This window comes from Oncorhynchus gorbuscha, linkage group LG14, assembly GCF_021184085.1.
Source record: "Oncorhynchus gorbuscha isolate QuinsamMale2020 ecotype Even-year linkage group LG14, OgorEven_v1.0, whole genome shotgun sequence".
In the NCBI taxonomy this organism is placed as follows: domain Eukaryota; kingdom Metazoa; phylum Chordata; class Actinopteri; order Salmoniformes; family Salmonidae; genus Oncorhynchus; species Oncorhynchus gorbuscha.
This window is the reverse complement of record NC_060186.1, coordinates 58414946-58695411: the sequence shown is the minus strand read 5'-3', so window position 1 is coordinate 58695411 and position 280466 is coordinate 58414946. Positions and strand designations below refer to the sequence as shown.

The following is a 280466-nucleotide window of genomic DNA, read 5'->3' as shown; positions in this document are numbered from 1 at the left end:
AGCAGAGTAAGGTGTCTTCATGACTAATGCCAGGCAGGTTAGTGTTTTTCCTTATGAACCTTGTTCTGGAGGCAGCTCTGCAGAGTGGTCACCGCCTGGCACAGACACATCATCAAATCTGACACTAACCTTAACCCCACTGTGAATCTGAATGCCTAACCCTAACCTTAACCCCACTGTGAATCTGAATGCCTAACCCTAACCTTAACCCCACTGTGAATCTGAATGCCTAACCCTAACCTTAACCCCACTGTGAATCTGAATGCCTAACCCTAACCTTAACCCCACTGTGAATCTGAATGCCTAACCCTAACCTTAACCCCACTGTGAATCTGAATGCCTAACCCTAACCTTAACCCCACTGTGAATCTGAATGCCTAACCCTAACCTTAACCCCACTGTGAATCTGAATGCCTAACCCTAACCTTAACCCCACTGTGAATCTGAATGCCTAACCCTAACCTTAACCCCACTGTGAATCTGAATGCCTAACCCAAACCTTAACCCCACTGTGAATCTGAATGCCTAACCCTAACCTTAACCCCACTGTGAATCTGAATGCCTAACCCTAACCTTAACCCCAGTGTGAATCTGAATGCCTAACCCTAACCTTAACCTCACTGTGAATCTGAATGCCTAACCCAAACCTTAAATTAAGACCAAAAATCTAAACAAATGTTCATGAATTTTGACTTTGCAGCCGGCTCATCTAGCAGAAATCACTCAGCTCAAGGACAAGACTCATCCCAAAAAACATCAACTTGCTAATGGCAACTGTCATAATCAGTTTATTTTCTAATTATTAGAGTGGATGTAAATCTACTGAACGATAGTCCAATCAGAAAGAGCCATAGTCTATAAGTATGATCTGAACCAGGTCAGATGAGAAACAGTAAATAAACACATGAAGAGGACTGAAGGGTTTAGAGAAACAACCCTACTGAACAACAAACTAAACAAGATGCTGAGCATTCAAGGGTTTTATTAAGTACCATCCTGGATAATGGGTAGAAACTCACACACTGCAACATTAACTGAATGGGAGCTAGCAGCATTTTTATTTTATTTATCTATCAGAATCTATACCAGAGAGAATAAACTAGAATCATCCTGGAGGCTGCAGCAAGCTCTGGAGAGTTCACATCAGTCCAGGAGAAGAGGAAGAAGGGGGTAAGATAGAGAGGTAGAGAACCAGTCTAACCCTCTACTGGTCTGATTCCCTGTTGGACCCCCTGGCAGACCCCAGAACACCACAGACATTCCTAGGGTTGTGAAGGTTCTGTCTGGGTCGGGGACGAGGGCTCAGTGCTCACACAGGTGTGTCCACAGGGGTGGAAGTGGGCCTTGGGAGAGGGGGAAGATGCTTTTCCAGCCATGAAAGGAAAAACAAACAGACTTCTGGAGGGAGAAATAGAAGCTGCTTTGGCTCGCCTCTTAATCTATTCACCCAGAGGATATTTGGGTTGGTTCACTGAATTGCCAGGATCTCTCATTCACTCAATAAGAAGAAAGTGGCACAGCGCCACCCAATGGTACTGTGGAGTAAGACCACGATACAAAATGTACTCATTCAAATACACCCTGACAGTGATATCACTACTGTACACTATTTGAGTCATTGAGTGATACATCAGAAACAAAAACAGAAAATATAGATTTGCCACAAGAATCGAGTAGGAAGAAGAGGGGAAGACAGGAGAGAAGAGGAGAAGAGAGGGGAGGAGAAAAAGTAGAGGACAGGAGAGGAGAAGAGAGGAGAGGAGTAAGAGTAGAGGACAGGAGAGGAGAAGAGAGGAGAGGAGTAAGAGTAGAGGACAGGAGAGGAGAAGAGAGGAGAGGAGAAGAGAGGAGAGGAGTAAGAGTAGAGGACAGGAGAGGAGAAGACAGGAGAGGAGAAAAAGTAGAGGACAGGAGAGGAGAGGAGTAAGAGTAGAGGACAGGAGAAGAGAAGAGAGGAGAGGAGTAAGAGTAGAGGACAGGAGAGGAGAAGAGAGGAGAGGAGAAGAGAGGAGAGGAGAAAAAGTAGAGGACAGGAGAGGAGAGGAGTAAGAGTAGAGGACAGGAGAAGAGAAGAGAGGAGAGGAGTAAGAGTAGAGGAGAGGAGAGGAGAAGAGAGGAGAGGAGTAAGAGTATAGGACAGGAGAGGAGAAGAGAGGAGAGGAGTAAGAGTAGAGGACAGGAGAGGAGAAGAGAGAAGAGGAGTAAGAGTAGAGGACAGGAGAGGAGAAGAGAGGAGAGGAGTAAGAGTAGAGGACAGGAGAGGAGAAGAGAGGAGAGGAGTAAGAGTAGAGGACAGGAGAGGAGAAGAGAGGAGAGGAGTAAGAGTAGAGGACAGGAGAGGAGAAGAGAGGGGAGGAGTAAGAGTAGAGGACAGGAGAGGAGAAGAGAGGAGAGGAGTAAGAGTAGAGGACAGGAGAAGAGAGGAGAGGAGTAAGAGTAGAGTAGAGTAGAGAGAGTAGAGTAGAGTAGAGTAGAGGAGAGGAGAGGAGAGGAGAGGAGAGGAGAGGAGTGTAAGAGTAGAGGACAGGAGAGGAGAGGAGTAAGAGTAGAGGACAGGAGAGGAGAAGAGAGGAGATGAGTAAGAGTAGAGGACAGGAGAGGAGAAGAGAGGAGAGGAGTAAGAGTAGAGGACAGGAGAGGAGAAGAGAGGAGAGGAGTAAGAGTAGAGGACAGGAGAGGAGAAGAGAGGAGAGGAGTAAGAGTAGAGGACATGAGAGGAGAAGAGAGGAGAGGAGTAAGAGTAGAGGACAGGAGAGAAGAGGAGAAGAGAGGGGAGGAGAAAAAGTAGAGGACAGGAGAGGTGAAGAGAGGAGAGGAGTAAGAGTAGAGGACAGGAGAGGAAAAGAGAAGAGAAGAGAAGAGAGGAGAGGAGAGGAGAGGAGAGGAGAGGAGAGGAGAGGAGAGGAGAGGAGAGGAGAGGAGAGGAGAGGAGAGGAGAGGAGAGGAGAGAGAGAGAGGAGAGGAGTAAGAGTAGAGGACAGGAGAGAAGAGGAGAAGAGAGGGGAGGAGAAAAAGTAGAGGACAGGAGAGGAGAAGAGAGGAGAGGAGTAAGAGTAGAGGACAGGAGAGGAGAAGAGAGGAGTAAGAGTAGAGGACAGGAGAGGAGAAGAGAGGAGAGGAGTAAGAGTAGAGGACAGGAGAGGAGAAGAGAGGAGAGGAGTAAGAGTAGAGGACAGGAGAGGAGAAGAGAGGAGTAAGAGTAGAGGACAGGAGAGGAGAGGAGAAAAAGTAGAGGACAGGAGAGGAGAAGAGAGGGGAGGAGTAAGAGTAGAGGACAGGAGAGGAGAGGAGAGGAGGGGAGGGGAGAGGAGTAAGAGTAGAGGACAGGAGAGGAGAAGAGAGGAGAGGAGGGGAGAGGAGTAAGAATAGAGGACAGGAGAGGAGAGGAGGGGAGAGGAGTAAGAGTAGAGGACAGGAGAGGAGAAGAGAGGAGAGGAGAGGAGAGGAGAGGAGAGGAGAGGAGAGGAGAGGAGAGGAGAGGAGAGGAGAGGAGAGAAGAGAAGAAGAGAGGAGAGAAGAGAAGAGGAGAGGAGAAGAGAGGACAGGAGAGGAGAAGAGAGGAGAGGAGAGGAGAGTAGTAAGAGTAGAGGACAGGAGAAGAGAGGGGAGGAGTAAGAGTAGAGGACAGGAGAGGAGAAGAGAGGAGAGGAGTAAGAGTAGAGGACAGGAGAGGAGAAGAGAGGAGTAAGAGTAGAGGACAGGAGAGGAGAAGAGAGGAGAGGAGAAAAAGTAGAGGACAGGAGAGGAGAAGAGAGGAGAGGAGTAAGAGAGGAGAGGAGAAGAGAGGAGAGGAGTAAGAGTAGAGGACAGGAGAGGAGAGGAGAAAAAGTAGAGGACAGGAGAGGAGAAGAGTAGAGGACAGGAGAGGAGAAGAGAGGAGAGGAGTAAGAGTAGAGGACAGGAGAGGAGAAGAGAGGAGAGGAGTAAGAGTAGAGGACAGGAGAGGAGAAGAGAGGAGTAAGAGTAGAGGACAGGAGAGGAGAAGAGAGGAGAGGAGAAAAAGTAGAGGACAGGAGAGGAGAAGAGAGGAGAGGAGTAAGAGAGGAGAGGAGAAGAGAGGAGAGGAGTAAGAGTAGAGGACAGGAGAGGAGAGGAGAAAAAGTAGAGAACAGGAGAGGAGAAGAGAGGGGAGGAGTAAGAGTAGAGGACAGGAGAGGAGAGGAGAGGAGGGGAGAGGAGTAAGAGTAGAGGACAGGAGAGGAGAAGAGAGGAGAGGAGGGGAGAGGAGTAAGAATAGAGGACAGGAGAGGAGATGAGGGGAGAGGAGTAAGAGTAGAGGACAGGAGAGGAGAAGAGAGGAGAGGAGTAAGAGAGGAGAGGAGAAGAGAGGAGAGGAGAGGAGTAAGAGAGGAGAGGAGAAGAGAAGAGAGGGGAGGAGTAAGAGTAGAGGACAGGAGAGGAGAAGAGAGGGGAGGAGTAAGAGAGGAGAGGAGAAGAGAGGAGAGGAGAGGAGAGGAGTAAGAGAGGAGAGGAGAAGAGAAGAGAGGAGTAAGAGAGGAGAGGAGAAGAGAAGAGAAGAGAGGGGAGGAGTAAGAGTAGAGGACAGGAGAGGAGAAGAGAGGGGAGGAGTAAGAGAGGAGAGGAGAAGAGAGGAGAGGAGTAAGAGAGGAGAGGAGAAGAGAAGAGAAGAGAGGGGAGGAGTAAGAGTAGAGGACAGGAGAGGAGAAGAGAGGGGAGGAGTAAGAGAGGAGAGGAGAGGAGAGGAGAGGGGAGGAGTAAGAGTCTGTTTTCACCTTGTGATTTCTCAGAGGATCCTACTCTCCATTTGAGTATCCCTGATCCCCCTGCTCATCCCCTAACGATCCTCTGCATAAATTAGCCTTAATTATACGTCAACAGGGATAGGCAGGTGCTCAGCAGGAAGAGCAGGAAGCAAACTCACCAGTCAAAGCCAGACCTCTCAATCCTATGTCTGATATATTTCATTATTTCATGTCTTGTTATACCCATTGCTATAGCTAGTGTTTACAGCTCTGATAATGTATCCTGTCTGTTAGAACTTTGTGTCCCATGGTTGATGGAGGCTAGTGTGGTAGTCAAAGAGGTACTTTGTAATCTCAACCCACACACACACGCGCACACACACACACACACACACACACACACACACACACACACACACACACACACACACACACACACACACACACACACACACACACACACACACACACACACACACACACACACACACACACACACACACACACACACACCCTTACTCTACTTCCCCTTACTCTTGACCCCCCCTTCAGCCCTTTAATAGCCCACTTTCCCTGCTTCCGCCCCAGCACTTTAACCCTGACACCCCTTACCACCCCCACATCCCTCACACATTACTATTTAACATGACCCCTCCTCTTCATCCACTTGTCCCACACAGGACATTTTCCAACACATTTCACCAATCGTAATATTGGTTACAAAGAGCTTCAAAAGCCAGTCCATTAGCATTGCTAATTACATTTCAGTAATAATGACAGAGCATTAAAAGACAAGAGGGGAAGGAGGAACAAGTGGAAATGATTAGTAAAACACCCACTTCCCCCTTACATGCACTCTTACGCCTTTCAGCACCAGATGTGCCTTGAGAGCACCATGGTAGTGACAAAGATGTCCAAATATCATCTTTGTGTTCACCAAAGCTAGACTGCTGATAGCAGGTCATTTACCAGACATCCCACACCTGTGTTTGGGTAATTTCCACATTCAAAGGTTCACAAGAAAAGGGAAATTGAGAATTTCCCAACCGATTTTGCTTCACATTTAATACCCATACATAGCCCAAAGGCTGCAATTTACATTAAACCACAGTCATTCCCATGGCTATGGTTTGCTTTAACAAACCAATTTAGCTTTGGAAAAGACCCCAGGTAGGGTGTATGATATTCATTCAATCATTGAGGGATTTACAGTAATCCTTAATCCTTGAATAAACAATGCAGATTAAAACCGTTATGTCCAAAAATAGAGAGGTAATAAAACTGCCATGACAAAAGTCAAACAGCCACAGCAGTCAGTGATGACATCTGGGCAAGATTTAAAATCAAATGTATGTGCTTGTCTGTTCACGTGTGTGTGTGTGTGTGTGTGTGTGTGTGTGTGTGTGTGTGTGTGTGTGTGTGTGTGTGTGTGTGTGTGTGTGTGTGTGTGTGTGTGTGTGTGTGTGTGTGTGTGTGTGTGTGTGTGTGTGTGTGTGTGTGCGTGTGTGTGTGTGTGCGTGTGCGTGCGTGCGTGTGTGTGCGTCCGTGTGTGTGTGTGCGCGTCCGTGTGTGTGAGTGTATGCGTGTGGTAGTGCAGGAGTGGGTCAGACAGTCTAAGCTCTTTATCCAGTTTCAGCTGGCAGGCACACTCTGGCTTTACAGGGAAGAGAAAAGGAAAAGGATTGGCTCATCAAATCATAGCGCTGAATCCAGTAACTCTGAGTCCAGTAACTCTGAATCCAGTAACTCTGAATCCAGTAACTCTGAATCCAGTAACTCTGAATCCAGTAACTCTGAGTCCAGTAACTCTGAATCCAGTAACTCTGAATCCAGTAACTCTGAGTCCAGTAACTCTGAGTCCAGTAACTCTGAGTCCAGTAACTCTGAATCCAGTAACTCTGAATCCAGTAACTCTGAATCCAGTAACTCTGAATCCAGTAACTCTGAGTCCAGCTACATATCCATCAAATACACCAACTACACTTTATATTGACTGAACATGACCCAAAATATATGTCCCCAAAATATACTACTATTGTGGACAACTTGTGGACATCTCAACTGTAGAGTACCATCTACATTACTGGGTGAGGATAAACCAAAAATGCCTCAATTACACAATTGTAGCCAACCATGTCAACCATCTGTAGGTCAACAACGCAGACCCTGTCTGTTTCTAGAATTTTCTCAGAATGTTTCCAGATCCCCAGCTCTCATCAGAAGGCTAGCTGTAGCATTCTTGTCCTTAGTAATTTTGCAGGATTTGTTGTGTCAGGTGGCTGGCAGAGAGAACCTGGGGGGCTTAGAATTTTTTTAGAACCTTATGGTGTTTTTCGGCTGTCTCCATAAGAGAACCCCTTTTTGGTTCCAGCTAGAACCCTTTAGGGGTCCATGTAGAACCCTTTCCACTGAGGGTTTACATGGATCCCAAAAGGGTTCTCATATGGGGACAGCCGTAGAACACTTTTGGAACCTTTTTTACTAGGAGTATAGACATTCAACCCCATTCAACACTACACAACACTACACAACACAACACAGGAGACACAACACAACACGGGAGACACAACACTACACAACACAACACAGGAGACACACCAGAATAGTACACAACACTACACTAAAATACACAACACTACACAGGAGACACAACACTACACAACACAACACTACACAACACAACACAGGAGACACAACACTACACAGGAGACACAACACTACACAACACAACACAGGAGACAAAACACAACACGGGAGACACAACACTACAAAACACAACACGGGAGACACAACACTACACAACACAACACAGGAGACAAAACACTACACAACACAACACTACACAACACAACACAGGAGACACAACACTACACAGGAGACACAACACTACACAACACAACACAGGAGACAAAACACAACACGGGAGACACAACACTACACAACACAACACAGGAGACAAAACACTACACAACACAACACTACACAACACAACACAGGAGACACAACACTACACAGGAGACACAACACTACACAACACAACACAGGAGACAAAACACAACACGGGAGACACAACACTACACAACACTACACAGGAGACACACCAGAATAGTACACAACACTACACTAAAATACACAACACTACACCGGAGACACAACACTACACAACACAACACAGGAGACACACCAGAATAGTACACAACACTACACTAAAATACACAACACTACACCAGAGACACAACACTACACAACACAACACAGGAGACACACCAGAATAGTACACAACACTACACTAAAATACACAACACTACACCGGAGACACAACACCACACAACGCAACACAGGAGACACAACACAACACTGTTTATTGTACAACACGCTACTGACTCAAGCTGCTGATTTCCTATTTTTTAATGGCCTACTTGATATTTTCAAAGTGATTGCTTAGTCGCATGCCTAGAAATGAGATGGCTCAAATTAACATATTGTGATGATTCATAAGAGAAGTATCTCTAATCTAACACTGCATGTGATTTCAGGAGGGCACACACGGACATCATGTCTCAAAAAGACACTGCCATAGAGCTGCTTGGGGGTTAGCTAGGGAGCAGGACACTGCCATAGAGCTGCCTGGGGGTTAGCTAGGGAGCAGGACACTGCCATAGAGCTGCCTGGGGGTTAGCTATAGAGCAGGACACTGCCATAGAGCTGCCTGGGGGTTAGCTAGGGAGCAGGACACTGCCATAGAGCTGCCTGGGGGTTAGCTATAGAGCAGGACACTGCCATAGAGCTGCCTGGGGGTTAGCTAGGGAGCAGGACACTGCCATAGAGCTGCCTGGGGGTTAGCTAGGGAGCAGGACACTGCCATAGAGCTGCCTGGGGGTTAGCTATAGAGCAGGACACTGCCATAGAGCTGCCTGGGGGTTAGCTAGGGAGCAGGACACTGCCATAGAGCTGCCTGGGGGTTAGCTATAGAGCAGGACACTGCCATAGAGCTGCCTGGGGGTTAGCTAGGGAGCAGGACACTGCCATAGAGCTGCCTGGGTGTTAGCTAGGGAGCAGGACACTGCCATAGAGCTGCCTGGGGGTTAGCTAGGGAGCAGGACACTGCCATAGAGCTGCCTGGGTGTTAGCTAGGGAGCAGGACACTGCCATAGAGCTGCCTGGGGGTTAGCTAGGGAGCAGGACACTGCCATAGAGCTGCCTGGGGGTTAGCTAGGGAGCAGGACACTGCCATAGAGCTGCCTGGGGGTTAGCTAGGGAGCAGGACACTGCCATAGAGCAGGACACTGCCATAGAGCTGCCTGGGGGTTAGCTATAGAGCAGGACACTGCCATAGAGCTGCCTGGGGGTTAGCTAGAGAGCAGGACACTGCCATAGAGGTGCCTGGGAGTTAGCTAGGGAGCAGGACACTGCCATAGAGGTGCCTGGGGGTTAGCTAGGGAGCAGGACACTGCCATAGAGGTGCCTGTGGGTTAGCTAGAAAGCAGGACACTGCCATAGAGCTGCCTGGGGGTTAGCTAGGGAGCAGGACACTGCCATAGAGCTGCCTGGGGGTTAGCTAGGGAGCAGGATCAACACATCTACACCTTTATCCTCTACCTCTGCATGTCAGACTGGGTGCCACAGTCCAATTAAATCACATGACCCTCACCATTCAATCACATTGTGCTTGGTGACAGAGGCAGGAAAGACAGAGGGATCTGTGTGTGAGAGATAACAAGAAGAGAGAGAGATGGAGAAAAGGGTTTGGATCTAGTAATGTCACTTTGGGGTCATGGACACTGATGTCAAGATCTATCTGTGAAGACTGTTGTTATGTGTGTCCATCAGAAACAATATCATGTTCTTCAATCTGTCAGGAAGCATCTCTGGTTCAATTGAAATGCATTGAAACCATACTGACGTGTGATCAGTGATATTCCAGGACTGTCACTCACTGTCACAAATACCATAGCAACTTGCCTTATCGGAGAGTCAATACATTTTTATTTAAAAAAAAGAGTGGAATCTAATTTGAAAGAGTAAATCTAATCAAGGGAGGAATGGGGTGAAAAATCGCAGCGAGATACTGCAAATGACAAGAGGAAAATATATCATTCCTGCTCAGAAAAAAGATCCATGCATGCTTTTAGTGAATTCTATCTTTCCTGCTTATTCGATTTCATTACATGGTTTCTCTGCCACAGATTATTGTTGAAACATACTTGACCTTCTTTAAGGCATTGGCATTAGGGGTGGACTCAGTTTGATTGACAGCTGTTTAACAGCACCTCTACTAAGACCTGTAGGAGGCCACACCCCCTGTATTGTTTGGGGCAGAATCCCTGGTGACCTAATCCTGTGGTGTGCCACTCAAACTCTATCTGATTGGCAGCTGAATAGAGATTACCATCTGATTGGTAATGTGAGGTGACAGTGAGGGGCCGGTAAAGTCATATACACATACACACTCCTCTCGACATGTGAACGGTAAACAAACTAAATTGATAACCCCCCCCCCCCCCCTCTCTCTCTTTCTTACTCTCACACACACACACACACACACACACACACACACACACACACACACACACACACACACACACACACACACACACACACACACACACACACACACACACACACACACACACACACACACACACACACACACACACACACACACACACACACACACACACACACACACACCAACTTCATCAAACATATTAGTCTGGTGCAAAAACGGAACCAGCCACAGCCAGGCCTGCGGGGCAAAGAGGCCCATGCTGGCAGTCATGTGACTACTGGCATGGCAATGGGTCATAAAACAATCTGGGGTGCCGTGTGGCCGGTGTAGCTGCAGGACTGGGAAGAGAACGAGACACACCATCTCATTTATGTGGCTATAGACATATAGAGCTTAATGACTGTTTCCTAATGAGCAATAGGCCTCAAAGCCTCCCTCTCTGTTATACAGATTTAAGCTAAACAGGCTACGGCAACTGAAAAACTCCCAGCGGTGTGATGAAAAGAAATGCTGCTGCTATTTTTAGTTGCCTGTCTGAACAGCAGTGACCAGAGCCAGAGACGATGAATGGAGGTGTCAGATTCACAGAGGAGGGTGGACCGGCTCAAGGTGACCGTCTGCATTGGACTGGGATGTTACCATGGCACCATGCCAACCTGTGGAATTATACCCTGATGAAGACAGCTTGTCTGTTGAAATGTTGGACATTAGGTTATTACATTTTTGCATCTGAGCTCCTAGAGTGTGCGGCTCTCCTTTTCTTTTTCAAGTGTTCTACTCTGCTAGCCAGCACCTCGCCTAAATAGGTGTGCGTTTCTTTCACCTCTAGATGAATCCGTGGAATGATGCCATTCCCAGCCCAGGTGATTAAACATCACTTAGGAAGGATGTTATCTATCTCTTACTCGCTCTCTTTCTAATATTTTCTGACTCTCTCTCCCCCTCTTTCAAGATCTTATCCAGATGTGCTCACCTCAACTACCCTCTTCCTTTTCCTCCCTTTCCTCCCTCTTCTCCACCTCTTCATCATCCATGAGTGCAACTGCAGAAGGAGCTCGTAAAAAGGAAACCACATTCTAGCATGTTCTTAGATGCACGCTGGCTTAGCTCTGAACCCATTCCATATGACGACATGAGCCATGCGCATTGGGCAAAGCCTAACAAACCCAAACAACACTAGTTCAAGTGTATTTCAAGGATCCAAACAAATAAAGAAACTCATGCACTATGAAAAATCTGGGAAACCAGGCCTGGTATTTATAGCTGCCTTTGATAAAGTACGACTGGAATTGATATATAAATGCCTGGATTATCACTTACACAATGGGTTAAAGTTATGTATAGTAACCCCAGGTGTAACATAGTAAATATTAGCTACTTCTCAGAAAGTATTAAATTGTCAAGTGGAGTAAAACAAGGCTGTGTACTACCGGCATAACTATTTATTATGGCTAGTAATCCAGGGTACGCTGACAATTAATGTCTTCATTTAAATCCGCAATTTGGATCTCTGCACAGCCTCATAAAGGATGTAGATCATTTTTCTAACCTTTCTGGATTAAAACCGAATTTTGATAAAAGCACCATTTTATGTATTGATCTCTAAAAAATAAAACTTTTACATTACTGTGTAGTTTACCAATAAAATGGTCTGAAAGTGAAATGGACATACTTGGTATTCATATCCCGAAATAATAAAATGATCTAACTACAATACATTTTAACAGAAAGTTTGCCAAATTAGATAAGAATTGTGAATTGCTTCAGGAAAATAGACGTTTGTCACGTGTCACTACTTCATAGGAGCGCCATTTGAACGTAAACTTTAAAAAAAAATCCAAATGTAATTTTTGCCTGAAATCCTTCTGGAACATGTGAACTTTCATGTACCTTAATGCCAAACTTTTATGCCATCTGTAAATACTAATAAAATTGTTAAATTAAGAGTTGGTATAGCAAATGGAAAAAGCGTGCAACCTTCACTCTAGCCATGATTGGCTGAGATAATGAGTGGGCTGGACATGCCGAGAGATGAGTTTGGATTGGTGTGAGCTGGTCAGTATGTGTAGGTAATCCATTCTAACCAGGCTTTTTTGAAAGAAATCACGTAGGGTAAAACTAACCTGTCTCACGACGGTCTAAACCCAGCTCACATTCCCTATTAGTGGGTGAACAATCCAACGCTTGGTGAATTCTGCTTCACAATGATAGGAAGCATAAGTGGGGAATGCGAATCGAGGCGGCCATCTCTGTCGGCGCCGGAAGTAAGTGTTGCTCTCCACTTTCTGGAGGACTGAGTTTTGAAATCAGTGGAATTAGAGTATGATAGCTAAGGAGAGGGAGAAAATTCTGGCGTTTGATTGCAAATATGCAGATGGAGTCGAAAAGAGGACACACAGAAGGCTGTTGGATAATACACCTGTCTCCGGATTACATCTTCAAACTAAGGGCAACCATGGCATCCATGACAGAAAGGGAGAAGCGTCCATCCTTGTATACGGGTAATACAGTCTAGCTAGCTACATTTTCAGATATTACATGTTTCTAATTTGGTCAGAAAGTCATTTTCATTTCAAGTTAAAGTGAACTGTTAGCTAGCTAACGTTACGTGTATGATTTGTGTACTAATATTTCAATGCCATTTGCATTGCTAGTTATAGCCTAATGTTAGCAAGCTAACATTGAACCTGGTTGGTTATCTACCTCAGATTCATGCCATGTTACTAGTAACATTATGAGTTGGGATTATGGTTCATTGTTTAGCTAGCTAGCTACATGTCTAAACAAAAGACTCCACTATGCAAGTAACTATTTCAATAGAATGTTTATGATGTTACTATGACAACTGTCGATAGACGTAGCTGGCAAATTCACTCTGGCTATCTACTCCGATTTCAGAGCACTCTCGTCTGAGTGTGCAAGAGTGCAGAATAACTGCCGAATTTACGAACGCCCAACACCCGTTGAATATAGCCAGTGTCAGTAAACGTTGGCAAAAAAGCATCATTGACTTGTTGCCAGCAGCACAGTTGCAGTCACCAACGCTCTGGATAACTAGCTCTGCTAGGGTGAGTAAAATGGTCAGAGTGAGCTGTTCTCTCATTTTTGCCTGGAAGTAGCTAGCAAGCTAGCCACCGTTAGCCAGTTAGCTTGGGTGCTTGACTGGTGCAGTCAGGTCAGATCGCTCGGGTCAACCCTACTCCTCGGTCAGAGCATCCGGTGTGAGCTCTGAACACTCCAAGACCGAAACGCTCTGAGTTTACGAACGTCCAGAGCACTCTCTGGCACTCCAGATTAAATTTACAATAAACACCCGTAGTATAAACCTGCCTTTGGTCTTGAAGTCTTTGGTTATTTAGTACATAGCCTCACATGTGAATCCTTAAAGAGATGGGTGGGGCTAAAGCTTAAGAGGGTGTGTACGATGCTGAATGGATGTAGACAAGATGAGCTCTCCAGTAGGTACCAAAACATTCAAGGGAAATTTTCTCAAAAGTGAGGTTTATCAACATTGAAAGCAGAATTACTCTCCCATTGTTCCTCAACTGTAGTGTATAATATACAATTTTCTAGCTCTGAGTCTCTACTTTTATCCAATGTAAAAAACACCATTTAAAAATTTTCTGCATAAGCCCGAATCGAGCCTGTCGGTCACATTTTGCTACCATGAAAAGGACAACACCTGTCTATTTGTGAAAAAAAATCACCCTTGATTAATTATTTAGTCATATCCCAGTTTACCTATTTACTCATGATCCTGCCTACACCTAACGACTTGTTTTTTAAATGATATAAGCAAACAATATTTCCCTTTATTTGGAACGGCAAGCCAGACAAAATTAAACAGGTCTATTTATATAATGTGAATTTGGAGGGCAGAAATGATGAATTATTAAAGCATTGGACCTCACACGAAAGGCTTCAGTCATACAAAAACTATACTTAAATCCGAAGTGGTTCTCTAGCAGATTAGTAAAAATGGCCTTTTACCCTTCATTCAGATTACAACTTCTCCCTTTCGGTTATTTGAATAAATAATCTCCAAAATATCACTATTTTTAAACAAGCAATAGAAAGCTGGTTACAATTTCAGTTTAATCTACCAGAAAAGACAGAACAAATGTTAGAACCAATATTATGGTTAAACTCAAATATACTCATTGATTTAAAAAATATATATAATCTTGTAAATTATATCATAAATAGGACTGGTGGAGGTATGTCACACATGCAGTTAACAAAAATATACGGACATATCGGCTCTATCCAAAATGACCTCCAACTGATTGCTGCATTACCGCACAAATGGAGGAGGCAAGTGGAAAGGGGAGAAGGTAAGGAACTTGTCTGTCGGACCTGCATTAAAGACCAAAAATTGGCTAAAGAAAACTGTGACAGCTGCGCCATACAGAATGCAAAATAGTTGGGAGAAGATTTTCAATGTACCGATTCCACATGGTTTATGAACTGACAAACAACATGACGCCAGATTCAAAACTAACACGTTTTTCAATTTCAATTATACAAAATTCTTGCAACCAATAGAATGTCATATATACAGTATGGGGGATACAACCATCTCAGCTCTGCAGATTTTGCTGCAAAGAGACAGTATCATTAGATCACTTGTTTTGGTACTGCCCATATGTAGCTTGTTTTTGGTCGCAGGTTCAGGAATGGCTAAAAAATTGCAAAATTTACTTTGAGCTAACTCTGCAAATAGCAGTTTATCTTTAATTTACAGTCTGTAGAAACTATGAGAATAGAAAGGTTCAGAACTTTTGTGAAACATCACAGCACAGTGGAAAACATATGACAGCTAGAAATCAACTAGATGGTCTTCAGAGATAGATGGGAGGGGCTGAGAGTAGCTGAAGGCTGGGACTGGATGGTCTTCAGAGATAGATGGGAGGGGCTGAGAGTAGCTGAAGGCGGGGACTGGATGGTCTTCAGAGATAGATGGGAGGGGCTGAGAGTAGCTGAAGGCGGGGACTAAAAACAAACACAAGATACCTAATGTAGAATATACTGTCTAAAATGTATAGACTGTATAAACTGAAAATAGAAGCTTAAGTATTGTTTTCCATTAGTTTACTCCAAGTAGGATTAGGGTAAAATAATAAAGAATGAAAATATATAAAAAAATATATGGTATATATATTTTAAATAATATATGTATTTACAAAATATATATATATGGGGGATTGGAAATGATGCAGACAATTACATTGATAGAAGCCACAGTCTATCTGCAATATTAAAGCTGATCTAACCCCCCCAAAAATGTGAATAAATAAAATTCACACACAAAACTATATCTTCCATAAACTTATCTTACAATGTTTATTTCTCAATAACATCATATATTCATTTAATTGTACAGTAAAATGTCCTCGATCAGTACACAGAGTACTCTGTAATCCAATTTCTGTGAATACATTCACATGTATGCTGTACAGGAGTATATTCACAGCACTGAGATAGTGAAGCTCACGCCTATCCAAAGAAGCTTAGCAAACCTGTCTCTACTTAAACAGACGGTAAGCACCATGCCATAGGTGTGTAACTTGTGCCTCCACCGCCCACGACGAGGAAAACAGATGACAAATGAAAATAAAAACGGAGGATTTCCCTGTTAATGAGAGACAATAAATGCCTGAATTCCACGGCATATGGGAGAGTTCAGGCTGGGAGGCGTTCAAAGCAGCCTCGCCGTTCTCCGCCATATGGTGTCACTAATTGCTGTTTCTCACTGTCACACCGTTTGCAGGAAGAGGTACAAAAAAGAAAGGAGGAGCCAAAAAACAGCACCCTAAAACTGGGGCAGAACTTTGTGTTGGTATTGATGTTCTATCGCACTGTTTTATCAACTACTAAATTGAGCCTGAAGGGAAATGTGTGCATGATGTGGAATTGTAGAAAGAACATTGTTTTAATTCAAGAACAATGTCTTCTTGTGAAAGGGAGAGACAGAGAGTAATCAGATCTGGTGAGAGAGACAAAAACGGGAAAGGAAATTCTCTCTATGTAACTATAGGTAAATAGTATATTAGATCACGGTACATTTTCACCTAAAACACGTGAATGCACCTGATCTGAGAACTATTACAATCACATTGACAAGGCTTAACGTTGATTTAAACCCTTTGGCTCTGAAACGCATAAAACATTGATGTCAATCAAAGATGGGACATGTACTCAAATATCTAATCAGTCAATATGGCAGCATATTTTCTATAGACCACATACACAGGTGTTCTAGGCTGCTAACAAGCTATTTATCCTCCAGATCTACTGACAGACCCAAAGAAAAGTTTTTCTATGCTCTTTGATCCGTACAGAAAGTCTATGGTTCAAACGCACCTTCATCTCAACAAAAAAAGGGGATCAGAAACATGGCATCAGATGTCATGTCAAAGCTAGATACAGTACCACCTCTGTCAATTATAAATATCAAATGACAACATTTACTCATCAACTGTAGATGATCATCACAGAAGGAAGAACACTAAATGAAAGCATCTCAAATGGTACTGTACTAGAAATATACACTGAGTGTACAAAACATTAGGAACACCTTCCTAATTATAGAGTATTGAGTTGCACCCCCTTTTGCCATCAGAACAGTCTCAATTCAATGGGGCATGGGCTACAGGGTGTCGAAAGCGTTCCACAGGGATGCGGGCCCATGTTGACTCCAATGCTTCCCACAGTTGTGTCAAGTTGGCTGGGTGTCTTTTGGGTGACCAGTCTTGATACACACGGGAAACTGTTGAGAGTTTAATAAAACAGCAGAGATGCAGTTCCTGACACACCCAAACCGATGCGCCTGGCATCTACTATCATACCCTCTTCAAGGGCACTTAAATCTTTCATCTTGCCCATTCACAATGCCACACACACAATCCATGTCTCAACCTGTCTGAAGACTTAAAAATCCTTCTTTAACCTGTCTCCTCCCCTTCATCTACACTGATTGAAGTGGATTTAACAAGTGACATCAATAAGGGATCATTTAGAACACATGCTCTTTCCATGATGTAGACTGATCAGGTGAATCCAGCTTTCACCTGGATTCACCTGATCAGTTTCTTTTTCTTTTTCTTTTTCTTTATTTAACTAGGCAAGTCAGTCAAGAACAAATTCTTATTTTCAATGACAGCCTAGGAACAGTGGGTTAACTGGTCTAGGAACAGTGGGTTAACTGGTCTAGGAACAGTGGGTTAACTGGTCTAGGAACAGTGGGTTAACTGGTCTAGGAACAGTGGGTTAACTGGTCTAGGAACAGTGGGTTAACTGGTCTAGGAACAGTGGGTTAACTGCCTGTTCAGGGGCAGAATGACAGATTTGTACCTTGTCAGCTCGGGGATTTGAACTTGCAACCGGTTACTAGTCCAACGCTCTAACTACTAGGCTACCCTGTCGCCTAGTCGCCTGTCATGGAAAGATCTGTCCTTAATGTTTTGTACACTTTGTGTAATTAATCAATCTGTGCATATTATTAGGTGAACCATTCAATCATACACACCTGATAGTTGCAGCAAGCTACCTGTACCTGAATACTACCTAAACGTACACAAATTGTTTTATTGTTTCTTTGGGTCTGTGGTTAAAAAGCAAGGAAGCTGAGATGGTATCTCTACACAACAATGACAAAATATAGCAACACGGCCTCTCTTTTCTGAAATGACCTGCATGGCAACTAACATCATCAAGAAACCATTATGTGCAGCTTGGTGAGAGCAGATAACGTTTTCACTTACTGGTGTCACAGAGACACACCGCAAACCACTACAAATATCTAGGGCTATTTTCAAAACATGTCCATTTTTTTGAGTCAAATGACATTACAGTTCATGTGTTTCCCCTCATCTAAATATGTTGCAGCGTCTGTCTGACAACAATGGGCTTCTTTGTGACTTTAAAGCGCTATTGGAGGGAGGTACATTACCTTGTTGTTTTATTACGCTAGATTAACTGGTTCAAGGAACATAAAGTAGATCAACATTACTATTGACATTCCTACTACTGAGACAACATCAACAATTTCATAATAATTCATGTGAATGATAACTACATTTATAGGTTTTATTATAATTGTATTACTTGCAACTGTCTGAGTTTTTCAGAATGATACTGTGAAATACTTTGTTCTATTTTGTTGTTGATGAGCCGTGAAAGTGAATTTCCTCATATGAAACACAATCATTCTGAATCAGAGTCTGAAATCACAGTAAACTACCATGCACTCCAGCTCAACAGTGATGATGCTGACTAGCAGTGTGGTGAGGGAGGGATGCTCTCCTCTCAGCTGCTCTGCCACCTACGAAGCCATATAGGGCACAGCCATTTTGGATCTCATTCTCAGCTCCAGTGTCACATGACTCCCCCAGAGTCCTGATATGGCCATCAATCTGGTCCTGAACCTGGGAGTGTTAGACCGGCGCCACCGAACAATCTGCAGCAGTACAGGTTTCTAAGGCGAACCACAGCTCAGAGCCACGAACAGTGAGTAATGATAATGATGCTGATAACAGCCGTGGTTACACATCAATGGCAGGTATAGGAAGGTAGTGAGTGTGTTACGTCATTGTAGTGATACAGAGATGGTACAGAGCAAATATTGAAAATACTGAATACAATTATAATACCATGGGTTAGCTATAAATCTGTCAGCACGACCATAATCGGACAGAGTAAGCAGTCCTGCTGGTACAGAAGAGATGGGAGGGAAGAATAGTGTTCACCCTGTCAGCTCTTCAGAGGATCAGCTTTACCACGGTCTGCCCCTCCACACACAAGGTAAGCTATAGAACAGCTGTCCTGCAGTAAGACATGACGTATAATCTGGCACACAGACAACACTGCTACTGTACTTTACCTGCATACTGTGGTACATCACTGGACCACATGACCACATCACACAGACTAAAAGTCCAGCAAAGTTGACCTTCAATGCAAAAGCACTGAGAGGAAAATTGCGCTATACACAATATTATTGACCACAACAACCTCAAAATACTTGAGCAAGGCATGTATCAAACGACACTGGATTTTGCAGACAGTTATCTCAAATGTTTTACAGTACAAGGTAGTGCATTTCAAGAATTTAAAGCCAAACAAATAGAATTCTGCTCCAGCACTAGAAAATAATTTTAGTTCAGATTCACACAAGAATGTAATATTTAGAAGGACAGCATTGTAGTAACAAAGCATACCTTTAATTCAAAGGCATTTTTGCTGTGTCATGCCTCAACCTCCGCACTAGGTCACCTTTCAAACCACTGCAGACTGAGCAAGAGAATGAATGAGTAAGCAGAAAGCACTTACCTTGCAGTCTCTGCATTACATTGGCAATATCCCTGGCTGATCGTCCATAGTGCAGGGGTGATGATGCCATACCTCTGCCCTGGGGTCAGTCAAGTTGTGCTCCAACCCGTCTCTCAATCCCAACAGAAGTTGGACCTCTGTTCTGGATTCAGTTCTTAGTTTTTCAGTAGCTTGAGTCTACAGTCCAAACTCACAGGGGTCTATGGATACTGAGCTGCGTCCATAATTCTGTATCCTCCTGAACATGTCATCCCTGTTGCAGCAGTACTGAGGCTGCAATCTCTCACTCTCTCAAGCTCCTCCCCTGTCTGTCTGTGTATGTGTGTATGTGTCTCTCTCTCTCTCTCTCTGCCCCCTCCCTCCCTCTCTTCTCATACTGTTTTCTCTCTCTCTCTCTCGCTCTCTCTCTCTCTCTCTCTCTCTCTCTCTCTCTCTCTCTCTCCTTGCTGATCTGCGTGCACTGCCACCTGGTGTCCAATCAAAGTGAAGCTCTCACGGTGCTCCTCGAGGTGCTTGGGACAATGGTGAGCCATGTCTCTTGACCTGATGAAGAGAGAGAGAGAGAGAGAGAGAGAGAGAGAGAGAGAGAGAGAGAGAGAGAGAGAGAGAGAGAGAGAGAGAGAGAGAGAGAGAGAGAGAGAGAGAGAGAGAGAGACAGAGAGAGAGAGAGAGAGAGAGAGAGAGAGAGAGAGAGAGAGAGAGAGAGAGAGAGAGAGAGAGAGAGAGAGAGAGAGAGAGTGAGAGAGAGAGAGAGAGAGAGAGAGAGACCACATCTGTTCGTACAGCAAAACAGATATGCACCCAAATAATCAGCAAATCTTATTATTCTCCAAAATCATAAAGGTTGTAAATCAGTCATTAATCAACACACACACATGCCTTCGGTACATCTCTGCACATGACTGGTTGTGTTTTCTCTCCAGCAAGATATATTGATCAATCAATACTGTTCTAAATGCAGGAGGGAGAGAAGTGAGATGATGTGCCACTGCCTCCTCTTCTGCACTTATCAAAATGTTTAATCCCATTAGGCCAGTCCTTTCATCATCTCAGGAGCTTGAAAGGAGGATGACAACAACATCACAGTGGCAGTGGGGACAGCATCAGAGACAGAGGATGGTGGACTGGTCAGAATGTGGAGAAGATAGATGCAATGTCCATCATTATCAACCAGAGGAGCAGAAAACACTGGTGGGTAGATGAGAGTCATCCTCGCTTCACACCTGTTTTTTTCCCAGTCATATTGAATCATATGCTGAGTGCCCAATGTTCGTTCACACACACATATTGGGATGTCACAATTACTTATTTGTTCTTATTACAAAAGTGGACTTAAAAGCCCGTAGGTGAATATTGCCATCTAATAGCTGGAGATTGGTTTACAGCAGAGAATAGGCCACAAAGTAGAACCATTGAAGGCTAAATCTGCTTTGAAGGCTTTGTTCCCATATGTACAAGTGCAAACAGTGCAGTCAGATGGGGGTTAGAAACTCCTCTGAGTGTAACCTGGGAATAGTGGCCTATTTTGGTCCTATCCAGTGCTTTTTTCTTTCATTTTTATAAACCTCGAGAGAAAAATATGATCACACTAAAAATTCAGAAGGGACTTTTAGGATGAAGTCCAAATATGTGTAGGCCTACAGAATGTTATTTGAGTTGGCATGCGAAAACAGCAGGCTTATCCTGGGTCTTCTATATACTGCAGCCCCGTCGCACCGGGATGAAGTGCTGACTCCCACATTTACACGCTGCGCGGTTCTGGGTGACCTCTACCAAGCACAACCCCACAGGACTGAGCCGAGAGCGGAGGAAGAAGGAGAGAGTCTGCCGCAGGAGATGGGAAAGAAATGGGCATAAAGATATAACAGATATGGGTCGAAGGGAATCGTCTGTGTTGAGGGGAAGTGTAGCGCCATCACCCAATGTTCAGATCCATCTGTATACTTATTTTATCAGCGCACACCCAGATCGCTCACGCCCGTACAAAGCCTGCCTGAGTAATCTCCTTCACGCGCAGTCAGCACTACTGAAATCTTATTAGAAAGTTATCGTAGCCAACCTGCTCGTCAGAATCGACCCCGTCCATGTGAAAACCCACAAATTTGACGGTTGCAACCGGAACATAATGAGAAATTGCATTGAGAGACGTCATTGGGCCATTGGCTGTTTCAATCTCAATTCCAAATTACCCATAGTAAACGTTTTGCGAGTCGACATCGAGGCCCTACAAACTGGCCAGTTTCTAATTAAAATATCGATTGAATTACAAATTTAATTTAAAAGAGTGATGACAATCTTGAGTTGCCTGTAGAAATTCTCGAATACCCGGCAGAGCAAGTTCTTCTCACCCTCATTTTTGGCTTTGTTGAAGTTGCCCACCTGCTTCAAGATGTCCACGATAATCCCTGTGCCCAAGAAAGGGAAAGTAACTGAACTGAATGACTACCTACCAGTAGTGCTCACTTATGTCGTCATGAAGTGTTTTGAGAGTCTAGTCAAAGACCATATCACCTCCTACCTCCCTGACACACTCAACCCTCTCCAATTTGCCTACCTCCCTGAAAGATCCATGGACAATGCAATCGCCATTGCACTGCTCACTGCCCTTACCCACCTGGACAAAAGGAATGCATATTTGATAAAGCTGTTCATCGACTATACAGCACAGCCTTCAATACCATAGTGCCCAGTAAACTCATTACAAAGCTCATGTCCCTGGGTCTGAACTCCTTATACAACTGGGTCCTGGACTTCCTAATAGCCCGCCCCCAGGTGGTAAAGGTAGGCAACATTAACATTAACTCCCCTGTCGCGGACTGCAAGGCGCACCATTGGGTGGACACTGCCTGCCCTCCAGGACATCTACAACACCAGGTGTCGCAGGAAGGCCAAGAGGATAATCAGAGACCCCAGCCACCTGCGCCATGTCCTGTTCTCTCTGCTTCCATCACTCAGACGCGGATCATCATGGCGAAAACTGGAAGACTGGCCAATATTTTCTACCCCCAGACCATCAGACTGCTGAATAGACTCCACTAGTCAGCTACCTGCTCCCCCCTCACACCTGCTACTCCCCCTATGGACACCACCCCCTCAACTGACTTTTCCTCTGCCTCCACCCCAATGACATTCATCACTATTGCTGTTGTTAATATGTATATTGTTATTTTGATTATAATTTGTATTGTTTTATTTCACTTGGTCCCGATGCCCCCTCATTGGTCATTTAGTCTGCCTGCTGCTCCACCTATGGTAATCCCCCCACCCCCCCAACAGTCTTTCCTCTGCCTCCACCCCAGTGTACATGTATTTATTCCTCACTGATACAGTTATGATATATATAGTACAATTTCTATTTATATATCGTTCTTGTTTTTTATTACCATTTTCATTATTTAATTTCACTTAGTCCTGCATGTTGGAGCTCGGAGCCTAAGATTTTCACTCTACCCTCCAATCACACCTGCAACCCTGTACATGTGACTATTTAACACTGAATCTGAAGCCATGGATAAAAATTGCCATGGATAATAACACCACCTACTGTTAAATAAGGAGAATAAACTCAAGTGATTTAGGCCCTACTGTAGGCCTATGACTTTGAGTGTAGGACCTTTACAAAGCCCCTAAAAACCATAGAGATAGATAGAGGACTTATCATGGATATCACCCATTTTAGCATGGGCATTGCCATTGTTATTGTGCCATCATCCTCTGTTTCAAAGTAGTCAAGTAGTCAACCGGGTGGGGATTCAGCACGCTGCACATGCTGTCACAGCTGCTATAATGCCACAGATATAAAGATGAGTCCTCTATTCAATGGAATTCAATTCAAGGGGCTTTATTGGCATGGGAAACATATGTTAACATTGCCAAAGCAAGTGAAGTAGATAATATACAAAAGTGAAATAAACAATAAAAATGAACAGCAAACATTATATTCACAGAAGTTCCAAAATAATAAGACGTTACAAATGTCATATTATGTATATATACAGGGTTGTAACTGAGTCTCTATCTATTTCTATGCTAAAAACACGCCACTTCAATACACCTACGACCGGAAGTGACATTTAGGTGTGCGGTGACTCCCGGCCGCACACCTAAGCCCATATGGGAGAGTCTGGGTGGGCATAACTCCGAGGTGGCGGTTCTGGCTCGGGACGTGCACCCCGCTCCACTTCTGACTCGTTACACTTACCCTCACCGCCAACCACAGACTAAAGGACGCCACTGGACTGATGGTCTAGTCTGGAGGGAGTGGCGCCTCTGGATTGGAGGGAGACTCTGGCGGATCCGGACTGGAGGGAGACTCTGGCGGATCCGGACTGGAGGGAGACTCTGGCGGGTCCGGACTGGAGGGAGACTCTGGTGGATCCGGACTGGAGGGAGACTCTGGCGGATCCGGACTGGAGGGAGACTCTGGCGGGTCCGGACTGGAGGGAGACTCTGGCGGATCCGGACTGGAGGGAGACTCTGGCGGGTCCGGACTGGAGGGAGACTCTGGCGGGTCCGGACTGGAGGGAGACTCTGGCGGGTCCGGACTGGAGGGAGACTCTGGCGGGTCCGGACTGTGTACTGTTGCCGGACGCTCTGGACTGGGTACTGTTGCCGGACGCATTGGACTGGGTACTGTTGTCGGACGCTCTGGACTGGCGAGGCGCAGTGTATGCCTGGTGTGTGGTGCCAGCACTGGTGGTACCGGGCTGGGGACACGCACCTCAGGGCAAGTGCGAGAAGCAGGAACAGGGAGTACTGGACCCTGGAGACGCACTGGAGGCCTGGTGCGTGGTAGCGGCACTGGTGGTACCGGGCTGAGGACACGCACCTCAGGGCGAGTGCGGGGAGGAGGAACAGGGCGTACAGGGCTCTGGAGACGCACACAGGATGCCTGGTGCGTGGTGTTGGCACTGGTGGTACTGGGCTGGGGACCAGCACCTCAGGGCGAGTGCGGGGAGCAGGCACAGGACGTACTTGGCTGTGGCGGCTTACTGGAGGTCTGGAGTGTAGAGCTGACACAACCCGTCCTGGCTGGATGTTTATACTTGCCCTGCATGGCACAGGACGCACAGGGCTGTGCAGACTCACAAGTACGCAGAGCCGGCGCAGGATACCTTGGTCTGAGGAGGTACACTGGAGACCAGGAGTGCTGATCCGGCACTCTCCTACCTGGCTGGATGCCCATTCTATTCCAGGCAATGCGAGGAGCTGGAATAGAGCGAACCGGGCTAGAAATGTGCACTGGAGATACCGTGTGTTCCACCGCATAACACGGTGCCTGACCAGTAACACGCTCCCCACGGTAAGCACGAGGAGTTGGCTCAGGTCTCCTACCTGATTTATCTCCTTGTGTGCCCCCCCCCAAAAAAAAAATATTGGGCTGCCTCTCGGGCTTCCGTGCTAGCCGTGTACCCTTATATCGTTGCCGTTCCTCCATTCTCCTGTATCCCTCCTCGCACTGTTTCATAGAATCCCAGGCGGGCACTGGCACTCTCTCTGGATCGATCGACCACCTCTCTATCTACTCCCAGGTTGTTACCCACTCATCCTTCTCCCGGGTCCATTCTTCCACCAAGCGCTGTTCCTCCCATTCAAGCTGCTTGGTCCTTGTTTGGTGGGTTATTACACGTTCGTTGAATGGAGGAGACCAAGGCGCAGCGTAATTTTAATACATCTTCTTATTTAATGAAACTAAGAACACTTAAACAAACTTACAAAACAAAACGAACGTGAATCTATATATGATAAGTGCAGACACAGGCAACTAACACATAGCTAGACAGGAAACAAAAACACATAAATCACCCATGTCACACCCTGACCTAACCAAAATAATAAAGAAAACAAAGAATACTAAGGTCAGGGCGTGACAGTCTCCAATTAATGCTAATTGAATCATTCTCATATTTGTTTAATATACGTTTAACATACGTTTTTCAGTGGTAAATATAACTTATATATATATTTTTTTACATCTAATGAAACGAACACCCCCACCTCCCTGTCATGGTTTAAACCATTTCGTTTTAAGTGCCGGCACTGTCCACATATAACTAAAAAGATTCAACTGAGCTCCTTTACGCATAGATTTTCCTTTGTACCTACTAATTTTCGCAATTTGTTTGCCATACATCCTTGATAAATAAACAACGTTATTCCAATGCATCTGATTTATCCCTTGGTTTATTATTGTGTGATTTTGTCAGTCAGCTGTTTAGAGCGCTCATTGCTGTTTTGCTGTTGCGCACAGGTACTGGTGTTCTCTGTACCATCGGTAGCAGACCATTTATTTAGCTTGATTATTTTCTATCAATATTTGATTTCTTTGCTGGATCAGTTAATGATGGTCGACAATATCACTAAATCGTCTAGAGCTAGACATCAATGCGCATCCAATCCATCCATCAAGTAGCCTATAAATTAATGACAGTAGGCCTTTGGTTGACTCTTTCGATTAGAAGCATTCGGTTTTGCAATGGCATAGCCCTACATTATTTGGGATTTTTGTGCTTATGAGAACCGTTTTCACAGCGAAACAATTAAATGTTGCATAGGCATAGTTATACTTGCATTTCATTACCCGAGATTTCCAAGGTCCATGATTCGTACACGGTTTAATAAAATGTTCAATTCAATTGTTAAATGCTTAATAATGACAAATAGCACTGTCATATAAATGTCAATCATGTATGGAAAGAAAGGTAGTGTTTTATGTCACATGATCTGTGAAGACTAAGCATCAACTGATGAATTATGGACAACTAAACCAGGGTGTAAAATATGTTTTGATTCAACTCATGTATTGTATTGAAGGTAGGCTACCTGTTCTGCATGTGTTCATGTGTGAAATGGCCTCTTCTGAAAGGATAGGCTACCAGCAGTAGTGTAGGCCTAAATGCAAGTTTAGTTTAGTTTAGTTTATTAGGATCCCTATATGGGTATTATGCATAGATATGGTTATTATGACTCACACTGTGGTACTCTATTTTATGCAAGACTACAAATCATGCAAGACTACAATTCTATGCAAGCTTCATCCCTATATGACTCCTGTTACGAATCCCTTTTGGCCCGACAGTCTAGGGGGGATGGTAATGAGACCCGTAACATAACTCATGCAAATTATTATTGTGACAAAGTAAAAGTGTGCACGAAATAACCACGACAACAGAAATCTACCGTCAAACTCTAGGTTTATTTATAAACACACGGTAATGGGGGGAGCAGGAAAATGGGCTGAGCTGGACCCAAGGAAAGAAACAATAAATATACAAAAACACACCCCTAAGCTAGACTAGCCTACTTTAACAGCTAACTAACTAACCAAAAATACAGTGGGTGGTCCGCCCAGTTCTAACTAGTGTATTTAACAAAGTTCACCTACGGGAAGTGTATGCCCATGGGCGACTTGTCTTGGTTTCCCCCTTTTCCCACCAGCAACAAACAAACACCATAACCAAAAACAATACTCACAGGTGATGACAAAATGCTATGGAGGTGTTTAAACAAAAGAGAGGTTAAGACACAAAGCGAGAGTGAAACACAGAGACCTACAGACATGGCATTTACAGAGAGATTGAGCTAGAGATTGAGCTCGAGATTGAACTGAGCTGAGCTCATGAACAAACAAATGATGGGTTTTTAAACCATGGGGAAGGAACTGTGATAGGTCAGGAAATAGGAGGAGGTGTGTCTTCTGATTGATGATTGATTGTTGACTGATTGGGGAGTGATGATTTTCACCTGTGAGGGGAGAAGGAGAGAAAAGAAACACACACACAGGATAACTGTATCCGTAACACTCCCACCCTTAAAAGAGCAACCCTAGGGGTTGCGACTACAGTATTTCAATGAATACTTACAACAAAGCAACAACCTTGCAAAACATTCAGAAATCATTTTCACACACGAGACAATGCATCTTCCAACACATTATCAGAACCCTTTTTGTGGCTGATCTCCAAATTATAATTTTGTACAATCAGCGCCCAACGCATAAGGCGCTGGTTCTGGTTGTACATTCTGTGGAGAAAAACTAAGGGGTTATGGTCAGTATATACAATTACGGGAAGGGCACTGGAACCAATATATACTTCAAAGTATTGCAGAGCCAACAACAAAGCAAGAGCTTCTTGTTCTATTGTCGCATAGTTTGTTTGACATTTATTAAATTTACGTGAAAAATAACAAACGGGATGATCCACTCCACTCTTGTCCTGCTGCATTTGAACAGCACCAGCACCTCTGGCACTAGCATCTACCTCAAGTTTGAACGGTTGTTCAAAATCTGGAGCAGCAAGTACAGGTGTACTACATAAGAGTGCTTTCGCTGATTCAAAAGCTCTCTTACAATCAGGGGACCACACAAATGATCTAGCCGGACTAAGCAAATCGGTCAATGGAGCAACTACCGCAGAGAAATTTTTACAGAAGCTACGATAGTAGCCAACCATCCCTAAAAAGCGGCGTAGCTCTCGTCTGGTGGTAGGTGCAGGGAATGCAGTTATAGCCAAGACCTTGGCATCAACAGGGCGCACCTGTCCATGGCCAACCTCTTTGCCGAGATAGGTAACAGTAGCCTTCCCAAACTCGCACTTTGCCAAGTTCAGGGTTAGAGAAGCAGCTGCCAACCGTTCACATACGACCCTTAGCGAGTCAACATGATCTGACCACTCAGACGAATAAATCACTAGGTCATCAAGGTATGCACTACAATTAGGAACGCCAGCTAATACGGAGTTAACCAGTCGTTGGAAGGTGGCTGGTGCATTTCGCATCCCAAAAGCCATGACTGAGTACTGTAGGAAGTTGTCTGGGGTTACAAAGGCAGAAATCTCAGAAGCACGTGAAGTTAACGGAACCTGCCAGTAACCTTTTAAGAGGTCTAACTTAGTTATACTTAGCAGCACCAATAGTGTCGATACAGTCGTCCAGTCGGGGTAACGGGAACGAATCTGGCATTGTGACAGAATTTACCTTTCGATAATCCGTACATAACCTGGACGTACCATCAGGTTTAGGAACCAAAATGCAAGGAGAACTCCAAGGGCTTGAACTTGGCTTAGCCAGGTCATTCTCCAACAAATATCTCACCTCATCCCTCATTATCAGACACCAATGGGCTTACAGGAGCAGCAACATCCCCTACAGGGTTAGTAGACTCAGGCAGCGGTAACACAAGCACCTGCTCTTCCAACAATACATTTAATACTAGCCGTTTAACCTCCGCCTTAACTAAACTCTGCGGAATCGATACTGAATAATGGTCAGCCAAGGTCATTAAATCAACTCTACGACATTTGTCAAAAACCTCCCACGAAGGGTCATCCAAAAAGGATTTCAAATCAAAAGTAGTCATTTTACACTACTTCACAAGTGCCAAAGAAAATAGCAAACACTAATGCTACTTCAGCTATGACGCTCAACACTGAACTATACCAATACAACAATCTACATGAGCGGCATGGGTGTCAGTTATGACATATCCCGGACGAGGCTCCACTTATGTTACGAATCCCTTTTGGCCCGACAGTCTAGGGGGGATGGTAATGAGACCCGTAACATAACTCGTGCAAATTATTATTGCGACAAAGTAAAAGTGTGCACGAAATAACCACGACAACAGAAAATCTACCGTCAAACTCTAGGTTTATTTATAAACACACGGTAATGGGGGGGAGCAGGAAAAGGGGCTGAGCTGGACCCAAGGAAAGAAACAATAAATATACAAAAACACACCCCTAAGCTAGACTAGCCTACTTTAACAGCTAACTAACTAACCAAAAATACAGTGGGTGGTCCGCCCAGTTCTAACTAGTGTATTTAACAAAGTTCACCTACGGGAAGTGTATGCCCATGGGCGACTTGTCTTGGTTTCCCCCTTTTCCCACCAGCAACAAACAAACACCATAACCAAAAACAATACTCACAGGTGATGACAAAATGCTATGGAGGTGTTTAAACAAAAGAGAGGTTAAGACACAAAGCGAGAGTGAAACACAGAGACCTACAGACATGGCATTTACAGAGAGATTGAGCTAGAGATTGAGCTCGAGATTGAACTGAGCTGAGCTCATGAACAAACAAATGATGGGGTTTTTAAACCATGGGGAAGGAACTGTGATATAGGTCAGGAAATAGGAGGAGGTGTGTCTTCTGATTGATGATTGATTGTTGACTGATTGGGGAGTGATGATTTTCACCTGTGAGGGGAGAAGGAGAGAAAAGAAACACACACACAGGATACACACACACACACAGGATAACTGTATCTGTAACACTCCTTTGCTAACAGGTATTATGTCAATTTAAAACTTGCACAAGACAGTTGATTGTTACCTTTGCCTCTATTCGGCAGTCTTGTCCAGATCATCATGGCATTTGTAGTTCTGTAACGACTTCTCCAGAAGTTGATGCCTCTCCTTGTTCTGGCGTGTTCTCGGCGGTCGACGTCACTGGTCTTCGAGCCATCGTTGATCCATTTTTCATTTTCCATTGGGTTTGTCTTGTCTTCCTACACACCTGGTTCCAATCCCATTCATTACATGTTGTGTATTTAACCCTCTGTTTCCCCTCATGTCCTTATCAGAGATTGTTTGTTTGTATATTTGTGTATTATGTATTGGTGCGCGACGGGTTCTTGTATCCACTTTTATTTTATCTTGTATTTTTGATTATGGAGTTTTGTCAAGTCTATTAAACGACTCCATTTATACCAAGTTCGAATCTCATGCGCCTGACTTCCCTGCCACCTACACACACACAATTACACAATCTCTGACCCTATTATGGAGTCAACAGGAGAAGGTACCCCGGCCATTGAGGTGGAGGAGCGCGTCCAGGGGCATGCGGAAATGCTTTACCATCTTGTCCAGACAATGGACCGCTGGGAGAGACAGGGAGTTCTTCTAGCGCCTCCACCAGCACAACCGGGGTCTATCCTGAGCGCCCCTTTCCCGCCTGAACTCAGTAGGATCCGTCTCTCCATGCCACAGGAGTACGACAGGAGTGCTGCCAACTGCCAGGGTTTCCTCCTCCATCTAAACCTCTATCTGGCCACGGTCCACCCAGCTCCATCAGACTGTGAGAAGGTGGCCGCCCTCGTCTCGTGCCTCACCAGGAAAGCCCTGGAGTGGGCCAACGCCATGTGGAGAGAGGGAGATGCGGCGTTGGACCATTTTGAGGAGTTCTCTTCGACCACCCACCCGAGGGTAGAGCGGCGGGTGAGTGCCTCTACCATCTGAGGCACGAGACGAGGAGCGCCCAGGAGTTTGTCACAGAGTTTAGGACCCTGGCTGACGGCGCGGGATGGAACAACAGAGCCATGACGCAGGGGGGACACATGGACAAAACTCTGTCTTTTCCTTATTGACTTTCCTGCTTTACCGTGATGCTAGGCCTACCCTGGTTAGTTTGTCATAACCCCACTGTTGCTTGGCCACAGAGGGCTCTCACAGGTGGTCGTGAGAGTGCTCAGGTAGGTGTTTGGGGTTTCCGTTGGTGCTACTATGGTGGAGAGTCCAGACCAGGTCTCCACCGTGCGCATTCCCCCAGAATATGCCAATTTGGCTCTCGCCTTCTGTAAAAAGAAGGCGAATCAATTACCACCCCATCGACGGGGGGATTGTGCGATAAATCTCCTGGTAGACGCTGCACTTCCCAGGAGTCACGTGTATCCCCTGTTGCAAGCGGAGACGGTGGCTATGGAGACATATTTCTCCAAATCCCTGCACCAGGGGTACATTCGGTCAGTCCATCAGTCTTCCAATCCTTTGTAGACGAGATTTTCTGGGACTTGCACGAGATTTTCAGGGACTTGCACAGGCAGGGTGTAGTGGTGTATATCTATGACATTCTGATATACTCCGCTACACGCGCCGAGCATGTGTCCCTGGTGCGCAGAGTGCTTGGTCACCTGTTGGAGCATGACCTGTATGTCAAGGCTGAGAAATGCCTGTTCAGGGATGGAGATGGAGAGTGACCGCATTGCAGCAGTGCGTAATTGGCCGACTCCCATCACGGTGAAGGAGGTGCAGCGATTCTTAGGGTTTGCCAACTACTACCGGAGGTTTATCCAGGGTTTTGGTCAGGTAGCTGCTCCCATTACCTCACTGCTGAAGGGGGGCCTGGAACACTTGCAGTGGTCAGCTGTGGTGTACAGGGCTTTTAGGCACTTGAGGGCTCTGTTTACCTCGGCTCCTGTGTTGGCCCATCCGGATCCCTCTTTGGCGCTCATAGTGGAGGTGGACGCGTCCGAGGCTGGGATAGGAGCTGTGCTCTCTCAGTGCTCGGGTACGCCACCGAAGCTCCGTCCTTGTGCCTTCTTCTCTAAGACGCTCAGCCAAAACTATGATGTGGGGGACCGGGAGCTGTTGGCTGTCGTCAAAGCCTTGAAGACGTGGAGACATTGGCTTGAGGGGGCTAAACACCCCTTTCTCATCTGGACTGACTACCGCAACTTAGAGTACATCCGGGCGGCGAGGAGACTGAATCCGTGCCAGGCAAGATGGGCCATGTTTTTCACTCGTTTTGTGTTTACCCTCTCTTATAGACCAGGCTCCCAGAACGTTAAGGCAGATGCACTGTCCCGGCTGTATGACACAGAGGAGCGGCCCATGGATCACACTCCCATACTCTCCGCCTCTTGTTTGATGGCGGCGGTAATGTGGGAGCTGAACGCGGACATAGAGCAAGCATCACGTGCAGAACCCGCTCCCCCTCATGACCTCTGGTCATCCTGAGATCGGTCGGACGATGCGCTGTCTTAGTGGGAAGTATTGGTGGCCCACTTTAGGTAAGGACGTGAGGGTTTATGTTTCCTCCTGCTCGGTGTGCACCCAGTGCAAGGCTCTTAGACACCTGCCCAGGGGTAAGTTTAAACCTTTACCCATTCCACAGGTGGTCGCACCTGTCGGTGGATTTCCTAACCGATCTTCCACCTTCACAGGGAAACACCGCAATCCTGGTCATTGTGGATCGTTTTTCTAAGTCCTGTCTCCTCCCTTTGCCCGGTCTCCCTACGGCCCTACAAACTGCGGAGGCCCTGTTTACACACGTCTTCCGGCACTACGGGGTCCTGAGGATATAGTGTCTAATTGGGGTCCCCAGTTCACGTCAAGGGTCTGGAAGGCGTTTATGGAATGTCTGGGGGTCTCGGTCAGCCATATCTCAGGTTTTCATCCTGAGAGTAACGGGCAGGTGGAGAGAGTTAACCAGGATGTGGGTAGGTTTCTGAGGTCTTATTGCCAGGACCGGCCGGGGGAGTGGGCGGCGTTTGTGCCCTGGGCAGAGATGGCCCAGAACTCGCTCCACCACTCCTCCACTAACCTTTCTCCCTTTCAGTGTGTATTGGGGTATCAGCCGGTTCTGGCTCCTTGGCATCAGAGTCAGACTGAGGCTCCTGCGGTGGACGACTGGTTCCGGCGAGCGGAGGAAACATGGGACGCCACCCACATCCACCTTCAGCGCGCCGTACTGCGCCAGAAAGTTGGCGCACACCGTCACCGCAGTGAGGCCCCGGTGTGGGGGGACAGGGTCTGGCTCTTCACCCAAAAGCCTGCCCCACTGCCTGCTGTCCCGGAAGCTGGGTCCGCGGTTTGTGGGGCCATTTAAAGTCCTGAGGAGAGTGAATGAGGTATGTTATAGGTTACAGCTTCCCCCCGATTACCGCATTAACCCCTCGTTCCATGTGTCTCTCCTCAGGCCGGTGGTGGTTGGCCCGTTCCAGACAGCTGAGGTGCGGGAGTTTCCTCCGCCCCCTCTGGACATAGAGGGGGCCCTGGCGTACTCTGTTCGATCCATCCTGGATTTGAGACGTCGGGCGAGGGACCTTCAGTACCTCGTGGATTGGGAGGGGTACGGTCCGGAGGAGAGATGCTGCGTTCTGGTGGAGGACGTGTTAGATCCTTCCTTGCTGCGAGAGTTCCACCGTCCCCATCCGGATCGCCTTGCTCCTCGTCCTCTGGGTCATCCTCGATGGGGAGGGGGAGTACTGTTAGTCGATGCCTCTCCTTGTTCGGGCGGTGCTCCATTTTTAATTTTCCATTGGTTTTGTCTTGTCTTCCTACACACCTGGTTCCAATCTCATTCATTACAGGTTGTGTATTTAACCCTCTGTTTACCCTTGTTACTCTCATCAAAATGATCGGACCAAGGTGCAGAGTGGTAGGCGTACATTTTATCTTTATTAAAAATGAAGACCTAAAAACAGCAAAAGGAAAATGAACGTAACATTCGGTAGGCTACACAGAGCTGTACAAAAACAACATCCCACAAAACTAAGGTGGCACAACATGCTGCCTAAGTATGATTCCCAATCAGAGACAACGATAGACAGCTGTCCCTGATTGAGATCCATACCCGGCCTAAACATAGAAATAAAGAACATAGAGTTTCCCACCCAAGTCCCATCCTGACCAACCAAACATAGAGAATAAAAAGATCTCTATGGTCAGGGCGTGACACCCCTCATGTCCTTGTCAGAGATTGTTTGTTTGTATATTCGTGTATTATGTATTGGTGCGCGATGGGTTCTTGTACTTTTATTTTATCTTGTATTTTTGATTATGGAGTTGTCAAGTCTATTAAACGACTCCCTTTATATCAAGTTCGATTCTCCTGCTCCTGACTTCCCTGCCACCTACACACACATGACATTACAAGTTCTTTATGATAGCCACATTAGCAGCTAATGAGCTTTTTTTTAAGTGTTTCTAATATCCCCTATGGGAGAAATGAATGGTGGAAAAATGATTGGAAACATTTCATTGTTTTAACCGCTAGGTTTTACTGGTATTATGACTCACACTGTGGTACTCTATTTTAAGTTAATGGCAATACACATTGTAGCCTAGTCCAGTAAGTTGACTGTGTGTGTTAGGGTGACCATTCCATTTTTCCTGGGACAGTTTCAGCCCCATTTCAGGTGTCCCGACTTTTCAGGCTACAAAAAAAAGGTGGATGTGTCAGCAAGACGCATCAATTAATGTAGGCCTAATTAATGGCATTCGCTGAATGCCATTGGGCACACTTCTTGGTGTTTTGTAACAGATGTCTCTTTCTATTCATTAAATTACTCAGTCTACATGTAGTTTGGGATGCTGGAATTATTGTGGAGTGGATGAGCATGCACAGGTAGCCTACTTTCTGAAGTGATTTGTTTGAAAATCAGATGCAGGCACTGCATGCCTCACTACAGACCCAGGCTGTGTCATTGGCCCAGCGTCGTCGTTGTCCGGGTTAGGGAGGGTTTGGCCGGCTGGGACTTCCTTGTTGCCCCATCGCGCTCTAGCAACTTCTTGTGGCGGGCTGACTTGGTCGCCAGCTGGACGGTGTTTCCTCGGACACAGTGCAAAAAATAACAAATACAAAAATTACTGGTTGTGTTCATGCCACATTAAAAAGTAATTCATTTTTACCATTTAAATGATGCCTTCATTATTAAGCCCGTGTGCACTCAATCCACATTTCAAATCATCAGCCCCCACCGCTGTGAAGGTCACACAGAGCTCTAGCTTGGCTTCTTGAACTAGTTAGGAACTTGTTTTTCATCTCATATCTTATCTTGTCCATTTATGACAAATAAAAAGTGTTTTTGTTTAAAACCTACGATTTATTTTAGATTGGCTATAAATCGTAACCGCTGTCTTATGCTGCGCTACAATGTAGAGATTGTAGGCATGTGCTTTGTCAGATGCTGTGACATAGGGTTCAGCCAGGAGTTGATGGACAGTTGGAAGAGCTAATGAAATGGTAGAAGGGACATCTCAGCTTCAAGTGGTTTCAGATTTCACATCCTATGTCACACAGGCGCAAAACATTATACTACTGTGTAAGTAGGAATCAGGGCTATCACTCAACACAAGCATTTCGATATACGGTGTCCACAGATGTATAAGCAAAAATGTCAACCGAAACCGGTACCAGAACCCAGGAAATCACCTAAACTGGGGACTTTACATTTAAGATTAATATGCCCAGTGTCCCAGGCCTCTGGAGAGGTTGTGAATTTCTTTTGTCTTCTAGACATCAAGGGCTGATGGTTTCACAGACCGTTATAAACCTGTCATTGTATGTACAGAACAGTAGACTACTTTGATTCTAAAGAGAGGTTGCATTGCTCTATTTCCTGTGTAAAATTTCCTCATAAAATCCCTGATCAAGCCCACACCCTACAACTATCCATCACACGTCCAAACACTGCTAAACAATGCTAATCAGTACTGGTACTAAACTTTAGTAGAACATAAATAAACACATTATTTTAAAGAATACCTCCGAAACCTGTATGTGGACAGACAAGCCCTGTGGTTTTGCAACCCCTGTGTGATTGAACAAAAGACAATGACTCTGAATACCATCTGACGGGGTATAGTAGGCGTTTGCTGGTTCCTTTGGACGGGTTTGAGGCAGGGCAACAATGAGAGGAAGTCCCTGCGAGACCCAGCCCTCCCCTGCCAGTGGAGAGGGAGTGGAAAGGGGGGGGACCCACAGGACCAGGATGGACCAGGAGGTTCCCTGCTATACTAAGGGCTGCATTCCAATAAAAAAATGTGCTTCGTTTCCTCTGACCACCTTAGCGGATCTGAATGGATTGGATAGTCAAAGCAATATGCTGATAGCTCCCCCACCTAGCCTTCTAGGAGGGATAGGCAGGGTCATAGTATTTCTTTCACCTATCCAGTCCTCTTAGATTGGAGGGAGAAACTCACAAAGGGCAGAGTGAAAGGAACAAGGGAGGGACTGAGTGTTGTGTTGAGCTGTGGCCCTGGTTCTCTATCTTATCAGAGCCTAGTGTTTCCACTGGACCTCTACAACCGACACAGGCCTGGACGGCCCATGCAGACACCACTGACCTGGCAGACACTGTGGAAAGACTGAGGTTACAGTATTGACAAAGGGTCTGGAAAACCAGAGCATGTACGCTCACATATAAAAAATAGTTGTTTTGCAGCACATAGAAACACTATTTATGTTATAACCGTTTTGTCTATTCAGTTTTATTAACACCATTCGGGGGTTTCGGCTCCAGCTTCGAAATTCAGACCCAAGGTTGTAATTGGTAGTGTTGCACTTGAAGAAACTGTCGCCTGTGGTTGCAGAGGTGGACTGTAGAAAAGGAGAAAAACTGCAATGTTTATAATTTTGGAAAAAAATGTAATCCGAGATGGTAGCTGACTGTTCCATTACAAAAGCAGGGACATGGAGATTGAGGGGGGGCTGGTTTAGGACTTGAAGGGGTGAATTTGTTTCTTCTCATTAATCAAACTTAAGGAAATGATGGGCCAGGAAGTGATTACGGCAGCCCCGCTCCCGCCCCTCCAGGAGGAACTCTGTCCAGAACAGATAAGAGAGCCCCATTCCTAATTTTACGCAGAATAGCAGGAAATGTGACAGTGAAGTTTTCCGCTTCCACAAACAAGAGAGCAGCCAGCCCAGTTTTGGAGGGAATCCTGTGTGGCTGAGTTCCTATGGGCTGACCTCTCTCAGAGAGAGAGAGAGAGAGAGAGAGAGAGAGAGAGAGAGAGAGAGAGAGAGAGAGAGAGAGAGAGAGAGAGAGAGAGCGAGAGAGAGAGAGAGAGAGAGAGAGAGAGAGAGAGAGAGAGAGAGGGAAAGCGACGCAAAGTGAGAAAGTGAGGGAAGAAAGAAAAGAAGCAGGGAAAGGGAAGGAGGGAGAGAGAAGGAAGGGATAGAGAGGGACAGGCAGAGTGAGGGATAGAAGAGGAAGAGGAAGAGTGAAGGAGGGATAGGCAGGAGGAAGAAAGAGAGAGACGTGAGGAAGCCAAGGAGAGCTACTGGATGCATAACATTATCTCCTCTTCTTCTCTGACAGTGCAGAGAAAGTTATGGCCGAAAACAACACCAATCTCTTTCTGGAAATACTTCAGTCATTTGATGTTGGTGAGTTTTTTCAACTCTCTCTCTCAATTCAATTTCAATTTAAGGGGATGTATTGGCATGGGAAACATATGTTTACCTTGCCAAAAAGCAAGTGAAATAGATAATAAACAGAAGTGAAATAAACAATAAAAAATGAACAGTAAACATTACACTCACAAAAGTTCCAAAAGAATAAAGACATTTCAAATGTCATATTATGTCTCTCACTCTCTCAGCTGCTACTCTGCTCCTATGTTGTGGTTTCTCTGTTGGCACTTCTCTGTTTTCACTGGAATGTATAGGTTTAATGATGATGAGAGTACTTGAATATTTTGTCAGGAAAAGAAAACATGCATTCAAAACTGCATTTATCGGACCTGACAGACTAGTATTTAGACTCAAGGCAAGAACAGACCCATAAAATCAGCAATATTGCAAAGCTTCCTCTTGGTTAGTGTTTTTTCCTCCTTCCTCCCAAATGTCATTTCCAGATGAATTCTTGTCTGCTTTTCCCTTTTCCAACAGAGGACAATGAAAAACTATGTAGAGAGTACTTTTACACTTCATAAGACCTAACTGTATCCAAAGGCAATTGATTTGTTTTAGCTGGCAGTGGTCCACTGGGATTTGTCCTCTGTTCCTTTCTCTCTTTTCAGAAAGACACATATGGTGACCATAGCATCTCAGGGAGCAAGTCAAAGACAACAAAATGTTGATATTTATTCTGTGGGAAGGAGATGTAATCAGTTTTGTGTCTCTGGAGGACTTGGTCTCATAGTCACCATAGAGGATGGACTGTGATTATTTGGTTGTGGTGTGCCATTATAGCAGAGTTCTATTAGTTCATCATCATAACAGCGTTGTTGATTTTAGGATAGTGACTTGTTGTGGGCTTGGCAGTACAGATCTGGGCTGGTTCCAAATTGAAACCGTTCCCTCCACAGATAATAAACCACTTAACTTTTACTATTACTTTACTTTACAGTTTTACTTTTTTAGTCTGGCAAATATTTTTTTTGTTACATGCATGAAGGTATCTATTGAATGTCTAATGATGATGCTAGATGATAATGAGTTTTGAACAGGCCTTTTCATATACATCTCTTTGGTGTCCAAAAACTCTTACTCTGTGTCTCCCTCAAACCAAGATATAACGAATGGCCCCAATCCCTCTCTCTTCTTCCCAGTCTCCCTGATCATAGCTTTCTGTGTGTCCATTGCGGTGGGAATCCTATTGGGGGTGCTGGTCTATGTTGTCCTGACCTGGATGTCCCGTCGCAGGGCCGGCTCGGGCAGTATCACCCGCCGGCCACCATGCCCGTCCCGCACCTCCCCGCGCACCCGGCCTGGCTTCAATCGCAACAGCAGCTACGACCGGCGGAGCAACAACAGCCTGGTTAGCGCTGCCTTCAGTTTCCACCGCCAGGCCTCCTCCCCAGACCAGGCTGACCCTTTGGGTCGCAAACCCAGCTTCAGGGCGTCCACCTTTCACCCACTCCTCCAGTGCAGCCAGATCGCCCGGGAAGCTGAGGAGGGGAGCCAGACCACGTTGCCTCGCACTCCAACCCTGACCACTTCAGCTGGGTCAGCCCACCAAACCGCAGCCCAGGCTGCTGTCACCCCACCCAGGCCCGAGTTGTTCTGGAGCAGTAGTAGTCTGAGGGGGTTCCATGCCACACAGACCCCACCTCCTGCTTATGAGAGCATTATAAGGGCCTACCAGGAGACCTGCACCTGAGGAGGGGATGGATGTGTCCAGCCTGATAGTGGACTGACTGAGCCCAGGGTTGTCAATGGGATTTTAGAACAACTGGATGTTTGACTTGAGGGGAAAATAAATAGCCCTAATGCTAATATATGTTTCTATGTGTGTGTGTGTGTGTGTGTGTGTGTGTGTGTGTGTGTGTGTGTGTGTGTGTGTGTGTGTGTGTGTGTGTGTGTGTGTGTGTGTGTGTGTGTGTGTGTGTGTGTGTGTGTGTGTGTGTGTGTGTGTGTGTGTGTGGTGAGCAAGAAAGAGATGTTTATTTTCAGATGAGACAGAGTATTTGTTGTACATGTGTGAATGTGTGTGTGTGAATGTGTGTGTGTCTAATGAGATTTATAAGATTGAGAACTCATGTTGATTTCCATCATGTACCAACCCAATCCACCCATGTAACTGGACTACTTTCTATTTGTGAGCTTGGACATGCAAAACTATATCAAAAAACAATGTTTGCATGAAACAATGAGGGTTCCTCTCCAAGGTAATCTGCAAAATGTGTGTATGATTGTCATGGATCTGATTTATAAAATGGTCACTGTTTCGGTTGGAATTTACTGGACACAGATCATAATTTAACACAATAAAATGCTGAAAGAAATGGTAACGGGCTGTGTTCTGAGTATGAAACGTAATATCATCTGTACCAGAAACTAGTTATTTATGCCCTTATTTGGTGCCACTGCTATCCAGTGTCCAGTCTATAGGCTACACTTTTCTGGTGGGCAAACTGACAGATCTCTCACTGACTCCCTCTCACTGTTTCCTGAGGAAGGAATGATTTCACTGGGCTGAAATGTAAGAGGTCAGGGCTTTAGGTGCCCAGTTATACAAAGGCCAAAGAGACAGTTTACCACAGAAAAAGCATGATTACATTTCTTCAGCCCCATCCCTCATTCATTTACTAAAAAAGTGGTGAGTAGTGGCTTTATTGATATTTGAGTCCCAGATTGCCCATTTAAAGTGTAGGCCGTCATTGTAAATAACAATTTGTTCTTCACTGACTTGCTTAGTTAAGTAAACGTTCAATTGAAAGAAGAAAAAAGACTTAAATTAGTGGATATTGACCAGCCACAGGAGGTTGGTGGCACATTCAATGCTGAGAACGGGCTGGGCTCGTGGTAATGACTGGAGCAGATTCAGTGGAATGGTATCAAATACATCAAACATATCATGGTTTCCATGGTTTCCAGGTGTTTGATGCCATTCCGACCATTATTATGAGCCGTCCTCCCCTCAGCAGCATCCACTGTGACAGACCAGCAGAAGAATATTTAAGTTTAGGCATAGGGGTCAAAATAAATGGGTGACTTCCAGAGTGGCGATGGGATCAATAAACCCATCAACTTCGGGACACACACACACACACGGGACTTGAATGATGCAATTCATGTTACAATTTTAAATAACAAAACTAGCATTACATTAAAATGAACAAATTCCCCCTGTCATTTTACTAAATATAAACCTCAGAAACAGATTAACACTGCATTTGGGGGGGGGGGTATTTAATATTTGACATGCGTCAATTTGCACGTGTCATATAATTAGGCACTCTTCATTATTTTGTGTAATCGTGTTTAATGAGCATTACGGTAGTTGGAGATCTGGAAATAAATGTTTTATGCTTTGAGGTACTACGGTAAGTGACGTTTGTTACATGAGACTGGCGCAGTTTATTTTTTCACAACACAGCTGACAGGTTGGGGTTGTTGGAGAGGAAGCTCTCTATTAGCCCTTCAAAATACAGAAATTAAATCTTCGAAATAAGGTAAATTTGTATCATGTCTAGCAAACTTCACCCATCACTTCAAGCCTGGTTACAAGTCTTACAATCTCATGTTTGTCTGTCACGCTACGTTAGCTAACTTCAGCTGTATAATTCACGTTACATTTTCCCAAGTTTTTTTAGCTAGCTGGCTAGTTACTGTAGGTACACGTGACCCAAGTTGATCCGACTGGATGTTTTGTCTAATCAAAGAACTACCCATCGGCAAAATAAATGGTTGCTCTTTCTAATGGGAACATTGCATTGGCTGGCTAGCAAGCTAACGTTAGCTAGTTTCATGTTAAAGTTACCTACCAGAGCCAGGCACATTGATATCTATGATAGTATAGCTAGCTAACTAGACAACGGTAGCTTGCTGGCTAACCTGTCATGTATCTTGCGTCATGAGGCTATCACAACATCTAAACTGAAACTATGAATACATATAACAATGTAAATTTCACATACATTGATAAGGCTATTCAGGGTACTGTAGTTTAGTTTCTCTCAGCCATTTGCGGTAATAGTGCTGAAGCTATGTTTACTGGCTCTTTTGATGTCTCTGGGTGAATGTGTGTAGATAGAGGATGTCTGTGGCTGCACTCCGTCTGATACGCTGCAGGAGGCTGAGCAGCACCTCTGGCCCTGGTGTGAAGAAGGTGCTGCCGTGGAGGGACATCAGTATGTTATGAGACTGTGCTGTCCCCCTTCACAATCCACACTCAATAAGGAAATATGATCACTTATCAAATAGCTGATGCACCCACATAATGTGTAATCATCTGGAATTCTTTAATATCCTTAGTTATTAAAAAAATAACATATTTGTCTTATGTTTTGATTTCAGGGAAAATTGCAAAGATGACCGGAGCTGTCATATTGGGGTAGGTGAAGATAACCACTTCACATATAAACACTCAGCCATTCTAAGTTATTTTAGTTTGGGTTCATTGGGTATGGAGACCTATCTGCTCTAACTACTGTATATCTTGTCTATGGCTTCATTCCTCTCTCAGGGGTTGCATGTTTATCACATACGAGGTGGTTTCCTTGAACAAGGCGGTACGCATCGACACGCAGGCCATTCAGCAGGAAAAGCTCAAGTCCTACATCTACCTGTCAGCCACACCCTCTAAAGAGCAGGAGAACCTTGGCACAGGTACAGTATGTAATTTACCTCAACTTTGCTTTGTGACAAGGCATCGTCATCATGTGCTCTCTGATAAAAATAGTTATCAGTATATACATGATATTCCACATAGGGAATGCTGGGTATGCTTTTTGTCTCCTCTATCCGGTCTACAACCCAAAATGGAGGGTTTTTTGGAACACATTTGAATTAAAATCAAATTAATTTATATAGCCCTTCTTACATCAGCTGATATCTCAACGTGCTGTACAGAAATCCCCAAGACTTCCTCAAAAGTCTACCCAACAAAAGGCCCACATGTGGTGCATGTTGTCACAGAAAATATTTTGGCTGAGTTTTCATTTATGAGGAGTTGTTGAGGGGTTTCTGCCAGGTCCAGGTGTCCAGCAATCACAGTCTTCCTTCCTCCCTCCCTCTGCTCTCCCTCCTGGGTACTGCAGCTCAGCCTGTCTGGTCCCTGCTCTCACTTCCACTGGTCAAGGCTGCTGTGAATGAAAACAGAACGTCCAGCCAAGACTGATAGGAAACGTTTTAGAGAAGCAGTAAACAGAAGCAAGCAACGACTGTCATTTTATAACCAGATTTACAGGCTAAGAGCCTATTGTTTGGTCAATTTTACTAGAAAATGTGCAGGTAGATCAACCAGAGGTCCAGCCTGGAGCAGTATACATTTATAGCTTGGTACATAGTTAAAATGCTGTGTTATAACGTGTCAATTATTGATCGTAACCAAACCCATGTATCTGTTTCAGGGCTCACAAATAAGGCCAGGAGAGAACTTCATAAAGCAGCAAGGAGGTTTCTGGAAGTTTCCTCAAGGATTCTTCTGAGGCCTCTGGATGGTGAGAAAGATCCACTGAAAGTAGTTTCCTCCTACACAGCACTAAATTCACAACTGCAGTATTGTTTTTGTAATTTTTACTAAAGCTACAGCTGCATTTAGAAACCTACACACTTGATACTTTAGTTGTTGTATCAAATGAATTTCAACTTCCTATTCTGCTAGTACTGGAAAGCAGAAGTCAGTGTTGTGATAGAAACATTAGAGTTCATCCTCCAAGCCTTGGGTAAAACTCAGTTGGGGTATTTCAGACACACACGGACGGACGTCAGTAGGTTTGTTATTGAGACAACGTGTTAACTTCAGGAAACACCTGCCCTTCACTTCCTGGGTTTGAATGAAAGCTTTAGTTTGTGTCTTCATTCATGTACTTTTGTGTGTATTCTTATGCTTGAGTCATCATCAGTCACAGGTGTGGACTGAACCCCCCCCCCACCCCTCCTTAATGCTTTATAATGTGACAGACATTATGTAATTCAATTGTACAATGGGGATTGTACTACAGATTCTGCGTAGATTGTACATTCAAAATGGTTCTAACATTAACCTTTTCTGACCTTACTGTTTGACACTTGATAGCTGCCCCGGCTGCCTGGCCGATGATAACAGCAGGTCTGCAGTCTCATTGCTGTAGTACAGTTGTAGAATAATGATTGATGGTATTAGGTGGTAGATTGTCTTGACGTAGATGATATTGGACACTAGGTAGTTTAGGTGTAGTTCTTAAATGTATTTCAAATTAAATATATTATGTAAGAAATGCTTGTAAAAATATCCATATTTTCATCATAAAAGTCTAAATTGTAACTGTGTCAGAGCACCTGAGTCATATGGATGCGGACCCCCATGAGGTGGCGCTGTGGGTCCTGTTGAAGAGGGCTTGTTCAGCTAATAGGACCAGCAGACTGTCAGCTGTACAAGAGCTGGCCCAGAACCACCACTGGCATGGTGAGACATCACCACTTTCAACCTGTAAATGTGAAATGTGTGCTAGTGAACTTTGCTAGTGTTTGATAGGGATTGGTCCGTTACCCCTGTCCATCACAGACTACCAGTACCAGACAGCTGCGCAGGCTATAGACCAGAGGACGGCATTGGGTCTGGCCCGCACCTCTCAAGTGGACCAACGCTTCTTCCTGTCCCCGCCTGTCCTGCCTTGGGTGGAAGATGTAGGTATCTGTCACCGATGGGGATTAAAATGATTGTGTATCAAATCAAATTTTAGTAATGTTCTGTGTATGTTTTAATGTGTGTTTGTTTGTTTGGCCCTCTGCTTAGAGGTTGTCTGTAGAAGACGGTCTGAGGCAGCTGCTGGCATCTCTCCCCCAGTCTGAGGTGGACCAGTGTGTCCAGTACTTCACCTCACTGGCCCTGAGGGAGAGTACCCAGTCCCTGGCTGCACAGAGGGTAAGAGATGCTCACACACATATTTAGACATATACTCACTCATACACAATTTTAGGTAAAAAACTGGATCTCTCTGTTTTAGGGGGGTCTGTGGTGTTTTGGTGGGAATGGACTGCCCTATGCCCAAAGCCTCACTTCTGTCCCCTCTGAGAAGGTTGAGTCCTTCTGTCTACAGGCTCTAGTGCAGCACTCCAAGGTTATGTAACATTTTGCTTTAAAACACCTGCAACTCAAGCATACATTTTGTCAAGGTACTTTTGAAAAACATTGTTAGCCTTTGTCTAGATACATGAACATCTTTTTCATCATACCTTGTAACTCACCATAACAGACCCTCAAGGTTTTCATATCATAGTGTCAACGACTGTATCCTATCAGGGGATATTAAGAGCATATAAATGCATTCTAACACCTGTAGGTCTGTTCTCCAGGTCCAGAGTCACTGCGACCACATCGTGGCCAACGGGGGCCTGCAGCTCCTTCAGAGGGTCTACCAGCTCCGCAGAGACTCCCCGAAGATCCAGAGGAACATTGTACGCATCATCGGCAACCTGGCTCTCAACGACAGCGTGCACCAAGCCATAGTACAGTCAGGTGGGTGCTAGCTCTCACCTCAGTGTGTCAGGTGGGTGCTAGCTCACCCCTCAGTGTGTCAGGTGGGTGCTAGCTCTCCCCTCTGTGTGTCAGGTGAGTGCTAGTTATCCTCTGTGTGTCAGGTGAGTGCTTAGTTATCCTCTGTGTGTCAGGTGGGTGCTAGTTATCCTCTGTGTCAGGTGAGTGCTAGTTATCCTCTGTGTGTCAGGTGAGTGCTAGTTATCCTCTGTGTGTCAGGTGAGTGCTAGTTATCCTCTGTGTGTCAGGTGAGTGCTAGTTATCCTCTGTGTGTCAGGTGAGTGCTAGTTATCCTCTGTGTGTCAGGCGAGTGCTAGTTATCCTCTGTGTGTCAGGCGAGTGCTAGTTATCCTCTGTGTGTCAGGCGAGTGCTAGTTATCCTCTGTGTGTCAGGCGAGTGCTAGTTATCCTCTGTGTGTCAGGCGGGTGCTAGCTCTCCCCTCAGTGTGTCAGGCGGGTGCTAGCTCTCCCCTCAGTGTGTCAGGAGGGTGCTAGCTCTCCCCTCAGTGTGTCAGGCGGATGCTAGCTCTCCGCTCAGTGTGTCAGGCGGGTGCTAGCTCTCCGCTCAGGGTGTCAGGCGGGTGCTAGCTCTCCGCTCAGGGTGTCAGGCGGGTGCTAGCTCTCCGCTCAGGGTGTCAGGCGGGTGCTAGCTCTCCGCTCAGGGTGTCAGGCGGGTGCTAGCTCTCCGCTCAGGGTGTCAGGCGGGTGCTAGCTCTCCGCTCAGGGTGTCAGGCGGGTGCTAGCTCTCCGCTCAGGGTGTCAGGCGGGTGCTAGCTCTCCGCTCAGGGTGTCAGGCGGGTGCTAGCTCTCCGCTCAGGGTGTCAGGCGGGTGCTAGCTCTCCGCTCAGGGTGTCAGGCGGGTGCTAGCTCTCCGCTCAGGGTGTCAGGCGGGTGCTAGCTCTCCGCTCAGTGTGTCAGGCGGGTGCTAGCTCTCCGCTCAGTGTGTCAGGCGGGTGCTAGCTCTCCGCTCAGTGTGTCAGGCGGGTGCTAGCTCTCCGCTCAGGGTGTCAGGCGGGTGCTAGCTCTCCGCTCAGTGTCAGGCGGGTGCTAGCTCTCCGCTCAGTGTGTCAGGGTACTGGCTATCTTATTTTGTTCTGTTACTAGTTCCATTATATGTGATGTTCTGTTACCTTGCAGGTTGGGTGCCAGTGCTAGCAGAGATGATGCAGTCTCCACACATCATACAGGCGTCCCATGCTGCTCGGGCTCTGGCTAACCTGGACAGGGAGACGGTCAAGGAGAAGTACCAGGATGGAGTCTACGTGTTACATCCCCAGTGCCGAACCAGGTACACATCATTCATCATGACTAAGCATGTTTCCATCCACAGTTTTTACGTGAGTAAAGTCATACCGCATAAAACATTTTTTAAAGTCACGACAGCTATGATGGAAACAGGAAGTTTCGGTACAATTTTATGAATGCAGACAAATCATTTGTTTGCTCAACATGGTAGGATCTTTTTGTGTCTGTAAAATGTATTATGCAAGAAATGAAGGTGAAAATGCCTTTATGCTCAAATATTGATATAATAACCATCATATCGAAGTAAACTTGGCATCATGCATAATACACTATATATATAAACAAGTATGTGTGTGGATTCGGCTATTTCAGCCACACCCGTTGCTGACAGGTGTATAAAATCGAGCACACAGCCATGCAATCATTGTCAGTAGAATGGCCTTACTGAAGAGCTCAGTGACTTACAACGTGGCACCATCATAGGATGCCATCTTTCCAAAAGGTCAGTTCATCACATTTCTGCCCTGCAAGAGCTGCCCCGGTCAACTGAAAGTGCTGTTATTGTGAAGTGGAAACATCTAGGAGCAACAACGGCTCAGCCGTGAAGTGGTAGGCCACACAAGGTTCACAGAGCGGGACCGTTGAGTGCTGAAGTACACTTCACGTAAAAATCGTCTGTCCTCAGGTTGCAACACTCACTACCATGTTCCAAACTGCTTTTGAAAGCAACGTCAGCACAATACCTTTTCGTCTGTAGCTTAATTTCCATAGCCAAGCATCCGCACACAAGACTAAGATAACCATGCTCAATTCCAAGCGTAGTCTGGAGTGGTGTATTGTTCGCCCCCATTGGACTCTGGAGCAGTGGAAACGCGTTCTCTGGAGCGATGAATCATGTTTCACCATCTGGCAGTCTTACGGACAAATCTATATTTGGCGGATACCAGGAGAACGCTGCCTGCCCCAATGCATAGTGCCAACTGTACAGTTTGATGGAGGAGGAATAATGGTCTGGAGCTGTTTTTCATGGTTTGTGCTAGGCCCCTTAGTTCCAGTGAAGGGAAATCTTAATGCTACAGCATACAATGACATTCTAGATGATTATGTGCTTCCAACAATGTGCCAACAGTTTGGGGAAGGCACTTTCCTGTTTTTGCATGACAATGCCCCCGTGCACAAAGTGAGGTCCGTACAGAAATGTTTTGTCGAGATGGATGTGGAAGACCTTTTTTTTTTTGTATAAAAAAAAAAAAGTCAACCCCCTTTTCTCCCCAATTTCGTTGTATCCAATTGGTAGTTACAGTCGTCTCATCGCTGCAACTCCTGTATGGACTCGGGAGAGGCGAAGGTCGAGAGCCGTGCGTCCTCTGAAACACAACCCAACCAAGCCGCACTGCTTCTTGACACAATGCCCACTTAACCTGGAAGCCAGCCGCACCAATGTGTTGGAGGAAACATTGTACACCTGGCGACCATGTCAGCATGCACTGCGCCCGGCCTGGCACAGGGAATCGCTAGAGCACAATGGGACAAGGAAATTAAGGCCGGCCAAACCCTCTCCTAACCCGGACGACGCTGGGCCAATTGTGCACCGCCCCATGGGTCTCCCGGTCGTGGCCGGCTCTGACACAGCTTGTGATCGAACACGGGTCTGTAGTGACGCCTCAAGCACTGTGATGCTGGGCCTTAGACTGCTTTGCTAGTCGGGTGGTCACACGCACTGATTTTTATCTACAAAAAGAGACTCCCCACTGGTGGGAAAATTGGCAAATCAAATTTTATTTGTCACATGCACCAAATTCAACAGGTGTAGTAGCCCTTACAGTGAAATGCTTACTTACATTTTCTTTATGCAGATTCTAGATTATTCGCATTAAACTGTCACCAATTGGATGGAAATCTAGCTATTGTCAAATAATTCAAGGTACCATATTCACACAACCACTCCCTATTTGTTTTTTATGCATTCTGTCTCCAGCCAGCCAATCAAAGCGGATGTTCTCTTTGTTCACGGGCTCCTGGGGGCAGCCTTTAAGACGTGGCGGCAGAAGGACTGTGACCCTACAGAGGAGGAGAAGGCAGCGGGTGTCAGCGAGGACTACACAGAGTGCTGGCCCAAGGTAAACCTGGTAGAGGGTGGTTTATTACGTGTCACTGTAATACTCATGACTTTACCACCAGATGGGAGAATATGTTGGCTTTGCTGATCTAGTCACCTTAGCCAATGTAGAATGTATGTTTGAGTCATATGATTCCAAATCTGCTCACCAACGTCCTCTCTCCCTTTTTGACTGGTTCTTTCTCACCCCTCCCCATTGGTCAGTCGTGGTTGGCTGCAGACTGCCCCAACCTGAGGGTTCTATCTGTGGAGTATGACACTCACCTAAGTGACTGGAGAGCCAAGTGTCCTGTTGAAAACCAGAGGTGTGAGTCTCCTCTTTCCTCTGCTTCCTTAGTGTGACCATATTACTGTACCATTCAGACATTCTTGGTAACAACTCCACTGATACTGTTGTATGCCTGTGCCCTTAGGATGTCTCTGGCCTATAGGAGTCGAGAGCTGCTGAAGAAGCTAAAGTCTGCAGGAGTAGGAGACAGGCCTGTGGTCTGGGTTTCACATAGCATGGGAGGTAAGCTATCTTTCACTATTTAGCAAAAAATTGACAATGGACAAAAACCTGTTAGTTTTGAATTCTCTATCATTTCCGATCAGGTTTGCTGGTGAAGAAGATGCTGCTAGATGCGTCGAGGGACCCAGACATGAAAGAACTGATGAAGAACACAAAGGGTGTCATGTTCTACAGTGTGCCCCACCATGGCACCTTCATGGCAGAGTACTCTGTCAACGTCAGATACCTCCTCTTCCCCTCCGTAGAGGTCCGGGAGCTCTGCAGAGGTATGGACAGAAGTCATTTGTGATTATTCTGGAGGTCAGGTTAGAGAGAACGATTCTTAACAGCAGTTTTTAGATAGTAATAACCTCCCATTGCATCTGTGTTACAGATAACATACTACTGTTTATGGTGTTATTGCATCATTGTCCATACGTATTCCCAGACTCTCCAGCGCTGCGTGACCTGAATGTCAACTTCCTGAACTTGGCCAAGGACAGGGAGTTCAATGTGCTGAGCTTTGCAGAGACGATGCCCACCACCATCGGCCCCATGATCAAGATACTGGTGGTGCCAACGCAGTCAGCAGGTAGGCCACTGTTATTTAATGCATTCTGTAGAACGTAGCCACAGGAGACCCATATCTAAAATGTATCTATGAATTCAGGTTTTTTCTTTCAATTCAAATTCTTGAACTTTTGAACTTCTTCCATGTGTATCTCTTAACTCGGAGACTACTCCGGTTTCAGATCTGGGCATTGGGGACCTGGTACAGGTGGATGTGGATCACCTCAATATCTGCAAGCCTGAGAAGAAAGACTCGTTCCTCTACAAGCGCAGCCTACAGTTCATCCAGGATGCACTGAAGGGCTACACCAGCCACTGACATGTCAACAGCCGTTTTGATGCTTGAATTGGAAGAATAAGGAGTTCTGGCGCACAGAACTGTTTCTCTTTGTTGCACATTTAAAGAAATGTGTTTACAAAAAAATATACATTTTATGTATGTATGAAGGATTTATGAAAACATATTAATTGGGTTTATTATAGAAAATGGTGCTCCACTTGTTCTCCAGCTAAATATCACCTAGCACTTATGAAGCAGACAAGTTTTATTTAAAGGATTTAAAAAATGATCGACCATGTTTACAGGTAGTTTAAAGCTGTAAAAAAGACAGTATATTGACTTTTCTAGTTCATATTCCCCTTTGTCCTTGATCCTGGTCAAGTAGACATTTTAACATTTCATGTGTACTGCACTTACTGTACTTTAACCAAAAGACACTGTACTACCTTGCAACTCATTCATTGATTACACAGTATGAATTCAGGGCTTATATATATATATATAAACTTAAAGCATTGCCTTGTTACTGTATGTACCATACTGTATTATTTCCTCAAGCCTTACCTCAGATACACATGAAATATTTTTAAGACTGGTTGATGTGTATATTTTGTTTAACTGGAACCTGGCCACGTGATGCTCACTAACTCCATTATATTGCTAATTAAGACTTCCCTTGTATTTATCAATGTAACAAGTCATGCATATGGCTCATTTACATTTGAACTTTGACAGACATGTCCATGTCAAATCAACTATGTGCAAAATAAAAAGCAGTATTGGTAAGAGAATATATGTTATGCCATTGATGGCAGGTTTAACACTTGATTTGAATCATAAGCTTTGAACTTCAACTCCACCTAACCCAGTGGTTCCCAAACTTTTTATAGTCCCGTACCCCTTCAAACATTCAACCTCCAGCTGCGTACCCAGTCTAGCATCAGGGTCAGCGCACTCTCAAATGTTGTTTTTTGCCATCATTGTAAGCCTGCCATACACACTACCTTTATTAAACGTAATAATGAGTGTGAGTTTGTCACAACCTGGCTCGTGGGAAGCGACAAAGAGCCCTTAGGACCAGGGCACAAATAATAATATAATAATCAATTTTGCTCTTTAATTAGCCATCTTACATAACTTTATTTGTTAATCGGAAATTATGAATAACTCATCACAAGTTAATAACTCTGCAATGTTGGGTTGTATTAGAGAGAGTCACAGTCTTAAATAATTTTCCACACACAGTCTGTGCCTGTATTTAGTTTCCATGCTAGTGAAGGCCGAGAATACACTCACGGGTACGTGGTCGCAAAGGGCATCAGTGTCTAAACTGCGATTTGCCAAGCAGGATACTCTGAGCGCAACCCAATCCAGAAATCTGGCAGTGGCTTCTGATAAAATTGAATTTTCACTGAACTGCTTGTTGCAATTTCGATGAGGCTCTCTTGTTCAGATATCTGTAAGTGGACTGGAGGCAGGGCATGAAAGGGATAACGAACCCAGTTGTTTGTGTCATCCGTTTCGGGAAAGTACTTATCGCGCTATATCACGTTTGACATTGTCCGTAAGCTTGAGTTCATTTGCACACAAAAAAACATCATACAATCGTGGAAAGACCTGTGTGTTGTCCTTGTTAATGCAGACAGAGAAGAGCTCCAACTTCTTAACCACAGCCTCAATTTTGTCCCGCACCGTGAATATAGTTGGGCAGTCCCTGTAATCCTGGATTCAGATGATTCAGGCGAGAACAAACATCACCCAGATAGGCCAGTCGCATGATAAATCATCATGCAAGTGGTCAGACAAGTAAAAATGAAGGTCAGTAAAGAACTTGGGTAAGCTCGTCTCTCAATTTAAAAAAAAGTGTCAATACTTTCCCCCTTGATAACTAGCGCACTTCTTTCTGTATGTTGTAAAAGCGTTCATGGTCGCTGCCCATATCATTGCATAGTGCAGAAAATACACGAGATTTCAGGGGCCTTGCTTTAACAAAGTTAACTATTTTCACAGTAGTGTCCAAAACGTCTTTCATGCTGTCAGGCAGCAAAAAGCCTCTCGATAGATGCTGCAGTGAACCCAAGTGGCGTCGGGAGCAACTGCTTGCACGCGTGTTATCACTCCACCATGTCTCCTTGTCATGGCTTTTGCACTATCAGTACAGATACCAACACATCAACCACCAAAGTCCATTTGATGTCACAAAGCTGTCCAGTGCTTTAAAAATATAATCTCCTGTTGTCCTGGTTTGCAGAAGAGGATGTCTTCCTTAATTGACCTCCGATAAACGTAACGGATATATACCAGCTGTGCCAGGCCCAACACGTCTGTTGACTCATCCAGCTGTAACGAATAGAATTCACTGGCTTGTAGGTGAAGCAGTAATTGTTTCAAAACATCTGCATGTCACTGATGCGTCGTGAAACAGTGATGTTTGATGAAGCGATCGTCTGTATAGTTTTTTTTTGCCTTTCCCCCCAGCATTGTCCCAACCATAGCCCTTCTTATTAATGGTATCTGTTACTTTTATACATGTCTTACTACTCGAAAGTCGGTGCTTTCCCGGTTCAGGGGGCAGTAGCTCTTCGGCTGCATCAGATTCACAACTGGAGGTTGAATGTTTGAAGGTGTCCATGCTAGCTGGGCTAAAAACAAATGTAGAATTACTGATGCTAAGCATTGGATGTGCTCGTGGAAGCAGAACTACCTGTCGTCGACAGGTGCAGGTGTAGTACTGCTGGTAGTAGCAGTAGTAACGTTACCAGTAGAGCTGTATGTGTCTATGGACCCGTGCATTAGTTTTTTAAAACAACTTATCAATTTTCGAGCAAACTAAATGAGCAGCAGCTACGCTTGGATACATACCGGACCGTTAGTGGAATTCCCCCGAGAGAGAAACGGTTACTGTGATTGGATGTTAATTATTTGACTAGGTTACCTGTATTTGACATTGTGTTGTCATTTCGCTGAACACCAGATGGTTTAATGAAACGAGTGAAACGAGGTTGCTCAGGGGAGAAAAAAAAACTTTCAAATGGACTGTTTGAAAATGTGAAAAAATCTATACATTTTAAAATCATTTTGCATACCCCAGTTTGGGAATACCTGACCTAACCTTTATACCTCATCAGACACCATACATCCCACAATGCCTTTCGCGTTAAGGCATTTTGTACTTGTTAACAACGCAGCCAGCCATCAACATTGTTGAGCAAACAAGCTCCGTAAGTACAGAATAATCCACAGATTAGCTATTTATCGCCACAAAATGACAATCAGCAAAGAGCTGATCTATTCTAGCCTTAATTTTCGCAAATGAGCAGGCTTTGAGATTGTGACGGAAACATGTCAGACTGAGCATTTCGAAGTGTAGCAAACTAGGCTAACTAGCTATTCAGCAGTGATGCTAATAACGCCAGCTAACGTTATCTAGTCCTTACTTTGCTCCTCTTTGTCTCACTTTAATATTAGTAAATTACCTTTGCAGTGAGAAGCTACAGTTCAGTTAATTACTTTTAGAATGTGTCATACGTCAAGGTGCATGTCACATTGTGTTGGTGTTCATGCCTATATTTTGGTTGCTTTTTTTCCAGGTTTTGGAGACTGGTGTTTGGAATCTAACATTATCATGGTCAACGTACTAAAGGGCGTTCTTGTCGAGTGGTATGCATGCACAAAGCCTATCATATTTTATGATTATCAAACTGAAATCAATCAAGCTAATCACACGAATCATGCAGAAAATCCAGCCTGTCTGCTAAACTGTACCAGCTATGATAATCAGATGTTTCAGGAGAAAACCACAGGTTTCATATCTTCTTTCCCCACTACTTGAAACAGTGACCCTGCCATGAAGCAGTTCCTACTGTACCTAGATGAGACATCTGCCCTGGGAAAGAAGTTTATCATCCAGGACCTTGACGACACCCATGTTTTCATTCTGGCTGAGGTGGTCCACATACTCCAGGAGAGAGTTGGGGAGCTGATGGATCAGAACTCCTTCCCCATCACTCAGAAATAAAGATTGAAGTAGATGCTTCAGCAATATAACAAATGATATTCTTCACAAACATTGAACTGTCTGTTTGGGGATATTTGTTCAGTGAAATATTTGTATTTATAGGTATGAGCCTTTATTCTGCATGCCAGCTGTCCATGTTTTTCCCCCAGTTATGTGGAGTAATTCAAGGAATTTATTTTTAAATAAGAAACGTTTATTTGTTTTTCATCCAAACTGGTGCAAATATAAGTTTTGTTAAGTATGTTGTCTTGATCATGCTTTAAAATGAGACTGGTGGTGATTAGCCAACACTACAAAATTACGAATGACCAGTGTTTAAGCCCACTTTAATTCACCTGTTTCTATGGTGTATATTCATAAGTTTTTGGATGGCTTAAATTAGATGTAATAAACTTTTGTACCTGTCTCAATTAGCTTTAAGTTGTGTTTTATTATACATTTCCTGCACTCTTTTCTTGTCCATGATTAGGTTTCTTGGGTTTTTACGGTAAAGCCAGCCAATTGTTATATTGCAAAGTAAGCTTTGAAGATGTAACCAGTGAGGATGGAAATATACCCAGTCTCTTTGTTTTAATTGTGAACGGGGAAGAAAGAGACATGATTTTGTCCATGCAACAACCAGTACAGAAACGACCAACATAATCACTCTTGCGCATGCGCCTCACACCCACCCAAATTTGGCGACAGCTGAGCTAGCGTGCGGTAACGGTCGTTTGCTAATATCATGGATGAGTTTCAGACTGGAGAAGAGGTTAGCTAGATGTTCAAAATGGCTAATTAATATATCCACCTAATTAATCTAACATTTGTTTAAATGTAATGCTATTTGAAGACGCATGTTAGCAATGTTCGGTAGCTAGCTAACGTTACTGTTCCCCAGCTACTATAACTGTTCTGCATGCCTTTGTCTTTGTATCCTGCCAGACTGCCTTTGTCGTTGACGAAGTGAGCACTATCATCAAAGAGGTACTTTTAGCCAAGTGAGAAGTTAGCTAATGGTTGCATTGGTAGGAGACATTCATGTTCAGCAAAGTCGCCTAGCTATTTGCTACATTGCAACAACTCATCACCCCGCTGCCTGTTGCTAAGGACATCATGCCGGGATTACGTTGGTTGCTAGCCACATCAATATGAGTAATGCAACTAATGTGGGCTGTGACACGTCTGTGTATTCATTTGTATTTTCTCTGGATAGTTAGTAATTTCAGAAACTAAGCCTGTTCCTCTTATGTCTTTACTGTCTTTTCAGTCAGTAGAAGGAGCCATAGGGGGAAATGCCTATCAACATAGCAGAGTGAACCAATGGACCACCAATGTAGTGGAGCAGTCCCTGAGTCAACTTAGCAAACTGGGCAAGCCTTTCAAGTACATTGGTATGTAGCCCTGAATGCAAGGAAAGGAAAAGTGTTTGGCTGGGCTATATCAGGCCGTCATTGTAAATAAGAATTTGTTCTTAACTGACTTCAAGTTTTATAAAAGTTCAATAAAAATAAATGAAAAATAAAGCCACATCAGTGTTGGGGGGAGGCACATATAATTGAAATCAGTTACTTTATTTCCTGCACTAAAATATACCATCACCACTTTCGTTGACGGATCATCCTATACAATGATCATACTTACATTCCACATTGAGATGGATTTGTGTGTTATTGCTGAAAGGGGTCATTTAACTGTTGTTTCTCTTTCTCCACAGTGACCTGTGTTATCATGCAGAAAAACGGGGCAGGTCTACAGACAGCCAGCTCATGCTTCTGGGATAACACCACTGATGGTGAGAATCTCTCACAAACACACAATCTCTACAACCAGATTATATGAGATAGTCTAGAGATGGAGATTCTGGCATTGATCCCACCTAACCTTCTCTTCCAGGAAGCTGTACAGTGAGGTGGGAGAATAAATCCATGTACTGCATCGTCAGTGTCTTCGGCCTGGCCATCTGAATCTACCGCCTGCACTCAATTACACTACATGAATGAACGTTGGTTTTTCCATTCCGTCCAAACTGATTGTTAGCATAAAGCCCAATATTATACCCTGATGACAGCTCGTCTGTCAAAACGTTGGTTATTCAATTATTGCATCTAAGCTCCTAGAGTGTGCGGCTCTCTTTTTTTCATAAAGCCCACCATACCAAAGTATTTCTACTGCTTAAAGACTTTTGTGCATCTTGTTTGTTTAGATTTTACGAGGACCAATGTCATGTTAGGATTTGTTAGTGACGTTTCAATAAATGTTTTCAGTCATTGCTTGTTTGCCAGCTTCCAATAACCCCCAACTATAATTCATTCTACCACAACACCTATAGGCCAGTGAAATGCTGAGTAGAGGTCACCCCAGAGACACATTGTCTTATCGTCAGATAGCGTGATGACTTAATCTGCACTGATCAGTTGAGGACTGTCGTGTAGGAATGACGCCCCGTCAGAAGACAATGCCCAAAGACATGCATGTTTTATAATTTACAAGGTTTAATTCATATTTGCTGTATACACAAGTGCTTTATTTACACGTGATACAGTATGTACAGAGTGCCGTTCTAATTTAGTCAAGAGTCTATCAAAGAAAATCATTGTTCTTACTCAAACCTCAAAATAACCACCACAATCATCTCCCTATAAGCCACAAGTATATATATATATATATAAGATGCTCCATCACAAACAAAGATTTCAGACTGCAGTCAAAGTTTGGAGGAAACTCCTGACCCTGGTACAAAGTGGAAAGAAGGCACCATCTTTATTAGAATACATGTTTGGAGGATCAGTGGTAACTCTTTACTTCAACACACATTTCATTAATTTGGTTCAGACAGAAAATTACCAATGGTTAGTGATGAAAACTAACTTGCCTCCTTGAGCCTGTATCCATAAAATCCTGCATCAGGTTATTGATTACAGAAAAAAAGGTACAAAACAATAATCCAGAATATTATTTGGTTAATTTGTACAAATGAAATTTACATATAGCCAAAGTACCTTTGAACAAAAAATAAAAGCTATGAAAGGCAAGCTAAAATGAATGATGGAAAGGCCATATGACAAATATGCTACTTGAGTATTCCTTTAACACAGATGTCAAAACTCATTCTAGGGAGGGCCGAGTGGCTGGGGCTTTTCTTTCCTCCCTTGATTGATTAATTAAGCTCACTAATTAGTAAGGAACTCCCCACACGTGGTTGTCTAGGTCTTAATTGCAAGGAAAAACCAAAAGCCTGCAGACACTAGGCCCTACACGGAATGAGTTTGACACCACTGCCTTAATATTTCACAAGACATCACAATCAAATGATTAAGCATTAGAAGTGTTTGAATGAACTTCAGGAATCATCCATATCTTACGTCTAGACTATTGCTTCGGGAATGTGAAAACTGAAAACATTTTCCATAGCTATTAAACAAATGGGGCCATAATTTTGGGGGGGGCAAAAATGACATACGATTTGGACACCAGGAGTACAATCATACAGTGGCTTCACTTAGGAATGGATTGGCAAAAGAGCGGGTCAACTGCTACACCTACTCAAGTTAAGGTTCTTCCTGCTGGTTATTGTAACGCATGGTGGTAGTCCGGTAAATATTCAGAAAACTTCACTTGATGGATATGCATGCTTATACTCTGGCTATTAACAAAGTATATGACAAGCATACAACAGTGAATTGCTGTTCTAAACTGGTTTTACAACCATTTGAGATAAAGGTCTTGGATAAAAACAGTGGCAGCATGGTATGTTTTTTGCAGAATTACACCCCCCCCCCCCCCCTCAAACTCAGAATGTCAGAGAGCTTAGTAGGAATGGCTAAAAACAACACATTTCAAGCACAAAAGAGACAGTAGTGGTTTAACACTAGTTACATTGTGATTTTTGTATAAATAATAAATCCCATGATCAAATGTGTCACGCTTTCCTTCAAAGTTAATTTATATATCCAAGAATTATGATATGCGGCTCATGATAACCAAAAGACAGTGTACAGAACGTTTGTTTTTATGTGGCTACTTGATGACTAAAATGCCATAAAACATTTGACCATACCTGCACACCTTTCCTTTCTTTGAATTTACATTCAGAATACACCATTTTTCAGTTAAAAAATATATTTATGTACAGTTACTAGGGCCGGCACAATTACCGTATAACCGACGGTTGTGGATGAAGACCTCCAAGACGGGACGGCCGGGCATTCGTGCATTTGAGTCCGTTTCTGCGGTAACATGTACTCTTAACGTGATGAAACCTTTTCGCTCCTTGCTGAAATAAGAAACTAGCAAACTCCCCCCACAATGCATCAGAAAAATAAGTAATTACATTTCTATGGCAGCACATGCAGTCAGGAGCGAAGGAGGAGAAAAATGTGTGTAAAAACAAAAACGGTTATTACGGAGACCGGTCATTTGGCTGGCCAATTACCATCATTCAAAATTCAATGACCTTCACAACCCTAACAGTTACAGTATTTTACCATTTGCATTATTTCTGCAAACGTTCCTTATTTACAAATGGTGGTTCATTCGTTGAATATGCTGTCCAATGAGGGGATTCGATTAGGCTAGCCCAGACAGGCATAGTTTGCACCGGGTGAAAAGTGATTGCAATCGTTTTGTGACCGGGGTGCTTCCCGGGCATGAGCCGGGTGCCCTGTTCTGGCTGACAGCAAAGTCGGCTCAAAACAAAGAAAAGTGGCATAGGTTAAGCACGTGATGAGTAGGATTCTGTGTTCACAAGCAAAAGTGACTGATTAAAAATCTTTATCTGCCTTCCCAATGAAAACTAGTTTAAAATGTTAGTTATTCTTTTGAGAAGTTATTCGTTTTGAGAAGGGTTCGCCTCCCTCACAGTCTTCACCCGGTCACGTGATGGGCACTGCCAGGTGCAACCCGGGCCAGTTTAATAGAATCCCCTCAAGGATTCAATCAGGACAACAGGGGAGTGAATGACGCACCAATCAGGAATGGATCAGTCGCTGTCGCTCTCATTCTGGTACTTGGCTGTTGCTTTGATGGCACGGCCATTTTGCAAAGGCATCTCCTCGTAATCGCTCCTTCATAGAAAATAAATACATATCAGTTTGAGTAGAAACACATTTAGACATTCAAAGCAGGCATATGCAGACTCCGATATCTAGATCTCAAGACTGTGACGCCTACATCTTTAAGTAGAACGATGTATAACAAAGGCAATGAGAGACAGTGAATTAACATGACTACTTACCCGTATATGACTTCATCATCTGAGTCATTGAGCATGGAGAATGCAGGATTATCCTTCAACTGGGAGTCTAATACACAAGATAATGAGATAGACAAGGCAATAAGTAACCAGACTCATATTTCAAATCTCATTGCATATTTTTCTTCTCCTCAAGAATCACTTACCATAAATGGAGTCTTTTGAGGGGGAATACACAAATGCTAATGTGTACAAGTAAAAGTTGAGTAATCCATAGAAAGATAAAAATTCAGCTGGTATGTCGAGTTAAGGATCAGATCTAAGTAAACGTATCTAATGCACGCAAAGCTCATCAAGATGACCCTTTTTTGAAACCTATGCTACTGACTGCAGAATTCACAATAGAAGAGAAGACGTCAGTGACAGGTAGCCGAGCGGTTACGATTGTTAGGCCAGTAACCGAAAGGCTGCTGGTTCGAACCCGAAAGCTAACAATATTAAAAATCTGTCCATATGCCCTCGAGCAAGGCACTTAACACTGATTGCTTCTGTAAGTCACTCTGGATAAGCAAGTCTGCTAAATGACAAAAAAAAAATACATTGACAAGAAAGGATATAGTTCTGGTAATGGGTTGACAACTCAGCCACAAAGTTGTCTTGCAGAGCCTTGGCACCAAACCTAAGATAGAGTATCGCCATGCTAGAGGGAATGGAACAAATTAGATATTATTATTATTATTATTATTATTATGTTTGATCCGTCCAGTTTAGATATTATGACTCAATAGAAGTCAACAGGTGACAATGGCCGTACCTTATTACCAGGACCACAAATGTCAGCGCAGTCAGAAACTTCAGCCGGAGATCTGATGACCAAGATGAGACCACAGTACAATAAAAATAATATTAGGAAAGGTTAAATGAGAGTGGATGTATCAAATGCAACCCCTAACTCTATCGGGATTAGAATATGACAAATGCATCATTGTTACCGGTATAGGGCATGTTCTTGAGCTCAGAACAAGCTCTGACGATGAGGAAGATGAGATACAGGACGTACAGGGTCACCACCACCAGGAAGAAAATCTTCATGCCCTGGAAGTACAACAAAACCTTTAATCAACATGATGGTCATTGCACTACTACCTCCACCGTCAATGTCCAAACTTCCACCAGGTTGAAAAATATGTATAATTATACACTGGACATGTGCTTCTGAATTTTCCATAAAAATTCTCACAGAAGGTAAATGTGTTCCACTCACCTGGAAGTTAGCGATGTCCACTTTGTACTGGTAGGTGGGGTCCTGTAGCTCATTGACCCTGTGGATGTAAAGGAAATTAGAGCTCATAACATCCTTTTCCAAACAGAGTATGTTATACAGTGTTAGTTTGACAGAGTCCTTCAGACTTACGTTTGCCATATCCCCAAGGTAACTGCTGAGAGCCACAGGAGGCCGACAATGACCAGTTTAGGAAGATAGAACGTCAGACACTTCCTCTCTCCCTGAGACAGGAACCAGAATAATCCAGGATTAGAAAAAAAAAAAAAGACAGACTGATTTTGGGTTCCAATACTAAAATATAGAGTTTGGTTAAAGATGAATGTGAGACGCACCTGAACCCGGATGCCGTGGTAGACACAGAGCCAGAAGAGCAGCAGAGAACACAGGAAGAGGGCCTGGAAGAATGCATCCAGAGTCCTCGGAAACCAGCTGTTAACCAGGAATGACAGTGGGAAAAATGGATCTGAAACACAAGAACCCCAGCCATCAAAACAGGTAAAAACCTCAAAGACCTAAAGACTGTAGTATATATGGGTTTTAACAGCAAAGTTAGGCCGTCAGAAGGGTACGTTCAAACATATTACACCGTTTAAATATCAAGGCCTGGTGTGCAGTGGAAGGCACAAAGGAAAGAGTGGTAAACAACTCAATGACTCACCGTTATACAGCAGTAGTAGAGGCAGCAGGATGGACATCCACTTCTGCTCAATGCCCCAGTCTCTCATGGAGAACTTCCTCAGAGAGTGAGCAAACATGCACTGCAATACATAACAGCAAAGACTAACATACAAAGACAAACATACACAGCAGAAACCATAAAGATGGATTCAATTGCATAGATCTCTTACCGTCACCATGAAGGTCAGAACCACAAAGACAAACCGGAACCAGATCTCCACTTGAGAGAACGAGGGATTATACATCTTCCACTGAGAGAGAGGAGAAAGAAACGTGTCATTGAAATGCAGTTCAAAGCCACTGTGTCAGTAGGATGAGACGCATCTTCAGAAACAGCCAGCTCACAGTTTAAACAGGTTTTCCAGACAGTGTGTTGTGAGCTCACCATGAAGTTGACCTTGACTTCGTAGGTGATGTTCTCCAGGCCTTTGAAGCTGACATTGATCTGGTACTGTGTGTAATTCAGATAGCCCAGGTGCACCACAATGATCTCATCACACTTCTGCAGGAGGAAACAGCAGGATAGATGCCTTGTTCATTGACCAATTGATTGGTTGATAACTGATTGATGACTGACTAGTCAATTGGCTGACAAACTGGTTAACTGATTAATGAATGAATAGACTGATATATTGATTGCAACTCACAGCGCCACAGTGCAGCATTCGTGATTTCTGGTGCACGTTGCTGCGGATGTGCATGACGCTGGCATCCTGCATGACTCCCTTCAGCTCCACGTTGATCTCAAAGTGCTGCAGGAAGTCCACCACTGAATAGAGACAAAGGCAACAAAAAAAAGTCAATATCCACATGACATGAAAGTCTTAGAAGGAAAAATACCATAATTTATAAGGGAGTAGATCTCACCAGTGCTGTGTTCCACCTGCATTATACAGGTGAGCCATAGCTGTTGGTTATAGGTGGAGAGGGGCGGAGACTGCAGGATGAAGGGACCAGTCTGAAACCATATTAGATCCATACTCAGAACATCACAATGTCAAAGAGTGGACATCAAGCTGTGTCCAAGACTTGTGGGATCTAAGTGTTCATTTTGGACTGTGCACTTCTTCCTCCCTTTTACCCTCCCAGTCTCACAAATATGTGTAAGCATCAGGGTGGTGTGAGTTTGTCCACTAATAAAAAGCCATTTCTGACGTAAAGCAAACAGTTCAAGCACATTCCCTGCGATCCTGGAAAGACATGTATTTGTTTGTTTGCTTGTCTTACCTTTATGGATTGATTTTTGTCCAGCAGTTCATCTCCACTGTATTTCGTCTCCGCAAGGATTTTAGGACCTGCAGAAGAATGAACAAAGTAAGCAAAAAATTTCTCCAGGACCAGTTCATGCACAAACAGGCTTGTCACGCCTATAGGCAAAACTAAGTCCTTAAGTCTCCTCGACTATATCCCTTTCCTACAGCAAATCCACCATTGTGCAGACATAGCATTTTCAACATTCTTTTCACTTTAGGAAAATGGTGTAATATTACCAATAAGGACCTTTCTAGTAAGGCTTTAATTAAGAGAAAGAGCGAGAAGAAAGTGGACAGCTGTTTCCCAGCAGTAATATAGACTTGGGCCCACTGTGGGTGTACTGGGCCCACTGTGGGTGCACATTGATAGAATATATAGAAACGACATACCTGCTATACCAATGAAGACAGTGAGGCCAAAACAGATCAAGAACACCACAAAGACCAAAACAAAGTGTCTTTTGGAGAGTGTGTAGAGCCGCATGGGGGCTAGCCTGAAATTGAGAAAGGATATCATACTACAATCAGTTTCCTGAAAACAATCGGAGTCCTCTCTCTGTGATGAACATTTATTGATTTAAACACCTATGCTCAAGACATTAAGAGGTTGTCATATTAAAATCGAAGCATAATCCAACTCAGTAATTTAGGCTAGTTTAGGAAGTGTGAGAGGCTTATTATCTGGCCAGCTATAAATTACACACCATCAGCTTTTGGAAACGTTAGATAAGCAATTAGCCACATTAGAAATGTTAATATATTGCTTAGTAACACACACCGGTACCAGAATATAAGACAAACGAAAAAACACCTGCCACCAAAAACACGGTGGCGTGCAAACTAGTTAGTTAACGTGTAAAGTAACGTAGGTGTGTCTGTCAACTTTGCATAGGATCCCGAGGCAAGCAGACGACTGGCAGAAACTAACGTTTTGAGATGAAAAATGTACGATATGAAGTGGCAACAATATACAACTAAGTTGTAGATCGTCTTAAACATGTGAACTTACACATCCATTTCTGTAGATTCTCACTCTAGAATCGAGATCAAATCAAAACGGCCAGGTAAAATCCACATCCGTATACATCAGTCTGTATGCGACAACCAAATGAAACGTCACCACTGGATGTCGCGGGACTGAAGTCACGTGGGGACAAGAGAGTAGGAGGAGCTTCTTATTGTAGCTCAGTTAGAGGGAGTGGATTTGGTCGTTGCAAGCGCATAAATCAGATTTTCATCCTCATTTCAACTCTAATGAAAAACATGTGAATTCAATTTTGACTGTATACATCAAGCCCCATCATGCATCCAAACCATTAATGTATATGAATCCTGGATTGCTGATGCTGTGTATTGGCCATTGTTAGGCTTTGAAGCCACCTCTCGGCCATATTAGCATTCCCAGGAGGAGCAGTCCATAGGAATTAATGGACAAAATGACATGTATTTAAGTATATTTTATTGTAGTGGGGACAGTAGCATTAGTAATATGAAAATATTATACTTTAAGGAAAATGTTTTAATATATTTTGACATTTTTATGTTTAGCTCACATAATATAATTTAAAAGTATACATTAAGGTATCTGTAATATAATACATGTCAAAAACGAATGTAGACATTAATAAATACATTTCTATAATTTCCTAAATATGTTTTACAATGGTGGGGGAGTGCCAAGATGTAGGTCCCGCCCTGTTTGCTGAACCTGTCCAATATAAACACAAGTTTTCGTTCCATTTTGCAACTGTTTGGAGTAATGAATACACCCCAACACTTGTTGCCTTCACTCATTGGCCTGTGCCTATATCATATAGGCTTCTGCCATAATGACCTTAGAATTTTCTTGTATTATCAGCAGAAGTAACAGCATTTTCTAAACGAAGGTAGCCTATAGGGACACATTATATTTGATGTAAGATCCCATAAAACCGAAGGATAAATAATGAAAAGCGTATCTAAACCTGCAAAACAAGGAACTGTCCAAAGAAAACCAGTGATGCTTTATAGCGCACCTGAACCACAATGCGCCATGTTGAGGGTGGTGCATGGCTGCAGCTGGATATTCTGTAAAGGCTATATCCATATTGTAAATACACATTGACAAATGTTATTAATCGTATCATTATGTTAATACCTACATGAAAATCAAATGCAGTTAATAGGCCTATGTATGCTCACAAATGCTTGTTCATTGTAGAGTAATGATTGAATTAACACAAAAATACATATATTGGATTATTTAATATTGGTGTAGTGACCCTATAATTTACCTGTAAAAACGATCGTCGCGGTAAGGTGTCAGGTCTTCCTTTAATTCGTTATAGACCTCTTGTATCTTCTTACAGAAATATTTCAATTCACTGTATAGAGGGTTTTCGAAGGCGGAGTAGTCGGTGTCCATCGTGCCGGTGTCTGAGGTCTGAAAATGGCGATGGGAAATAATCTGCAGCCTTTACAAAACAACGCCGGTTTCTCTTTTGTGTTCTCTCGTTTAATTGAAACTGCAGGCAAAGCTTTTTTGTTCGTGCAGGTCTAAAGAAAAAGCACAAAAAAACGAGGGGGCGGAAGCGAACATACAAATACAGCGGTGAGAATCACGTGACAATTCAGCACCACGGAGAGAGGGAAGCGACTGTGATTGAAGATCAATGCTCTACAGTTTTTCATCTGCATTTCTGCACGGATACAAGGTTTACTACATTAAGAGAAAGCTATTTTCTATGGGACTTTTGTGCCCAACACACTTTGTTTTAGAGGGCTACTGCTACTAGGAATTCCAATTTTAGCTTTACAACATAGTAAAGTTGACCATTGTTAAATGGAATTCGTAAGCTATTAGAAGAAACCTGTACAAGGATAAATCCTTTTTTTCATTTTGAAACACCTACAGGGTTCCAAGGCACTCCGTAGTGCTTGAACGAGAAAATACCACATCCCAAACAGACTAGACACACAAAACAAAATCTGAAACAATGACATTTTATTCAAAAGATGCGTGACATATACAATTGTAAAATAATTAACATGGCATGCCTTACTACCGTTCACTATAAACATTCAGTCACCAAATCACTCAGATTTTTTCAAGTTTTTTTTCCTATATATGTCTACAAGTACATGTACAAAGCACATTTCTGATCAAACGAAAAGCCAAATCCTACAATGTCTACTACAGGTTACCACCTCAAATGAATTCTTTTAGAATCCTAAACCAGTGTCCAAGGGAGATCTATACATGTTTTCAGTGGCTTATCCAAACGGTCATGTCATGTGGACTGATGTGTGAGTTGTATTGAAATAATACACAATCAGAATTGACCAGTCAGTCAACACCATGGATGCGTAGATTTCCATTGCATGGTGAGAATAAACAAAAAGATAAAACTCTTAACAGAGTGAAAAAGGTTTAGCTTTCTCGAGGGGAAGAATTGGTGGAAATACACACACTGAAGAAGTTAACATAGATAACACTCATGGGATCGGTTGACCTCACAATTGAACACACTTGACACATACTTCCTTAAATGACTACTACCAACTACACTCAAGGACAGGGCACTTCTTCACATCTTCTCCCATCCACTGCAAACTTCACAGAACACATATTGAAAAGTTGTCTCTTCCCTACTTGCCCACCCCCTCCCATGATCTGACAAATAGGCTACACCAGTAACAAACCCCTTTCAACAGAAAGAAATGTTCAGCAAAGTCAACAAGTTATGTACAGCCTTTAGCTTAAGAAAAAAAATCTCATAAATAAATGTACAGACCAACAAAAAGAAATTGAATATCATAGTTTTCCCCACACTACTAGTGTGAAAGTGAAGGGTTGTCAAACAGTGTTGGTGAGGGGAGGACCTTTCTTTAGAAAATATTGCACAACAAAATTGTTAACACAAAATGAACGTTGACGGACATGTTTAAGAGATTTTATTTTCTTTGAATCAGGTCCATCTTAATCCCACCCCAACCAACAACTATCACATGCATCTCAAGAGGAAGAAAGAAAAATCTAATCTAATAATCTCATTGCTGTCAAGACCATGATGTGTGGATCTGGTCCGGAGTGATCTCTCTCTGTCACACACGTTTTGAAGTGATCCTAACCATCCATCAAATAGATATTTTAGTTTGATAAATATTTTTTTCCAACGATATGTTTGAAAATTAGTAGTGTGGATGATGTTAACAGGTATCTTACCACACTTAAGTCCGCAAATATTTGAAGTGTCTATCTGCTTTTGTGCCAGCATCCATCCCCAGCCCTGCAGACTGTTCACAACGCATAGAGACCCAAGCCTGGATGTCTAACAAAAACTAGTCAGCTTAAAAGATTGCAGTTTCAGCTTGCCAAGTTAACAGGTTAAGATAACCTCAATTAAGGAGAAAGCTATCTTCAAAGACTGAAAGAATAGAAAGATGTCAGGTTTCTCAGGGATTATAGTGTATTTCTATATTTATACTACTGTACTACAGCTATCCGCCATAATATTGAACATACACAGTGGGCTACAATGAAAACAGCTGTCCAACTCCACCAGATCATTTTACAATATTTATGAATGATGTGGCAGTTATTTACATGACTTAAAAATTATAATAATAATAATAATAATAATGAAATGGCATAGGTGAAATATACAAAAATATTTCCTGTACCTTGCTTACTCATTTAGTGTGGGCTTAAGAGTAGGACACGCCTACACGATGACGCTCACTTCACAGAAGTGACAGCAAGTGACAAATTACTTCATGTCAGGGAAACAAAGGTCGGATTGGTGAACTCTTACCTCTAGGATCTTTGTTTGTGTCCCCGTCAACATGTCACCATGATAAAAATGGGAGATACAGGATAACGGTCACAACTATTCTGTAAAACCATTTTAAAACACACAGATTTTGTAGTGTACAGAACAGCATTTCAATTAAGTCTCTGTCTCTCCCAAATAAAGCAGACATCTTGAAATCCATGTAAACAAGGTACTAAGATTGTATAATAAACAACATGAACAATTACAATGTTAAAATTCATATCTGAATACTGTATGACCTATTCGTAACAAGAGGAAAAACAAATGCAGAGATACATTAACCATATGAGCTACATCATCTTTTTTTCCCTTCAAATTCCAAGGACTGCCGTTCAGCTTACATCTTTTACCTCTCCAGAGTTTCTGACAACAGGGAAATCAGACAACTTGCGCATTTGTGTGTGCTAGTGCTCCAACAATACAATGCATATATTGAAACCTCAAATCCAGCCAAGATAGATTTGGATTGTAACAAAACACATGGCAGATAACTAAAAAATAACATTTCAAAAGCCTAGATTTCCCCCCCAGAAAGTTTTATCTTTAGGTGTAAAAACCTAAACGCCAAAGCAGTGTTATAAAGTGATGATAACGGTTTCATACAGCAACGGATTTCAGTGCCCAGTAGTACCTGTACGCTCTGGAAAGAAAAAAACGACATCTTCAATCTTCCAGATAGTTTTTTCAAGTATTACTGCTGCTCCTTTTTAAAGCCGCACAGAGAGAACGACTCATCTCTCGGGACCATACCGACAGGAAACCCAAACCGTTAGCAGGTTGTAAGTTAAGTCTTTCCACTAGCTAGCTTTCATTAGCTAAAGCAGCATTTATTTGCATGACGACTACAGAAAGCTGAGCTCTTGGGCCCTGTAAGCAGTACAGGGGACCGCTGACTGTGCCAAGGCAAACTATGGCCCTGCTCCAACGCCTGCAGCCCATGCTTATTCCACCCTCTGGTGGCCACATTGGGCAGTGCAGCACCACAGTGTCTCGTTTTCTCGCTTGCGATGCGATATGCAAACAGAGTTAATTTCAGTCTTTTCTCCAATATTAAAGTAACTTCAAATTAAATAATCTTGTCCTTCCAGCAGGTGTTCCGATCCTCGCTAGTATTCAGTGTAAGAGGGGGTGGGACCTCATTTGAGGCGTTGAGTAACATTAGCTAGAGCCACTGCGAAGGCTTGAACAGCAGAGAATGGGTACTGGAAGTCCAGGATGTAGGCGTTGCCGTCAATCCTGCCAAACTGCATCACCTGGTCACAAACACAAACAAACACACAGTCAGAGAACATAGACAGGAAGCTAACAAACAACATTTCAGATTGTCTCAGATTGTCTGAGCTATTTCCCTACTGAATGCTGAATTATATTTATTCCATGTCATATTCTTAGAAACTAATGGATTCACTCTTCTACATTCCTACACTATCTATACCCAACTTCCCATCTATGTGTAAAAACTACATCTCTAGCCACCTCACCTGTCTCCCCTCCAGTTCGATTTGGAAGTTCTTGGCCGACTCCTGTGTGACACGTCCCCCAAAGTCCAGCTGGTAGACCTGAGTGGCCTCATTCCACAGTGGCTGCTTGTTGGCCATCACATAAACAAAGCCCTGGCTTCCCAACCCGCGGTCCTCCTTCTCATTGGCCTTGCGGCACTTGATCTCCTCTAGCTCGCTGGCCGCCCGTAGGCTCCTCTTGCTCTTCCAGCCCTTCTTGCCGCTCTGGCACTGGTTGAGCAGCTCGTCCCCGCTGATGAAGAGCTCAGGTTCACTCTCTGAGCTGTCCTGGAACTCGCTGTTTGTGGGAGCCTTGCTCAGCTTCTTAGCTTTCAGCTGCTGCTCCTTCTGGCCTTTGGGCTTCTTCTTTTCCCTGCTGCCCAGCCGCGGGCTGGAGATCAGAGAGTTGAAGTCACCCAGGGCCCTGCCCTCCTTCTTGGATTTGCCTCCCTCGGCGATGGCCGGTGCATTGGCCTCCTCAGCCCTGCCATCTGCCCGCTTGCGGTTCTTCTTGCCAAACTTCTCAGCACTGCTGGGCACGGGGCTCTCGTTGAGGGAGAGCACCTCCTGGAAGCCCTCTCCGGCCTCCATTGCCATGGCCTCTGGTGAGCCACCATGACCCTGCAGCTGTAGCTCTGCTGGGGGCGGTGGAGGGGGAGGCGGTGGGGGAGGAGGGGGAGAGAGGACTGACTTGTCCACCATCATCTGAGAGAGCTTGGGGGCATGGGGGCAGTGTCCCCGAGGGGCTGGGCATGGGGGGCAGGGGTTGTAGGTGCCCCAGGGGGTGTGTAGGGCAATGGGGGGGATGGGGAGCCCGGCACAGGAGCTTCCCCCCGGGTACATTGGAGGGAGGGGGCAGCAGGCCAGGTTAGACAGGTTGGCTGGATAGCCAGGTGGGAGGACCAGGGTGGCATCCTGCTGGTTGAAAGGGACCGGGGCCACCACCTCCTTAGGGGAGCAGAGACGGGGAGAGCCTGGCATGGGCTGCTGCTGGGGCCCACTATAGGTTGTGCCAGGAGCATACTGAAGGGAGATCTGGTAACCTGCAGCTACAGCGGCAGCCTGGAAAGAGGCAGCACTGGGGCTGGTGGGGGACTTGGGGGAGAGGATGAAAGGCAGCCGGGAGATGTCGAGGTGCTGGGCTGGGCTGAGGATGAGCGGGGGTGGTTTGTGGGGTCCGGTGAGGCCAGCAGAGCTCAGACTACCAGTTCGTTCCTGGGGCACCCACACCTCCTCAGTGGTGGCTGGGTCCCACTGGTATGGCGGTGGCCTCTTGACTGTCAGTCCAGACACATCTGCACTCCCTAGTGCCAGATGCCTCAATGACTGACTCAGTGCTTCATCCTCTGTGAAGGCTGAGTTCACATAGTCAGCCCTGTCTCTGTTCCCACCTCCTCCTCCATTCCCAGAGCCATCCAGGTTGTATGAGGATTGAGAGACTAGGGGAGAAGCGCTGTTGGAGTGGACGATCACCGTGCTGTGAGGAGCTCCATTCCCTGGAGGAAAATCCTGTCTAATGATTGTACCTCCTGCGATTCCATTCGCAGTCCCACTGGGAGCACTGCTGGCTGCACTGCTAAGCCCACTGCTGTTACTACTGCACTGACTGCAGGTGTACAGGGCTTTGGGCACCCTTTGTTGGTAGGAAGCCGCCAGTGCAGCGTTTTGGGATTTGGCTTTAGTGGGCAGGGTCCTCTGAGGGTCCAGCATCTGGGAAACTTTGAGAGCGGCCTCTCGGCTATTCCGCCTGAGTGTGGCATGGATCAGACTGCTGTCCAGCCTCTGTCCGGTGCTCCTCCCCCCTGTGGTGTTCTGATTGGCTGTGTCGGGGTAGGGGGGCGGATCTCCACTGGGTATGGAATAGCGGGGAACGGTGAGCCTGTTGAGGGTTGCCGAGGCGTAGGGCAGCTGGATCTTCTTTGCGTCTGTTGAGGAAGAAGAGGAGGTAACCCGGAGGGTTGCTGAGCTTCCTGGGACCTGGAGCGTGTAAATGTTCTGGTTGCAGACAAGCCGCGTTCGAGGCCGGCACACCTCTTCCACGTTACCCCTGCTGTCGAACGTAGTTATCCGCTCGTAGCCTAGCGGCGTTGGATACTGTGCCGCCTGCTGGCCAGGAGGATACAGGGAGAACTCGCCCTTCTTCAGGCACAGGTCCACTGGCGGCGGGGTGCCGTTACTGCCCCCAGCCTGTCCAGAGGCGGCGTTGGCTGCTGCAGCAGAGGCAGAGGCTGCAGCTGCGGCCACCGTCCCAGGGTAGGGGGGCCGGGGGTTCATCTTGCTGAGCTCCAGAGGGGCGCTGAACACCACCGTGTCCCCCTCAGCCAGCTGGGGGGCAGAGCGGGTGGGTTTGATCTTCAGCAGGTGCTCATGTTCCACACTGACCCTTCTCTCAGCCACCAGCCCCCCTGCAGGGTGGGGGACAGGGATCTGGAGCGCACCCTGTTGGAGCTGGTGCACCGCTGCACCTGACACCTGAGAGGGGACAGAGATCTGGAGCTGTTGCTGCATCTGATGGTGCTGTTGTATCTGCTGCTGTTGCTGCATCTGATGGTGCTGCTGATGCTGTTGTTGTTGTTGCATATGCTGCTGTATCTGTTGCTGCTGTTGCTGCAGCTGCTGTGTGTGTTGCTGCTGCTGTAACTGCTGCTGGAGCTGTTGTTGGTGCTGGAGCTGTTGTTGGTGCTGTTGTTGGATGTGCTGCTGCTGTTGCTGCATGTGTTGGATCTGCTGTTGAATGTGTTGCTGCTGCTGCTGGATCTGCTGCTGCTGCATCTGTTGGTGTTGCAGCATCTGCTGCTGCTGGATCTGCTGTTGATGTTGCTGTGCCAGTTGCTGTTGGTGATGTTGCTGCGCTAGTCGTTGTTGCTGTTGTTGTAGCTGTTGATGGTGATGCTGAAGCTGCTGTTGTTGTTGATGCTGAATTTGTTGTTGCTGATGATGTTGCTGCAGTGGTTGTTGATGGCTCTGTGGATGGCTTTGTTGTTGTTGTTGTTGTTGTTGTTGGTGGTGATGAGAGGGAGGAGGCCCAACCAGAAGCCGGCTCATCTCCAGCCCTCCAAATATGACCTGTCCAGGACTGGAGTACCTGCTGGGAACCGTGTACTGGGCGGTCAGGATGGTGTCCTGGCCCTGGTCAGACGACCCCCCTGCCCCTGCAGAAGCCACAGAGGAGATGGCCGTGGGATTGGATAGGACGTCCAGCTGGACGTTCTGATTGGCTAGGAGGGACTGGACCAGGCCGATGCTCTGGGTGGGGGACATGGCCTGGGCGGGACTGTGGATGGGGGCAATGGGGATGTTGACAGTGCAGGGAGGGTTGTCGTCGGTCACGCCCGAGGCCCCGGTGACTGGCAGGTCATCCTCATCCTCACTGAAGACGTTGGGGCTGAACACAGGCAGGTTGATGTAGTCCATAGAGATCTTACGCACCTCCGGCAGGTAGATGGTCATCTGTCTGGGCTGCAAGTGGAGCAGACTTGTCTTGTAGATCACTGTGAGAGAGAGAGAGAGATAAGTGGAGGGATAGAGAGAAAGCAATAGAAGGGAGGGGCAAAAGAAAGAGGGGAGAAGGTTGTTACATTCATTGGAACCATAGTTAAATCATTTTAATTTCCCTCAGAAGTAACTGATTGGTAGTTACCTGCACCAAGATTGGTTGGCAAGAAGGTGGCAAGTCCCACAATCTTAAACTTTGTTCCCCAAATGTTGGATGTAACCTGAGCAAGGTAGTTATGCTGCAAAAGACAAAACCCACATTCAAATCAGTACTTCTTCAAATCCCTAAAACTCAAATGTATGATGATAGGACACAAAGGAAATCAGAATGCTGTCCATTACCTGTGTGATGTCATCTAAGGGGAACTCTCTGCGGGTGAGACTTGGGGACCCAATGGACGGCTTCCGGATGGGTAACCGTGGCGACCGCGAGATCTCCTGGGTAGCGCGGGACAGTTTGGGGGACTTTCTGGGGTCAATATTGATTCTGTTGGTAAAGGGACAGACTAAGTCTCTACAGAGAAGGTAGCACATAAAAGAGAAAGGTTTAGGGATGCAGTGAAACAAACGAAACAAAACAGTGCATAACATTCAAGCAGCATTAGTAGACAAAAATGCAGCGGCTTAGTCAGTACTTTATAGGTCCAAACAGAACATGTGGGTTTCCTTGTGAACTCCAAATAATAGAATCGTCCCAAAATGGTGAGAAAAACAAAGAATCTAAATCAAACACATGCTTGTAATTCATTAATGAATGCAGTATAAAGGCTGTTTATTACCTGGGAAGTTTGGGAGACTTGCTGCCTCTGGATATCTTTGGGGATTTCTTGCCAACCCAGTCGTCACTCAGCTCTATATCACTGGAGTCTGAACAGTTACAGCTGTCTATCATCGACGAGATCAGACTGTTCCCATACACCTCATCTGGAAGGAGAGAGGGAAACAGGGGATGGAGAGAAAGAAAGATGGGTGGAGGGTAATACAATGAAGTTGGTGTGATGGGGAAATGATGGGTGTCTGTCTACTGCTCTATGAATAATATCATCAGGGTGATCATTCGTTAAGTGTCACTGACTCAAGAGGCACTACAGTATATCTCTGCATATGGGGATATAAGTCAAACTGACATTGATAGGTATCCAACCTAACCACTGTGACTTTACCAACGTTTATTTAATGTATCACAACAAATACATATCCCCAGTGTTAACAGCAGGGGGCACACTTCCTTCACCTCTTCTTAGACATGCAAGAACAAAATGACATTAAAACATATCCAATTTCAGACACACACTCACTAACACAACATTTTCAACTTATTTAGTCCCCCAAACTATTGTTTCCAAGTAACTTCTCTCATTCATATGGGGCCCCCGAACCGCAACTGCTCCAGTTTAGGTCAAGATCATTTATTTGATCAGCATTTAAGAGTGAATGGGCTGCATACATTTCATGGCTGGATTCATTTATCACAGGAGAGGGCAGTGGAGAGGGAGATGATTTATGGTAGATACCAGAGGCCATTAAGTAGTTAACAGGGGCCCAGTCTGCTCTGTACTGTGGCTGGCTGGCTGGGGGACTATTAACACTGAGAACACACATGCCAACTAACACTGTCTGAAACTTCTTCACCACAAGTTAGTCCTACATGTTATATGAACAGAAAAGTACTTTGACAAATTATATTTGAGTAACTAACGGTTATTAACAAGAAGATACTGACTTCACACTTTTTAAGTAAAAAGCAGTCATACGAGAAGCTGAACCAGCTCCCAAAGCAACAGAATCGTCTAGAATCATCGTTAGAACAGCCATAATGGAGCAGGATTTCAAGGTGATATTTTCAAAACAAACACCACCAACACTTTCCTCACACAGTATCGCCAGAAAACCTCACCTGCTTTGCCGTCCGTCTTGGGGTCCATGATCACGAACTCGGGACGGAGCTTGCTGATGCGTCGGCCCTTGAGGATGGGCACCAAGCCCCCCAGGTACTCCAGGTAGAGGGTGTAGCAGGGCCCGCCCACCTCAGGGTTGTCCTCCGTCCGCTTCATGGTGCAGTGCAGCCGCTCGTTCCCTGCCGTCGGGTAACTCACAAAGTCACGCATATTGTTGGGATCTGGAATGGGGGGCTAGAGGTAGAGAGAGAGAGAGAGAGAGAGAGAGAGAGAGAGAGAGAGAGAGAGAGAGAGAGAGAGAGAGAGAGAGAGAGAGAGAGAGAGAGAGAGAGGAGAGAGAGAGAGAGAGAGAGAGAGAGAGAGAGAGAGAGAGAGAGAGAGAGAGAGAGAGAGAGAGAGAGAGAGAGAGAGAGAGAGAGAGAGAGAGAGAGATGAGAGAGAGAGAGAGAAAGGATGAGGAGAGAGAGAGAGAAAGGATGAGGAGAGAGAGAGAGAAAGGATGAGGAGCATTCTGGTACAAAGCGGTGACTCCCGGTGCTGACTCAAGTCAAGTAGCAATTTTAACCCTTGCTAAACACTTTTTCAACCCTCTATCTTACCCTGGAATTATGACCCTGAATGACCATTTGTATTGAATGTCAGTCTGTATAAACTGCCAGGTGGGTAAACCAGAACCCTCAACCTCCCCATTTCATAGAGTAGTGTATATACTGTATGTGACATCTCATAAACCCTGTACCTTGATGGTGGGTGTGAAGGCTGTGGTGACATAAGAACAGAGACGAGAGGGCATGGTGAGCTTTGCCACGTCCTTCTCCTCCCGGAGCGCCCCGGCAATGCCCTGCTGGCACAGCAGCTGCAGGCTGGCCACCCGGTGCTCCACCCGCACCATGTAGAGTACCGGGCCACAAGCCAAGAACAGACGAGAGTCCCGGTGACCCCAGCACAGCGTGGTGATGGGACGCTGGGGAGAACGGGGATGGTGATTATTCTATGGAACTCATAGCATTTGATGTGACTTCTCAATAGTATGTTTACCAATGTAAGGTGTTGTGTGTGTGGTACTGAAGATGTGTTGTGGATGCTGGAGTGTGTGTGTGTCATCTGTGCCGCAAGAGCTGGTCTAAGTGTGTGTGTGTTATTACTTGTGCAGGCGTGTCCAGTGTGTAGATGTGTTCTCCGCAGACGTTGTAGAACTTAACAACGGCATTTCTGGTGGGAGGTAGACAGGAGGAGTCGGGGAGCAAGACAGCTCTCTCCATCCCAGCCACGGCCAGGAGATCCCCCTGAGAACACCACTGGACTACCACATCTACCACACACAAAGAAGAGAATACATGAAGAGTTTACACACACAAAACACTTACCCTTAAGAACACCACTGACCAATGTGGGTGATATAGGCCTAGAAAGCAGAAGATGGTGAGAATCTGTTTTTCCCCCCAGGTTGCCTAAATCCAAACAGAATTGAGCTTAGATGCATCCCGCTTCCATTGATCGTCCTTGAAAAGTTTCTATAACTTGATTGGAGTCCACCTGTGGTAAAATCAATTGATTGGACATGATTTGGAAAGGCACACACCTATCTACAGTTGAAGTCGGAAGTTTACATACACCTTGTCCAAATAAATTTAAACTCAGTTTTTCACAATTCCTGACATTTAATCCAAGTAAAAATTCCCTGTCTTAGGTCAGTTAGGATCAACACCTTATTTTAAGAACGTGAAATGTCAGAATAATAGTAGAGAGAATGATTTATTTCAGCTTTTATTTCTTTCATCACATTCCCAATGGGTCAGAATTTTACGTACACTCAATTAATATTTGGTAGCATTGCCTTTAAATTGCTTATCTTGGGTCAAACATTTTGGGTAGCCTCAACAAGCTTCCCACAATAAATTGGGTGAATTTTGGCCCATTCCTCCTGACAGAGCTGCTGTAACTGAGTCAGGTTTGTAGGCCTCCTTGCTCACACACGCCTTTTCAGTTCTGCCCACAAATGTTCTATAGGATTGAGGTAAGGGCTTTGTGATGGCCACTCCAATTCCTTGACTATGTTGTCCTTAAGCCATTTTGCCAACTTTGGAAGTATGCTTTGGGTAATTGTCCATTTGGAAGACCCATTTGCAACTAAGTTTTAACTTCCTGACTGATGTCTTGAGATGTTACTTCAATATATCCACATAATTGTCCTTCCACATGACGCCATCTATTTTGTGAAGTGCAACAGTCCCCCACAACATGATGCTGCCATCCCCGTGCTTCACAGTTGGGATGGTGTTCTTCGGCTTGCAAGCCTCCCCCTTTTTCCTCCAAACATAATGAAGGTCATTATTGCCAAACAAATCTATTTCTGTATCATCAGACCAGAGGATATTTCTCCAAAAAGTACGATCTTTGTCCCCATGTGCAGTTGCAAACCGTAGTCTGGATTTTTCTATGGCGGTTTTGGAGCAGTGGCTTCTTCCTTGCTAAGCGGCCTTTCAGGTTATGTCGATATAGGACTAATTTTTAATGTGGATATAGATACTTTCGTACCTGTTTCCTCCAGCATCTTCACAAAGTCCTTTGCTGTTGTTCTGGGATTGATTTGCACTTTTCGCACCAAAGTTCGTTCATCTCTAGGATCCTTCCTGAGCGGTATGACGGCTGCGTGGTCCCATGGAGTTTATACTTGTGTACTATTGTTTGTACAGATGGATGTGGTACCTTCAGGCATTTGGAAATTGCTCCCAAGGATGAACCAGACTTGTTGAGCTCTACATTTTTTTTCCTGAGGTCTTGGATGATTTCCTTTGATTTTCCGATGATGTCAAGCAAAGAGTTTGAAGGTCGGCCTTGAAATACATCCACAGGTACACCTCCAATTGACGCAAATGATGTCAATTAGCCTATCAGAAGTTTCTAAAGACATGACATAATTTTCTGGAATTTTCCAAGCTGTTTAAAGGCACATTCAACTTAGTGTATGTAAATGTATGACCCACTGGAATTGTGATAATGAATTATAAGGGAAATAATCTGTCTGTAAACAATTGTTGGAAAAATGACTTGTGTCATGCACAAAGTAGATGTCCTAACTGTCCTGCCAAAACTATAGTTAAGAAAAAATTTGTGGTTGTTGAAAAACACATTTTAATGAGTCCAACCTAAGTGTATGTAAGCTTCTGAATTCAACTGTATATAAGGTCCCACAGTTGACAGTGCATGTCAGAGCAAATACCAAGCCATGAATTGTCAGTAGAGCTCCGAGATTGTGTCAAGTTACCTATTTGGGGAAGTGTACCAACACATTTCTGGAGCATTGAAGGTCCCCAAGAACACAGTGGCCTCCATTATTTAATGGAAGAAGGTTGGAACCACCAATGGGTGTTTATAGCGTTTATGAAGGCTGCCTACTTGTTGAACTTGTCAGATATCACTACACACTTTGTTTTTATACAGTTGACACAGATGTTGTTTTTGTTTTGCTGGCCAGTAAAGACTATTTTAAAATTACACTCTTGCTAGAACTGGCCGCCTGGCCAAACTGAGCAATCGGGTGAGAAGTGCCTTGGTCAGGGAGGTGACTAAGAACCCGATGGTCACTCTGACAGAGCTCCAGAGTTTCTCTGTGAAGATGGAAGTCCTTCTGGAATGTTCTCCCATCTCTGCAGCACTCCACCAATCAGGCCTTTAATGTAGAGTGGCTAGACAGAAGCCACTCCTCAGTAAAAGCCATGACAGCCAGCTTGGTGTTTGCAAAAAAAGGCACCTAAAGGACTCTCAGACCATAAGAAAAAAATATTCTCTGGTCTGATGAAACCAAGATTGAACTCTTTGGCCTGAATGCCTAGAGTCACGTCTGGAAGAATCCTGGCACCATCCCTATGGTGAAGCATGGTGGTGGCAGCATTGTGGGGATGTTTTTCAGCGGCAGGGACTGGGAGACAAGTCAGGATTGAGGGAAAGATGAACAGAGCAAAGTACAGAGAGATCCTTGATGAAAACCTGCTCTAGAGCGTTCAGGACCTCAGACTGGGGAAAAGGCTCACCTTCCAACAGGATAACGACCCTAAGCACATAGCTAAGACAACGTAGGAGTGGTTTCGGGACAAGTCTCTGAATGTCATTGAGTGGCCCCGCCAGAGCCCGGACTTGAATCTAATCGAACATCTCTGGAGAGACCTGAAAATAGCTGTGCAGCGACGCTCCCCATCCAATCTGACAGAGCTTGAGCGGATCTGCAGAGAAGAATGGAGAGACTCTCCAAATACAGGTGTGCCAGGCTTGTAGCATCATACCCAAGAAGATTCGAGGCTGGAATCGCTGCCAAAGGTGCTTCAACAAAAGTACTGAGTAGATGTTCTGAATACTTTTGTAACTTGAACTTTGATATTTTATTTATTTATTGCAAAAATGTCTAAATACCTGTTTTTGCTTTGTCATTTTGGGGTATTGGGTGTAGATTGATGAGGGGGGGGGGGGGGAACTCTTAAGGTATAGGGGGCAGCATTTTCACTTTTGGATAAATAGCGTGCCCAATATCAACTTCCTGCTACTCATGCCAGGAATATAAGATATGCATATTATTAGTAGATGTGGATAGAAAACACTGAAGTTTCTAAAACTGTTTGAATCATGTCTGTGAGTATAACAGAACTTATGTAGCAAGCAAAACTCAGAGGACTAACTGTTCAGATTTTTTTGTGGGGGGCCTCTCTCTGTTCCCTGACTTGTTATTGCCAAGGGATATTTCTTATGAACCTGTTTTCAGTTCCTACCGCTTCCACTGGATGTCACCAGTCTTTGGAATTTGGTTGATGTTATTCATTTGTGCAACGAAGAAGAAGCACATCCAGGAACAACGTTACACTATTGAGAGTTGCGCAAGACGTAAAAAAGGAGCATGGTTTGTTTACTTCCTGTATTGAAAACAGATTGCCCGGTCTACAATTCGATAGATTATTAACGTTTAAAAATACCTAAAGTTGTATTACAAAAGTAGTTTGAAATATTTTGGCTAAGTTTATAGGCAACTTTTGAAATATTTTGTAGTGACGTTGCGTTTTTTGGAAACTGTTTTTTTTTTCTGGATCAAACGCGTCAAATAAATGGACATTTGGATATATATGGACGGAATTAATCGAACAAAAAGGACCAATTGTGATGTTTATGGGACATATTGGAGTGCCAACAAAATAAGCTTGTCAAAGGTAATGCATGTTTTATATTTTATTTCAGCGTTTTGTGTAGCGCCTGCAGGGTTGAAATATGCTACTCTCTTTGTTGACATTGTGCTATCATCAGACAATAGCTTCTTATGCTTTCGCCGAAAAGCTTTTTAAAATCTGACATATTGGCTGGATTCACAACGAGCGTAGCTTTAATTGAGTATCTTACATGTGTGATTTAATGAAAGTTTGATTTTTATATCATATTTTGAATTTGCTGCGCTGCATTTTCCCAGTTTTTTTCCCAAGTGGGACGCAAACGTGCCCTATACCATAAGAAGTTAATACATTTAACGTAACAAAATGTGGAAAAGGTCAAGGGCTCTGAACACATTCCGAATGCACTGTACATGTCCAAAAAAGGATTGGATTGATGTAAACATGGGCGAGTTTCCTTCCACCATATTTTTTGCACCAGACTCAGCACAGTCACATTGAGATTGACTTCATAATTTAAAGGGGCAATCAGCAGTTGAAACAAAGTGTCATCCTCGCCACTGCTTCGGTAAAAAGCTGAGGGATGGGGCTGGAGAAATGTAACCACTTAAAATTCATAGACAGAGCTATGGATGCAAGGACTGACCATCCATGATATCAAAATGATAGTTTTAACCATTTACTTTGTTTACAAACATTGTAGTAAAACAAGCTTATATTTGGGGTTCAACAGCTGAAACTACACTCTTGAGACATAAGTTATAGTCTTAAAGAATCAATGGATGTAGCAACTGCTGACTGCCCCTTTAAACCTAACCTATGACCTGACCCATCATCACCTTATGTATGATGGGAAACCCAGCCCAGGTCAGTTTCATAGCGTAGCATAGCTTATGCTGCCCCCCAGATAACAACCCCCACCACCAGATAACAACCCCCACCCCCAGATAACATTTACATTTAAGTCATTTAGCAGACGCTCTTATCCAGAGTGACTTACAAAATAACAACCCCCACCCCCAGATAACAACCCCCTCTGAAAATACAAAATAAACTACACAACACAAATGGCTCTTAGCCTGGCCCGCGCATGCTTTCTGACCCAAACAATAAAACTGAAACTTAATAATATAACAAATTAAATAGAAAAACTTATACAACTGAAACTAAATACAAACTAGCAAATCAGGTCTAAAACTAACAGAAAAATCTAAAAACCAAAAGAAAAAAGAAAAAAATTAAATCTATAATAACCTGATATGCAACTGTTCAGGGAAGTCAGGAACCAATACACTCAGTCAGTCAGGAAAGCTAAGGCCAGCTTCTTCAGGCAGAAGTTTGCATCCTGTAGCTCCAACTCCAAAAAGTTCTGGGACACTGTGAAGTCCATGGAGAACAAGAGCACCTCCTCCCAGCTGCCCACTGCACTGAGGCTAGGAAATACGGTCTCCACCGATAAATCCATGATTATCGAAAACTTCAATAAGCATTTCTCAACGGCTGGCCATGCCTTCCGCCTGGCTACTCCAACCTCGGCCAACAGCTCCGCCCCCCCCGTAGCTCCTCACCCAAGCCTCTCCAGGTTCTCCTTTACCCAAATCCAGATAGCAGATGTTCTGAAAGAGCTGCAAAACCTGGACCCGTACAAATCAGCTGGGCTTGACAATCTGGACTCGCTATTTCTGAAACTATCTGCCGCCATTGTCGCAACCCCTATTACCAGCCTGTTCAACCTCTCTTTCATATCGTCTGAGATCCCCAAGGATTGGAAAGCTGCCGTAGTCATCCCCCTCTTCAAAGGGGGAGACACCCTGGACCCAAACTGTTACAGACCTATATCCATCCTGCCCTGCCTATCTAAGGTCTTCGAAAGCCAAGACAACAAACCATCTGACCATCTCGAATCCCACCGTACCTTCTCCGCTGTGCAATCTGGTTTCCGAGCCGGTCACGGGTGCACCTCAGCCACACTCAAGGTACTAAACGATATCATAACCGCCATCGATAAAAGACAGTACTGTGCAGCCGTCTTCATCGACCTCGCCAAGGCTTTCGACTCTGTCAATCACCATATTCTTATCGGCAGACTCAACAGCCTCGGTTTTTCGGATGACTGCCTTGCCTGGTTCACCAATTACTTTGCAGACAGAGTTCAGTGTGTCAAATCGGAGGGCATGCTGTCCGGTCCTCTGGCAGTCTCTATGGGGGTGCCACAGGGTTCAATTCTCGGGCCGACTCTTTTCTCTGTATATATCAATGATGTTGCTCTTGTTGCGGGCGATTCCCTGATCCACCTCTACGCAGACGACACCATTCTATATACTTTCGGCCCGTCATTGGACACTGTGCTATCTAACCTCCAAACGAGCTTCAATGCCATACAGCACTCCTTCCATGGCCTCCAACTGCTCTTAAACGCGAGTAAAACCAAATGCATGCTTTTCAACCGATCGCTGCCTGCACCCGCATGCCCGACTAGCATCACCACCCTGGATGGTTCCGACCTTGAATATGTGGACATCTATAAGTACCTAGGTGTCTGGCTAGACTGCAAACTCTCCTTCCAGACCCACATCAAACATCTCCAATCGAAAATCAAATCAAGAGTCGGCTTTCTATTCCGCAACAAAGCCTCCTTCACTCACGCTGCCAAGCTTACCCTAGTAAAACTGACTATCCTACCGATCCTCGACTTCGGCGATGTCATCTACAAAATGGCTTCCAACACTCTACTCAGCAAACTGGATGCAGTCTATCACAGTGCCATCCGTTTTGTCACTAAAGCACCTTATACCACCCACCACTGCGACTTGTATGCTCTAGTTGGCTGGCCCTCACTACATATTCGTCGCCAGACCCACTGGCTCCAGGTCATCTACAAGTCCATGCTAGGTAAAGCTCCGCCTTATCTCAGTTCACTGGTCACGATGGCAACACCCATCCGTAGCACACGCTCCAGCAGGTGTATCTCACTGATCATCCCTAAAGCCAACACATCATTTGGCCGCCTTTCGTTCCAGTACTCTGCTGCCTGTGACTGGAACGAATTGCAAAAATCGCTGAAGTTGGAGACTTTTATCTCCCTCACCAACTTCAAACATCAGCTATCCGAGCAGCTAACCGATCGCTGCAGCTGTACATAGTCTATAGGAAAATAGCCCACCCATTTTCACCTACCTCATTCCCATACTGTTTTTATTTATTTATTTTTCTGCTCTTTTGCACACCAATATCTCTACCTGTACATGACCATCTGATCATTTATCACTCCAGTGTTAATCTGCAAAATTGTATTATTCGCCTACCTCCTCATGCCTTTTGCACACATTGTATATAGACTGCCCATTTTTTTCTACTGTGTTATTGACTTGTTAATTGTTTATTCCATGTATAACTCTGTGTTGTCTGTTCACACTGCTATGCTTTATCTTGGCCAGGTCGCAGTTGCAAATGAGAACTTGTTCTCAACTAGCCTACCTGGTTAAATAAAGGTGAAATAAAAAAATAAAAAAACCTTGATACAAACACACATACCTTTTAGGCCAGTGTGGATAAGAGTGGGGGAGAGGTCATCATAGTTGTTCATCAGGCTGATGTCTCCAGAGGTGAAGCTGACCGTCAGCAGAGGCTTCAAACGTTGGACTGTGGAGACAAAGACCACAACAAGACCAGGTCAGAGAGAGGGATACCACAACACAACCACAGAAACAAAGAGACCCAAACACAACCAGACAAAGACAGAGGGGGAGGTCAACAGAGTGAAACAAAACCAGGTAAACCACGATCCTATTCTGATTCTATTTCAGAGAGACTGACAATCCGACTAAGACAAATTGCTCTTTCTTATATTTTCTGGAATTCAGACCAAATGCAAGCATTCCCTGTATTATACGTTGATAGCTTCTTAGCAACCAAGTCAGAGGATGGTGTGATCAATATGCATTTCCAGTGGGCCATAAAATTGATTGAGAGTGAGGGACCCCGTGTGTGTGTGTGTGTGTGTGTGTGTGTGTGTGTGTGTGTGTGTGTGTGTGTGTGTGTGTGTGTGTGTGTGTGTGTGTGTGTGTGTGTGTGTGTGTGTGTGTGTGTGTGTGTGTGTGTGTGTGTGTGTAATAAGGGAGGGGTAGTGGGACACAAGGACATTTCTGCAGCTTTGGCAGCTGCTCCTAGTGATTAATCTTGGGGTAGTGATCTCTACTGTGTCCTATTCAAAAGCACAAAGACACCCATGCATCTCACCTTAGTACCATCCATCCACTCTCTCAGGGCTATAAATAACACACCTTCATAAAACACAGCCACCGCTGCTTGTACACCATGTAAATCTTGGGTGCCTCAAAGGGACTAAAGACAACTATCGTGACTGTTCTGTATTAGTCCATGGTTTATGTGAACATACGATCAGTGATGAAGGACCCGGAGGTTTACCTAAACATGAGGAACTGATCAGGTCACGTTGTCAGGAAAAAATGTTAAGGTTCCATCCTACTCTCCGCATTGTGCTACGCTATGAAACTGACCTGGGTTGGGTTCCCCAAAAACATTGTGGCACTAAGATCATCTTAATGCCATTGAAACTAAGTGCTACAATGCTTTTGGGAAACCGAGCCCTGTACTAAACAGTGTGTGATGTACTGGTTGTATCGTTTAGTTAGAAGTAACGCTACAGTGTCATGGTGTAGCAAATATATCAATGTAATCTTTGCAGTCAGACAGCAGTAGCAGAAGGCCTGGCATCTTCAACCAGCGCCTTGAGTCATTCGCTAGCCTGCCCTTCCCGCAGATAATTTCTCAGCGCCAATCAATTACCAGCGAAAATTAGTGAATTAGAGCGTAATTACCGTTCCAGCTAAGGCAAGCATTTTTGAACTTTACTACACACCGACTGACCAGACTCTAAACACATCACCGGGGGAGGCTGGCCCAGGCATCGATGGAACCAATGAGACGCAATAAAAAAACGTTAAAAAAAACAGTGCACATAAAATGGAGGCTGTTATGTGAGCTGCTAATCATGCACATCACTTCCCAATGAGGCTGAGAGGTGTTCCACCAAATAAATTCTTACCAAACCAAAGACCAGGGGAGATGCAGGAAACAGACAGGTTTGTGTAACACACGGGTCTCTCTAACAAAGGCCTATTAAAACAGTTATATCACATATCGGCCCCTTGGTTAAACTGGTAACCTTATGGCTGTACAGTACTGCTTCCAGGCCATTGGAGGGATGAGGGGAGGACTGAGAAGCTCAGTTCTGGTGACTTTAAAAAAAGGATATTCTACTCCAAAGGAATGAAAAATAAATTCTGATGACACCCTTTAAATTACAATTTCCACTTCCCGAAATGAGCCCAATAACATAAACCACATTATCATCCAACCATTTCATGCGGATGAATTACCTGATTCATGAAAATAGTCACGACATGGCTGATGGAAACATGAAATGCCGGTAAAATGTTATAAATGCCGACAGACAATTTGTTTGTTCGTTCGACGTGGTGGGATCTTTTTGTCATGTGATGATGTTTGTGTGGTCCACCCACTACGATTGGGGAAAGCATGCAGTTTATTAGGCTACAAATGAAATAAGTTATAATGATCTTCACAGAGATAGTGAATGTATAAGGTGATGAGCTTGATGCTCCAATAAATATCGAGGGTCTTATTCTGGTGACATGATGATCGATGCTTGCCTACCGTTTCACAAATAAATAATATCACTGTTAGCAATAATCTCATAATGTAGGTAGCCTACATGAGCCCAGACCAGAGTAGCACATTTGTTATATAAAGCAACCATTTTACTGACAAAACCATCTGAAGATTTGAAAATGCGATTTAACTTGTATTTTTCCATTCGGTATATGGGAATTTAATGGCAAAGTTATTTTTATGTGCACTACCTTATCAGGCACAGCCATTTATCCGCAAAAGTAGGTTTGATAGAAACACATCCCTGGTGGGAAAATGTACATATTGTTTTATGCAGATTATCGAATATTCGCATCAAAATCTGTTGCAAATTTGACGGAAACCTAGCTGTATTGGTAAAATGATTTACATATTGGACCATGCACATAGTCATTGCATGGTCCATATTATCAGGTATGCTATTAGCAAAAAACATTATCACCTGTAGCTCAACTACATCATAAACAATTAATGAACATGCACCTGTGGAACGGTCGTTAAGACACGAACAGCTTACAGACAGTAGGCAATTAAGGTCACAGTTCTGAAAACTTAGGGCACTAAAGAGACCTTTCTACTGACTCTGAAAAACACCAAAAGAAAGACGTCCAGGGTCCCTGCTCATCTGCGTGAACATGCCTTAGGCATGAAGACTGCAGATGTGGCCAGAGAGACAGGACGGACAGCTGATCGTCCTTGCAGTGGCAGACGACGTGTAACAGCACCTGCACAGGATCAGTACATCTGAACATCACACCTGCAGGACAGGTACAGGATAGCAACAACTTCCCGAGTTACACCTGGAATGCACATTCCCTCCATCAGTGCTCAGACTGTCCTCAATAGGCTGAGAGAGGCTGGACTGAGGGCTTGTAGGCCTGTAAGGCAGGTCCTCAACAGATCACTGGCAACAACGTTGCCTATGGGCACAAACCCACCATCACTGGACCAGACAGAACTGTCAAAAAGTGCTCTTTACTGACGAGTCGCGGTTTTGTCTCACCAGGGGCGATGGTCAGATTTGCGTTTATCGCCGAAGGAATGATCGTTACACCGAGGCCTATACTCTGGAGCGGGATGAAGTGGAGGGTCCGTCATGGTCTGGGGCGGTGTGTCACAGCATCATCGGACTGAGCTTGTTGTCATTGCAGGCAATCACAACACTGTGCATTACAGGGAAGAAATACTCCTCTCTCATGTGGTACCCTTCCTGCAGGCTCATCCTGACATGACCCTCCAGCATGACAATGCCACCAGCCATACTGCTCATTCTGTGCATGATTTCCTGCAAGACAGGAATGTCAATGTTCTGCCATGGCCAGCGAAGATCCCGGATCTCAATCCCATTGAGCACGTCTGGAACCTGTTTGATCTGGGACCTGTTGCATCGGAGGGTGAGGGCTAGGGCCATTCCCTCCAGAAATGTCCGGGAACTTGCAGGTGCCTTGGTGGAAGAGTGGGGTAACATCTCACAGCAAGAACCGGCAAATCTGGTGCAGTCCATGAAGAGGAGATGCACCAGAGTACTTAATGCAGCTGCCACACCAGATACTGACTGTTATTTCCTTTGTTCAGGGACACGTTATTCAATTTCTGTTAGTCACGTCTGTGGAACTTGTTCAGTTTATGTCTCAGTTGTTGAATCTTATGTTCATACAATATTTACCTGTTGGTACTAGGGGGCCGTATTTTCATTTTTGGGGGAAAAATGTTCCCGTTTTAAACGGAATATTTTGTCAGGACAAGATGCTAGAATATGCATATAATTGACAACACTCTACATGTTTCCAAAACTGTAAAGATATTGTCTGTGAGTATAACAGAACTGATGTTGCAGGCGAAAGCCTGAGAAAAATCCAATCCGGAAATGCCCCAGGTTTTGAAAGCGCTGCGTTCCAATGAGTCCCTATTCAGCTGTGAATGTGCCATCAACGAGTTTACGCTTTCTACGTATTCCCCAAGGTGTCTACAGCCTTGTGACGTAGTTTTACGCATTTCTGTTGAAGAATAGCCTTGGGCAGCCACATTGTGTAAGTGGTCACATGGTGGCTCCGAGAGAGATTCTCACGTAAAATACAGAGGCAGCCATTACTCCAATCGGTCCTACTGAAAAACGAATTGTCCCGACAGATATATTATCGAATAGATATTAGAAAAACACCTTGAGGATTGATTATAAACAACGTTTGCCATGTTTCTGTCGATATTATGGAGCTAATTTGGAATATTTTTCAGCGTTGTGGTGACTGCAATTTCCGGGCGATTTCTCAGCCAAACGTGAAGAACAAACGGAGCTATTTCGCCTACAAAAATAATATTTTGGGAAAAAATGAACTTTGGCTATCTACCTGGGAGTCTCGTGAGTGAAAACATCCGAAGTTCATCAAAGGTAAACTATTTAATTTGATTGCTTTTCTGATTTTCATGACAAGGTTGCCTGCTGCTAGCAAGGCATAATGCTATGCTAGGCTATGATAAACTTACACAAATGCTTGTCTAGCGTTGGCTGTAAAGCATATTTTGAAAATCTGAGATGACAGGGTGATTAACAAAAGGCTAAACTGTGTTCCAATATATTTCACTTGTGATTTTCATGAATAGGAAGATTTTCTAGGAAGATTTATGTCAGTTGCGTTATGCTAATTAGTGTCAGGCGATGATTACGCTCCCGGACCCGGGTTTGAGAGTCACAAGAAGTTAAGTTTGCTGAAAATAAACGCAGTTGACAGTGAGAGGACGTTTCTATTTTTGCTGAGTTTATTTTAACTGGTTAGCATCCTATTGATGAATTGAATGTCCCAAAAAATCCATGCCTGTACTTCTCACAGGAACCACTTCCATGTCACAATTTTCCCACACAACACTTTCCCTGGTTGCCACTACTCTTGCTCAACAAAGAAATATAATTTGTTTCGTCACAATCTTTTAGGTCACTTAAATTTTTTTTTTTAAATTATATATATATAATATATATAATAATATATGAATTGCAGAGCAGTAATGTGCTTAACCATGCCTCTGCTAAAAACACCAGGTTTAAAATGGTGCAATTCGCCCATATTTAGGAGTTAAGAAATACATAAAGTAGGAAAGGAAAGCTGGAAGATCCCCCTCTTTTTAACAAAGGCCATTAAAACGTCTATTTCCCCCACGATAGCAAGAATTGTTGTGCACTGACTGCTTGTTAGAATGCATGTTTCCCTCCCTATGGCCCTCGTAACTTGAATGAGCCTCAAGAGGAATATTTCTCTCGCAAAGAACATACAAGCCAAATAGATAAACAGAAGCTATTCTACTCCAGTGTAGTCTGATTTTTCTATTCATTACTAGTTTTGTTTGCAGACAAAAAGTACATGTGGACTGTTCTAGCATCTTCAAAGTGTACCTGCGCAGAAATATTTAATGTTGCATATTTATTTTTTCCCCACATGGCAGCAATAATTTTGCCGTGGCACAGAGCCACATGTAAATGACTGCAGCGAAAAGACTGAATTTAAAGTAACATTTAATTCTATGTGACCTGAAAGCCATATGGTTGGGGTTATGGGTTTTGGAAGTTCACTCAGAATCCCATTTGTTTTTTGATAGGGCTGCACTGAGCCACCATATAAAACATGACATTGGGGGCCATATTACCATTAATCAGTTTCCACGTCAAAGGCCCAGACTGGCGGTCACTAGGGTGGCAGTGTGACGCACAACCAGGGGTCCGGTGATGTGTGACTTTGACAGCTGTCCGCCACCGTCCCCAAAACCAAGTCAGCTATTAGGACCTCCTTTGTCAAATATCAACCCTATGTCGCACACGTCCTCCCCGCGCCCACTGTGTCCCCTACTATCCTCACTCCTTACTCTGCTCTATCCCTCCCTCTTTCTCCGTCTATCTGTTCCCTCCCTCCGCTCGGTCACACTTGTTTGTTTTTAGTGGCCTCTTGAGTCCCTGTCCCCTACTCCCCCACAGTCTGGGAGTGGATTGCTTTAATAGACTGAGCTCGATGCAGTCCAATGATCACGGTCCCATTTCCTACCGTTAATTAGTTGGCCCACAGGGAGTTACAAAGCGGTGTGCATGTGAAATGAGTGTCACAAATGACATGCATGTCAAATAATTTAAAAGTTCAATTCTACATATAAACTATGAAGCATTAGGGATCCAATGTCAATATTTTCATACACGTTTCCTAAAATTGGATGTTGGGGTTATATTGCTTCAGGGTCACTTCTCTCAATCATACCCCATTTGACCTTTCTTAAAAACAGGGCATCATAGCAGGTCATTGGAGGAGAGATATAATGTAAAAAATTGAGAAAGAGAGGAGGAAAAATTAGAGGAGAACAGATGGCCACACATCTGCTTTCATGTGCACAGAGGGAGGTACCCAGCTGGACCCAACGCTTCCCTGGAATTCTGCTCCCAACAGGCATCGTGTCTTATCAACGAACCTAAACCTATTACAGTTACACCTATTACAGATTGTATTCTATGGCGGATTAATCTCTCATGCTGTGTACTAGTATTTCTGTCCTGCCAGATTAGTAAATCATAACCCTGGTGAGGAGACAGGAAGACAACAGATTGAGAGGAGAGTGCCTGCTGTGACCCTAGGTTGCCTGTTACTGTAGCTTGAAGGGGGGCATAAACAGAGGATTCTGGAGGGAGAGGATTTGTACCTTTCAGGTTTGGGAAGGGGGGTGGACTGTACCTGTAAAGGTGTGTGGGTAGGGCCTAAGGGGTGTAACTGGGGCGTAGATTGGGTAAGGATTGTAAGAGTAGTGTACCTTGTGGTGGTGTGTAGTCGTCAGAGTCTGTGTCGCTCTCGCTGCTGTCCTCCACCAGGAAGCTGGGGTAGTTCCATGACATGCTGACAATGCCGTCTGACTCGTGCAGCAGGATGTGGGCCAGCATGCGCCCGTGGCAGTCCATCACGATCACCTGGCCGTCCGCAGTACCAAACAATACCTGCAGGGGGAGAGACATGACATTACACACAGTTACACAGAACCAGGGAGGGACACCAATGGTTAAGTCATCTTGGTCCTAGACTCTGGAATAGAATACAACTTTTATTGTCCATATGTTACAGCGAACAATGGACATGTGTCTTGGCCCTAAAATCTAGTATAGGATATTCCTGTCTACTAAAAATAATGAAAGTGCAGTGCTAGAGAGATGATCAGCTGGAGAGACAGAAACAAACTCTCCAACAAACTAAACTGAGCTGACATCGTGTCAGAGCACAGACAAACAAACAAAAACACCTCCCTAAGACAGATCATGTAGATAAGCAGTCCGACTCGGAGCTGGGCAGCAGTGAGTCCGACTCGGAGCTGGGCAGCAGTGAGTCCGACTCGGAGCTGGGCAGCAGTGAGTCCGACTCGGAGCTGGGCAGCAGTGAGTCCGACTCGGAGCTGGGCAGCAGTGAGTCCGACTCGGAGCTGGGCAGCAGTGAGTCCGACTCGGAGCTGGGCAGCAGTGAGTCCGACTCGGAGCTGGGCAGCAGTGAGTCCGACTCGGAGCTGGGCAGCAGTGAGTCCGACTCGGAGCTGGGCAGCAGTGAGTCCGACTCGGAGCTGGGCAGCAGTGAGTCCGACTCGGAGCTGGGCAGCAGTGAGTCCGACTCGGAGCTGGGCAGCAGTGAGTCCGACTCGGAGCTGGGCAGCAGTGAGTCCGACTCGGAGCTGGGCAGCAGTGAGTCCGACTCGGAGCTGGGCAGCAGTGAGTCCGACTCGGAGCTGGGCAGCAGTGAGTCCGACTCGGAGCTGGGCAGCAGTGAGTCCGACTCGGAGCTGGGCAGCAGTGAGTCCGACTCGGAGCTGGGCAGCAGTGAGTCCGACTCGGAGCTGGGCAGCAGTGAGTCCGACTCGGAGCTGGGCAGCAGTGAGTCCGACTCGGAGCTGGGCAGCAGTGAGTCCGACTCGGAGCTGGGCAGCAGTGAGTCCGACTCGGAGCTGGGCAGCAGTGAGTCCGACTCGGAGCTGGGCAGCAGTGATTCCGACTCGGAGCTGGGCAGCAGTGAGTCCGACTCGGAGCTGGGCAGCAGTGAGTCCGACTCGGAGCTGGGCAGCAGTGATTCCGACTCGGAGCTGGGCAGCAGTGAGTCCGACTCGGAGCTGGGCAGCAGTGATTCCGACTCGGAGCTGGGCAGCAGTGATTCCGACTCGGAGCTGGGCAGCAGTGATTCCGACTCGGAGCTGGGCAGCAGTGAGTCCGACATGGACCTGGGAGATATGGCCAAAAATCCATGTCGTACTAAATTGCTGGAATAGATGCGATTATAAACTGGGTGGTTCAAGCCCTGAATGTCGATTGGCTGACAGCCGTGGTATATCAAACCGTATACCCAGGGTATGACAAAACATGTATTTTTATTGCTCTAATTACATTGGTAAACAGCTTATAATAGTAATAAGGCACCTCTGGGATTTGTGGTATATGGCCAATATACCACGGCTAAGGGATGTATCCAGGCACTCTGCATCGCGTCGTGCATAAGAACAGCCCTAGCCGTGGTATATTGGCCATATTTTAATTTTTTAATATTATTATTTTACCTTTATTTAACTAGGCAAGTCAGTTAAGAACAAATTCTTATTTTCAATGACGGCCTAGGAACTGTGGGTTAACTGCCTGTTCAGGGGCAGAACGACAGATTTGTACCTTGTCAGTTCGGGGATTTGAACTTGCAACCTTCCGGTTACTAGTCAAATGCTAGTCCAATGCTTTAACCACTAGGCTACCCTGCCGCCCCATATACCACACACCCTTGGGCCTTATTGCTTAAATAGAACAATGCGTTTAACATTTAAGTGCACCAGTTTATTATCCTTTAAACTACTACTCCAAGTTTGATGGTTGTAGCCATATTAGCAAACGTATTTCATTTAAAACTTTTCTAATATAGGGTACTTACCGTAATAATAAACAATTTCAGCAAAATGCCTGCTCACCCCAAATGGTGGAACTAAAATACTGTGGCTGTGGAAAAACACTTTGTCTTCCTTCCATCATGATCACAGAAATTGTTAGAACCTGGAGTTTTTCCTGGTCAGGTAAGATCACATTATCAGGAAAAACTACTGACCCTAGTCAGTGACCACTTTCATTTTAATGTTCATAAAGAAGCAGTGTCAAGGATTTAAATGTATGACGCGTTACTATATAATACATAACAAATAACAGAGCATAATACATATTATATATTAATATAACTAACAAATATACATGAATATAGTAGCATGTACAGAATCAATCAAAAGTTGACACCTACTCAATCAAGACTTTCTTTTTTAAACTATTTTTCTACATTGTGGAATAGTGAAGACATCAAAACTATGAAATAACACATATGGAATCATGTAGTAACCAAAAAAGTGTTAAACAAATCAAAATATATTTTAGATTCTTCAAAGTAGACATCCTTTGCGTTGATGACAGCTTTGCACATTCTTGGCATTCTCTCAATCAGCTTCACCTGGAAAGCTTTTCCAATAGTCTTGAAGGAGTTCCCACATATGCTGAGCTCTTGCTGGCTACTTTTCCTTCACTCTGCGGCCCAACTCACCCAAAACTATCTCAAATTGGTTGACGTCGACTGATTGTGGTGGCCAGGTCATCTGAGGACATCACTCTCCTTCTTGGTCAAAAAGCCCTTACACAGCCTGGAGTGCATTGGGTCATTGTCCTGTTGAAAAACAAATGATGGCGTATCGCTGAAGAATGTTGTGATAGCCATGTTGGTTAAGTGTGCCTTGAATTCTAAATAAATCCTTGACAGTGTCATCAGCAAAGCACCCCCACACCTCCTCCATGCTTCACGGTGGGAACCACACATGCGGAGATCATCCGTTCACCTACTCTGCATCTCACAAAGACACAGCGGTTGGAACCATAAAATCTCAAATTTGGACTCATCAGACGAAATGACAGATTTCCACCTGTCTGATGTCCATTGCGCGTGTTTCTTCTTATTGTTGTCCATTAGTAGTGGTTTCAACCATCTCGGCCTGATTCACACAGTCTCCTCTGAACAGTTGATGTTAAGATGTTACTTGAACTCCGTGAAGCATTTATTTTGGCTGCAATTTCTGAGGCTGCTAACCCTAATGAACGTATCCTCTGCAGCAGAGGTAACTCTGGGTCTTCCATTCCTGTGGCAGTCCTCACGATAGCCAGTTTCATCATAGCGCTTGATGGCTTTTGCGACTGCACCTGAAGAAACGTTCAAAGTTCTTGAAATGTTCTGGATTGACTGACCTTCATGTCTTAAAGTGATGATGGACTGTTGTTTCTCTTTGCTTATTTGAGCTGTTCTTGGCAAAGGGTGGCTACTTTGAAGAATCTCAAATATAAAATATATTTGGATTTGTTTAACAATGTATTGGTTACTACAAGATTCCATATGTTAAACACGGCCCCCCCATCAAACCAATGGGTCAGGTGGGTGTTACACAATGAGTGGTTCTGGAGCAAAACAGCTTCTGTGCAACATCAGGTGAGTAGTAGAGTATTAGAACTAGTTACCTGCTGGTCGTCAGGCGAGTAGTAGAACTAGTTACCTGCTGGTCGTCAGGTGAGTAGTAGAACTAGTTACCTGCTGGTCGTCAGGTGAGTAGTAGAGTAGTAGAACTAGTTACCTGCTAGTCGTCAGGTGAGTAGTAGAGTATTAGAACTAGTTACCTGTTGGTCGTCAGGTGAGTAGTAGAGTAGTAGAACTAGTTACTTGCTGGTCGTCAGGTGAGTAGTAGAACTAGTTACCTGCTAGTCATCAGGTGAGTAGTAGAGTATTAGAACTAGTTACCTGCTGGTCGTCAGGTGAGTAGTAGAGTATTAGAACTAGTTACCTTCTGGTTACCTTCAGGTGAGTAGTAGAACTAGTTACCTGCTGGTCGTCAGGTGAGTAGTAGAGTAGTAGAACTAGTTACCTGCTGGTCGTCAGGTGAGTAGTAGAGTAGTAGAACTAGTTACATTCTGGTCGTCAGGTGAGTAGTAGAACTATAGTTACTTTCTGGTCGTCAGGTGAGTAGTAGAACTATAGTTACCTTCTGGTCGAAAGGTGAGTAGTAGAACTATAGTTACTTTCTGGTCGTCAGGTGAGTAGTAGAACTATAGTTACTTTCTGGTCGTCAGGTGAGTAGTAGAACTAATTACCTTCTGGTCGTCAGGTGAGTAGTAGAGTAGTAGAACTAATTACCTTCTGGTCGTCAGGTGAGTAGTAGAGTAGTAGAACTAATTACCTTCTGGTCGTCAGGTGAGTAGTAGAGTAGTAGAACTAATTACCTTCTGGTCGTCAGGTGAGTAGTAGAGTAGTAAAACTAATTACCTTCTGGTCGTCAGGTGAGTAGTAGAGTAGTAGAACTAATTACCTTCTGGTCGTCAGGTGAGTAGTAGAACTATAGTTACTTTCTGGTCGTCAGGTGAGTAATAGAACTATAGTTACTTTCTGGTCGTCAGGTGAGTAGTAGAACTATAGTTACTTTCTGGTCGTCAGGTGAGTAGTAGAACTATAGTTACCTTCTGGTCGTCAGGTGAGTAGTAGAACTAGTTACATTCTGGTCGTCAGGTGAGTAGTAGAACTAGTTACCTGTTGGTCGTCAGGTGAGTAGTAGAACTAGTTACCTGCTGGTCGTCAGGTGAGTAGTAGAACTAGTTACCTTCTGGTCGTCAGGTGAGTAGTAGAGTATTAGAACTAGTTACCTGCTAGTCATCAGATGAGTAGTAGAACTAGTTACCTGCTGGTCGTTAGGTGAGTAGTAGAGTATTAGAACTAGTTACCTGCTAGTCGTCAGATGAGTAGTAGAACTAGTTACCTTCTGGTCATCAGGTGAGTAGTAGAGTATTAGAACTAGTTACCTGCTGGTCATCGGGGGTCCAGATACCACAGGTGATCTGGCTCTCCAGGTTGATCTCTGATGACCAGTGTCTCTGGCCGCTGACCGAGCCCACCAAGACAAAGCCATCACGGTAAGAGATGAGAGCCTGGGTACCGTCATGAGACCAGGTGAAGTCACTCACCTACAGGAAAGGGGGGGGGGGGGTTGCAGAGAGGACAGGTCAGATACTGTACTCAATGAAGAATTTCCATTGACCATGCTTTTTAGCACAGGCCTGCATTTGAAATAGGACCCTATTCCCTATATCGGTGTTTTCCAGCTCCAGTCCTCGAGTATCTCCAATAGCAGGTAGCCTAGCAACGGCAGGTAGCCTAGTGGTTAAGAGCATTCGAATCCCCAAGCCGACTAGTTGATAACTCTGTTGATTGAGCAAGGCACTTAACCCCAATTGCTCCTGTAAGTTCCTCTGGATAAGAGCATCTGCAAAAAGACATAAAATATAAGCACACATTTTGTTGTAGGCCCAGACAAGCACACCTGATTCAACTCGTCATTAAGCCCTCAATGAGTAGAATCAGGTGAGCTTTTCCAGGGCTACAAAAAAAGTGTTCTGTTGGGGGTACTGGAGGACTAGAAATGGGGAAACACTGCCCCATATAGTGTACTACCAATGGCCCCTATTTGAGAATAGGGTACCATTTTAGACCAGGAATAGGCTTATTCCGTGTCCAGGAAACTGGCCCATAGTGTATCCCACCTGAGCCCCGCGATCGTTGACCAGCTCCACAGACCAGCGGCCCTCGTACTGGATCCACACAAAGATCCCTCCGTCTGTGTCACAAGTGGCCAGTTTCTGAAAGGGCTCGTTCCATCGCACCAGCACCACCTTGAGACACACACCACAAGACAGGAGAACTCAGAATCACATGAGCACCATTTCGCCAGAGAGCCACATTTAGACACTGGAATAAAATACATCAAAGTGTGTTAGTCTAATTTCACCAGTGACGTAAAACAAGTCCTAATATCCCGAGTGTCTTAGATAATGAGTTTCTATCAATTTCCACTTCCTTTCATCATGCTGAGCCACTCAGAAGCAGAGCGAGGCAGAACAACTTCAGTGTCTGTCTTCTGTAACACGCTTCAACATGCTAACTCTCAAGTTATACTCCATACTCATGAACACTAAGCAAGGAGGACCATTTGCACCCCACCTGCCCCCATCCAGAACTTCACTCAATCTGGAGAGAGGGCTGAGTGATGGGGGGGTGATGATGATGGAGTGGGGACTGATTAGCTACTTTGGCTGAAGCGCTCACAGAAAGGGGGAAGAGTGTGAGGGAGAGAGAAAGAGAGCGATAAAGAGATGGAGCGAGTATGAAAGCATTAGTAGATGTGAGTAGGAGCGGTGCAGCTTGATGACCACAGAGTCAAAATGGATGATCCCACTGGCAACAGTGACTCGCAGATATATGGGCTTTTGCACTGACCCAGATGTCACTGAATAGACGGAGCTGTACGGCACTGTATCTGCGTCACGGCTCTGACCTTTAGGTAGTAACTCTGAGGAGGAGAGGGTTGGTGAACGTGCGACCGATGGTGCGTCTGCTTTTGTCTCATTCTAATCCTCGTCTTTCTCTCCCTCTAGTCAGCAGGCCTGGTCTCATTGTGCTGTGGCTCCCCTGTGGGTGTGTACTGGGGACAGGCCTATAGTACTGTTTCTCTTACTCTCTTCATCTGCCTCCCACAAAACTTACCCTAGTAAAACTGACTATCCTATCCTACCGATCCTCGACTTCGGCGATGTCATCTACAAAATAGCTTCAAATACTCTACTCAGCAAACTGGATGCAGTTTATCACAGTGCCATCCGTTTTGTTACTAAAGCACCTTATACCACCCACCACTGCGACCTGTATGCTCTAATTGGCTGGCCCTCGCTACATGTTCGTCGGCAGACCCACTGGCTCCAGGTCATCTACAAGTCTATGCTAGGTAAAGCTCCGCCTTATCGCAGTTCACTGATCACGATGGCAACACCCACCCGTAGCACGCGCTCCAGCAGGTGTATCTCACTGATCATCCCTAAAGCCAAAACCTAATTTGGTCGCCTTTCCTTCCAGTTCTCTGCTGCCTGTGACTGGAACGAATTGCAAAAATCGCTGATGTTTGGAGACTTTTATCTCCCTCACCAACTTTAAACATCTGCTATCTGAGCAGCTAGCCGATCGCTACAGCTGTACATAGTCCATCGGTATATAGCCCACTCAATTTACCTACCTCATCCCCATACAGTTTTTATTTTACTTACTTTTCTGCTCTTCTGCACACAAGTATCTCTACCTGCACATGTTCATCTGATAATTTATCACTTCAGTGTTAATCTGCTAAATTGTAATTATTCACTCCTATGGCCTATTTATTGCCTACCTCCTCATGCATTTTGCACACAATGTATATAGATTCTTTTTTTCTATTATTGTTATTGACTTGTTTATTGTTTACTCCATGTGTAACCCTGTGTTGTTATCTGTTCACACTGCTATGCTTTATCTTGGCCAGGTCGCAGTTGCAAATGAGAACTAGCCTACTTGGTTAAATAAAGGTGAAAAAAAAGGTGAAAAAAATAAATAAAAATAAACACGTTCTGCCATCCTCCCTCGCCATCTCCCTCTATGCATCTAAAACACACTTCTTTCCCTACCTCAATCTCCCGTTCTCATTCCCTGTTTGTCTGGTCTTCTGTAGCATGACTGCCTATTCTCCGAGGTATAATCCCATGCTTGGTGCACCTCTCCACAGACCCAAAGCACATGGAAAACACACACACACACACTTTATCAGGGCTTACACTGACTGCAGGCCCATCAGATCAGTTCCCCTATGGGCTCAGACCTAGATTACCCCGCTAGGCTCTGTCTCTCTCCATCACTCTCTGCACTCCTATATAGCACAGGAACCACTTTCACTAGAACACACTGTGTACAGTCACAGGTCAGAGCCGAAAACCTGTTCTGGGGTCATGACCTCCGCTCAGATACAACTGAGAGACAAGATAGGCAGAATTATAAGACAGATCTACAGAACGTGCAGATTAAGTCCCTGTCCAAGCAAATGCACTGTGTCAAACACACCTTCAAAAAGCCTGAAGAATAAAGGATGTATTCATAAACCCATCATCTCCACCTCCAGCTGGGCACAACAGGTGAGCATCTGAACACCCATCCCTTCTACAGCCTCTCCTCACAGCCTAAAGCCTGAGTAATAAGGGGTCCACTACGCTAGATTTACAGTGCTCTCCCACCCACTCACTCTGGCATAAATCCTTCTGCAGTACTATAGGCCTGTCCCCAGTACACACCCACAGGGGAGCCACAGCACAATGAGACCAGGCCTGCTGCTTTAAGGCTGGAGATAGAACTGTAGGTCTTTATAATGATAGGTCTCTGTAGGGCAGGCCATTCACACACAGCTGAAAGGACCCCTATACATCATCAGGCAACAAAGTCACCAAGTGATGTGGGGGCATCAGGGCAGGGAAAGCTCATTAGGTTTTCACCGTGATGATGACACTTTCTAGAGACATGACCAGACTACACAGACAAGGGATGAAAAAATAAATAACCAGACTGTTTTTCTAAAGGCAAGTCCAACCATTTTATTTTGGCCTATAGCCTGCTGCCACTGCACCGTCTACAACCTCACTGAAGCGAAACATATTTGTCGGCCTGCATTATACAATCTATTACTGCAGTAGTCAGGGGCACAGGCCTGTACCCCTTGATTAGATGGGGAGGAAATACAAATACAGAGATCCTGATAACAGCTTTGGTTACACACACATATACACTACCATTCAAAAGTTTGGACACACATACTCATTCAAGGGTTTCTTTATTTTTACTGTTTTCTACATTGTAGAATAATATTGAAGACATCAAAACTATGAAATAACACATATGGAATCATGTAGTAACCAAAAAAGTGAAAAAGAAATAAAAAAAATATTTTTTGTTTTAGATTCTTCAAAGTAGCCACACTTTGCCTTGATGACAGCTTTACACACTCCTGGCATTCTCTCAAAAAATGTCATGAGGTAGTCACCTGGAATGCATTTTAATTAACAGATGTGCCTTGTTGAAAGTTACATTTGTGGAATTTCTTTCCTTCTTAACCTGTTACTCCTACCCCCTACTTTTTAGAACCTTCTGTTAAAAATTGCGCAACATTTCAGTGCCCTGCTACTCATGCCAGGAATATAGTATATGCATATGATTAGTATGTGTGGATAGAAAACACTCAGACGTTTATAAAACTGGTTAAATCACGGCTGTGACTATAACAGAACGTGTGTTTCATCGAAAAGTACAGGAAAATCTGATCACTGAAAATAGGAAAATATATCCATGCGCCACTTCAACCCATTGTTAAACGTGATCCACATTAAATGGGGCCGAGGTTGCAATACCTACAGCTTCCACACGATGTCAACAGTCTTGTCATTTGCCTACGATTTGTTTCTTGGTCAAACAGACACAAGGCAGCGCAGTTCTTCCGGACCGGATATTTTGGTTGAGATTTACCCGGACATTATTTCCAGACGTACAGCTATAGAATATACATCGCCTCGTGATCAATTTGATCGCTTATTAACGTTTACTAATACCTAAAGTTGCATTACAAAAGTATTTCGAAGTGTTTTGTGAAAGTTTATCGTCAACTTTTTTAATTTTAAAAAATGACGTTACGTTATAAAAGGCTATTTTTTTCGTTGATCACACAGTCTTCATAGATCGATATCTAGGCTATATATGGACCGATTTAATCGAAAAAAAGACCCAATAGTGATGTTTATGGGACATCTAGGAGTGCCAACAAAGAAGATGGTCAAAGGTAATGAATGTTTTATATTTTATTTGTGAGTTTTGTGTAGCGCCGACTATGCTAATTATTTTGTTTACGTCCCCTGCGGGTCTTTTGGGGTGTTACATGCTATCAGATAATAGCTTCTCATGCTTTCGCCGAAAAGCATTTTAAAAATATTGACTTGTTGCCTGGATTCACAACGAGTGTAGCTTTAATTCAGTACCCTGCATGTGTATTTTAATGAACTTTTGAGTTTTAATGAGTGCTATTAGCATTTAGCGTAGCGCATTTGCATTTCCAGATGTCTAGATGGGACGCCTGCGTGTCAGGTAGGAGCAAGAGGTTAATGTGTTTGAGCCAATCGGTTGTGTTGTGACAAGGTAGGGGTGGTATACAGAAGATAGCCCTATTTGGTGAAAGACCAAATCCATATTAAGGCAAGAACAGCTCAAATAAACAAAGAAAAACAACAGTCTATCATTACTTTAAGACAATCCGGAACATTTTAAGAACTTTTAAAGTTTATTCAAGAGCAGTCACAAAAACCATCAAGCGCTATGATGAATCTGGCTCTCATGAGGACCGCCACAGGAAAGGAAGACCCAGAGTTACCTCTGCTGCAGAGGATAATTTCATTAGTTACCAGCCCCAGAAATTGCATCCCAAATAAATGCATCCCATATGAATACTTCACAACATCAACTGTTCAGAGGAGACTGCGTGAATCAGGCCTTCATGGTTGAATTGCTGCAAAGAAACCACTACTAAAGGGCTCCAATAATAAGAAGAGACTTGATTGGGCCAAGAAACACGAGCAATGCACAGGTGGAAATCTGTACTTTGGTTCAATTAGTCCATATTTGCGAATTTTGGTTCCAACCGCATGTATGGTTCTCACCGTGAAGCATGGAAGAGATGGTGTGATGTGTAGGGGTACTTTGCTGGTGACACTGTCTGGCACACTTAATCAGCATGGCTACCACAGCATTCTGCAGCGATACGCCATCCCATTTGGTTTGTGCTTAGTGGGACCATCATTTGTTTTTCAACAGGACAATGACCGCAAACACACCTCCAGGCTGTGTAAGGGCTATTTGACCAAGGAGAATGATGGAGTGCTGCATCAGATGACCTGGCCTCAACCCAATTGAGATGGTTTGGGATGAGTTGGAATGCAGAGTGAAGGAAAAGCAGCCAACAAGTGCTCAGCATGTGGGAACTCCTTCAAGACTATTGGAAAACAATTCCTCACGAAGCTGGTTGAGAGAATGCCAAGAGTGTACAAAGCTGTCGTCATCTAGGCAAAGGGAGGCTACTTTGATGAAACTAAAACATAATATATTTTGATTTGTTTAACACTTTTTTGGTTACTAGATGATTACATATGTGTTATTTCATAGTTTTTATGTCTTCACTATTCTACAATGCGTAAACAGTAAAAATAAAGAAAAACCCTTGAATAAATAGGTGTCCAAACTTCTGACTGGTACTGTATACACACACACACACACAGGGGGAGAGCGTGAGTGTGCGTATTTAGCCCTGTGTGGGGCTGGGGGGATTAGTGTGAGCTGGTCAGGCGGCCCGAGGAGGACAGCTGAGTGCCTGGACCGCACCGTGACGCAGCGATTTAGGGGATCAGACGTCACATGGAGACAGACAGGATCAGACTTGGCAGCTACAGAACTCACAGGGCCCAGGGAAACAGCGCACTAAAACAGGACAGCCCCAGATACAGGCTAAACCAGCACAGTAGCCTAACTTTCCCTGTCCGGGGCCCTTACAAGGATTCTCATTTAAAGGGCAGGAGCGGGCATACTATACCAATGTACAGCCACATAACATGAATATTACTACTAGGATATATACAGTGAGCACCAAAAGTATTGTGACCGTGACGCATGTTGTTTTGGCTCTGAAAATTTTGGATTTGAAATGACACAATGACTGAGGTTAAAGTGCAGAATGTCTGCTATAATTTGAGGGTATTTTTATCCATATCGAACTGTTTCGAAATTACAACACTTTCTGTATATAGTCCCCCCATTTTAAGGGAACAGTAATGTAATGTGACAAATTCACATGTATTAAAGTTGTCAAAAGTTCAGTATAAATATCATACCCCCCCCAAAAATGCTAACCTCCATTGTTATTGTAATGGTGAGAGGTTAGCCTGTCTTGGGGGTATGATATTTGTTTGTCTATAAATTTCTCACTCATTAATCATGATTAATTCAGGATTATCCGTAATCATGGCAGTATCCACATTAATGTAGAAGTGTCTAGAAACATTATTCTTAAAACGGGAGGTCTATGTACAAAAAGTGAGGTAATTTGTCAAAAGGTTCACCCGATATGGATGGAAAAAAAACTGAAAAGAAAGGTGACAGTCCGTACTTTAACCGGAAGGTTGCAAGTTCAAACCCCCGAGCTGACAAAGTACAAATCTGTCGTTCTGCCCCTGAACAGGCAGTTAACCCACTGTTCCTAGGCCGTCATTGGAAATAAGAATTTGTTCTTAACTGACTTGCCTAGTTAAATAAAGGTTAAAAAAAATATATATATTTTTTTTAAACTCATAGACAGTGTATAATTTCAAGTGCTGCAGTACAGCGCCAAAACAAAAAAATGGCACTGTCCCTATACTTTTGAAGCTCACAGTAGCTAACATTCTATAAGTCTGTTCACAAAATATAAAAACATAAAATAAAAAAATACTTTCTCTGCCTCTCCCACTAATAACGACATTCAGGTAACAGAGAGGCGACAAGTTCAAATCCCCTTAACACTAATATCCTGACAACTGCAGGCCATTGACCACTTTTATCTGGAAAGTTGGCAGCAACAGCTGACAATTGGCAGGCTGGCAGTGAGTGTCATTGTGGCCCTGGCCCCTGAATGGCCCCTGCGTGTGACTCAGGGACCCCAGCAGAGAACCAGCAGGGGCCCACGGAGGACCCGGCCAGCTTCACTGAGGTGGCAAATCAAATAAAGGGACAACTGTACCATGCATTTCCCCAGCAGCCCAGTCAGCAGAAGGGGAGAGGACACTTGCACTGTAGAAATACAATGAATAGAACAGGCATCCCCATTCATCTTTCCAGGGTTAGAGGTTCCAAGCCATCCTATTCATTCTATTTCTATGACTGGTACAACCAGTAGAGGAGAGGAGTGAGGACAAAGGTCTGCTGGATCCAAGGTTGTCAAGGTGGAGGGGAGTGTTCTTTATACAAGGAAATGGAGATGAGGGCAGGTTCTGCTAATGTGCAAAAAGATATCTTAGAACAAAGTGAGAACAAACTTATCCAGCTGTGCCAAATGGAGTACACTGAGTGTACAAAACATTAAGAACACCTGCTCATTCCATGACGGACTGACCTGGTGAAAGCTATGATCCCTTATTGATGTAACCTGTTAAATCCACTTCAAATGAGTGTAGATTAAGTGGAGGAGACAGGTTTAAGAAGGATGTTTAAGCCTCGATACAGTTGAGACATGGATTGTGTTTGTGTGCTATTCTGAGGGTGAATGGGCCAGACACAAAATGTAGGTACCTTTTAACTGGGTATGGTAGTAGGAGCCAGGGGCACTGGTTTGTGTCAAGAACTGCAACACAGCTAGGCTTTTCACTTAACAGTTTCCCGTGTGTATCAAGAATGGTCCACCACACAAAAGGACATCCAGCCAACTGGACACAACTGTGGGAAGCATTGAAACAACATGGGCCCGCATCCCTGTGGAACGCTTGACACCTTGTAGAGTCCATGCCCTGACAAATTGAGGCTGTTCTGAGGTCAAAAAAAAGGGGGTGGGGGGTGCAAATCAATATCAGGAAGATGTCATTGCCCTTAGGAGCTGATCTAATATCAGTATAATGTTTTTGCCCCTGATGGTCATTACTGGATTGGGGGAACGTAAACTGATCCTATATCAGATCCAACTCTCTGGGCCTGTGTTAACATTCTGTTCAGCTTTTCAGCAACATTTAGATAATTACAATCAGCACCCATCTAGGCAACATTTAGGCCTACCCACAGCAATAAAGACATGCACTGCATAACAAAGACAAACCATGTTAAAGAGGTGGTTGTCCAAAAACTTGCAACTCAGTGACAGAAGAGCGTTCTCCTCAGTGACCCTCTCTGTGATGGGAACTCGAAGGGCAGACCGCCTGAATCAGCCAGCACACTACAAAAGTAAAGACGCAGTCAAGCGTCTTACAGTATACCGACAGAGCAGACATGTAGAGAGAGAGAGGGACACACACACACTCCTCCTTTGCCCCAACTCCAGCTCTCCTCTGTCTCAGTGTCTGACGTGACATTAAATCAGACCCGGAACTCAATTAGAGGAAAACGCTGTGCTAGGACCAACGTGGGGGTGGGGGGGTGATTTGCGGCCGGACACCAGAACAGGACCTGGAGATATTTTATGGGAAGATGAAGCGTTGAGTAGGGGCTTTATTAAATATCGATATCTGATAATATGACACAGATGACTGGTCCTAATGGAAGGTTAGGATGAGTAGAGGAGTGGCCACTGGCAGACTAGTGGGATTTGCCTGGTTTTACCATGGAGTTGGCAGGGTTTCCGCTATCACTGCATAGGCGGCGCAAGACCCCTTTCAAACACACATATCCCTGCACCTGAGATGAGACGAGTGTGAACTGCATAACAACGTCCTCTCCAGGGATAGATTAGCAGCTAAAGTGGTCACTAAGCATGCTGGCCTGTGACACCAAACACAGCACACGCCACTGAGGCCGGGGTCACTCACTCTCTTCCTTCCTGAATGGGCTCTGGAGTAAAAACAGAGGTAGAGGCATGTAGGGTTGGGCGATGTCAACTTTTCTCCTATCGTGATTATGTACCCATAAAACATTGTGAGATATGATTATTTCAGCCCCATTGGCCACTGCCCCCCCCCCTCTCAAAAAAAATTGTTGGTGAAAAGAATAACAATAATTAACAAAACCTCAGCTAAAACGACAGTTGGGCTATAGCACGAAATCTAATGCAACTTTATGACAACACCTTCATAGGCTAAAATATTTAGGAAATAAGCTACTGTTCATAACTTCAACTTGTCTTAAAGCTAGTATGATAGGCCAGTAGGAGGAATGAGGATGGGTTATTGGCGATTTGGCTTTCAACCTTGCATAGATCATTTCTTTCTTAAGGTTAAACTTGTAATAAAATAAACAATTCTATAGGCTTTTAAAATTGTTTGATTTGTCTCATTTTTATTGCTCTGGCTACTTAAGTTTAGGCTATTCAAATCTCTTTCTGACTGGACATTTTGTGCTGCTTTGGTGGGCTTCTCCGCTCTGTCTGGCCTACATTCCTCTCTTGTGGTCTGTAAGCTATATTAAAACATATTTATTGAAATAGGCTACAGCAAATAGGAATAGGCAAATTACTCGGAACGTCACTTGTGCGCTACCAAGTTCAAATAGGCTAAACCATCGTCTGTCACCATCACCTGCCAATTCATGATGTTGTCACTGTCGACAACTGATGTCTATCATCTATCATGTCTAAGATCACCCAACCCTAGAGGGATGTAGACAACAGAGGGATGCTCAAAAGACATGAGGGGAGAGCTGCCGGAAAGAGGAAGACAGGTTATGGGAGGAAAGAGAAGGAGGGGGCAGTAAGCAGGAGATAGGGGTGTCAAAAGAACACGAGGGGAGAGCTGCCAGAAAGAGGAAGACAGGTTATGGGAGGAAAGAGAAGGAGGGGGCAGTAACCAGGAGAGAGGGGTGTCAGAAGACATGAGGGGAGAGCTGCCGGAAAGAGGAAGACAGGTTATGGGAGGAAAGAGAAGGAGGGGGCAGTATGCAGGAGAGAGGGGTGTCAGAAGAACATGAATGGGGTGCTACAAGAAAGTAACAGAAAGCAGGTAGAAACCGAGAGAGAAGCAAGAAAGAAGAGGATAGGCAGAGCTAGAGACAAAAACCCCCCTGAAGTCTGAAAAGCAGCCAAGCCTATGCCCGTAATATGAAATGGAATGACTGTGTACAGATATAAACCTTGATTTAAAGCAGGGTACTTCCAGAGACCTCACAATACGATACTATGACAATACTTTGATGGCCATATGATATGTATTGTGATTCGATATTGTTATTTTATTGCAATTTGATGTTCCAAACATATTGTTTTGGAACACCTTCCTAATATTGAGTTGCACAACCTTTTGCCCTCAGAACAGCCTCAATTCGTCGGGGCATGGACTCGACAAGGTGTCCAAAGCATTCCACAGGGATGCTGGCCCATGTTGACTCCAATGCTTCCCACAGTTGTGTCAAGGTGGCTGGATGTCCTTTGGGTGGTGGACCATTCTTGATACACACGGGAATCTGTTGAGCGTGGAAAAACCCAGCAGCATTGCAGTTCTTGACAGAAACAAGTGCGTCTGGCGCCTACTACCATAACTCATTCAAAAGGCACTTAAATCTTTTGACTTTCCCATTCACCCTCTGAATGACACACATACACAATCCATGTCTCAATTGTCTGAAGCCTTAAAAATCCTTCTTTAACCTATCTCCTCTCTCCTTCATCTACACTGATTGAAGTGGATTTAACAAGTGACATCAATAAGGAATCATAGACTAACCAACTGAAAGCTATGTCATGGAAAAAGCAGCAGAAATAAAAAGTGCTGAAAACATGTTGGCTAACTATTTAAAAAGAATATGGAGAACAAACTATAGAATTAAGAAATACCCTAGTTTGTAGCAGGTACAGTCATCTTGCGCCAACTAGCTATAGTTTAAAAAATATATATATACACCATTAAAAAAAAAAATCTATACATGTGCCTCAAATATCATATAATTTCCCCTCCCCATCACTACCATGCACCCATTAGGACCGATTAAGACTATGAACTAGACCCATCTAGTGTATCATACCATAGTAAAGGCTAAAGAAGAGAGGGCAAAGGTAGAGACAGAGAGATGTTATTCAGGTTGCAAATATAAACATTCTGTTACCAGCATTATTCTGTACAGTTTTTGCCATAACCTCAGATCTGTAAACTAAGACCAGTTTGTGCAGTGAAGAGGCTGGTAAACAGGTAGCAGAGGAAGCAGTGTCCCCAGAGTCTGGTAGTATAGGTAATAGTGCCCCCAGGGTCATATATGTCTCTCTGTAGAATGCTTGGTCTGTCTGAAACATGCAATCACACGACATAACACTGGGCTCAGGGCAGGCATGTTGAAAAACAGATTCCAGACTGAACCCATGGGTACTGTGAGGTGTGTGTGAGAGTGTGCGTCTGCTCATTGTCTACTGCTGCAGAGGGGCTTGAGATGGTGTGTCACACTTCAAATACCAAAGTTAACACACACCTTGCAGCCTGGTGTGCCTCCATAAACCTTCATTTCGGAGTCTGTAGTGACGTCCACACAGGATTTTTTTTCTCATTTCTTATTTTTAGCCCCAAAAGTAAAACGGGCCCCTTGAGATTGGCACTGTTAAGGTTCCTACATCAGATCAAACACAAAGCACATACAAAATAGAACAAAAAGCCAAGGCTGTGTTGTCATCAGAAGGACTGATAGGTCTCCCATTGGGATTATAGGCCTACTGCTACATTGGAATTCGATTGACAGTCATAACATCTATTTTTATCATTTTTATATTAAAATACAGACACTCCCACTATAAAGGCACTGCTTCTTTTGAATTGTGTTTTAAAATTAGTCTCAAAGCAGACAATGTCGCTGCTAATAATAAGCTGTTTTATGGTCTTGTCTATTTGGACAAATCTGGGCTTTTTGTTTTGTTCCAAATGGATTTGCAGTGAATATGGTGGTGTTAGAACAGATTAGAAGAATCCATTTTACTCCATTATAAACACATACACATCCCGTGATGACACTCAATGAGGTGGACATGGAACATCCCAAAATCAAGCTGACATGAGGAAACTGAGGACCTAGCATACACATGATGAGACAGCCCGTTGGCAATAAAGCAAAATAAGGTTCATGACCAGAAATGAACAGATAATCACATTATCTACCCCTTTACATCTCCCTGTGTGTCTGTTTTACGTCTCCCTTCAACTATCACTATCTTGGTTTCTCCCTCGCTCATAGAAACAAGTAGGCTGCCCTGCAAAGACTTCTACTTCCATCTCCCTCACTCCCTCTCTTTGAAGTGACAACTGATGCAATCACCAGAGCAAGTGTCTCATCCCTGGATCTTGATGCTTTTTCTCTGGCCTGCAAACAGACTCTTTTCCCCTTTCTCGCCCTCTGCCCCTCTCTCTTCTAACACCTACTCTTCTAACTTTTCATAATTATCTCCCACTCAGTGGCCCTCTATCCCCCTCTCCACTCCCACCTCTACTTCTCTCCGCCCACCTAGCTTAGGGTAAATAAACAAACATTAAATCTGGGAGGTGGGACAAATATGATGACTTTGCCATTACCTTGACATGACTTCTTCAGACACTCATATTCTTAAACCTAACAATAGGTGTGCAGCCTCTCCTCTCCTGCCAGCTTAAAGAGATTCTCCAATATTTTTGTATACTTTTTAACCAGTAGTTCTGTAAGTAGCACTGACTCACGAGCCAAAAGTGGTCCCTGTAAAGTGTATCATGCCACATACAGTGCCTACAGAAAGTATTCACACCCCTTCAATCATTCCAAATTTGTTGGTGTTACAAGGTGGGGTTAAAATATATTTCTCATTTTTTGTCAATGATCTACAGATTTTAAAAAAATGTTTATAAATGTAAACAAAATGTTTGAATTTATAATAGCTTGATTAGCTAAGTATTCAATCCCCTGAATCAATTCATGTTAGAATCAACATTGGCAGCAATTACAGCTGTCTTTATGGGTAAGTCTAAGAGCTTTGCACACCTGGATTGTACAATATTTATACATTATAAAAAATATATATTCTTCAAGCTCTGCCAAGTTGTTTCCTAGAGAGCTATTTTCAACTCTTGCCATAGATTTGAAGCAGATTTAAGTCAAAACTGTAACTAGGCCACTCAGCAACACTATGTTTTAGGTTATTGTCCTGTTGAAAGGGTAATGTCTCCGTGTCTGTTGGAAAGCAGAATGAACAAGATTTTCCTCTAGGATTTTGCCTGTGCTTAGGCTGGACAAAGTAGAATTTTACTGTTTAACGTATGACCCACCTTTCTCCACACCCCGCAAAAATCTAAAGCAAACGGAATGTGTTTGACGTGATGATGCGCCGCCGAAAACAGCTAGCATGGCCAGCAAAGTACATCGCCAGTGGCACGCATGCACACACTTCATGCAGATCAGCAGCTCCACAATGATGTGACCGACTCGCTCCAAAGTGGGGGCTTTTTGTGGAAGCCAGACAGGACAATCCAAGGAGGATGTCGTGAGCAAAGTTACTGGGCTAGAATTTAGTCAAGCTTGCTCTTTATAGATTTATGCTTCTAATTGAGCATGTTAACAAAAACATTTTTGATGATAGGCTATACTCTATGGCTGGATTTGTATTTTTCCAATGATGCATTAATTTGGCATATATATATACATTATATATACACATACACACAGTGGGGCAAAAAAGTATTTAGTCAGCCACCAATTGTGCAAGTTCTCCCACATAAAAAAATTAGGCCTGTAATTTTCATCATAGGTACACTTCAACTATGACAGACAAAATGAGAAAAAAAATCCAGAAAATCACATTGTAGGATTTTTAAATTAATTTATTTGCAAATTATGGTGGAAAATAAGTATTTGGTCAATAACAAAAGTTTCTCAATACTTTGTTATATACCCTTTGTTGGCAATGACAGAGGTCAAACGTTTTCTGTAAGTCTTCACAAGGTTCACACACCGTTGCTGGTATTTTGGCCCATTCCTCCATGCAGATCTCCTCTAGAGCAGTGATGTTTTGAGGCTGTTGCTAGGCAACACGGACTTTCAACTCCCTCCAAAGATTTTCTATGGGGATGCAACTCAGCATTCTTTGTCCTCCAAACATGACGAATTGAGTTTTTACCAAAAGGTTATATTTTGGTTTCATCTGATCATATGACATTCTCCCAATCTTCTTCTGGATCATCCAAATGCTCTCTAGCAAACTTCAAATGGGCCTGGAGATGTACTGGCTTAAGCAGGGGAACACGTCTGGCACTGCAGGATTTGAGTCCCTGGCGGCGTAGTGTGTTACTGATGGTAGGCTTTGTTACTTTGGTCCCAGCTCTCTGCAGGTCATTCACTAGGTCCCGCTGTGTGGTTCTGGGATTTTTGCTCACCGTTCTTGTGATCATTTTGACCCCATGGGGTGAGATCTAGCGTGGAGCCCCAGATCGAGGGAGATTATCAGTGGTCTTGTATGTCTTCCATTTCCTAATAAATTGCTCCCACAGTTGATTTATTCAAACCAAGCTGCTTACCTATTTGCAGATTCAGTCTTCGCAGCCTGGTGCAGGTCTACAATTTTGTTTCTGGTGTCCTTTGACAGCTCTTTGGTCTTGGTCATAGTGGAGTTTGGAGTGTGACTGTTTGAGGTTGTGGACAGGTGTCTTTTATACTGATAAGTTCAAACAGGTTCCATTAATACAGGTAACGAGTGGAGAACAGAGGAGCCTCTTAAAGAAGAAGTTACAAGTCTGGGAGAGCCAGAAATCTTGCTTGTTTGTAGGTGACCAAATACTTAGTTTCCACCATAATTTGCAAATAAATTAATTTTAAAATCCTACAATGTGATTTTCTGGATTTTTTTTCTCATTTTGTCTGTCATAGTTGAAGTGTACCTATGATGAAAATTACAGGCCTCATCTTTTTAAGTGGGAGAACTTGCTCAATTGGTGGCTGACTAAATACATTTTTGCCCCACTGTATATATGCATTCAGGTAATGAACTCATTATTATACATCAACATTTTAATATGATTACAATTGTTTGGCAATCATTCTTGAATTAGATTTACATTTTTTTAATAGTCTACTCTATTACCTTATACATCACATTAATACATAAGTGTTTTATATACATAAAAACTTATATCTAATCTCGTCATTTAATGTTTAAAAAAATAAATAATTAAATCGGGAATAAATGAACTGTCACAAGTTATACTTCCCACTGTGATTAATTTCTCATGGTTATAACAACATCGTAACATCTTCATTCTTTTTAAGAAAAATAGTGTAGGTTTTCACATGGAATAATATAACTCTTGAAGCTCACATTAGGCCTAGGGCAATGTGGTAAAGTACTGTTATTCCTTATCCACTTAAATGTTTTTATTTATTGTTTAATTTAAAAAAATGAAAAAACATTTGCTCGCTCCCCACACTTTTCTAGGGAAAATCCATTAAACAATTTTGACTGGCCTTAGATATATTACATTTCTTTTTTTCATAAACTCCCTAGTCCTTGCCGATGACAAGAAGATCCCTTAACGTGATGCAGCCACCACCAGGCTCGAAAAAATTAAGAATGATACTTGGTGATGTGTTTGTGTGTTACCTCAGGCCACTACTTCACTATCCCATATTTACAATGCAACATCCATGCGTATGTGTGTGTAGAGTGTGTCTTATGTGTATGCGCCTGTATGTCTCTTCACAGTCCCCGCTGTTCCATAAGATGTATTTTTATTTTTTAAATAAATGTTTTAAATCAGATTCTACTGCTTGCATCAGTTACGTGATGTGGAATAGAGTTCCATGTAGCCATGCCTCTATGTAGTACTGTGCACCACCCATAATCTGTTCTGGACTTCGGACTGTAAAGAGAACTTTGGGGGCATGTCTTGTGGGGTATGCATGTGTGTCCGAGCTGTGTGCTAGTAGTTTAAAACAGACACCTCAGTACATTCAGCATATCAACACATACAAAAAAAGTAATGAAGTCGATCTCTCCTCCACCTTGAGCCTTACATGCATATTATTATAGTTAACTCTCTGTGTACATTTAAGGGCCAGTCGTGCTGCCCTGTTCTGAGCCAATTGTATTTTCCCCGAGGTCCCTTTTGTGTCACAAGACTGAACAGTACCCCAGGTGTGACAAAACTAGGGCCTGTAGGACCTGCCTTGTTGATAATGCTGTTAAGAAGGTAGAGTAGCACTTTTTTATGGACAGACTTTTCCCCATCTTAGCTACTGTTGTATCAACATGTTTTTACCATGACAGTTCACAATCCAGGGATACTCCAAGCAGTTTAGTAATCTCAATTTGCTCAATTTCCACATTATTCATTACAAAATTCAGTTGAGGTTTAGGGTTTAGTAAATTATTTGTCCCAAATACAATGCTCTTAGTTTTTGAAATATTTAGTACTAATTTATTCCATGCCACCCATTCTGAACCTAACTGCAGCTCTTTATTAAACTTTGCAGTGATTTCACTCGCTGTAGTAGCTGATGTGTATAGTGTTGAGTCATCCGCATACATAGACACACTGGCTTTACAAAATTCAAAATTACAATGCTTCATAATTTCATCAGTTATACTTGGATGTGTAGAGTCAGCGTTTGCTGCTGGCATGTCATGCCTAAGTTTGCTAATCTTGCGAATGAAAATCATTAAAGTAGTCGGCAATATCAGTGGGTTTTGTGAGGAGACATCTGATACAATGAATGATGGAGCGGAGTTTGCCTTTTTGCCCCAAATTTAATTTAAAGGTGCTCCAAAGCTTTTACTATCATTCTTTATGTAATTTCTCTTTGTTTCATAGTGTAGTCATTTCTTTTTATTCAGTTTAGTCACATGCTTTCTCAATATGCAGTATGTTTGCCAATCGGTTGTGCAGCCAGACCTATTTGTCATTGCTTTGCCTCATCCCTCTCAACCACATAATGTTTTTCCTAAATCAATCCACAGGGATTTAACAGTAATTTTCTTAATGGGTGGGTGCTTATTAGTAATTTCATAAAGTGTGTCAAGTGCAGTGTCTGGTTGCTCCTTATTACACACCACAGACCATAAATATTCTTTACTTCAACAACATAGGAATCAATACAAAACTTATGACCACAAACACTAGATTAGGTTCATCCTTTGGACCTTTTGTTTTCCTAGACATGGCGACTATATTGTGATCACTACATCCAATGGATTTGGATAATGCTTTAAAAGCACATTTCTGCAGCAATAGTAAAGCTGTGATCAATACATGATAATGATTTTTATTCCTGTGCTGTTTGTAACTACCCTGGTCGGTTAACTGATAACCTGAACCAGGTTGCAAGCACTAGTTACAGTGTTGGATTTCCCCCAAAGATAATGGTTTGTATTCAGTATCTACATTTTAAAAAAATTGCCAAATTTATTGCAGTTTTACTTTTGTGCCTTATTGCAAACAGGATGAGTGTTTTTGAATCATTTTATTCTGTACAGGCTTCCTTCTGTTCATTCTGTCAATTAGGTTAGTATTGGGAAGGATAGGGATGCACTGACATGACATTATTGGCAGATAACGAAATCCAATATTTTCCTTGCCAAAAAAACAATACAGATATAAAACATTTTTGCTGCCTTTTAAGCATTCTAGTACAGTTAAATAGTTCACACACACACACACACACACACACACACACACACACACACACACACACACACACACACAGCGATCTATGGCACTGAATCTCAGTGCAAGAGGCGTAACTACAGTCCCTGGTTCGAACCCAGGCTGTATCACATCCGGCCGTGATTGGGAGTCCCAGCGTCGTCCAGGTTTGGCCGGGGTAGGCCGTCAATGTAAAATACAATTTGTTCTTAACTGAATTGCCTAGTTAAAAGGTTACACACCAAAAAGTTATTTTGTTGGCATTTACGTGTGTCCCCATTACCAGTCAAATATAATCCAAATTTATTTCACTAACTTGCTGTGTTGTTTTGTTGTTCAGTCGTTTCATTCTCAACCAGGATTTCATCATACATGTCAAGCAGTGGTTTTAGCTCTGTCTGTCCATGGCCTCTTCTGTCGTGGGTCCTCTTCCTCTGTGCTCACTGTCACTGTGTCCGTTTCCATCTTATCCAGCCGTGTATGTAACATTTCACGTAAACCCTGTTTCTTGTCTGCATTGAAGTAGCGGTCCTTGTACATAGCATCGACCATGGTGGCGACACAGTAAGAGGCTCAGACAGAATGTCACCGAATCTCTTGTTCACAGTCAAGTACTTTTGTAAGTTTTAACCCCATGGTCTGTGTCGGCAGTTGTTGATCAGTAGTTTCAATGCCATGACAGAGGGTATCACGTTTCAAACATGTTCTCAAATGCCATTGAAATGGCTGCAGTGGTATGAGAACCAGCACATTCTTGAGCATGCAATATGCCTTTATCAGTATGAAATCCTCATCAACCCACTGTGCTGTCAGACTCAGCATGCTCATGGGGCTGGTCCAAATGTTAGTAGTGAAGCTAATAGCAGTGACGCCCATAGCAAGTAGCTCATAGATGCACAGTATTGTTGAAACGTACAACTCCGGTAGGGCAACATCTGAAAAATAGTGTGTATCGAGGCTCGACCAGACGGTGAAAGCCAACATCATCCACGACAGAGGACGGTTGATTGTCATGGGCAAAGAATTCCATTATCTTGGCATCAATGGACTTCACCTTCGAGTTGTCTCACTGAAATGTTCTTACTCTTTCAGATGACTGCTCAACTTCTTGTTAATTGTTGGAAGTGTGCCCTAAGTACTTTTCTGTTTTTGTTCTGTGTAGTCATTACATTAGCATCATTTGTTCTGTGTAGCATCATTTTCTTTTTGTGATGTCATCACATCATCTACTTACGTTATATAGGTATGCACATCAGCTTTGACATCGTTTTTTCACATCACCGTTAAACTAGACAGACATCAGGCCGATGCCAATGTTGGCATTTTTAGATAATATTGGCATATTCCGATATGCTCACCGATATATTGTGCATCCCTAAGGGAGGAACTACAATGTTTTTGTTCCATCCTCAGTTTTTGCCTATCACAGCCATTAAACTCCGCAACTGTGGGGTTTCCTTCTTCTCCAGCAACTGAGTTAGGAAGGACGTCTGTATCAGGCTGTAACACAACAAAATGTGGAAAACGTCAAGAGGTGTGAATACTTTCTGAAGGCATTGTATGCGCAACTTCTCATGGGTTTCTCGCTCTGCAGTGTCCACTGAGCCATTGGACCTGCCCTGCAACCCTCATTGGATAATGCTGAGCAGGCCTCTTGCTAGCTGTCACTCAAATGCAAGGGGCTGATGCTTAATGGCTAGAACTAAAATTGCTAGGGGCTGGCCCACATGAGGGGAAATGTAGGGAATATGGCACAGCACAGCTTCAAGAAAAGTTGCTTTCAAACTATGGATTTTTTGGCCAATTGAGGTAAGACAGTAATTCTGCTAATAGATTACGCATGTATGAACTGCACATTGACACATCCTGTCCAAAGCGGGAGATTTAAAAAAAAAAAAACACTTTTAGTCACCAAAGTACCAGAGCATGTCTTTAAAAGCATTTCTCTTCATTCCCTGCGACCCACTCCTGTCCAGGATCCAAACAACTCATCCATTCAGATGGCAGAAAACACTGAAGGACTAAACTACCCATAACTGTCGCTGCTCTGGTGATTATGACCAATCTAATCTTGTCTGTCGTAGTTATTGACCTTGGCTGTTCTGTTTGAGCTCACATTAGATTTTGGCCTATTCTATTCTGTGAGGTGTCCTATTTAACATGAAGGTACATCATTACCCATGCTGACAAAGTACAGCGGCACTGATGCCCTTCCCAGAACTGCTGATAAAGTGGATTTCCCTGTTCAGGCCAGCAGCCAGTCATAAATATAGAGTGGAGACCCTGGTCAGTTGGTCATGGGAGTGGGTTCCCTCCTCTCTTCACTACTCAGAGCGCTGATGTGATGTGAGTAAGCACATTCGTCATAACCTGATAGAATTCATTAGGCAAACTAATTTCCACACTGTCAGAGACACCGAATTATGCGCCCGGCTACCAAATTATGGATTTTACATTTCCCAAAGCATATGCTTATTTATTGCTTTATATGAAATATGGTCTGGGGAAGGATATTACAGACTTCATTACTAGGGAAATTGTGAAAGGGGGAACTGTTGTTTCGGATGAACATGTACTTGAATGAACGTGACTGGAAGTGGGTAAAATGAGAATCAACCAAAATCCCTTAAAAACACACCTATTGCAAGCCTAGTTCAACAACCTCAAAAAAAACATTGTGTCAGTTTAGGTACTTGGAGCTAGATGGCTGCATTCCCACGGGTCCCGGCATAGATCATTGCAGCGCGGTCAACATTTTTCATGGTGCATGCGGGCGGTCAGACAGACAACTTTGGGATTAAAATATTTTGTTGTCGCCGCAGATTAGATTACACAGGATAGGTGCAGTGAAATATTTTGTTTTACAGGGTCAGCCATAGTAGTACGACACCTCTGGAGCAAATTAGGATTAAGTGCCTTGCTCAAGGGCACAGACAGATTTTTCACCTTCTCGGCTCGGGTATTCAAACCAGCGACCTTTCGGTTACTGGCCCAATGCTCTAACCCAGTGGTTCCCAAACCTTTTATAGTCCCGTACCCCTTCAAACATTCAACCTCCAGCTGGGTACACCCTCTAGCACCAGGGTCAGCGCACTCAAATGTGTTTTTTTTGCCATCATTGTAAGCCTGCCACACACGTTAATCAGAAGGGTGTGCTTGAAAGGATGCACATAACTCTGCAATGTTGGGTTGTATTGGAGAGTGAGTCTTAAATCATTTTCCACACACAGTCTGTGCCTGTATTTAGTGTTCATGCTAGTGTGAGCCGAGAATCCACTATCACATAGATACATGGTCGCAAAGGGCATCAGTGTCGTAACGCGATTTGCCAAGCAGGATACTCTGAGCGCAGCCCTATCCAGAAATCTGGCAGTGGCTTCTAATAAAATTCCATTTTCACAGAACCGCTTGTTGCAATTTCAATGAGGCTCTCTTGTTCAGATATCGGTAAGTGGACTGGAGGCAGGGCATGAAAGGGATAACGAACCCAGTTGTGTTATCCGTGTCGGGAAAGTACTTGCATAATTGCGCGCCCAACTCACTCAGGTACTTTGCTATATCCCATTTGACATTGTCCGTAAGCTTGAGTTAATTTGCACAAAAAAAATTATAATGCAGACAGTGAAGAGCTCTAACTTCTTAATCATAGCCTCAATTTTGTCCAGCACATTGAATAGCTGAGGAGAGTCCCTGTAATCCTTGATTCAGATTATTCCGTTGAGAAAAAACAACACCCAGATAGGCCAGTCGTGTGAGAAATCATCAAGCAGTCAGACAAGTAAAAATTGATGGTCAGTAAAGAAAACTTTAAGACTGTCTCTCAATTTAAACAAAAAAAATGTGTCAATACTTTGCCCCTTGATATCCAGCGCACGTTGGATATCAATGTTTGTTGTAAAATAATTACGTGGTCGCTCCCCATATCATTGCATAGTGCAGAAAATACACAAGAGTTCAGGGGCCTTACTTTAACAAAGTTAACAATTTTCACTGTAGTGTCCAAAACGTCTTTCAAGCTGTCAGGCATTCTCTTGGCAGCAAAAGCCTCTCAATGGATGCTGCAGTGTACCCAAATGGCATCGGGGAGCAACTGCTTGCACGTGTTATCACTCCACTATGTCTCCTTGTCATGGCTTTTGCACCATCAGTACAGATACCAACACATCAACCACCAAAGACCATTTGATGTCACAAAGCTGTCCAGTACTTTAAAAATATAATCTCCTGTTGTCCTGGTTTCCAGAAGAGGAGGTCTTCCTTAATTGACCCCCAATAAATGTAACAGACATATACCAGGAGCTGTGCCAGGCCCAACACGTCTGTTGACTCATCCAGCTGTAACAAATAGAGTTCACTGGCTTGTATGCAAAGCAGTAACTGTTTCAAAACATATCTTGCCATGTCACTGATGCGTCGTGAAACTGTGTTGTTTGATGAAGACATTGTCTGTATAGTTTTGTTTTGTCCTTTTCCCCCAGCATTGTCCCAGGAAGAATTTAGTCCGCCACAATAGTATGGGGCTTGCCTGTCCTAGCCACTCAGTAGCTCACCATAAGACACTTCTAGTCCCTTCTTATTAATGGTATCTGTTGCTTTTATACATGTCTTACTACTCGAAAGTCGTCTTAATTCTCATTCAAAAAACTCCCGTAGCTTATTTTTAAAATTGGCATGTTTTGTTTCTAAATGTCTGGTTTTATCAAGTTGTGAGATAAGTACTTCCGCACATATAACACACTGTGGCTGAGGAAAGTCACTACTTCCAATATAAGTGAACCCCAAATCAATGTAGTTCTCATCATATTTGCACCTCTTCGATGGTCCAACGTCCCTGTCTGTTGTTCGGTGCTTTCCCGGTTACGGGGGCAGTAGCTCTTTGACTGCATCAGATTCACAAATGTCAGTGTCCATGCTAGCTGGGCTAAAAACAAATGTAGAATTACTGATGCTAAGCATTGGATGTGCTCGTGGAAGCAGAACTACTTGTCGTCGACAGGTGCAGGTATAGTACTGCTGGTAGTAGCAGTACTAACGTTACCAGTAGAGCTGGTATGTGTCTCTATGGACATGGGCCTTAGTTTCTTTTAACAATTTATAAATTTTTGAGCAAACGAAATGAGCAGAAGCTACGTTTGGCTACATATGGACCATTTGTGGAATTCCCCCGAGAGAGTAACGGTTAATAGATTGGATGTTAATTATTTGACGAGGCTACCTGTATTTGACATTGTGTTATTATTTCGCTGAACACCAGATGGTTTAATGAAATGAGTGAAACGAGGTTGCTCAGGGGAGAAAAAAACTCACCCAAATGTATTTCCCTGTTAGAAAATATAAATGGACTGTTTGAAAATGTGAAGATTTTTTTTTGTCAAAGCATATAAATAAAAATATATATATTTTTCCAAATGTGAATCACATTTTTATTTGGCGTACCCCCAGCGGCATTATGCGTAACCCAGTTTGGGAATACATGCTCTAACCCCTAGGCTACCTTCTAGGCTACCTTCCACCACCCTATGTCATGACTAGGCTGCAGTGCAGTTCACCAGTGTGTGGAAACAAATAATTATAAATGGAAAGAAGGAGGGCACTCAACCAATGTGAGTAGAGGTGCCTTTTCAATAAATATTGATAACCCATTTATTTGTCTCTGCCTGTAAATCTTCCAGCGCCTGAAGGGTAGGCTATAGGCTATGCAAAACGTAAGAAAAAGTGCAAGTGTCTGCTCTCATCATTCTTGCTGCTTCAAGTTAAGTAGCCATACCTCTCCTAATTGGGCGTGCGGGATCAGGCGAGTGTCTTATCTATTAAATAGACTGGGATATATGCATGGCCAGAGAAGCACGGGGCAGTTATTTTCTAAGAAAATGAACTTCCTAAATATGATTAAGCTTTAATTTAGTAGGGCTGGGACGATTCCAGTAGTTGCAATAATCGTTAGTATCATGGCATGGAAACAAAACACAAAGCCATATTTACCAGCCCTAATGTTGGAAACAAACATTATGTTGTCATAGAGTCACATGTATTTATTTTCCAAGATATAGCACACAATATTGTATAGGTCTGGGAATTGCCAGGGATCTCACGATATTATCATGATACTTAGGTGCCGATGCGATATGTATTGTGATGAAAATACTGTGATTTTATTGAGATTCTGTGTTTCAAACATACTGCTCACCAAATGTCTGCTGCAGAGGGAAGAGAGAGGAAAAAACTAGTTTTGGGCCTCCAGAGTGTTGCAGCGGTCTAAGGCAATGCATCACAGTGCTAGCTGTGCCACTAGAGATCCTGGTTCGAGTCCAGGCTTTGTCGCAGCCGGCCGCGACCGGGAGACCCATGGGGCGACGCACAATTGGCCCAGCGTCACCCGGGTTAGTGAGGGTTTGGCTGGCAGGGATGTTCTTGTCCCATTGCTCACTAGCAACTCCTGTGGCGGGCCGGGCACAGTGCACGCTGACAGTCGCCAAATGTACGGTGTTTCCACCGACACATTGGTGTGGCCGGCTTCCGGGTTAAGCGGGCATTGTGTCAAGAAGCAGTGCAGCTTGGCTGGGTTGTGTTTTGGAGGATGCACGGCTCACGACCTTCGCCTCCTTTTCTTACGGGAGTTGCAGCGGTGGGACAAGACCAACTACCAATTGGATACCACGAAATTGGGAAGAAGAAAGGCAACAAAAAAACTAACAAAAAGATACAAAACAATAAAATATATAAAAATAAAACAAGAAAAACTTCTGATATAGCCCAGTAATACAGATAGCCTGGGGTGTAAAATCGCTGGAACCATGACTGACAAACGAGCTGCGTCACATATGGCTAAAATAAAATGTGGGGGACTGTGGTCAGGCTCGGGACCAGCTCTTGCGGGAGTCAGTCAGTACTTCAGTCACTATAGGGTTCCGCTCTAGTCAGCTGCTTTGTGGAATACTGACACAGCAGCTTGGTCCATCTGAACCACAGTAACCAACAGCCACTCTCCTCTCTCTTACACAGGAAACACAGTAATACCAGCTCACTGACTAACAATACCGTATATGAGAGTAATTAAATTGGTAATACAGTGTTACTTTACCCAGACTTCAACATTTGAATGATATGAAACAGACAAACTGTCTAATTTATTCTTAGATGTTAGAAATCATGAAAAGCAAGATAAAAATATATTCTAAATACTTATGACATTTAGGATTCTATACTAACATTACTTCAATGTGCACATTTATAATCACAAAATAAACATGTCTATTACCTCACTATTGTGTCCTCTCAGGTTGAAGTTGATCCTCTGTGGGGTAGTCCGATCCCTTCTGCAGTGGCTGGATGTGAACGTTACCCCGACAACCCCTCTCCCATTCCCTGTGGCAAGCCAGCCCTCCTCATAGTAGCGCCGCCGGCACACCGGCTTCTCCTTCTCGCTCTTGGGTACCCGGCCCTTCCATGACAGGCAGAGTATGTTGGAGTCGCTGCACAGGACGGGGCCATGCTCCACTGCGGCGAACATGCCTGCCGACCACAACTCGTTCCACGATGAGGTAAAAGAATCCTGTAGGTCGCGCCTTTTGATAAGGACGGTAGTCCAGCTATGAGCGCTTCCACTCCGCTGCAGGCAAACTCGTGTCGGCGCCGTGGAACAGACGCTGCATATTATTTGACGTTTTGGTAGTCTATCTAGGTGTTTGTTCCCATACGTTTTTAAGAAAATAGTCTGATCAGTTGTTGATCACTAAATTATCTAAATAACATGGTTGGCCAGTGGTGATTTCATAGAAGATTGCATAAAAGTTCAAAGGCACACATTCAGGTCATTTCGATTTGTTAAATCAGTAAGTCCTGTCAATGTGATACTGACTCCATGAGTATTGACCACGGAGGTGAAAGATTAAAGTATTGGTCTATACATTGCGTACTACCAAATGTTATCCACGAACACATTTTTTTACTTAACACAAAGTGGAATTTTATAACTACAGTAGATCCGATCACAGGATAAGAAAACCTATTTTCCTTTGTTTGCAGTCAAAGCCAACTAACCTAACAACTTAACAAAGCTCCTCCAACAACTTTGAACTATGCAATAAGTTTAAAAAACATTCATTCTTGGAGCCTTGATTAGCTCTGTAAGAAACAAATTTGTTGAGTGCATGTCAAAAGGCAAATGTCAGAGCACTAAAAAAACTCATAGAATGCAGGCATCAAATCTCAATTCCAAACCATCCATTGCTTCAATCTGGAGCATCCGATTATTCTGAATATGGTCCAATTCGGTGTGGCATCACTGCTGAACCAAACACCTGTTCTCCATGCGATGTATGAAAATGGGACTCCTCACATCAGAGTCCAAAACAAAATGTGTTGCAACTAAAACGAGAGTTTCTATTGGGCCCTCCCCGTTACGTTTGCATCCGTTTAATAAACGTTTTGCAAAAGACTTGGTGTAATGAATAAACCCCAGCTGTCAACCCCAACCCGTGGGAGTGCTGCTGCTCCCAGCAAAATCATTATGTCACCCAGCTTGCCTTCCAATCTATGTCGGGGATCCCGTCAAGGAGTGCTGTGAAAAAGGGAGAAAAATAAACATTTTATATAGAGTGATCAAGGAGAAGATCAAGGAGAACTGATACCCCTGAGAAAACACAGCAGAAATAAATATGCCAAGACCAGCCCGAATGCACCGTTTGTGTTCACATTGTTGAGACTCAGAGAGAAATCTGAGAGAGAAATCAAGAGCGCGAGAATGCATGGCGAATGGTCATAAAGACCACGACGCAAAAGAAAGGACAATAAAATACTACAAATATTGTTCGGCTGTGATCTGTGAAGTAACTCGATGGGAGGCACAACATTGGAGCCTTCCATTGTCAAACGTATTGGCCATCCCGTTCGGTTTACAAATCATTGATTCAGACTATGTTCATATATATTGATACAGCAGCTAGTTAACAGCTCAGTGTCATAATTATCCAAACAGCTATTCGATTTCCAATAAATAGCATACACTTATAAACCACTGCTAACTAACGTTAGTTTCCAGAATCAAGTTGGTTTAGCACCATAAACTGGGGATATTTCTTTATATGCAAATATTTGATACTTTGGTATTTTGGCAGCACAGCCCAATCAGTGACGTTAGCTAACCTTAGCGAATAACGGGCTAAATAACAGTGACCATATAATAATATCAATCCATTCGGCTAAATATTGGCAGAATGTGCATTAGCCAGCTCGCAATTTAGCAGCTTATTCACTGCATACCTAAAGCGGGTAACTAAATGATTAAGTACCTAGTTAACTAGTAAGCCACAGACAGAAATACCGGCATTGTCCCATTTGATCTGGACATTTTACAAATCACAAAACTAGCTAGCTAGCTAACGTTACCAACCACTAGCATCAGCATCTTCACTGTAGATTGGTTGGCTAGCTAGTTAGCTTACGTTAGCTAGTCAGTAGCCCGATAGAAAACTAGCTAGCTAGTCGTCTTGTTTTGAAAAGACACGTTTGTGTGCAAAAACAGCAAGGGAGTAGGTATCGTTGTCAGTATGCTAAAATCATGTGAGACCTAACGTCAATATCGCTGGATAAATATCAATGGACAATGAGAAACCGCTTACCTCTCGTCTCCCTTCCCTTCCCTTGTCTTGTGTTGTTGCTGAATGTACAGGGCAGGGCCTGTGCTGGGGCGCATTCAGTAGGACGCAACGTTTTGGAACGTTCAGATAGAAATAGGCTATGTAGAACAAATAGGCCTCTGACACGTAGTGGTGGCACATAGAATTGGGAATGAAAATAATGGAATGTTCATTAACCTTCTTATGAAATAATAGAATGTTCATTAACCTTCTTATGACGGGATAAAGTTCAGCCATTTTGGTCAGGAAGTTGATCAAACATGGTTTGTCAGTGCTGTGATACGATAGTGTAAAATAATTAATTTGAAGAATGTCTCTGCCCTATATGTTGGTTAGCTAGCTTGCCAGACAGTTTTAAATTAATTGTTTTAATTTACTGCCAATATGTTAACATTCCATTCAAAAAGTGCAGTCAATCCACAACCATACACTGGCTGAAATCACTTGATGATAGGATTTAGACAAGTTCTAAGTGCAACAATTACTGATATTGTATCATGTAATAGCCTGTAATAATTTTTTTATTTAACCTTTATTTAACCAGGTAGGCTAGTTGAGAACAAGTTCTCATTTGCAACTGCGACCTGGCCAAGATAAAGCATAGCAGTGTGAACAGACAACACAGAGTTACACATGGAGTAAACAATTAACAAGTCAATAACACAGTAGGAAAAAAAGGGGGAGTCTATACATATTGTGTGCAAAAGGCATGAGATAATAGCCTGTAATAGACTGGTTTGGATTTCTCCCTGACCAATATGGCTGCCAGTTTCAATCCATTCTGGAACTTTGAGAGTTTATGACAGAGGCCCTCTAGCAATGTTACATAATCTCTATGTGGAGGGATCGCATCAGGTCTATTCATGACATTTCTATCGGCAACGTTTTACAACGTTTGGCAACTGAACGTGGCCCGGGTTACTGTATCACGTGACATACATGATTTGGTCCACGACACCTCGTTTTCTGTAGATAAAAACAGCTAATATTGGAGACACGAAGATCTTCAATCTACATTTTCTGAATTGCTTAAATATATGGAACAACAATTGAGAAAAATACTTTTTATTGGAAGACCATTGCTAATTGTTATCTGTATATGTTACAGCATGTGGCATGACTTAGTAAGATACTATTTTCTTTGCAAAATAGCACAAATGTAGGTTATAGAAGAAATTAGATGGCTAAATGTACCTATAACTTAAATAAATAAAATAAATAAACGATGAAACCTGCTATTACTCCGATACCGATGGAGGCAGCATTTCACCGCTTTCTTGGTCAGTCTGTCACTGAAGAAGATAACTGTCCCGCCCCCACAAAAAAATCATGGCGGCCCCCATGGTAGTCGGTCGAAATATTCGCACCTTCGGAAGGATATTCGTGGGAGTCTCACAATCGGTACAGTATTTACTATACTTAAGATTAAGTATATTTACGTTGTCGTTATTAATGGGTTATCCACATGTATTTCTCTAATATACGAAGCTAATCGCACAGATTCTGCCTCTGCGTGTGAACTTAGTTAGCCAGCCAGCTCTGCTCTAGGGCGTAAACTAACAACCTGAACCATAGCTAGCTAACTTGATCATGTTTTGTTAATTCACAGTTTTAGCTAATAACAATTTGGCTAGTTTTTACAGGGATCAATAGGATTGAACGCTTGCAGATATCATGGGAGATCTACATTATGTCGGTATGTACCTAACTAACTAGCGGACTAAACTCAACTCCATTGTACATTTTTAAAATTTAAGTATTGACCATAATTTGTTGAAATCCATACTTTCTCAATAAACGTCAAATGCAACCACCGACTGCTCGTTTCTATTTATTGAAGATGGCAACTCAGCGCGAATGCGAAATTTGATAGAAACACCATCAGAAATTTGATTGGTGAATGAGTATTTGGAGCCCTTGGCCTAAGTAATCGGAGACGTGCACATTTGCACTGACTTGCCATCTTTGAGAAACAGAAACGAGCGAACAGTCGGGTCAAATGAACGTTTATTGAAAAATGTGGGATTTCAGCAAACAAAGGCACACAACTACAGAGGACAAACATAGGTTTGCATTATTATTATTATAATATTTTTTTAAAGTATTGACCTTGGTTACAGGCGTCATTCACACTGAGCTAAAGGGTAGAGCTGCCGGTTTCAAGGTGCGGGACTCTAACCAGGAAGCTTATAAGAGATCCTGCTATGCCCTCCAACGAACCATCAAACAGACAGTGTCAATACAAGACATTTTCGACATGTCCCTGATTGAGTCTGTAATACCAACATGTTTCATGCAGACCACCATAGTCCCTGTGCCCAAGAACACAAAGGCAACCTGCCTAAATGACTACAGCCCTGTAGCACTCACATCTATAGCCATGAAGTGCTTTGAAAGGCTGATAATGGCTCTCATCAACACGATTATCCCAGAAACCCTAGACCCACTCCAAATTGCATACCGCCCAAACAGATCCACAGATGATGCAATCTCTATTGCACTCAACACTGCCCTTTCCCACCTGGACAAAAGGAACACTTATGTGAGAATGCTATTCATTGACTACAGCTCAGCGTTCAACACCATAGTACCCTCAAAGCTCATCACTAAGCTAAGGATCCTAGGACTAAACACCTCCCTCTGCAACTGGATCCTGGACTTCCTGACAGGCCGCCCCCGGGTGGTGAGGGTAGGTAGCAACACTGATCCTCAACATTGGAGCCCCCCAGGGGCTCCCCTCCTGTACTCCCTGTTCACCCACGACTGCATGGCCAGGCACAACTCCACCATCATTAAGTTTGCAGACGACAAAAGTTTAATTAAATTAAGATTAAGTTTGCAGCCTGATCACCGACAACAACGAGACCTACAGGGAGGAGGTCAGAGACCTGACCGGGTGGTGCCAGAATAACAACCTATCCCTCAACGTAACCAAGACTAAGGAGACAACAGGAAAAGTAGGACCAAGCACACCCCCATTCTCATCAATGGGGCTGTAGTGGAGAGGGCACGACAAAGCCTATTCCCCCTCAGGAAACTAAATATTTGACATGGGTCCTCAGATCCTCAAAACGTTCTACAGCTGCAACATCGAGAGCATCCTGACTGGTTGCATCACTGTCTGGTACGGCAAATGCTCGGCCTCTGACCGCAAGGCACTACAGAGGGTAGTGCGTACGGCCCAGTACATCACTGGGGCTAAGCTGCCTGCCATCCAGAGGAAGGCCCTAAGAATTTACTAACCGGTGCCTGTATGTAGCCTCGCTACTGTTATTTTTCACTGTCTTTTTACTGTTTTATTTCTTTACTTACCTATTGTTCACCTAATACATTTTTTTGCGCCGTTGGTTAGAGCCTGTAGGTAAGCATTTCACTGTAAGGTCGACACCTGTTGTATTCGGTGCACTTAACAAATAAACTTTGATTTGTTTTGGTTGGGCTAATCAATGTAGTTGGAAATGAATTCCGCATAGCCTGGTCTCTACTCAACTCTGTTTGCGGAGTTCATTAGAAACTTTATTGACCATGGAGTTGCGTTTAGTCAGCTACTAGCTTACTAGCTATAGTCAAGTGTAAAATCCATATAGTGAGCGTTTACTACTTGTCAATCCTATAGCTAACTAATCCAACTCCATTTTCACCTTCTCCATTCTCCCACAACAGCCCTCTCCAGTTGCCTGCAACCTGCCTCCACACTGGAACCTTCTCTTCCTCTCTTCCCTCATCTGTGAGTCATCCTGTTTTCTTTTTGACACTCCCAGCACAGCGCCAATAGCCTTGATGCCCCAAGCACTATTGTGCCAAAAGCTTTGACGGTGTCTCCGTGTGGTTTCGGCTTTACTCCTTCAACACCTTGTCTACATCACCTTGATGCACTGTTAGTCTATAACTAGGACCCTGAGTTTTCATTGTCAGATCACATGGCCAGGAAAAAGACAGTACCCTATATAGAGCATGGATGACAAACATTATTCTGCTGAACCTTTATCTAGTAAATTACACATTTCTCTTTTCCTTCCAGGTGATTGTCACAGAGGAGCCGGACACGCTGTACCAGAAGGTGTCTCTGCTGGTGAAGGGCCATGACAAAGCAGTCCTGGACAGCTATGAGTTCTTCGCCATCCTGGCTGCCAAAGAGCTGGGAGTCACTCTGGGCAAAGTGTGAGTTGACATGGAGGGGTGTTAATGAACTGATGTGACAGTTACAGCTTATGTTCCCATCTCTGAGTTGTCCTTTGACTAAATGAGCACAGAGCATCTCTAACCCACTTTTACATTTAGATAGCAGTGCCAATCTGCTTTGATGATAATGCTCAATGTTTGTTTTCTCGCTGTGGGACAATACTCACTCAAAAGGCTGTCTATTTTATTTTTGCACTAGATTTGAGCCTCCAAAGAGCATTGAGCGGCTGACACTTCTGAAATCTGTCCACATCTTCAAGAAACACAGGGTCCAGTACGAAATGAGGACGCACTACCGCTGCATAGAGGTGAGGCAAACAGTCTTCTTCCACCTTTAAGTTCCTACAAATGCCTCTTCCCTCATCTTTTTCAGAACTAGAACATACCATTGGGGATTGTTTCCACTCCTATTGATTCTGTTAGAACTCCTGAAGTCAATGGATTCATAGGGTTTATTTCAAGATGAGATGGATGGCTATAGGGAAGGTTCAATGGACTGATACAGGGGGTCAGTGGTATGTCTACATCCCCTTTTCATCTCTCTCCCTTAGCTCTCTCGTGTGACTGGATCCACTGCACAGGTGTACCTGGAATATATACAGAGGAATCTGCCAGAGGGTGTGGCCATGGAGGTGACCAAGGTAAGATTGAGAAGATGTTACAGGTTCTGGATAGGTTTCCTTTCTACAAATGTATTTTACATTTGTGTCCCCTTTTTTCCGACACCAAATACAAACATACACATATGAAGGCCGTCCATTTGTAAATAAGAATTTGTCCTTAACTGACTTGCCTAGTTAAATAAAAATATGAATAACTTTCAAACGCACACAAACAACATCTACATCTCTTCTGCCCAGACACACATGCTCACACCCCATCCCTAGTGCCTCCATTATTGTTTGCCACATGGCCTTCGCCCATGCTATTTCAATAATAAATATTTAGATGTTTCCATTGTGTTAATGATGGTGGTTTTTTTTTTTTTTATTTTTTTACGTTTAAAAAAAAATGTTTTCAAGGTGAGTGAGAAGAAAATGATTGTCCAGCCCATTGAGTATTTCAATACACCCCCATATGCCATGTCTTGAAATATGCAGGGTCTGAATAGGTTCCATGGTGTAGCTAAGTCAACCACAATGTCAACAATCTACAATTGTCTTTTTTTTTTTACCTGTTTTTTGCTTTGTTATGCCGTCTTGTGTTATCAGGAATAAGATCAGTCATATGCCTTAATCTGTTTTGGACATGATAAAGTAATTAGCATTCTTATACACACACTCAAATTTGAACGTACAGACTCCACTTCTGGTTGTAATATCTGTATCTTTAGATCTCCATGGAGAAGGTTCCAGAGCATCTCCTGGAACCTATGTGGAACGACCCGCCAACTGAAGAGAAGCCCAGCCAATAAGAGCAGAGTCACATACATAAGCTGCTTATCTCAGCACCCAATCAAGAAGACCGAACCTCCAGCCCTGAGAATATGCTTGTTGACAAGGGTCAGCCAGAGCAAGGCGCTGTATAGATGATCTGATCAACTACTAAACAAATAGGTATTGTAACTGTGCGGCCCCTAGCTCAGGCCAACCCTCATGAACGAGCAGTGACTCAGTATCTGTGCATCAGGGCATCCTCCACAAAAGCAAGAACTGAAACGGACTATTTCAGTCCAGAGAGATGGTCAGTAGTCATCTGCTCTCTGAGTTAAGCTTATGCTGCTCATTTTAGTTGGCTTTCTTTTTCTTGTAATGTCCAACTTTCTGTACTCCAAAAGACTACAAGATGTATGTTTTATGTTTTGTTATTAAACTATTCATTATCATGTCTATCTTTGTTTGACGATGTGTTCTTTGGAATACTGGTACCGTGTGCAAGTCAGTCAGATTCATAACTGTTGTTTTCACAACATCAATTAAGATATTTTGAGTTGTTTGCCAGATAAAGGATTGTGTTGGATGTAACGTATGCACCATAGCAGACTGGCTTTCTTGATGAGTATTGATTTGGTTTGCTTTGTGTCGTTCTGTAATCAGTATAGAAGGCCAACACACAAAATTAATTGAGATGTTTATTGAAGGACAGCAATACACAAAAGTCAAAACTGGAAATGATTGCATTGAACTAGAATATATATTTTTAACATACTCACCACAATGGCTACTGACTATGAATTTTGGATCCTTTCCTTAGTCTGACCAAATGAAAGGCCTGTGCTTCATGTTATATAAGCAGTTGTCCTAGTAAAATTCCCTTCATTTAATCAACATGGTCACTTCCTCTGGCTGCTCTACATAAAAACCTCTCCGGCCCCTCCCCCTGGATCCAGATGAGTCATACGTAAGAAGACAACGCTCAGACATTAATCATATTAAGCCTCTGAGTCATCTCAACCTTGGGTGGAGATGAGTGAGGAAGTTTGGATTGCTTTAAAGTTTTTGCTGCAGTTGACTCAGGCAATGTTAAGGTAATTTCTGCTGTCCTTATGTCAAGAATGTATATTTTATATTTCAGTGCCATATTGATAATTTGTACTGACAGGCTATGGCCTGGTGGTAATCTATTAAAGGCCCAGTGCAGTTGAAATTCAGTTTCTTGTGTTTTGTATCATATTGTACAACAGTTGATAAAACTAACACTGTTAAAATGTGATCTGTGTTATTTCCTGATAGTTGCTGGTCGAAAATACAATCAACACAGGACCTTCTAATAAGCAGGTTTGCATCGGCGGAGGATTGGGCTTTCCATGTTTATCACCATGCAGTAAATTGGTTAAAGTTGCATTATGTAGAAATCAATTTGCCATTTCCTGAATGCTAAAACTCATACAGTGCATTCTGAAAGTATTCAGACCCTTTGAATTTTCCACCTTTTATGTTACTGCCTTACTCTAAAATTGATTAAATTATTTTTTCCCCCTCATCCATTTACACACTACCCCGTAATGACAAAGCAAAAACAGGTTTATAGAAACTAGCAAATGTATTAAAAAATAAATCATATTTACGGAAGTATTCAGACCCTCACTTCAGTACTTTGTTGAAGCACCTTCCGCAGCGATTACAGCCAAGAGTCTTCTTGGGTACACTAAAAATTAGGGCTACAACAAGGGTTCTTCTAAGATCCTAAAAGTTCCTTGAAGAATCTTAGGGTTATTGGCTCTGAAAAATGCCCCCAAAATGTTCTTCAAGAACCCAAAAGGAGGTGGGGTTCATTGAGGAACTAACTTAGGTTCCTGCAAGAACACCCACCAACGAACTGCCCATCTGAAACATTTGGATTTGAATTTGAGATGACAGCAGGTGCAGGCACTTAACTGAACAATTTTAAGATCTCAAGGTAAGGCTTCTCCCTTGAATGATCTAAATTGATATTATTTTATGATCATACCATCTATCTTTTCATATTTGGAAAAATGGCAGTGTTTGACACTGTCCATTTTCTAAAACAGAAAATGGACACAATTCAATGGATATCAATCAACAACGAGGTAAGAATATATTAAAGGCTATAGCTGCATTGGGTGCAGATGACTGAACTGCTCACTTTTGTATGTGTCTGAGTCTGCAGGTATACAGACCAGGAGGCACACAAAGGTATTGGTATGTTTTGCAGATCACATGTATCATCTACAGTTAATTTTGTTTTCTCTAAAACCAGATAGGACTTGGTCACGGCAGCCTCCCTTATCTCTTCAATGGAAATCCCAGAGGCCTCTACATTATTTACAAGGTATTTGTATAAAAAACATTATCGAAAGTGAAAAGTTATTTTTACATTCACATTTACCACTAAAACCAAGGTATGAATACTGCCATGTGCACATTTTTTTTTTTTTTTAAATCTGTATAATTGCAATTTTTTGTATTCACACACTTCACCCTCCCTACAACTCTGATGAATATAACAGGAAACCTGTTCGATCACCATGCACTGCAAACAACAACACATTAACATCAACACGCCAGAGGACATACCCATTGGACTTGGGGCTCGGCTGGGCGTTTACCTCATCTTTGGATTTTTACATTCTGCTTTGCCTCTAAAATATCAATAAACACCGACATCTGAAATATTGTGTTATTATGTGTATTGTTGTTAATAATAGGGGAAGAGGGAGTTCAAAAATGTACCCAAAAGAGTACTTCAAAAGGTTATTTTGAAGAACCATTTAAAAAGGGTTCTTCGAAGAACTTAGAGGTTCCCTCCACAGATGCAATTTGAAGAACCCTTAAAGGATAACCCAGGAACATTTTTTTTTAGAGTATATGACGTTAAACTTTGCACACCTGTATTTGGAGAGTTTCTCCCAATCTCTGCAGATCCTTTCAAGCTTTCAGGTTGGATGGGGAGCGTTGCTGAACAACTATTTTCAAGTCTCTACAGAGATGTTCAATCGGGTTCAAGTCTGGACTCTGGCTGGGCCACTCAAGGACATTCAAAGACTTGTCCTGAAGCCGCTCCTGCACTGTCTTGGCTGTGTGCTTTTAGGGTTGTTGTCCTGTTGGAAGGTGACCCTTCGCCCCAGTCTGAGGTCCTGAGCACTCTGGAGCAGATTTTCATCAAGGATCTCTCTGTACTTTGCTTCACTGTAGGGATGGTGCCAGGTTTCCTCCAGACGCGAAGCTTGGCATTCAGGCCTTTACAAATCATGTCCAATCAATTGAATTTACCACAGGCGGACTCCTATCAAGTTGTAGCAATATCTCAAGGATGACCAATGGAAACAGGATACACCCGTCTCAATTTTGAGTCTCATAGCAAAGGGTCTGAATACTTGTGGAAATCAGGTATTTCTGTTTTTATTTGTAATAAATCTACAAACATTTCTATACACCTGTTTTCACTTTGGAATTATGGGGATTTGTGTGTAGATTGAGGAGGGGAAAAAAATGTTTGATCCATTTTATACTACAGCAGTAACGTAATAAAATGTGGAACAAGTCAAGGGGTCTGAACACTTTCCTAAGGCTCTGTACTGAACGAAAGTATAAACGCAACATTCAATTATTTCAAATATTTTACTTAGTTACAGTTCATATGAGGAAATCAATTAATTTAATTAATTAATTAGGCCCTAATCTATGGATTTCACGACTGGGAATACAGATATACATCTGTTGGTCAGAAAACTAGTCAGACCATTTGCCTCATGGAGTGCGACACATTTCCTTGGCATAGAGTTGATCAGGCTGTTGATTGTGGCCTGTGGAATGTTTTCCCACTTCAATGGCTGTGTGAAGTTGCTGGATATTGGCGGAATCTGGAACACGCTGTCGTACACGTAGATCCAGAGCATCCCAAACATGCTCAAACATGTCTTGTGAATATGCAGGCCAGGAATTGTGTGCAGATCATTGCAAAATGGAGCTGTGCATTACCATGCTGAAACATGAGGTGATGGCAGCAGATGAATGGCATGACAATAGGCCTCTGGATCTCGTCACAGTATCTCTGTGCATTCAAATTGCCATCGATAAAATGCAATTGTGTTCGTTGTCCGTATCTTATGCAGGTCCATACAATAATCCCACTGCATGAGGCACTCGGTTCACAACGTTGACATCAGCAAACCTGTCACCCACATGACTTCATACACGTGATCTGCAGTGGTGAAGCCGGTTGGATGTAATGCCAAATTCTCTACAATGATGTTGGAGGTGGCTTATGATAGAGAAATTAACATTCAATTCTCTAGCAACAGCTCTGGTGGACATTCCTGCAGTCAGCATGCTAATTGCATGCTCCCTCAAAACTTGAGACATCTGTGGCATTGTGTTGTGTGACAAAACCGCATATTTTAGCGTGGCATTTTATTGTCCCCAGCACAAGGTGCACCTGTGTAATGATGAGGTGGATGGATTATCCTCGCTTAGGAGAAATGCTCACTAACAGAGATGTAAACACATTTGTACTTAACATTTGAGAAAAAATATGATTATTTTTGCATTTTGCACATTTCTGGGATCTTTTATTTCAGCTCATGAAACATGGGACCAACACTTTACATGTTGCCTTTATATTTTGTTAAATGTAGTATAAAATAGTATAATCTAATCCGCTGTGAATATACTTTCCAAAACCCAAAATATTGTTTCAGCTGTTTTAAGCTCATGTACAAAACCAAAAGTAAAAGACACAAAAACATCATTTAAGAATGGGAAGGATAGAAATAGCTCACATAGAACAACAGCTCTACTGCTTCTTGGACTTGCTTTCAAGTAGAATGATAGATTTATAACTCACATTTCTATGTGAATTTGTAATCGCCCAAAAAGTTATATATTGCCACTTGACCAATAACAAAGTGAGTTCCAAAACTCTTCCAATAACAGCTAGTTTTAAGTTTCTCCTCCCCACTCAGACCACTCCCAGACAGTCCTAGCAAAATTATTGCTTGAGAAATATTTTTTGCTAAAAAGCTATTTTTGTCAATTCGAATGGAAATCTATTACAGTAAGGTACTTAATTGTTACTCAGAAATAATTTAACATTGACATAAAAACGTCTGCTTTGGGCCTTTAAATAATCTATAGACGATTGGGTCATTACGATTATGCTGAGCCGCAGGGCACTGGGTAATGGCCGGTCACGTCATCGAGAGAAAGCGGGGAGGGAGGAGCGCCATTCTCAAATCGAACAATAATCTGTGCTGCTCGGTCATTTTGTCAACAAGGCAGCATGGTGCATCGTTCAGAAACATACATATTTTCCATAAAATAAACGTTTGAATTTTCGAACTATTTTTCATTGGGATGGCAGATAAATCATTTTATCCAAAGCGATCACTTTTGCATCAGAAATCCCAGAATCCTACTAATTACTACACGTGATTAATTACGTCACGAAGTTTCGAGCCGATTGCGCCGTGGGTTTGGAACAGGGTACCTGGCTCACACCCGGGAGGCAGCCGGTTACTAATCCCATGAAATTTTATTTTTCATGCCTACATGGCCGCGATTAATCGACTCCCCCATTGACTGAACGTAACAATCAACACTTAACAAAACCCACTTAAACCCTGTAATTTACATATGGTAATCATTATTACCATAATTATCTAATTGACTAAGAACATACCTTAGTTTGTGTGCTTCAGTGTCCTTTATGTACATTCATGTTTGGATGTAAGATATACCATAGCGTTGTACCTAAAAAAGGCAATTCATTACTGTATTACAAAATAAATCTAAAGACAACAGAAACAATAGGCAATGTTCTCTCTTTTCCTTTCTGCCTCACCTGCTTCAAAATAATGTAGATTGACCACGGTTTCCAGACTTTCTCTCCATTTCCATCCTGTAAAAGAGAATCTCCAAGATTCAAAGGGAGGGAGGGGAGGGATTTGGACACCAGGAGTCCAAATTTAGAGGGGGGATTCTTGAGGTCTGCTGAATCCCCAATCTGGAGACAACAACAGTCAGTCTGTCATCATCACTGTTAAAAGCAGAGGGGATTCCAAAGGAAGACTGGGAGAGAGGGCAGCAGAGAAACACTGGTTCATAGGAAGGGGATAGAGATGTACAGAGGGGGAAAGGTGCAACACCTGCCTACTGTTTTTTTCTGAAGCAGTGTCTGTCACAGGAGGTTGGTGGCACCTTAATTGGGGAGGACGGGCTCGTGGTAATGGCTGGAGCAGAATTAGTGGAATGTTATTAAATACATCAAACACATGGTTTCCATGTGCATGGTGCCATTCCATCCACTCCATTCCAGACATTATTATGAGCCATCCTCCCCTCAGCAGCCTCCACTGTTGTGTGTGTACTGGATTAGATTCTGCGCAGTCCTGCTCTGTGTCTACATGACTCATTGAGTATGCACTTTTTCTGCTTTTCAGAAGTAATGCCATATGTTTGTTTTGTCAGCAGTATGTACTGTTCATTAATAATAAATGTCTATCCATATGATTGCATATATTCATTACCTTTCTCTCGAACTGTCTGCATTACCTCTGCATTGTATCTAGGCATTGTATCATGTAAAAACTACAAAGTCAGCATAAATCCATAACAACTGGATTATTCACTTTATTTGTAATATCTGTGTGTTTAATCATCTTTAATGACTCGAGGGTGGCACCAGTAAAACAGTGTTTATTAGATAACAATATGCTGATAATAAACTGTGCTTGATCTCATTTGAGTTTCAAGTGTACTGTATGTATGAGGTCGGTGTTGCACCTTTACATGCAACTGCAACAGACTGGGGTAGATTAACTAATGACAATCAAGAGAGAATAAATATTTGATGTAAAATGTTTATCAAAGATATAGAACAGTGGGTTGTGCTTGTGTCACTCAATCCCTTGTCCTCCTCTGGGATCTATGGTAGTAGAGACTAAAGCATGTTCTACATTGTGAATTTGGCCGATTACAACTCCTATGGGGGATAATGTCCTCCTTTTAAACAGACTACCATTGGAATTCTGTCTGGAAGTTGTTATTGATACGGAGGAAACATTTCAGTACGGTATATTTCTAGAGTGGAATGTCCGTTGGTCAAATCTCACCTGGTCGGGTTTGTTGGCTCATTCAGAGTGTTCCATGTGTCAAAGGCATTTCTACCGCATATAGTGCTCTTCGGAATAACATTACTGCATAGTTGCACTGCTTTCTCAAGTCATTTATGGTGTGCATTATTGTAGCTTTCAGCCCTCAGCGTGACTATAACATATTTTTATTTCTGTGTGATCATTTCCAAACTCTCCTGACCCATTTTCACTTTTACAGTTAAGACTTTCCCATACGAGTTCTTGGTCCTCCAACTTCATCTAAGCAAATATGACAATGTGACCTTACATTCATGTCAAGGTATGCATCAGTGTTGCATTATATATGTGTATGTGTGCAGCAAAAATATAAATTGCATTAAAACTGATTCAAGAAAATTCATTCATAATGTGCTGTTTGTGTTTCAGTGATAATTCAGCAATTGTCGGAGTGGTACCGTTACCATAACAACAGCAGTGTAGCCACTGTGTAACTTTATAGTATAATAACATTGTTGTCCATTCTCTTTATTAAATTACAGTCATGTTGTGTCAAGTTGACTCTCAGACTTGGACTTTAAAAAAACAATAAAAAGAGCAGTTCAGTTAAGTTTTACTTTTATTTTTGTCCTTCACGACTACGTCATAGTTGTTACTGTTTTCCAAAAGTACATCCACAAATCCACAAAGTTATGTCAGTTACAGTAAGTATAACGTATGATAACACTTCAAAACTTAACACACTGAATAGTAAGTATCTTAGACTAAACTGAAGCAATTACTTGTTTCGTAATTTGCTTTCAAATATACTGTAAATGCTGCTAGTATATATACTATATATTTATTATATTATTTCAATATAATATTAATTTAAGTTCTTTAGTCATTCCACAATATAGATTGCTGAACACAAACATGAATTGTTCCAAATAGCAATATGCATTAACTTAAAATAGCTGCACATGAATCATATAAAAATGTCACGTAAAATAATCATGAATACTTGACATGAAAAATATTGTCTTTTCACTTAAGAATGTGTACGTGAGTCTAAACAGCTTTTGCTGTAGTTGTGTACTGCTTGGTGAAGTTGTAATACAAAAGTATATCCATGTACCAAAAGGGAAAGTTAGGGAGGTCCAAGGTGTAAGAAACTAGTGCTAGTAACTGGTGCTTGAGGGCTGTTGCACCTTGCTTTCTTTTTTTTCTTTCTTTTTCTTTCTTTCTTTCTTTCTTTCTTTCTTTCTTTCTTTCTTTCCTTTTCTTTCTCACTCACACACAATGTGTAATTTCTCTTTTTATTAGGGTCAGACATTCCTTAAGGTTCACAGAGTGACCACCACAAGACCACATGACATCTAAGGGATTTGAATATCAACATTTATCATCCCTTTGGGACTCTTTAAAAAAAAATCATATTTTTATTCTCTCAATACTATACAACTTTGTCCTAATACCAAGAGCACATTTTTTTCTAATAACAAAAGTTACAATGAAAGTGAGAATGCCTTTTTGTACTGTTAAGGACTGAGGCATTTAAGTGTCCACTTGTTGATTCACATCTTCTCCTCTGGTATACGATATCAATATCCAGATATTTGGCTACAGGGTGTTCCATAAGGATGTTTAAAAAGGGGTCTTCTTTTTATGACACATATTAAGGTGCTCTTAGCTCAGTTTAGCCACCCCAGCCAAGTAGGCTCGCTGCTATAGACTGTAAAGCTCTCTGTTACTGTATTATTTTTGGGCAGGCTGCGTTAAAACCGTCGGCCACCAGGGGGCCCTGGCCACCTCTGGCCTCTGCCAGGTGGGGGATGATGAGGAGGAGAAGCTGGTCCATTGTGGTAGCTGTGTAAAAGGATAAAATCACACATTGGATTCTCGTGCTCTGCCACCAGGGTGTACACTCTGATAGCAGTGTGTACCCCCTCTCATCTCTTCCACTGCACTGGAGGGTCTCCCCCTTTCAGCTACTCACTGTGTTGATCACAAATCTCTTTCATGCACTATTTAAAACTGTGGGTCCAAAACTTTGAGCAGTGTTTAAGATTTACGAGGATTTATTCATGTTTCCTTAACCTTTTTTTCCCATTGTTATTCACCATTTGATGCTATTTGATTAACCGTACCATTGCTAAGCGCGAAGAAGATTAAATGTGATTCACATCAATTGAGAAAAAGAGTCTGGGAAATTAGAGGGCATAGGGAAGAAAGAGGAGACAAGCTGTATGTGTTATAACAAAGCTGTAGAGAAGGAGGGAGGGAGGAATGGAGTGAGTGGTTGATGTACATGTTAATAAACATCTTACCCTCTGGGGCCCCTGGGGTGGAAGTGGCGTGGGGGTCCGGGGGACATGCCTCTTCCTCTGGGGTGTGGGGGGTGCCCTCTAAAACCAGGGTGGCCCAGGGAGGGAGGCGGAGGGGGGCCGTGTCTATGGTGGGAAGGGTTCAGGGAAGGGTTCAGTGATTTCAAGAGCAAGTTAAAAACACCAACTAACACCAAGGACATTATATGATTTGATTTATGATTGTTTATCAATAATGAACTGATGAACACACTTGATAACATTGTGGATGGCAACTTATCTACTGAATGACTCATATGTGGCTATACTGGTAGGCTTTACCTGTGCATTGGTGGGTAGGGGCCTCTCAGGTGCATGGGTGGGGGTGGAGGAGGACCCATGCCCATAGGTCCGCCTCTCCCTATAGGTCCGCCTCTCCCTATAGGTCCGCCTCTCCCTATAGGTCCGCCTCTCCCTATAGGTCCGCCCCTTCCCATAGGACCGCTCCTCCCCATCGGACCGCCCCTTCCCATCGGACCGCCCCACCCCATCAGACCGCCCCTCCCCATCGGCCCGGCCCTCCCCATAGGCCCGGCCCTCTCCATCAGAGCGACCCTCCCTCCTCTCCTGCCCCTCATGTCTGGGTACGGCCGCATCCTCCCCATCCCTCTCCTGCAGGCATATAGAGGCATCATGGGAGAATGAGTCATTTGGTGTGAGTCAGACGCATTGGGGAAAAAAACAATAGAAATGTGAAAATGTATTCCAGAAATAGCATGTGAATACCTGTCATTCATTCAGCTCCCTGGCTTTGACACAACACTGATACCATCCCATGCATACAGAAGCATCAGTTCCTTACCTCATGGGTCCAAACCCATTCATGTCCCCACCCCGTCCTCTATCCCCCCTGCCTCGTTCGGGTGGGCCAAATCCTTTCATCATCAGGCCCCGTCCACCATGCATGCCTCCTCGACCAATCCGGAACCCTTGGTCACGCCCTTTGAACCCACCACAACCCCTGTCGAGTTGAAGAAAGGGACTTACTGTAGTGTTACATTCCACATGGTAATGATGACTGATCAATAGCAGCCTGAGAAGATCTAGTCACATGACCGACCTGGATTTGTTTTCTAATATGGGCTCCTCAGATGCATTTTGGGAAGTTTCTATGTTGTCCGTCACCTGCTCTGTATCTGCATCCATCTGATAACACAAGGAAAGAAAGACATCATATGTAGTGGATTACAAAGCAATGGTTACCACAGTCTTCTTTGAAGGAAATTTGGTTACACTGTCTTAAACGTTGCTTCAAAGAGCTTTAAGACTGTCATAACAGTGACATAACAGTTAGAACAGCTGATGTTAACTTAGCATAGTCACGACATGGATAGCTGTACAGTATATCTAGGTTTGCGTAAAGTTCAACTTTTCAACCTGAGCTGGAAGCTTAGCCTTGAGCTGAGCCTATGACCCCTCCTCACATGGGATGTAATACATTCTGGGTATGTTATACATTATACAACCTTGCTATTGTGTGTAAATCGATCGTACAACAACACTTTTAGGACGTCATCGCCTTTAAGCTGTCATGTAATCTACCATCTGTTCAGAGTGACAGCCTTTTAACATGTTCAAATTAGGTCACATGTCGATAGGCCACACAAGCTTCTACACAATAGAGACCCTACAGGAGTCTCACACATTATTAAACTATTGTAACTGAAGCAGTGATTTCAACACTGTTGTTGGGAGAAATAGAATTTCTAAAGGATGGAAATAGAAAATACATGCTTGCTAAATACATACCTCTTCATCATCTTAAAAAAGTACTACTACAAAAATTAGTACAAAGGAAATGTTACTGTATGTTACTAAACTGTATTTTTGTTGGGTTTTTAATTTGACAGAACATGTGTTGGAATATGAAATATTTGAAGCAATACACAGGCCACAAGAACGTCCTGTTTAGTTATGCAAATGAACCTTTGAATCAGCCAAAGAACAATATAAGAAGCAAAAAACAATGTGTGAAACATTATTGTATATTTCTGTCTGCTAAGTCACATTTGAGAGTTATAACTAACAGATTTCAGTGAATGAAGAAATCACGATGACACTGGAGGATGAAAAAGGGACAAACTGATTTTTGTTCAGTACTAAAACTAAATAAATAAGTGAAAAGATCAATTAAGTGTTGCCTACAGCTACAAGGTAATCAAGCATGATGTGGCCAAATGTCAGCTTCTCTCTTAGATCTGAAGATGGGGAGAGGCGAACTGATTAGCAACAGTACACAGTACAGCACAAGAACATTCTGGGTAACTTCTGACATGATGAGTTACCAGGATCCATGTTCAGTATAGCAGAGAAATCCCCAATAATAAGCCTTTGATTAAAGGTTATTAGATATCTAGATATCCATACTAAGGCTTGTGTTTATGGACTTTGGGGGAGTAAAGAGCTTGAAAGTTCCCTACTTCAGTCGTGATCCCTTTCAGTCAATGGTTGAAACCTAAACCTGGACATTCGTGGAGAGAGTGCCAGTTTATGGCTGGGCAGAGTTGTGCATTGACTGACTGAGCATGCACAAACGAACACAGCCAATGAGAGCTTTAGGAGTTAGGCACGGTGGCTGCATGGAGTGAAGCTGGGGCCAAAGCTAGCGGTCGTGAGAGATTATTTATAGTGCCAAGGCCTATTGTAAAATGTAGCACTTGCACCCTTGCAAGGCTGGAGTGGGGGAAAGGCATGAGTGGGGGATTGGGTAGGCTATGGGGCAGAAGACAGGGGGCATACATTTTGGGGTGGCAGGGTAGCCTAGTGGTTAGAGCGTTGGACTAGAAACCAGAAGGTTGCAAGTTCAAATCCCCGAGCTGACAAGGTACAAATCTGTCGTTCTGCCCCTGATCAGGCAGTTAACCCACTGTTTCTGGGCCGTCATTGACAATAAGAATTTGTTCTTAACTTAAAGGTAAATTAAAGGTAAATTAAAAAAAAAATACACACCACAACACAGCTGATGAACAATCCACATGCCTGGAGCTCCAGAACAGCCTGCACCAACATACAGTGAGGAATCTCGCTACTGCATTGTGGGGCGACATTTTAGAATATACCTCAAGGAGGCAAGATGTGGAGTCTTTCTGTCCAGAGGCTTGTGATATACTGTGGAAATTGTGGGAGATATAAAGCTGATAATCATGGAGTTTCTGATTTATTTGTGTGGAAATTCAACCCAATATCTTATAATATGTGGTCCTTCTGTAGCTCAGTTGGTAGAGCATGGCGCTTGTAACGCCAGGGTAGTGGGTTCGATCCCCGGGACCACCCATACGTAGGATGTATGCACACATGACTGTAAGTCGCTTTGGATAAAAGCGTCTGCTAAATGGCATATATTATTATTATAAATTCTTCATTAATCTGTTAATCTATCCTGCAAACACAAATGATATCCAGCATCAAAATTACAGTTGAGTTATCATCAGTTATTCAGCATTTAACTTCAGGTTATGGACACCTAGGGAAACAACATTTGTCAAAGGCAACTCCTTCAATTCAATACTAGCAGTTCAATGATTATAATTCATTACCCCTCAAAATAACTGCCACAGGTCAATAAACATGGTGTTATTTCCAACAATAGCCTACATTGGCTATGTCCTGACAAACGTCATGGAAATATACTAAACATAGCTGCAGCTGATTACAAATGCCATTACCTACACCCACAACCATCAAGACTGTGACCATGAGAATCGAAAAGGTTCATGTTTTATTTTTTCTTCCTACTGAAAAATGTGTATAGCCTTTATTTATTTATTTTAAATAGTGCACAATGTTCCTTCTGCACGACTTCACAAACTCAAAAAGCACAGTTCCATCATATGTGGAATGCTCACATCACTTGGTGCTTTGGTGAGGATATAATCAGGGAAATATCCTCCATTTATCAACAAAAGCTGATTAAAAAGTCGGCTACCTTTCTCATGTCTATAATCGTTCCTTCGATAAGGTCGTCTGAATCACAGTTATAACGAAACAGATAGGTGCAGTGGTTGTTCAAATCTGGATGGAAATATTAGATAAATACTGAGGTCTGGATTTAATAAATAGAATGATGTTGCTGTAAAATATGCAGAAGCAATGGCTTACCTTAGAAGACTATTGAGGTCCAGAAATACAACTAAATATAGATACTTACTCGAAATAAAAAGAAAATATAAAAAGATTTGCAAATAAAAGATGTAAAAAAATATTATCTATACCCTGTCCCTATATTTCGATTTGAAATGGCGGCATCAGCGGAACCGATTACATCTAAGGCTCAGATTTTTTGGCAAGAATACGTTGTAGCGAGAGTCACGCCCACAGGAAATAGAGTCGCTTTCTGATTGGCTAAACCCGCTGTCTTTGTAATACCCGTTTTGGAATTTGCATCTAGTTATTGGTAGAGGAAACATTTATATTTCCAACCAATGTTTGGTGAAATGTACAGAAAGCTAACACTAAAGATTAGATATACACTGAGTATAACAAACATTAGGAACACCTTCCTAACATTGAATTGCACCCTCTGTCCTCAGAGCAGCTACACGGGAAACTATTGAGCATGAAAAACTCAGCAGCTTTGCAGTTCTTGACACAAAACACTTGACACTTACATTTTGTGTCATGCCCGTTCACCCTCTGAGTGGCACACATACACAATCCATGTCTCAAGGCTTGAAAAGCCTTATTTAACCTGTACCCCCCCCCATTCATCTCCACTGACTGAAGTGGATTTATCAAGTGACATCAATAAAGGATCATAACTTTCAGCTGGATTCACCTGTTCCGTTTACGTCATGGAAAGAGCAGGTGTTCTTAATGTTTTGTATCGTCAGTGTATGTCATGCAGACCTATGCTTTGCCTGTGTCATTTGACGAAAACATTGCAAATATATAGGACAATATTGGCGTAATACTAACCTCAAATATATGTTTGAAACCTCTCCATAGTATTTGAAGATGATGGACATCACAGAGTTAAAAGAAAATAATATGAATCTGGCCCCAAACGTGTTGTATATAATGTTTGTTTAATCCATGTCAATAATGTAAAACAAGAATAGCCTATTCACATACAAGAAAATTACATGGTCAAATCAAGTCCCCACATAATAACAATTATTTACATCAGATGAGGGGCAGAACAATTCTAAATACAATATGATAAATTAAGTTATCATCCACAATGCACCAATATCACAATTAACAAACCAAAAATACCAAATAGTTTGGCCCCGTTACGCATAATTTAAAACGTGGCCATCTTTCAGCACATCATTACGCGTGGTTGAGGATGTCCGAAAGTTCATTTATATACTCAATGGTGTATTTGAGAGTTTGAATTTTGGTCAGAGGTTGTCCCCTTTTACTGTAATCTGGAGGCAAGTAGTCGCGGAGCTGGTGCAAAGCTTCTGCTAGGCTCCTCATTCGCATCTTCTCCCTCTCGCTCGCCTTCATGCGTCTCTTCGTCGACATCTTCGGTTTGATTTGTTTCAACGTTGCGCACGGGGTTGGGCTGTGTCCTGTTGAACCATAGGATACATTTCCGAAGCTCTGATGCCCAGTTGAGTTTGAGGACATCTCGGGCGAAGAGCACATTGAATCGAATGATGATTCTGGTGATGTGGATTCAAGAGAATCATGCCCGTTCCCAAAAGCCCTTTCCTGCGTCTTCCAATCCCATTCAGAAAGCATTTTCGAGGTAACAACTTCAATGTCACAATCCATGTTAGCAATATCCTCAGACACGCTCTCCATACTGTGACCTCGATGATAGGCTATTCGGGCAGCTCCGTGGAGAGCAAATTCTGAAAAGCGGTTTGGGAAACCGTTTTATATGGACTCTCTGTGGTTTATGAGTTCACAGCTGAAGCGAAAGTTCAAAGAAAACTCAAGTGCTAAAATGTGACTTACCCGAAGGACGTCGTTCGTTGTCACCGAGGTGCCAATAAGGTGAAATAGACGGATAATGTGTCCCAGAATGAAAAATAATTAGATTTTCTTTTGTGGGAAATGGCTCTTTAGATGGGCACGACAACAATTATCAGTTTGATGTGATCTCTCTAATGAAGGAATGAAAGGAGATTGTTACATCTGGGCTTTTCACACCTCATTAACAGGATGGGCAACGTGTGTCTAGGTGTACTCCAAAATATAGAAGATAAACAAGACAAAAGCTTTTGTAAATATACTGAACATAAATATAAAAAGGCAACATGTCAAGTGTTGGTCCCATGTTTCATGAGCTGAAATAAAATATCCCAGAATTTTTCGAAATTCGAAATTTTTCGAATTTTTCCTTTGCCAAGATAATCGCTCCACTTGACAGGTGTGGCATATCAAGAAACTGATTAAACAGCATGGTAATTACACCAGTCAGTTGTTTTAAATATATTGACGTTTTATGAGCATTCATATTTGTACTGCTAAAGTTCTTAAATTGGGGACAGCAACAGGCCACTCTAAAATGTGCAGTTTTGTTACACAACACAATGCCACAGATGTCTCAAGTTGAGGAAGCGTGCAATTGGCATGCTGACTGCAGGAATGTCCACTCGAGCTGTTGCCATAGAATGTTAATTTCTCTACCAAAAGCCGCCTTCAGCATTGTTTTAGAGAATTTGGCAGTATGTCCAACTGCCCTCACAACCACATGTAACCATGCCAGCACAGGACCTCCTTCACCTGCAGGGTCGTTTGAGACTGGAGTATTTCTGTCCATATAATAGAGCCCCTTTCTGGGGAACTTATTCTGATTGGCTGGGCCTGGGCCTATGCCCTACCAGGTCCACCCATGGCTGCGCTCCTGCCCAGTCATTTGAAATCCATAGATTAGGGCCTGATGAATTTATTTAAATTTACTGATTTCCTTATATGAACTGTATGTAACTCAGTAAAATCGTAGAAATGGTTGCATGTTGCGTTTACATTTTTGTTAAATATATAACGGTGCTAATGTTGTGTCTGTGTGAGGTAGACAATGACAGATAGAAAGTGAAACGTGAAATAAACATTATTTTTACGCAACGTGAAGCTAAATCTTCAGAGAATAACTAAGTAAATGTTTAGAAATTACTTATATTTGTCCATTAGGAGGAAGTATTATCAACAAATTAGCCTAGCCAATAAAGTCATGCTGTCTGAAATGGATGCATGCCAATACGCACGAGCAAGGAGGATGCAGCTGTCATCATAGCTGGGTAAAACACACTAACCTGGCAGCTCTTTCATGTCTGAATAGGTGTGTAACGGCTCACTAATGATCAAGGGGGAGCAAAACGTGCCAGGTCATAAAACCGCGCTCTACTGCTGGTGGGTCACTGACGGGCGAGAACCTTTGCGCCCCTCTGCCTGCTATAGGAAGCAACACGTCGGGAAGTTTATGTGGTTATTAGTACGGTGATGCTACTTTCATTCGCTTACAAAAGCTCGACCTTTGCGCAAACGAAGGTATAAAAGTTATTGTACCTTTATTTGGTCAATGATTGTCTCTTCCATTTGGAGAGCCTTGTTGTCCAAACTTTTACATTTTGCGCATTCGCATCAGTACCTTAGTAGTCCAATCATTACATGAGAGCTGTGGAATATTCAAAATAAATACAGAAAAACATTTAAAAGTATAGGGTTTTATAAAAGTAAAAATGCCCTCTCACTAACTGCATGTGTAAAATATTTCTCCATCACCTACTGTAAGTCCATTAAAGATATAGCAGCAGAAAACTACAATTGTGTACATAGAAGACAAAAAGGAAAGGCCAATATCAAAGGTTAAAAATACACTTACTGAACAAACTAGATAAAGTTTTGCTAGAATACTATTAAATAATAATATTAGGAAATAGTATTTATTTTTTTCTGTCCTAACACCTCTGGTATATCACATCACTCATTTCAGGAACTTCAGCTTCACCCTCTCTGCCAATGGCAGTGGGCTCTTGCTGCAAATCACTGAGTCATCACCATCAGACATAATCACTGGGGAAACAGGGCTTGGAATGAACACAATGTCATCATCAACTCTAATTGGATGAACATCCTGGCACTTCCCTATGGTAGACACAGAGCTGCCTCGCATTGGTTGTTCACCCATACTGGCAGACACAGCTCTAGGCCTGAGGGGCTGGGCTGTCACTGTGTCCCAGGCTGCCTTTGTAGAGGTGCTGGGTTTGGAGGTGGGTTTCAGTGAATAGTCTGTGAGGTATTGGCACCTGTGCCTGCTTTTGGGTTTGACTTTGGCCCTGCTCTGCCCTCCTCCCCGACACTGGTTCTCTGTGTCACTGTCCTCACTCGATGAACACACTCTGGCACACACACTCTTCTTGGTTTCTTGATGTGACTTCATGTGCCTGTCATCCCGACCAGGCTGTGTGTCGCTAGGTTCAGAGTGGCTCCTTTGTGGCAGAGCGGAAGAAGATGAGATGGCCTTCTTTACGAATCTGTACTTCTGTGGAGGCTTTGGTTCACCGGCAACATGTTGTTTAGCCCCTTGTGTTTGTGTTGCTGTGACTGGGCCTGTTTGTGTTGCGTTCAATGAGATAGGTTTTGAGATGTGATGAGCAGGTTGAGGCTTATGGAGCAATGCAATGCTCTGGTCCTTATCAACAAGTGTGGCTTTCTTGCCACACACCAGCGTCTGTTCTGATGGCTTGGAATCATTGCTGCTTTTAATGGGTATCAGTGCCATTGGCTTGGGGCCACTGTTGTTAGAATCAATTAAATCAGGGGGTGCTGCTGACTGGGAGTTTACGTGTATGATGGTGACGTCATCATTGTCCGCCATGTTCACAGACTTGCATGCGTTTCTCATTAGGACCCTGTCCCTCAGCGAACACTCTGCATAACTTGGCCCTGGTACGGCCTCTGCTGCTCTGAGATCAGTAGAGGGGCCCAGTTTTGTGATCCTTTCTTCGACACTATCATTTGTGGTTTGGAGTGACTTGGGGTAAGTGGCAGTGCGAGCGTCAGCAGCCTGCGGGGGCGGGGAGGACGTGAATGACTGAGACTCCCAGTCGATGTCACTCAGGTGAAGAGCATCCATCACCACGGAAACAGATGGAGAGGAGGCCGCTGCTTCTGGAATCTTCCCAGAGGAAGTGAAAGACGGAGGTGACATCACTTCCTGTATCTGAGGTCCAAGACGTACTTCTAAGCGGGGATGGTCTTTACCAGGATCCAGATGCTTTTTTGGAGACTCTGACTCTGGACCCTCCAGGACCAACACTGAGTTGTTACTTGTTGTAATGGTCAGTGCTACTGCCATGGCAGAGGGTTGTTGGGTGTTTTTGTCAGCAGTGGAACTGTGCAAAGACATCTTGGCCAGGAGGTCAGAAACATCACAGTGATCCGAAGGCTTGTCTTTCTTACCCTTTGGTTTCTTCTCTGAAAATAAAATGCATAAAATATAAGAGACAAAATGGCTAGATACAAAATCCACCATAACAGTGTCTCCTCCATAACAGTGTCTCCTCCATAACAGTGTCTCCTCAAGTCCAAGTACCCTTGGTTGGGGCTACCCAGTCTACTGTGGGAACCCCTGCTCTACAGCTCTGAGCTACAGGGGGAGCCAGCCCCAACCTGTCTAAAGTGACAGCAGCTCCTGTGTGACAGACACCTCTGGTGCATCAAAGCCTTGATGTGAGGGAGCGGAGCTGCCATACTCTGCATGTCCAGGTGTCAGAGCCCCTATAAGAGAGACTCTGAAAAACATCGCAAAGCTCCAGGTGCCTTTGATCCACACCCTGTCTGAGTTAAGTAGTGAGCAGTCGTTGGGCCTGTTAAGTTTAGGGGCATCCCGTTTCTCCCCAAGGACAAATTGAATACGGTTTTAAAAACGAGGTATAATTTTACTTCAATAAAGTATATCAATATGTTATTGTCAGTCAATATCAGAATGTCAATAATTTAAAATTAATTAACATTCATTGTATTTTCATATCAATAACATAAGGTTATTTAATCTGAATTAAATGTAAGCAGAATACATTATGTTCTCCAGCCATAATATGTTGACCTTACTCTTGGTCTTGTTCTCAGCCTTCTCCCTGAGGTACAGCTCCACCACATGTGGGTAGGCCAGGCGGAACAGAGCCTCTTCCTCCACCGTCCTCACCTCGTCCTGGCTGTCCTCAGGGTGGTCCTCAGAAAACACATAGTGATCTGCAGGGAGGATATCATGGAGGAAACAAAATTATTTTTTATTTTTTTTACAGACAAAAAAATATGTGAAACATTTCAAACATTAACATTTTATCCACTCTTTTGTGTAAAATGTATCATCTGCTGAATCACCATACAGATGCCAACCCCACCCCCCTCAAAATAATAATAATACAGATTTGGGGATGTTATTTCAATAGTTAGCTCAGGCCCATAGAGGACTGAAATATCAGCTGAGGTTGTTAGGGGGGGGACTTTGATATGACAGTTTTCCCAGCCCGGGAGGAAGCCATTTTAGCACCTGATGGTGTTGTGGCTGTTCTGTCACCTCTACCCCCCTCTGAACCCCACCTCACAACAAGTCACTAACAGACAACATGGAGACAGCCAGAGAAGGCCAGGTTTAAAGAGACTCTGCATAGGTCAACACAAGACTATCACCCTAATCCTTACTGACGTAACTCTGCTGTCATAACAGGAATACAGTACATCAAACAGGTACATGCATGGTAATAAGAGGTTTGGAAAAGTGTGATTCAGATGGCTTGGAGAGTACAATACAAAAAAACACGGGATCTATCATAGAACAAAAACAATGGGGGCAATGATGATAATATAAAGAGAAGGAACATCCCTCATTCAGAAACATAACATTTTTTGAAAATGGAATGCTTGATAGGAAGGACTGTTTCATTTGTTCAAACTGACCTGGCTTACTCCAGATGATTTCAAAGCTGGCGATTGCATTCCTTACTCTTGGCTTCCATATACTGTTAACAGGGAGGATTTTAAAATACAATTTTACATGTATTATTGTGAAACATTTATAGCCACAGTGAGTAACTTCCATTTTTACACTCAGAGAGGTCCATTGGAGTGTGAATTGGATCGTACCGTAGAGGTTTTATCAGAGACAACGTCGCTCTTCCATGTTTTCTGTTCATCAGCTCAGTGTAAGTCATCAGGACCAGAACCTTCTCACTGGTATAGTGTTTAGGCCACTCCATCTTATTGTACGCAAAGTTCTGGATCACAAAACACAAAAAAATATATTACAAGTTATTTGACTAACAGATAAATTAGGCAATACATGATTTATTAATTGCATCTGTTAAGAATGACCTCTTATTTGAATCAAAGTACATTTTTGAATGACTACCTGCATTAATAGCATGTTCGGTTTCCTCCATTTGAAATTGTGGACAGGCTTGTCTTTGTCTACAAGAAATTCATTTATGATCTGAAATGCAAAATGTCCATACATGAAATGACATCCTTATCTTGGCTTGTATACTTTACACATGATATTACACAGATTCAATAACTTAAGATAATAACTGTATTTACTTTACCTCTGTAAAAGGGAACTTATCACTTGCCAGTGTTTTCCTGAAAACAAATCAACACCATATTCAGATATGTAAAGGAACAATGAATGTTTGTTCCCCCTTTCAATTAAAATCAATAAGCAATATTGTAATCTATGAATGTGTATATTATAGGAATGAGTGAATTTGGTGCAAACATGGTCTCACTTCCTGATGCTGGCATCTGTTGAAGAGGCCTGTCGTGTCTGCTCACAGCAGTGCCAGTGACAAGGACACTGGTAGTCATAGTCTTGAGGCTCACAGAAGTGCTTGCTGTCACACAACACACAGCCACTGCGCTCGTGAGCCTTGGCTGACCCTGAGAGAGAAGGAGAAAGAGATAAAAGAGTATGATGAGAAAGAGAGAGAGAATGAAGAGTGTGATAGAGAAGAACATAACAGTGGTAATAGTTTGATGGGAGATGACAGACAAAATCAGAGGTCAATTCAGGGTGACTGGACTGATAGGCTACAGCCCCAGATAATAATAGCAGATACCTTTGATCAACCATGCAGAGACATTTAATACTGTTCTCGACTAAGTACACTAACTGTAATTTGGCGCTACAATGCTGAAGACGTATTAGCAAACTAAAGCGTCTCACACATAAGTGCCTTCATCATCACAGTATTTTAGTTGGTCTTGATCAACAACATGCGAGTCGCGTCATCCCGGAAAACCCCTCCCCACCCTTCCGATTTACACTTCTTATCAGGACAAGGGGCTAAAGTGAGTTTGACGGACGGCCAAAGTAACTCACCAGGATGGCGACACAAATGGCAGTGAGGGACCTTCTTTAGGACCCACTCTGGCGCAACCACGCCCTCCTCCCTCCACTGGCTGAATCTGTCATGGAAGAGGAGACGGTACAGGATAGGCATAGACTGTTATATCATATACAGTGGGGCAAAAAAGTATTTAGTCAGCCACCAATTGTGCAAGTTCTCCCACTTAAAAAGATGAGAGAGGCCTGTAATTTTCATCATAGGTACACTTCAAATATGACCGACAAAATGAGGGGAAAAAAACAGAAAATCACATTGTAGGATTTTTTATGAATTTATTTGCAAATTATGGTGGAAAATAAGTATTTGGTCAATAACAAAAGTTTATCTCAATACTTTGTTATATACCCTTTGTTGGCAATGACAGAGGTCAAACGTTTTCTGTGAGTCTTCACAAGGTTTTCACACACTGTTGCTGGTATTTTGGCCCATTCCTCCATGCAGATCTCCTCTAGAGCAGTGATGTTTTGGGGCTGTTGCTGGGCAACACGGACTTTCAACTCCCTCCAAAAATGTTCTATGGGGTTGAGATCTGGAGACTGGCTAGGCCACTCCAAGACCTTGAAATGCTTCTTCTCTGCAGGCAATTCACTAGGTCCCCCCATGTGTTTCTGGGATTTTTGCTCACCGTTCTTGTGATCATTTTGACCCCACGGGGTGAGATCTTGCGTGGAGCCCCAGATCGAGGGAGATTATCAGTGGTCTTGTATGCCTTCCATTTCCTGATAATTGCTCTCACAGTTGATTTCTTCAAACCAAGCTGCTTACCTATTGCAGATTCAGTCTTCCCAGCCTGGTGCAGGTCTACAATTTTGTTTCTGGTGTCCTTTGACAGCTCTTTGGTCTTGGCCATAGTGAAGTTTGGAGTGTGACTGTTTGAGGTTGTGGACAGGTGTCTTTTATACTGATAACAACTTCAAACAGGTGCCATTAATAGAAGTAACAAGTGGAGGACAGAGGAGCCTCTTAAAGAAGAAGTTACAGGTCTGTGAGAGCCAGAAATCTTGCTTGTTTGTAGGTGACCAAATACTTATTTTCCACCATAATTTGAAAATACATTTATTAAAAATCCTACAATGTGATTTTCTGGATTTTTTTCTCATTTTGTCTGTCATAGTTGAAGTATACCTATGATGAAAATTACAGGCCTCTCATATTTTTAAGTGGGAGAACTTGCACAATTGGTGGCTGACTAAATACTTTTTTGCCCCACTGTACATGTTTGCATAAGACCTCATCATCACCATTCTGTATTGTCGTCTCATATAAAACATTTGATCTCAAATCCAAAATGCTAAAGTATGAACCAAAATAAAAGTTATAGCTTCACTGTCCAAATAAATACATATGGGAGTGTACATGTTTGCATAAAACCTAGTTAAAACTACTGGATTACAGACTGTTTATGTTTCTCTATTTGTCTCTCCACTTTTTAATCAGTGTGCTGGAGGGTGAAAAAAAAGGAATGTTTTATATTTTTAGTTTCTTACCTTTGTAAAAGTGTTTGTCCTTTCAATGTCTGTATGAGTTTTAGAGCTTGCTCTTTCCCAACTCCTGGTATACCCTTGTGGTAAGAAAACAAAACATGTCATAGTAACAAAAACAAAAAAGTAATTTTGTATATATGCGTGTTTTCACCCCTAGAAGCCGATCTAGACATTAGCAGTCCCCCTCCCCTATACCTTAGGAATATAATCACAGCCCAGAAGGATGGCCAGACCCACGAGTGTCTCCCTGGCTAGCTGCAGCTCTGTCTCCACCCTAGAAGTCCTGTAACAATCCACCTGTGGATCCTACAACAGCGGGAATGATACAGCAGGGATTCTTTTCTTGAGCATTCAGACAGAAACCTACAAGTACAGCATTTAGAGATTGGATGCATCCACTAGAGGTTCATTAACTAAATCAGAAGTTTGAATACTTCTCTCTTCAATGTCACGCCCCTTACAAATGAGATGTAACATACCTAATTTAAATAAACAAACGCATTACCTTGGTGTTCATGTTGAAGTTTCTGTAGACGGTCTGCGCTCCGTAGAGAAAAGCGTCCCCATCGTTGGTGATGCAGCCGTCCACCAGGCCCTGGGCATCCAGAAAGGCACACATGGCCTCGGCCTCCCCTGCCGCTGTCACCCAGGGGACACCCAGACAGTCCAGCATCTCTGCACACTGGAGGGAAGAGAGAGATGGGTAGTGGGTGCACACAGATTATCTCTTAAAAACACATGCATAATACTTACTTATGCTTCTCTACACATGTTGTATGGATACAAAGCTACACACACCGCCACTCAGAAAGACACACACACACAGCTTTAATTCAATGAGGGTGATAAATGCCACTGCTTCTCAACAACTGCATCTGACTGATGCACATCATCCCAGCCACCCACCTCTCTCAGCACAGCATTGAAGCGACCCCTGTTGGTGGCCTTTGTAGTTTGTTTTTTAGGGGCTGACTTGTCGAACCTCCCAAATCTCATGTCTGTCCTCTTGCTCATGGTCTCTGCTTTGAGTTTGGGGGCCTCTCCCTCCATGACAAAAACTAGCTTTACCCCCATCAGTGTAAGAGAGGAAACTCTAAAAAACAGATTCCTGAAAGAGAGTAATAATATCCACAATTCTCATTACAGAGAGTTGTTGTTCCTCTGCATAAAAGGGATTTAATTTTGAAACAGCAGACCATTAGTAAGTCGCCTGATTGATGTATCGTGCACATATATAGTGCAAATTAGTAATAAGGTCGGTTGTTTCAGATACATAATGTGAAATAGGATCAGGTTTGAATGCCTATGCCTCAGTGTCAGAGTTGAATAAAAAAAACATGTGCATTTGGCAATCTCTGCACATATTACCGGAGGTGAGGTTTGGTGACTTTCCCCATCATTGCTTGGACGTGCTGGGCCTCGCAGACCCACAGGCTAAGGTCCACGGCCAGGGTCTTTCCGGTGAGGCTGTACAACGGCACCGACTCCCGAACCGGCCCCAGAATGGACCACAGGTCGTGCACACCCATCGCGCAATTCGTTGTTTACCTTTTTATAAGTAAAAAGTTAAAAAAATGATACATGTGCAGTATTTCACAAGAAATGCACTTTGTTGATCACTTAGTTATTTAATTTAGCAGTACTTCCCGCTAAAACAAACACGCTTCCGAATCCAACCTCCTTACTTCCGGCGGTAGCGTCAGCGAATGAACACGCGAGACGACATCAATGGCGCAGCACGCTGCTGTCCTTCATTTTTTTGACGTTGCGCGCGGAATCCAGTGAACAGCTGAGTGGATAGCGTCACTTTACATACAAGCTGTGTCTTTCGATATCAAGCTACCTCCAAAATTCGCCGATAAGCATTGCATAGCTAGCTACCAAAGTCACTTTTGTGGATATGTTTATTTAAAAACTTTGCCTGCTAATTTACCGACAGAGGTCTTCACGGTAAGAATTTATTTGTTAGTAAACGTTAGCAAGTTAACGTTGCCGGGTTGCTAGTTGGCTAGCTAATTCATAGAGAATGATAGAGGCCTCTAGTGGCCAAAATGCCATTTTAGTATTGGGGCAGCGCCTCCACCATTTTAATGTTGTTAACCGGGTGGGACTTCAACTTTATTGGCTGATCCCTCCTGGTAACCCTTTTGGAGTCATGTCCAATCAGGTTCATCAGGAGGGTTCAGCCAATCGTGAAGAATACAATAATCTACTTTAAATCTCACAAACACAAAGATGAGTCCTCTATCTATCTCTATGAGCTAATATTAGTAACTTACTAGCTAGCTAAGTGTAGCTAACGTTAGCTAGTTAGCAAAGAAGTTCTAGCTAGTTAACTGTTATATTTCTAACGATGGTTTTCTAATGTCTGTGTTATACAGGGTGTCTAAGAAGATGTCTAAGAGGAAGAGCAACTCAATTGGAGAGAGCCCACACAAGAGAGTCAGACCCACAGAGGTTCATGATGAAGATAATGAAGTGGGTCCCAGCCAACCCCCTGTGCCACTAGGATCGCATACGGTATCTAAGTTAGCTACTGTACATTTAATTGATTTGAGACCCTTATAAGAGTAGACTGGAGTTGTCACTGTCAGTCTAGGGTTGTGCTCCTGTGTGGTGTAGTGCCGTTCCTGTACCAAAACAAGGGGCGCTATTTCTTTCCTAAATGTAAAAAATAAAAAAACGAACAAATTTAGGCAGCAGGGATCTTGACCGTCTCAGCTGTAACCAAGAAACTTGACCTTGCCATCTAGCCACTTAGCTAACAAGTTAGCAAACTAAATGCATAGCTGCAGCCCTGATCTGGATAATTTATTTGGCACATCTTAGTTAAATTATAGTTTTTTATTTAACCTTTATTAGTTATAAGCAGTGGCGTTGCACGGTGCCCCAAACTAAAATACCACGGTAAAGTGCATTCGGAAAGTATTTAGACCCCTTGACTTTTTCCACATTTGTTACGTTACAGCCTTATTCTAAAATGGATTAAATGTATTGTTTTCCTCAATCTACACAATACCCCATAATGACAAAGCAAGGACAGGTTTTAGAAATGTATGTTTAAAAAAAAAACAGGAAATGTACATTTACATAAGTATTTAGAACCTTTACTCAGTACTTTGTTGAAGCACCTTTGGCAGCGATTGCAGCCTCGAGTCTTCTTGGGTATGGCGCTGCAAGCTTGGCACACCTGTATTTAGGGAGTTTCTCCCATTCTTCTCTGCAGATCCTCTCAAGCTAAGTCAGTTTGGATGGGGAGCGTCGCCGCAAAGGTCTCCAGAGATGTTTGTTTGTGTTCAAGTCTGGACTCCGGCTGGGCCATTCAAGGACATTCAGAGACTTGTCCCGAAGCCACTCCTGTGTTGTTTAGGCTGTGTGCTTAGGGTCGTTTCTCCTGTTGGAAGGTGAACCTTCGCCCCAGTCTGAGGTCCTGAGCACGGTCAGATTTTCATCAAGGATCTCTCAGTACTTTGCTCTGTTCATCTTTGCCTCGATCTTGAATAGTCTCCCAGTCCCTGCCCCTGAAAAACATTCCCACAGTATGATGCTTCCACCACCATGCTTCACCATAGGGATGGAGCCAGGTTTCCTCCAGACATGATGTTTGGCACTCAGGCCAAAGAGTTCAATCTTGGTTTCATCAGACCAGTGAATCTTGTTTGTCATGGTCAGAAAGTCCTTGGTGCCTTTTGGCAAACTCTAAAGCTGGCTTTCATATGCCTTTTACTGGAGCTCTCTCATAGTGACCAGCGGGTTCTTGGGCACCTCCCTGACCAAGGCCCTTCTCCCCTGTTTGCTCAGTTTTGACAGGTGGCCAGCTCTATGAAGAGTCTTGTTGGTTCCAAACTTCTTCCATTTAAGAATGATGGTCACTGTGTTCTTGGGGACCTTCAATGCTGCATACATTTTTTGGTACCCTTCCCCAGATCTGTGCCTCGACACAATCCCGTCTCAGAGCTCTATGGACAATTCCTTTGACCTCATCGTTTGATTTCTGCTCTGACATGCACAGTCAACTGTGAGACCTTATATAGACAGGTGGGTGCCTTTCCAAATCATGTCCAACCAATTGAATTTACCACAGGTAGACTCCAATCAAGAAATATCTCAAGGATGATCAATGGAAACAGGATGCACCTGAGCTCAATTTCCAGTCTCATAGCAAGGGTTCTGAATACTTATGTAAATAAGGTATTTCTGGGTATTATTTTTAATAAATGTGCAATAATTACAAAACACTGTTTTCGCTTTTTCATTATGGGGTATTGTGTGTAGATTGAGGAATTGTTTTAATTTAATCCCTTTTATAATAGGGCTGGAACATAACAAAAAAGGAGAATGGGTCTGAATACTTTTCGAATGCACTGTATATACTGTATACTGCCCAAGCCTAGTTGTAATTTATTGTTGTGATTTGAAATATGTCAGACAAATTGAGCCTATTTCATTCTCAATTTGGCTGACATATTTCAGTCACAACAGCAGGAGTGACAACACTGACAGTCTGCATAATCTGCTATTATATCTTTTATTAAAAGGGAAATAATCAAAGACCTGATGTAACTGAAACATTACTGTGCCTCCATATTAAAACAGTAGGATTTACTGTTACATCTTTGCTTTGTCTTGTTGCAGACTGTTGGAGAGGTGGGCATAGTGGAGAGCATCTCCCTGAAGAACTTTATGTGCCACTCTCTGCTGGGTCCATTTGCGTTTGGGTCCAATGTCAACTTTGTCGTCGGCAACAATGGAAGTGAGTTCCACCACTACTTCTTCCTGAAAAAAAAAAATATATATATTTAAAAAAATGTTTTTTTACTCTCAAGATGGTTTAATTGTTGACTGATTATAGATTGTTTGTATAGTGTCTCCACCTGTTACTCTATCACATGTTTTTTTCAGTATCGATCCAATGATGCTCTAAGATTTCAGTGCTGTGGTTCTGTGTCTGATATTGTGTTTCTAAACGACGGACAGGTGGAAAGAGTGCTGTCCTCACAGCTCTTATGGTGGGGCTGGGAGGGAAAGCTACAACCACTAACAGAGGGTCCTCCCTGAAGGGATTTGTGAAAGAAGGAGAGAGGTACTCGTGTTCCCTGATTGTATTTGCACACTCCCTTGTCTTTGGGGACTATTTCTGCCTTGAAAGACAGGTTCCAGATGTCTGTTGGAAGCATGGTCACTTACCTCGGGCAGTAAACCTTTGTAAATGGAGATTAGTGTTAACATACATCTGGCATTCCTGCAAGAGTAACTATTATTTCTCTTAGTAATTTCCATACAATAAAACGTGTTGCAAGAGATTCAAGAGTTTGTGACAAACTGTAAATGTCAGTGGCTACAGACGTCCCGCTCCCTAATGTGTTAACTATGCCATCTACCCCATTTTAATAATGCATGTGAAAGTGCCAAGTTTATCCTACTGTCATATTTGAGTAATATTGCAACCCCGTTTGTGTCCCTCTGCTCTCCCAGTTCAGCTGACGTCTCCATAACACTGCGTAACAAGGGCAGGGATGCCTACAAGCCAGAAGTGTTCGGCCAGGCTATCATAGTAGACCTCAAGATAACCCGTGAGGGCATGAGGACCTACAAGCTCAAGAGCAAAGCAGGTAATTCATGTATTAAGAATGTATTAACACTCTGTAAATGGGCCCTTCATTCAAACACGCCTATGGATCTGAGATATGTGCCTGACACTTTAGTGCAAAACACCCTTTAAAATCAATCTACATCGTTTATTCTGGATCTTAACATTAGGCTATATTTCAAAAAGTGATTCACTGAGCAGTAGATGCAGTATGAGCACATAAGAATGTACTTTATCTTGCAGGTCATCTTGTGTCTGCGAAGAAGGATGAACTTTTGGCCATTCTGGATCACTTTAACATCCAGGTACTTCAACTTCTGTTGACCACCTGCAAGACTGTATGAAAAGATTGGAAACACTGTTGCTGTGATAAATAACTATTGATTTATTTTTTATAATCATTATTTTCCAAAGGTGGATAACCCTGTATCTATGCTAACTCAAGAGATGAGCAAGCACTTTCTGCACTCCAAAGGAGAAGGGGATAAGTACAGAGTCAGTTTGATATACTTGAATATTTTCATTTATGAAATTCTGTATTTGGGGAGGACATGGTGTAAATTAAGGTAATAGCTTGCATCTTGCCAGCCTTGGTTGCAGGTATCAAATCTCTGTAATGTCTTATTTCTGCATTCTCAGGAAGTGGTTAAATATCAGTCTGGTTTTCAGTGTCAAATAGCATGAGGGTGAAAGAGCTCAATGTAGGCCTACCTTTTAAGATTGTTCTTACCTTGTTAGTGACTAAGTGTTTTGTTTTTCCTCCTCAGTTCTTTATGAAAGCCACACAGCTTGAGCAGATGAAAGAGGATTACACCTATATCATAACGACTAAAAATGTCACTCTAGACACTGTGGAGAAACACGAGGAGGTACGAATCCACTTGGCATATGTGCGGTGTGTTATGATATCACCCATCCAAAGTCCCTTAAATGCTTTTATCCAATCAGCCATGTGGCATGTAGTTCCATAGTGGGTTTATTTTTTATTATTGAAAGATTACAGGGGCTTATAAAGCTAGAATTCAAGCTCTGATGTGCAAAGTCTTGTCCATGAACAACCAAGAGATCTTAATGGAGTTGTTATAAAGTAGCACTTTTTAAGTGTGAATCATTCTGTTTCAGTGTCTGGAGGGGTTAAAGAGGAAGTACCTGGAGAAAGAGGACCGGGTCAAAAGCCTGGCCTCGCTGGACGACATGCACAGTAAACTGGAGGAGTTGAAGAATCAGATGGCTTGGGCTCTGGTGAGGGGAAGCAGCATACCTTCAAAATATGAATCTAAAAGTGTATTTATATTATTTGTTTATTTATCAGGGGTCATGCACAACAGATATATTGTAGCAGATTTAGCTAACCAGCTAAATACATATTCTGATGTAAAATCTCTTTTGCTCTGTCCTGCGCCAGGTGTCTGAGATGGAGAAAGAGGTGAAGCCCATGAGAGAGAAGCTCCAATCAGAGGAGAGGTCCACCATCAAATATGACCAGAAAGTAGACGAGTGGAAGGTAACTAACATCACCCTCTTATTTTTACAGCCATAAGAATTTGGTGTGTGTTTCCTTCACATTCAGGAAAAATGCAGCTATTACTTAAGTTCAAAGTGACTATTTCCTCTTGCTTGTTATTGCTGACGATTGTTCTTTATGACCTCACTTCCTGTCCAGGCCAAGGTGGTGGAGGCGGAGAAGAAGTACAAGGGTATCCGGGAGCAACTGGAGGCCATCACTGTGAGGGTGCAGCAGCTTGAGCCACAGAGTGCTGAGCTGAAGAACGAGGCTCAGAGCAGAAGCAAGGCCTTCAACACAGCCCAGGTGAGACAACAGTGATGAGTGTTACTATACCCCAGAGTCTTCTAAATACCAGGGGTTTAGCAAGTGACAGAGATAAGGCTTAATATCATTAACCATTACATCTCCATAATCATAACTGCAGCACAATGAAAAACTACAGCTTCCAGCTCAGATCTCAACGCTAAATATATATGTGAGAGCTCGATAACGAGGAGCTCTTTTCTAGTTCACTAGTTGTTGATTCATCTTAGTGGTGTCTCTCTTACAGGCCAGTGTACACAGATTCAAGACTAACCTGAGAGACCTGGAGAAGGACAAGGATCAGCTCTCCAGGAGAATTAATGAACTCAAGTTGAGGTAGTGCCTCGGATCCTTTCCTACCTCTTTTTCAGTTTCAAGATACAACTTTTCTTGTCATGGGAAAAGTCATTGAATGTTTACCACAGACAAACGGGATTTCTTTCCCTTTTTTCTCCTTTCTGCCTCCCACAGTATCAGCCAGACGTCTGGTGCGGAGACCCAGGTGCGTGTTGAGCGCATGGAGAAGCTGCAGACAGACCTGGACACTCTGAACTTCCAGGACTCTACCCTAGGTCAGCAGATGGAACAGTTCCAGCAGGCTGTGTCCCGGGCCAAGGATGAGCTGGAAAAGATGATGTAGGCACTGGAAACTCCATTATATACAGGCCTGTATATAAGACTTGGCTTACAACGCACACACATCATAGGAGTTTGGAGCCATGCCACATGGTTAACAGGGCTTATGAAATACTCTCAGGGTGTTGTCTAATGTAAACGTTATGTGACAGCCATATCAGAAGTAGGAATATTATTTTGTATTTATACAGTTGAAGTCGGAAGTTTACATGCACTTGGGTTGGAGTCATTAAAACTCGTTTTTCAACCACTCCACAAATGTCTTGTTAACAAACTATAGTTTTGGCAAGTTGGTTAGGACATCTACTTTGTGCATGACACAAGTAATCTTTCCAACAATTGTTTACAGACAGATTATTTCACTTATAATTCACTGTATCACAATTCTAGTGGGTCAGAAGTTTACATGCACTAAGTTGACTGTGTCTTTAAACAGCTTGGAAAATTCCAGAAAATTATGTCTTGGCTTTAGAAGCTTCTGACATAATTTGAATCAATTGGAGGTGAGTGAACCTGTGGCTGTATTTCAAGGCCTACCTTCAAAATCATTGGGAACATGGGAAAATCAAAAGACCTCAGGAAAAAAAATTGTAGACCTCCACAGGTCTGGTTCATCCTTGGGATCAATTTCCAAATGCCTGAAGGTACCACGTTCATCTGTACTAACAATAGTACACAAGTATAAACACCATGGGACTACACAACCGTCATATCGCTCAGAAAGGAGATGCGTTCTGTCTCCTAGAGATTAATGTACTTTGGTGCGAAAAGTGCAAATCAATCCCAGAACAACAGCAAAGGACCTTGTGAAGATGCTGGAGGAAACGGGTACAAAGTATCTATATCCACAGTAAAACGAGTTCTATATTGACATAACCTGAAAGGCCGCTCAGCAAGGAAGAAGCAACTGCTCCAAAACCGCCATGAGGAAAGCCAGACTACGGTTTGCAAATCAAATCAAAAATCTATTTTATTTGTCACATGTGCCGAATACAACTGGTGTAGGTAGACCTTACAGTGAAATGCTTACTTACAGGCTCTAACCAATAGTGCAAAAAAGGTATTTGGTGAACAATAGGTAAGTAAAGAAATAAAACAATGGTAAAAAGACAGGCTATATACAGTAGCGAGGCTATAAAAGTAGCAAGGCTACATACAGACACCGGTTAGTCAGGCTGATTGAGGTAGTATGTACATGTAGAAATGGTTAAAGTGACTATGCATATATGATGAACAGAGAGTAGCAGTAGCGTAAAAGAGGGGTTGCCGGGTGGCGGGACACAATTCAGATGTCCCATTTAGCCAATGTGCGGGAGCACTGGTTGGTCGGCCCGAATGAGGTAGTATGTACATGAATGTATAGTTAAAGTGACTTTGCATATATGATAAACAGAGAGTAGCAGCAGCATAAAAAGGGGGATTGGTTGGAGGGAGCACACAATGTAAATAGTCCGGGTAGCCATTTTATTACCTGTTACGGAGTCTTATGGCTTGGAGGTAAAAACTATTGAGTAGCCTTTTTGTCCTATACTTGGCACTCCGGTACCACTTGCCATGCGGTAGTAGAGAGAACAGTCTATGACTGGGGTGGCTGTGGCCTTCCTCTGAGGTCCTGGATGGCAGGCAGCTTAGCCCCAGTGATGTACTGGGCCATACGCACTACCCTCTGTAGTGCCTTGCGATCAGGGGCCGAGCAATTGCCGTACCAGGCATTGATGCAACCAGTCAGGATGCTCTTGATGTTGCAGCTGTTGAACCTCGTGAGGATCTCAGGACCCATGCCAAATCTTTTTAATTTCCTGAGGGGGAATAGGCTTTGTTGTGCCCTCTTCACGACTGTCTTGGCATGTTTGGACCATTCTGGTTTGTTGTTGATGTGGACACCAAGGAACTTGAAGCTCTCAACCTGCTCCACTACAGCCCCGCCGATGACAATGGGGGCGTGCTCGGTCCTTCTTTTCCTGTAGTCCACAATCATCTCCTTAGTCTTGGTTACTTTGAGGGATAGGTTGTTATTCTGGCACCACCTGGCCAGGTCTCTGACCTCCCTATAGGCTGTCTCGTCGTTGTCGGTGATCAGGCCTACCACTGTTGTGTCATCTGCAAACTTAATGATGGTGTTGGAGTCATGCCTGGCCATGCAGTTGTGGGTGAACAGGGAGTACTGGAGGGGGCTGAGCACGCACTCCTGGGGAGCTCTAGTGTTGAGGATCAGCATGGCAGATGTGTTCCTATCTACCCTCACCACCTGTGGGTGGCCCGTCAGGAAGTCCAGGATCTCGTTGAAGAGGGAACTGTTTGGTCCCAGGATCCTTAGCTTAGTGATGAGCTTGGTGTTGGTGTCCTTAGCTTAGTGATGAGCTTGGTACTCTGGTGTTGAACACTGAGCTGTAGTCAATGAGTAGCATTCTCACATAAGTGTTCCTTTTGTCCAGGTGGGAAAGGGCAGTGTGGAGTGCAATAGAGATTGCATCATCTGTGGATCTGTTTGGGCGGTATGCAAATTGGAGTGGGGCTAGGGTTTCTGGGATAATGGTGTTGATGTGAGCCATTACCAACCTTTCAAAGCACTTCATGTCTTCGGACGTGAGTGCTACGGGTTTGTAGTCATTTAGGCAGGTTGCTGTTAGGGTTTGTTTCTTTCGTATCATCATTGGTGAAATTAGCATTATGCCGATATATTTAATTCAATCATTCAAAACCCTTTATTAATGCAAATGCAGACAGAAGTTGACAATCAGGAAGATAGCACGCATGTTTCCGAGTAAGTTCTGCATCAAACAAAAGGTCTCAAGTTGTTTTATTAAACCGAAGTCCCACCTTAGTGATGTCACTGACTACGTCATTACCTTTTTACTCCTGAGACCAAAACCCTGCATCCATAGCTATACAAACATAGTTTCAGTGTTTATCTAAAAGCTAGGCAATAAATGTCCCCTCCCTAAAGTTGATTTATTGTGGAATGTCTAACTAGTCTCTTATCTCCCACACTCCCCTGTAGAGTTTTGTCTCAGTCACACAGACAGAGAGACCGAGAATAACTGTGAAAATTTCTCTTAACTATATAATTAATTTATATATTTTTAATCTATAGTCTAGGACCCTATAAATGTAAGGAGGGAGGGGTCTTATAACCCCTCCCCTTCTATTAATATAACATAAGCATAATCAATTATTCTAATACATCAAACATCTGTACAGCCCCAAATCATGACAGCTAGGTGAATCCTGACATTGCCTTTGTGTTCTTGGGCACAGGGACTATGGTAGTCTGCTTGAAACATGTTGATATTACAGACTCAATCAGGGACATGTTGAAAATGTCAGTGAAGACACCTGCCAGTTGGTCAGCACATACAACTGCATATGGGGACAAAGATTGTACTTTTTGGAGAAGTGTCCTCTGGTCTGATGAAACAAAAATAGAACTGTTTGGCCATAATGACCATTGTTATGAACACCATCCCAACCGTGAAGCACGGTGGTGGCAGCATCATGTCGTGGGGGTGCTTTGCTGCAGGAGGTACTGGTGCACTTCACAAAATAGATGGCATCAAGAGGTAGGAAAATGATGTGGATATATTGAAGCAAAATCTCAAGACATCAATCAGCAAGTTAAAGCTTGGTCGCAAATGGGTCTTCTAAATAGACAATGACACACAGCATACTTCCAAAGCTGTGGCAAAATAGCTTAAGTCAACAAAGTCACGGTATTGGAGTGGCCATCACAAAGCCCTGACCTCAAGCCTATAGACAATTTGTGGGCAGAACAGAAAAAGTGTGTGCGAGCAAGGAGGCCTACAAACCTGACTCGGTTATACCAGCTCTGTCAGGAGGAATGGGACAAAATTCACCCAACTTATTGTGGGAAGCTTGTGGAAGGCTTCCCAAAAATGTTGACCCAAGTCAAACCATTTAAAGGCAATGCTACCAAATACTAATTGAGTGTATTTAAACTTCTGACCCACTGGGAATGTGATGAAAGAAATAAAAGCTGAAATAAGTGATTCCCTCTCCTAATTTTCTGACATTTTGCATTCTTAAAATAAAATGGTGATCCTAACTGACATAAGACAGGCCTTTTTTACTAGGATTAAATCTCAGGAATTGTGAAACTGAGTTTAAATGTATTTAGCTAAGGTGTATGTAAACTTCCGACTTCAACTGTATATATAGTACCAGTTAACAGTTTGGACAAACCTACTCATTCAAGGGTTTTCTTTATTTTGACTATTTTCTACATTGTAGAATAATAGTGAAGACATCAAGACGATGAAACAACAGATATGGGATCATGTAATAACCACAAGTGTTAAACAAATCAAAATATACAGTGCCTTGCGAAAGTATTCGGCCCCCTTGAACTTTGCGACCTTTTGCCACATTTCAGGCTTCAAACATAAAGATATAAAACTGTATTTTTTTGTGAAGAATCAACAACAAGTGGGACACAATCATGAAGTGGAACGGCATTTATTGGATATTTCAAACTTTTTTAACAAATCAAAAACTGAAAAATTGGCCGTGCAAAATTATTCAGCCCCCTTAAGTTAATACATTTAACATTTACATTTAAGTCATTTAGCAGACGCTCTTATCCAGAGCGACTTACAAATTGGTGCATTCACCTTATGACATCCAGTGGAACAGTCACTTTACAATAGTGCATCTAAAACTTAAGGGGGGGTGAGAGGGATTACTTATCCTATCCTAGGTATTCCTTAAAGAGGTGGGGTTTCAGGTGTCTCCGGAAGGTGGTGATTGACTCCGCTGTCCTGGCGTCGTGAGGGAGTTTGTTCCGCCATTGAGGGGCCAGGGCAGCGAACAGTTTTGACTGGGCTGAGCGGGAGCTGTACTTCCTCAGTGGTAGGGAGGCGAGCAGGCCAGAGGTGGATGAACGAAGTGCCCTTGTTTGGGTGTAGGGCCTGATCAGAGCCTGGAGGTACTGAGGTGCCGTTCCCCTCACAGCTCCGTAATAATACTTTGTAGCGCCACCTTTTGCTGCGATTACGGCTGTAAGTCGCTTGGGGTATGTCTCTATCAGTTTTGCACATCGAGAGACTGATGCGAGAGACTGAAATTTGTTCCCATTCCTCCTTGCAAAACAGCTCGAGCTCAGTGAGGTTGGACGGAGAGCATTTGTGAACAGCAGTTTTCAGTTCTTTCCACAGATTCTCGATTGGATTCAGGTCTGGACTTTGATTTGGCCATTCTAACACCTGGATATGTTTATTTTTGAACCATTCCATTGTAGATTCTGCTTTATGTTTTGGGTCATTGTCTTGTTTGAAGACAAATCTCCGTCCCAGTCTCAGGTGTTTTGCAGACTCCATCAGGTTTTATTCCAGAATGGTCCTGTATTTGGCTCCATCCATCTTCCCATCAATTTTAACCATCTTCCCTGCCCCTGCTGAAGAAAAGCAGGCCCAAACCATGATGCTGCCACCACCATGTTTGACAGTGGGGATGGTGTGTTCAGGGTGATGAGCTGTGTTGCTTTTACGCCAAACATAACGTTTTGCATTGTTGCCAAAAAGTTCCATTTTGGTTTCATCTGACCAGAGCACCTTCTTCCACATGTTTGGTGGTCTCCCAGGTGGCTTGTGGCAAACTTTAAACAAAACTTTTTATTGACATCTTTAAGAAATGGCTTTCTTCTTGTCACTCTTCCATAAAGGCCAGATTTGTGCAATATACGACTGATTGTTGTCCTATGGACAGAGTCTCCCACCTCAGCTGTAGATCTCTGCAGTTCATCCAGAGTGATCATGGGCCTCTTGGCTGCATCTCTGATCAGTCTTCTCCTTGTATGAGCTGAAAGTTTAGAGGGATGGCCAGGTCTTGGTAGACTTGCAGTGGTCTGATACTCCTTCCATTTCAATATTATCGCTTGCACAGTGCTCCTTGGGATGTTTAAAGCTTGGGAAATCTTTTTGTATCCAAATCCGTCTTTAAACTTCTTCACAACAGTATCTCGGACCTGCCTGGTGTGTTCCTTGTTCTTCATGATGCTCTCTGCGCTTTTAACGGACCTCTGAGACTATCACAGTGCAGGTGCATTTATACGGAGACTTGATTACACACAGGTGGATTGTATTTATCATCATTAGTCATTTAGGTCAACATTGGATCATTCAGAGATCATCACTGAACTTCTGGAGAGAGTTTGCTGCACTGAAAGTAAAGGGGCTGAATAATTTTGCACGCCCAATTTTTCCGTTTTTGATTTGTTTAAAAAATTTGAAATATTCAATAAATGTCGTTCCACTTCATGATTGTGTCCCACTTGTTGTTGATTCTTCACAAAAAAATACAGTTTTATATCTTTGTTTGAAGCCTGAAATGTGGCAAAAGGTCGCAAAGTTCAAGGGGGCCAAATACTTTCGCAAGGCACTGTATGTTATATTGGATATTCTTCAAAGTAGCCACCCTTTGCCTTAATGAAAGCTTTGCACACTCTTGGCATTCTCTCAACCAGCATCATGAGGCTTGCTTTTCCAACAGTCTTGAATGAGTTCCCACATATGTTGAGCACTTGTTGGCTGCTTTTCTTTCACTCTGCGGTCCAACTCATCCCAAACCATCTCAGTTGGTTTGAGGTCAGGTGATTGTGTAGGCCAGGTCATCTGATGCAGCTCTACATCACTCTCCTTGGTCAAATAGCCCATACACAGACTGGAGGTGTGTTTGGGGTCATTGTCCTGTTGAAAAACAAATGATGGTCCCACTAAGCGTAAACCATATGGGATGGCGTATCGCTGCAGAATGCTGTGGTAGCCATGTTGGTTAAGTGTGCCATGAACTCAAAATAAATCACTGACAGTATCACCAGCAAAGCACCATCACACCACCACCTCCATGCTTCACAGTGGGAACCACACATGCCGAGATCATCCGTTCACCTACTCTGTGTCTCACAAAAACACGGCGGTTGGAACCAAAAATCTCACATTTGGACTCATCAGACCAAATGACAGATTTCCACCGGTCTAATGTCCATTGCTCATGTTTCTTGGCCTAAGCAAGTCTCTTCTTCTTATTGGTGTCCTTTAGTAGTGGTTTCTTTGCAGCAATTTGACCATGAAGGCCTGGTTCACGCAGTCTCCTCTGAAGAGTTGATGTTGAGATGTATGAAGTATTTATTTGGGCTGCAATTTCTGAGGCTGGTAACTAATGAACTTATCCTCTGCAGCAGAGGTAACTCTAGGTCTTCCTTTCCTGTGGCGGTCCTCATGAGAGCCAGTTTCATCATAGCGCTTGATGGTTTTTGCGACTGCACTTGAAGAAACGTTCAAAGTTCTTAAAATGTTCCTAATTGACTGACCTTCATGTCTTAAAGTAATGGTGAACTGTTGTTTCTCTTTGCTTATTTGTGCTGTAATATGGATTTAGCCCTATTTGGTAAAAGACCATCTTCTGTATACCACCCCTACCTTGTTACAACACAACTGATTGGCTCAAACGCATTACAAAGGAAATAAATTACACAAATGAACTTTTAACAAGGCACAGCTGTTAATTGAAATGTATTCCAGATGAAATATAAGATTAGATTTTTTTTTAACACTTTTTTTTTGTTACTATATGATTCCATATGTGTTATTTCATAGTTTTGATGTCGGTTGCTGGACAGAATCCCCTAACTGACAAGGTAAAATTTGTCGTTCTGCCCCTGAGCAAAGCATTTAACCCACTGTTCCCCGGGTGCCGAAGACGTGGATGTCGATTTAAGGAAGCCCTCTGCACCGCTCTGATTCAGAGAGGTTGGGTTAATTGTGGAAGACAATTCTACGATGTAGAAAATAGTCTAAATAAATTTGAAAAATTGTGTGTGTGTGTGTGTGTGTGTGTGTGTGTGTATATAACCCTGTGTGTGTTTCTCAGGCGAGAGGAGGAGGATCTGAAGAGGTCTATGGAGGCCATCAGGAGGAAGTTGCAGACCATGGAGGGCAGCCGCTCCGACCGCCTGCGCCGCTTCGGGGAGAAGATGCCCGCGCTGCTCTCCGCCATCGAGGACGCCGACAGGAAGGGCCAGTTCAGGAAGAAACCAGTGGGGCCGCTGGGTAAGGTGTGTGTGTGTGTGTGTGTGTGTGTGTGTGTGTGTGTGTGTGTGTGTGTGTGTGTGTGTGTGTGTGTGTGTATTTCCATGCAAGCGAAAACTCTTATCTTACGCTTCATTATTCTTTCTGGATGTTATGCTTATTTGTGTAACCTTGTCATTGGTTAAAATAAAGCTCTTTCCAATGTCCTCTCTCTCCCGTTGTGCCCCATGCAGGGTACTGTATCCGTCTGAAGGACCATGAGCAGGCCCTGGCCGTGGAGAAATGTCTTGGGAGCCTGATGGTGGCCTTCACCTGTGACAACCACGAGGATGAGAAGTTGCTGCAGGGCCTTATGAGAGGGTACTACCAGGGGGGTAGGAGACCCCAGATCATCACCTGCCAGTTCTTCAACAGGGTCCATGACACCAGTAGGCGGTATGGCTGTTGGCTACCTACCACACCTGGTTTCAGGCTAGCTAGGCTTATTTGTACCTCTAAAGGTTAATTTTGTTCTCTGTAATCAACATGTTTTCTGTCGTGTGTGTGTGTCAGGGCTGTGAACCACCCTGACTACCCGTCAGTCCTACAGTCTCTGGAGATCGAGGACCCAGTGGTTGCCAACTGCCTCATCGACCAGAGGGGCATAGAGACCATTCTGCTCATCAAGGTAGGGCCATGGAATCTACTGCCACCATAGTTAGTTCACTCAAATGTCATGATGTCACCTTGGATTGCCCAGTAGTGACTGCAATTATGATTTTGTTTTCAGTGTCGCCGTCTTTAAGGGAGAGTTCGCTCTTTTAAAGTTTGAGCCGATAATAAGCTAAAACTTTAAATACTTGAACTATCCCCATGTAACAACTGATTTGCATGCTAAAAACAACATGAATGAACTTCAAGCCACTTCCTGTAGAAAACAGTAGCCTTTAGGACAGAAGGGAGAAAGGTTCCATTTCTGTGGTTCTAACCCCTCTGTCTGTACCATGTAGAGTCCTGCAGAGGCCCGCAGAGTGATGCAGGGCAGGCAGCCCCCTAGAAACTGCTACCAGGCCTTCACCAAGGAGGGAGACCAGTGCTACAACAACCGCTACTACTCCAACGACCAGAGGAGGTGTGACTACCTTAGCAGAGACGTAGAGGAGGAGATCAGGTAATGTGTGTGTGTGTGTGTGTGTGTGTGTGTGTGTGACGTCCATTTGTTTTGAAAAGGTTTCTGCTGCTCTGTTCTTCTGAATCAATTTAATTAAATGGTTTACCTTTCTCCCTCTACCCCTTCTCTCAATATCTCCATGTATCTCACTCAGGCAGTTGCAGGAAGAGATGCGGAACAAGGAGGCCCACTTGGATCGGTTCAGCCAGCAGAAGCAGAGGGTGGAGGAGGACATCAGAAACAACAACAGTCTCCTGAAGAGGGCATACGACGACAGGAAGAGGGCCAAGGTAACGCACACGCACTTCTTAAGATATTAGTATCTTGCTCAAGCTGGCCTTTGTGACAAAACAGCATCTCTCTCCAGAGCCATACCATGGATCCAACTAGAAATTATTTTGGAGAGCACAATGGTTCACCTCTGATTAGTCTAGATGTCGAGTTACTACGTCACAACTCTCCTATCCCCTTGTTCTCTCCTCCAGGATAAGTTCAGGAGGCTGCAGCAGGAGATCAGTGACCTGCAGAACGTGGAGGAACCCCAGTCTGAGGACCTCAAGCCTCTGGTGGGTACACACATCTAGGCACAGGGACAATATTTTAACATTTCGTTTTAGCTAATGTCGTTCATGAACATCTCTTTCCCTTGTTCTCTCTTTTGCATTCCAACTGATATGATATACACAAACTGATGCACTCACATTCCACGACATACACACACTCTGGCCTTCAGGAGGAGGAGCTGGAGGAGATCAACAATAAGATTTCAGCAGGTCGTTCGGAGAGCGAGGAGGCCCGTAGAAAGATGGCCCAGCTGAAGGCTTCCTGGGAGGAGGTGGAGCAGATGTACCGCCAGCACAAAGACTCCATCAGCACTGTGGCCGAGGAGGCCGAACCCATCAAGGTCAGTCACATCAATATGGACTTCAATTTCTATTAACACGGAGGGAAGTTTGGTGTGCAAACCAGGAATGAACCAGGAGAGTGAAAAGGACTTAGAATAGTGATAACCCATGTCCTAATTTTGTTCCATACAGGGTCTCCATAGACATAATCAATCACACACAGATTAAACAGAAAAGGTCAAGCCAATAGATGGCGATACATCTCTCCTTCCCCCTTGTTTTCTCAGGAGGAGCTGAGTAAGAGCGACCAGGATGTGGAGAAGAGCAAGCACCATAAGAAACACTACGAGGACAAACGCAAGGTCCACATCAACACCATACAGGCCCTGAAGGCCAGCCTGGATCTCAAGGAGCAGGAGCTCACGGTATGTCTAGATATAATCAGGGCCATCTTCTGTGTATGTTGTCCCTTACTTCCTGTGTGTCCCTGCTTAATGTGTGTGTTCTTTGTCTTAACCCTCCTGTGTCCCAGGCTTCTGTAGTGAAGGCCACAGAGATCTGTCCAGAGCGGTCTGAGGTGCGCCGGACAGCCAGGAGTCTGGACAGCGAGATCAGCCGTCTGAAGCTGAAGATCAGCACCCAACAGGACCAGCAGGGCGACCGCGAAGAGGTCATCAGGTAACCTCCACCACCCCTAACCTCTGACCCTTCACCCCACACAAACGATTAAGGGATGTTTCACTCAAAATACAACCAGATTTATTTTTTCCCCCACTTGCCTTGGTTTTAGTTGATTCCCTAAGAGTTCTTGGATGTATATTTTGGTTACTTTGGTATTGTTATATAGGGTGTTATATAGTGTGTTATATGTTGTTAAATATAGTTATATAGTATGTTATATAGTATGTTTTGACAGTGTTTCCATATAATAGGGCTGTCCATATGAAAATGACTAATGGGTAAACTAAGGGCAGAAGGTAAATGTTGCTTGCCTTCCTCCCTCTTCTCCCATCCAGGCAATACCAAGAGGCCCTTGAGAACTACAGTAACATTAACCAGCAGGTGAAGTGCCTCAAGCGCTTCATCCAGGTCCTGTGTAAGATCATGGACGATAGACACCGAGTCTACACAGAGCTGAGGAGGTAGCTGGATTCACCATTTACTTCCTGTCTGTAAATAGAATATCAGCTCTGTTATGTGACACCACTCACGGTCTCATAAGAGATCACAGAACAGCTGAATGGTACTGCTAGCATCAACGGCTGTTATAGAGCTATGCAAAATAGTTATTGAATGACTGAAGGGAGGCCATCTCAATCTATCGATGTGGTGTTAGATTTAGCGGAAAAGCAAAGCTGTGGATTTGCTTTTAAATAGTTTTCCTTCCCACTATGTATCTCTTTTTAGGTTTCTCTCAGTGCGTTGCAAGATGTACTTTGACTCCATGCTGTCACAGAGAGGCTATATAGGGAAGATGATGTTCGAGCACAAGAACGAAACCCTATCCATCTCAGTAAGAATACACTACAGTTTTAATGCACAGAAATACCTTTTCACATGTACCCTTCTTGAATGCAAAAGCAGTTATAGGTTATTAAAAAAACTATGTATGCCTAATAATCAAGTTACCCTCACATTCCCCTGCTCCACCACCCTTTCCCATTTGTCAATGTCTTTCTTTTACTCTTCTCTTTCTGCATCCTTCTTTGTCTCTACCCATCTTCTCCCTCATCTTCCCTCCCTCTCTCAGGTCCAGCCAGGTGTGGGGGATAAGGCTGCTCTGAGTGACATGCGCTCTCTGTCTGGAGGAGAGCGCTCGTTCTCCACTGTCTGTTTCGTTCTCTCTCTCTGGGCCATCGCTGAGGCCCCCTTCCGAGCCCTCGATGAGTTTGACGTCTACATGGTAATGCCGCCATATCAGAAGGATGGATGAATGACTTAACCATTTTAAAATGGATATTAAAGGGATACTTCAGGATTTAGTCCATTAAGCATTTATTCCTACTGTTAGGTTCTGAACAAAGTCTAAACTCAAACGGACAACTAGGAAAAGCTCAAACCAAGTTTATTCAACCCACTGAGTTCTTCATCTGCAAAACACAACATACAAGTCACACAAGTATATATTTATAACTGTTGACTAGAAGTCACCCCTTGTATGTCTAAGATAAGCAATTCATCCCTGTTCCTTCGGGATGATCTCTGGCCCCCCTCCCAAAGGTTTCTTCTCTCTTCAACTGTTGACCTTATCTCGAGTTGAGTTCCACATCCCTCCTTGACCTAGTTCTACAGCAGCTGGCCTGTATTATCAGGAACTGAGGCTAGACTGATGCTCATTATTAATATTCAGCAACAACATGTTTGAACAGAGAAACTTTCTCTCCTTCCCTTTGTCTCACTCAGTAACTTTCCATACACACAGTACCTATTCACCTTTCATTGACCCCTTACATATACATGTTAAGTGATCAGTCCGTTCTAATATAGTAACAGGAATAAGTATATTTCAAGATAGAATCCAACACTACTTACCCAAAGTCAGACAAACTGATGGATGCCATTTTTATGTCCCTGCGTGGAGTTTGAAGGAAGTTGAAGGTAGCATATCATTAGCATAAAAATGGTATTCATATGTTAGTCTGACTCTGGGTAAGTAGAAAAAAAGGCTTGCCGGCAATTGCCTGAATCCCGAAGTATCCCTTTGAGTTGCTTCATTCAATGAAATACATTTCAAATATTAACTTACTTTTAATCTAAGCGCAGGTGTCTTCTGAAGCCTACACTGTGAGGATGGCTAAGATTGACACATTGTTCTTCATATTTTTGCTCTGTTATTTCAGTCAGTCGTTCTGTTCTGTTGAGACACTGTCTGTCAATAAATGTAACTGTCTTCTTAGGACATGGTGAACCGAAGGATATCCATGGACATGATGTTGAAAATCGCTTCTAGCCAACGTTACCGACAGTTCATATTCCTCACCCCACAGAGCATGAGGTATTGTAGCCTTCCATCACCATCCTGTGTACTAACATTAAGCATCTCTGTTAAGCATGCTTATTGGCTGACAGCCGTGGTATTTCAGACCGTATACCACAGGTATGACTAAACATTTATTTTTACTGCTCTAATTATGTTGGTAACAAGTTTATAATAGCAATAACGCACATCAGGGGTTTGTGGAATATTGCCAATATACCACATCTAAGGGCTGTATCCGGGCACTCCGCGTTGAGTCGTGCATAAGAACAGCCCTTTGCATTGGTATATTGGCCATGTACCACACCCCCCTGGGCCTTATTGCTTAATCTATATCATGGCTTTGCCTAATTATCTCTCATTTGCATATTCAGTTTATCAAAAATAGTGTACTTAAAATAAATGTCTTGGTTGGTGGTTGTGTTCCCTATAGCTCTCTCCCAGTCAACAACCTGATCCGGATCCTGCGTCTGAAAGACCCAGACCGTGGCCAGACTGCTCTTCCCTTTGGACAGAGGAATGAGGAAGAGGAAGAGGAGGAGTGAGAGAGGTCAACCTGAGACTGTTTTACAAAGTCCTCACTAAATGATGTGGATGTGTTTGTGATTCACATTTCTTCTAAGTTAAGTGTTTTGTTATTGTTAAAATTCTAGACACAAAAATAATGACCTAGTTTGCATTTATTTATGCTGCTATTGCTAAAGTTAAAGTGTTTCAATGTTTTACCAAACACTATTTCTGTAAATGCTTTTTCTTTTCTAACTTTGTACCGACTTAATTTTGTTACCAGGAATAGCACATTTTGATACACTTTGTATTCCAAGACAGAGATTTGAGAAGTCTTTAATTAGCTTTTCCAGTGATTAACAGAAGCTCAACCTGTTATATTTGTGCAGATTTTATTGTTAGAACAATTGTCATGTTTGCTAAATTGTTTCAGTCGATCGTTCTGTTTCTGCAGACAATTTAACAAAATAAAATGATACTTTGTTAGGATTTGAAATTAACTTATCATTGTCTAGATAAGTTTGATACATTTATATCCATTGCTTGTGTAACAGTATAATTTTAAACCGTCCCCTCGCCCATACCCGGGCGCGAACCAGGGACCTTCTGCACACAACGACAACAGTCACCCTCGAAGCATCGTTACCCATCGCTCCACAAAGGCCGCGGCCCTTGCAGAGCAAGGGGAACTACTACTTCAAGGTCTCAGAGCAAGTGACGTAACCGATTGGAACGCTATTTGGCGCACACCGCTAACTAAGCTAGCCGTTTCACATCCGTTACACTCACCCCCCTTTTGACCTTCCTCCTTTTTCCGCAGCAACCAGTAATCCGGGTCAACAGCATCAATGTAACAGTATAATTTTAAACCGTCCCCTCGCCCATACCCGGGCGCGAACCAGGGACCTTCTGCACACAATGGCAACAGTCACCCTCGAAGCATCGTTACCCATCGCTCCACAAAGGCCGCGGCCCTTGCAGAGCAAGGGGAACTACTACTTCAAGGTCTCAGAGCAAGTGACGTAACCGATTGAAACGCTATTTGGCGCACACCGCTAACTAAGCTAGCCGTTTCACATCCGTTACACTTGACTGTACAATAATTGTCAGTACAGTTACAAAACTAGTTTTGTACAGTTGTGTTTTTAATGGTTAGTCCTGAGTGTTTTAGATTCAAGGCAGATGAGGTATCCTACTGATTACTGACATCTCAAAGTGATAACTGCCCTTAACACAGGAAAATCTGAAATACAAGGGTGTTGGGGTAATTCCCTAGGGGTCATGGAAACGAGGCAGGGGCCATACTTTGATGGGTGGGGCGGCGAGGCCCAGGCCCCCACAGGTGGAGATGTCCACGTCGTCAGCAGTCATCCCGATGGGGGGGAGGAAGGAAAAATTCTGCATGAGGGAGGTCTCCATGCGGGCCAGAGTCTCGCCGACACACACTCTACGACCTGGGAGGAGAGATGGGCGGAGCAATTGGAGGATGAGTGAGTAAACTCACTTTTGCTTGGGACAATTCTACTAGTAGTACACAATGCAATCCTAAACTATTGAATTACTACAACTGGTGAACATAAGGATGATGTCTGTTAAGACAATCAACAGTCGTATGTTCACAACCTGGCTCCTGTTACCTGCGGAGAAGGGCATGAAAGCCTCCCTCTTGACAAACTTGTCGTCGACATTGAGAAAGTGGTGAGGGTAGAAATCATCCGGCTTCTCCCAGTGAGCCTTATCACGGTGCACTGACCTCAGCAGTGGGATAATGTAGGTCCCCTACACACATACAATAATTTGAATGTGCCATTGTCAAGGAAAGGATGTTTGGTGCTGTATGGGGGACAGGTAGTATATTTCACTTTACCATAACTGTCTTGCTTAACTGTCTGGTTATTGTTGATTCACTAAAAGGTGCAGGTCAGTGTCTGCTAGTTAGTTGTGAGTGGGCCTGCCTTAGGTATGAAGAAGCCTTTGAGGCTGACGTCGGCTGTGGTCTCGTGGGGCAGGCCCATGGGCAGGATGTCAGTGAACCTCTGGGTCTCGTGGATCACTGCGTCGGTGAAGGGCATCATCTGCCTGTGCTGGATCCTTGGCGTGGAACCACTAATCACCTTGTCTATCTCCTCATTGACCTTACCTGAGAGGACATAGGAAATAGACTGAGTATAAGGAGGGCTTGTGAGATTTCACCTCTTTCTGTATTTTTATGCACCTTCTCTATTTGAAACATTTGCATATCAATCCCAGTTTGTATGTTTGTTTCGTATTACACTTTATGCCGTGGAATTAGAAGGTGGTAACTTTATGGTAGCCTATTTCTTTTAAACTTATTTTCCTCATTGATCCAAAATGGCTGGTGACTTGTGGTTTCACTCACTCTGTATTTCAGGATACTTCATCATGATGACCAAGGCCCAGGCCAGGGTGCTGGAGGTGGTTTCCGTCCCAGCCACAAACATGTTGGTGACGGAACACAGGAGGTTCAACTCATGGAAGTGGGAAGAGGGATTATTCTTTTCCTAATAAATATATTTTAGTTGAGGAAAGGCATTAGGTATGAGACAAAACATGGGACCATTAGGAAGTGAGTTATGATGTATTGTGGGAGTGGCAATTTCAAATCACTTTCAGGCAAATCTGTAGCACATCTCTATCCCCGCTCAAAAAGGGTTTCCAAGTGCAAAAAGGCATTTTGACCCATAGTTGGTGTGACTGACATTGAGCCCTGGGTTCACCTTCTGCTGCTTGTTGAGGAATGCGTCGATGTAGCTACAGTAGTCGTTCTCATCCAGGATCTGTCTGTGCTGGATGAAAATCTTCCTGAAGAAGGCCTTCAGGTTGTCCTGGTATGCCAGCACTCTGTGGTGAGGCCCTGGCAGCGGGTGGATCACTGGGTACATGTTGTACAGCTGGAGAAACGAGCATGGCGATTCATGTTTATATGTGAGAAATTCACTTCAGTTTTTTTACTTGTCAATGTTACGATGTGTATTGTGAGGGCATTTTCTGTTGAACCTTACTAATGCTTGTGTACTAAAATATCCATCTTTAAGCCTAGGCATTGGGCTTGAGATGGTTAAAGAAACTAACTCAGAAAAGAGCGTTTGTATTAGCAGAGAACTGTTCTAACTGTTCTGTGTGTGTAGTTGACAAAAACAAATTGGTTCTTAGCTTAACTGGGAACAGGGCAAAGTGTTATATTCTGCACACCTGTGATGGAGCTACTGTTCTGTTTGGAGCCTGTTCTGGGTGAAAGGTTCTTGTTTTGTGTGTGTGGGGGTAGGACATACAGTGGGGCAAAAAAGTATTTAGTCAGCCACCAATTGTGCAAGTTCTTCCACTTTAAAAAGATGAGAGAGGCCTGTAATTTTCATCATAGGTACACTTCAACTATGATGGACAAAATTAGAAAAAAAATCCAGAAAATAACATTGTAGGATTTTTAAAGAATTTATTTGCAAATTATGGTGGAAAATAAGTATTTGGTCACCTACAAACGAGCAAGATTTCTGGCTCTCACAGACCTGTAACTTCTTCTTTAAGAGGCTCCTCTGTCCTCCACTCGTTACTTCTATTAATGGCACCTGTTTGAAGTTGTTATCAGTATAAAAGACACCTGTCCACAACCTCAAACAGTCACACTCCAAACTCCACTATGGCCAAGACCAAAGAGCTGTCAAAGGACACCAGAAACAAAATTGTAGACCTGCACCAGCCTGGGAAGACTGAATCTGCAATAGGTAAGCAGCTTGGTTTGAATAAATCAACTGTGGGAGCAATTATTAGGAAATGGAAGACATACAAGACCACTGATGATCTCCCTCGATCTGGGGCTCCACGCAAGATCTCACCCCGTGGGGTCAAAATGATCACAAGAACGGTGAGCAAAAATCCCAGAACCACATGGGGGGACCTAGTGAATGACCTGCAGAGAGCTGGGACCAAAGTAACAAAGCCTACCATCTGTAACACACTACGCCGCCAGGGACTCAAATCCTGCAGTGCCAGACATGTCCCCCTGCTTAAGCCAGTACATGTCCAGGCCCGTCTGATGTTTGCTAGAGATCATTTGGATGATCCAGAAGAAGATTGGGAGAATGTCAGATGAAACCATGAAGCATGGAAACAACATGCTTTGGGGCTGTTTTTCTGCAAAGGGACCAGGACGACTGATCCGTGTAAAGGAAAGAATGAATGGGGCCATGTATTGTGAGATTTTGAGTGAAAACCTCCTTCCGTGCAAGGGCAAGGGCATTGAAGATGAAACGTGGCTGGGTCTTTCAGCATGACAATGATCCCAAACACACCGCCCGGGCAACGAAGGAGTGGCTCGATAAGAAGCATTTCAAGGTCCTGGAGTGGCCTAGCCAGTCTCCAGGCCTCAACCCCATAGTAAATCTTTGGAGGGAGTTGAAAGTCTGTGTTGCCCAGCAACAGCCCCAAAACATCACTGCTCTAGAGGAGATCTGCATGGAGGAATGGGCCAAAATAATACCAGCAACAGTGTGTGAAAACCTTGTGAAGACTTACAGAAAACATTTGATCTCTGTCATTGCCAACAAAGGGTATATAACAAAGTATTGAGATACATTTTTGTTATTGACCAAATACTTATTTTTCCACTATAATTTGCAAATAAATTCATTAAAAATCCTACAATGTGATTTTCTGGAGAAAAAAAAATATCATTTTGTCTGTCATAGTTGAAGTGTACCTATGATGAAAATTACAGGCCTCTCTCATATTTTTAAGTGGGGGAACTTGCACAATTGGTGGCTGACTAAATACTTTTTTGCCCCACTGTACATAATTTGGGAAAACATTCAAAGGCTCGTGCTTGCCAAACTTGGGAACCGTTGAGCTACTGTTAGAGGAAGTATGTCTGGAGTGACTTACTGTCACTTTGGCACCTACTGTAGTCACTGAGTTACGACAGACTGAGACAACCTTTTCATTATCGTCTGTACCCTGTAACCCAGTTTCGTCTCTCCTTCTGTACACACATAAGATCACGTGTTTTTCAGAAGCTTGCATAAGATTGCTTGACTATATAAGGCTTCTGTACTCTTTGTACAGCAGGCTCTCCATTTCACCTGCGTGGGTGGTGCGACCAGCCTCAATGTTTTTAATAAAAGTAATTCCTTGATTGATTGACTTTTCCTCTCCTCATTATTTGTTAAAGGCAGAATTTCCACCACAGTATCCAGCATTTTAATACCTCTATGGAAAGGAACAACAAGTATCCCAAATACTGTTATGTAGTATCATACCTGAATGAACGGTGAACTGGCCAGCCTGAAGCTTTCGTAGTTCATTTCCAAGAGCTTAATAAAATCGGGTCATCGTACTCCATCCTGTGGCCCATGATCAGAGAGATGATGATGTTGGACGCTGCCGCGTTCAGAGGAATGGTGGTCAGGAAGCCATCACCTGGCTCAGTCACAATAGTTTCATAAAAACACATGAATTAATGTCAATAAAAATCCAAAGTTAATTCATTCAATGATCTGCTGAATAGTTTTTTTTATTGTTCTATGTGTAGCATTTTGTGTGACAGTTGAATAATCTATGTATTTGTAGTTTTATCTTCAGATCCAATATGGCCTCACCGTTATGAGCTGCAAAGCTATTTACAAGGTTTTCTGACTCTTTGATTTTCTCCTCGATGTTCCTCTTTCCCATTCCCAAATCCCTGAGCACCGCCAGAGTAAACCTCCGAATGGTCCTCCAGGAGTCCCCATGGCCGAATATGATTCCTGTTTTGACGGGGAGGACATGTCACAGATTCTCTGTTATTATAAGGAAATAATTATAGGTACCTAAAGTATTCCTTTGCTTTTTTATGTGGACCTGTAGGTTTGCTGTGGGATGGATTTTACCCAGCAGTTATCCACTTAAAATGCCATGCCACTGCGTTAAGATAAAAGATATTGCTTGTGACTGTAAACTGCCATTGTGAACACTGAACAGTTGACATAACATGACTGGGCCTAGAAACAAGACAGATAATGTGGTTCTTGATCTATTAAAGAGATTTTGGTCAGTCGCGGTTGGCCTGTACAGTTTCCTCTGGTGATCTGTTTGAATAGTGGGATGTCTGGCCGCTCAGCAAATTGATCAGCCTGAGTGACCAAGGCCTCCTTCACCATCTCATAGCCACACAGAACCACGATCTTACGCAAGCCCATCTGAATGCTGAACACGGGTCCAAAGTTGTCCATCTGGGGAGAAAAGGGCAAGCAACAACATGTTCCAGTATGCACCAGTTCCGTGGAGATTTTGTACATCCTTAGAGACAAACATACAGTTAATAAGCTGCTCCATTCGGGATTGCCTAAACAGGAATTTAGTGATGGGAGTAGTGGAGAGTACATTTAGGACAAAGATGGATAGATATAAAGTGGTCAAGAACTGTTGAGAGTTCAAGCAAAGCACCTGGGTTAAATTGTTCCAACAATTGTTTACAGACAGATTATTTCACTTCTCACTGTATCACAATTCCAGCGGGTCAGAGGTTTACCAACACTAAGTTTGACTGTGCCTTTAAACAGCTTGGAAAATTCCTGACATCATTTGAGTCATTTGGAGGTGTACCTGTGAATGTATTTCAAGGCCTACCTTCTGTCTCCTAGAGATGAACGTACTTTGGTGTGAAAAGTGCAAATCAATCCCAGAACAACAGCAAAGGACCTTGTGAAGATGCTGAAGGAAACAGGTACAAAAGTATCTATATCCACAGTAAAACAAGTCCTATATCGACATAACCTGAAAGGCCACTCCGCAAGGAAGAAGACACTGCTCCAAAACCGCCATAAAAAAGCCAGACTACGGTTTGCAACTGCAGATGGGGACAAAGATACTTTTTGGAGGAATGTCCTCTTGTCTGATTAAACAAAAATAGAACTGTTTGGCCATAATGACCAATGTTATGTTTGGAGGAAAAAGGGGGAGGATGGGAAGCTGAAAAACCCAATCCCAACTGTGAAGCACAGAAGTGGTAGCATCATGTTGTGGGGATGCTTTTCTGCAGGATGGACTTGTGCACTTCACAAAATAGATGGCATCATGAGGTAGGATTTATGTTGATATATTGAAGCAACATCAGGAATTTAAAGCTTGGTTGCAAATGGGTCTTCTAAATGGACAATGACCCCAAGCATTCTTCCAAAGTTGTGGCAAAATGGCTTAAGGACAACAAAGTCAAGGTATTGGAGTAACCATCACAAAGCCCTGACCTCAATCCTATATCAAATTTGTGGGCAGAACTGAAAAAGCTTGTGCGAGCAAGGAGGCCTACAAACCTGACTCGGTTACACCAGATCTGTCAGGACGAAAGGAACAAAATTCACCCAACTTATTGTGGGGAGCTTGTGGAAGTCTGCCCAAAACATCTGACCCAAGTTAAACAATTTAAATGCAATGTCACCAAATACTAATTGAGTGAATGTAAACTTCTGACCCATTCTCTCTACTATTATTTTGACATTTCACGTTCTTAAAATAAAGTGTTGATCCTAAATGACCTAAGACAGGGAATTTTTACTAGGATTAAATGTCAGGAATTGTAAAAAGCTGAGTTTAAATGTATTTGGCTAAGGTGTATGTAAACTTCCGACTTCAACTGTACATGGGCTCGGGAAGAGGTGACTCGGTAGTTTTCGGAGGCTCCCGGGAGAACTCCGGTAACCTCTAGTTCTCTTGGCAACAGAGCCGTCAGCGACTTCCGGGATAATTCGGAGGCGAGGTGGAATCCTTGGACGAACGAGTGAAATTAAGTCTCCTCTCCTTCCTGCATTCCCGTAATCGCCCATCGATCCAAATGGTCAAGGTGATGAGCGAGTCGAGATCTGTCTATAGTTCCCGGGCAGCACGCTCGTCCTTTACTTCCTCTGATACTCCGTGCAGAAATATGTCAAACAGTGCTTCCGGGTTACAAGCACTCTCAGCTGTCAACGTGCGAAAATCTACTGCATAGTCTTTAACACTGCGGGAGCCTTGCCGAAGCTGGAGTTACTTCCCGGAAGCCTCTCTTCCGGACAATGGAGCATCAAAAACATCCTTCACCTCTGCCACAAACTACTCCAGACTCAGGTATGACCCAGATGCAGACAGTGTCAAAGTAACAAAAGTTGATTTCTAATACAGGGGCAAGAAAACGACAGGTCAAAGGCCGGCAGTGGTCAATAATCCAGTGAGGTGAGGCAAGGTACAGAACGGTAGACAGACTCGGGGTCAGTGCAGGCAGAACGGTCAAAACTGGGAATGACTAGAAAACAGGAGCAAGAAACAGGCAGGAGCAGGGAAACACACGCTGGTAGGTTACACAAACAAAACGGACTGGCAACAGACAAACAGAGAACACAAGTAAAAATACACAGGGGATAATGGGGAAGATGGGCGACACCTGGAGGGTGGAGACAAGCACAAAGACAGTTGAAACAGATCAGGGTGTGACACTGATTGGGTCTTTGTAGAGGGGTTCTTACCTCCATCAAGATCTGATAGGGTCTTTATAAAGGGGTTCTTACCCCGATCAAGATCTGATAGGGTCTTTATAAAGGGGTTCTTACCCCGATCAAGGTCTGATAGGGTCTTTATAGAAGGGTTTGTACCTCCATCAAGGTCTGATAGGGTCTTTATAGAGGGGTTCTTACCTCCACCATGGTTTGGTAGGGTCTCTTCAGGTCCAGGTTGAAGATGTTCCCCAGCAGGGGTAGACCTCTGGGGCCTGGAGGGAAATTCTTAGGGTTTGTGTTTCGATTGATGATGAAAATGAGGATTATTAAATTCAGGGTAATAAACATAACGGACATGCCACTTAGTGAAAATAATTCTAGAACAGACATATTTTGTTTTTAATCGTTTTTTTCTGACTCAATTTGGGATGTCTTTGAAATAAATATTGTTAGAGGCCGTTGTTCATAGTCATTCCAGGAATGCTACTGTATCTGTCGTTCCTTTGAAACCTCCTGCAAAAACATAAAGAAGAGATTGCATTAAAATACTGGCCAGGGTAAAAGTTTCTCTCTATGGACAGTATTTGGAAGTAAGTCCATTGGGCCTCTCATGAAGAATGAGGACTGCTTTTCAGGAATTTACACAGTGCATAAAATGCCAACTTTGGGAATCTTTATTTCAAGTTATGATGTTTGTGTTTATAATAATTGTGTATGTTACAGATCGAATCCAGCAAATATTGATTTTTGCCACATGAAAATTGGCATAATACCCACGTCTGATACTGCTGTAGAAAAAATATCTAATAATTTATACACTGATTTCTTTTGTTTATGTCTCACTGTTAAAGTGGACTTGTTTACTTGTATAAATCTTTCACGTAGTTCTCTTGAACGCACTATGGGCACATTAATGAAAAAACATTCACTCTCCATGAAAGAACTACACTACTTTTATTTGTCTGACATGTCCTTTCCCATGTTCATTAATTCATCATGAAAAATTATGATGCTTAATAATTAAAGCAATTTGCAAGAATAAATATCCTACCTGAAGGAAATGAGAGTTGTCGTGTCCTCTGCCCTCTCCTTGCTCCTGAGGCTTCAGTTCACGGTTTTCCAGAACTTCATTGTTAGACTCGCTAACACCAGCTCTCAAAGTCACAGCTGTGTAGTCATGTGGATCGCGCGCCAACCAGGCTTTAATTATTCTATAAATGTGCTTACCACCAGGGTCATATTTCCACTAAACCACCAGGGTAATATTTCCACTAAACCACCAGGGGCATATTACACCTTTTCTCCACTCTCTTATCATTAAAACGCAAACTGACTGTGGATCAGTTTCTAGAAATGCACCTGAACATACTTCTACATGTGCCTGATAGAGGGCGGCATTGCATTGTAGCTGGTGCAGGCAGCGACCTGAGGGGCCAATTTACTTTATTATGGGCCCGTTATAGGTCTCATTCACTATGGCTATGGCTATTGCTTTTTAACACAATTTAGGCCTATATAGTATATACATCTGCGGTTCTAATCCACAAGATTATGTTACAATGAATTAGCAGGTTAAAGACAAATCATGTGGGTGTGCAACACAACTTCCTGCACAAACCAGTCTGACTACATCTTTAAGGGCAACGTGCCAGCAGTCCAATGGAATGCACGCCCATTCAAGCACATACCTTGTGTTGACAACATAGCAGCAAGTGACAAATTTCAATTCTACCATGACTGCAACAAAGAACGGCAACTACCACCTGAGAGACAACAATGAAGCCCAAATCTCTCGTATTGAGGTTATTTAATAATACTGAGTCCTTAGGTGAGAGGCAAGTGGAGAAAGGAGCCAGGTATCACCGACAAGTAGACTGTTCGGACCAACATGAGACCCCCGGCCCCCAGGTAGAGGATGGGGGGACAAAGAAAGAGAAGTACACCACTGAGATCCATTTTGCCTTTTTACCGGAGAGGTACGAGTCCCTAGTCGAAGAGGATGAAGGAAGGCAAAGAGCGAAAGATGAAAAGAAAAACAAGAAGAAAAATAAATACAAGAAAGTCAAGAAGGTAGATTTGGTGAAAAACGTTACTGCTGCATGTATCTTTCTGTGCTATTATATGTATACAAAATAGGTCTAGTTTGTTCCCCCTTCAATGATTAACTTTAACCAATGTTTTGTTCAATGGTAATTAATCATTATGATGCACATAACCTTTGAAAATCAAATGTATTCTGTTTTGTTATAATTAAACTGGTATAACAGGAAAAAGACAGTAACATCAATGCTACATTTTCAGATACTTTCAACTATAGAATTCCCTGTGGTGTATAATTTCCAACACAGTATGTAATAGTTGTGCATAATATGGGTAAGTTCGAGGCAATATCATAATCAATATCATTATCGTGATACAATTATCACAATATGGCACCAGGCCATCAAACCTGCATCAAATTGCCTGATACTCATCATATGACTGAATGATGTCAAATCAATAATAAGAATCACAAACCATAGAGCTCGAAAGATCATTGTGAAATAGGACCACAAAATAGAGGCTTTTCATGAAAGAAATCAGTGTTACAAATCTATTGTGATTGACTTCTCTCAGATTGTTGTTTTCTAATCAGCACCTCACATTAACACTTGTTTCTTACTGTTTGCTTTCAACACTGATTGTGTTACTGTGACAAAATATGAACTACAAGTTGAATGATACAATCAGTCACTGTTGATATATTTATTGTATCTTCCCATCTTGCCACCACCCATATGCCTGGCTTCTCTCCAGATTTAGATTGTTTTAAGACCACTCCCTGTGTTAGTCTGTTCCACTGTGCTAGATACAGTGTGTTTGGGGTCAAAGGGGAATATCTAAACCATAACATAAAACATGAAAATACAGTCGTGGTTCAGTTCTTTGACTTACAAATATTTCCTGCCAAGAAACTCATGTTTAAGAATATAGCTCTTAAAACCATTTCCATGTAAACAGTGTTTGTGGGTTGTCATGCAGGGAAAGCTCAGAAAATATAACATAGACAAACATATAAACAACAGAGGACTCTGGGTGAGAATGGTGCCGGTTCACCTGGGTGACACCAGAGCGACCTGCCTGTTACCTCGATCCCCAGAAGACCGGCAGTGTGAACTCTGCGGCCACAGATGGTACACGAGCTGGAACCCCCTCTGGTCTCCCTGCGCACCGCCCCTCCCAGCTCCATAGGTATCGGAGAGGGGGTGCGGGAGGATGGAACCACCAGACCCCAATCTGAACATCCACGGTTAGCCAGCAGGTTGTCCAGCCGGATGGACAGGTCCACCAGCTGGTCAAACGTGAGGGTGGTGTCTCTGCAGGCCAACTCCGACGGACGTCCTCGCGCAGACTGCAGCGGTAATGGTCGATCAGGGCCCTGTTGTTCCATCCTGCGCCGGCAGCCAGGGTCCTAAATTCCAGGGCGAACTCCTGGGTGCTCTTCATCTCCTGACTCAGATGGAAGAGGCGCTCACGGGTGAACTCCTCAAACTCGTCCAACGCCTCATCTCGCTCTCTCCATACAGTGTTGGCCCACTCCAGGGCTTTCCTGGTGAGGCACGAGACGAAGGCGGACACCCTCTCATGACCCGACGGAGTTGGGTGGAGGGTGGCCAGGTATAGGTCCAGTTGGAGAAGGAACCTCTGGCAGTTCGCAGCCTTTCCATCGTATTCCTGGGGCAGGGAGAGACGAATCCCACTGGGACAATGAGGAAGAGGTGCGTTCAGGGGAGACCCCGGTTGTGCTGGTGTAGGCGCTGGAAGAACTCCCTGTCTCTCCCAGCGGTCCATTGTCTGGACAACATGGTCCATGGCGATGCCAAGATGTTGGAGCATTGCTGCGTGCTCCCGGACGCGCTCCTCCACCCCTAATACCGGGGTACCTGCTCCTGCTGACTCCATAGTAGTGGTCTGTAATTCTGTCATGGGTGCGTACTGGCGGCAGACAAGTCAGACGCAGGAGAGCAAAACTGTGTTTCCAACGGCTAAGTTCAATTATCAAAACCCACCGGATACAGAACAATAAAATACATGGGCACATAACCTGACGCACACCAAAACATACCGTGCACAAGCACTGACAACAAACAATTACGGACAAGGACATGGAGGGGAACAAAGGGTTAAATACACAACATGTAATTGATGGAATTGGAACCAGGTGTGATGGAAGACAAGACAAAACCAATGGAAAAGTGGATTGGCGATGGCTAGAAGGTCGGTGACGTCTACCACCGGACGCCGCCCGAACAAGGAGAGGGACCAACTTGTTCGGGCAGAAGTCTTGACATGGGTTCCCTGTTGTTGTTGTGACTGTATTAGGTTCTAAATCATATCAAATCAACCTTCATTTATACAGCACATTTCAGACAGGGAATGCAACGCAATGCGCTTTACAGGGAAAAAAACTAAAAACAATGAAAATAAAAGCTGAAATATTTACTACACGACAAACATAAGATTTAAACATAAATTTAAAAAAAGATTGACACAAACTGAACTAAAAAGAACCCTAAGGAAAAGCAAAGCCAAAGAGATGTGTTTTAAGAGCTCCTTTAAATATGTCCACCGTTTCAGCCCCCCTCAGGTTCTCTGGCAGGCTATTCCAGAGGCTGGGGTCATAATAACTAAAGGCTGTCTCTCCATGCCTCTTAGTCCCCCTCAGGTTCTCTGGCAGGCTATTCCAGAGGCTGGGGTCATAATAACTAAAGGCTGTCTCTCCATGCCTCTTAGTCCCCCTCAGGTTCTCTGGCAGGCTATTCCAGAGGCTGGGGTCATAATAACTAAAGGCTGTCTCTCCATGCCTCTTAGTCCCCCTCAGGTTCTCTGGCAGGCTATTCCAGAGGCTGGGGTCATAATAACTAATGGCTGTCTCTCCATGCCTCTTGGTCCCCCTCAGGTTCTCTGGCAGGCTATTCCAGAGGCTGGGGTCATAATAACTAAAGGCTGTCTCTCCATGCCTCTTGGTCCCCCTCGGGTTCTCTGGCAGGCTATTCCAGAGGCTGGGGTCATAATAACTAAAGGCTGTCTCTCCATGCCTCTTGGTCCCCCTCGGGTTCTCTGGCAGGCTATTCCAGAGGCTGGGGACATAATAACTAAAGGCTGTCTCTCCATGCCTCTTGGTCCCCCTCAGGTTCTCTGGCAGGCTATTCCAGAGGCTGGGGTCATAATAACTAAAGGCTGTCTCTCCATGCCTCTTGGTCCCCCTCAGGTTCTCTGGCAAGCTATTCCAGAGGCTGGGGTCATAATAACTAAAGGCTGTCTCTCCATGCCTCTTGGTCCCCCTCAGGTTCTCTGGCAGGCTATTCCAGAGGCTGGGGTCATAATAACTAAAGGCTGTCTCTCCATGCCTCTTGGTCCCCCTCAGGTTCTCTGGCAGGCTATTCCAGAGGCTGGGGTCATAATAACTAAAGGCTGTCTCTCCATGCCTCTTGGTCCCCCTCAGGTTCTCTGGCAGGCTATTCCAGAGGCTGGGGACATAATAACTAAAGGCTGCCTCTCCATGCCTCTTGGTCCCCCTCCATGCCTCTTGGTCCCCCTCGGGTTCTCTGGCAGGCTATTCCAGAGGCTGGGGTCATAATAACTAAAGGCTGTCTCTCCATGCCTCTTGGTCCCCCTCAGGTTCTCTGGCAGCTATTCCAGAGGCTGGGGTCATAATAACTAAAGGCTGTCTCTCCATGCCTCTTGGTCCCCCTCAGGTTCTCTGGCAGGCTATTCCAGAGGCTGGGGTCATAATAACTAAAGGCTGTCTCTCCATGCCTCATGGTCCAAGGCTTTGGGGTAGTTAAAAGGTCAGTGCCAGAAGACCTGAGGGACCTACTGGGTACATAACTTAAAAGCATGTCTGACATGTGTTGGGGTGCACAATCGTGGATTGATAAAAAAATCTATAGAATAATCTTAAAAGTTATTCTAAAATTCAGAGACCTTAAAATCAGTGTAATGTGTGCTCTCCAACTGGTCTTGGTCAGTACCCGTGCTGCAGAATTCTGTATGTTTTGCAGTTAACCAATGGCTTTCTTGGTTAGACCAGACAGGAGACCATTATAGTAGTCAAGCCTGTTTATAATAAAAGCATGGATGAGTCTCACTGTATCAGCCTGAGTGAAAAATGGCCCCACCTGGGCAATGTTCCTCAGGTGGTAATTTTGGTCACACTATTTTGGTCACATTCCTAATCTGTGATTCAAAATGTAGTTAAAAAATCAAATAACACCAAGGTATTTATTCTTTATTGCCTGTGAATTAAAGTGTGCGGCAGCATAGCCTCTCCAAGGTGAGCAGGCCAACACTACCTCTGGGATGTCTATTCTGCACTATCCCATGGGCTGAGGCACAGACATTCACTGGTCAATAACAAAGCCAAGACTAAGTCTCGTTGAATCACTAAAGAGCTCTGATCCAGCTAGATCCCGAAAGCTTCAAGGTAGTTTCACCTCTCAACCCTCTGTGATATGTCGCTACAGGATAAGCATTAGAGATAGTCAGCGAATGTTGCGACAAACACTGCCAAAGAGTCATTCAACCCTCATCACTTCACCTGGCCCTGAATGGATTCTCTGTCATTGTGGTGAGGGATTATCAACTACATTTGGAAGGGTCATGGATATAGGTAGTCTGTTGGCTATTAATAACAATAACAAACCCCAAACAAAGTACAGTAATAATAACCAAATGTAGGGCTGACTAAATGCCATCAATCAGTTGGAAGGACCATGACAAACCCTGTTCAAAGTACAGGAATAACTAAATGGAGTGTTATTATGGCGCAGTAAGTGACCATAATCCTACATTTGGTTATTCCTGTACTGTGTTTGGGATGTGTTATGGTCCTTCCAACTGATTGACGGCATTTAGTCACATGTCATTTCTTCCTTATCTGTCTTGGCTTTGTTAAGAAAGTTCATATTTTACCACTCACACACGTGCTGTGGTGTGTGTTGTGTATAAGGTTATAATAACTGGGAAAGAGTCTGCCAATCTGCCAATCAGTTATATTGGATCACGTTAAAAATCCTGTTGCCGCTACATGCCCCCATGAATTCACTGTAAACATAACCATCTAAGATCAATGCTACAGGTCAATGCTACAGGTGACAGGGGTGTTTGGACGTTTGATTTGAGGCCTTGATAGTGATACATTTAAAGACTACAGGTTGGGAGATGTGTTGGTGTGTTTGAACATCCCCTGATGCAGTCAGTTCAGACACTCTGGGATAGCGCCAGCTGGCCAGCCCTTTCCTGAACACTAAACATGGAACCCTATTGTTCAACACAGGGATCACTGCTTATTTTAGTTAGACAAATGAAAAGGATGTGGTGATTTCCCCCTTGCTGTGCTGGGCGCCCATTGTCTGAGTAGGGAGCAGATTGGTTCGGCCTGAGCATGTGTTTAATAATGTAATCCCTTTTTCTTGACCGAGTTCTGTCCTCAAGATCTGTTGATGAGTTGAAAATCATCCTCACACTTACAGCAGCCCACTGTATGTTCCATCTGTAGATCGGATGAGTCATTAAATGATGATTGGGTTTTGTATTGCTGGTGATGGTTGTTAATTGATGATCAGTTTATTGACTTTGCTCTCTGTGTGTGCTTTGTCTTCCAGAATGTGGGCAAGGCCCTTCGCTACAGCTGGAAGTGTTTGATGCTTGGTCTTCACAGTATGGCAGCAGGCTATTCCACCCCACTCACTACCGCTGCTACCCTCGTTCCAGAGTTTCATGCAGGCAGGGACAGGGGCTGAGAGGACCAATCACATTGATCTGTAATCCTTCTTAATGTTCACTGACTCTATCGCTGTGGCCCCAGGGTCTCAAATTAAACCAGCACTGAAAACGCTCAATTGCGAGTCTTCTCTACATTATGAAATTATAGAATTTCAATATCCTGTTGTAGAATAATGATAAAAATGATTTGATTCTCATTGCAAGATTGTGCATGTTTATAAGATGTAATAAACTGTTTATGTTTTTATAGTTACTTAATAGGAACTTTGTAGGAACCACATTGATGCATTTGTTATTACATTTATGTGACAGAATGTTGACATGATTAGGAAATATATCTATGTCAGACGTTTTATACTTTTACTATGACTTTAACATTGAAATGTATGGAATATTTTGTATATTTGTAAACTCTTTAATTACATTACAGCATTTCACAGTTACTTACTGCACAATTATTCATTATTTTCTCAAATATACATTGTGCCTTTTTCAACTCAAAGAATTTCTGTAACATGCAACCATCACCTTGTGTAAAGCCTGTTAAAGAGACAGCAGGAGAGAAAAGGAAAATTGTGTGACACAAACAGAATGTGTGTTTGTTCTATGGCGTCAGATTGTGAATCAGGACTGGACAGGAGCTTGTTAACAAAGGGATTTAGATAGAGACAGGAAAGAATTAGCGGGGTTGGGGTGGAAAGGGGAACCAAAACAGGAAAGCAAACTGAATCAAGGCTTGAGGGCCTCTTCCTGCACACTGGGGATAGTCTGTCTTTTGTCCCAGCCAGTCAACAGAAGCAGAGGCACAACCCCAGTGGATTTACAGCAGAAGAATATATTTTCAGAAAATCTTCTAAATGCAATATGATAGAAAGAAAAATGTATGTTTATATGATAAAGAAAGCTGACAGTGAGAAGTTAACAGTGAGTACAGTATATCTTCATGTGCAAATAGACAGATGGATTGTGACTAAAATGCCAGTGATATGCTACCAAAGAATACACACTGCATCTCTCTATTGCCTCTATCTGTCTTTGAAAGTCTGTTTCTATGTGAATAAATACAATTTAAACTTATGCTTGAGGCTACTATGTGCTGTATTGTAGCTCTACTGTAGAGTATGTCTGTGTTTTTACCCCTCGGTGGAACACCTGATGGTCTTTCCACAATGTTAGCTGGAGGCTGAAACGCAGACGAACCAGAAGGTACGATGATGCGAAAGAATGGTGCTGTTAAGATCAGAGATGTATCTCCTGAGTACACCAAGTAGTAAGACTTACAGGTCTTCATTCTCTTTTGAGAACCTTAATGATCTTCAAATGGAGTCAGACAGCAGTGGTGAGCCAGTCCAGGGTGAGTCAGTCCAGGATGAAGTGGGCCTACCTGCTGGGACGACCACCGAGAAGGAGCTGAGTGTAGAGGGAAGCGGTGTGATGAGGAGGGCCTACCTGCTGGGACGACCACCGAGAAGGAGCTGGGTGTAGAGGGAAGCGGTGTGATGAGGAGGGCCTACCTGCTGGGACGACCACCGAGAAGGAGCTGAGTGTAGAGGGAAGCGTGTGATGAGGAGGGCCTACCTGCTGGGACGACCACCGAGAAGGAGCTGATTGTAGAGGGAAGCGGTGTGATGAGGAGGGCCTACCTGCTGGGACGACCACCGAGAAGGAGCTGAGTGTAGAGGGAAGCGGTGTGATGAGGAGGGCCTACCTGCTGGGACGACCACCGAGAAGGAGCTGATTGTAGAGGGAAGCGGTGTGATGAGGAGGGCCTACCTGCTGGGACGACCACCGAGAAGGAGCTGAGTGTAGAGGGAAGCGGTGTGATGAGGAGGGCCTACCTGCTGGGACGACTACAGAGAAGGAGCTGATTGTAGATGGAAGCGGTGTGATGAGGAGGGCCTACCTGCTGGGACGACCACCGAGAAGGAGCTGAGTGTAGAGGGAAGCGGTGTGATGATGAGGGCCTACCTGCTGGGACGACTACAGAGAAGGAGCTGATTGTAGAGGGAAGCGGTGTGATGAGGAGGGCCTACCTGCTGGGACGACCACCGAGAAGGAGCTGATTGTAGAGGGAAGCGGTGTGATGAGGAGGGCCTACCTGCTGGGACGACCACAGAGAAGGAGCTGAGTGTAGAGGGAAGCGGTGTGATGAGGAGGGCCTACCTGCTGGGACGACCACCGAGAAGGAGCTGAGTGTAGAGGGAAGCGGTGTGATGAGGAGGGCCTACCTGCTGGGACGACCACCGAGAAGAAGCTGAGTGTAGAGGGAAGCGTGTGATGAGGAGGGCCTACCTGTTGGGACGACCACCGAGAAGGAGCTGAGTGTAGAGGGAAGCGGTGTGATGAGGAGGGCCTACCTGCTGGGACGACCACCGAGAAGGAGCTGATTGTAGAGGGAAGCGGTGTGATGAGGAGGGCCTACCTGCTGGGACGACCACCGAGAAGGAGCTGAGTGTAGAGGGAAGCGGTGTGATGAGGAGGGCCTACCTGCTGGGACGACCACAGAGAAGGAGCTGAGTGTAGAGGGAAGCGGTGTGATGAGGAGGGCCTACCTGCTGGGACGACCACAGAGAAGGAGCTGAGTGTAGAGGGAAGCGGTGTGATGAGGGGGCCTACCTGCTGGGACGACCACCGAGAAGGAGCTGATTGTAGAGGGAAGCGGTGTGATGAGGAGGGTTGGCGTGAAGTGCAAAAAGAAGGATACGTGCTTTAGTAGCTCAGACATGGAACATGATGAGAGTTTGGATGTATTACCTGCGGAGAGGACCACCGAGTTCGGCCTCATCCCGAGGATGAAAAGTGTGTTTCTGGACCAGTGGGAGTGATGTTTGTGGAGAGAATGGATCCTTGCATTTTGGCTGATCCATATGGGATGACAGGTTGGGGACCGTTGAGTTGGTGAGAGTAACTCGGAGTGGATAAGTGAGGAGCGGGAGCTCTGCATAACGCGATTGGGGACAAGAAATGAGACTTGCTTTGCTCTCATTGAAAGGAGTCATCATTGAAAGGAGTGATAACGGGGGGGGGCATTAAGTGTTGAGGATCAGTTGAAATTGAAGTTTCCCAATGTCTGTGACACACCGTTTGGTGCGACGCAGATCCGGTGGAGAGCGTGGGGAAATGAAGAACACATTGTCTGTCCTACTGAGTTTTGATGTAGAGCTTTTGCATGACAAGGTCAAGTGAGGAAGTGTAAGTTATCTCATGAGAGCTTTTGTTTCCAAAAATACTACAGTGTTTTAGGTGTCAAGTATATGGGCATGTTGCAGCAGTGTGTAGGAGGGAGATTCTTAGATGTGAGAAGTGAGGGCTTGAGATGAAGAAATATGTAGTATCGGTGGAGAAATATGTGTGTGTTAGCTGTGGGGGTGCCCGTGGGGTTGGACATCGGAGGTGTCCAATGAGAGAAATGCAGGTTGAGGTTGCCAGGGTTAGAGTAGTACAGAGAGTATTGTTTGCCAAAGCAGTGAAGAGAGTGGCAGAGGAAGATGGGTACAGGGGGCAGGATACTGAGAGGATTCCTGTGAGTAGGCAGAGACCAAGAGAGAATGATGGGAAGAAAAGTGCTTCAGTAAATTAGGCTGTTTAGCATTCATAGCCATGGTTGTCAATTGTACTAGAGAAATGGATCGGAAGTCACAGAAAATAGAGGTTGTGGTGGCTGCGGCAGAGAAGTACTGCGTAACATTTCCAGGAGGTGTTGAGTGGTAGTGTTCTGTCCTCTCAGACTGTCTGGAGTACGATTAAATAGTGGATTTTTTTTTAAAGAGAGGGGTAACAGTTAGTAGGGCAATGTTGGGTGTGCTACGTTCCTAAGGGAAGGTCTTGTATATGGTAATATACCTGTCCCATCTGAATATGAACGTGTGATGGTGGAAATCTACAGTGCAGGTAGCTATATTAAGTTACAACATTTTTACAGCCCTTGTCATCTGTAGAGATGTTTGATGACATATCAGGAGAATTGGGGTCGAGAGAGATATGGTGCAGCCACTTTAATACACCTAATATTTTATGGGGAAGCACACATACAGATGCTAATGGTACTATTGTGGAAGATATGATGGAGACAAGAGCATTAGTATGTCTTAACGATGGGTGTGGTACATTAGTTGATGTTGTTAGAGGGGTTACATCCTGCCTGGACCTCACACTGGCTCTATTGCATCTATGTGTGAATGGAATGAAAGGAATGATTCTGCTGTTGGAAGTGATCATTTCCTGATTTGGTGTACCATGAACTGTCATGTTACTATTCCAGATAGGATACCATTCAGAAGATGGGGCTTTCATAAAGCAGACGGGGAAAAGTTTGGTGTTCATTGCTTAAAGTCTGTTGAGCAGTTGTCTTTAGAGAGGACGGTTGATGTATGTGCTGCCTCTGTGACCTCTGATTTTGCGTCTGCGAATTTATATGTACCAGTGAGTGAAGTGTGTGAGAAAAGGAAGGGGGTTCCTTGGTGGACTGAAGAGTGTACTGTGGCTATTCGAGAACGAAATAGGGTTACGCAGTGCTGCGTAGGAATATGTCTCCTGAGAATCTAGTTGATTTCCAAAGGAAGAGAGCTTTAGTACGTAGGATCATTAAGTCTGTCAAGAGAAATTCATGGAGGCACTTCTGCTCTACAATAGGCAGGGGTACTGAGCTGGGGGATGTATGGTCTATGTTGAAGAAGATGACTGGAAGAAGCAAGTCCACTCAAATTCCAGTTTTGGTTCTGGGTCAAAAAATGGCTGTAACTGATAAAGAAAAAGCTGACTTGTTGGGGAAGACATTTGATAAGGTACATAGTGGGGTTACTTTGGATGAAGTATATAAGCAACACAGGTGTGCAATTGTAAATGCTCCTGTTAATGTGTATAAGAAAGGGGATACTGTTGGCTCCTCTCTTTGAATGCTGTTTTTACCATACATGAGATGTGTTCAGCCTTAAAAGGCTGTGGATATACAGCCCCAGGTCATGATCAGTTGTGCTATGTAATGTTTAATCATCTACCTGATGAGGTCATACATGTTCTCCTGGGATTATTGAAAAGGATTTGGAGTGAGGGGTTTATACCTTCTGGTTGGAAATGTGCAGTAATTTGAGCTTTTTATAAAGCCTGGTAAGGAACCTTTATGTGCTGAGAGTTACAGACCAATAGCACTGACCTCCAACTTGTGTAAACTGATGGAAAAGATGATAGTCAACAGATTTGAATATTTCCTGGAACATAGAGGTTTGTTCAATCAATGTCAAAGTGGATTCCGTAAAGGTAGATCTACTTTGGATGCATTAGTAAAGGTGATCAATGAGGTTGAAAAAACATTACATTGAAAAGGCTTATGACACTATGGAGAGGCTGAAAGCTGTGGCTAGCGATGTGTGTGGGGATGGGTCGGCACGGCTGTGCTGTGACTGGGTCAGAGATGGCAGGATATAGTGATGGAGAAGAAAGTGAGGCAAGTATGGAGCACAGTGGTACAACTAAAGGAGGGCGTATTTAAGAGAAAAAGAAAGCGGTTAGAAAAAGGGAGCAGGGGTTTGAAAGGGAGCGAGAGGTCTATGGAGGCAGAGAGGAGGCAGAAAAGGACGTTTGAGGAGACCAACATAGTTTCCAACGCTAGTGGCAGTTCGGAGGTAGAAAGTGCAGAGGAAGGGAACATAAGACACGAGGGGAGCATGGAGGTGAGGAGGAGCAGAAAGGGATTCTGAAGTTTAGGGAGGAAGGGTAGTTGTGGCTATGATGCCAATAAGGTTGACAGCTGTGGTAAATGAGTGGATTGGGGAAGTTGTCAATGCTAAAATGTTGAGATGGGATCTTGTTGGTGTTCTGTAAGGACACGGCGCAGAGGGAAACATCTCTCAGAGTGAAGCTAATAGGGAAGTGTAAGGTGGTGTTGAGCAGCTGGACTGATCAAGCAGGGAAGCAGTGGATTAAAGGGATGATAACAGGAGTGCTTGTGAGTGTTAGTATTAAAGAGGTAAGCGACGACTTGAGAGGAGGAGTTCTAGTGAATGTTCAAAGATTGCAAGCAACAAGGGGTGGAGTTAGTGTACATAGCCTGTCTATTCCGTTACACTTCAAGGACCCGGGTACTGCCAAATATAGTAACCATATGATATATTAGTTATTATGTGAGGGCGTATGTACCGACGCCTTTAAGATGTTTTAACTGCCAGAGGTTTGGGCAACAGCCTGTAAAGAGAGAGAGAGATGTGTCGGAGAGGTGTGTGTCGGGTGTGTCGGAGGTGTGAGGTGTGTCGGAGGTGTGAGGTGTGTCGGGTGTGTCGGAGGTGTAAGGTGTGTCGGAGGTGTGAGGTGTGTCGGGTGTGTCGGAGAGATGTGTGTCTGGTGTGTAGGAGGTGTGAGGTGTGTCGGAGGTGTGAGGTGTGTCGGAGGTGTGAGGTGTGTCGGAGGTGTGAGGTGTGTAGGAGGTGTGAGGTGTGTCGGAGGTGTGAGGTGTGTCGGAGGTGTGAGGTGTGTCGGAGGTGTGAGTTGTGTCGGAGGTGTGAGGTGTGTCGGAGGTGTGAGGTGTGTCAGAGGTGTGAGGTGTGAGGTGTGAGGTGTGTCGGAGGTGTGAGGTGTGTCGGGTGTGTCGGAGGTGTGAGGTGTGTCAGAGGTGTGAGGTGTGTCGGAGGTGTGAGGTGTGTCGGGTGTGTCGGAGAGGTGTGTGTCTGGTGTGTAGGAGGTGTGAGGTGTGTTGGAGGTGTGAGGTGTGTTGGAGGTGTGTCGGAGGTGTGAGGTGTGAGGTGTGTCGGAGGTGTGAGGTGTGTCGGAGGTGTGAGGTGTGAGGTGTGAGGTGTGTCGGAGGTGTGAGGTGTGAGGTGTGTCGGAGGTGTGAGGCGTGAGGTGTGTCAGAGGTGTGAGGCGTGAGGTGTGTCGGAGGTGTGAGGTGTGAGGTGTGTCGGAGGTGTGAGGTGTGAGGTGTGTCGGAGGTGTGAGGTGTGAGGTGTGTCGGAGGTGTGAGGTGTGAGGTGTGTCGGAGGTGTGAGGTGTGAGGTGTGTCGGAGGTGTGAGGTGTGTGTCGGGTGTGTCGGAGGTGTGAGGTGTGTCGGAGGTGTGAGGTGTGTCGGAGGTGTGAGGTGTGAGGTGTGTCGGAGGTGTGAGGTGTGTCGGAGGTGTGAGGTGTGTCGGAGGTGTGAGGTGTGTCGGAGGTGTGAGGTGTGTCGGAGGTGTGAGGTGTGAGGTGTGTCGGAGGTGTGAGGTGTGTCGGGTGTGGAGGGGAACATGAGTATGGGAAGAGTGGGGAGGGTGTACATCCAAGGTGCTGCAGTTTTGGGGGTGCTCATAGTGTGGCATATAGTGGGTGTGAGGCTATGAAGATGGCAGTGGAGGTGCAACAAGTGAGAGTGGAGAGAAGAGTGTCATATGCAGAGGCAGTGAGGGTGGTCCAGGTCCAGGGAGATACAGGTTCAAGGAAGACATGGGTAGGAGCATCTACACCGGGGATTACGGGGCAGGTGGGCTGCGATATGGTATACTTAGATAAGAGAAAGTTGGTGATGTTCGAGGCATGAGCTATCAATAGCACTGCTGAAGTGGAGTCTAAAACAAAGAGGATTCAGCTAATAGTGAAAACTGCTGGGAGACCTGATTATGACAGTGTTGACATGGGAAGAGGTTTGAGATGACCTCAGTCAGCCGAGGGTGGAGTCATTGATTACTGGATCTTAATTATGGTGGTAGTACTACAATGGAATGCTCCAAGCCTGTTGGCCAATGGGCAGGAGTTCAAGCAGTTCATTGTAGATATGACAGCTAAGCCTGATGTGATTTGTGTGCAGGAAACATGGCTCAAACCGACTGTGGAGTTTATGTAGTGGTTCAAAGGGACAGAGATGTAGGGGGAGGGTTGTGCCACCTTCATGAAGCAAGGACTTTCCTACAGGATGCTACACAAAGGTATTGACAGGAATATGTGGTGGTGGAGTTGTGGTTGAGAGGAGGGGTGATAGTGGAAGTGAACTACTATAATCTGTGTCAGATATTGGACCTGGAAGTGTTGGAGAGGGTGGAGGGCCAGGATAGAAGTAAGGTAATGGTGTGGGGATTTTAATGGGAGGAGGTCAGATACCTGGCCGTTTATAGGGAGGAGGTCAGATACCTGGCTGTGTGGTGCTAGGACAACAACCTCTTCCTCAACGTGATCAAGACAAAGGAGATGATTGTGGACTACAGGAAAAGGAGGGGCTGTAGTGGCACAGGGTTGAGAGTTTCAAGTTCCTTGGTGTCCACATCACCAACAAACTAACATGGTCCAAGCTCACCAAGACAGTGGTGAAGAGGGCACGACAAAACCTATTCCCCCCCAGGAGACCGAAAAGATTTGGCATTTGTCCTGAGATCCTCAAAAGGTTCTACAGCTGCACCACCAAGAGCATCTTGACTGGTTGCATCACTGCCTGGTATGGCAACTGCACGGCCAAAGGGTAGTGCGTATGGGCCAGTACGTCACTGGGGCCAAGCTTCCTGCCATCTAGGACCTAAATACCAGGCAGCCCTAAAAATGGTCAAAGACTCCAGCCACCTTAGTCATAGACTGTTCTCTCTGCTACCACACGGCAAGTGGTACCGGAGTGCCAAGTCTAGGTCCAGGAGACTTCTAAACAGCTTCTACCCCAAAGCCATAAGACTCCTGAACACCTAGTCAAATGGCTACCCAGACTATTTGCATTGCCCCCCACTCCCCTCTTTTATGCTGCTGCTACTCCCTGTTTATTATCTATACATAGTCACTTTGATAACTCTACCTCATGTACATATTACTTCAATTACCTTGACTAACAGGTACCCCCTGTGTATAGCCTTGCAATTGTTATTTTACCGCTGCTCTTTAATTATTTGTTACTTTTATTTCTTATTTTTGTAGGTATTTTTCTTTAAACTGCATTGTTGGTTAAGGGCTTGTAAGTAAGCATTTCACCGTAAGGGCTACACGTGTTGTATTCAGTGCATGTGATTTTATTTAATCATTACCCCATAGTATGCACAGTAGGCTTGGAGGGAGGAGGTGGTGTCAGTGGATGGAGTAGGCATGTGGGTGTTGGGAAGGGCAAAGTGGGATTCGTGTCATGCAGGTGAAAGAGGACCCAAAAGCGACTTGGCGAAAACAGAGTCTTTAATCCAGTAAAGTAAATACAAACAAAAAACACAACTTTCACTCGAAATGACGAGGACAAACTGGAGACTCGATCTTGAACAGCAGGTGAACAGCAGGTTGCCTCGGGAAGGCACTTGAACCAGACAGACTCAGACACCTGCTCACCACGCAGCATCTGAGGAAAACACGACACGACAGGGCGATACACAAACACAGCACGGTGAATTCTAGACAAGGAACCGACAGGACAGGAACGGAACACAAAGGAAGAAATAGGGACTCTAATCAGGGGAAAGGATCGGGAACAGGTGTGGGAAGACTAAATGATTGATTAGGGGAATAGGAACAGCTGGGAGCAGGAACGGAACGATAGAGAGAAGAGAGAGCGAGAGAGTGAGAGAGGGAGGGGGAGAGAGAGGGATAGAAAGAGGGAAAGAACCTAATAAGACCAGCAGAGGGAAACGAATAGAATGGGAAGCACAGGGACAAGACAAGATAATAAATGACAAAACATGACAGTACCCCCCACTCACCGAGCGCCTCCTGGCGCACTCGAGAGGAATCCTGGCGGCAACGGAGGAAATCATCAATGAGTGAACGGTCCAGCACGTCCCGAGACGGAACCCAACTCCTCTCCTCAGGACCGTAACCCTCCCAATCCACTAAGTATTGGTGACCCCGTCCCCGAGAACGCATGTCCATGATCTTATGTACCTTGTAAATAGGTGCGCTCTCGACAAGGACGGGAGGGGGAGGGAAGACGAACGGGGGTGCGAAGAAAGGGCTTAACACAGGAGACATGGAAGACAGGATGGACGCGACGAAGATGTCGCGGAAGAAGCAGTCGCACAGCGACAGGATTGACGACCTGGGAGACACGGAACGGACCAATGAACCGCGGAGTCAACTTACGAGAAGCTGTCGTAAGAGGAAGGTTGCGAGTGGAAAGCCACACTCTCTGGCCGCAACAATACCTTGGACTCTTAATCCTGCGTTTATTGGCGGCTCTCACAGTCTGTACCCTGTAACGGCAAAGTGCAGACCTCACCCTCCTCCAGGTGCGCTCACAACGTTGGACAAACGCTTGAGCGGAGGGAACGCTGGACTCGGCAAGCTGGGATGAGAACAGAGGAGGCTGGTAACCCAGACTACTCTGAAACGGAGATAACCCGGTAGCAGACGAAGGAAGCGAATTGTGAGCGTATTCTGCCCAGGGGAGCTGTTCTGCCCAAGACGCAGGGTTTCTGAAAGAAAGGCTGCGTAGTATGCGACCAATCGTCTGATTGGCCCTCTCTGCTTGACCGTTAGACTGGGGATGAAACCCGGAAGAGAGACTGACGGACGCACCAATCAAACGACAGAACTCCCTCCAAAACTGTGACGTGAATTGCGGGCCTCTGTCTGAAACGGCGTCTAACGGGAGGCCATGAATTCTGAATACATTCTCGATAATGATTTGTGCCGTCTCCTTAGCGGAAGGAAGTTTAGCGAGGGGAATGAAATGTGCCGCCTTAGAGAACCTATCGACAACCGTAAGAATCACAGTCTTCCCCGCAGACAAAGGCAGACCGGTAATGAAGTCTAGGGCGATGTGAGACCATGGTCGAGAAGGAATGGGGAGCGGTCTGAGACGACCGGCAGGAGGAGAGTTACCCGACTTAGTCTGCGTGCAGTCCGAACAAGCAGCCACGAAACGGCGCGTGTCACGCTCCTGAGTCGGCCACCAAAAGCGCTGGCGAATAGACGCAAGAGTGCCTCGAACACCGGGATGACCAGCTAACTTGGCAGAGTGAGCCCACTGAAGAACAGCCAGACGAGTGGAAACAGGAACGAAAAGGAGGTTACTAGGACAAGCGCGCGGCGACGCAGTGTGCGTGAGTGCTTGCTTAACCTGTCTTTCAATTCCCCAGACTGTTAACCCGACAACACGCCCATAAGGAAGAATCCCCTCGGGATCAGTAGAAGCCACAGAAGAACTAAACAGACGGGATAAGGCATCAGGCTTGGTGTTCTTGCTACCCGGACGGTAAGAAATCACAAACTCGAAACGAGCGAAAAACAACGCCCAACGAGCTTGACGGGCATTAAGTCGTTTGGCAGAACGGATGTACTCAAGGTTCTTATGGTCTGTCCAAACGACAAAGGAACGGTCGCCCCCTCCAACCACTGTCGCCATTCGCCTAGGGCTAAGCGGATGGCGAGCAGTTCACGGTTACCCACATCATAGTTGCGCTCAGATGGCGACAGGCGATGAGAAAAATAAGCGCAAGGATGAACCTTATCGTCAGACTGGAAGCGCTGGGATAGAATGGCTCCCCGCCTACCTCTGAAGCGTCAACCTCGACAATGAATTGTCTAGTGACGTCAGGAGTAACGAGGATAGGAGCGGACGTAAAACGTTCTTTTAGAAGATCAAAAGCTCCCTGGGCGGAACCGGACCACTTAAAACACGTCTTGACAGAAGTAAGAGCTGTGAGAGGGGCTGCAACTTGACCGAAATTACGAATGAAACGCCGATAGAAATTAGCGAAACCTAAAAAAGCGCTGCAACTCGACACGTGACCTTGGAACGGGCCAATCACTGACAGCTTGGACCTTAGCGGAATCCATCTGAATGCCTTCAGCGGAAATAACGGAACCGAGAAAGTAACGGAGGAGACATGAAAAGAGCACTTCTCAGACTTTACGTAGAGACAATTCTCTAAAAGGCGCTGTAGAACACGTCGAACGTGCTGAACATGAATCTCGAGTGACGGAGAAAAATCAGGATATCGTCAAGATAGACAAAAACAAAGATGTTCAGCATGTCTCTCAGAACATCATTAACTAATGCCTGAAAAACAGCTGGCGCATTGGCGAGACCAAACGGCAGAACCCGGTACTCAAAATGCCCTAACGGAGTGTTAAACGCCGTTTTCCACTCGTCCCCCTCTCTGATGCGCACGAGATGGTAAGCGTTACGAAGGTCCAACTTAGTAAAGCACCTGGCTCCCTGCAGAATCTCGAAGGCTGATGACATAAGGGGAAGCGGATAACGATTCTTAACCGTTATGTCATTCAGCCCTCGATAATCCACGCAGGGGCGCAGAGTACCGTCCTTCTTTTAACAAAAAAGAACCCCGCCCCGGCCGGAGAGGAAGAAGGCACTATGGTACCGGCGTCAAGAGACACAGACAAATAATCCTCGAGAGCCTTACGTTCGGGAGCCGACAGAGAGTATAGTCTACCCCGAGGAGGAGTGGTCCCCGGAAGGAGATCAATACTACAATCATACGACCGGTGAGGAGGAAGGGAGTTGGCTCGGGACCGACTGAAGACCGTGCGCAGATCATGATATTCCTCCGGCACTCCTGTCAAATCGCCAGGTTCCTCCTGAGAAGTAGGGACAGAAGAAACGGGAGGGATGGCAGACATTAAACACTTCACATGACAAGAAACGTTCCAGGATAGGATAGAATTACTAGACCAATTAATAGAAGGATTATGACATACTAGCCAGGGATGACCCAAAACAACAGGTGTAAACGGTGAACGAAAAATCAAAAAAGAAATAGTCTCACTGCGGTTACCAGATACTGTGAGGGTTAAAGGTAGTGTCTCAAATCTGATACTGGGAAGATGACTACCATCTAAGGCGAACATGGGCGTAGGCTTCTCTAACTCTCTGAAAGGAATGTCATGTTTCCGAACCCATGCTTCGTCCATGAAACAACCCTCAGCCCCAGAGTCTATCAAGGCACTACATGTAGCACCCGAACCGGTCCAGCGTAGATGGACCGACAAAGTAGTACAGGATCTTGATGGAGAGACTTGAGTAGTTGCGCTCACCTGTAGCCCTCCGCTTACAGATGAGCTCTGGCTTTTACTGGACATGAATTAACAAAATGTCCAGCAACTCCGCAATAGAGGCACAGGCGGTTGGTGATCCTCCGTTCCCTCTCCTTAGTCGAGATGCGAATCCCTCCCAGCTGCATGGGCTCAGACTCTGAGCCAGAGGAGGGAGATGGTTGCGATGCGGAGCAGGGAAACACCGTTGATGCGAGCTCTCTTCCACGAGCCCGGTGACGAAGATCTACCCGTCGTTCTATGCGGATGGCGAGAGCAATCAAAGAGTCCACATCTGAAGGAACCTCCCGGGAGAGAATCTCATCCTTAACCACTGCGTGGAGTCCCTCCAGAAAACGAGCGAGCAGCGCCGGCTCGTTCCACTCACTAGAGGCAGCAAGAGTGCGAAACTCAATAGAATAATCCGTTATGGACCGTTCACCTTGGCATAAGGAAGCCAGGGCCCTAGAAGCCTCCCTACCAAAAACTGAACGGTCAAAAACCCGAATCATTTCCTCTTTAAAGTTCTGGAACTTGTTTGAGCAATCAGCCCTTGCCTCCCAGATAGCTGTGCCCCATTCTCGAGCCCGGCCAGTAAGGAGTGAAATGACGTAAGCAACCCGAGCTCTCTCTAGAGTATGTGTTGGGTTGGAGAGAGAACACAATCTCACACTGCGTGAGAAAGGAGCGGCACTCAGTGGGCTGCCCGGAGTAGCAAGGTGGGTTATTAACCCTAGGTTCTGGAGGCTCGGCAGGCCAGGAAGTAACAGGTGGCACGAGACGTAGACTCTGGAACTGTCCAGAGAGGTCGGAAACCTGAGCGGCCAGGTTCTCCACGGCATGGCGAGCAGCAGACAATTCCTGCTCGTGTCTGCCGAGCATGGCTCCTTGGATCTCGACGGCAGTGTAACGAGCGTCTGAAGTCGCTGGGTCCATTCCTTGGTCGGTTCCTTCTGTCATGCAGGTGAAAGAGGACCCAAAAGCGACTTGGCGAAAACAGAGTCTTTAATCCAGTAAAGTAAATACAAACAAAAAACACAACTTTCACTCGAAATGACGAGGACAAACTGGAGACTCGATCTTGAACAGCAGGTGAACAGCAGGTTGCCTCGGGAAGGCACTTGAACCAGACAGACTCAGACACCTGCTCACCACGCAGCATCTGAGGAAAACACGACACGACAGGGCGATACACAAACACAGCACGGTGAATTCTAGACAAGGAACCGACAGGACAGGAACGGAACACAAAGGAAGAAATAGGGACTCTAATCAGGGGAAAGGATCGGGAACAGGTGTGGGAAGACTAAATGATTGATTAGGGGAATAGGAACAGCTGGGAGCAGGAACGGAACGATAGAGAGAAGAGAGAGCGAGAGAGTGAGAGAGGGAGGGGGAGAGAGAGGGATAGAAAGAGGGAAAGAACCTAATAAGACCAGCAGAGGGAAACGAATAGAATGGGAAGCACAGGGACAAGACAAGATAATAAATGACAAAACATGACAATTCGTTTCAGGAGCTGAGTGAGCAGGTGATGGCTCGGGTGTATATGAGAGGGGATGTGGATAGTATGAATAAATGGGTGAGAACAGCGTTAGTGGGGACAGCCCCTGAGGAGGAGGAGGAGGAGGAGGAGGAGGGGGAGGAGGAGGGGGGGAGGAGGAGGAGGAGGAGGAGGAGGAGGAGGAGGAGGAGGAGGAGGAGGAGGAGGAGGAGGAGGAGGAGGAGGAGGAGGAGGAGGAGGAGGAGGAGGAAAGCAGTACCATGGTGGATGGAGAAGTGTGGGTCAATGTTGAGGAGTAGGAACAGGGCATTTAGAGTACTGAAAAGGATGCATAACTTCCAACATTTGATTCAGTATAAGCAGGTACAGGCTCTGGTGAGGAGAACTATCCATCAGTCTGATTCAGTATAAGCAGGTACAGGCTCTGGTGAGGAGAACTATCCATCAGTCTGATTCAGTATAAGCAGGTACAGGCTCTGGTGAGGAGAACTATCCATCAGTCTGATTCAGTATAAGCAGGTAAAGGCTCTGGTGAGGAGAACTATCCATCAGTCTGATTCAGTATAAGCAGGTACAGGCTCTGGTGAGGAGAACTATCCATCAGTCTGATTCAGTATAAGCAGGTACAGGCTCTGGTGAGGAGAACTATCCATCAGTCTGATTCAGTATAAGCAGGTACAGGCTCTGGTGAGGAGAACTATCCATCAGTCTGATTCAGTATAAGCAGGTACAGGCTCTGGTGAGGAGAACTATCCATCAGTCTGATTCAGTATAAGCAGGTACAGGCTCTGGTGAGGAGAACTATCCATCAGTCTGATTCAGTATAAGCAGGTACAGGCTCTGGTGAGGAGAACTATCCGTCAGTCTGATTCAGTATAAACAGGCTCTGGTGAGGAGAACTATCCATCAGTCTGATTCAGTATAAACAGGTACAGGCTCTGGTGAGGAGAACTATCCGTCAGGAAAAGAGGTCATGTTGGCATCGGTTCTGTGACACCAATGGAAGGGCAACACCTGTGGGAGAAGTGTGGGGGATGATTAAGAGGACGATTAAGAGGACAAGTGGGGTCAGAAGGGAGTGGGATTATCCAGTGTTGACGATCGGGAAGGATGTGGCAGTAACAGATGAGGAGAAGGCATAGATGATGGCCAAAACGTTTGTCCAAGTGCATAGCTCGGCAAATTTGGCAGGAGAGGGGGAGAGGGGGAGAGGGGCAGAGGGGGAGAGATGGAGAGTGGGAGAAGAGGAGAGAAAGGAGCATCCTGGATATACACCAAGTCACTTGGCTCTGTCATAACCTCACATGGTCTCTCTTATCATTGCTATGCAGACGACACACAATTAATCTTCTCCTTTCCCCCTTCTGATGACCAGGTGGCGAATCGCATCTCTGCATGTCTGGCAGACATATCAGTGTGGATGACGGATCACCACCTCAAGCTGAACCTCGGCAAGACGGAGCTGCTCTTCCTCCCGGGGAAGGACTGCCCGTTCCATGATCTCGCCATCACGGTTGACAACTCCATTGTGTCCTCCTCCCAGAGCGCCAAGAACCTTGGCGTGATCCTGGACAACACCCTGTCGTTCTCAACTAACATCAAGGCGGTGGCCCGTTCCTGTAGGTTCATGCTCTACAACATCCGCAGAGTACGACCCTGCCTCACACAGGAAGCGGCGCAGGTCCTAATCCAGGCACTTGTCATCTCCCGTCTGGATTACTGCAACTCGCTGTTGGCTGGGCTCCCTGCCTGTGCCATTAAACCCCTTCAACTCATCCAGAACGCCGCAGCCCGTCTGGTGTTCAACCTTCCCAAGTTCTCTCACGTCACCCCGCTCCTCCGTTCTCTCCACTGGCTTCCAGTTGAAGCTCGCATCCGCTACAAGACCATGGTGCTTGCCTACGGAGCTGTGAGGGGAACGGCACCTCAGTACCTCCAGGCTCTGATCAGGCCCTACACCCAAACAAGGGCACTGCGTTCATCCACCTCTGGCCTGCTCGCCTCCCTACCACTGAGGAAGTACAGCTCCCGCTCAGCCCAGTCAAAACTGTTCGCTGCCCTGGCCCCCCCAATGGTGGAACAAACTCCCTCACGACGCCAGGACAGCGGAGTCAATCACCACCTTCCGGAGACACCTGAAACCCCACCTCTTTAAGGAATACCTAGGATAGGTTAAGTAATCCCTCTCACCCCACCCCCCCTAAGTTTTAGATGCACTATTGTTAAGTGACTGTCCCACTGGATGTCATAAGGTGAATGCACCAATTTGTAAGTCGCTCTGGATAAGAGCGTCTGCTAAATGACTTAAATGTAAATGTAAATGTGGAGTGCTGGATAGGAGGGAGGATGTAACTGATGAATGCACCATTTACCATGGCAGAGGTGAAAAAGGTAAATAGGTTAGGCTGTGGTAACTTCACCTGGGAAAGATGAGGTGTGCTATGTTATGTTGGCCCATCTTAGTGATGGTGCATTGGATAAGGAATTGGTGTTGTACAACAGAGTGTGGGAGAAGGAGAAACTACCAGGCAGTTGGAAGGAGGCAGTAGTGGTACCAATCCGGAAGCCAGGAAAGGACCCAACGAGGCCAACAAGCTATCGGCTTTAACATCACATGTATGTAAAATTATGGAATGTATGATTATGGAAACTTCAGTTGGTGCTAAATACGGCTGCTAGAATCCTGACTAGAACCAAAAAATTTGATCATATTACTCCAGTGCTGGCCTCTCTACACTGGCTTCCTGTCAAAGCAAGGGCTGATTTCAAGGTTTTACTGCTAACCTACAAAGCATTACATGGGCTTGCTCCTACCTATCTCTCTGATTTGGTCCTGCCGTACATACCTACAGGTACGCTACGGTCACAAGACGCAGGCCTCCTAACTGTCCCTAGAATTTCTAAGCAAACAGCTGGAGGCAGGGCTTTTTCCTATAGAGCTCCATTTTTATGGAACGGTCTGCCTACCCATGTCAGAGACGCAAACTCGGTCTCAACCTTTAAGTCTTTACTGAAGACTCATCTCTTCAGTGGGTCATATGATTGAGTGTAGTCTGGCTCAGGAGTGGGAAGGTGAACGGAAAGGCTCTGGAGCAACGAACCGCCCTTGCTGTCTCTGCCTGGCCGGTTCCCCTCTTTCCACTGGGATTCTCTGCCTCTAACCCTATTACAGGGGCTGAGTCACTGGCTTACTGGGGCTCTCTCATGCCGTCCCTGGAAGGGGTGCGTCACCTGAGTGGGTTGATTCACTGATGTGGTCATCCTGTCTGGGTTGCGCCCCCCCCTTGGGTTGTGCCATGGCGGAGATCTTTGTGGGCTATACTCAGCCTTGTCTCAGGATGGTAAGTTGGTGGTTGAAGTTATCCCTCTAGTGGTGTGGGGGCTGTGCTTTGGCAAAGTGGGTGGGGTTATATCCTTCCTGTTTGGCCCTGTCCGGGGGTGTCCTCGGATGGGGCCACAGTGTCTCCTGACCCCTCCCATCTCAGCCTCCAGTATTTATGCTGCAGTAGTTTATGTGTCGAGGGCTAGGGTCAGTTTGTTATATCTGGAGTACTTCTCCTGTCCTATTCGGTGTCCTGTGTGAATCTAAGTGTGCGTTCTCTAATTCTCTCCTTCTCTCTTTCTTTCTCTCTCTCGGAGGACCTGAGCCCTAGGACCATGCCCCAGGATTACCTGACATGATGACTCCTTGCTGTCCCCAGTCCACCTGGCCGTGCTGCTGCTCCAGTTTCAACTGACCTGAGCCCTAGGACCATGCCCCAGGACTACCTGACATGATGACTCCTTGCTGTCCCCAGTCCACCTTTCTTCCTAGGTTTTGGCCTTTCTAGGGAGTTTTTCCTAGCCACCGTGCTTCTACACCTGCATTGCTTGCTGTTTGGGGTTTTAGGCTGGGTTTCTGTACAGCACTTTGAGATATCAGCTGATGTACGAAGGGCTATATAAATACATTTGATTTTATTTTATTTTATTTAGGAGAACTACAGACTCAGTTCCTCATTCAGGACCATGTATGTTGTATTGATCCGATCTGTAATAGACTATGGCAGTAAAGCGTATGGTTCGGGCAGCCAGGACCTCATTGTAAAGGCTAGATGTCATACAGGGGCAAGGACTGTAGTGGGGAGTTTCGAGCCTCCCCAGTGGCTGCACTACAGGTTGAGATGGGGGATATGCAATTGCAGATTAGGAGACAGCAGCTGGCAATGGATTATTGGGTCAACCTACAGGGACATGGGGTGTCTCATCCTGCAAAAGGGATTTTACAGGCATGCTGGGAACATGAGCGAAGACAGAACACAAGCTTTGGGTGGGGGGGTAATACCCAGGTGAAGGAGATGGGACTGTATGGAAGGGAGTTTAGTCCAATGGTAGCTATTCCTGTAAATCCACCATGGCTACTCCCGCCTTCAGTAGTTGATCGAGAAGTGTTGGAGAGACTACAGGAAGATAGGGAGAGTGTTGATCCATCTGATTGGTTTAACCCTTGTGTTTAACCCTTGTCAAAAATGACTCGCCACTATGTTTAACAGCAGAGAAAACCCACTAAATAAAAAATGTTCAACTTGAAATTTGATTACTTTTCCTAAAGTGACCCCAACATTAGAAAAAGTGAAGCATCGCCTTTGTTCATATTTCCATGAAAGCTGTACACCAGCAGGGTACAAAGATTGTCTAAGGGTCATTTTTGACCCGGCAGTTATAAAATCATTTACACACCACAAAGACACACACACACACACACACACACACACACACACACACACACACACACACACACACACACACACACACACACACACACACACACACACACACACACACACACACACACACACACACACACACACACACACACACACACACACACACACACACACACACACACACACACACACACACAATGAGAAATTGAGATTATGTGTGCTACTGATTGAACTCAGCCATCAGCTCCTGAAGAGGAAGATCACCATGGTTGGCACAGTTAGAAAGAACAAGCCTGAGCTCCCCCTGCACTCCTCACAACCAGGTGGGAGAGAGGCCTTCTCATCAAAGCTTGTCTTCACCCCCACCATCACTTTAGTTTCTTACCTCCCAAAGAGGAACAATAATGTGGCCCTCTTGAGCACACTGCACAAAATGGCTGAGATCAGTAATCATGAGGACAGGAAGCCAGCCATCATCCTGGACTACAACCACAACAAAGGAGGTGTGGACAACCTGGACAAGGTGATTGGAACTTACAGCTGCAGGAGGATGACTGCCTGCTGGCCCCTGGTCATCTTCCATAACATCATTGATGTGTCCTCATACAATGCCTTCATGATATGGAACAATATCAACCCTACCTGGATGCCTGATAAGTGGAACAAGAGGAGGGTGTTCCTGGAGCAGATGGGAAAGGCACTTGTAACTCCACACATTCAAAGAAGGGAGCGCCTCCCCTGCACTGCAACCTCTGTAGCGCTTGTGAAAACTGTTCAGGGGGCTGAATCTTGCCCTGATCCACCTGAGGCTGCAGCTGGGGCAGGCAAGAGGAGGAGATGCCAATTCTGCCCTCCAAAGAAAGTATGTAAAATAAATACTATGTGCTGCACATGTGGAAATACATCTGCAAAGTCCATCCACACACACTTGCATACTGTCCTACATGTGCTAATTAGAGTTGATTGATTTATGTTCTTCAAGTTTTTGTTTAGTACCTATTATCTTATTTTATTCTTATTTATTGTTGTTGTTTATACACCTTGTGGGTGGGGGAAATGTGTCACGACTTCTGCCGAAGTCAGCCCTTCTCCTTGTTCGGGAGACATTCCGCATCGATGTCACCAGCTTTCTAGCCATCACCTCTCCACTTTTCGTATATCCATTTGTCTTGTCTTGTTTCCATACACACCTGGTTTAAATTTCCCCAATGAAGCTACTTGTATTTAACCCTCTGTTTCCCATCATGCTTTGTGTGTAATTGTTTTCATGTCAGGTGGTGTTAGTTTACGCGCTCTACTTTTATGGTCTGTTTTTTGAGTGCGTTTGTTTCATGTCGTGCTCTCGTTTTTGGAACTATAATAAAAGTGCACCTGTTCATTGTATCTGCTCTCCTGCACTTGACTTCTCCTCCAATACACCATCCTGACACAATGGTTAAAAAAATGGGAGAAGGCTAGTATTTTGTAGTTGAATTAAGACGGTTATTGTTCCCCTTCAATAAAATCCATTCAAACTACTTTCTGCACATTTCTGCTACTTTCTTCGGCTATACAAGTGCTATCTCTTGCTAAAAAATAATGTTTACACCTATGCAGTACCTTTAGCAATAATAATAATAAACCTCTAATTTAGTGAGGAAAACAACTGTGATCGGTGTGTTGTAATAAAAACGAGCGGTGTCCACTGATTAAATGCAGTCTTTCTGCATTGTCGAGAGGGAAAACCCAGATATTCACAACATTTGTAATGAATGAGAGGTTGTTTCTTCATGCAAAATAGATTTGGGGTTTAAAGTTCAATTAAGCTGCTTTATTTTAGGGGTTTAGTGAAGGCGGGTCATTTTTGACCATTAGCACAAGGGGAGTATTCAGAATGTTAAGACTGCACAAGGGTTAAGAGACTGTGTATCAGGATTTTGTGGCCATTTACACAGTTGAAAATACCCAAGGACAGGACGCACTGGGTCAGCATTTGTAGTGCAGGAATGTGGGGGGGGGGGGGGGGGGGAAGTCAGGAAACATATTACAGATCCTCTGGCTGTATATGTGGCGGAGCTGATGGCCATACTGTTGGCATTTTAATTTTATTTAACCTTTATTTAACTAGGCAGGTTAGTTAAGAACATATTCTTATTTACAATGACAGCCTACCAAAAGACAAAATTCCTCCTGCAGGGACGGGGCCTGGGATTATTATTATTTTTAATAAAAAATATATTTGACAAAATACACATCACCACAAGAGAGACAACACAACACTACATAAAGAGAGACATATAAGACAACAACATAGCATGGCAGCAACACAACATGACAACAACATGGTAGCAGCACAACATGGTAGCAGCACAACATGGTAGCAACACAACATGGCAGCAGCACAACATGGTAGCAGCACAAAAAAGGGTACAAACATTATTGGGCACAGACAACAGCACAAAGGGCAAGAAGGTAGAGACAACAATACACACGCAAAGCAGCCACAAGTGTCAGTAAGTGTCCATGATTGAATCTTTGAATGAAGAGATTGAGATAAAACTGTCCATTTTGGGTGTTGGTTGCAGCTTGTTCCAGTCGCTCGTTGCAGTGGGTGGAGGAGGTGAAGCCACACAGAGTAGTTATTTGCTCTGATTCATGCGCAGTGTTAATGAGTGCCCAGTCTTTTAGCTAACATAGCAGACATGTCCTGCTTTATGAGGTGCTACAAACCCATGGCAGGATTAGACAGATGGGTGTACAGGTAAGTGTTACTCGGGTCCCAGCCCATGTGGGGGTAGAGGGGAACGAGGCAGGTGATGTACTGGCTAAACAAGCACTTAGAATTTGGGATGTTGATGTTGTAGTTTCCACGAGCAAGACAGAGGCAAAAAGCCTGATATGGACAGTGATGGTGCAGAGACAACAGGAGCAGTGGAATAGAGATACTAAAGGCAGGCATTTATTTCAAGAGGAAAGTTGGGGAGGGGAGGACGGCAGGAAGGGACAGAAGAGAGGAAGCTATTTTTACAAGATTAAGGGTGGGACACCGCCAGTAGATTAAGGCTGGGACACCGCCAGTAGATTAAGGCTGGGACACCGCCAGTAGATTAAGGCTGGGACACCGCCAGTAGATTAAGGCTGGGACACCGCCAGTAGATTAAGGCTGGGACACCGCCAGTAGATTAAGGGTGGGACACCGCCAGTAGATTAAGGGTGGGACACCGCCAGTAGATTAAGGGTGGGACACCGCCAGTAGATTAAGGGTGGGACACCGCCAGTAGATTAAGGGTGGGACACCGCCAGTAGATTAAGGGTGGGACACCGCCAGTAGATTAAGGGTGGGACACCGCCAGTAGATTAAGGGTGGGACACCGCCAGTAGATTAAGGGTGGGACACCGCCAGTAGATTAAGGGTGGGACACCGCCAGTAGATTAAGGGTGGGACACCGCCAGTAGATTAAGGGTGGGACACCGCCAGTAGATTAAGGGTGGGACACCGCCAGTAGATTAAGGGTGGGACACCGCCAGTAGATTAAGGGTGGGACACCGCCAGTAGATTAAGGGTGGGACACCGCCAGTAGATTAAGGGTGGGACACAGCCAGTTGAATAAGACCTTAAATGTCATAGGAAAGGATCCAACAGGAAAGTGTGATTATTGCCGGGAAACAGAGACCGTGGAGCCTGTATTGCTAGAGATCTAGTATGAGGGAGAAGGGGATACAGGAAATTAGTTTAAAGAGTATATCGAGTAAAACTTAATTAGATGTAGTCTCAAAGGTTTTGTTTATCTTTTTAAGAGCAACGGGCTGACAGGTAGGATTTAGTTTTCTCTGTCTCTGGCCCACACTCCAGTACAGTAGGTGGCGGTAATGCACCATGACGTTGGATGCCAACCACCGATAAACCCCACCAAAGAAGACCACACACTCCAGTACAGTAGGTGGCGGCATTCAACTTCAACGTTTGTTTGCGGACCACCACTTTATCATAGAAGAAGAAAAAACGTTGACGTCAACTTTTGGCGACGGAGGGGGCGTTTCTTCCGCATTCGTTTCTTGTGTTTACACAGTAGTTGTGAACGTGTATTTTGTCAAGATGATTGATCAGAAAGCACAAAATATAAGCTCTATTCCAATCGATGCATTTAGCAATATGCGAATCACATCAATATGGACATTTCTGATGTCTGTAAGTTTGGTTTGTCTTTCTTATTCATCGGAACGTTCTCTCTGATGCTAGCTTGCCCTAGGAAAGATAAGTTAGCCTAGCTAGCTTAGAGCTAGCTATCTTTGTTGGTTTCTCTACTAGTCAAAATAGAGAAATATCTTACACGATAAAATATATTAAGTTAAAAAGATAGGTCTGACCAGTTATCTGGTTGTTGTGAATTTAGAGTGCAATCTAGCTAGTATTACAGATGTTGCTTATGAGTTAGCTTGCTGTTTATCTAGTAGCTAGTATCAATGCCAACCCACTGTCCTCTAACACGATGCTGTTGATTGTTTGGAAATGTAGCTAGCTAGCTAAACCACTGTTTAATCTCATGTCTGCAGATACAGTGGTCGGAGCCGTGGCTTATTGGACTTCTGGGGTTCCATGCTGTCTGTCTCCTTGCAACTCTCTTGACACGTAGATTCTACAGAGTGCAAATATGCCAGTTCCTGGTTATGGGTAAGTGGATGTGTGTTTCAACTACTAGCATTGTATAACATATTGTTGGTTATATGTAATGTGATCTGTAAAAAATGTTAAAACACTACACATTTTATACACAAACATTTATTCATGCCATCCAGTAATGACTGTTTCCCCTCTCTCCAAAGTATGCATGGTGTACAGCGCTGAATATCTGAACGAGGTGGCAGCCATGAACTGGAGGTAAACATGTAATTGAGCTGCAGTACATGGTATACTGGGAGAAAATATGTTGACTGTTTTTTTGTAATTTAGTTAGTGTGGTGAGGAACAACTTATTTTATCATTTCACAGATCATTTTCCAAGTTCCAGTACTTTGACTCAAATGGGATGTTCATATCTTTGGTCTACTCCATTCCCCTTCTGCTCAACACAATCATCATTGTTGTAAGTTTTAAAGGTCATTCTCAACCATTTAATCCCAAGTGAAACAGAGCTGATCCTAGGCTTGTGTTAACAGATCTGTGAATGTGTATGTGTGTCTCTCAGGCGTTGTGGGTGTACAGGACGTTCTCCACCATGATAGAGCTGAAGACCCTGCAACTGAAGAGAAAGGCCCGTAGAGAGCAGAACAAGAAGACTGACTAATCACTTTCCTCTGGGACCTCCATTGAGATCAGTGGGGTGCTGATGCTGGGAATCACCTCAACTGGATCCATGTTAACTTGGCTAACATGGTACCACATCAGCATCACATGGCAAACATCTGCATCACAACATGGTTGGTTCCAGTGCTTCGACTGCCTAAACTTTTTGAAAGGTAGATCTGTACTGTGTTTGTATTAACTACAGTATGAAAAGAGTGGAGGGGGCGATCACTATTGTTTTCCATCTTTTCAATGGGTAAATTTCACACCTGCATTGCTTATATACTTGCCCAAGTTGATTTCCCTCTGCAAATCAGAACAGACGGGATGGCTGAAGAAGTATGGTTGTGGTAAAGTTGCCTTTCTTCATTAAGTGAATATCATTTGATGGAATACAGTGTACATATAAAACATTTATTAAGGGGACCAAATATGTTATCAAACATTTATAACATTTTTTTCTTCATATTATGTGATGAGAAGGTAGCCTACTTGTTTTGCACAACAGTGTAATGCTCATGGCAAATATTGTCGTTATTTTGCATGTAGTGATAATGGTTATGGAAAATAAAATGTTGTATTGAGGCATAAATGCAATTTTTTTGAACCCCTTATATAATGTGAATTCATGGAACCATGTGAATCCACTCCTGCACTTATTCTGTTCTCTACTAGTCCACAATAGGGCGATAGTGACCCAATGACTACATGCTCTGTACTCCAACACCATCTGCGGGGTCGTAAAACAACCAGATAAATCTGGTTTTCATGGGAAGTGAAAAAAGAGGACTTTAACAAGGCGACACTCCATCTTAACTCCTCCCCCATATTTACTGGATTGGTTCAACAGTGCAGAAGAGAACCTCCCCAGACACTTTTTCTCCTCCCCGGCGGGACCAGAAATGCCGCTACATTAGGTTAGTGCTCCATAAGGAGAGACATCAAGGATCATTAGCAAAGGATCCTTTAAAGATGATTAACAGTGTAGATGATGCTACATTGAACATATAATTTATTTCACCGGGTCAAAGCAGATAAAATACAAAGGGTATTATCATGTTGATCTTTGGCAGATACTAAGAAAACCTAAGCTACATTTACAAAAAGGCCAACCCTTTAAAAGAGGTCCAATAACTCACACCCCATTTTTCACTCTTTATCTCAGAGAGAGGAGGAACATATGATTCCAGCTGCGGGTTATTCTTTATTTTCCCAGATGCGTCCGACGTGTAGTGGAATGCGGTTCCTGTGCTGGTATGCGGTTCCTTTCATGATCTGCCAGGGTTGATCACTACGGACGTGATCATGTTCTCGGTTACAATCATGTTCTGAAAGTCATCTGAGGAGTTAAAGAGGAGGAGGGGCTTGGAAGGGCATTCATTGTCTCTGGTCTGTGGGGTTGTTGCATGCCGAGGCCTGATGTTTTCCCCCTTCAGGATAGCTATGCAGTGATTCCCCTGCCAAAAGAAGAGCTTTAGAAGTCCTCCTCCTATAGCAAGGATAGACAGGTGCTTTCTCATCCACACTGGTTTACATGCATGCACAAGACCTAATCTTCTGAATATGTTCTGGGATATAAACTAATGTTGGAATATGTAAAATCAAAGAAGTTACCTAAGAGGTTTCAGATACAGGGAGGATTGCATGGAAATATGAAAAGAGACTATGGAAACCATATGTGGTAACTTCTGAATTCTAAGCACAATATAGATTTGAAAAAGCTAACAGGTGCTTTAAGCTCTTGTCCAGTTGTATTCTGTGCTTGTGAGCTCGCCTATTTTCTGACAAAGTGCCTTGTCAGGGTTTGCGGTGTTGTGGCCTGCAGATGCCCCAAACCTCATGTTGCTCGGATCCGTGAATGATTCACCACCCATCTCTCTCACCTTGTAGGCCTTGTCAGGGAATTCCTGTTTGATTCCATTCCCAGATTCCGGCCTGGCCATTGCAGTGCCGCGGAAACTGTTAGAAATGTTCCCAACCTTAGTCCATGTTGTGAATCGGATTTCAGACAAGCATCTGCAAAACATCCCCACAAACCCTTGGCACAGGTCCCTGGCAAACCCAGTTGAAAGAACAAGGAGTGAGCAGATACTGCCAGCTTTTAATAAAAGATCCCCCTCAACCCCTGGAAACTTCACCCTGTTGCAGTGCAGATTATTATTACATAGATGCCTACATGCTTTGACTGTATGAGAGTTGCCACTAAGTGAACTGGAATCAGAGTAGATCTTACAGATGTTTTTGATTGCACCCCCATCTGTGCTGAATGACAAACCAAATAAACACCAAACATTGTATATATATATATACCTGGGAGATAAGCAAATGCTCTAATTCTGTTTGCTTACGACTTAAATCATTTGATCAACTGAGGTGAACAGTAAGCAATGACATCACAATATGACTATTAGTTGATCTTTCTTGGAATCTCTTTCTGTGCGCTGTGCTCTTTTTCAAGTGCTTCCCTGACTGTGTGAGATATAATGAGGTCATAAGATTAGACTTTGCTATACCAGTATATAATTAACCTGGCCAGGTTAGCCTAGCGGTTAGAGTGTTGGGGCATAAACCAAAAGGTAGCTGGTTCAAATACCTGGGGGGACAAGGTAAAAAATAAAATCTGCCGATGTTCCCTTGAGCAAGGCACTTAAACCTTTTTTCTTAAAAAAAAAATTCAAGCTGCTTTATTGGCATAAAAATCATTGTGTCAACATTGCCAAAGCAACAATACATACAATATACATTGTAATAAAATGACAAACAATAACAAATAACAATATAAAATGGTAGTAAATAATAATACAAAATTAAATACAAAAATAACAACATAGTAGAAATGTAATAAATTAAAAAATCTAAACATAAAAATACAAATAAATAATTTGCTCCAGGGCTGATCCTGTAAAACAACACATTTTACTGCACCTATCCAGTGTATGTGACAATAATCATCTTATTATTATTACATAGATGCCAATATGCTTTAAATGTATGGGAGTTGCCACTAAGTGAGCTGGAAACGGAGTGGACAATCACAGTAAACTGAGTTTACTGTAAGTGTCCTTCCCTCATTATTGTGTTGTAACTGATCTTTTTCATTTGAGTAAGTGGAGTTTTTTTGTGTTTTCACATCCACCACCAAGTGACCACACGGCTCTGATGGCATACCATCCTCCCCCTTTATGGTATGTGACACGCTTTTCCCATCATCCTCTCTGACGTGGGCATCCTTCTTCCCAGTCACGTGACCCAAGTGTCCAGGATTCCCGTCACAGCTTCCTGCTCTGATGACAGAGCAGGGTAGCTTGTCCTCACTCACGAAACCGGATATGGCAGCACACAGTCCACACAGAACACACACACACAAATAAATAGAGGTTTGCACTTACCATGCACATCAATCCAAAATGCCTCTCCATGAACGGAAAGAGAGGCTCCTTTTATAGGGCTAGCCCCTCCCCTCAGAACAATTAACACTAATTAATTTAAGCAATTAACTAGTCAAACCTACATTTTCCATTAACTAAACATACTAAAGGATATACATTGCAACATGTTTATGAAACAATATCACAACATAACATTTGCAACATTACATCACTACTGACGGTGTCATTCAATATGCCCATTTACATGAATGAACCATTCGGGACAGGCACTACAAAGTCAGCCCAATTCCCTTAGCTCGGGTCCTTATCCAGCATACCTGGAAGCTACAGAGATAGAGAGAGAGGAACAAAACAAACAACACGCTCATCCACAACATGGATAAGTAGAATAAATATTGTTTATATTAAATATGAACACTGACATAAGTGTGAAATGTAGGTACTAAGACAGAAGTTACCCACGTTGTTAACTTATCTGATAACGGATGCAGGGAGGAATGATGAATGTGTGCCTGCGTTACAGTACCAAATGTTGCCCGCGGCCAGTGACGGACTTCTACGTCACACTCTGTCAAACTGGTTGTTGATCATTGCTGGACAACCATTTCCAGGTCTTGCCATAGATGTTCAAGAACTCGGCCATTCAGGAACATTCACTGTTTTCTTGGTAACCAACTCCAGCATAGATTTTTCCTTGTGTTTTAGGTTATTGTTGTGCTGAATGGTGAATTCATCTCCCAGTATCTGGTTTTATTTTTATCCTGAAAAACTCCCCAGTCCTTAACGATTATAAGCATATTTAGCCACAACTATGCTTGAATATACAGTATGGAGATGGTAGTCAGTAATGTATTGGATTTGTTCAAGCATAACACCTTGTATTCAGTACAGTATTACAGTATTATTTTAACATCTTGTTGCAAATAGGATACATGTTTTGGAATAGTTTTATCCTGTACAGGCTTCCTTCTTTTCACTCTGTCAATTAAGTTAGTATTGTGGAGTTTTAAAATCCTCATGGTGAAATCCCTGAGCGGTTTCCTTTCTCTCCGGCAACTAAGTTAGTAAGGATGCCTGTATATTTGTAGTGACTTGGTGTATTGACACACACCATCCAAAGTGTAATTTATAACTTCACCATTTTCAAAGGGATATTCAATGTCTACTTTTTTCATCTACCAATAGGTGGCCTTCTTTGCGAGGCATAGGAAAACCTCCCTGGTCTTTGTGGGTGAATCTGTTTTTGAAATTCACTGCTCGACTGAGGGACCTTACAGTTAATTGTATGTGTAGGGTACAGAGATGAGGTAGTCATAAAAAAATCACGTTAAATACTATTATTGCACACAGAGCTTATCCATGCTACTTATTATGTGACTTGATATGTATATGAAAATGTCAAAGGTTGTGAATCCCTTCTGAAGGTGGCAAATTTTTTAGTCTGATTACAAGAACACTGAACGTGAGCAGGACATGCATGGCCCTGCTTGGATTTATGTCTCTAACAGGAACAGCCTAACTGGACAGGAAATAGAGAACTTACCTCACACATACCTTTCATAATCAAATCTAGAGTTAATTTATCCCAATGTATGCTCTCTCTTAGTGTTGTGGTGAGTGGTTATGTAGACAGAGTTACAGAATTGTCTAGACCAGTGGTGACAAACAGATTTTGCCCGAGGGGCTGCATTCAGTCTTCAACGAGGTCCAGAGGACCGTACTGAAAGTTGGTTATATTTCTTTGCCGTCAAAATTTGAAAAAGTTGGTCCTCCATCCATCGCTTTTGGAATTTTCGATACTCCCTGACTGTCTAGCTTTAATTTCTATGATTATTTGACGGCCTGGACACAGTCGAGAAACTGTATAAATGTAGGTCCATTAACATTCCTGCACAGTTTCCATTTGGTTTGAGAGTATATTGAAAATGTTTAAGTATACTGACCCCCCACCTCTTGACTAGACATAGCAGGATTTCTGCATCCTGGGAGCTCACACATGTTTGCTCTTGACCAGGAGTAACCTACCTGATTCAACTAAACCACTTATCATCAAGCTCTTTATTAGTTGAATCATTCATGTGATAAATCTATTCAGTGAGTAAGCGGGGTGATTCTCAGGGTAACTAAGGGAGGATCACACACAGAGGATCACAGAGGGGTCAGTCAGGCACACTAACTCCAGACTATCTGGTCCTACGCACACTTTGATGTAGCTCATAAACACCCCCAACTTAGAGAAATCTATTAATCCTTCATAATACCTAGATCTCAACAGCTCCTCTTCACTTTCCACCCCTGAAGCAGAGTAGAGAGTAAACACGCATATACACAAGCACAAAGACAACTTAATTCTCAGTGGATGAAGCAATGGAAACTACACTCACGAACACTCACATTTCAACATTTTATTTGGGTCCACACCAAAGGAAATTGTCAAAAAGGCCCAAACCTTTGGAGGTCAATGGATGTATTTGGAATCCCCCTTTTCTCTAAAAATGTACACACACACACACACACACACACACACACACACACACACACACACACACACACACACACACACACACACACACACACACACACACACACACACACACACACACACACACACACACACACACACACACACACACACACACACACACACACACACACACACACACACAGAAACACACACACAGAAACAAACAGTCAAAACATATATGAGTTAAGCTCAGCCTGGCCTCAGCGTTTTCTGTTTAATAACTTTGTGGAAATCCATCGTATCTGCTTACCTCTTGGCTTGCGTTACACTCTATAAAGAGGCTGTTTAAGTTTGCCTGTGTGATTTCGGGGAACAAACTCAAAACACTCTCCAAGACCTTATTCACACTCATTCCCATCTGTACTGGAGTGCCTGGACCCCTACCCATTTGATTACAGTTTAAACTTCTCTTTTCCCTGTATGTTTTGTGTAAGTTTTAATCAGAAGCTCCTAAATTCCTTTTTTTTTACGACCTGGACAGATTGCAGATCTCTGAGACCTACCACCTGCCTTGATGATGCCCTCTGTAACTGGCCTAGAGTTAGCCTCCATTATGAGGATTCACCCCCACCCAGGGGTGGTAGGTAGCCAAGCGGTTAAGCGAGTTGGGCCAACAACTGAATGGTTGCTGGTTTGAATCACAGACCCGGCAAGGTGAAAAAAATCTGCCATTCTGCCCTTGAGCAAGGTAATTAACCCCCAACAACTACTCCCTGGGTGCTGATGATGTTGATTAACCTTTTTCTGGTGTTCAGGTCTGTGGGACCCATTTTCAATGTTTGCCAAAGAAAAATTATACAATTAATTATTTTTTCAACCTGAGACTCATTGGCCTTGGCTCATTTTCTGTGAAGTGAAATAACACATTTTCATTGAGTGCGCATCCCCCTACACATTTATCTTACATGTGGTGTTCGGGTCCACTGGACCCAGGGGTAGTAAAAGTGTGTGTGTCGGTATAAACATGTAAAAATGAAACAGAAGGGTTTGCTGTGTGCCTTCACTCTGTCTTCCTCCCTGGGCCTGCTGTTTCAACTTAGCACCATTAACCATTCTGTCTCCCTGCCTGTCTCATGCTTTTCTTGCACTCTTTATCCTTCGTAGTGTGTGAAACTAAACAATGTCTTGCGGGAACCTGCACAATGTTATTACAATACATCATTTCGATACATTATTCCGTATTGTCCCACACTCTACCCCAGCCAGGTGCAAATTGGGGGAGGGACACAACAAAGAAATATCTTTGCATGTGTGACTCCTTACTATCAAGGCACAAGGTGAGACCCAAATGCAGACACAGGAGGCAGATGGTTGGAGTCTTAGAATGTTTATTAAACCAAAGGGGTAGGCAAGAGAATGGTCGTGGACAGGCAAAAGGTCAAAACCAGATCAGAGTCCAGGGGGTACAGAGTGTTGACAGGCTTGTGGTCAAGGCAGGCAGAATGGTCAGGTAGGTGTGTACAAAGTCTAGAAACAAGCAAGGGTCAAAACCAGGAGGACAAGAAAAGGAGAATGCAAAAAGCAGGAGAACGGGAAAACCACTGGTTGACTTGCAAACAAACAAGACAAACTGGCACAGAGAGACAGGAAACACAGGGATAAATACACTGGGGAAAGCTAGCAACACCTGGGAGGGGGGGTGGAGACAATAATGAGGACAGGTGAAACAGATCACGGTGTGACCCCTTACCACAATCAATCAGTATGGTAAAAATGATCTCTGCTCAGAGGGCCTTAGAAATAACTTTTGCAGAGAGACAAGCTAGTGTGGAACGAGCGTCTTCCACTTTGGAAGATAGACTTTTCTGAATATGAGTATCATATCTCGTTGTCTGACAGTGAGTTGGAAGAAGAGGATGAGACTGACCCTCAGCCAACCCCAGGACCAGCCCACCAGCAGCCAGCCCCAGGACCAGCCAGTCAGCAACCAGCTCATCAGCAGCCTGCAGGAGGAGAAATATAGATGCCACATTTAAAAAAAATTGAATGGTATTCTTGCCCAAGGAATGAGCCACCCCGCATGGCTGCCAATGTGATAAGGATGCAACCAGGTCCGACGCGGATGGAGGTTACTCATGTGCAGGACATAAAGTCTTCTTCTGAGCTGTTCATCCCAGACACCATCCAGAAAATAATTCTGGACTGCACTAATTTGATGGGAGGTGTGTTTTTGGAGATGGAAGGAGATGGACCAAACTAATTTACGTGCATACTTTGGGATTCATATTTTTGCGGATGTTTTCACATCCAATTGGGAATCCACAGAACCCTTGTGGGATGAAGAAACAGGCAGAGAACTTTACTGTGCAACAATATCTCTGGAAAACTTCCACATTATTTCCAGGATTATCTGCTTTGATAACTGAGACACCAGACCAGCCCGGTGGCAGAGAGACCAGCTCGCTGCAATCAGGTCAGTGTGGGACAAGTGGGAGAACTGCCTTCCCCTGTTCTACAACCCTCGGGCCCAACGTTACTGTTGATGAGCAGCTTACGCCATTCAGGGGCCGCTGCGCCTTCAGGCAGTACAGACCCACAAAATATGGAATCAAGATCTGGTCTGCTTGTGATGCTGCTTCATCATATGCATGTAAGTGTATAAGGGGAAGCCAGATGGAGGAGCACCTGAGAAGAACCAAGGGATACGGGTTGTCCTGGACGTGACACAGGGACTCCGTGTCCACAACATCACATGCAGTACCTTTTTTACTTCGCTCAAGCTGGGACAGAAGCTCCTCAAAAGGAAACTGACGATGGTAGGAACAATACGAAAAACAAGCCAGAGCTCATCCTACCTTGGCCTGCTGTAACTATATATGTGAGTGAGTGAGTGAGTGAGATGTTAGTAAAATTCCATCATTCTAGATTGCAGCCGGTAGCCCCAAGAATAAGTGCTGCAATGTGTGTGGACCCAAGAAGGACAGGAAGACACAGTACACATTCACCCTACCTTAAAATTAAATAACAAAATTGATTAAATTAGATATTTTTTATATTGATGTACACACCTACTCCACAATTCCAAAGTCCAAGAAAAATTATAGAAACATATATAAATATTAATTCTTTAAAAAAATGTCTTGATTGAGTATGTCTTCACACGCCAGAGTTAATTCTCTGCGGAAGCACCTTTGGCAGTGTAACGGCGTTCTTCGTTTGTCAAAAGAGAGTCGGACCGAAATGCAGCGTGGTGGTTACTCATGTCTTTAATAAAGAATAGTGATACAATAAAATAACTTAATAAATACAAAAACAACAAACGGACCGTGAACCTAATTACAGCTGGTGAACACTACACAGAGACAGGAACAATCACCCACGAAATACACAGTGAAACCCTGGCTACCTAAATATGGTTCCCAATCAGAAACAATGAGAATCACCTGACTCTGATTGAGAACCGCCTCAGGCAGCCAACCTAAGATACACCCCTACTCAGCCGCAATCCCAATGACTACAAAACCCCAATACGAAACACAACATATAAACCCAAGTCACACCCTGGCCTGACCAAATATATAACGAAACACAAAACACTATGACCAAGGCGTGACAGAACCCCCCCCCTAAGGTGCGGACTCCCGGACGCACCTCACAACCATAGGGAGGGTCCGGGTGGGCGTCTGTCCATGGTTGCGGTTCCGGCTCGGGACGTGGACCCCACTCCATTAATGTCATAGTTCCTCCCCTTCGCGTCCTGGGATAATCCACCCTCGCCGCCGACCATGGCCTAATAGTCCTCACCCAGAACCCCACTGAACTGAGGGGCAGCTCGGGACTGAGGGGCAGCTCGGGACTGAGGGGCAGCTCGGGACTGAGGGGCAGCTCGGGACTGAGGGGCAGCTCGGGACTGAGGGGCAGCCCAGTACTGAGAGGAAGCCCAGTACTGAGAGGAAGCCCAGTACTGAGATGAAGCTCAGGCAGGTAGTAGGCTCCGGTAGATCCTGGCTGGTTGGCGGATCTGGAAGATTCTGGTTGACTGGCAGATCTGGAAGAGACTGGTTGACTGGCAGATCTGGAAGAATCTGGTTGACTGGCAGATCTAGAAGATCATGGCTGACTGGCAGATCTAGCTGCTCTATGCAGACTGACAGCTCTGGCTGCTCCATGCAGACTGGCAGCTCTTTGCAGACTGACAGCTCTTTGCAGACTGGCAGCTCTGGCTGCTTCATGCAGACTGACAGCTCTGGCTGCTCCATGCAGACTGGCAGCTCTTTGCAGACTGACAGCTCTTTGCAGACTGGCAGCTCTGGCTGCTTCATGCAGACTGACAGCTCTGGCTGCTTCATACAGACTGACAGCTCTGGCTGCTTCATGCAGACTGACATCTCTGGCTGCTTCATACAGACTGACAGCTCTGGCTGCTTCATACAGACTGACAGCTCTGACTGCTCCATGCAGGCTGGCAGCACCTTGCAGACTGGCAGCTCCTTGCAGACTGGCAGCTCCTTGCAGACTGGCAGCTCCTTGCAGACTGACAGCTCAGGCTGCTTCATGCAGACTGGCTGCTCAGGCTGCTCCGAACAGGCAGGAGTCTCCGGCAGTGCTGTAGAGGAGGAAGGCTCTAGAAGCGCTGAACAGGCGGGAGACTCCGGTAGCGCAGGAGAGGAGAAAGGCTCTGATAGCGCTGAACAGACAGGAGACTCCAGCAGCGCTGTAGAGGAGGAAGGCTCTGATAGCGCTGAACAGGCGGGAGGCTCCGGCAGCGCAGGAGAGGAGAAAGGCTCTGATAGCGCTGAACAGACAGGAGACTCCAGCAGCGCTGTAGAGGAGGAAGGCTCTGATAGCGCTGAACAGGCGGGAGGCTCCGGCAGCGCAGGAGAGGAGAAAGGCTCTGATAGCGCTGAACAGACAGGAGACTCCAGCAGCGCTGTAGAGGAGGAAGGCTCTGATAGCACTGAACAGGCGGGAGGCTCCGGCAGCGCAGGAGAGGCGAGGCACACTGTAGGCCTGATGCGTGGTGCTGGCACTTGTGGTACTGGGCCGAGGACACACACAGGAAGCCTGGTGTGGGGAGCTGCCACCGGAGGGCTGGTGTGTGGAGGTGGCACAGGATGGGCTAGACCGTGAAGGCGTACTGGAGATCTTGAGAGCAGTGTTGGCACAGGACGTGCAAGGCTAGGGATGTGCACAGGAGGCCTGGTGCGTGAGGCTGGCACCAACTTCACCAGCCGACTAACACGCACCTCAGGACGAGCATGGAGCGCTGACCAAGGTGCCATCAAATCCCGACACTCTCCGTCGGATGAATCTTGTACCTAAAGCACCAAGCTAGCAACTCCCTCATTACTCTCCACTCCACTTTCCCCATTAACTCCTTCACAGTATCTGCTTCGCTCACCTCTAACACCGGCTCTGGTTCTGGTCTCCTCCTTGGCTCCTCACGATTAACAAGGAGAGTTGGCTCAGGTCCATCTCCTGACTCAGCCACTCTCCCTCTGAGCCCCCCACCCTACCCCCAATACATTTTTGGGGCTGACTCACGGGCTTTCCTCTGCGCAGTCGTGATTGCCTCTCCAACTCCATTCTCCTATAACCCTCTTCGCACTGCTCCAGCGAATCCCAGGCAGGCTCCGGCACTCGCTCTGGGTCGACCGCCCACCTGTCTATTTCTTCCCACGTCGTATAGTCCCGATATTGTAGCTCATGCTGCCGCTGTTGTTTCTCCTCATACCAGCGTCTCTCAGCTCTTTCCGCCTCCAGTTCTTCTTTGGGGCGGCGATATTCTCCCGGCTGATCTCAGGGTCCTTCTCCGAACAATTCATCCTCCTTTCGCTGCTCCTGCTGTCGATGCCTGTTACCACGCCACTCGGTCCGTGTGTGGTGGGTGATTCTGTAACGGCGTTCTTCATTTGTCGAAAGAGAGTCGGACCGAAATGCAGCGTGGTGGTTACTCATGTCTTTAATAAAGAATAGCGATACAAGAAAATAACTTAATAAATACAAAAACAACAAACGGAACGTGAAAACCTAATTACAGCCTATCTGGTGAACACTACACAGACAGGAACAATCACCCACGAAATACACAGTGAAACCCCGGCTACCTAAATATGGTTCCCAATCAGAGACAACGAGAATCACCTGACTCTGATTGAGAACCGCCTCAGGCAGCCAACCTAACCTACACCCCTACTCAGCCGCAATCTCAATGACTACAAAACTCCAATACGAAACACAACATATAAACCCATGTCACACCCTGGCCTGACCAAATATATAACGAAACACAAAACACTATGACCAAGGCGTGACAGGCAGCCATTACCGTTGTAAAAACTTCACAATGAGATTCTATCAACTTCGCACAACTCTCAGGGCAACAAATACCCATTGTTTTTGTCAAAATTGCTCAAACTCAGTAAATTTAGTTGGGTTTCACTATGTGTTGTATTGGAAAATAACCAAGCCTGTAGTTTTTTTATTTAGGCCTCAAAGTTAATTGATTTGTGTTGTCTTGCATCATTACTTAACAACAATTGTTGCCAATGAATGGATCATGAATGCAATGTTGTTGATCCTCTGTGTTGTCAAGTATTATGGTTGCAGAATCATATCACGGGTATCCTTGTCACCAGCTGGGACTGGGGAGTTTGTCGGGCTCAAAATAAATATGAAAAGAGCAAAGCTCAGATAAAAAGTTTGAGGAAACCCTGCCTTATTACTGATACCTAACCCTGGGATAGAGTTTTCTTTTTCAACGGGACAATTACACAAATATTAATGCCAAAGACACACCAGAATGGCTTTCTAACAGGTGTTGAGTGGCCTTCGAGGCAGAGTTGCAAAGAAAAAGCCATATCTCAGACTGGCCAATAAAAATAAAAGATTAAGATGGGCAAAAGAACACAGACATTGGACAGAGGAACTCTGAGTCGCCGCTTTACTGTTGACGTTGAGACTGGTGTTTTGAAGGTACTATTTAGTGAAGCTGCCAGTTGAGGAATTGTGATGCATCTGTTTCTCAAACTACACAATCTAACGTACTTGTATTCTTGCTCAGTTGTGCACCTGGGCTTCCCACTCCTCTTTCTATTCTGGTTAGAGCCAGTTTCTATTCTGGTTAGAGTGCTGTTCTGTGAAGGGAGTAGCACACAGTGTTGTACCAGATCTTCAGTTTCTTGGTAATTTATCTCATGGAATAGCTTTCATTTCTCAGAACAAGGATAAACTGACGAGTTTCAGAAGAAAGTTCTTTGTTTCTGGCCATTTTGAGCCTGTAATCAAACCAACAAATGTTGATGCTCCAGATACTCAACTCGTCTGAAGAAGGCCAGTTTTATTGCTTCTTTAATCAGAACAGCAGTTTTCAGCTGTGCTAACATAATCGCAAAATGGTTTTCTAATGATCAATTAGCCTTTTAAAATGATAAACTTGGATTATCTAACACAACGTGCCATTGGAACACAGGAGTGATGGTTGCTGATGATGGGCCTCTGTACACCTATGTAATATTCCATAAAAAAATCTGCCGTTTCCAGCTACAATAGTCATTTACAACATTAACAATGTCTACACTGTATTTCTGACCAATCTTATGTCATTTTAATGGACAAAAATGCTTATCTTTCAAAACAAGGACATTTCTAAGTGACCCCAAACTTTTGAACGGTAGTGTAGATTTTTCTTGCACAAGCAATGGACCGCTAGGAGGAAGAAAGTTCTTTACTTTCCTTCAAACCTTCTCAGCTCAAAACAGCCACTTTGCCATTTACTTTGCCATTTAAACTTAATAGCACAGAAAACCAACATTATGTTTTCTTGATTAAAGCTAGTCTTTATTTTCCAGTAATGAAAGTATACCTCACTGTAATAAAAAGATCTGCCAATCACTAAACACATCAATAAGACCAGTGATTGTTTGACTACAGGCATAGATCGATCTAATAAAAAGTGCAACAAACCTAATATCTACCTCCTGACAACAACAGATGGGGTCTGCTTCCCATAATCAGTTATTTGAAATGAGTGTAGGAGTGATGTGATAGGTCGACATTACTCTGCGTGGCGTACCACAACTTCCTGGAATTGGAATTCCATTGGGAATGTGTGTAAATGTCTCAGCACTTACAGTGTACTTTTTCCAGGTATTAAAGAATTCCGCCAAAGTATTCCTCCTTGTACTAATAGAATTAGTTATGATAAGCTGCTTTGACGGGGTTTCCTGCACCCTGGGTCAAAGTCAGAGCCAGGCGGAGCTAGGGTTAGGGTGAGGGTTAGGGTTGAGCAGGGGTGTGGACATTTAGTTAGGGTTAGGGTTATGGTTAGGGTTGAGGCGGGTTGAGGATATTAAGCTAGGGTTAGGGTTATGGCTAGGGTTAGGGTTGAGGCAGGATGAGGACATTAAGCTAGGGTTAGGGTTATTTATGGTTAGGGTTGAGCAGGGGTGTGGACATTAAGCTAGGGTTAGGGTTATGGCTAGGGTTAGGGTTGAGCAGGGGTGTGGACATTAAGCTAGGGTTAGGGTTGAGGCGGGTTGTGGACATTAAGCTAGGGTTAGGGTTATGGCTAGGGTTAGGGTTGAGCAGGGGTGTGGACATTAAGCTAGGGTTAGGGTTATGGTTAGGGTTGAGGCGGGTTGTGGACATTAAGCTAGGGTTAGGGTTATGGTTAGGGTTGAGGCGGGTTGTGGACATTAAGCTAGGGTTAGGGTTATGGTTAGGGTTAGGGTTGAGGCGGGTTGTGGACATTAAGCTAGGGTTAGGGTTATGGTTAGGGTTGAGGCGGGTTGTGGACATTAAGCTAGGGTTAGTGTTATGGCTAGGGGTAGGGTTGAGCAGGGATGTGGACATTAAGCTAGGGTTAGGATTATGGTTAGGATTAGGGTTGAGCAGGGATGTGGACATTAAATTAGGGTTAGGATTATGGTTAGGATTAGGGTTGAGCAGGGATGTGGACATTAAATTAGGGTTAGGATTATGGTTAGGATTAGGGTTGAGCAGGGATGTGGACATTAAATTAGGGTTAGGATTATGGTTAGGATTAGGGTTGAGCAGGGATGTGGACATTAAATTAGGGTTAGGATTATGGTTAGGATTAGGGTTGAGCAGGGATGTGGACATTAAGTTAGGGTTATGGTTAGGGTTGAGCAGGGATGTGAACATTAAGTTAGGGTTAGGGTTATGGTTAGGGTTAGGGTTGAGCAGGGGTGTGGGCATAACGCTAGGGTTAGGTTAATGGCTAGGGTTGAGCAGAGGTGTGGACATTAAGTCAGGGTTATGGTTAGGGTTAGGGTTGAGCAAGGGTGTGGACATTAAATTAGGGTTATGGCTAGGGTAAGGGTTGAGCAGGGGTGTGGACATAACGCTAGGGTTAGGTTAATGGCTATGGTAAGGGTTGAGCAGGAGTGTGGACATAACGCTAGGGTTAGGTTAATGGCTATGGTAAGGGTTGAGCAGGGGTGTGGACATAACGCTAGGGTTAGGTTCATGGCTATGGTTAGGGTTGCGCAGAGGTGTGGACATTAAGTTAGGGTTATGGTTAGGGTTAGGGTTGAGCAGGGGTGTGGACATTAAGTTAGGGTTAGGGTTATGGTTAGGTTTGAGCAGGGATGTGGACATTAAGTTAGGGTTAGGGTTATGGTTAGGGTTAGGGTTGAGCAGGGGTGTGGGCATAACGCTAGGGTTAGGTTAATGGCTAGGGTTGAGCAGAGGTGAGGTGTGGACATTAAGTTAGGGTTATGGTTAGGGTTAGGGTTGAGTGTGGACATTAAGTTAGGGTTATGGCTAGGGTTAGGGTTGAGCAGGGGTGTGGACATAACGCTAGGGTTAGGTTTATGGCTAGTGTTAGGGTTGCGCAGAGGTGTGGACATTAAGTTAGGGTTATGGTTAGGGTTAGGGTTGAGCAGGGGTGTGGACATTAAGTTAGGGTTATGGCTAGGGTTAGGGTTGAGCAGAGGTGTGGACATTAAGTTAGGGTTATGGCTAGGGTTAGGGTTGAGCAGAGGTGTGGACATTAAGTTATGGTTATGGTTATGGCTAGGGTAAGGGTTGAGCAGAGGTGTGGACATTAAGCTAGGGTTAGGGTTGAGCAGGGATGTGGACATTAAGTTAGGGTTAGGATTATGGTTAGGATTAGGGTTGAGCAGGGATGTGGACATTAAGTTAGGGTTAGGTTTATGGCTAGGGTTAGGGTTGAGCAGGGATTTGGACATGAAATTAGGGTTAGGATTATGGTTAGGATTAGGGTTGAGCAGGGATGTGGACATTAAATTAGGGTTAGGTTTATGGCTAGGGTTAGGGTTGAGCAGGGATGTGGACATTAAGCTAGGGTTATGGTTAGGGTTGAGCAGGGATGTGGACATTAAGTTAGGGTTAGGGTTAGGGTTGAGCAGGGGTGTGGGCATAACGCTAGGGTTAGGTTAATGGCTAGGGTTGAGCAGAGGTGTGGACATTAAGTTCGGGTTATGGTTAGGGTTAGGGTTGAGCAAGGGTGTGGACATTAAGTTAGGGTTATGGCTAGGGTAAGGGTTGAGCAGGGGTGTGGACATAACGCTAGGGTTAGGTTAATGGCTATGGTAAGGGTTGAGCAGGGGTGTGGACATAACGCTAGGGTTAGGTTTATGGCTAGGGTTAGGGTTGCGCAGAGGTGTGGACATTAAGTTAGGGTTATGGCTAGGGTAAGGGTTGAGCAGGGGTGTGGACATTAAGTTAGGGTTATGGTTAGGGTTAGGGTTGAGCAGGGGTGTGGACATTAAGTTAGGGTTATGGCTAGGGTAAGGGTTGAGCAGAGGTGTGGACATAACGCTAGGGTTAGGTTTATGGCTAGGGTTAGGGTTGAGCAGGGGTATGGACATTAAGTTAGGGTTATGGCTAGGGTAAGGGTTGAGCAGGGGTGTGGACATTAAGTTAGGGTTGTGGCTAGGGTTTTGATTGAGCAGGGGCGTGGACAATAAGTTAGGGTTATGGCTAGGGTTAGGATTGAGGTGGGTTGTGGACATTAAGCTAGGGTTAGGTTTGAGACGGGTTGTGGACATTAAGCTAGGGTTAGGGTTATGGCTAGGGTAAGGGTTGAGCAGAGGTGTGGACATTAAGTTAGGGTTATGGCTAGGGTTTTGATTGAGCAGGGGTGTGGACTATAAATTAGGGTTAGGGTTATGGCTAGGGTTAGGGTTGAGGCGGGTGTGGACATAACGCTAGGGTTAGGGTTGAGAAGGGGTGTGGACATAACGCTAGGGTTAGGGTTGAGCAGGGGTGTGGACATAACGCTAGGGTTAGGGTTGAGGCGGGTGTGGACATAACGCTAGGGTTAGGGTTGAGAAGGGGTGTGGACATAACGCTAGGTTTAGGGTTGAGGCGGGTGTGGACATAACGCTAGGGTTAGGGTTGAGAAGGGGTGTGGACATAACGCTAGGGTTAGGGTTGAGGCGGGTGTGGACATAACGCTAGGGTTAGGGTTGAGAAGGGGTGTGGACATAACGCTAGGGTTAGGGTTGAGGCGGGTGTGGACATAACGCTAGGGTTAGGGTTGAGAAGGGGTGTGGACATAACGCTAGGGTTAGGGTTGAGGCGGGTGTGGACATAACGCTAGGGTTAGGGTTGAGAAGGGGTGTGGACATAACGCTAGGGTTAGGGTTGAGGCGGGTGTGGACATAACGCTAGGGTTAGGGTTGAGAAGGGGTGTGGACATAACGCTAGGGTTAGGGTTGAGCAGGGGTGTGGACATAACGCTAGGGTTAGGGTTGAGCAGGGGTGTGGACTTTGGACAAGAATAAATTGTGGAGAGACATGCAGATGACAGTGAGCATGGTTCAAACCTAATCTGAACCCTATCCTCTCCAAATAGGACTCCTCAACTTCTGAATGACCAACTCACGCCTGGCTACATGACTCCATGGGGTCCAACCAGCTTCCTCTCATGAAATGGGAGAGATAATGGTTTCTTAGCCCTCTTAAAAATATGACGTCAGCCAATTCCAATCGCTGAATCGTTAACTCTTTGTTGTAGCAAATTTGCTCGCTGTCCACACTCAACAAACCATGGATTTACATTGCCTACTGTATTCCATGTGTTGGCCAGAGTTTTGGAATTGTGTCACTCATATATGATGCCAGTCTTCTCAGTTTCCTTTGATACATGTTGTTACTAGATTGTTGCTTGTTAGATACACACAGACACACAGTGATTGATTGTTTGTTTGACTATTGCAACTATTGCAACCTGTTCACTACTCTCCCTGTAGGCTTTACAGACCCTCACCACCCATTGGCTGCAACCCTTCTAATTTAGTGTACCCTGATCGCTCAACCCATGTGGAATTCCTGGTCTCTGACAGTATTTAGAACTGCCGATCTGCGGTCAAGAACGCAGAGTTCATCTCAGCCCCATTACTTTTTGGCCCTGATGGAGACAAGGATCAGCCCAGAGAACACTGCCACTCCAGCAGCTCTTTCTTCATCTGACTCCGTTTTTTTCTCATGGTCCAAGAGCATCTGGTCATTGCGGTGGTGGAACAGGGTTACTAATTTCTCCTAACTGGAGATGTTCTCTTTTCTCCCTCTCTCACCTGAATTACATGCTGTCACACACTCAAGCTTAACATTGTTGCAATACATATATCGCCCACCAGGTGCCATTGGAGAGATCCTAATTGAGCTTGACACCTTGATAACTAATTTCCTGACAATGGCCACCGCTCTTTGTACTTGGCAACTTCAACCTCCCAATGTCTGCCTTCAATTTATTTATTTATTTCCAATGGTCTCTTTCCCCCCTCTTGACCTCACCCTTTTCCAATCCCTTCCAACTCACAAGGCAGGCAATACGGTTGACCTCATCTTTACAAGAGGCTGTCCGCCTACTAATCTCACTACAACCCCCCTCCAGGTCTCTGATCACTATTTCGTTTCCTTTTCTGTCACCCTTTCCTCCAACCCTAGCCACACAAATGGTCATGCGCCGTTGCAATCTTCTCTCTCTTTCTCCCACTACTCTCTCCTCTTCTATCCTATAATCCCTTCTGCTACATACTTAGTCCTCTTGTCTCCTGATTCTGCCTCTTTGACCCTACTCTCTTACCTTTCCGCATCATATGACTCCACTAAAGCCACTTCCTATCACTCTAAATGTCAAGCTTCTGCCTCTAACCCTATGAAACTATTTTCCTCCCTCTCCTCCCTCCTTTATCCTTCCCCATCTCCCTCCCCCCTCTCTGCGGACGACTTTGTCAACCCCTTTGTAAGAAGATTGACAACATCCCCTCCTCATTCACTCAGCCTAATGAGTCCACTGGTCTCACTCATACAGAACTACCCGTACGCCCTGACCTCTTTCTCCCCTCTCTCTCCAGATGAAATCCTGCGACCAGTGAGGTCTGCCGGCTCAAGCCCATCCCCTTCTCCATTCCCCAGACCATCTCTGGAGACCTTCTCCCATTCCTCACTTCCCTCATCAACTCATCCCTGACCACTGGCCCCTCTGACTTCAAAATGTCCCGAGTCGTTCCCCTCGTCAAGAAACCAAAACTCGACTCATCTGACGTCAAAAACTATAGACCTGTACCCCTTCTTTCTTTTTCTTTTCTTTCAAAAACACTTGAGCGTGCTGTCTCTGATCAACTCTCTCATTATTTATCTCAGAACGATCTTCTTGACCCTAACCAGTCAGACATCAAGATGGGTCACTCAACCAAGACTACTCTTCTCCTTGTTACGGAGGCTCTCCGCACTACCAAAGCTGACTCTCTCTCCTTTGTTCTCGTCCTCCAAGATCTATCCGCTGCTTTTGATACTGTGAACCATCAAATCCTCATCTCCACCCACTTCAGTTAGTGCTAAATACGGCTGCTAGAATCCTGACTAGAACCAAAAAATTTGATCATATTACTCCAGTGCTAGCCTCTCTACACTGGCTTCCTGTCAAAGCAAGGGCTGATTTCAAGGTTTTACTGCTAACCTACAAAGCATTACATGGGCTTGCTCCTACCTACCTCTATGATTTGGTCCTGCCGTACATACCTACACGTACGCTACGGTCACAAGACGCAGGCCTCCTAATTGTCCCTAGAATTTCTAAGCAAACAGCTGGAGGCAGGGCTTTCTCCTATAGAGCTCCATTTTTATGGAACGGTCTGCTTACCCATGTCGGAGACGCAAACTCGGTCTCAACCTTTAAGTATTTACTGAAGACTCATCTCTTCAGTGGGTCATATGATTGAGTGTAGTCTGGCCCAGGAGTGGGAAGGTGAACGGAAAGGCTCTGGAGCAACGAACCGCCCTTGCTGTCTCTGCCTGGCCGGTACCCCTCTTTCCACTGGGATTCTCTGCCTCTAACCCTATTACAGGGGCTGAGTCGCTGGCTTGCTGGGGCTCTCTCATGCCGTCCCTGGGGGGGGGGGTTGCGTCACCTGGGTGGGTTGATTCACTGTTGTGGTCAGCCTGTCTGGGTTGGCGCCCCCCCCTTGGGTTGTGCCTTGGGGGAGATCTTTGTGGACTGGCCACCCCACATAGCCTGGTTCCTCTCTAGGTTTCTTCCTAGGTTTTGGCCTTTCTAGGGAGTTTTTCCTAGCCACCGTGCTTTTACACCTGCATTGTTTGCTGTTTGGGGTTTTAGGCTGGGTTTCTGTACAGCACTTTGAGATATCAGCTGGGTGGGGGGTGCGTCACCTGGGTGGGTTGATTCACTGTTGTGGTCAGCCTGTCTGGGTTGGCGCCCCCCCCTTGGGTTGTGCCGTGGCGGAGATCTTTGTGGGCTATACTCGGCCTTGTCTCAGGATGGTAAGTTGGTGGTTGAAGATATCCCTCTAGTGGTGTGGGGGCTGTGCTTTGGCAAAGTGGGTGGGGTTATATCCTTCCTGTTTGGCCCTGTCCGGGGGTGTCCTCGGATGGGGCCACAGTGTCTCCTGACCCCTCCTGTCTCAGCCTCCAGTATTTATGCTGCAGTAGTTTATGTGTCGGGGGGCTAGGGTCAGTTTGTTATATCTGGAGTACTTCTCCTGTCCTATTCGGTGTCCTGTGTGAATCTAAGTGTGCGTTCTCTAATTCTCTCCTTCTCTCTTTCTTTCTCTCTCTCGGAGGACCTGAGCCCTAGGACCATGCCCCAGGACTAACTGACATGATGACTCCTTGCTGTCCCCAGTCCACCTGGCCATGCTGCTGCTCCAGTTTCAACTGGCCTGGGCCCTAGGACCATGTCCCAGGACTACCTGACATGATGACTCCTTGCTGTCCCCAGTCCACCTGGCCATGATGCTGCTCCAGTTTCAACTGTTCTGCCTTACTATTATTCAACCATGCTGGTCATTTATGAACATTTGAACATCTTGGCCACGTTCTGTTATAATCTCCACCCGGCACAGCCAGAAGAGGACTGGCCACCCCACATATGCTCTCTCTAATTCTCTCTTTCTTTCTCTCTCTCGGAGGACCTGAGCCCTAGGACCGTGCCCCAGGACTACCTGACATGATGGCTCCTTGCTGTCCCCAGTCCACCTGACTGTGCTGCTGCTCCAGTTTCAACTGTTCTGCCTTATTATTATTCGACCATGCTGGTCATTTATGAACATTTGAACATCTTGGTCATGTTCTGTTATAATCTCTACCCGGCACAGCCAGAAGAGGACTGGCCACCCCACATAGCCTGGTTCCTCTCTAGGTTTCTTCCTAGGTTTTGGCCTTTCTAGGGAGTTTTTCCTAGCCACCGTGCTTTTACACCTGCATTGTTTGCTGTTTGGGGTTTTAGGCTGGGTTTCTGTACAGCACTTTGAGATATCAGCTGATGTACGAAGGGCTATATAAATACATTTGATTTGATTTGATTTGGGTGTCTTAGGCTCTGCACACTCTTGGCTCTTGGATTGCAGCCTCCCTGGCTGGCCGATCCTACCAGGTGACAAGGAGAGGATATGTGTCTGTACCACGTACTCTCACTACTAGTCAACACCCTGTCGTTCTCTGCAAACATCAACGCAGTGAATCGCTCCTTCAGGTTCATGCTCTACAACATCAGTAGAGGACGACCCTACCTCACTCAGAAAGTGGCGCAGGTCCTAATCCAGGCATTTGTCATCTCCCATCTGGACTACTGCAACTCAGTCGAAGCTCGCCTCCACTACAAGACCATGGTGCTTGCAAATGTAGCAGCAAAGGAACTGCAAATCCCTTCCATCAGTTTATGCTCAAAACCTATACCCCAACCCGAGCACTCCTTTCTGCCCTTCTGGTCTCTTGACTTCCCCACACCTAGCTCCCGCTCAGCCCAGTCCAGGCTCTTCTATGTCCTGGCACCCGAATGGTGGAACCTGCTAAGCTAGGACAGCAGAGTCCCTGCCTATCTTCCAAAAGCACCTGAAACCATACTTCTTCAAGGAGTATCTTAAAGAATACCCCTCCTCACCTTGACCCCCCACCCTCCTTGTTTTTGAAAGAAAAGCAAATTTTTTGTCCATTAAAATAATATCAAATTGATCAAAAATACAGTGTAGACATTGTTAACGTTGTAAATTACTATTGTAGCTGGAAACGGCAGATTTTTTAAATGGAATATCTACATAGGCGTACAGAGGCCCATTATCAGCAACCATCACTCATGCGTTCCAATGGCACGTTGTTTTAGCTAATCCAAGTTTATAATTTTAAAATTATAATTGATCATTAGAAAACCCTTTTGCAATTATGTTAGCACAGCTGAAAACTGTTGTTCTGATTAAAGAAGCAATCAAATTGGCCTTCTTTAGACTAGTTGAGTATCTGGAGCATCAGCATTTGTGGGTTTTGATTACAGGCTCAAAATGGCCAGAAAAAAAGAACTTTCTTCTGAAACTTGTCAGTCTATTCTTCTTCTGAGAAAGGAAGGCTATTGCATGCGAGAAATTACCAAGAAACTGAAGATCTGGTACAATTCTGTGTACTACTACCTTCACAGAACAGCGCAAACTGGCTCTAACCAGAATAGAAAGAGGAGTGGGAGGCCCCGGTGCACAACTGTGCAAGGGGACAAGTACATTAGAGTGTCTAGTTTGAGAAACAAATGGCTCACAAGTCCTCAACTGGCAGCTTCATTAAATAGTACTCACAAAACACCAGTCTCAACGTCAACAGTGAAGAGGTGACTCCAGGATGCTGGCCTTCCTCTTTAAATAAAATCAAATTTTATTGGTCACATGCACCGAATAAAACAGGTGTAGACTTTACCGTGAAATTCTTACTTACAAACCCATTTCCAACAATGCAGAGTAAAAAAGTAAGAAGAATATTTGCTAATAAAAGGAAATAATAACAATAAAGTAACCATAACAAGGCTATATACAAGGAGTACCAGTACCGTGTTAATGTGTAGGGGTATGAAGTAGGTCCTGGATGGCATGGGCCATACACAGTAGCCTCTGTAGCACCTTGCGGTCAGATGCCAAGCAGTTGCTACACCAAACGGTGATGCTAGCGTCCCACCTGGCCAACATCCAGTGAGATTGCAGAGCGCCAAATTCAAATACAGAAATATTCAGAAAACATACAAGTGTTATACATCGGTTTATATATTAACTTCTTGTGAATCCAACCACGGTGTCAGATTTCAAAAATGTTTTACGGCGAAAGCATACCGTACGATTATTTGAGAACATCGCCCAGCAGACAAATCATTACAAACAGTAACCAGCCAAGTAGAAGAGTTACACAAGTCAGAAATAGAGATAAAATTAATCACGTACCTTTGATGATCTTCATATGGTTGCACTCAGAAGACATTAATTTACTCAATAAATGTTCCTTTTGTTCGATAAAGTCTCTCTTTATATCCAAAAATCTCAGTTTTGTTCGCATGTTTTCTTCAGTAATTCACAGGCTCAAACGCAGTCACAACAGGCAGACAATTTTTAAAAAATTGTATCCGTAAAGTTCATGGAAACATGTCAAACGATGTTTATATTCAACCCTCAGGTTGTTTTTAGCCTAAAGAATCATTAATATTTCAACCGAACAATAACGTCGTCAATATAAAAGGTAAACAAGAAAGGCACTCTCTCGGTTGCGCACATGAAAAAAGCTCTGTGACACGGCAGGGTCCACTCATTCCAACTGCTCTTACTCCCTAATTTTTCAGAATACAAGCCTGAAACAATTTCTAAAGACTGTTGACATCTAGTGAAAGGCATAGGAACTGCAATTTGAGTCCTCAGTCAATGGATACTGTAATGGCATTGAATAGAAAACTACAAAACTAAAACAAATCCTACTTCCTGAATGGATTTTTCTTAGGTTTTCACCTGCGAAATCAGTTCGGTTATACTCACAGACATTATTTTAACAGTTTTGGAAACGGGTTTTCTATCCAAATCTACCAATTATATGCATATCATATCTTCTGGGCCTGAGTAGCAGGCAGTTTAATTTGGGCACGCTTTTCTTCCAAAATTCCGAATGCTGCCCCCCACCCTAGAGATGTTCTGTCGTTCTGCCCCTGAACAGGCAGTTAACCCACTGTTCCAAGGCCGTCATTGAAAATAAGAATTTGTTTTAACTGACTTGCCTAGTTAAATACAATTTTAAAAAGCTCTTGACCTGCTCCACTACAGGCCTGTTGATGGGGGTGTGTTAAGCCCTCCGTAGTCCACGATAAGCTCCTTTGTCTTGCCCACATTGTGGAAGAGGTTGTTGTCCTGGAACCCTGTAGGCTGCCTCATTATTTTCTGTGATCAGTCCTACCACTGTCGTGTTGTCAGCAAACTTTATGATGATGTTGGAGACGTGTGTGGCCATGCAGTCATGGCTGCACATGGCGTACAGGAGGGGACTAAGCACACAACACTGAGAGGCCCCCGTGTTGAGGGTCAGTGTGGCAGATGTGTTGTTGCCTACCCTCACCCCCTAGGGATGGCCCATCATGAAGTCCAGGATCCAGTTGCTGAGGGAGGTGTTCAGTCTCGGGGTCCTTAGCTTAGTTATGAGCTTGGAGGGCACTATGGTGTTGAATGCTGAGCTGTAGTCAATTAACAGAATTCTCTGGAATGAGAATTTAGGTTTCTGGAATGATGGTGTTAATGTGAGCCATGACCAGCCTTTCAAAGCATTTCATGCCTACGAATGTGAGTGGTATGTGGCGGTCGTCATTTAGACAGGTTAACTTTGCATTACTGGGCACAGGGACTATGGTGGTTTAATTGAAACATTTAGGTATTGAGTAACACAATATGAGTCATAATACCCATAAAATGGATATACGGTCAAACACGAAAATGGTTCCAATCGTTTTTCCACCATTTATTTTTCCATAGGGGATTTTAGAACTACAGTTGAAGTCTGAAGTTTACATACACTTAGGTTGGAGTCATTAAAACTCTTTTTTTCAACCTCTCCACAAATTTATTGTTAACAAACTATACTTTTGGCAAGTCGGTCTAACACATCTACTTTGTGCATGACACAAGTTGTTTTTCCAACAATTGTTGACAGATTATTTCACTTACAATTCACTGTATCACCATTCCAGTAGGTCATAGGTTTACATACACTAAGTTGACTGTGCCTTTAAACAGCTTGGAAAATTCCAGAAAATTATGTCATGGCTTTAGAAGCTTCTGGTAGGCTAATTGACATAATTTGAGTCAATTGGAGGTGTACCTGTGGATGTATTTCAAGGTCTACCTTCAAACTCAGTGCCACTTTGCTTGACATCATGGGAAAATCAAAAGAAATCAGCTAAGACCTCAGAAGAAAATTTGTAGACCTCCACAAATCTGGTTCATCCTTGGGAACAATTTCCAAACGCCTGAAGGTACCACGTTCATCTGAACAAACAATAGTACGCAAGTATAAACAGCATGGGACCACACAGCCATCATACCACTCAGGAAGGAGAAGCGTTCTGTCTCGTAGAGATGAACCTACTTTGGTGCGAAAAGTGCAAATCAATCCCAGAACAACAGCAAAGGTCCTTGTGAAGATGCTGGAGGAAACAGGTACAAAAGTATCTATATCCACAGTAAAACGAGTCCTATATCGACATAACCTGAAAGGCCGCTCAGCAAGGAAGAAGCTACTGCTCCAAAACCTCCATAGAAAAGCCAGACTACGGTTTGCAACTGCACATGGGGACAAAGATCGTACTTTTTGGAGAAATGTCCTCTGGTCTGGTGAAACAAAAATAGAACTGTTTGGCCATAATGACCATCATTATGTTTGGAGGGCACTCATTCCAACATATAATATCAATTGTAATTCATAACATATCATACGAAATGGATGATGGATATCCACAAACTAATACATACCATATGAAACGTAACATATCATACTAAATTAAGTGTTTCAGATTCATGTACAGAACAATATGAAATGCTTTCAGGCCAGGTTGGCATCAACTATTCTGCTGTAGTGAAAGCACTGTCAGCAATGTTACCATCACTTTCATTCATGTAATCGACAAGATTTTTTCATTAGCATCATGAAGACTGTTCCAAGTTGGGAGAAGAACCAAATGTGCTTGCCTGCGTCTCTTTCGGGTTCAGCAGAAACTGCAGGATGGTTATTGACTGTCCTGACATACAAGTTGCTACTCCAAGTCAGATGGGTCTGGAGAAGCAAACCTATTCTGTGTACCGTTCAATGCACTCCTTCAAGCTACTCCAGGGAGTTGCACCTAATGTGGTGATAACATACTGCAGTGATGTGTATTTGTGTTTGACAAAGCCATTGTCCAGAAGTCAGGGTTTGAGAAGATCTTCATGTCTGGAGACATGATTTTGGCAAACAAAGGCTTCTTGATCCAGAGATTGATACCTGCAGGAGTCACTGGGAACATTCCTCCATTCCTGAACCACATAAGGTTCATAGAGTGTGAAATACAGTACCAGTCAAAAGTTAATACACACCCACTCATTCCAAGGTTTTTCTTCATTTTTACTATTTTCTACATTTTAGAATAATAGTGAAGACATAAAAACTATAAAATAACAAATATGGAATCATGTAGTAACCAAAAACAAACGAGTTAAACAAATATAAATACATTTTATATTTGAGATTCTTCAAAGTAGCCACCCTTTGCCTTGATGACTCCTTTGCACACTCTTGGCATATGGTACAGGTCGGGTACAGATCTTCTGCTGACTGCACTTGGATGGGCACTTGGTTGGGCACGGCTGGCCGTACACTGCAGTTATTCTGCAATTACTGCGTCGAAAATTCCAGTAGTCTGAAGTTAATGCACTTTTACTGCAGTTTCAAAACTGCAAGCTACCAGCAACTGAATTCAAATTATGTTTGAGTGACAATGACATGAACATATATTCAGTATGACATTCATGTGAGTGTTGTAATATGATTACAACCTCAAATGAATGTGAAATTCACTAGCATAGCTATGACAGCAATATACAGTGCATTCGGAAAGTATTCAGACACCTTGACTTTTTCCACATTTTGTTACATTACAGCCTTATTCTAAAATTGAATAAATGAATTGTTTAACTTATCATTCTACACACAATACCCCATAATGACAAAGTGAAAACAGTGTTTTTTGAAATGAATGCAAATTTATAAAAAATAAAAAACAGAAATACCTTATTTATATAAATGTTCAGTCCCTTTGCTATAAGACTCAAAATTGAGCTCAGGTGGACCCTGTTTCCATTGATCATCCTTAAGATGTTTCTACAACTTGATTGGAGTCCAGCTGTGGTAAATTAAATTGATTGGACATGATTTTGAAAGGCACACACCTGTCGATATAAGATCCCACAGTTGACAGTGCATGTCAGAGCAAAAACCAAGCCATAATGAATTGTCTGTAGAGCGCCGTTACAGGATTGTGTCGAGGCACAGATCTGGAAAAGGCACCAAAACATTTCTGCAGCATTGAAGGTCCCCAAGAACACAGTGGACTCCATCATTCTTAAATGGAAGAAGTTTGGAACCACCAAAACTCTTCCTAGAGCCATCATCCCGACCAAACTGAGCAATTGGGGGAGAAGGGCCTTGGTCAGGGAGTTGACCAAGATCCTGATGGTCACTCTGACAGAGCTCGTGAGTTTCTCTGTGGATATGGGAGATCCTTCCAGAAGGACAACCATCTCTGCAACACTCCACCAATCAGGCCTTTATGGTAGCCACTCCTCAGTAAAAGGCACATGACAGCCCGCTTGGAGTTTGCCAAAAGGCACCTAAAGGACTCTCAGACCATGAGTAACAAGATTCCTCGATGAAAACCTGCTTCAGAGCACTCAGGACCTCAGAATGGGGCAAAGGTTCACCTTCCAACAGGACAATGGCCCTATGCACACAGCCAAGACAACACAGGAGTGGCTTTGGGACAAGTCTCTGAATGTCCTTGAGTGGCTCAGCCAGAGCCCGGACTTGAACCCGATCAAACACCTCTGGAGAGACCTGAAAATAGCTCCCCATCCAACCTGACAGATCTTGAGGGGATCTGAGGAGAAGAATGGGAGAAACTCTCCAAATACAGCTATGCCAAGCTTGTAGCATCATACACCGAGAGACTCTAAGCTGTAATCGCTTCCAACTGTGCTTTAACAAAGTACTGCGTAAAGGGTTTGAATACCAAGGTAAATGTGATATTTCAGTTTATTTTTAAAAGATAGGTATAATGTCTAAACCTGTTTTTATATATTTTTTTGTCTACCGATGTATATTTCCACAGGTTCTAATCTCAGAGGCCAGAGCAGTGTGGATGGAAAATTAGAAGGAAGTAGGTGTAATTCCAGAACACCGGATCAAAGTGTGTGGCGTCCCCCAAATAAATATGACAAAGCAGTAAAGGATTGGTACACACCCTCTCTGAAATGGAAGTCCTTTCAGCTTCTGAGGATAAAACTCACATCAGGTAAATAACAGATATATTATACTTAAATACAATAAGCAAAAACTGCTGCTTGTGAAATTGTTCGAACCCTCACCTCACCATTCAGAATCAAAACAACATTGGGAAGATGTCGAAATTACAGAAGCCAGTGAAGTGGAGATTTCCAAGAGAAACCGAACTGGTATGTTTAAACACAATTTGACAGTTTGTGTACATTCAATTTACTTGGTTTTTATTCTGTATATTGTTGTGTGTTTAGAAAGAGGAATGTTTAAGTTTAAAGGTTGGTAATGTGTTTAGGATGACTTTTTAAAAGTCTTCTTCTTAAATTTTAAACAAATCAAATCAAACCAAATTAAAGTTTGTCACGTGCGCCCGAGTACAACAGGTGTAGGTAGACCTTACATTGAAATGCTTACGTACAGGCTATAACCAATAGTGCAAAAAAGGTATTAGGTGAACAATGGGTAGGTAAAGAAATAAAAACAACAGCAAAAAAGACAGGCTAAACACATGACAAATGTATATAGGAAAACGTTTGGATGTTATTTTACACTTGCATGTTTATTTTCAGGCAAAGGCCTACCCAAGCTCCCACCAAAATATTCCCCAAAGCACCAGAAAACCTGTGCCACTGCTACCAAAAAGCTAATACGCAGCACAAACCACCAAGTAAGGGAAGAACCCCATGAAATGAATAAAAATGAATGTTAACTTATTGCCATTGGGTGAACCATAAACACAATCGCAAATACCACTCAAATGGACAGCAGTTTACTCAAACCTTATGGCAAGTGAAACATGGCAAATGCCAAGGGTCATATCCCTGAAATCCCAAAGATGGCGAGCACGCTCCACCATTGATTTGCATATGGCAAATGGTGACAAAGTCAAGACCCAAGAGTCAAATTTTGAAAATCGTTTTTTTTTTTTAAATTCATCACCCTCTAAAAAAGTGTTTTCTGAACCAATTTCATTTTTTTTGTCAATTATACATATGTGATACCCGTATGAACATACATTTGTCGTTTTTTTTTGATGAGTTTGTCTGTAAGGCCTATGTTTTGTCCATTTGAAATATATGATCATAAGTCAGCTTCCGAAAAATCAGTGAACCATGGCAAAAGAAATGTCCAAATGCCATACATAAGTTTTGAAAGTACCAAATCAAGATGTTATGTCCATTTGCCATATATGATCATAGGAAGTTGGCTTCCGAACCCAAAAGTCAGTAAACCATGTCAAAATGGAATAAGAAATGTCCAAATTGCATTTATACTGAACAAATTATATCACTTTGTTAAGCCCTGAATCAACCTAGAAGGTCTCTTTGTCATATTTGATCATAGGAAGTAAGAATTTGGTGCAATGAAAGATAAGTGGGACTGTCCTTTTAAATATTTTTTTTTAAACGTCCAAAATGACCAGGGGCGCCCTCTATTGGTTGGGCACAGGTGGGGGGAGCTCCCTACCCGACCATGGACCCCTTGCACCTCCCTAAAGGCATTAATAAAACATTTAAAAAATGTGCTACTGGTAACCCGTTAAGGTAACCAGTCACACGGCTGTCCATTTGCAATGTCTTTCAATGGGCATTTACCATCACAAATTTGACATGCTCTAATTTACTGCAGAAATGCCCAAATGACTGGCCAGTTGAACTCGGGATGGCCGGGCACTGATAGTGGTTCCTCTCCATCGCACATTGGTGTTGATTTCAGCATGTCAATTTGGTGATGGTTCATCACTGTTTAAACTTATTGCAAACTGACAAGTTAGCCATCAAGTCAGCATCCATCAGTCAATAAGATGTCATTCTGACACCAAACTGATACATAATGACACCAAATCCACTTTGTCCAACCTGTTTACGTTCTATCAGACAGGTCTCTGTGGGTTGAGGCGGTTTCAATGCACCGAGTCTTGTGATTCTGGGACTTTTCTAAATGTTGGAATTTTCACAATGATCAAAATGAATTGAAGTCATTGCAAATGGACGAGGCTGTTTCTCGGCCTGCGAACCTTCTAGAGACACAACTCACTGTGCACTATCGACTTAAGCTCTAGAACCTGTATATAAAGTTTCAGAGCTCTAGGTCTGACGGTTCATTGATAGTTTGAACGCAACTATGGGTAACTATGGGGCGGCAGGGTAGCCTAGTGGTTAGAGCTTTGTACTAGTAACCGGAAGGTTGCAAGTTCAAACCCCCGAGCTGACAAGGTACAATTCTGTCGTTCTGCCCCTGAACAGGCAGTTAACCCACTGTTCCTAGGCCGTCATTGAAAATAAGAATTTGTTCTTAACTGACTTGCCTGGTTAAATAAAGGTAAAATAAAAATGGCTCTGTGTGTCGATAAGCCTCACATTCTGTCACTCCCTATTGACTGTGTGAGTTCAGAAAATCACAGAAATCATGTAGAGCTCTGAAAATTACCAAAATTAAAAATTGTATAAAACGGAAACCAAATGTCCGAGAGACTTTATTTGATGACTTTCAGGAAGATCCGGCCCTGGGGAATGACCTGAGTCTGTCGGCCGATTTATAAAAACACTCACGGACGTCTAGTAATGGACCGTACATTTGCAATATGGAGATCCTCATCAACCATACTTGTAATGCCATCGGCGTCCCTTATGGTAATGACAGCTTATTAAGCCAACTTATTATTTTTGACCATTGTATTTGAAAAATATATTCTAATTGTAAAGACAATTGGCATGATGTTGTACAATATTTTATTAAAGAAAATCATCTTGGTCTCTTACGTAGCTTAACCCTGGAGCTTGAGGGCTTGAGTTCTCCTACCTTCTTAATTGAGGGATCCCCCTTACCAAATCGCTGCAAAGGATCAGAACTTTTTTTCAGTGACAGATGCAAGTATGAAACTCTGTTTAGAATTTTGATTTAAAGTTGGGTTGAAATTTGATTGTGTTCGTTGTATGAAGAAAAATGCCGGATGTTAATTTACACTTGCATGTGTTATTTTTTTGTTGGCCTACCCAAGCCCAAACTAAAATCTGCTCCGACCCGCCAGAACCTGTGCCACTACCGCTAAGAAGCAAAAGGCTTAAATCTCCTGCAAGACACCAAGTGTGAGGATGGGGAAACGGCAAACTAAAATGCTGCACAAGTCAGACCTTCAGATGAGAGATCCCCCCCCCCCCCCCCCCCCCATCACCAAAATGCTGCAAAGGCTCAGACACTTTTCTTATGTCGAAAGTAAGTATATTTATCTGTAACTATTTTTTTTATTATATTGAAACTAGGCTGTTTGATTTGGAAGTGAACTAATGTCAAAATATTTGTTAAATAATTGTTAAAAATGATCCGATATCTCATCCGGTTGAGAAATTCGACTTTAACCTGAACTAGACGGAGGACGATTTACTAAAGAGAGCAGCTAATGGAGAAGGATTTTTTTAAATACATGGTGAGAAAATAAAGGTGCAATATGCAGAAATCTATCCACAATTTCCTGGTGGCTAAAAAATTCTAATAGCTCGCCTAATTTCAGTTTGTGACAAAACAAGCAAGTGTAGAGAATCATTGTACCATCTAAACCGCTGTGAAATATATTTTAAATACCCACAACTATTGTATTTTCAACTGTTTGAAGCTGGTGTACAAAAAGAAAAGAGAAATGCAAGAATGGGAGACATAGAAACCGTGCACATAACAGATACTGCTTCATAGACTTGCTTTTAATGCGAATGACAGATCTATAACGCACAGTTCTATATGAATTATGTCGGGGTTGCCCAAAAAGTTAAATATTGCAGCTTTAAATGTTTCATTGGTATGAGTTGAATAACATATTTCCATGTAGTATAGGATGGAAAAATCCTGTACATGTGTAATGCATTAGTGTCCTTTTGTAAAATTACAGATACAGAATCTCAAAGCTGGGGGGAGAGACATCCCGGACTGGGTGAAGTGAGCAATGCATCGGTAAACTATTACCATATTTGTTTCAGTTTTAAATTAGGTCATGGTGTGTTTCCTGTAAGGTACATATGTTATGTTCTATACAGAACCCTGATAACCGGCCTCATGTCAACTAAGAATATGAAAGGGAAGAGGGCTTTTGAGAACTCTAACCTCTGCAGACATTATAGGTACAGTGGAGTCCAAATCATGACATTTTACATGACATTTGAATATCTTCTCCAGCTAATATTTGTTTTCCCCCTTTACAGCAGGTGTAAGTATTTGCGAATCAATGCTACAGAGGCAAACATAGTACAGGCAATGCCAACCTGCCTGAAATATGCACCTAACCGCAAGGGAGGCAGTGGGAGGGCCAATGAGTAAGGGAATGGAAGAGCTTAAGATGTTCAGAGCATCAAGCCTGTTCCGACAGCACTTTTTTTTGTTTATTATACACTACCGTTCAAAAGTTTGGGGTCACTTAGAAATGTCCTTGTTTTTGAAAGATGGCTGATGTATGTTAAATGGAACATCTACATAGGCTTACAGAGGCCCATTATCAGAAACCATCACTCCTGTGTTCCAGGAGTGCCCGCAACACACTGCATTGTTGACAATCCCTGTTGAATTCATGGTGTGTTTTGATCAAATCAGATCACAATGTGTTCTTAACCTCACTCCAATATTTAAATGTAGTTGATTATTAGTTGAGAACTGTTTTCAAACTTGATAGTAATGAAATAAAAATAACTATTGGCTGTGTTTTTGAGTGGGTGAATAAAACCAAATAGCTCAACCAAATATTACTGGCATTTCCATGTTGAAATGACATGGTGTGCCCAGTGGGATATCTCTTTCTGGCACAAGCAATGGACCACTATGGGGAATGTGAAGGAGAGCCCTTCACTATGGACAATATGACTATTTTAAAATATGGATTCGAAGTACTTATTTACATTTTTAAACTGTAGATTATTGGATGCAATGTTATGTATTTTCTCCACCAATTCATCATTCATTTAATCCACAACCTGTGTTTTCTGTCACATCCAAACATGTCCTGTTGTATTGCATTGTTCATATTGCCTAATTGGTGGGAGTGCCTGCTTGGCACAGGTGTCTGCAATGTGAAATCAGGGCCTGTGTGTTTCCTTAAAGGTGTTTTTCCTGACTCTGTGGGAGAGCCATTAGTTTTAGCCACCAGCCATGTGTGCTTACTTTGTAGTCTGTAGTAAAAAATAATAATACTTTTACAACTATGTATTTCTCAGTTCCTCTTTAAGCCTTTTAGATGACAAGGTATTGGCCAGCCTGTCACAGGGAACAAATACAATCATTCAAATCAAATCAAATCAAATCAAATTTATTTATATAGCCCTTCGTACGTCAGCTGATATCTCAAAGTGCTGTACAGAAACCCAGCCTAAAACCCCAAACAGCAAACAATGCAGGTGTAAATTCACTTTCCTCAAACCCTCGCTCTCAAAATAGCTAATGTGCCATCTACAGGTATTTGTTCCAAGCTTAACACAGAAAACCAACAGCATTTCTCCTTTGCCAAGATAATCCATCCACCTGACAGGTGTGGAATATCAAGAAGCTGATTAAACAGCATGATCATTACACAGGTGCACCTTGTGCTGGGGAGAATAAAAGGCCACTCTAAAATGTACAATTTTTTTTTTGACACAACACAATGCCACAGATGTCTCAAATTTTGAGGGAATGTGCAATTGGCACGCTGACTGCAGGAATGTCCACCAGAGCTGTTGCCAGAAAATGTATTGTTAATTTCTCTGCCATAAGCTGCCTCCAATGTAGTTTCAAAAATGTGGCAGTACGTCCAACCGGCCTCACAACCGCAGTAACAAGTAACCGTGCCTGCCCAGGACCTCCATATCCGGCTTCTTCACATGTGGGATCGTCTGAGACCAGCCACCTGGACAACTGATGAAACTGAGTGTTTCTGTTGGTAATTAAAGCCTTTTGTGTGGAAAGACTGGCTAGGCCTGGCTCCCAAGTGGGTGGGCGTAAGCCTTCCCAGGCCCTCCCATGGCTGCACCCCTGACCAGTCATGTGAAATCCATAGATTAGGGCCTAATGAATTGATTTATATTCACTGATTTCCTTATGAACTGTAACTCAGTAAAATAATTTAAATGGTTGCATGTTGTGTTTATATTAGTGTTCAGCATATATTTTCCCATTGCAGAAGTGCTCAGAAAGTGACTCTTGGACCTGAATGCCAAAACATTCAAGAGATAAAGGTGCTCAGAATTCATCACTGGAAAAGATAAACGGTTGAGATTTATATAAATTAACAGCGTACAAACAGGGTTGTCCAACTGTTTTATAATTTCTTTAATTACAATTTTTTTAATACAAATTGAATTTTTTTAACTTTAAACGTCAAATATCTAAAAACGCTTAAACTCCGATTTATTTCATGTTGTAGTTTAGACCTATTTTATATGATCTGAGGTTTGTGTTGTGCCCACTATCGGTTGAGACACAACATGCTCTTGAATACAGGGTGGGTGTCAGGTTGTCTGATAAATGTTCTAAAATAGGCATACAATTTAAATTCTGACTTTCAAATGGTACCACAAAGACAGAGGTCCACAGATCAGATGAGGTTGACTTGAATGGGAATATCTGTTGTTTTAAATTATACTGCCAATCCTCCATAGGAAACTTATTGAAATCATAGAAATATAGATAATATAGACATGACCATTTAAGTTGACATTGAATGTTGGGTGGATTGGCAGCCATCTTTGTGGTAGTAATTAGAAGTAAAATGTAAATTCAATTTAAATGTCAATGGTATGGTGTACCAGCTAAATTGTAGTGGTCTAAAGTGATAGGTCGATTCTATTTATTTATATTTATTTAACCTTTATTTAACCAGGTAGGCTAGTTGAGAACAAGTTCTCATTTACAACTGCGACCTGGCCAAGATAAAGCACAGCAGTGTGAACAGACAGAGTTACACATGAAGTAAACAATTAAGTCAATAACACAGAAAAAGGCTATATACACAATGTGTGCAAAAGGCATGAGGTAGGCAAAAAATTACAATTTAGCAGATTAACACTGGAGTGATAAATGATCAGATGGTCATGTGCAGGTAGAGGTACTGGTGTGCAAAAGAGCAGAAAATGAAATAAATATAAACAGTATGGGGATGAGGTAGGTAAATTGGGTAGGCTATTTACCGATGGACTATGTACAGCTCAGATAGCAGATGTTTAAAGTTGGTGAGGGAGATAAGTCTCCAACTTCAGCGATTTTTGCAATTCGTTCCAGTCACAGGCAGCAGAGAACTGGGAGGAAAGGCGGCCAAATGAGGTATTGGCTTTAGGGATGATCTATGAATTATATTTATATGATTGAAATGACACCCACCTTGTGTTCAAGAGCAAGTTGTGTCAGGCACAACAGATGGTGGGCACAACACAAAAACCTTGAAAGATGTAAGGTCTAAGCTACAACATATGAAACTATGAAAAAAATACGTTTTACACATTTTGGGATAATTTGTTAAAGGTAGAAAATCTAATTTTTATTCAAAAACGTATTTTTCAATAAATTAGAAAATAGATTTACAACCCAGCTTGTAAGGTTCTAAATGATATCAAACTCAAACTTTTTTTATTTTCCAGTAATGAAGACATGGATGTTTCATGGTATAGTGGGGTATGCAAATGAGTCAACTGTGAGCATCTCTATCTCTTGAATGCTTTGCCATTCAGGTCCAAAAAGTAACTTTCTGACAACTGTTAAATCAAAAGGGATGCTCTCAAAAAGTGATTGAATTCATATAGATTTAGCCAAAAGTATGCCATTAATTAAACATCATATCAATATGACTGCATTTTATTTATTTAACATGGCAAGTCAGTTAAGAACAAATTCGTATTTACAATGATGGCCAACACCGGATGACACTGAGACAATTGCAAGCCCCGCTATGGGACTCCCAATCACAGCCAGTTGTGATACAGCCTGGATTTGAACCAGGGTGTCTATAGTGACACCTCTAGCACTGAGCTGCAGAGCCTTAGACCGCTGCGCCACTCAGGAGGCCCTGAGTGTTTGACTACAGGCAAAGATTGATCTAATAAAATGTGCAACAACTAATATCCACCACCTGAAAACACATGAATAAACTATTTGATATGAGTGTAGGAGTGATGTAGAGCAGTGCGTACGGACCAATGCATCACTGGAGACCAAGCTTCCTGCCATGCAGGACCTAAATACTATTCAGAGGAAAGCCCCAAAAATTGTCATATACTGTTCTCTCTGCTACTACACAGCAAGCGGTACCGGTGCGCCAAGTCTAGGACCAAAAAGCTCCTTAACAGCTGTTACGAATCCCTTTTGGCCCGACAGTCTAGGGGGGATGGTAATGAGACCCGTAACAACTCATGCAAATTATTATTGTGACAAAGTAAAAGTGTGCACGAAATAACCACGACAACAGAAATCTACCGTCAAACTCTAGGTTTATTTATAAACACACGGTAATGGGGGGAGCAGGAAAAGGGGCTGAGCTGGACCCAAGGAAAGAAACAATAAATATACAATAACACACCCCTAAGCTAGACTAGCCTACTTTAACAGCTAACTAACTAACCAAAAATACAGTGGGTGGTCCGCCCAGTTCTAACTAGTGTATTTAACAAAGTTCACCTACGGGTAGTGTATGCCCATGGGCGACTTGTCTTGGTTTCCCCCTTTTCCCACCAGCAACAAACAAACACCATAACCAAAAACAATACTCACAGGGGATGACAAAGTGCTATGGAGGTGTTTAAACAAAAGAGAGGTTAAGACACAAAGCGAGAGTGAAACACAGATACCTACAGACATGGCATTTACAGAGAGATTGAGCTGAGCTGAGCTTTAGAACAAACAAATGATGGGGTTTTTAAACCATGGGGAAGGAACTGTGATAGGTCAGGAAATAGGAGGAGGTGTGTCTTCTGATTGATGATTGATTGTTGACTGATTGGGGAGTGATGATTTTCACCTGTGAGGGGAGAAGGAGAGAAAAGAAACACACACAGGATACACACACACACAGGATAACTGTATCCGTAACAACAGCTTCCACCCCCAAGCCATAAGACTGCTGAACAATGAATCAAATGGCCACTCGGACTATTTACAATGACCCCCCCCACCCCACCCCATTTATTTTTAAGCTGCTGCTACTTGCTATTTATTATCTATGCATAGTCTCTTTACCCCTACCTACATGTACAAATGATCTCGGCTAACCTGTCCCCCCGCACATTGACTCACATTGACTGTACCGATAACCCCTGTATATAGCCTTGTTATTTTATTGTGTTACCTTTTATTATTTTAGTTTATTTGGTAAATATTTTCTTTGCCCTTTCTGGAAGTACATTGTTGGTTAAGTAAGCATTTCACGGCAAGGTTTACTACACATGTTGTATCCGGCGCATGTGACAAATAAAGTTTGATTTGATTCTACATTACTCTGCGTGGCATAACACAACTTCCTGGAATTGGAATTCCATTGGGATCGTGTGTAAACTTTTCTTAGCACATACAGTGTTGTTCCGATTTGATTTATTTTACCCTTATTTTACCAGGTAAGTTGACTGAGAACACATTCTCATTTGATGGCCAAGTGCTTTTTTTCCGGGTATTAAAGAATTCCGCCACAGTATTCCTCCTTGTACTACAGTAAAGGAACGGCAACCAGCAATGGAATCTTAAGGGATTTGTATGATTTGGTCGATTGGTGATTGTTTGACTATATGCATCATTTTATGTTTTAAAATGTGCAACAAAACTAATAATTACCACCTGACATTGTCAAAGTTGGGTCAGCATGCTCCCATTCACTTTCTGATGTGAGTTTATTATAGGATATATGCATTGGTTATGATGAGCTACTTGAAGCTGGGCTCCTGCACCCTGGGCCAAAGGCAGAGCCAGACTGGAGCTAGGGTTAGGGTTAGGGTTGAGGACATTAAGCTGGGGTTAGGGTTATTGCTAGGGTTAGGGTTGAGCAGGGGTGTGGACATTAAGCTATGGTTATGGTTAGGGCTAGAGTTATGGCTAGGGTTAGGGTTGAGCCAGAGTGGGGACATGGGACACGGCAGATGACAGTGAGCATGGTTCAACCCTAATCCTAACCATGGGTGAAAGGAGATTTCATTTCTTCCCGGTACAGGACCTCCTATGTGTGCGTGGGCCTAGTCGTAAAGGTTTGTCAACTTTTAAAATGTATTACCTTTTATTGTGGCATAAACAACCAGTCATGTTTTCATCTAATGGTCAAACTATCACTTCAAAGGGCTCCTTTACTAGGCTACCCGCGCATGTTCATCCACTCTTAACATACAAAATTTCCAACCTCCAAACAGTGGTGAATGGAAAGAGAGATCTGTTATACTAAACAGCTAAAAGTTGAATGACACTGTCGGCCGCTCATCTCTGCCTTGACAAAATGTGAGTGTTCTCGTCTAACCACACTTCATTTGGAGTGTAGGGTATATCACCCGTTTTCAAGTCCATTCGTACATTTTTCATGCCTCTGACATACGGTAATGATAAATAATGGTGTAAGTTTTCTTGACATTTTGTTTTAATTATTGTTTAGCAGCTCCACATACCCCCACTATTTATTTTGCCTGGACATCATACTTTCACCCCTGATCCTAAACTCCACAAATAGGGCTCCTCCACTTCAACTCTACATGACTCTGTGGGATGCAACCAACTTCCTACATTTGTACCATTTAGCAGACACTCTAATCTAGAGGGACTAGGTTAAAGTGCCTTGCTCAAGGGCACATCAACAGATTTTTCACCATGTCAGCTCAGGGACTCAAACCAGCAACCTTTCGGATACTGGCCCAACACTCTTAACCACTAGACTACTGCCGTCCCGTCAAGCAGTAGGTGTTCCTCTCATGAAATTGGAGATACTATGTAATGGTTTCTTAGCTCTCTTAAAAGTGTATGAATTGTCAGCCAATTCCAACAGTTGAATTGTTACATCTTTAATTGTTGTAGCAAATTTGGAGGAAGCTATTATAGACTATGCAGCCCTTGTCTTCCTTGTCTGTCAGAGGCTGCAGTTTTGGCAAGGGGGAGGCTATAAAAAAACACTGATGCTGACACAGAATCCCCTTTGGGCACTGAATGATTTATTAATAGAAAAAAAGGACACATTTTAACGTTTCACCTCAGGAAGTGGGGTAAACGGCGAATGTTATGAGAGGATGAATAATGTATTGAACTGTAAATGAAAAATGCAGAATTATTTCTCCCACTTTACCTCACCAAAATTTGCCTACATTTATCTTAAAACATCTTAAAAGCATTCCTGGCCAAATAGAGAAATGTTCAATTGTTTGCTATCTTGATGATGATCATTGGAATTCCGTTTGTTTAGAATCAGGCCGATTGAAAGCAGGACTACCCTCCCTCTCGCTGGCTGCTCTGACAGCTCTCTATCCATTGCTGGTATTTTCCAGGCCAGTGTTGTCTATACCAGGTCTTTCTGTATGCTTCTTTTTAACAGTGGCATCTCGGGAGTCCTCACATCAAGCTACAAGTTGTGTTGACATTTTACAGAGGTGGCCAGCCAGGTGACACTGCAGTGGGTGGAACGTACACACAGGTAGTAAACCACACTCTCCTCTCTTACTCTATTCTCAGTTCCCCTCTCCTTTATTCTGTTTTCCTCTGAATTCCTCTCCCCCCCACTGGGCACAAACTGGTTAAATCAACGTTGTTTCAACGTAATTTGCCAATATATTGTGACGTGGAATCTACGTTGGATTTTGAAAAAAGTTTACATTTAAACATAGACAAACCTTGCATAAAATATGTTGAATTTGTACCTTTAAAACAACGTCAGATCTTCAATGTTATATCCACTATCAGAAATGTTTTTAACTATATATAGACATGGCAGCACCTCCAACTGGAGACTTGATCTATCGACAGGTACCCTTTTTATATTTGTCACTGACTATTACAGATGTGCTATCGTGGCAATGATTGTTGAGCAATCTCCACTTAAAAACAAAATAGATTTAGAAGGGTAGGTTTAACAGAGCAAATCAAATGTGACCATACTTTATCATTCATATATCATTAATGATGCTATTTTGGACTACAGTTTATATGTTGCATTTGCAAAGTCATCAACATCTATAAATTAAATTCAACCAAGGATTCCACAAAAAAATGGCAATACATCGGTTTAGGGCTTTAAGCTCTGGTTGATTTCAAATGTAATGATTTTTAGTGGTACTGAATTGTGTTTTAGTTGTCAACGCAACCAAATATCACCATTTGAAGGAGATGTATCTTCTGCTTGGATAGTTAGTCTGGCTTTAATTCCAGTTTGTTTTCAAACTAATAATTGATATGTTGTATTCATGTCTCCATCTCAACCAAACATTTGTTGATGAATAGGACTAAATCAAATCAAACTTATTTAAAGTGCATTTAAAGTTTGATTTGATCCTATTCATTAACTTAGATTGTTGGTTGAGATGGACACCTGAATCAAACATATAAATTATAAATTTGTAGACAAACTGGAATTAAAGTCAATCAGTGGCACAGATGGAACTATCCAAGCAGAAGATGAATCTCCTTCAAATGTTAATATTCGGTTGCCTTGACAACCAAACATACAATTCAAGATCACTTTTGAAATACAATAAATAGCCTATTGTCAACAAGTCAACAAATTACAAGTTGGATTCATGTCTCCAACTCAACCAAAAATGGAAGTTAAAGAATTCACATTTTTCGACGTTCAATGTTTTTTACAAAAGGATAAAATTAGATTTTTTTTGCCTGGGACATATGCATGATGCTACCCTCCACAGCATGGCCTTCACTCCAGATCAAACCTATAACCTAATTTTGGACAAAATTAACTGTAATGATGTGCGCTGAAAGTCGGGAAGCAAATTCAGGGAGTGAGTGTTTTAATAAACAAACGCACCATAAAACACTAACAACGCACAGACTAAACACTTTAACAGAAACAATAACACCTGAGGAAGGAACCAAAGGGAGTGACATATATAGGGGAGGTAATCAGGGAGGTGATTGAGTCCAGGTGAGTCTGATGATGCGTAGGTGCACGTAACAATGGTGACAGGTGTGCACCATAATGAGCAGCCTGGTGACCTAGAGGCCGGAGAGGGAGCACACGTGACATTAACTGGATAGATTATTGGTACCAGGGTTTCCTGTTTCCAAGCTATACCGAGGGTGCTCTAGCAAACAAACAGCAGAGACCTGAGGACACCATCCAAACTGGAACTGAGTGCGTAGTGTTTGATCTGATGCTATTTTGAAAGCCAAGAAGAAAAAGGGGAAAAAGGACATTACAATGATAGATTTTACTTTATGGGGACTGAATGCTCAGTTAAGGCTGCCAGGCTTGCTAGGACAGACCAGATTCCACTTCAAATAGCACTGAGGTGTGAAGTGAACGGTGTGGAGGCCTTGGGCCCAACAAGTGGCAGGAGTCCCATTTGAAGCCCCCTCCTGCTTTCCAAAGACCATCCAGTGGCATTTTCTACAAGAAATCTTCCTCCAGAAATAATCTGCTGTCTCAGCCACTGCCTGTCACCAAGAGAGTACCCCAAGGCCCAATCCTAGGTCCCACGCTCTTCGCAATTTACATCAACAACATAGCTCAGGCAGTAGGAAGCTCTCTCATCCGTTTATATGCAGATGATACAGTCTTATACTCAGCTGGCCCCTCCCTGGAATTTGTGTTAAATACTCTACAACAAAGCTTTCTTAGTGTTCAACAAGCTTTCTCTACCCTTCACCCTGTTCTGAATACCTCCAAAACAAAGGTCATGTGGTTTGGTAAGAAGAATGCCCTTCTCCCCACAGGTGTGATAACTACCTCTTGAGGGTTTAGAGCTCGAATTGGTCACCTCATACAAGTACTTGGGAGTATGGCTAGAGGATACACTGTCCTTCTCTCAGCACATATCAAAGCTTCAGGCTAAAGTTAAATTTAGACTTGGTTTCCTCTATCGTAATCGTTCCTCTTTCACCCCAGTTGCCAAACTAACCCTGATTCAGATGACCATACTACCCATGCTAGATTACGGAGACTACATTTATAGACCGGCAGGTAAGGGTGCTCTCGAGCGGCTAGATGTTATTTACCATTCGGCCATCAGATTTGCCACCAATGCTCCTTATAGGACACATCACTGCACTCTATACTCCTCTGTAAACTGGTCATCTCTGTATACCTGTCGCAAGACCCACTGGTTGATGCTTATTTATGAAACCCTCTTAGGCCTCACTCCCCCCTATCTGAGATATCTACTGCAGCCCTCGTCCTCCACATATAACACCCGTTCTGCCAGTCACATTCTGTTAAAGGTCCCCAAAGCACACACATTCCTGGGTCGCTCCTCTTTTCAGTTCGCTGCAGCTAGCGACTGGAACGAGCTGCAACAAACACTCAAACAGGACAGTTTATCTCAATCTCTTAATTCAAAGACTCGAGGACACTCTTACTGACAATTGTGGCTGCTTTGCATGATTTATTGTTGTCTCTACTTTCTTGCCCTTTGTGCTGTTGTCTGTGCCCAATAATGTTTGTACCATGTTTTGTGCTGCTACCATGTTGTGTTGCTACCATGTTGTTGTCATGTTGTGTTGATACCATGCTGTGTTATCATGTGTTGCTGCCTTGCTATGTTGTTGTATTCTCTTTATGCAGTGTTGTGTTGTCTCTCTTGCCCCCATCCCCACAGGAGGCCTTTTGCCTTTTGGTAGGCCGTCATTGTAAATAATAATTTGTTCTTAACTGACTAGCCTAGTTAAATAAATGTTAAATATTTTTTTAATTTTTGAAAATAAATTCTAATCAGACTGAAACTTTTCCAGTTGAAAGTATACATAAATACAATATAATTTTGTATTAGAAGTTTTATTTATTTAAAAATTAAAATATGCAAATGAGTCAGCACCTCCTTAAATATGTGCTAATTTGCATATTACGAGAATCCGTTTTTCAACACAAGGCAGGATGTTGTTTTTTGTTTTATTGTGATAAGACACTCAGTGGTCAGACCTTTACAGAACAGTTCATCAAAATATTGTAATTTCATGGAATGATTTATAAAACACTATTCACATGTATGACGGATGCATATTTTGCGTATATTTACAGATAAAATTACACTTAAAATCAAAATGACACGAGATATTTAAAAAAGCCTCTGCTTAAGTATGACTATAAGATCTAAGAACTTGTGTGTGGGATAATTTGACTGAAAAAAATGAATTGGCACATGGGAAAATGGCCATAAAACAGGCTAATGCAATTAAAATGTACTTTCCATAAATATTATCATTTATGTCACATGAATTAATCTCATATTTATATATCACTTCTAAACTGACAAATAAACATCAAATATACATTTGACAAATATTTTAGCACATTTAAAACATTTGTTTCAAGCAATAGAGCATATACTTTGAATACTGGTATGTTGGGAAAATCTGCAGTTTTGAGCAAATTCTTAAATCACTTTGCTCAATTTGTCACATACGAGGCTTTTGTATGGCTGGTGAAATGTGCAGATAATTAATCAGCTATGCCTGCCCCATATGTAAGGCCCTCTGAGTTGTTGCTGGTGACGCTTTACTTTTGAAGCAGCATCAGCTCTCACAAATCCTCTTTGATCGCTTTCAGTGTCACCAAAGTGCTGTCAAGACACAATTTGTCCATCACATTTGATATAGCAGTGGCTCCCTCATTGAACATGGAAACTGCCGTACTGGCTGCTGCGTCAATGCAGCTTTTGCCCACAAAGACAGTTTTGGGGCATCACTACCATTTTTACAGAGTTCAGACATTCATCTGCATTCTGTGTTCCTCTGTGCTGCATTCTTTTCAGGAGGTTATCATTTGACATCCTATGATATAGAGATACCATTTCATGTGCAACCTCTCTATTAAAAAATATATGGCGTCCATGGTTTTTGTGACGAGGTGGATCTTCACCATTTTCCAGGGCTTGCTGGTACCAGCACCAAGATGACTAGCATCTACCGTGATTAATGATTTTGTCTAATTTGTTTAAACTCAGTTTTTCACAACTCCTGACATTTATTAATCCTAGAAAAAATGTCCTTATTAAGAATGTGAAATGTCAGAATAATAGTATAATGATTTATTTCAGCTTTTATTTCTTTCATCACATTCCCAGTGGGGCAGAAGTTTACATACACTCAATTAGTATATGGTAGCATTGCCTTTAAATTGCTTAACTTTGGTCAAACGTTTCCGGTAGCCATCCACAAGCTTCCCAAAATAATTTGGGTGAATTTTGGCCCATTCCTCCTGACAGTGCTGGTTGGTGTAACTGAGTCAGATTTGAAGGCCTCCTTGCTCACACACGCTTTTTCAGTTCTGCCCACAAATTTCTTATGGGATTGAGGTCAGGGTTTTGTGATGGCAACTTTGGAAGTACTGTATGCTTGGGGTCATTGTCCATTTGGAAGACCCATTTGCGACCAAGTTTTAACTTCCTGACTGATGTCTTGAGATGTTGCTTCAATATATCCACATATTTTTCCATCCTCATGATGCCATCTATTTTGTGAAGTGCACCAGTCCCTCCTGCAGCAAAGCACCCCCACAATTGATGCTGCCACTCCCGTGTTCTTCAGTTCGCAAGCCACCCCTTTTTCCCTCCAAACATAACGATGGTTCTATTTTTGTTTCATTATACCAGCGGACATTTCTCCAAAAAGTACAATATTTTTTTCCATGTGCATTTGCAAACCGTAGTCTGGCTTTTTTATGGCGGGTTTTTGGAGCAGTGGCTTCTTCCTTGCTGAGCGTCCTTTCAGGTTATGTCGATATAGGACTTGTTTTACTGTGGATATAGATACTTTTGTGCCTGTTTTCTCCGGCATCTTAACAAGGTCCTTTGATGTTGTTCTGGGATTGATCTGCAGTTATCGCGCCAAAGTATGTTCATCTCCTTCCTGAGCGGTATGACGGCCGGTGTTTACACTTGCGTACTATTGTTTGTACAGATGAACGTGGTACCTTCAGGCATTTGGAAATTGCTCCCAAGGATGAGACAGACTTGTGGAAGTCTTGGCTGATTTATTTTGATTTCCCCATGATGTCAAGCAAAGAGGCACTGAGTTTGAAGGTAGACCTTGAAATACATCCACAGGTACACCTCCAATTGACTCAAATGATGTCAATTAGCCTAACAGAAGCTTCTAAAGCCATGACATAATTTTCTGGAATTTTCCAAGCTGTTCAAAAGCACAGTCAATTTAGTGTATGTAAACTTATGACCCACTGGAATTGTGATATAGTGAATTATAAGTGAAATAATCTGTCTGTTAGCAATTGTTGGAAAAACGACTTGTGTCATGCACAAAGTAGATGTCCTAACCGACTTGCCAAAACTATAGTTTGTTAACAAGACATTTGTGGAGTGGTTGAAAAACGATTTTTAATGACTCCAACCTAAGTGTATGTAAACTTCAGACTTCAACTGTAGCTATGTTTTTCCATCACGTTGTTAATTCACTTTGAATACATTTGCTGGAGCAGGGAAATATATGTTATTTATACCCAGCAAGTCACCTAGTCTCTCTCTTTATTTACCTGTCACTCTCCTGTCATGTCTCTGATAGGAGCTGAGATGCAAGGAAATCATGTTTTGTTTAGAGCTGCGTAACCAAGTCCAAGTTTGTGGGCTAGAAGAACCATCCTCACATCTATATCAAATGGCACATCTTCTCTGGAGCCCTCCTGCAGCCTGGAGGAAGTGTGAACACTCCTCCTAAATGCATCATGATCACCTTCACACTGTGCACATTCTATCATGACAAAATGAAAGAATCCCTGGTTGGTGAGGTCTATGATGATTTTCAGTCCAGTGTTTAGACACTTAGGGCAAATTATGTACAAGTTGGTTTATTTCAGACATGGAATATAAGCCACTGTTGGCTGGCTGCTGTCTGGTTGATCGCTGCTAGCTGTCATCTTCATCTCAACTCATTTGCGTCTCAACACCCTGACATCACATTGTATTCCCCTTTTAACTGTGCTGTGCTGTTAAATGTTCAAAAGCACAGTGATAACACATAGGAAATTCAACTAACTTTTGGCTGTCTAACTTTTGAGTGGGTGAATATAGGTTGTAATCTCATTGATCAACATCACAACCAAATATTACCCAATTATACACATTGAAATGATATGGTGTGCCCAGTGGGCCCTCTCCTCTAATTTCCACTTCTCAATCCTCTCCTACATTTCATTTTCTCTTCTCATTTCAAACCAGCTGGGTCCAGCTGACCAGGCAAGGCTGAGCAGTGGAAGTGCATGGTGGGCTGACTGGGAGGCAGAACTTTGGAAATACAGACTCCTCTAAGCTGAGGAGATCCACTGGCTAATGCCCCTTGCTCTCAGCCACTCTAGTTTGATGTGTTGGGCTTACACTTAAATGTGTGGTGCTTAGGATCTCTTGGTTCCTCTACACGGTGCACCTGATATCCCTTTAGTTTGATTGACGTCACAATTTGGATTTTGTCTTATTATTTGTTCACGTTTATGTTGATCATTCACGATAAACAAACATATAAGTAATAAGAATCCACCTCCTCCTTAAGCAGAGTGCATTTTTCAATTCCCAGCCAGCCTGCCATAGTATCCAGAGGAACCAGAGCATCGGTTAACAGGGTTAACAGAGTGTTCCATCCATGGGGGCGATGACAGGAGAGGAGGGAGTAATAGCCTACATGATCATTGTTGCGTCCGTGTTATCTGTTGTGATATAACGACAGGGCATGTGGTCTATGACTTAATGTAGGACACGGTGTTGTGTCCTCTGTGGATAGAACCAAGAAGCTACAACGGAGCAAACTGTTACTGTTATGTCCAATATCAATAATTTACACAGGTGAAAGCGTAGACTTACAACAAGACATGTATAGCGCCTCAGCGTATTGTACTATACAAAGGACAAAAAGGTCTTAACCCAAGTTAGCTGGTGAATAATTCAAAGAAATATCAAAAATAGAAGTAAGAGTGAGCTGATAAGAAGAGCACTGGTAGGTTAAACATGGTTTTGCATCTTAAAGCGTATTGCACTACATCTCCCTGTGGTGTCTGTGAGGTCTCTTGTTGTTGTTGTTACTCTTACCATCAGGACTAATATTGAACAGATATAAATGGATAAGAAGGTGAATGTTCCACCACAAGGCATCCATTGACATCGTTAGTGACATCATTATTGGTATTCAACTATTTGAAATGTGTGTTAGGTAATGGGTTGAGTTAGGGCCAGTGTTTTGATAAATGAGAAGACCTGTTATCGTCTCACTTCTGTGAAATGCAAGGAGAACTTTAATCTATTTTGTAAAGTACATCTGATCCGATGGACGTCTGACTCATATTGTGATCATCAATGTTTAGTAAAGTGGCGCTATCAGCAGATACTATCACACACAAACAGACACAGACACAGGAAACCATCTGAAACAGGATGAGATATAAAGCTCAGGCCACAGACAGGGTCACCTGGATACCCAGGCCACTCCTTCATCGACCTGATGATGAATAGGCCTCTACATCTCACCGGGGAGAACATCATCTTTCTTTATCTTTAGCCATTATTGAAGTTTCCTCAGAGTTATCATTCACAGAGAGGATGTTCCTCATTCTTCTTGTTTGACTTGACGGGCTGCTAGGATTGGAAGACCCTGTGAGGTCCTGACACCCTCCACCCATCTCGCCTCTCATCTCCCTCTCTGAGGAGTAAACACCCTTTTGAGTCTCTGGGAGCTATTTTAGATTATGCATGTTTGCTGTCTCCTTGTACTGGGAAATTACCTTCTGTGTGTGTGTGTGTGTGTGTGTGTGTGTGTGTGTGTGTGTGTGTGTGTGTGTGTGTGTGTGTGTGTGTGTGTGTGTGTGTGTGTGTGTGTGTGTGTGTGTGTGTGTGTGTGTGTGTGTGTGTGTGTGTGTGTGTGTGTGTGTGTGTGTGTGTGTGTTAAACAGGGAGGTATAGTCTCCTTGTCCGAGATGGAAACCTTAGCAAACAGGCTGGTGACACAGGAAAGGGCCAGGCAATGGCTTGTAGTGCAGTTTGCTCTGGAAGATAAGAGGGTTTTACCCCTCCTTCAGGACGGAGTGTACTCAGCGTCAACAAGATAGATAAGCAGATCAGTCCAGGTTTGGGTAGGTTACTTTCTAAATGGAATCCGTTACAATTGTAGTCAGTAATGTCACTTTTGTATTACCCAAACTCAGTAATGTAATCTGATAACATTCAGTTACTTTTAGATTACTTTCACCTTAAGAGGCATTTAGAAGATGTAATGTATGTTACCAATTGAACAACCTCTATTGCAGGATAGATCAATGTTAACGTTTACATAGCTGGACATACAGTATATGGATGTTAAATGTTACTTTATGGGTTGGTTGTGTAGGTGTTACGGATACAGTTATCCTGTGTGTGTGTGTGTATCCTGTGTGTTTCTTTTCTCTCCTTCTCCCCTCACAGGTGAAAACCATCACTCCCCAATCAGTCAACAATCAATCATCAATCAGAAGACACACCTCCTCCTATTTCCTGACCTATCACAGTTCCTTCCCCATGGTTTAAAAACCCCATCATTTGTTTGTTCAAAAGCTCAGCTCAGCTCAATCTCTAGCTCAATCTCTAGCTCAATCTCTCTGTAAATGCCATGTCTGTAGGTCTCTGTGTTTCACTCTCGCTTTGTATCTTAACCTCTCTTTTGTTTTAAAGCACCTCCATAGCACTTTGTCATCACCTGTGAGTATTGTTTTTGGTTATGGTGTTTGTTTGTTGCTCGTGGGAAAAGGGGGAAACCAAGACAAGTCGCCCATGGGCATACACTACCCGTAGGTGAACTTTGTTAAATACACTAGGTAGAACTGGGCGGACCACCCACTGTATTTTTGGTTAGTTAGTTAGCTGTTGTTAAAGTAGGCTAGTCTAGCTTAGGGGTGTTTTTGAATACATATTGTTTCTTTCCTTGGGTCCAGCTCAGCCCCTTTTCCTGCTCCCCCCATTACCGTGTGTTTATAAATAAACCTAGAGTTTGACGGTAGATTTCTGTTGTCGTGGTTATTTCGTTCACACTTTTACTTTGTCACAATAATAATTTGCATGAGTTATGTTACGGATCTCATTACCATCCCCCCTAGACTGTCGGGCCAAAAGGGATTTGTAACATAAGTGGAGCCTCGTCCGGGATCTGTCATAACTGACACCCATGCTGCTCATGTAGATTGTTGTAGTGGTATAGTTCAGTGTTGAGCGTCATAGCTGAAGTAGCATTAGTGTTTGCTATTTTCTTTGGCACTTGTGAAGTAGTGTAAAATGACTACTTTTGATTTGAAATCCTTTTTGGATAACCCTTCGTGGGAGGTTTTTGACAAATGTCGTAGAGTTGATTTAATGACCTTGGCTGACCATTATTCAGTATCGATTCCGCAGAGTTTAGTTGAGGCGGAGGTTAAACGGCTAGTATTAAATGTATTGTTGGAAGAGCAAGTGCTTGTGTTACCGCTGCCTGAGCCTACTACCCCTGTAGGGGATGTTGCTGCTCCTGTGAGCCCATTGGTGTCTGATAATGAGGGAGAGGCTAAAACACCAGCCACATTGTCCCGTTTTGATCCACTCTCCCCACTGTCAAATGGTGATGCCAGGAGGGATGTCCGTTTAGCACAGTTCCAACTGGAGGTGGAAGAGAGCCCAAATTAGGTGAGAGACTCTCCAGTTGGAGATGTGTAAAATAGAGGCAGAAAAAGAACGAGAAACAGCATTTGGAGATGTGTAAAATTGAGGCAGACAGAGAACAAAGGCAGTTGGAGTTCAAAATGCGCCAGATGGAACTGGAGGCAGAGACAGCGAGGCTAGCCTCCGGTCCTACTGTGCCTGTTTGTGAGCTGTCCTCACCTACTGTGTCCTCAAACACGTTTGACATTAGTAGGCAGATTGCCTTAGTACCTTTGTTCAGAGAGTCAGAGGTTGACTCCTATTTTTGTGTATTTGAGTGTATAGCCGTAGCATTGAAATGGCCTGAAGAGGTATGGTGCCTATTACTTCAGTGTAAATTAACTGGTAAAGCCCAAGAGGTTTTGTCAGCGTTACCTCTGGAGGACAGTTTGAATTACGAAGTGGTCAAAGCTACTGTTCTTCGTGCCTATAAGCTTGTGCCTGAGGCATACCGACAGAGATTTAGGTCTCATAGAAAGTCTTCTAGTAAGACTTATGTGGAATTTGCTAGAGACAAGGGAAATCTGTTTGATAAATGGCATGCTGCTAGTAAGGTAACTGATTTCAACTCTCTCCGGGAGTTAATCTTGTTGGAAGAGTTTAAAAATTGCTTACCCGAACGCATTGTAGTTTACCTAAACGAACAGAATGTATCCTGTCTGGCAGAAGCGTCTGTGTTGGCAGACGAGTTTGTGTTGACGCACAAGAGTGTGTTTTCGGCTCAAACTGAGAGTAGAGCCACTGAGTTTCCTACCTTTAGCCCTAGTCAGCCAGCAGTAGTATATCAAGCACGCCAGAATAATGAGTGTCCCTGTTTCTATTGTCATAAAGTAGGACATATGATTAATGATTGCTTCCTGCTTAAACGCAAACAAGGGATGCCTCTTCGTGCCAAGCCACCAACAGGTGTTGCTCTAATTCGTACGGTTAAGAGGTCGGCAACAAAACAGGTGCCTCAGGGTAACTGTAGTTTGAAAGTCTCAGTCCCCGACCGCCGTTATGAACCATTCATTTTCGAGGGGTTTGTGTCCTTAACGAATGACGAAGCGTCTCAACGACCGGTTAAAATCCTTAGATACTGGTGCGGCGCAGTCAAATCAAATCAAATCAAATTTATTTATATAGCCCTTCGTACATCAGCTGATATCTCAAAGTGCTGTACAGAAACCCAGCCTAAAACCCCAAACAGCAAACAATGCAGGTGTAAAAGCACGGTGGCTAGGAAAAACTCCCTAGAAAGGCCAAAACCTAGGAAGAAACCTAGAGAGGAACCGGGCTATGTGGGGTGGCCAGTCCTCTTCTGGCTGTGCCGGGTAGAGATTATAACAGAACATGACCAAGATGTTCAAATGTTCATAAATGACCAGCATGGTCAAATAATAATAAGGCAGAACAGTTGAAACTGGAGCAGCAGCACAGTCAGGTGGACTGGGGACAGCAAGGAGCCATCATGTCAGGTAGTCCTGGGGCACGGTCCTAGGGCTCAGGTCCTCCGAGAGAGAGAAAGAAAGAGAGAATTAGAGAGAGCATATGTGGGGTGGCCAGTCCTCTTCTGGCTGTGCCGGGTGGAGATTATAACAGAACGTGGCCAAGATGTTCAAATGTTCATAAATGACCAGCATGGTTGAATAATAGTAAGGCAGAACAGTTGAAACTGGAGCAGGAGCATGGCCAGGTGGACTGGGGACAGCAAGGAGTCCTCATGTCAGGTAGTCCTGGGACATGGTCCTAGGGCCCAGGCCAGTTGAAACTGGAGCAGCAGCATGGCCAGGTGGACTGGGGACAGCAAGGAGTCATCATGTCAGGTAGTCCTGGGGCATGGTCCTAGGGCTCAGGTCCTCCGAGAGAGAGAAAGAAAGAGAGGAGAGAATTAGAGAACGCACACTTAGATTCACACAGGACACCTGAATAGGACAGGAGAAGTACTCCAGATAAACAAACTGACCCTAGCCCCCCGACACATAAACTACTGCAGCATAAATACTGGAGGCTGAGACAGGAGGGGTCAGGAGACACTGTGGCCCCATCCGAGGACACCCCCGGACAGGGCCAAACAGGAAGGATATAACCCCACCCACTTTGCCAAAGCACAGCCCCCACACCACTAGAGGGAAATCTTCAACCACCAACTTACCATCCTGAGACAAGGCCGAGTATAGCAGTCGTTTATATTGTCTGATGTGTTGCCCTTATCTGACGATACATACTGTGGTTCCAGTGTGTTAGTGCAGGGTATTGAAATGGGTTTTGTTCCAGTGCCATTGCACTTTGTGAAAGTACACTCTGAGTTAATCAGTGGAATATTCAGAGTGGGGGTACGTCCTATGTTGCCAGTGAAAGGTGTGACCTTTATAATGGGTAACGATATTGCCGGAGGAAAGGTAGTACCCGTATTGGAAGTATTGGATAAAAGTGACCACTCTCTCTCGAATGAGCTGGCACAGAGTTATCCACATGTGTTCCCCGCTTGTGCTGTCACTCGTGCCCAGGCACTACAAGAGGGTGACGAGATAGATTTGTCGAACACTGTTCTGTTCAAAGAGGTTGATCAAGAAGATGGATTGTGTGATACCTCTGAGAAGCTGATCACCTCTGACAAACAGACCAGGAAAGAATCAAAGAACGTTGAACTTATTGCTGATGCAATACAGTTACCAGTCACTCGTGAGCAGCTGATTGCTAACCAAAAGGTTGACAACAAGCTTGCTAAATGTTTTTCTAGTGTTGTCTCATTGGAAGATGTGAAGAAGAAGAACGTGGCTTACTTCATTGATGGTAATCTCCTCATGCGTAAATGGAAATCCCATGTTGACGCGGATGGAGATTGGAATGCTGTTTACCAAATAGTGATTCCTACAGCCTTTCGACAAAATGTGTTATCCCTTGCTCATGATCACCAGTGGTCTGGTCATTTAGGAATCACAAAAACTTATGATCGGATCCTTCGACATTTCTTTTGGCCGGGTTTAAAACAAGATGTCAGAACAGGAAAACCAAATCAGGTTATTCCTCCCGCTCCTCTTTGTCCCATACCTGTCATAGGTGAACCATTCGAGCATGTGGTGGTTGATTGTGTCGGACCGTTACCGAAGACAAAATCGGGTAACCAGTTTTTGTTAACGATAATGTGTATGGCTACAAGATACCCCGAGGCCATTCCTCTGAGAAGGATTACAGCCCCGGTAGTGAGTAAAGCCTTGATAAAATTCTTCACGACATTCGGGTTACCTAGGGTGGTACAAAGCGATCAAGGAACCAATTTCCTATCCAAGCTCTTCAGGCAGGTGTTAAAATCCTTGTCAATTACGCACCGTGTGTCAAGCGCCTATCACCCAGAGTCTCAGGGTGCACTTGAAAGATGGCATCAGACACTGAAGTCTATGCTACGTAAATATTGTTTGGAATCTGAGAAAGATTGGGATGAGGGAGTTCCTCTAGTTTTGTTTGCTGCTCGTGAAACTGTGCAGGAGTCCCTAGGTTTCAGCCCGGCTGAACTGGTGTTTGGTAACACAGTGAGAGGACCAATGAAAGACCTTAAAGAACAGTTCTTGTCCCAAGAGTTGTGTACCAGAGATGAGAATGTGTTGGACTACGTTAGTCGCTTTCGTGAGCGCCTACACCAAGCTTGTGCTCTCGCAAAGGAAGCTCTGTCTTCCTCACAGAGGAGCATGAAAAGACACTATGATAAAGAGGCTGTTTCTCGTACACTACAGCCAGGTGACCAAGTACTGGTGTTATTACCTGTTCCAGGATCTTCACTGTCAGCTTGTTTCTCGGGTCCTTATTTAATTGAAAAGAAAATAAGTGAAACTGACTATGTGCTTCAAACTCCTGATAGACAACGCCAATCTCGTGTGTGTCACATTAACATGTTGAAAGCTTACCCGACCCATCACACAGTTAGAGAGTTCAAAAACAGAGGAAGGTACTGCTGTCTCTGCTACTACTCCAACTCAGAAATGCTGCTGTCTATCCTATCCGGTCTGGTTCATTTAACGGATGGACAGGCCAATGATATTGTGAGGCTACTACACAGTTTTCCATGTCTCTTTAATGACGTTCCTACTTGCACAAATGTGTTGGAACATGACATTAATGTTGGAAATGCTACACCTATCAAGCAACACCCATATCGTATCAACGCTTCCAAGAGGAAGATAATGAGCGATGAGGTGAGATATTTGTTGGAGAATGACCTGGCTAAGCCAAGTTCAAGCCCTTGGAGTTCTCCTTGCATTCTGGTTCCTAAACCTGATGGTACGTCCAGGTTATGTACGGATTATCGAAAGGTAAATTCTGTCACAATGCCAGATTCGTTCCCGTTACCCCGACTGGACGACTGTATCGACACTATTGGTGCTGCTAAGTATATAACTAAGTTAGACCTCTTAAAAGGTTACTGGCAGGTTCCGTTAACTTCACGTGCTTCTGAGATTTCTGCCTTTGTGACCCCAGACAACTTCCTACAGTACTCAGTCATGGCTTTTGGGATGCGAAAATGCACCAGCCACTTTCCAACGACTGGTTAACTCCGTATTAGCTGGCGTTCCTAATTGTAGTGCATACCTTGATGACCTAGTGATATATTCGTCTGAGTGGTCAGATCATGTTGACTCGCTAAGGGTAGTATGTGAACGGTTGGCAGCTGCTTCTCTAACCCTGAACTTGGCAAAGTGCGAGTTTGGGAAGGCTACTGTTACCTATCTCGGTAAAGAGGTTGGCCATGGACAGGTGCGCCCTGTTGGTGCCAAGGTCTTGGCTATAACTGCATTCCCTGCACCTACCACCAGACGAGAGCTACGCCGCTTTCTAGGGATGGTTGGCTACTACCGTAGCTTCTGTAAAAATTTCTCTGCGGTAGTTGCTCCATTGACCGATTTGCTTAGTCCGGCTAGATCATTTGTGTGGTCCGCTGATTGTAAGAGAGCTTTTGAATCAGCGAAAGCACTCTTATGTAGTACACCTGTACTTGCTGCTCCAGATTTTGAACAACCGTTCAAACTTGAGGTAGATGCTAGTGCCAGAGGTGCTGGTGCTGTTCTACTGCAGCAGGACAAGAGTGGAGTGGATCATCCCGTTTGTTATTTTTCACGTAAATTTAATAAATGTCAAACAAACTATGCGACAATAGAACAAGAAGCTCTTGCTTTGTTGTTGGCTCTGCAATACTTTGAAGTATATATTGGTTCCAGTGCCCTACCCGTGATTGTATATACTGACCATAACCCCTTAGTTTTTCTCCTCCGAATGTACAACCAGAACCAGCGCCTTATGCGTTGGGCACTGATTGTACAAAATTATAATTTGGAGATCCGCCACAAAGGGTTCTGATAATGTGTTGGCAGATGCTTTCTCGTGTGTGAAAATGATTTCTGTATGTTTTGCAAGGTTGTTGCTTTGTTGTGAATATTCATTGAAATACTGTAGTCGCAACCCCTAGGGTTGCTCTTTTAAGGGTGGGAGTGTTACGGATACAGTTATCCTGTGTGTGTGTGTATCCTGTGTTTCTTTTCTCTCCTTCTCCCCTCACAGGTGAAAACCATCACTCCCCAATCAGTCAACAATCAATCATCAATCAGAAGACACACCTCTATTTCCTGACCTATCACAGTTCCTTCCCCATGGTTTAAAAACCCCATCATTTGTTTGTTCAAAAGCTCAGCCCAGCTCAATCTCTAGCTAAATCTCTAGCTCAATCTCTCTGTAAATGCCATGTCTGTAGGTCTCTGTGTTTCACTCTCGCTTTGTATCTTAACTTCTCTTTTGTTTTAAAGCACCTCCATAGCACTTTGTCATCCCCTGTGAGTATTGTTTTTGGTTATGGTGTTTGTTTGTTGCTCGTGGGAAAAGGGGGAAACCAAGACAAGCCGCCCATGGGCATACACTACCCGTAGGTGAACTTTGTTAAATACACTAGGTAGAACTGGGCGGACCACCCACTGTATTTTTGGTTAGTTAGTTAGCTGTTAAAGTAGGCTAGTCTAGCTTAGGGGTGTGTTTTTGTAAATTTATTGTTTCTTTCCTTGGGTCCAGCTCAGCCCCTTTTCCTGCTCCCCCCATTACCGCGTTTTTTTTATAAATAAACCTAGAGTTTGACGGTAGATTTTCTGTTGTCGTGGTTATTTCGTGCACACTTTTACTTTGTCACAATAATAATTTGCATGAGTTATGTTACGGGTCTCATTACCATCCCCCCTAGACTGTCGGGCCAAAAGGGATTCGTAACAGTAGGCTTCTTGTAACCCATCGCTTTCTACTACTTATAATAATATGATTAAATTATATCTTTACATTAATTTATATAATTTACAAGTACAAAAATGGATGTAGCAACTACAGATTGCCCCTTTAAGTCAATCAAAAGTGTATGAGTTTAAGCATGTGTCCATTAGGCCTATGGATATTTATTTTTTCATCAGCATGAATTAGATTGATCAATAAAAGCCCCACTTTTATTCCATAGGCTGGGATCCGCACTATGCAGCTGTTGCAAGAGCACATTTTTCACTGGCTGTCCACTGGTTTCAAACAATGATTGATAGGCATCTTAAACTTCTTGAATTCAAACATTATTGGGTTCAAATACACATTTAGATTTCTGTACAGCCATCCACAACAAGCACAATCCGTGAGGTGCAAATAGCTAAATGAGAGAGCAGCAGTGTGATTCACATCAATGCGCTATGTAGATATCAATAATAAGTGACATCCGTATCACCATAGACTACACCACTGCTCTCATCCTTACCTCTAGGCGTTAAATTGGATAATCTTTGGATGCCGACAGCAGTCGCACCATTTAAGACATAGTTTGGACTGTAGCCTACAAAAGCCTGTTCTTGCACACATTTGGTGTGTGATCATAGTGGTCTCTGACTTGTGGTCAGACACACTCAGGTGGAACAAACTTAAACTCGCGCCTTTTTTCAGTGCTGACTTGAATGTCATTGAGAACAGACTTGTCAAATATTTTTTTCTCAAACATCCTTTCTAAATTTAAAAGTAATCCTCGAAGTAATCATCTAGTTTTTCCAAACGAAATGTAATCTGATTACAATATTTTTGCTGGTAAAGTAACAGATTACAGTTACCCTTTTTTTTGTAATCCCTTACATGTAACAGATTAAATGTAATCCGTTACTCCCCAACCCTGCAGATCACTCATATTGTTTTGGTGAGTCTATATGATGTACTAGGTCAACATTTTTCTATCAAAAACTGGAAACTCACAGGAAACTCACTCTCACTTTACAGGAAACTCACTCTCAACTCTCTCTTAACATATTCCATGGCCTTTGTAACACTTCCATCCTGAGTGAGGAAGCTAGAGCCTCATAGCTTTTGAATGTCTGGTGATATATTTGATATTTTGATAACATCAGGAGTGATAGAATGGAGTGAAATAAGGATTGTCGGCAACAGATAAGTTATTCATTCATATTTACATAAAGAACCAACTAATCTCAACTTGATTTACCAGGATTTGTGTATGTACAGTAGTCATACAATATCTCAAATATAGGTCTAGATATCACTCAAGGAAGTAATTTAAAAAGTATTCATGATCATTCGTAGTTTGGGAAGAGCAAGGAACGTTGCTGTCAAAAGTGAACAATCCGTGTGGTGGAAAAACAGAGGGGAGAGAAAATGGAGGAAAAATAAGGAAGCAGGAAGAGAGAAAGAGGTTGTGGAGGGCTGCTGTCAAAATTCTCAGCGTTTGTCAAGTAGATTAACCTTTGTCAATAAAATATTTATCTTTTGCAAATTATACATTTTTAAGGTGATCCTCATTGAATGGCTTCCTATTTCGCAACAAAGCATCCTTCACTCATGCTGCCAAACATACCCTTGTAAAACTGACCATCCTACCAATCCTCAACTTTGGCGATGTCATTTACAAAATAGCCTCCAATACCCTACTCAACAAATTGGATGCAGTCTATCACAGTGCAATCCGTTTTGTCACCAAAGCCCCATATACTACCCACCATTGCGACCTGTACGCTCTCGTTGGCTGGCCCTCGCTTCATACTCGTCGCCAAACGCACTGGCTCCATGTCATCTACAAGACCCTGCTAGGTAAAGTCCCCCCTTATCTCAGCTCGCTGGTCACCATAGCATCTCCCACCTGTAGCACACAGTCCAGCAGGTATATCTCTCTGGTCACCCCCAAAACCAATTCTTTCTTTGGCCGCCTCTCCTTCCAGTTCTCTGCTGCCAGTGACTGGAACGAACTGCAAAAATCTCTGAAACTGGAAACACTTATCTCCCTCACTAGCTTTAAGCACCAACTGTCAGAGCAGCTCACAGATTACTGCACCTGTACATAGCCCACCTATAATTTAGCCCAAACAACTACCTCTTTCCCAACTGTATTTAATTTATTTATTTATTTTGCTCCTTTGCACCCCATTATTTTTATTTCTACTTTGCACATTCTTCCATTGCAAAACTACCATTCCAGTGTTTTACTTGCTATATTGTATTTACTTTGCCACCATGGCCTTTTTTTGCCTTTACCTCCCTTCTCAACTAATTTGCTCACATTGTATATAGACTTGTTTATACTGTAATATTGACTGTATGTTTGTTTTACTCCATGTGTAACTCTGTGTCGTTGTACGTGTCGAACTGCTTTGCTTTATCTTGGCCAGGTCGCAATTGTAAATGAGAACTTGTTCTCGACTTGCCTACCTGGTTAAATAAAGGTGAAATAAAAGAAAATATATGGGTTCTGGCCTGACTGCGTTTCACTGACCCGTGTGAGAATCTTAAGTAAAAAGTCATGACATGGGCTAATCTTAACTATCCCTAGCTGTTCTCTGGGCTCCTTTTCAATGTTTACAGTCCACCTGTAACAAAGGGATGAAAACAAACACTACAACAGAGAGGTGCACATTATTATTTAATGTCCAGGAGAGGAAGAGGGATCCGGACTGCTCTGTGAGCGGCCCAACGTTTGAAGGGGAGCCATGCTGAGTGAGAGCGTCACGCCTAAAACGTCCGCCCGATATCATGTGTTGCCCCCCCCGAGACATTAAGGGTAAGCGGAAAAACAGAGAGAAGAGAGAATGGAGGGGGGAAAAGAACGAAGCGGGAAGAGAGAGAAAGAGGTTGTGGAGGGTTGAATTTAGCTCTGTCTATAGTGTGGCTGGTCGGGGTCTCACGCCCCCGTGTCATTGGGGTGTCATGCACTCTATGCACTGTGGGGCACACATGATTTATGGATGATTTTAATGGAAGTATCTTTTAGGTCCGAGCATTCGCAAAGTAGTCGGACCACTTCACTTTTTCCACATTTTGTTACTTTACTGCCTTATTATAAAATGTATTAAATATTTGTTTTCACTCATCAATCTACATACAATACCTCATAATTACAAAACAAACATTTAGTTTGATAACAACAACAAAAACATTGACATATATCTTCAGACCCTTTACTCAGTACTTGGTTCATGCACCTTTGGAAGTGATAACAGCCTTAAGTCTTCTTGGTTATGATGCTACACGCTTGGCAACCCTGTACAGAATGGGAGTTTCTCCCATTCTTCTCTGCAGATCCTCTCAAGCTCTGTTGGATGGGGAGCGATGTTCAATCGGGTTCAAGTCCGGGCTGGGGCTGGGCCACTCAAGGACATTCAGAGACTTGTCCCGAAGACAGGATCTCTGTACTTTACTCCGTTCATCTTTCCCTCGATCATGATTAGTCTCCCAGTCACTGCCGCTGAAAAACATTCCCACAGGATGATGTTGCCACCACCACGCTTCACTGTAGGCATGGTGCCAGATTTCCTCCAGACGTCAAGCTTGGAATTCAGGCCAAAGCGTTCAATCTTGGTTTCATCAGACCAGAGAATCTTGTTTCTCCTGGTCTGAGAGTACTTTCGGTGCCTTTTGGCAAACTACAAGCGGGCTGTCACGTGCCTTTTACTGAGTGGCTTCCGTCTGGCCGCTCAATGATAAAGGCCTGATTGGTGGAGTGCTTCAGAGATGGATGTTGTTTTGAAAGGTTCTTCCATCCCCACAGAGAAATTCTGGAGCTCTGTCAGAGAGACCATCAGGTTCTTGGTCACCACCCTGACCAAGGCCCTTCTCCCCAGATTGCTCAGTTTGGCCAGCTCTAGGAATAGTCTTGGTGGTTTTAAACTTCTTCCATTTAAGAATGATGGAGGCCACTGTGTTCTTTGGGACCAATGCTGCTGACATTTTTTTGGTACCCTTCCCCAGATCTGTGCCTCGACACACTCCTGTCTTGGAGATCTACGGACAATTCCTTCGACCTCATGGCTTGGTTTTTGCTCTGACATGCACTGTCAACTGTGGGACCTTATATAGGTGTGTGCCTTTCCAAATCATGTCCAATCAATTGAATTTATCGCATCTGGACTCCAATTAAGTTGTAGAAACATCTCAAGGATGATCAATGGAAACATGAAGCACCTGAGCTGTCTAGTCTCATAGTAAAGGGTCTAAATACTTCTGTAAATAAGGTATTTCTGTTTTATTTTCTATACATTTGCTAACATTTCTAAAAAACATTTTTTGCTTCGTCATTATGGGGTATTGAATAAGGCTTTAAGGTAACCAAATGTATAAAAAGGGAAGGGGTCTGAATACTTTCCGAATGCACTGTATGTACAGTCAGGTCCATGATTTTTTATACAAATGAGCAAAACAGACTGTATAAAATAAATAACACAAATACTGAGCTATGTTATATATTATAATTATCATATGATGTAATTATATTGTGATTATATTTCATATTGCATACAGTATATGTATATTTCCAATTGTATGCACAAAACAATGAGAAATTATATTATTTTATACTAATAAAATTGTTCAGAGAAGTAGATTTTGTTTAACAATTAATACAAATATTTAAAAAAGATAGGGATCAACATTATTGGCAACCCTGTTGTCAATACTCTAGCACCCTCCCCTTGCAACACATTGGGAGGGATCTTAGACTATTCCTCCATATAGAATCTTTTCAGATCCTTGATATCCTTTCTGGACTGCACTCTTCAATTCAAACCACAGGTTTTCAAGTGGGGTTCAAGTCTGAACACTGAGATTGCCATTGAACATTTTTGATTTTATGACCAATTAACCATTTCTTTGTGGAATTTGATTAGTGCTTGGTGTTATTGTCTTGCTGGAAGATCCACATGCACCCCATCAATCAGGTTTTTGGCTAAAATGGTGTGTGGGCAAAGAGCTCTATTTTCATGACATCTGACCATAGCACAGGATCCAATCCAAGTGCCAATGACATTTATCAAACTCCAGGCGGTGCTATGGTCAGATTACATGAAAACAGAGCTCTTTGGCCATGCACACCGGTGGTGGGTTTAGTTTTGAAAAACAGAAGCATATGCTGAAAAGTACCTAATACCTACTGTAAAATATGGTGGTGGATCTTTGATATTATTGGACTATTTAGCTTCCACTGGTCCTGGGGCCCTTGTTAAGTTCAACATTATCACAAACTTTACCAAGTACCAGGACATTTTAGCCAAAAACCTGGTTGCATCTGCCAGGAGGCTGACAGTTCATCAACTTCTTTCCTACAAAATGTCTACCGAGTCCGACCCTCTGCGGACTGCATTAAAATGTTTCCATTTTAGTCCAATGACCGTTTGGCACTTCTTGTGAAATCCTCTCCTGAAATCCTCTTTTGTTTGCTGATTAGAGAGTCTTGTAAAACATCTGGCATTTGGGTGGTGTCGTTATTCCAGGAGGAAAAGGGGTATTATCTGGAGTGTTAAGTGATTTCAGAATCTTACACTAGTGGATATGCATGAACATCACATATTTATTGACTTGAGTTATTACTCGTAATGTCCAGGCATTGGAAACATGTGCTTACGAGGAACCACAGCGCAGCAGTCAGGCTGCCAACTTCAGCAGGCCTCACTGGCTGATTGACTACCACTAAATACCTCCTCCACCTCCACCCACCACCCACCGCCCTTCGCCTACTCATCTGGTTCACATTCTCCCATGGATCTGTGACAAGGGTATACAGGAGAGCATGCAGACATGTAATACTTACTCGAGCGAATAGATGCCAAGGAGGATATATCAGCCTGAATAATACTGTCCTCCAATGGAGGCTCCTCAGAGGAGGAAGGGGAGGACCATCCTCCTCAGTCAATTTCTGAAAAATAAATTATTCTATTTAGATAAAACTATACAAAATATATTCACGTCACCAAATAATTGATTAAAACCCACTGTTTTGCAATGAAGGTCTACAGTAGCCTCAACAACACTCTGTAGGGTAGCACCATGGCGTAGCCAGAGGACAGCTAGTTTCCATCCTCATCTGGGTACATTGACTTCAATACAAAGCCTAGGAGGCTCATGGTTCTCAACCCATCCATAGACTTACACAGTAATTATGACAACTTCTGGAGGATGTCCTCCATCCTGCCAGAGCTCTTGCAGCATGAACTGACATGTTGTCCACCCAATCAAAGGATCAGAGGATGAATCTAGTTCTGAAAGCATAAGCTAGCACTGCAGTGCATAAAATGTGATGAGTAGTTGACTCAAAGAGAGAGAAAGACAATAGTTGAACAGTTTTAAACATACATTTACTTAAACATGAAAGAGAAGCAAGAGAGAGAGAAAGAGAGCTATATTTCAAAGTTTTTCTTTTCACTTTCACTAGTTTAGCCTACTTAAAACAACTGTCTAAAAATAGAGAGTGATGCTATGTTAGCTAGCTGGTAATGGCTATTCAGCACTGGAACTCTTCCAAGTCAAGGTAAGCTTTTGGTTTTATTCATATATTGCCACTGGGGCCCGCAGGTGTAACTGTGTACTGCATTGTAGCGGGTTTACTAAGACGTTAATTCTAGTAGCTATGAATAGCTATGACGTTAGCTAATATGGTGACACTAACGATGTAGGCTATGTGTAGATGTTTGCGGTTATGGTTTTAAGGTTTGGCATGGGAAGGTTTTTTTCACCTGGTCACAGACAGCTGTTGATGTGCACTCAATTCCACAAGTGAAGGGAAAAGGTGAGAAGAGGAGATTGCGTAGATGCGAGAAGGAATGCTACAAAGAGCAAAATGATATTGCTGTTTGAATGTGACTGCTATAAATGACTATCACCCCATAGCACTCACTTCTGTCATCATGAAGTGCTTTGAGAGACTAGTCAAGGATGATATCACCTCTAGCTTAACTGACACCCTTGACCCACTTCAATTCGCTTACTACCCCAATAGGTCCATGGCAATCGCCATCGCACTGCATACTGTTCCATCCCATCTGGACAAGAGGAATACCTATGGAAGAATGCTGTTCATTGACCATAGCTCAGCATTAAACAGCATAGTACCCTCCAAGCTCATCATTAAGCTTGAGACCCTGGGTCTGAACCCCGCCCTGTGCAACTGGGTCCTGGACTTCCTGACAGGCCGCCCCCAGGTGGAGAAGGTAGGAAACAACAACATCACTACCCTGATCCTCAAGGGTGTGTGCTCCCTGTTTACCCATGACGCCTTCAACTCAATAATAAGGTTTGTAGATGACACAACAGTAGTAGGCCTGATTACCAACAATGAAAAGACAGCCCACAGGGAGGAGGTGGAGGCCCTGGGAGTGTGGTGCCAGGAAAACAACCTCTCGTCAACAAATCAAAGGAGCTGATTGTGGACTTCAGGAAACAGTATCCTCTATCCCTCTATCCACATCGACGGGACCGCAGTGGAGAAGGTGGAAAGCTTCAAGTTCCTCTGCGTACACATCACTGACAAACTGAAATGGTCCACCCACACAGACAGTGTGATGAAGGGACAACAGCGCCTCTTCCAACTCAGGAGGCTGAAGAAATGTGGCTTCGCACCTAAAACCCTCACGAACTTATACAGATGCACAATCGAGAGCATCCTGTCGGGCTGTATCATCGCCTGGTACGGCAACTGCTCCGCCCACAACCGCAAGGCTCTCCAGAGGGTAATGAGGTCTGCACAACGCATCACCGGGGGCAAACTACCTGCCCTCCAAGACACCTATACCACCCGATGTCACAGGAAGGCCAAAAAGATCATCAAGGACAACAACCACCCAAACCCCGCTATCATCCAGAAGGCGAGGTCAGTACAGGTGCGTCAAAGCTGGGACCGAGAGACTGAAAAACAGCTTCTATCTCAAGGCCATCAGATCGTTAAACAGCCAGCACTCACATTGAGTGGCTGCTGCCAACATACTGACTCAAATCTCTAGATACTTTAATAATTAAAAATTGGATGTGATAAATGTATCACTAGTCAATTTAAACAATGCCACTTTATATAATGTTTACATACCCTACATTACTCATCTCATATGTATATACTGTACTCTATACCATCTACTGCATCTTGCCTATGCCGTTCGGCCATCACTCAACCATATATTTATATGTACATATTCTTATTCATTCCTTACACTTGTGTGTGTATAAGGTAGTTGTTGAGAAATTGTTAGATTTTACTGTATAGTTGGAACCAGAAGCACAAGCATTCAGCCACACTTGCATTAACATCTGCTAACCATGTGTATGTGACCAATAACATTTGATTTGATTTGATTTTGCCGCTCTGACTTTGTTCGTCCAAATATTTCTATATTCTTAATTCCATTCCTTTACTTCAGATGTGTGTATTGTTCTTAAATTTTTAAGTATTACTTGTTAGATATTACTGCACTGTTGGAGCTTGAAACACAAGCTTTTCGCTACACCCGCAATAACATCTGTTTAACACATGTATGTTACCAGTAACATATTATTTGATTTGATGAAAGTGAACTGTGTTTGGCGTGTGATCAGGGGTGTATTGATTCCACCGATTCTGTTGAAAAGTGTTTCTTAAATGGAAGCAAACAGAACGAAACATGGATAAACATACCTGAATTTGTTTGGAACTGTTGGACTAATGATTACACCCCAGATCAGCTAGATGCAGGCAAGTGTGTGCAAGGCGGTATTGAATGTGTCAATGTCTGTCCCCTTGATTACTCTTAATTCTTCTCTCGGCCTGTGTGCACCTACGCTGTAAACTTTCATTCATAGGCTACGTTGTAGCAACCTCATGATGGGTACAGGGAAATGTTAGTATCATGTAGTAGCCTAAACCTATCAATGTTGCATTGAGTTGGGTGAATGGAATATGAATGACTGTCATCCAATATGTTGTAATAGAAATAAGGCCATGCTCATAAAAAAAAGCACAGCTGTCCCCGCAGTGGTTAGAGTGTTGGACTAGTAACCGAAAGGTTGCAAGTTCGAATCCCCGAGCTGGCAAGGTACAAATCTGTCGTTCTGCCCCTGAACAGGCAGTTAACCCACTGTTTCTAGGCCGTCATTGAAAATAATAATTTGTTCTTAACTGACTTGCCTAGTAAAATAAAGGTAACATTTCAAAAAATAAATAAAGCAGAATCAAACTTGTAAATCAAACAGTAATTTTTGAATCCCAATGTCACAGTAGATGTACAGTATATGTAATGGGTAGGGCTGGAAGAAGTTGACCTATGGTATGTCTTGTAATTCAAGTCTTATATTCAAGGTGCAACTGCAGGCACTTACACAGTCTCAGCAATCATTAGGTAATTGACACATATGCACATGTAATGACCCAGGCAACACGGTTCAAACCCTGTCAGTCACATTGGTGCCGGGACTCAGATCGGGTCAGTTGATGCCTATCAGCTGTAATAGGTGATAGGTTTTGCACTAATGAGAGCATTGATGGGTATACAGCATTGATGGGTGTACAGCATTGATGGGTGTACAGCATTGATGGGTGTACAGCATTGATGGGTGTACAGCATTGATGGGTGTTGCGGTATTAAAGTGGTGTTCAGAGAGAGACCGTCTCGGTCTAATGGTCCAACATGCAGCTGAAACATGTGAACTGATGAGATCTGTTACAGAGCTATGAGTATGAGTCATAGATCAGGGGAAGATGTGTGAGACAGTTCTGTGTGGGAGAGAGGGAGAGAGAATAGCCAATCCTTACAGACTTCTCTGTTCCAAAGCAAGGAGGAAATGTTTAAAACTCCCTTTTGATACTCTAACTATTTCTTTCTCTCTTTTTCTATCCCATCTCTCTATTCCTCAAATGTCCCTCTGTCTTATTCTATCCCCATCACTCTATTCCTCAACATCTTTGTTTTTCTCTCTCTCAGGTACAGTGCTTTCAGAAAGGATTCATACCCTTTGACTTATTCCACATTTTGTTGGGTTTGTTTGTATTTTTCTTCTCACCCATCTACACACAATAGCCCATAATGACAAAGTAAAAATATATGATACCCAGTGTACATACATTACATATACAGTGTCTATGGAAGGTCTACACCCCCCCCCCCCTTGGATTTCTTCATACAGACACACACACACATAGACAAAGTGAAAACACACACACAGACAAAGTGAAAACACACACAATGACAAAGTGAAAACATATTTTTAGAAATGTTTGCAAATGTTTTGAAAGTGAAATACACAAATATACCATTTACTGAGTCAGAATCCCATTTGGCAACGATTATA

General features: G+C 43.7%; 15 protein-coding genes across 27 annotated transcripts in view; 8 read left to right on the top strand and 7 right to left on the bottom strand.

The window, feature by feature from the left end:
* Positions 1–19780, bottom strand: part of syne1a (spectrin repeat containing, nuclear envelope 1a) — a 234487-nt gene extending 214707 nt beyond the window's left edge. For 7 of the 8 annotated variants that reach the window (XM_046298663.1, XM_046298665.1, XM_046298666.1 and 4 more), the window contains exon 1: positions 19543–19779. In XM_046298663.1, the coding sequence (XP_046154619.1) occupies positions 19543–19612 (70 nt within the window). In that variant the 5' untranslated portion in view covers positions 19613–19779. Of the gene's footprint in view, positions 1–19542 lie in introns of all 8 variants that reach the window. The other variant, XM_046298670.1, reaches the window with a different exon arrangement.
* A 17406-nt stretch (positions 19781–37186) lies between these two features.
* myct1a (myc target 1a) lies at positions 37187–39804 on the top strand. The gene is made up of 2 exons (XM_046299348.1): positions 37187–37440; positions 38607–39804. Exons 1-2 carry the CDS (start codon positions 37386–37388, stop codon positions 39155–39157), a joined length of 606 nt encoding a protein of 201 aa, XP_046155304.1. The 5' UTR covers positions 37187–37385; the 3' UTR covers positions 39158–39804.
* Positions 39805–40840: 1036 nt separating this feature from the next.
* serac1 (serine active site containing 1) lies at positions 40841–50454 on the top strand. 2 transcript variants are annotated; one of them, XM_046298660.1, is made up of 17 exons: positions 40841–40952; positions 41530–41630; positions 41797–41833; positions 41966–42108; positions 42852–42941; positions 43757–43888; positions 43988–44109; positions 44219–44347; positions 44430–44543; positions 44779–44941; positions 46097–46247; positions 48183–48324; positions 48528–48628; positions 48737–48834; positions 48918–49100; positions 49262–49405; positions 49566–50454. In XM_046298660.1, exons 2-17 carry the CDS (start codon positions 41537–41539, stop codon positions 49700–49702), a joined length of 1980 nt encoding a protein of 659 aa, XP_046154616.1. In that variant the 5' UTR covers positions 40841–40952; positions 41530–41536; the 3' UTR covers positions 49703–50454. The 2 variants fall into 2 exon arrangements, with proteins under 2 accessions (XP_046154616.1, XP_046154617.1); XM_046298661.1 differs by having other exon boundaries at positions 49550–50454.
* Positions 50455–52792: 2338 nt separating this feature from the next.
* gtf2h5 (general transcription factor IIH, polypeptide 5) lies at positions 52793–54091 on the top strand. The gene is made up of 3 exons (XM_046298658.1): positions 52793–52884; positions 53254–53323; positions 53501–54091. The coding sequence occupies exons 2-3, from the start codon at positions 53289–53291 to the stop codon at positions 53679–53681; spliced, it is 216 nt and encodes a 71-aa protein (XP_046154614.1). The 5' UTR covers positions 52793–52884; positions 53254–53288; the 3' UTR covers positions 53682–54091.
* Positions 54092–54334: 243 nt separating this feature from the next.
* Positions 54335–55933, top strand: dynlt1b (dynein light chain Tctex-type 1b). Its single transcript, XM_046298657.1, has 5 exons — positions 54335–54432; positions 54606–54647; positions 54931–55054; positions 55378–55455; positions 55557–55933. The coding sequence occupies exons 1-5, from the start codon at positions 54406–54408 to the stop codon at positions 55625–55627; spliced, it is 342 nt and encodes a 113-aa protein (XP_046154613.1). The 5' UTR covers positions 54335–54405; the 3' UTR covers positions 55628–55933.
* Positions 55934–56137: 204 nt separating this feature from the next.
* tmem181 (transmembrane protein 181) lies at positions 56138–64628 on the bottom strand. Of its 2 annotated transcripts, none has more exons than XM_046298647.1 (17): positions 64344–64628; positions 62461–62564; positions 62045–62112; positions 61685–61775; positions 61465–61586; positions 61203–61319; positions 60988–61068; positions 60798–60897; positions 60472–60602; positions 60269–60360; positions 60119–60176; positions 59847–59949; positions 59669–59720; positions 59472–59554; positions 59061–59150; positions 58897–58963; positions 56138–58726 (listed from the first exon to the last, which is right to left on the bottom strand). In XM_046298647.1, the coding sequence occupies exons 1-17, from the start codon at positions 64472–64474 to the stop codon at positions 58642–58644; spliced, it is 1575 nt and encodes a 524-aa protein (XP_046154603.1). In that variant the 5' UTR covers positions 64475–64628; the 3' UTR covers positions 56138–58641. The 2 variants fall into 2 exon arrangements, with proteins under 2 accessions (XP_046154603.1, XP_046154604.1); XM_046298648.1 differs by lacking the exon at positions 64344–64628 and adding an exon at positions 63080–63204.
* Positions 64629–65036: 408 nt separating this feature from the next.
* Positions 65037–122595, bottom strand: tulp4a (TUB like protein 4a). The gene is made up of 14 exons (XM_046298659.1): positions 122472–122595; positions 120110–121411; positions 95209–95337; positions 94471–94632; positions 89400–89580; positions 82461–82568; positions 74922–75088; positions 74516–74740; positions 73776–74010; positions 72658–72802; positions 72221–72365; positions 72024–72117; positions 68366–71874; positions 65037–68137 (listed from the first exon to the last, which is right to left on the bottom strand). Exons 2-14 carry the CDS (start codon positions 120359–120361, stop codon positions 68021–68023), a joined length of 5469 nt encoding a protein of 1822 aa, XP_046154615.1. The 5' UTR covers positions 120362–121411; positions 122472–122595; the 3' UTR covers positions 65037–68020.
* A 1140-nt stretch (positions 122596–123735) lies between these two features.
* On the top strand, positions 123736–128500 carry mrps10 (mitochondrial ribosomal protein S10). 2 transcript variants are annotated; one of them, XM_046298652.1, is made up of 7 exons: positions 123736–123890; positions 124124–124185; positions 126153–126216; positions 126511–126650; positions 126871–126979; positions 127223–127312; positions 128005–128500. In XM_046298652.1, the coding sequence occupies exons 1-7, from the start codon at positions 123819–123821 to the stop codon at positions 128083–128085; spliced, it is 618 nt and encodes a 205-aa protein (XP_046154608.1). In that variant the 5' UTR covers positions 123736–123818; the 3' UTR covers positions 128086–128500. The 2 variants fall into 2 exon arrangements, with proteins under 2 accessions (XP_046154608.1, XP_046154609.1); XM_046298653.1 differs by having other exon boundaries at positions 123762–123890; positions 124133–124185.
* Positions 128501–136352: 7852 nt separating this feature from the next.
* On the bottom strand, positions 136353–141794 carry si:ch211-51e12.7 (uncharacterized protein LOC336335 homolog). Its single transcript, XM_046298651.1, has 6 exons — positions 141606–141794; positions 138568–138653; positions 138310–138468; positions 137790–138119; positions 137472–137594; positions 136353–137010 (listed from the first exon to the last, which is right to left on the bottom strand). The coding sequence occupies exons 2-6, from the start codon at positions 138651–138653 to the stop codon at positions 136920–136922; spliced, it is 789 nt and encodes a 262-aa protein (XP_046154607.1). The 5' UTR covers positions 141606–141794; the 3' UTR covers positions 136353–136919.
* A 727-nt stretch (positions 141795–142521) lies between these two features.
* Positions 142522–144055, bottom strand: msgn1 (mesogenin 1). Its single transcript, XM_046298654.1, has 2 exons — positions 143415–144055; positions 142522–143308 (listed from the first exon to the last, which is right to left on the bottom strand). The coding sequence occupies exon 2, from the start codon at positions 143256–143258 to the stop codon at positions 142779–142781; it is 480 nt and encodes a 159-aa protein (XP_046154610.1). The 5' UTR covers positions 143259–143308; positions 143415–144055; the 3' UTR covers positions 142522–142778.
* Positions 144056–144953: 898 nt separating this feature from the next.
* LOC123995214 (flap endonuclease GEN homolog 1) lies at positions 144954–152999 on the bottom strand. Of its 2 annotated transcripts, XM_046298645.1 has the most exons (13): positions 152665–152999; positions 152203–152404; positions 151802–151978; positions 151492–151602; positions 151300–151373; positions 149785–149870; positions 149192–149342; positions 149009–149045; positions 148816–148896; positions 148551–148681; positions 148365–148426; positions 147516–147656; positions 144954–146879 (listed from the first exon to the last, which is right to left on the bottom strand). In XM_046298645.1, the coding sequence occupies exons 1-13, from the start codon at positions 152823–152825 to the stop codon at positions 145387–145389; spliced, it is 2907 nt and encodes a 968-aa protein (XP_046154601.1). In that variant the 5' UTR covers positions 152826–152999; the 3' UTR covers positions 144954–145386. The 2 variants fall into 2 exon arrangements, with proteins under 2 accessions (XP_046154601.1, XP_046154602.1); XM_046298646.1 differs by lacking the exon at positions 152203–152404 and having other exon boundaries at positions 152665–152777.
* A 59-nt stretch (positions 153000–153058) lies between these two features.
* si:dkey-119f1.1 (Structural maintenance of chromosomes protein 6-like) lies at positions 153059–173349 on the top strand. Of its 2 annotated transcripts, none has more exons than XM_046298644.1 (27): positions 153059–153246; positions 153678–153774; positions 155932–156049; positions 156274–156379; positions 156772–156908; positions 157130–157191; positions 157301–157381; positions 157654–157755; positions 158009–158128; positions 158292–158390; positions 158550–158696; positions 158944–159032; positions 159168–159332; positions 167217–167395; positions 167608–167809; positions 167927–168041; positions 168364–168524; positions 168679–168814; positions 169010–169090; positions 169258–169428; positions 169657–169794; positions 169902–170047; positions 170386–170511; positions 170777–170882; positions 171120–171272; positions 172267–172364; positions 172780–173349. In XM_046298644.1, the coding sequence occupies exons 2-27, from the start codon at positions 153691–153693 to the stop codon at positions 172889–172891; spliced, it is 3234 nt and encodes a 1077-aa protein (XP_046154600.1). In that variant the 5' UTR covers positions 153059–153246; positions 153678–153690; the 3' UTR covers positions 172892–173349. The 2 variants fall into 2 exon arrangements, with proteins under 2 accessions (XP_046154600.1, XP_046154599.1); XM_046298643.1 differs by having other exon boundaries at positions 153678–153816.
* Positions 173350–173824: 475 nt separating this feature from the next.
* On the bottom strand, positions 173825–178211 carry LOC123995217 (cytochrome P450 2K6-like). The gene is made up of 6 exons (XM_046298649.1): positions 178127–178211; positions 175592–175765; positions 175234–175375; positions 174809–174993; positions 174491–174632; positions 173825–174307 (listed from the first exon to the last, which is right to left on the bottom strand). The coding sequence occupies exons 1-6, from the start codon at positions 178169–178171 to the stop codon at positions 174126–174128; spliced, it is 870 nt and encodes a 289-aa protein (XP_046154605.1). The 5' UTR covers positions 178172–178211; the 3' UTR covers positions 173825–174125.
* Positions 178212–182996: 4785 nt separating this feature from the next.
* On the top strand, positions 182997–190156 carry si:dkey-126g1.9 (uncharacterized protein C1orf115 homolog). Its single transcript, XM_046298656.1, has 2 exons — positions 182997–183382; positions 188959–190156. The coding sequence occupies exons 1-2, from the start codon at positions 183089–183091 to the stop codon at positions 189094–189096; spliced, it is 432 nt and encodes a 143-aa protein (XP_046154612.1). The 5' UTR covers positions 182997–183088; the 3' UTR covers positions 189097–190156.
* A 22042-nt stretch (positions 190157–212198) lies between these two features.
* Positions 212199–214047, top strand: tmem18 (transmembrane protein 18). Its single transcript, XM_046298655.1, has 5 exons — positions 212199–212367; positions 212733–212850; positions 213003–213057; positions 213169–213262; positions 213365–214047. The coding sequence occupies exons 1-5, from the start codon at positions 212275–212277 to the stop codon at positions 213461–213463; spliced, it is 459 nt and encodes a 152-aa protein (XP_046154611.1). The 5' UTR covers positions 212199–212274; the 3' UTR covers positions 213464–214047.
* Positions 214048–280466: the final 66419 nt, after the last annotated feature.

Coding starts and splice junctions, on each gene's coding strand:
- myct1a (XM_046299348.1), top strand. CDS start 37,386: ATGGCCGAAAACAACACCAATCTCTTTCTGGAAATACTTCAGTCATTT. Junction 37,441..38,606: donor ACTTCAGTCATTTGATGTTG/GTGAGTTTTTTC, acceptor TCTTCTTCCCAG/TCTCCCTGATCATAGCTTTC.
- serac1 (XM_046298660.1), top strand. CDS start 41,537: ATGTCTGTGGCTGCACTCCGTCTGATACGCTGCAGGAGGCTGAGCAGC. Junction 43,889..43,987: donor CCAGAACCACCACTGGCATG/GTGAGACATCAC, acceptor TGTCCATCACAG/ACTACCAGTACCAGACAGCT. Junction 48,325..48,527: donor ACACAGAGTGCTGGCCCAAG/GTAAACCTGGTA, acceptor CCCATTGGTCAG/TCGTGGTTGGCTGCAGACTG.
- gtf2h5 (XM_046298658.1), top strand. CDS start 53,289: ATGGTCAACGTACTAAAGGGCGTTCTTGTCGAGTG. Junction 53,324..53,500: donor AAGGGCGTTCTTGTCGAGTG/GTATGCATGCAC, acceptor TACTTGAAACAG/TGACCCTGCCATGAAGCAGT.
- dynlt1b (XM_046298657.1), top strand. CDS start 54,406: ATGGATGAGTTTCAGACTGGAGAAGAG. Junction 54,433..54,605: donor AGTTTCAGACTGGAGAAGAG/GTTAGCTAGATG, acceptor GTATCCTGCCAG/ACTGCCTTTGTCGTTGACGA. Junction 55,055..55,377: donor CAAGCCTTTCAAGTACATTG/GTATGTAGCCCT, acceptor CTTTCTCCACAG/TGACCTGTGTTATCATGCAG.
- tmem181 (XM_046298647.1), bottom strand. CDS start 64,474: ATGGACACCGACTACTCCGCCTTCGAAAACCCTCTATACAGTGAATTG. Junction 59,721..59,846: donor CAAGAACATGCCCTATACCG/GTAACAATGATG, acceptor CTTGGTCATCAG/ATCTCCGGCTGAAGTTTCTG. Junction 59,151..59,471: donor GTCAACCCATTACCAGAACT/ATATCCTTTCTT, acceptor AACTCGACATAC/CAGCTGAATTTTTATCTTTC.
- tulp4a (XM_046298659.1), bottom strand. CDS start 120,361: ATGTTCGCCGCAGTGGAGCATGGCCCCGTCCTGTGCAGCGACTCCAAC. Junction 94,633..95,208: donor TCAACGATCGCGGGGCTCAG/GTGGGATACACT, acceptor CCTTTCCTGTAG/GTGAGTGACTTCACCTGGTC. Junction 72,803..73,775: donor CAAGACGGACGGCAAAGCAG/GTGAGGTTTTCT, acceptor CTCTCCTTCCAG/ATGAGGTGTATGGGAACAGT.
- mrps10 (XM_046298652.1), top strand. CDS start 123,819: ATGGCGGCCCCCATGGTAGTCGGTCGAAATATTCGCACCTTCGGAAGG. Junction 124,186..126,152: donor GGGAGATCTACATTATGTCG/GTATGTACCTAA, acceptor CTCCCACAACAG/CCCTCTCCAGTTGCCTGCAA. Junction 127,313..128,004: donor TGGCCATGGAGGTGACCAAG/GTAAGATTGAGA, acceptor CTGTATCTTTAG/ATCTCCATGGAGAAGGTTCC.
- si:ch211-51e12.7 (XM_046298651.1), bottom strand. CDS start 138,653: ATGGATGCAGATACAGAGCAGGTGACGGACAACATAGAAACTTCCCAA. Junction 137,595..137,789: donor CCCTACCCACCAATGCACAG/GTAAAGCCTACC, acceptor TTCCCACCATAG/ACACGGCCCCCCTCCGCCTC. Junction 137,011..137,471: donor CACCCCAGGGGCCCCAGAGG/GTAAGATGTTTA, acceptor CCTTTTACACAG/CTACCACAATGGACCAGCTT.
- msgn1 (XM_046298654.1), bottom strand. CDS start 143,258: ATGGAGAGCGTGTCTGAGGATATTGCTAACATGGATTGTGACATTGAA.
- LOC123995214 (XM_046298645.1), bottom strand. CDS start 152,825: ATGGGTGTGCACGACCTGTGGTCCATTCTGGGGCCGGTTCGGGAGTCG. Junction 151,603..151,801: donor ACTTCAACATGAACACCAAG/GTAATGCGTTTG, acceptor CCGCTGTTGTAG/GATCCACAGGTGGATTGTTA. Junction 146,880..147,515: donor GGCTGAGAACAAGACCAAGA/GTAAGGTCAACA, acceptor TTTTATTTTCAG/AGAAGAAACCAAAGGGTAAG.
- si:dkey-119f1.1 (XM_046298643.1), top strand. CDS start 153,691: ATGTCTAAGAGGAAGAGCAACTCAATTGGAGAGAGCCCACACAAGAGA. Junction 157,192..157,300: donor TGGATCACTTTAACATCCAG/GTACTTCAACTT, acceptor TATTTTCCAAAG/GTGGATAACCCTGTATCTAT. Junction 168,042..168,363: donor AGACCATTCTGCTCATCAAG/GTAGGGCCATGG, acceptor TGTACCATGTAG/AGTCCTGCAGAGGCCCGCAG.
- LOC123995217 (XM_046298649.1), bottom strand. CDS start 178,171: ATGAACTACGAAAGCTTCAGGCTGGCCAGTTCACCGTTCATTCAG. Junction 175,376..175,591: donor TCCTCAACAAGCAGCAGAAG/GTGAACCCAGGG, acceptor TATATTTATTAG/GAAAAGAATAATCCCTCTTC. Junction 174,308..174,490: donor TTTCATGCCCTTCTCCGCAG/GTAACAGGAGCC, acceptor CTCTCCTCCCAG/GTCGTAGAGTGTGTGTCGGC.
- si:dkey-126g1.9 (XM_046298656.1), top strand. CDS start 183,089: ATGAAGCCCAAATCTCTCGTATTGAGGTTATTTAATAATACTGAGTCC. Junction 183,383..188,958: donor AATACAAGAAAGTCAAGAAG/GTAGATTTGGTG, acceptor TTTGTCTTCCAG/AATGTGGGCAAGGCCCTTCG.
- tmem18 (XM_046298655.1), top strand. CDS start 212,275: ATGATTGATCAGAAAGCACAAAATATAAGCTCTATTCCAATCGATGCA. Junction 212,368..212,732: donor TATGGACATTTCTGATGTCT/GTAAGTTTGGTT, acceptor TCATGTCTGCAG/ATACAGTGGTCGGAGCCGTG. Junction 212,851..213,002: donor ATGCCAGTTCCTGGTTATGG/GTAAGTGGATGT, acceptor CTCTCTCCAAAG/TATGCATGGTGTACAGCGCT.